The 288358-nt window shown below is 38.8% G+C and overlaps 2 protein-coding genes, 1 long non-coding RNA gene and 1 pseudogene across 16 annotated transcripts in view; 2 read left to right on the top strand and 2 right to left on the bottom strand.

Annotated features, from left to right (window-relative positions):
* Csrnp3 (cysteine and serine rich nuclear protein 3) overlaps window positions 1–92335 on the bottom strand; it is a 193847-nt gene extending 101512 nt beyond the window's left edge. Inside the window, exons 1-5 of one of the 9 annotated variants that reach the window (XM_040745482.1) lie at window positions 88290–88384; window positions 72517–72678; window positions 72300–72398; window positions 54750–54837; window positions 22850–22938 (exon numbers count right to left, since the gene is read on the bottom strand). Coding sequence is in view for 5 of the 9 variants with exons in the window: in XM_040745480.1 (XP_040601414.1) it covers window positions 54750–54762 (13 nt within the window). In the remaining 4 variants the exon portion in view is untranslated. Of the gene's footprint in view, window positions 1–2061; window positions 2378–3837; window positions 4115–22849; window positions 22939–54749; window positions 54838–72299; window positions 72399–72516; window positions 72679–82880; window positions 82931–88289; window positions 88385–92105 lie in introns of those variants that run through there. The other 8 variants (XM_040745480.1, XM_040745479.1, XM_021232903.2 and 5 more) reach the window with 8 other exon arrangements.
* Window positions 92336–142345: 50010 nt separating this feature from the next.
* On the top strand, window positions 142346–142921 carry LOC101824124 (annotated as a pseudogene).
* A 5774-nt stretch (window positions 142922–148695) lies between these two features.
* LOC101843810 (sodium channel protein type 2 subunit alpha) lies at window positions 148696–281209 on the bottom strand. Of its 6 annotated transcripts, none has more exons than XM_021232913.2 (27): window positions 280978–281209; window positions 231692–232009; window positions 230685–230803; window positions 223620–223709; window positions 222611–222739; window positions 222134–222225; window positions 220788–221060; window positions 217972–218035; window positions 216324–216465; window positions 215987–216193; window positions 213000–213287; window positions 202628–202975; window positions 198300–198432; window positions 193680–193918; window positions 191139–191312; window positions 189202–189558; window positions 182179–182658; window positions 173360–173480; window positions 171198–171352; window positions 169296–169469; window positions 165951–166073; window positions 163415–163696; window positions 162415–162468; window positions 158961–159098; window positions 158391–158495; window positions 155085–155355; window positions 148696–152384 (listed from the first exon to the last, which is right to left on the bottom strand). In XM_021232913.2, exons 2-27 carry the CDS (start codon window positions 231956–231958, stop codon window positions 151189–151191), a joined length of 6021 nt encoding a protein of 2006 aa, XP_021088572.2. In that variant the 5' UTR covers window positions 231959–232009; window positions 280978–281209; the 3' UTR covers window positions 148696–151188. The 6 variants fall into 6 exon arrangements, with proteins under 6 accessions (XP_021088572.2, XP_040601407.1, XP_040601410.1 ...); XM_040745473.1 differs by lacking the exon at window positions 222134–222225 and adding an exon at window positions 221951–222042; XM_040745476.1 differs by lacking the exon at window positions 222134–222225 and adding an exon at window positions 221951–222042 and having other exon boundaries at window positions 231692–231902.
* On the top strand, window positions 216460–228195 carry LOC121140368. The gene is made up of 4 exons (XR_005877165.1): window positions 216460–216593; window positions 220309–220369; window positions 225810–225965; window positions 227964–228195. It is a non-coding gene; the product is annotated as an uncharacterized LOC121140368 (long non-coding RNA).
* Window positions 281210–288358: the final 7149 nt, after the last annotated feature.

The following is a 288358-nucleotide window of genomic DNA, read 5'->3' as shown; positions in this document are numbered from 1 at the left end:
ATAAATAGCTCTCTTGTGGCTCACAGAAGCAAAACAATGCTCTTTATTCCACATATATCTATTATCATGTTTTCTCCAAGACTCTTCATGGGTTCTATTTCTTTGCCCACACTGTGTTTTTATTTCTATATTCAAAATATGCTCACTGATAGCTGCTATAGGACCAAAGAGAAAACTATTGCACTGCCTATATTAATATTAACCTCTTTTCTTTCTTTTCTCTGTGTAGAATGCATACAGTGTGGGTAGGCAGGAACTACAGGCACAATCTAATTTGTCAGAAAAAATTTTTTAAATTGTCAATAAAGAATGACTAAACAGTCTGAAAGATTTTCTTTAGCATCCTGATTATATAATACATATGCAATGTGATGAGTCATAGATATATAATGTGCAGTATACTACATAGAATACATACATATATACATGCAATGTTTAGTAATTTTCATAAACATCTGCAGATAAGTTGAGATCGGAGGTCAGCATATTCTGATCAATAGAAAAAAAGGAAGTAATGTATTTAAAATGTATTTCCTGTAGCTTAAGCCATTGAAAGTTTCACAGCAAGAAGTGTTAAGGAAAAAAAATAACTGCAGTTTCTGCACTTGAAAAAAAATAACTGCAGTTTCTGCACTTGTAAAAACAAAAACATGAATTCGATTTCATAAACTCAACTCAGTGTCCTGGATAAATGTCATAATGTCCCCATTGAGTGATAAAGAGTGAGAATCTGGCAATGAATAATCACTACAAAGTGAATTGCATAAATATTTGAAGTATCTGTCCTTCACTGGCTGAATGTTCATACATTCCTAGTATGGTCTGTTCCACTCAAATCACATGAAAGACACTGTTGCCAAACTACCCACATCTTTATAATAAAATCAACTCCCTGTTCTCAGTGCAAGGAAAATACTTGTCTCTCTAAATATGTAGTAGCTTCTTACATGTAAGTTTTATAAATTTCATTTTAAAAACTCTTTATATAACTATGGATGCATAAAGCAGTAATTTCATGGCTAAATGCCTATCTTGCCCCTTCATCGTTTCCAACACATACGCACACAACCTGTAATACGGACAGATGCACCGTCAATGCAAATGAAAATAACAGACTTTTCTCATCAACATTGCAACTGTTGAACTGATCCATTTATATTTTTTGATGAAGTGGATGAACATAGCTGGACTGTGCTGTTGTAAGTTTACTTAAAATATGGTGTAAAAATTAAAAAGCAGTGTGAATAAGAAATGTGAATACACACTTGTTTGGTGTGGGGCAAATTTACTATGATGTAATCACACATTCTACAAAAGTGTAATATTAGCGTGTGCTGTGGGGGAGGGCTTCATTCTGCCATCACATTTATGAGGAACCCTTTAGCATCCTGATTTAACTGAAAGGCAAAGTCATAGGAAGTTGAATGTATTAAATGTAAGTAACATTGTCTGAAAAGTCCAAAAAAATTAGTAACAATTAGAAAAAAATGAAAAGGATTGAAGGAATTTAAACCAAAAATAGGCAATCACTTCACTAGTAATATTTTTTTAACAATTCAGTGGAGTGAAAATTCTCAAAACCAAACCATGTCTTAAAATTAAATGTAATTTTTAAAAATTATCCTTATGGTGTTTTGCAGCTGTGAACAAAAGAACTCCATTATTTAATTCCACGTAACTCGCAAAAATCTTAGGCTGGAGCTCAGTTCTTATTTAAAATACATTTCCTTAAAATTTTTTTTTAAATCCACTGAAAGTTTTAAATGCTAATATTTATCTGTTTCAACCAGATAGCTCTCCAAAATCAACACACACCCAAAAGGTACAATTATTCAGAAACCCAATACCGACTGTTTCTCTCAGGAAATATTCCATCAGAACAAAAAACCCCAAATAGAGGAACACTACGGGAAAAAAGAATAATAGTATTAATAAGAAGAAACTAGCATTGGGTGCCTGAAAACCAGCAACATCCTGCCAGCGGCCACAGAGAATTTAACCAATCACCATCAGTGTCTGTAACAAAAATAAAATCAGACGCATCACGGAATGTCATCGTACCTGCATGCACTTTAAATGACTACGGCACACGCTGTAAAACCTTCAGAAATAAAGCGCACTTCCTTTAACAGCTACAAAACACCGCTGTAGAAGCCCAGGATACATTTTTCCCCCAGGCAACTGATCCAGCTTTCAGCCAGCCCCATGACCTTTGAACTCCCTTCTGCCCCCTCCTCTTCTGCAGTCAAAGCCTGTGCTGGTCTCATTTGCATAAGGCTCAGGCAAGGCTCCAGCAGCCAAAGCAGAATGCTGGGTAAGGAATTGTGGAGCTGCGGTTCAACCAGGGTACCTGCATCCCGGAGCACCGGGAAACCGCAATGGGGAGTGGGCATGCTTCACCAGGCTGTCAACATCACACCCACTAGGTCCATTAACGGATGAAAGATTTTAGTGGTTGTTTCAGTCTTTAGCTACGTGTTTACCGTCTCCCCACCATAAGAAGCTGTCTGCAGCGACTCCGGTAACCAAGGAAACCCAAATAGTCAAATACTTCATTTAAATACGAGTGGAAGGCCAATTTTAAATTGTCATTAACGTCTCTTGTTTTGGAGACATAGCTCATTTTTTTAAAGTGTAATATGTATCGCAGGCATAATCAGACATATGGGGTGTTTTTGTTGTGGTGGTTTAAGCAACATTTACAAGCATCAATTTACATTAGGTACTATACACATAGATGTAGTCACTTTATAGTAATTCTGAAAAATGCTAGATGTGCCCAAGTGTCTTAAAGATCATCATCCGAAATGGCACCCAAAAAATTAATTTTAAAGAATTTAGGTCCCAGGATGCCTTTAAACTATACAGCAGTAAAAACGTAGAGCGAAGTTAAACGGCTTCTTTCAATTCGAAGAGTCACCTCACAGTAGTGCTTGTCTTTTCCAATGATTTTGAGTGGTGAGCTGTTATCTGTTAGAGTTACTCCTGGCCTCAAATCCACACACACAGCAATCTGTCTATCTGAAATACAAACTTCTCTAAGACTCGGAAACCCAAGAGCTAGTTATTTTCCAGATAAACATTATGTGTGCAGATACTTTATTAAAAACCACAAAGATGGATATTTCCTTTTATGAAATAGTGAACCGGTGAGAATACTGGCCATCAAATGATTAATCTACTCCTAGTTTTAAAATCAAGTTAATTGGCTTTTCTTCACATATTTAAAGCTAACATCTACTATATAAAAGGTTTTTTTATTATATAGAAGGTTTTATAAAAAACAACTAAGCAATATAGTATGGATATATTACTAAAGTCTAAATATATCTTTAAATAACACTTAAGATTTTTTCTTTTAAATTTTTTATTTAAAAAATTAAACATTTTCCCATAAATATCTTGCAGTATACTGGAAAACACTAGCAAATTCTGAATGACTCATCTTCTATAGGAAACACAAACTAAGGCAATACAGAATTTTTTAATATGAAAAAGTGAAGCGTTTTTATACCAGCTATTTATTAGCCATTCTGCTTTATATGTTTCTGCATACATAAAGTATTAGAAATTATTAAATGAAATTTTTCTAACCTATAAATTTTTAAATAGAACAAACAACTTTTGAGTTTCACATAATAGTACCAGCATTTCTGTTATGTTTGACTACATCAAAAATTCAATCTTGCTGGGTCAATTCAAGTGCATCCTTCATATTACACATTGCAAATACCTTGTAAATTTGTTGTTTAAGGCAAAAACGCACATTAGACCGACCTAATTTAAATGCGATCAAATGCAAAGAAGTGTTGAGGGGGATTTATAAAAATCACCGACCTGTTCAAATAGCTGTAGTCGAGTCCTGGCACTCTTTATTCATTAGAATCCAAAATAAATCGATGATCATTTTATAGTACGTGTCAGCATCGCGGACGGCATCGTTCTTCCTGGTTCAGTGGAATCTTCTTACATTTCCCAGCCCCGTGTTTTATTGCTGGTACCATATGCTTTATTGTTCCGAGACAAGAGATTCGCTGGCACAAAGGCTCATTACCTACTGCTAGCTGAACGGCCTGAGCCTCCGTGAGGCTGCCTATATGTGATCACATGGAGTTCTGTCTGAGAAAGCCAGGCGTGCCACTGACTTCACTGTGTCTATGGATATTTTTATCAGCTGACTCTACAAGGAGGGAGAAATTACAGATTAGGGAACTGCCCTAAGACATTAATGTAGCACAACTTGGGGAAATCCCTACACAAGATTTTATTGTTATTGAAAATGTTTCCATAGCCATTAAAAGGGGGAGGGGGAGCTAGATTTTATGTGAACTGGAGGCTGAATAAGAGTTTATGGGAAGAAAACTTGCTCAAGCCTTTTTCTACCTTATGTTTCTGACAGTACTGTTGTATAAATATTACGGAAGAGCCCCGTTCTAATGAACCAATTCACAATACATTTTAATCTTTTAATTGCAACTATTTCTTTCCTTGGTCCCGCCAACCCCCACTAAAAGGCTGAATGCTGGTGCCCTTAAAATTTCCTTCAGTAAAATCCCCATCACTAAAAGGCACCATACGTGAATAAATATAGAGATACCAATTCTTTTTGATAAGGAAATGAGAGGGTTAGATTCTTTTTATTGAAGTGTATAAATGAGGTAGGTGATTAATTTATCTTCTCAAAAGATGACACATTCCTAGAACAGCTGACTACAATGAACAATGAAGATCTGAAGTTAAAGAACAGATGGTTCATACTAATTCTTAAAATCGCAGTAACTTATTTTAGACAGCTTACCTCAATAGAGCATATGGTTTACCTTATCTGATTTTAGTGCTAACAAGTACTTCCAGAGATGATGGCTCAACATTTACAGGAACCTTTTACTGCCTAGATACTGTTTTAATACACATATACTATGTATGTCTGAACGCAATCACGCTATCTTTCCAAAAATCAATTCTCAAAACTTGAAAATCAATTACAGATCTTCAAACAAACAGCAAACAAAAACCTACTTAGTTAATGGAATTTGATTAAACATTCCATATATTTTATGAGATATTTTGTTGATAATCTGCCTAACTTTAATTGGTATTTGAAAGCCTTTCACACAAATTTCAGTGATTATCTTATAGCAAATATATGCAAATTCAACGAAGATCACAGAAGGAAATGTCAGAAGCATCAGAAAATAATCAGAAAAATTAATTTCCTGCACCAGTATATGGATATACAATGCATTGTGATGACCCTCATAAGGAGGTCAGTCCTGAAACTTACAAAGAATGAAGGTACATACACATACATTCATTTGTCCATCGATATACACACTCACATAAACCTTCAATCAATAACCTCTTACTTTCTAAAAGAAAAACATCACAATGTAAACGTTTTTGTCAGCTAAGTTTAAAAAATAACGCAGAATAAAAACAGTGTGATTAAAAATAAGTACTTAAATAAAATAAATTTAACATTTTCTTTTGTATTACTTGGAGAGTACAAGGAAATAAACAAAAGGCAGCCATTTTTGCTTCTACTGAATCACTTCAAAACAGTGAGGTAAAATGGTTGCCAAGTGGAATGAAGGAATCTGTAAAAAAAAAAAATCAGTAACTTCAGGGTTTCTTTGGTAGTTCTGGGGGTCAGAGAGTGGGAGGAGGCAGGGGAAACATTCATATATGTGTGATTTCTGAGAATAGTATATGTAGGAAAAAATAATTTAATGAGAACTAAAGTTTAATGAGAAATCAATATAAAATAACTAGAAACAAATGCCTAGAAAAAAGGAAGACCCACTGATAGGAAAACAATCAACACAATATGTAACCTGTAAAAGCCTGACAAAATCATTTATGTGGAAAAGGGAAATTAAAGGGTGGTGCCAGAGCCAGAGAGACCTAGAAAGAGGAAGAATGAATCAGACGGTAGTAATAATCCAGGCTGCTATTGTCTTAAATGGCCTTGGTAAGTTATTTATAACTCTGTAGACCAGTCTTGAAATATATAGTAATACTTCTATGTTTCAACTCTCTAAGTTGGGTTTAACCAAGTATTGGCAGTTTATATTAATAATGAGAAAACATAGGTTATAAAGTTTTAATAACCACTTATGGCAATTTTAATAAATTATTTTATATCAAATACAAATAGGATTTTTGGAGGAAGAGATCATCTTTGTCTAATGTATAAAAAAAATGGAAGACATTTAAGAAGTAATTTGAAATCTCAGGAACTTGCCTAGTGATTAAAACAAATCACAAAATGGGCATATCATTCCAATCAGAATTCTGGAATTCTCTGTCTGCAACATGGCAAGAGAACTACAGCAGAGATTCTCACATCACACAATAAACAACAGCACTTCTGCTTATGTAACACTTTCACCTGCCAAGAGTTCTTCAGACTTGAAATTGACAGAGAAACACGAGATCACAGCTTAAAACAGTACATCGCATCCAAGATTATTTTATGATATTAAAAGTTGTGAACTAGAAAAAAAAATAGTTCATCTCTTACTAATAATTCTTACTAGATTAACTTTCCTCTGAAGGCAGACTGATATCATGGAATGATTTGGTTTCATATTTTTTCCTTCGAAATAGGCAAAGATTATCAAAAGGAATCTAAGACGTTTTTGCTTTCTGGTGTCCGAAGTAACACCAGCGCAGACTTTTGCTAAGAAGATGATCTGAAGAAGAGGAAGAGGTATTGCCACAAGTGTCTGTGTTTTGAGCCATTTACTCCAGCACCTCCTGTTTATTTCCCCCTTGATGAGGTTGCCCTTCATCACCTCCCAGCCTGTTCTGGGAAGTCGGGAAATTCACCATATTCAGTTTAAAAATTGAGGAATAACTGAGTCCAATTCAACAAACATTTATTGGAAGTCACCATGTCTCTGAGACAGTTGCTGGGAATATAAAAGCAAAATATTAACTGTTCTCAAGAAGATCAGAGTTTCTCCACATTAAAAAAAAAGTAAAGAAGAATACTGACATAGAGAATATGATAGGAAGGTGTTGATATGGGGACATTGTTTCAGTTTTAAACATCTTATCTATTCAATATATACTTTATGTCAAGTCAGTACAATTTCTTCATGTTGATATTCTCTATTAAAATAAAAATATTGATATAGTATAAAATAATTCATTGCACATTGAAAATTTTCCTTTAGGATATCATAATCTAAAACATAAAGCAACTTTTTCAGAAATAAAGTTATGTATGTAATGGTTGCAAATTCTTCACTATTCTTTAGTCAAAGAGTTCGGGCCAACTCTTTTACCTTGCCTTGTGGCTGCCTCTCCTGAATTCTTTCCCAGGAGTCTTCAAAGGTGGTATTCTGAACATTGTAAGTACAGATCCTACACATCCTGTGGCTTCAACTTGAAACACTTAGTCCAAGTTCCCTGAGCTGTGTAAGGACATTGACTACTTCAAGTCTGCCATGATGGGGAAGCCACCCATTAGGCACTCTAGGAGAAATGGAATTACTACATAAATGTCGCCTTGGGGGATACATAGAGAAAAGAACAAAGCTTTACAAACTCTAATAAGAGGAAATTTGAGTTGGCTTGGTGAGCTAGGAAATGCAGGCAAGTGTTCAAAAGTTAAAACAAAAGAAGAAAGGCGGTGGCCCCTTTGAGCAGCAAGGAGCCTGAGAGGAGAGTATTTCCGGTGTGTATGTGATGCTGTGAGGTCAGCAAAGGATGAAAGGTAAGGTCAGAGTGATAGGCAAAGAAGACACTTTGCCATTGGGCAGTTCAGTGAACAAAGTGTTGAAAGATGTGGGCAGAAACAGTGAGCTTGAAGTAAGGGTGATAACTGAGGCAAGAGAAGAAAAGAGTCTAGGAGACAGAAAGATGGAATCTTAAACCTGGTGAGTGGACTGAACTTTGACCTCATTTATGGCTACAAAAGTTAATGGTCCAATGGCTAAGCTATAGGTCCTAACCAGACTAGAGAACATTAATTAAGCTTGATTTATTATGCTCAGTAATTTTGCACATATTTTGATTTGTGCTGCCCTCCAATTGTCAATTTCAAATAATGTGAAAATATTTAATGTCAAGTATTATTAGCATATTTGGGAAGCCAAAATAACCTTCTTTGAATAAAGGACACACAGGACAGTATTTACATTATTTTCTTATGTCTCATTTCTTCACCCAGGGAGGGGCTAATGGAGGGAAAAGAATATGTTCTGGTTGGGCAGAAAAGAAAATTGCAATTTTGATAATGAAGAGTTACGCTTAACATATTTACAGAAATACTGGCTAACACATATCCTTGTGGTTTTTCATTCTATTTGGACATTATACTATGAAAGCAGCAGATGTTAAATTTAGCAGCCAGTGAATGGACCCTGAAGGACACAGGTTAAATGGCTGGAATTGCTCTATAACTACTACCACAGCAGCTACAATACGAACATAAATCATCTCAACCTGGCTGCAAAGAAATCCGCATGCAAAGCGACCCAAAGAATGAAGTGTCCAGATTTCCCTTGACCCTTTCTTCTACTCCCACAAAGGCACTAGAAAACAACATTTGTTAAGAGAAAAGACCAAATGAAGCAAACCTCCCAGGAACACAAAGGATATACTTATGTCATAGTGGCCATTAGCAATGGTTATAGTAATTTCTTCTTAGACTGAATTAGATATCTAACTTGGGACAAAAAAATATATGAATTTAAATGGTACAACCTAAAATCAACCATGAACTGAACAGCTAAAAGAAAATAAAAGGAACAATAGAATAGAATTGATGAATTTTTCATGTCAATAATATTGTAAACCATAACTAAAGATGCCACAAAACTGCTCTGGAGTCAAAACAAAGAGAAAGAGGGTTTTGTTGTTGTTTTGTTTTGTTTTCATCAGCATAAACCCACAATTACTTGACTAATCTAATAAACCTTTTGTATATATAATAGGTACATACAGAAATAGCCTTTGGATAGTATTTATATGGGGTAATTGACGCAAATATATAAGCAGATAGAAATGTGATGGTAGCATCTATTTTTTATTCACTATCAGTGTTTGGAACTGAGTTTTATATTCTAACATGTTAAGAGAGATAAACAGTGTAGCTGGTGACTAAGTAGGTTTCCATCTATGTATGGAAGCAGATGGAAAGAGTTAGTAGAAGGATGATGAAGACATTTTATAATTGAAGAATGAGTAATGACATAAAGACAAGAGTGGAAAATATTATCTAAGTTCATCTAATAGTTACCATACATGGACCAAAATGTTTTATAATCAATAATTAATTCACATAAATCATGGAAACAAGTCTGTAAAGGAGTTTTATTAAGCATGTCTTTTTTATAGATGATACAACTGAGGCACAGGCTGGGTAAGCAGCTCAGGCAGTTAAGGAAGTCTGACTTAAGATTGAATCTAATCTGACTCTAGATAAGGTACCCTGTCATGATGGCCCTTACAGAAGAGGTAACATAATTGTGAAGAATGGCAGATGCACTTGTGGAGAGCGCTGAGGAAGCCAGTCTAAAGATGGTCAGTCCGGTGGGACCAAGCATTTGCAATTGGGATTCATGGAGTACCTCTCAGTATCAATCTGCACTATATAAGATAGTGAAGGGGCTTGGTTATATCTTTTGTAAGAAGCTCTGGAAACTCTTCAAAACACAAATTAAACAGAAAACCTGAGAAATTGTTAAATTATTTCAGAAGAAAATACAAAGCTCTGAATGAATAGGGTGGTAGTCTCAGGATAGAGAAGAAGACTGGGCAATGACCACTTTGGCAGACACTCAAGCTGGGGATGAAGGAAAGAAAACTTTACATCCAGGGTTTTTAATCTAGGAAACACACACAAAAAACGATGAGACTGTTAACCAAGGTTAAAATACAAGATTCTTAGATGTAGAGCTACTCCCATGAAGTAGTCAAGAGGACAGAACTGTAAGGGGTAGAAGACACCTTCCTCGTCTCTCAGTGCATCTGCCTGGCAGGGGTGCTTGCAGACAAAATCCATTACTTAGATACCAACTGGTCCCATTGTTGCTAACTTTTTAAGAATATAGACTTTCTCTTAGTGACATTATTAAAGATTAAAAGCGAACAAAGAAAGGCTGCCTTTTCCACAACACTTCAAATCTAGAATGTCATCAACTAAACATAACTGAGATGAACATGTAAGACACTACTATATAAAGATAGCTTACACAGATTAAAAGCATACTCCTGATCAAGAAATCCACCTCCATGCTTATATTAACATAGAACCAGAATCAACACAAGAAGTAAATTAGATTTCTCCTTTAGGCAAACATATTAATGAGCTTACTTCCACGGCTACCAATGCTAGTGGCAGGCTGCCTGGTAGGAAGCACGCATTTTCTTTCTTGTTCATATAGTTGGGTTCCTATTTAGTATTCATTATTCATGTCTATTTTCATCAGAGAGCACCATTACATGAAACCCCAATCCAAGCATATTTGACTCCTGGTTTTATTTATGGAGAAAAGAAATTATGCAGCCTTCTGATACTGGGGTGTGTCTGTTAGAGCCACAAATATGCCACACATGGAGAAGGAATCTGTCTGTTCCTTAGTGTTAGATCATGTAGTGATTAATTTAGGAAGTCTGTTTAAACCACAGATCTCTTTTTCCACTTGTATTAATTTGAACAACCAACAAGACCCTATAAACAAACTGATGAAATGTGTTCATTTTAACAATAAATGCTGGTGAGGATACCGGCAAGAGGGAACCCCCATATATTACTAATGGAAATATAAACTAGTCTAGCTCCTTGGGTAATCAGTATAGATGTCTCTCAAAACCTAAAAATAGATCTACTGTTACTTGAAGGATTCTACATCAGTGTATCACAGATTTGCACAGAACCAGCATGCATCCTCTTAAATGTACTAGGTCATCTCTAGATTTCTTATAATACCTAATACAATATAATTCTATGAAAATAACATTTAGGGGGCAATTACAAGAAAAAGAATCTGTCCAAGTTCAGTACAAATGAATATTGTCCTAAGTGCTTTTGTGTTTGGGAAGTTTCTGTACATGTAAACCAGTGGATACAGAGAGTCAATTGTGCTGAGACCACAGTGTATAAATTATTTTGTGTTCACTTGTAATCACTAATTCTTTTATGTTTCTCTCCAGTTTTCTTTTATGAATACTCGTTGCAATTACATCTACCATATTTATGGTAATTTTTGTCATCAATTTTTATCCTATAAACATTTTTATTGTCTTTACATACTCATGGCTGTAGTTTTAATGGTTGTCTGATACTCTACAGTATGGAGAAAATATTTTAAATATATTTGCATGCTTCCAAGTTTTAACTATTATAAATGTGATGTATTAAAATATCTTTTGTATTCAAAACTACATTCTTCTTGTCCATTAACTCTTGCTGTCCTTTCATTCCAAAATTTCTAAACTATCATAATTAGACTGATGTAAGTAAGCAGAGGCTTCCACAGGTCAATAACATAGTGTATAAATATAATATTACAAGTTTGTTAGACTGTGAGTATCCATAAACAGTAGCAATCATAAAGCCTAATATTAGCTTACCCATTTTTATTACACATTTCATAGATAACCATCAGAAATTAAAGAGGTAAAGATGGACAACAAACATTAATAATATCCATGGTGGCCAGCTAAATTTACCAAGGTAATAATACTCCAGTACATGTACTCTCCTAGGAAGTTTCATTTCTGCTTTCATGTTCTACACATTTACATTTCCATATAAAATCTAGGAACCACAAATGAATGAAGACATGTGATAATTGTCTTTCTGAGACTAGTTCAGTTTAGTCACCAGGATTATCTCAAGTTGCATATGTTTTCCAACAAACAATATAATTTTGTCTTTATGGCAAAAGCAATCCATTCTATACATAGCACATTTGTTTGCTAACTATTCCTCTTGGGCACCTAGGCTGGTCCCATGACTTAGCTTTTATGAATGGTACTCTAATAATAATATTGATGGCAAGTATATATATAAGCACAAATTAAATGAAAAGTATCAAATTGAAATCATTTTTTGGGGGGTGGGGGTTCGAGACAGGGTTTCCCCGTGGCTTTGGAGGCTGCCCTAGAACTAGTTCTTGTAGACTAGACTGGTCTCAAACTCACAGAGAACCGCCTGCCTCTGCCTCCCAAGAGCTGGGATTAAAGGCGTGCTCCATCACTGACAGGCCTTGGTTTTATTGTTATCAATGCAATGTAAAATGAAACAGTATTCAAATTGTTATTGTGTTGAAGTTAGTTATACTGAAATTAGCAAGAAAAGCATTTAAAAATGAGAATGTGCCTCTGAACAGTTTCAATTGCTCTAAATTAAAGTGGTTAGAGATGAAAGGAATTGATCCCTCAAACCAACACTTCCCCTAGGCTAGATTCGAAGCTTAATATCGCTGTCTACCCGGCTCCTGGAAGACCCAGTTGCTTTTGATTGATGAGGGTTCCTCTTCAACATTTTCTACAAGTAACCAAACACTGGTCTGTTTTGTTAAATCCACCTCCCCAGTACTGCAGAGCGGTTTCCTGCCTACTCCTCTTTCCCAAAGTTTCAAAGGATGAAAGGCTGAGTGGATATGGCATACAAAGACATCAGTGAGTGACACTCTGGATGGCTAGGGGACCACAGCATGATAACAAGATAGTTTGTCTGCCTGCAGAGGAAAGAGATTGTACCTTCAACAACAACAACAAAAAAAAAAAAAAAAGGGGGGGGTGGGAATGGCCAGGGCACCTAGAGAGTATTATACTTATTTAGATGAGAAGGAGAGCTTGAGAATTTAGAATAATCTACAGCTGGATATTATGCAGTTCTAGTTAAAATTTAACAGTTAAAAGAAGACCTGGGTAAAAGTACCTAATTGGGAAAAAATATTGTTTTCCTGCCAAGGCTCCTTCATTCTTGGAGAGCACCCTGGAGGCAGAGGTTCCTCAGGTCAGCTCTTCCTTTTTTGTTGTCCCAGAGAGATCCGAGGACCAAGCTTTCTGAAGTTGCATGTTATGAACAGTGAGTTCTGTTACGGTTACTAATTGATACTGAGAAAGAACCAATCACTGCAGCATCCTTGGAGAATGTCTCCTAGGCAACAACATGAGAGACATTTTTAAATGTGCATTGCTCAATCTTTAACTATAAATAGAAGGGAGACCCTAGAAGTCCCATGTCAGAGGGCAGCACAGTAGTAACTGTAAGATGTCTGGTCATAGGATTTCTCACAATTTCTGGCCATATTTCTCATAATTTCTTCTTTCATTGGTTGAATTCTTCCTCTGCACATTATGCAAAAGCACCTCCATTTCCAGAAACACACAGAAACAGGGGTGTCAAATGTCAAGGGTCCCGCCTGACTTTGTAGTGGTAGCTTCAGAACCCATCTTGAGACTTTCCCATTAGAGGTGCTGAAAACTGAGTAATAAGTTCCTGGGAATGTCTATTTTGAAACCAACAAAATGTGCACACATTGAGACAGATGTTTTTAGGATAGTAGATACTGCTGGTAAAACCTCAGGTTGTTCAGAGGACAGAATTGCTTAACACTGACTTCCTGTTTGTGTTTCCCGAACTTGTCTAAAAAAAACAGATGAAATGCTGGAAATGTTGCAAACACCTGCTTCTTCCCAAAGGCAGGGTTACAAGGCTTGCATCAGAAAAAGATGGCCACTCTTTAGCTGGTAACGCATTCTCAGCCTTGTTAAATTTTTTTCCTACTGATAAAATATTTCCTGGGCCATTTTTTTTTAGGCACCAGTCATCACCATTCTTTCCCCTTTCCCTTTTTTTCTTTCAAATAAGGAAAAGATGTATGTCAACCTGTTCCCAATACTGTGAACAGTCACTGTGACTTTGCATGTGTCCTTTCCTAACAATTTCTTTGGGGTACCTGGGTATTGAGTGGAGATTTGCACACATCTTGGGATAGTCTGGCTTCTCTAATAGGTCTTCACACATTTTAGAGTAAGTCACTCAAAGAACGTTAGTATTTCTGTCAATGGAGATGTCCTTAAAGTTTGTCACATGTGTCAAATAAAACTGTTGGTAACTATTACATGGAGAAGAGTAATATTTCGGTTTCACTTGGAATCAGTTTCCATGGAGTTTAGTGGTATGTAACATCACCGAGATGTTGGTTAATAATGAGAATCCCCTCCTCAAGCAAATCTGCAAGAGCTGGATCAGAAGACAAGAGAGAGTATAAAACAACTCTTTTATTCATACTGTTGATTCTTTTCTCTGGAAGCAAAGGAGAGGGTGTGTTACAAAATATATTCAAACGTCCAGCCCTAGAGAAAGTTTTCTTGAACAACAAGCATGCCACTATGGCATGAATTACAATAATTTTGTAAACATTGGCATTAAGCTCATAGAAAATAATTTGTAGGCGTAAATATGATTTGAGAGTATTTGCAAAGAGAGTGAAATCTAAATGAACAGTCTATTTTGGTCACAGTGAATAAACAGCTAAAGTTGAAATGACTTTTTGAAGAATATCTAGAACACAGAAAAATAGTTATGGAATTAGAAAAGTAGAAATTATTCTTGGAGAGGATTATTAGAAAAGAGCTGTCCACCCTTGTATGTTTCTGGGTCCCATTTCATACAGTGTTTTACAGGGTTTGTGATTCCAAACACGAATTCACCCATCCTGCTTCTCTTGAAGTTCAAACATTTATTTCTGTCCTTAAGTAGTCCTGCATGGTAGAAGTACCACTTGTAAGTTTATTGGGCTTTAGAGCTGAGAAGTCAGGCTTAGGAATTACAAGTGACCACTTCCTAGTGCAACTAATGCTCTTTTCATCTGTGAAGACTTTTTAACAACTACCAGAAACAAAGCTTTTTCCAGTACAGAATTTAACAGGTAGAACTCCTCACTAACATAAGGAATTACAGTGTTTGTTCTATAAGAGACATATATACAGTAATAAAGGCATGTTTCCTGTCCCTAAATGTACTATGTGCAACTGGATGACAACTTTAAAAAAGAATGATAACACTTTGTGCCTTTCTAATGTAGGTTTCAATGAGACAAACACTATTGAAATAAACAGCCTAAAGGTTAAAAGCAAATGAGACTGGCCAGTTAGCTCAGCAGTTAAGAGCGATGTTGCTATTGCAGAGGACCAATGTTCGATTCCCAGCACCCATATGGCAGTTCACAATTATCCGCAACTCCAGTTCCAGGGGATCTGACACCTTCTTCTGACCTTTATGGATACCAGGCATGCACATGGCTCAAATACATACATGTGGGCAAAACATTCATACACATAAGAATAAAATAAATAAATGTAATTTTTTGAAAGATTAAAGACAAACGACTAAAAGAATAACTGCTTAGCCAAGTATATAAGCAGAAAAAAAATCTGATCAACTATGTGATAGAGTACCTAACGATGTTACATAGAGATATTTGACCCTGGTTTCTGAAGTATCTATTTCTGTGTTTCTTTCTTTCTCACCAAAAGCCACAAGGATTTGAAATAGGAAGCTCTGTTGGGTGTTAAATGCTACATAAATGCAGTTGTGCTTTCTGAAGGCTTGGTGAATGCCATCTGGTGTGGGAAGAGACTGAAGCCCTCAGGATGAGCCAAGTGGCTTCCAGGCAGCCAGAGAAGTGTGTAAAGCTAGGTGAGCTACAGAACATTATAGGACAAAGCACAGGAGGAATGATGGACAGAGAAGTAGCCCAAAGTGTTTAGAACACTGTGGTTGACTTGAATGCTGGTGGAATGTAATAACTGCTCCACCCCACACGACAGAGGCCAGCAGCAAACTTGTTCAATGTCACTTTAGAGACAAGAGTGTGTAATTTTTCTCCTGCCAGAGAAGCGTTATAATAGCCCATTTATGATGGGAGATGTTGTTCTATAAATATGTTTCTCTTATTGGTTAATGAATAAAGCACTGTGAACCAACAGAGAAACAAGATAGATGTGACTGGAAGAGGTGAAGGATTCTAGGAAATGTAGACACAGTCAGCACCATGTAGGATGTGAGAGGAATAACAGATCTGGAGCCTTTCTCCGGTAAGAGAAGATGACGTGGAAATACTTAGATTATTAGAACTGGCTTAGTAATTTAGACAAAACTAGTCAATAAAAAGCCATAGCCAGTGGTCAACAGTATCATAATTAATATAGTGAATTAATATAGTGTCTGTGTGATCATTTGGGACTTAAGGGGGGCGGCAGGGCCCAGTCAGGCCAGAAACATTCATGCTACACATTTACATGTACAGTTCCACTTTGGAATAGTTTTAGGAAAAAGGTTTATCACTTCACCATTAAGTAGGGGGAAATTTGTGGGTAAAATAAGAGAGTTTATGAGATTCTGAAGAGAAGTAATAGAACCCAGTTAGAGTCTTAGAGCTTGTGTTGATACCAAAAAAAGTAAACTGTCCATTTTAAATACAATTACAAATGTTTTTGCTACACTGTGCAACAAACAGAACATGAAGATGATATAAATGAAGAATTAATATTATTTCCTATTTGTTTAGATATAATTGTTCTGTCTCCTGCCCTCCCGCCCCCCCCCCCCTCCACCTTTCTTCCCTACCATCTCTAACACATCTCTTTATTGCGAGACCTTGCTGTACTGTAGAAGAAACCTTGGAGTTTGTAGATTACAAGCTAACACATGGAAGTGTGGAAAGATGCCTGGCTACTATTCTGTAGTATGCTAGGTTACTAGTATATAGTATATAGACACATTCTCTGCCTCAAGGAGCGGCAGCTCTATTATCAGTCCCTTCAGATCGGGGCTTCTCATCCTTCCCAATGCTTCGACACTTCAATACAGTTCCTCATGTTGTGGTGACCCCCAACCATAAAATTATTTTCGTTTCTACTACATTACGTAATTTTGCTACTGCTATGAATCGTAATGCAAACATTTTTGAAGACAGAGGTTTGCCAAAGGGTCATGACCCATAGGTTGAGAATCACTGGTAGAGAGGATCCCTTTCAGCAATCTATGTCTTCCAAGCAGATTAATGATGAAGCTCTACGATGTATATCTTTATAGGTCTTCCAGGGCCAACTCCCTTGGAGATAAAAAGATTTATGGGGGAGAAGGATGGACATCAAAAAACAGTGTGAAATTAATTATGAGTTCACTATAGATTGAGCAATACTTAAATCGCTGGCACTTTCAAGTGAACACATAATGTTTACTTTTTAGAGAGCATTGTGTTTATTTGGAAAATTGGGGTGAATATATACATGTTCATGTAATTTTGTGTTTGTATCTTACAAACCCAGATATATTACGTGGAAACTTCCCCTTTGTTAAATGATGAATGATGGATTTCTCTCCTTGACAGTTTCTACTGTGAATATCATTTTACATTTTACATCTGAAGGCATAATCCTTCCTGGAGGCAGAAGAAACTGTTCTGCAGCTATGTAAAGGCTTTGGAAATCTGTGTGTTGAGACACAAGGAAATCCTCAGTCAGGTCATTTGGAGTCCTGGTGACACTTTCAGATGACTCAACCGCTACTTACAAGAGCCAGGCTGGCAATAGATGTGCGTGCGAGTATAATGCACTAATTAGTGCTTCAGGGCATGAGCAATGCAATCCCAGGGGCCTTACAATTCACAACTTAAGAGTAAACTCTACGTGGCCCAAAGAGTTTTCTCTTGCCTTCTGTTCTGTGCCAGCCTTTTTTGTTCCCCTCTTACGTTTGCAACTCTTCTTACATCGATTGTCAGTGAATTTTAAAGAGAATCTGCACTAATGCCTTATATTTCTGTATTACCTGTTTCCTAGACTCCTAATGACTAATAAAAACCATTCACACTGAAAAAAATGGCCAACTTATATAAGAATATTAACTTTCTCTGATTATAGTGGTTCCATTTAGTGAACCGAAAATTAATTAAATAAGAAGTCAGCTTCCGTTTTCTTCATACCTCTAAACATAACATCAAACTTTAATAAATGTAGACCTAGATAGTAAGAGAATTAAATGCAAGGCCCTAAGGGCAGGGGTTTCTAGGAATGTGCTTATAATAGAGTTTCACCTGGGATTCAATTAAATATTTAGTGAGAGTGGCTGAAAGAAAGTCCATGTGCTGAAGGCTATGGGAAGGCAGAGATGAATTGAACAGTTTTTGTCCTGTAGAATGACATGATCGATGACAGTTCAACACCTTAACTTGGGTGTGCGGTGGGGGAGGGATTTTCCTTCCCTTTTCTCCTCCAGGATTTACAAACCTGCCTGTGTTTGTACAATCTTATCAGCCTTTCCTCTGGCTTCCTAGGTTGAAAAATCCTTTGTGATTCAAGGCTGAGCTTCCCGTGCACACCCGATACCACCTTTGCCCATTTTCTGGGACTCCCCTTCCTCTTCCTTTGCAGAGGTTGTATTATAAGTCACAGGTCACCCAGGTCTTTCCGTAGTAAACCAGAGAGTGGATAGTTCAGGCCTTTACAAGGCACATGGCAGTTGTCCTGACCATCTAATTCTGTGGTAATGCCAAAGCAGCTGTATCCAACCAAATATGTAAGTTATGTAAATGAATTGATGCAACCCACTTGTAGTAAGCTTTCATGTACACACATTAGAATTTGAATTTCATTAAAATTTCATGTGTTTTGTTTTTAAAACCATTTCATTTTGTCTAAAGGCCATACAAAAGCACATAGCGAACACATCTGTGCCCCTCACCAGAGTGGCTGGCCCTTGCTTTAAAAGGTTGCCACATTCCCACGGGCCAACCTGTCTTCTTCTACTCTTTCTTAGCCTACAGTCCTCCAAGGCCTACAGTAACACGTAACAATGACCCAACATTGACCAAGAAGTGGACACTATTTAGTGAGAATAGAAAAACCAGGCAATCTGACTGACTCCAGGCCACTGGGAACAGCCAGCAGATAATCCCAGCGCGCCACACCATATCCTCTCATCTTACTTGGAAGAGAAAATAGAGCTCTCCTCGCATCACTATGTCAACATGGCTCCCTTGCTGTACTCTCATATCCCATGTTTCTGAGGATTGTAATCTTCTGTCTCCTATCCATTTTACAACGAATCCAACACAATTCCTTTGAAACTGGCATTTCCAGAATGCATACTGTCCCTTTTTATTGTTTATGAAGACCTAGTCTTTATTTGTCACCTCCTTTCCTCATCCGCATTAAATCCCCTTAGTTGTCTTCTATCCCTCCAGCTTTGGTTCTTGGTTGCTTTGGCGAATCTGAACACACAGCTTCCTATTCCTAGTGTGGTTCAGGGGTATCCTATTTGCTGCCCTTTACAGTTGCAGACATATTTTTACGGCTTGGGTTTCCCCAAGGCATTGCAGAGTCAGTGTTTAAAACAGTGACCTGAGGTCATTCCCATCAGACGCCTGCGCATAGCACCCTATCCTAGCACAGCAATAGCATCCCTATTTTCTGATCCTAAGACACTGGTAGCCACTGCCAGTATCTAGTTGTACTTACTGTCCATCATCACTTTGCCTCCCAATGTTTCTCACTTGTACACATCCCACAGCATCCCTAGTCTAGTCTTCGTTGCTTAACTGGATCAGGGTCCTGGTTGAGTCCTTGATCTCCCTCTTCACAGTACACAGAGAGGAGAAATTAAAAACTAATCTCAACCAAACAGATGCCTTCTTTAGGCACTTATCATGGTCCTACAGCCCTCTACCATATTGCCTCTATGTTTTGCCCCAGTCTTACCATTGTAAAACTTATTCCCCAGTGACAGAGAACCAAAGAGGCAATTGCATACTCCCACAGTACTACACATGCTATTCCCACTACCTGGAAAGGCAATTTTGTTAGCTGACTAATGTTTAGCTATCTATTAAGTATCTGCATCTGAATTATGAAGTTGTATTGGAAAAAAATTCTTCTCCCTTTGAAAACCACTAGAAATTTTACCATTGGCAAGAGTGCTAGGTATATTGAGTCATTTATGCTGCAAATCCTGGACCACTATTTGGCAAGCATAAATGGGTAAAAATATTTGGCAAACCACGTGGTGGCTTGGGAGAGAAGGGGCTAAACATGATGCATAGAAATGAGGTTGCCCATTTAGCACCCCAGTAGCACAGATTATTGATGCCTGATGTGAGTCAGGCGTATGCTTTGCAATGTCTCTCCCTATCTGTGAAAAGTGATTTCCATAGATTTATCAAAAATATGTATATGTATATAAATGTATATATACATACATATATACATATCAGGCACTCTTTGAACACAGAATTTTTTGCATGTTTCCCAGGAGTTTTCACTCCAATGGAAACAGAAGACAGAATGAGTAAACAGACAAATAAATAAGTCCCAAAAACATTGACTATTAGTTTATGTATATTGTTTAGGAGAAACTGCATGGGGACTGGAGGTGGTGCCTGGGGATTGGGGATAGAGCACAGAGACACAAGACACTTTCAGTAAATTTGAAACAGCGTGATCATGGGCACGGATAGTTGAACAATGCCTGAAGGAGATGAGGAAGTAGGTCACAGGAATATCTGGAGAGAGAAGTATTTCAGAAAGCAGGAATAACAAGCGCAGATGAGTGATGCCTTCTCAAGGGATGAGGAGGATATGATGTTGAGGAAGAGCTGGCTTGTGAAGGATGGGGGAGGGAGGCAACTGTGGGCTCTCTGGTGGACAGGGAAAAGAGCAACAGAGGCTGCCCGAACCTGAATGAGACTAGCCTGAGTGAAACAGCTTCAGGGGAGAGGAGTAAATGATCTGAATGGGGCTAAAGGCATGCTATCTTCCAGACACACAGGGGGAGAGTGAGTACAGAAGGAGGATGTGTTAGGAGGCTTTTACAATCATTCAGATAAGGATAGTGGTGGTTTGGATCACACGATGGTCAAACAAATAGTTTGTTCCAAAACTGAAGAAACAAAGTCAAAATCATTTGGTAAGTGCTAGTTGAACAGGTGGAGAGAAGTAGACACTTCAGACCCAAGATCTTGCCATCTGTGCAACTATGGAGAGGGATGATTAGCATTTGGTACTAGAAACCTCTGCCAAGGCTGCCTGAGTAGTAGGTAAGAAGAAGGACACAGGTTAGGTCACATTAAGTTAAAAACATCTATGATGTATACAAGTGGAGTTATCAAATGGGGAAATGTATCCAACTCACCACATACACGGCATAGAGTTCATGCCAGAATTAAACTAAATATTAAAAGTTTTCCATCAAGGGACCATACTTAAAGTCTGAATACTACAGGATTCAGCTTGCTATGTTTTGTTTTGTTTTGAATTTAAGAGAATCATGTAGCACAGACTAGTTTCGAACTCACAGTGTAGCACAAATAATCTGATGACTGAGGTCCATGCATTCCAGTGAAGTAGCAGCAGAGAAAAGAGAGAGGAGACAGAAAATCTGAAAGGAGGAAGACCAGGAGAAAGTTGTTTGTTTACAGCAAAATACATTTTTTTAAGAAAAAAAAAGCCTAACCATTGAGCATGAAGGGGTCAGTAGCAATCTCAGAAGCTACTGATGGGTCAAGTAAGTAGAAGATTGAGGATTTACAATTAACTTTAAAATCACAGAGGGCACTGTGACCTTGGCAAGCAGTTTTGATGAAGTTGTAAGGGAAATATAAGCAGCTCCTTTCTTGCGTTCTTGCCAAGCAAATCAAAATGGAGCAGTGGGACAGAAGATGTATGGGAAGGGTAGGTGGGAGGAGGTGAAGCCTTCCATCTTTCAGTGAAAAACGGTGTACTTATACGCTGGTAAAAACAGCATGACAAAGGAAAGCCCGATGACCCGGGAGAGGGGAGAATTTGCAGAGGAGAGTTTTGGGCGAGGTGAAAAGGATTGAGAACTACTGTGCATTCTGAGCATGCAGCATCAGAGAGAATCACATAAATTCATAATGGGAAGTGGAAAGGAGAGTCTGGGGCCTGAGGGCAGCTATGATCTATCTTGCTTCTATTTTCTCAGATCGTAAACTTGTCTACGAGCTAGAGGGGAGTGTGCTGGGAACAGGTACCGAAAAAGCTTTACAATGGGGAGCCGAGAGGGGGGGGCTGAGCAGATCTAGCTAGTAAGGTTCATGGTCACTACCCAGGATTGGCTGAAATTTTGGTTATTAACTTGAATGGAAATGGACCACCAAAGCCGCGTCCCTTTCTGCAGTGTTGTTCAGTTCTGAGAAAGTTAGTGGACAGTGTGCGGAGGCTTGGACGGGCACTGGGATGGAGTCATGCTGTGCAGACAGTATAGGCGAGAGAAGGGAGCAAAGAGAACTCAGTGATTTTTAAGGATGTTTATTATAATGATGGGCCGTAGACCCTAATTGATTTCAGAAAGGAAGGGAAGGTGAGAGCAGAAAGGTAGCGGGATCAATGCACACACCCCAGTAGGTTTGAAGAATTACATGAGTTGGATAATTAGTAACAGGGAGTAAGGCGTTGCAGGGAAGGAATGGGCTGCCTAAGAGTGAGATCCCAGCAGGCTACAGTAATGGTATGGAAAGACATGTAAGCTGCATGCGCAAGAAGAAAGGGAGAGAGAGCAAAACTTGCACCGGAAGGACCATCGACAAGGGCACTGACATTACGAAGAATCACGAAGGCGGGGTGTGAGAGAGCAGGACAGGAGATGCAGGCTAAAATCTCCGGGGCTAGAGCGGATCTGTCGGGTACTGGAGAAAAGATAACGATATTTTATGCCTTTCAGGGTGGTGGTGACCAAAGTGAATGTACAGTGATTGCTGAGCTCTGAGTTCATAATGCAACTTTTAAAATTAGCTTTCCTTTGCTCTCCATGCCCACAGCTGGCACTCACCAACTTCTACTGCCAACCCAAAGCTTGCCTTACCTTACTGACGGAGGGGGAGCTTTTGTGCTGGAATGGAAGGCCAGTTTCTCACCGGGTTACTGAATGAGATTGCTGTGGGGTTTTGGACACTGTGGGGTTGAGAACACCGGAAGGTAAGTTTTGAATGAAGCTATTTTAGTATAGGACAAACTTGTAAGAGTCAAACTTCAATGAGTCATCTACCTATTTTTGAAAAACAACGAATAGCTTTGTTTTTCTTTTTAAATTACATTTACACGTGAGCTCATCATACTTCTGAATGAAAGCTGTAAGGAAAGGGAAGTGGGCATGGATTTTCTGTCTGAGTGTGACTGGTCAACTATTATAGGAGCTCTCCACGTTTTTTGGGAACAGCGCTCTTCCTAAAGCCTTCTTCCAGCAATGAGTTGGGGCCTCAGGTTGCATCATGCCCTATGAATGATAGGCTAGGATTCATAGAAATATCTTCTGCCCTTTACCCCTTTGCATATTCACTGAATTTCTGTATGTCTTCAGCTACTTTTAAAATGCTCTCGGCGGGTTTGCTGTTGTTGACCCGACTCATTTGAGAACAAGTTGACACGGCAGTCTAAATTTGCATAACGTTTTTAGCTATTCTCTTTGGAAGAGCCCACAAGATCCTTCCTGCTACCAGAGGCAGAATGGTACCGCAGGGCTTCCTGGTAAGGCCTCCCATTTTGCAAATCAACATGCAAGAGAACACACTTTTTACTTTGTTATGAGGTGCCACAGTTTAGATTCCCCAGGGGATACACCCTTGCTCTGTTCCTGGCTTTCTATTTTAGCAACGAACAGCTAGAATTAGAAAGGAATAGCTATTATCAAGATCTGCAGGGGGCTTCAAACTGCCTCCTGCCGCTGCTGGATACGCAGAGGACACACGTGAGAGTTTTTAATGGGAAATTCCTCCATCTCTGCTTGTTGTTTAGCACCAAGGGACATGGGGCGGGGCAGCAAACAGACAGAAAGGAGGAGGTCTCAGTACCCACTTGAGTATCCAGGGAAACTGAAAAAAAAAACTTTTAGAGAACTGGATAATTGTTCTCTTAGTGGGAACTTTTGAAGAGTCCTGTTTCAACATCCTTTTATGGACTCAACATTGGGATGGAGAGAATATGTGACAGAATATGTATCTCGGGGCTGGGAGAGAGGCAGTGAGGAGGGCTTTTAGCAAGCAGGAACATATCTCGACACACGCGGGGAGGAGTTTGGAATGTAGCTGTAAGCCAAGGACGATTTGGAGTCAAAGGACAAAAGCGTAGGAATGGGCGGTGACAGGTGTCCAGACTCAAGACCACTGTGGGAAAAGGTGGCTGTGAGGGAGTGTCTTCAGAGGCGGAAGGGGAGGGGAGGTGCAGGGAGGGAGATTAAACACAGTGAGGCAAATGACTCGAGTCTGCTTTTTAAAAAGCTGACCTCCATGTTTTTATTAAGTGACTGCTCTTGGTAGTCTCAGGAAAACATTTGCTACCTAAGGATTGCCGGTGGCCTCCTCCTGATGGGGTCAGGGAACACATGCAAAAGGCAGGGACAGAAAGTAGGGCAGAGAACAATGGGCAACATCCAGCACAGACTGGGCCAAATCCATCCCGTGAAAAACCTATCTCCATCTGCCTAGAAATAGAAACTCCAGAGAATCCGTGCCTCGACAGTGCTCTGGGAAACAGGGTGAATGAATGGGTTTTCCTTTCTACTCTCGAACGGAAGCGCTCCGGATCTGTCCTGTTGTCAACTGGAACAGTGTAAGCACGTTTTAGCTCACATTTATGTGAGACATAAAGCGAATTCCAACAGCTAGAAATTATTTGTCCCCGGAAGACAATGACTCAGCTAATTCTAAACCATTGGCACTTAATTGAGCCGTTAATACAATTCCCAGTCTATTCAAAATAAATTGTCCACTCCGTTCCTCTTGATTTTTCCATCTCCCGCAGGACCACATAATTCATCCACAGGCTCACTGAGAAATTCAATTCTCTCTAAAACGGGGTCCTATTTATTATAAAATTCTACACAGTAACATTTTCCCTGCTTTCCTTTAGAGCCTGCTTCATGCTTCCCTTCCTTTCTTTCTCTTGTCTTTTGCACATGATGCCATATTGAAAATGTGAGATGTTTATTAATGTCCTTGGCCTCCACCCTCAGTCATTATCAGTGAGCAACACAGATCTGGGCAGAATGTTTATCGTTTCACTCTATCCTAAGTGCCTGCTCAAGATAGGGACGGATTTCAGAATGCCCAAGGTCCTGCACACATAATGGCCACGTAATTGATGAGTTTTTGCTTTTTTTGAAAGCTTCCTGTACTGAAACGCTAAGGTTCTCTGGTGAGCAGAGGCAGACTAAAGGAAAATTAGGGGCCGTGAGAGCTTTTCTCTCCCTCCACATCTCCAAGGTCACTCTGACGATTATCTCGAGACATCAATACAAATGTGAAAGGACACACCATCAGTACCATATGGACTGTTACAAGGCTGAAAGCCCCTTCAGCCGCCCTACAATGAATCTTCATTTTTATTCTAGAACCTGGGTGGCCTTGCTAGGGCTTTTATGGCTAAATAAATAAAATAAGAAAGAAAAGGAGGGGAGTGTCTCTAGCTCTCTGCCATGCTGGACTGTGTTGTATTTCTTGCCTCTTCAGTTCTTCCCAGTTTGAGTGCTAGCGAGATGTGTGTCTCATCAGTTTTGTAAAGATATAAATAGATTGACATAAAAGAAATTGTCACAGCTCAGGGAAACTCCTACTGTCATCTGCGAATGAGAACTGCTACATTTACGGTAAAATTAAGGATCTGGTTACACCTAGGGTATGCATCTTAAGTCAACTGAAACAATAACAAAAACCTTATGTTTTCACCGTTGAGGGAGCCCGAGTCCATTAACTATAGATTTAAACTTTCCAAGTGGTCTCTTTGAATTTACATGTATCATATTCATACATTCGCATGATAAATGAATAGGTTTCAGTTGTGAATGTCAGAGAAGCAATTTATATTTTCATGCTAGAAGAAAAAGAAGCATTCCAATATTTGCCAGATTTCATAGAATTCTGAGGTTTAGGTGCCCTATCTATGCAATCTCTGTGTTGATAAGAAATAAGTCAGTTTTTTAGTATGAATCACCCCCTCAAATCACTCCTTTGGGGTTTCCAGAGAAATGTCACTTATGAGTAGATTTAAAGTAACCAAGAAAAGCACGTTCTTGTGAGCTATCATTTTCTTTACTTAAAAAAATAGTTATAATAGGAAAACAATGAAAAGGTTGTAGTTAAAAGTGATAGTAAAATAACGAGTCTTTTAAAATGTTAATTCCCTTTCTGCATGGTCCAGAATAGAAATCCCTAACAGAATAGTTCTGGAGAATCAATGAATATGGATTGTGTTAGTTTTTTAACACAATTCTGATTAACCCCTTTATTTCAACACCACCCTGTCTACAACCAAGTTAATAGAAAGACCATAGTATCTAAGATTAAGTACGGTCCTTTTATGCCACTTAAAAAAATTAATCAAGGCAGCCCTGGTGTATTTTCTGCTCTTGCTTATGTATAGCTATGTATCTCTTGATAGAACTGTGAAAATAACATTATTTCCTGCATTAAAGGCAAGCAGCTTTACCTACTGAGTCACCTCTCTTTGGGCTTCATAGGTTCCGTTTTGGTAAGACTTCAAAGAAAAGATGGTTCATTTTTGGTGGTTTTTGATTTTGTTTTTATTGTTGTAATTTGTTTCCATATTTTCTTTGGATAAGAGAGGGAAGTCAGGTGAGCGGCTCTGCAGATGCCTGAATGGAATTAGGAGCTGGAAAGTTAAAACCCTCAGGAGCCACTGAGGTTGCATAAGGGATACAAGGTGTGCTTCTTTGTAAACGTGGCTTCTGATGAGATTTCTAGAAGAACTACAGGTTGACATCTGGGAATGAAGAAGGGTCTTAAGTGGTTGTTGACTGTGCTGGATCTCTTCTCTACTCTTAAGATGCTTCAACTGGACTCTAAGGACCTCCTTTTCCTTCACCTGTGCCCAGAACTCCCCTGCCTTTCTCTCCTGCTTCATAAGACAGAGTTCCATGAATAACTGGGGATAACCCACATTCAAGTTAATCCATGATTAGTTTTGACTTGATTATTAGCAAGTGACAGAAAATGAGAACCCTGTCATACTAAGCCCCCAGCTATGTTTTAACCACGATAACTTTAGGAAAAGCAAGATGGAGTCATTCTTCCTGACACAGATTTCAAGAAACTTTCCACCTCACTATTCCGTAAGTTGTCCTTCTGAATCAGAGGTTCTCAACCAGTCAATCCTTTCACAGGGGTTGCACAGCAGATATCCTGCATATCAGATATTTACATTAATTCCAAACAGTAGTAAAATTACAGTTACAAATGAGCAACCAAATAATCTTATGGTTGGGGGTCACCACAACTTGAGGAAACTGTATTAAAGGATGGAAGCATTAGGAGGGCTGACAACCAGTGCTCTAAATGCTTCTGTGGCACTCAAATAACAGACAGTGTTTGAGGAAGTAATAGCACACCATAAGTTAGTTGCCACAAAGATAAAGCGGGCCTGAGTCTTCTGCATTTCACACAGCAAAAGGAGTGGTTTTACCCCAAGCACACACTTCTTTCAGAGTAACAGCAAAGTGAACTTACATTTAAACAGATGAGGCTTCAAAATGACCTGTATGATTTTTTCTCATTTGTGTAAAATGAAACACTCAAGTGTCTGGTAAAGTATAGCAGTACCAGTACTGGAGTGTTCAGAGCGACTACTTCAGGTCACAGGAAGTGGATCAACATTTTTCTTAACCATATTCTTAATGGTCTTCTTTATTGGTTTCTCTACATCTGAATCATTTTTCCCCTGTGATTAGCATGTCTTCCTTTTGTAGCCAAGAAAACAATATTCACAAAAGCAATACTTCCTATTTGGATAACAATGACCTACACATATGTTATTCTCTGAATAATTAAAATACAGACTGGAGTGTTCTGGTGAAGCTAACAAGGGAGATCCTTGAGAAATTGGACATCTCTTGAATTTCATGTAGCAGCTTTAAAAACAACTCCAAATTGACAACACGGAGATCCTCTCTAATAATAAGGGAATATGAATTGAAAATAATGGATACTATCGAGAGAGGCTTTGCCCTGCTTGAAATCACTCCTTATGGTGTAGGGAGACTGAATTCATGGATAGTGCCTTGCCCTGAGTGACTCCATCTTGCACGTAGCTTTTGACTTCATTTTCAAGATGGAGGGTGACCAGGGTTGACATGTATACGATCAGCACCATCTGCCTGCCACCACCCAAGGAGCACAGGCAGATAAGTGACTTATCCTGGGAGTAGAAAGAGTGATACCCTATAAATTTATTGTGTGGAATTGGGACTGTAGGGAGACATGGGTGTGCTAAAAAATGTTGGGGGAGCTAAACCTGAGAACTTATTGACAGCACCTGACAGAAGAAAGAGTGGACCTCCCTCACCTGAAACCCATAAAGTGTTGGATACCTACCAGTGTCATGGCAATGGATTCATCTGACAACCTGGTATGTACATCAAGGATGAGAACTCCTAACTACCCCAGGAGCTCCAGCTCAGCTCAGTCCCTGCTGTCTGTCTGGACGTGTCAAACACCCTTCTACCCATGCTGGTTAGCCCTGTTAGTCCTGCTCTGTACTGGCTACCTGTTGGGTTTTGTTTTGTTTTGTTTTTGCTGCTGTTGTTTTGTTTAGTTTGGTTTGGTTGTCACCTTGATACAATGTGCAGTCACCTAAGAAGAGGGAGCCTCAACTGAGAAACATGCCCCCATCAGATTGGCCTACAGTCAGAACTATAGAGTGTTTTCTTGGCTCATGACCAATGTGGATGGGCCCAGCACACTGGATGCTACCATCTCTGGGCAAGTAGTCCTAGGATGAGGATCAAGGTGGTATGCAACTGTCCTCCATGGCTTCCTTTTTAATTCCTGCCTTGATCTCTGATAGTTATGAGCTGAAATAACCCCTTTCCCCCTCAAGTTACTTTGATTGTGGCATTTTGTCACGCAGCAGAATATAAACTTGGCCATACTCTTTCTCCCTTGACTATGAGCTCAACTCCACAGCTTCGCTCTCTAATCTGTGACCATCGCGGCCTGACTCACAGCTGGCACTCCTTCTTCAGCGTCTTTTCCCTCCTCAACTATCTTCCCTCTGTTCTTATACCAACAGACTCTATTTACATTTCTGTTTCTCTGCTTCTCAGAACTTTGGATACCTCAAGTCCTGCTGTGGCCTTGTAACTCTTTAAATTCATTCTGTAAACCTCCATGTATACATACATATATAGATATGCTTGCATTGTTCGATATGAGAGTTAATATTATAGTATTGGCAATAAAGGTTGGAATAAAAGAATTTCTGCTGGGATTATCATGAAAAGTGACAGCATCTGGCCAATTGCTGCCATTGAAACCACTGTACCTTATGAATTCATTATTATTCAACAAATTCTGACATTGTGGAAAGATACAATCATATCTGTCTGTTTCTGACATAATATGCTCATGACATTCCAATGGGGAAAACACAGTAGCCTGGCAGATATTAAGACTGCAAATATTCAGGACAGGGTAGGTAGGGGAGGCATTGATATGTAGACAGCCTCTTGACGGACTACATCTTTGAAGAGATAGCTTTTGTTCACTAACTTGGCGTTGTCTGCCATAGATGTTCAACGCACAGGTATTTTGGCCAGCAATTAAAAGGAACATGGTCTCTTGTAGCTACATAGGTGTTTGTTGTAATACTATTTATAATGATGAAAATGTGAAAATAAATTCAAATGCCCTTCTACATGGAATAGTTCAACGAGGAAAGCACCCTAATACAGGAGTTTCTGTGGATATAAAAATGGAATCATTTCCTAGATAGGCCGCAAAACTGAAATAAAACCAAGATAACACATAAGGTTTAAAAAGAAACATATCAAACACTAACAAAGGGTAGGAGCAGAGAAAATAAAAAAACATAGGGGAAACTCCCTTTTTATTTAACAAACTGAATTCTATATAATTAAAGAATCAAAATATATCAGAAATGGACATAATTGTAAGTCAGTTGGAATTCCATCTTTGCAAAGAATCAGAAATAACTCTTTCCATTCTCCAATAGTTTCAAAAGTCCCAGATCACACCCCCTTCCATGTCAATATAGATAACTATCAAAAATAAAGACAAAAGGAAATGAATCTGGCTACATGTGGTAACATCTGAGGGACATTCTCTGAGTTCTCTCCAGTGTGCTCTGTATTTCTTAAAAGAAAGAGGCACTATTTGTAGATGTATTCTTTGAGTCAGGGTAAAATCCTCAGAAAACAGTTCTGAAATTACGTGATGGAGGAATTATTTAGGATATAAATTGCTCAAAGAAAACTTTGCCCTGGGCATCTGTGAACATCAGCACTGCCACAGACAGACTTGGAAAGCAGGACAGTGAGGAGAAAAGCCACAGACATAGACACACATTCAGGCCTGGTGTTCCTCTCTACGTTGCAATCTCAGTCAAGACAACTGATGTCTCTGGCCTTGGTTTCCTTGTCTATAGTAAAAAATACACGTTGAAGTATATAACTGAAAAGTCCTGACAAATTACAAGCATCCATCTGGTTCCCACTTATATTTTGGTTCAGAATCACAGAAAATTGAGCAAATCAGCCAAACAGAACTTTTAGAATATACATTTTCAATTAAAACCTCCAGTTATGGGTGTTTGGAATCTTTTTTCTCTTTAACAATGTTTATTTTTCATTTAAATGAAAAAGAATTTATTGTAATAAATTTAAGAATCACTGAAGAAAAGAAGGGGGAATGAACAGAAGGAAGGAAGAAAGGAAGGAAGGATGGAAGATAACCCCTTTACATAACTAATCAATTGGCTAGTTATTAAGATCTATTCTGGACATCATGCTCACAGAGATTATAATATAGATGTGGTCTGTGCTCATAATCTTCTCAGGTATGGTGGCACATATCTTTAATCCCAGAGTTCTGGAGGCAAAGGCAGGTGGATGTCTGTGAATTTAAGGCCATTTCTAGTTAGACAGTGAAATCCAGGACAGCCAGGCTACATACATTCTGCCTTAAAACAGAAAGGGGGATAAGGGGTATTTAAAATCTAGGAAAAATAACAATAGATCCAAATGTCTTTTCCTTATACCTTGAATGCTGAACTTGGCTTATGATGCTGTTATTCTTCAATGTCAAATACATTATCCTTTCCCTAATATGCTAGATCTCGCCCTACCCAACCGTCTCAGGACACTGAGCAAGGCAGCTCTCCTTCTCCCTGCCATTGACTTTCATTTCCTATGGATCATCTCAACAGTGTGGTCTCTCTTATTTAAAGTAAGAACTGTTCATATGATCTCCTCAGTAGTTGCTACCCCTTCTTTGGGTTTCCTTTACATCAAAAGTTCCCTGACATAGTTGTTAATGAACACTTTAGCTCTTCTCCACCCACTTTCTTAAGAAACAAACAAACAAACAAACAAAAAACCGAAAAACCTTTTTAGTCAGACTTTATTTCTACCTGACCAATGGAAATGTGAAAGCCAGGACCACCCATGGTTTCCACGATGTCAAATGCAGTGACCAATGCTTAGTCCACATCTACTTCCCAACAGAAGCAACTGACATCAACTGCTTTCTCCTTAGAGGTACCTACTCTTTCCTTGTTGCCCACAGTATCCCTTTTTTGTGGTTCCTCCTGCTTTGCTGGACAGTCCAAGTCTTTACCTCCCTGATCTGTTAATTCAGGAGAGAACTGGGGTCCAATTTGCATTCTCAATCTCTTGTCCTGATAAGACAAGATTTCATGTTCTCACGTGACTGTGTCCATCATGGGCCTTGTGAAATGACACATCCTGTGCCACTGCTCTCCTGGATCCCACCCTTTTCCCCAACATAACACTCTCCCCGGCATCTCCATCCACTCTACAGTGGACACTCTCAGCTCACGTACCCACATCTCAACTTCTGATTCACCAGCACCTTAGAAACCTGTCAACAGATCCTGTGGTTCGTACTTTCTGTCTTCAGAAACAGACCCATTCCTATGTCTCATTAGCATCCTTCTGATCTGAGCCCCTAAGATGTTCTCCTTTGTTCTTTCTGGAATTTCCTTCTCTTCCACATTCAATTTTAACCAAGTAGAGTCTTTTAAGCATCAGAGTCAGATCACATCACACTTCCTAAAAGCCACCAATGGCTTGCGCTTATTTATATTAATGTCCTATATTAGCCCAAAGGCCCCTATAGTCAGGACCCTTTATATTTCAAAAGTCATCATTTAGAAGTCTTTCCTCATCAGGCATTCCAATGATCCACACTTTCGTCACTGTGCTACGAATGTGGGGCTTCCTTTTGTCCTCCTTCTCCTCCAAGAACATGGATGTTTCCCCTACACAATTCCTCTACTCATAAATCCTCCATCCTCTTGGTGAAATAGAGTTAAACCACTATCATCAATATTTTGTACTTCAGTTTCCATTTGCCTATTTCCAATTTTCTTTATTTTTCCATTTTACTTTATGATATACTATATGATATTCACTATAAACAGAATACCTACATTTTATACGATGTACTTGCAAGGTATATATGTGTATGCATGTGCATATATATGTATATATGATAAAATAAAACTTTATTAATTACTACTTATCTATCTTCCTTCACTAAAAAGGTAAGCCACATGGAAGGCATGTTTCTCAATCCTTTTTATTTATTCATGTGTTCAAAGTCCTAGAACACTGCCTTGCATATAGTAGAAGTTCAGCTAATACAAATTGGACGAGTGACTTAAAAACACTAAATTTATTACAAATTTAAAGCAAATTCAGTCCTGGTGTTTTAGTATGTTTTCCTCTATCAGCACAATTCTGATTAGGAAAAAAAATGATTGAACCTGATGAATTAAATGTCTTCCCTATCCTGGTATGTGTATACCAGACTTTCAAAAATATACCCAGAAAGTCAGGTATGGCCTCTTAAACCATAGCTGGATGATTCTGGGGATATAGAAATAATCATGTATCCAGTTTGGAGTTCTGATTAAATTTTAATTAAATGTTCTCAAGACCTTAGTAAACCAGTACAACTAAATCTTATGCCTATCTTTACTAAATAAGGTACTCAACGTGTATATCCTCTACTGTAAGCGTTTTATTCTCCTGATTCAAAGGTAAAACAAGAAGATAAAAATTCCATTGATAAAATAACAAATTTGACTCCAGAAACCCACACAGGCAAGTGTAGCTTGCAGTCCAAGATGCAGGACACATTTAAGGAGGATGGATGATACAGCCTAGTCTAGCAAACAAGAAGAAAATCCCAAGGCTTCAAATTAAATGTGAGTCAATTGGTGTTTCAGCCATCCTGGCAGCCAGGTAACTGTCACCCTCAGCCCACTCAGGAAATGATAGAGCCATGTGACATAATTCAACTGCTAATAAGAACCAATTGGTTGCTTGATTTGTTTCAAAGAGTTAGGAGATATGCTCCATTTAGGTAAACCTAGATTTTTGGTAAATCAAAAACAAAAATATTATTTATCTTAGTGTTTGTGATTCCATATAAACTTACCATCATAAATTTTAAAGACTGTGGCTATCTTTATACAATCATGTTTGCTATGGTATAAAATTCCATAACTATGGAAGCATATATTAAAAAAAATAAAAAGAAACTTGCAGTCAAGATAGGTAAGTTTATGCCCACGGGTGAGGCATTTCATTTCAAAAGTACCAAAATTCACTTCTAAAACTTCATGTAGAGAAGACAACTATGCATTCATGAAAGGGCTACTGTATTGAAAATTTTAATTAAATTTTACTTATTTTGTTTGTGCATATGTGTGCATGTTTTTGGAGGTTGCATGTGCCAGGACACATGTGTGGAAGTAAAGGACAATTTGTGAGGGTTGGTTCTATCCTCCGATCATGTGGGATCCAGGGTGCAGGGTCAGCTCGGCAGACTTGGTAGCCAGCACCTTCACGTGCTGAGCCATCTCACCAGCTCAGGAGTACATTTTAAGTGTCAGTGCACACAGTGAGAAATATAAATACCCCTACTGTTTAACATTGATTGTATGATTAAGTGTATCAATACAGTGTGGTATTACAGGGTCATTTCAATTACAAGGTCACTGACTATTTTGCTGATATAGGGAGAACCGTACAATCTGTGGCAAATGAAAAACCATTTGATGTCACATTGTGAATTCATTGAGCTTTTTGTGTTGTAGTAGTATGTTTAACACACACCCACACCTGCACCCCCCCCCCCACACTCCTTCACTAACTCCAACAGACTCCACAAAATCAATAAGTCCTACAAGAATTCCAAAGTACTAGAGTATTATGTTTTAGAAACTTGTGGATGAGTGTTTGGTGTCACCCAGGCACACAGAAAGCTCTCATCAGGGATATTTGGCATTAGGTAAACTCATAGTTTTAGAGCAGAAGGCGGATGTTGGAATAAAGCATTGAGAATCCTGAAGGAGAATGGGCAGTCTTTCTTGTTGCTGGGATAAAATATCCTGACAAAGGCAACACTGAAGGGAGAAAGGCTACCGTGGTTCACAGTTACAGAAGACCACATCCATCACAATGGGTAAGGCATGACAGCCGGGGGTGGGGGGGTGGGAGGTGGGGGGATGGGAGGGTGGGGGCATGATGGCAGGGGCAGGAGGCAGGCTGGTCACTTTGCATCTGACCCAGGAATCAGACAGTGAGTATGAAGTGTGGTCCAGGCATAAAGGCTAAAGGCCTGATCCCATGCCCCACCTCTTCCATGAGGCTCTACCTCCTAGAGGTTCACAACCGCTTCAGACAGCACCACCAGCTGGGGACCCAGTGCTGAAATCGATGAGTCTATGGAGGACATTCCACATTGAAGTCATTGCACAGCTCAGATACCGGGTCTGGGCACTGGCAGTGTGGGTACTGATGCTCTCAGTAGATTTGTGACCTACATCTGGTTGACAGGATGATAGCCTAATCACCTGACGTTGCTTCCTCACACGTATCAAAATAATTTCGTTATCGACGATGTGGCTTTACTTTAATGTCACTATAAAATCTTCTTGGAGGTCAGAGAGATAGTCAAGTCATTAAGAACACATACAATTGTTGCAGAGGACCTGAATTCAATTCCCAGCCCCTACAGAGAAGTGCACAGTTATCTGCAACTCCAATTCCAGGGTGTCTGGTGCCCTCTGTTGGCCTCCACAGACACCATACATATGTGTGGTACATAGACACATGTTCCTGTTAGACCCCATACACACGAAATAGAAATGAATAAATCTTTAAAAAATAGCAAACAAACTCATGGAGAGCATGCATTGAGGTGCATGCTGAGGTAATTCTAGCGTGCTGGGTGTAATTATGCAGGGGTAATTCTAGCATTCAGGAAGCTGTGTCTAAATTTGAGACATCCTGGGCTAAACTCAATTCTCAACACACACATACACTAAATGTAGTAAATCTTTAAAAGCAAAGCAACAAAAATGGCAACAAGAACACTTAGAAAACACAAAATACAAGGCCAGCAGAAAGGAATAATTGACTCTGTCCAGTCCTTCCCTAGTAACTGTGAATATGCATCTCTCTTAGGCTGTTTGGAGACTTGTCCCTTCACTGTGTATACACTGGAAGGAATTGTGAAAGGAGAGCGAGTTGCCAAAGGGTTAGGAGTCTGCAGGAGCATCAGGGGTACTCGGAGCACATTTCATCTTGTGCCCAAAGTGGGCAGAGAACTCATTCACTTCTCCATCCTATGATATCCTAGATACCATAGCTTCTAGCACAGTGATGGGTACAGAGGGGAATCTATGCTTTACTTGGGCAGAAAATGTTGAAGTCAGGTGCCATTCATAAAGGAACAGGGACAGCTCCAGTTTTTGACCAGCTTGAAGTGGATAGAAGAAGTCTTAGTGCAACAACTGATCTGTAGGACTCTGGTCTAGCGCTCTGGTGCCACCGAGAGTCCTACATGCTATATGGTAAGTTATCTTGTGACAAAGAAGGCAAAAGTGTCTTTCCTCCATAAACATACATCATTTTCAAACTGTGCTTTGTGCAATAAGAAAACGAACTTGGTAACCCTTTCTTACTATCTATAGAGCCCTCGTTTGGTGAAGAGCTACAGTTACCAAGCCCTTGATCAGGCAAACAAAAAAACTCTAGATGGGGACTAAACTAGAATTGGAACTGTGAACAGTAACTGATGGCACACCCAACACGGACTGCACTTTATGCCCAAGTCCTGAAATGCCACACTGGACCCCATAAAAATATATGATTATTACATGACATTTCAAAGTAGAAATACATATTGGAGAAACACAGAAAAAAATTAGTATCTCCAAATTCAAGCATTCACGGGGGTTCAGATATTATAATGTAACATTTTCTTCTACGAGTCCTATTTTTCAGAAAAAAAAAAAAACCACTGTCATTGCCATGAAGAGATTTGGTTTTATAAATACTTTCAAAATGTTCCTGTGATGTTATTTCTAGATGCATACATTACACAAACTACCCAGAAATGATACTAAAGACAAACACAAGGATTACCAAGCTGCAGGGACCAGAAATGAAGGGCGGCTCCCAGGCAGGGCTGCATAGCTGAGCCAGCCTTCCAGGTCACTAGAATCACTATTCAGGCTTGAGAAATTCCAGCTAAGTAGGTAATTCAGAATGTAGCCAGACCTGCCAGCAGGGACTCCCGGGGAAAACAACCAACTGGTACAATAAAACTGGGAAGATCAATGAGGTATACTGTGGGATACAGGAGCAGAGTCTGCAGGGATCTCTGGGGCTTAGCATGCGGAGAATGCGAACGAGGAGCTGACTCCACTGTTAAGCATTAAAAGCAACTGCCTTGCCTGGCAGTCTAGCAAAGGACAAGATCACAGAGAGCGGTTATCCACCCCCCCAACAGAACTAAGAAAATTTAACATGCAAAAATGAAGACTTTTACGCTACTGGGTGAAAACTTTATTAGCGTCTGTCTCGGAGAGAATGTCAACTTAGCCGGTACTGTTTACACTGGTAGGAATGTTAAACAGCATGCTGAAAACTAAAATTAAAACACGATCAGCACACTAAATTTAACAATAAAGACAGAGAGCAGTTGCCAAGGCAAGGCACTGAAGCAAATAACACAAACACGTTCCGCAGCAGCCGATTCTAAGCATTTGGTGCAGAGAGGGAGAGAGGCAAACTGGGCTCTTGCCAACACCTTGCTTCGGAGAGACAATGCACTCTGTTACCCAGGAACTGAGCTAGGTCAGAGGCTGGGCTGGACAGTGTTGCAATGTGTGTTGTTTTCCTGAGATTGCAGGTCAGTCCCTTCTGGCATTGCATCCTTTCGGCTTCCTGGCATATCTTCAACCCTGACAAGCTCTCAGAGGTGAAGAGAAGGCTTTGCTTTTCAATACTCTCATTTCTAGCATCTATGTCTAATAATTTCCTCTAGCAAAGCTGCTAACATGTTTTTAATTAAAAAATAAATCAGCTTCGCAAGAAAATAAGAAGAGCCCAGGCTCTGAATCTCAGAATTAGTTAATATTCAAAATGTGCCCTGTGTGTGTGTGTGTGTGTGTGTGTGTGTGTGTGTGTGTGTGCACGAGGGGGGGCACTTCAGGAACAAGACCTAGGACCTGTGGGTCTCGACCTTTATGGCAAACCTATCTTCAAAAATATTTACATTACGATTTATAACAGCAGCAAAATTACAGTTATGAAATAACAACAAAAGAAATCCTATGGCTGGGGGTCACCACAACACGAGGAACAGCATTAAAGGGTCTCAGCACTAGGAAGGTTGAGAAGCACCGTGCTAAAGACTCAGCCATCTGCTGAGTTTCATCTGCATTTCTGCCCATTTAACACCAGGCATCCTCACCATATGATCTCCTGTGTCTTATTGTAAACCATCTCTCAAGCAGGCAACCATTTACAGTTAAAATACAAACCCGCATTAATTCAAATGAAAAACTTCTAGAAACTGTGAGCATAAGACAGTGGTAGCATTTGCCTATCACATACACCACTCTGGATTTGATTGATAGCATTTTAAAAATAAAGTAAGTAAAGTGAGGTGCTAAGTCAGTGGGTACATTGTTTCCCAGGCAAGTATGAGGACTTGATCTTAGATTCACAGAACCTGCCTAGGAGTCAGGCCAGGGACAATTATCTACAAACCTTGAACTATGGGCTACAGACTGGGAAACCCCTAAGACTGGTTGACTAGCTAGCCTAAGTTCAGTGAGAGTCTCTGTCTCAAAAACATAATGTGGAGAATGATTGAGGAAAGCACCCGTCATTGACCTCTGACCTCCACACAAGTGCGTGGTTGTGCACACACGCCTACACAAATAGGTGCATACACACAGACATATACCCTCCATGCTAAATATATAAATAAACTATCATAAGGAAATACTAAAATGTAAATTTTTAAAAACCATCAAAATGCATTTACTAAGCATTTTCTCCTTTGTTTGATGTTGGCTCTGTGAATTGCATTGTGAGCTACTGAGGTACTTAAAGCCATTATTTTCTTATAGTTTTCAACCAAAAGCATATAGAAGGTGTGACACAAAAATGCTTAAACTCCATAGGCATTAGTGAAAAAATAGTTTAATATTTGACAAAACAGGTGGGGCACATTTATACCATCAAATACAAATGTTAGCTCCTTCTGGAGAGGGAAATTATGTAGGGAGGAAGATTGGCTGTGAGGATTAAGTTGGGGAGCATGAAGGAAAGGCAAATTCTGGCTTCTTCCTGCCTCTTTGTCAAGGAAAGCATGTGGGTTTCCCAGGATGCTGCAGAGTCAAAACAGATTATATTGATCTGTGGGTTTTACTGAAAATACACAGACAGTATTTGAAATAATACAAACATCGCCTTGTACTGTCACAAACATCAATAAACCATGTGGGTTGATGCAAAAAGATGCCTGAAATTAAAAAAATAAACAAAAAAGATAAAATTCAAATAATACATAAAGCCTGGCTTGTTTAATTAAATAGTACTATACATTCCCAGCCTACTAACATGATAGCATATGGTTCGTATTGTTCATCAGTGAGAGTATTTTTTTTTCACCAAATGTGGAAACAGGTTGGGTGGATACTTGGGGTAATTGTGAAGGAAAGAGTGGAGAAAATGTTATTCATAACTCTCGATATTTAAAAATTCACTAGAGTAGCTACCTAGCAAATACAAGATGCAAAATAGAAAAATAGAATACCCTTCCCAATACAAGATCATTCATGAGGAGTGCATTCCCAAGACAAGGCTCACAAATGCATTGGTATGTGCCAGAAAATATGGAAGGGTAGAATATATCTATGTGAAGTGTCCTGTGGTGCATTTTAAAAATTAGCATTAGATGGGGGGGAATCAAACCACTGTGGGTGGTACCACTCTTGGCTGGCGACCTTGGTGTGTGCATGAGAAAGCAGGCTGAGAAAGCCATGGAATGCCAGCTAATGAGCAGCACTCCTCTGTGGCTTCTGTTTCAGCTTCTGCCTCCAAGTTCCTGCCCTGACTGCCCTCAGTGACATAGTACGACCTGAGTATTGTAAGGGGAAACAAACCCCTTCCTCCTTAGGTTGTTCATGGTCACCGTGTTTTATCACAGTGATGGAAGTGTAATTAAGGCACCAAGACAAACTGCTTCTTTATAAGGAGGGGAAGAGGCACTTCAACTGAGGGCATGAAACACAATGTCTACATGTGTCTCCAGAGAAGAGTATAAGAAATACCTTGAGGATCACAAACAGAAAGAGCTTAATTGACCAATTTTCTCTGCAGCGTATTCACATGCATAATCATTTCTACAGCACAGAATGGAAGATTTGGCTAAGGGCATGGCATGGGAGTAGGTCCTTAATGGATTCAGACCAAAGCCACTGGGTCCTTTTCCTTTGTCCACAATCATTCTGATTTTACTTTTCTCCCCATCCCGAAAGCAGAAGGGGAAAGCTCAGTGGTGCCATCAAGCCCTGCTCTCTCTTTTTCACGTGGGTTCCTCCATGCCTATGCATGTGAGAGCTAATAAACGATTCTGAATTGAACACATCAAAAAGAAAAATGGAAGGCAAGTTGCAGTTCCAGGCCATAAATTCAATGAAGGCAAGGTTTAGGAAAAAAAATCTTTAAAATCAATACAAGGAGAAAATAGAAAGCGAGTTGTGAGGAAAAGAAAAGGCAAGACAAAAGAAGTTAAGAAAACTTCAATAAGACCAATGGAAGAAAGTTCTAAGTGAACACTCTAATGATAATTCTTCATGGTAGCATAAATAATTTTTTGAAATGAGTTCTTTGAAAGCAGGAGCCACGTTATGAATAATTGCTAGAAACTTACTTCCATCTACACTCATAAACGTGACATATTAATTGACGATAATAAGCCCTTGCTTTCAACTACTTCTAATATGCCATTGACATTTATCTAATAGAATAGATAAGTATCATTGTCTATGTATCAAATAGGGAAGACTATTTCATTTGGAAAGTTAAAGTTATGTTCCTGGTATCAATGGCCTTTGAAGTCCCTGAGACTCTAAATCATTATGCCAACAAAAGCCCGAAGCAACTTGTCCCCACCTGGTGGGGACATATAAACATACCAAATTGGAAATCAGGCTCTTTCAGCCTACTTTTGCCTCTGTCACAAAGAAGAGGAAGCAATGTTCTCTTCATCCCTCTGTCTTGACAGCTAAAGAAGAGGATTTTCCTCCCTTTCTGGGCAGCAGAGATAATACAGTGATGCAAAAGAATAGAGAGCTAGATTAATACCGCTACTTACTTGGGGAAGTCAACCGAGAGTGGGAGAAGAAAAGGTTTCTTGCTTGATTTCCTTCTAGATCTTTTTTTCTAGATCTTGATTTCCTTCTAGATCTTTTGTTGTTGTTGTTGCTCATTTGGGGGAATACCATCCACATGACAGAATAAGGAAACAGTGGCAGTAGCCGGTACAGAACAACAGATCTTAAATGCATCATAGTTAACATGAATGCATAGTTTTTGTTCACCTACCTAACTGAAATTGCAAATTTTAATGATTTTGAAATCATGTACTCCTGCAAGATAACATTTAACGTTTCCAATAACTGATCTACCTAAGAATCTACATGCAGAGTTTATGATTAGGTATTACTTTGGGAAGGCTGAATTGATTCTGCCACAGGAGTTGCTTAAGAATCCTTAACACATACTTGAGTTGAAGAACACGACACATATTTCTCATTAAGTACTCTAGAAATTCCAAGGGCAATCCATAAGGTGGTGGCAATAAACACCCAGAAAAAAGTCTTCAAGATTACCATTATTTTTTACATGATGGAAACAATACTTCGTATGGTAAGTTGGGACTCTGATGTGATCACTCAGTCCAAGCATGGTGGTAGACAAGCAGTCTTGTGAAAGTCACATCAGGTAAGTGTCACGCAAACATTACAGAAAGCTTTGGCATTGACTTTTATAGGAGAAGTTAAAAAAATACTAAGATGGACACAATCAAAAGTTGTTTAAGTATAATTAATACTAAAGCAGACAAACAACTATAATGTGCAGGGAAATGAATCTTCATTTTCAAACTCAGGCTACTTGTCCTAAACTATCATTCTCACAGCAAGAGTCTACCTTTTAACACATAGCAAAAAATACATAAGAGCATCCATCATATTTAAATTTACAAAATCTTAGAATTTTTATATTGACATATTTGAATAATTCAATTTTGGAAGCACACTGTTGACAGGCAAAGATACATATGACCTGGAGATGAAAACTAAGTGGTGTTTTCTTACCTCTGGTGTAAAGCTAAGAAAACATTTCAGTAAAGAACTAGGGCTCTATGAATAGTTGAACCTCTAATATTGCATGCAAATTTTGAGTGTATTTTTTCTGACAAAAAAGAGTCATGGGTCCATGAGAAACAGATACCTCCAAACTTTACCAATTGCAGCGATGTCTGGAATGGCTAGATACAGCATTAAATCTACTATAAGCATATGTCATCCTGTCAGCGTCACATATGGGGTTTATAAGCACAGGCGCGGTGCACTTAGTTCAGTGACTTTCATCTGGCGCTGTCCAGTATGTGCTTGCTGTTGATAATGGTGACAGTGGTCCAAGCCATGAACTCATTTTCCAGACAGTGATCCCTTCTTCATTTTCGAGTCCCTCTCTAGGCCAGCAAGGTTTTATTTTCTCTCATCATGGCAATAAACCTGTCACTGTGATCATACCAGGCATAAAAACTGCCAAGGTTAGCAATTCCCTTCCTTGCACTGGCTTCCTTGCAAGTAGGCTTGCCTCATTCTTGGTCCTATCCAGGATTGACAGGAAGGACACTTTGTATATCATCTGTCCATTTGGAGACCAAATGGTTTACAAGGACAGGGCATCAAAATTTTCCCAAATCATTTTGCAACCCATGACTACTTCATAATTAAGGTTAAGATGACAAGATTTTCTTCTCGGCAGCAGGAGGAAGATGCTTTTTGTTCTCCTTCCAAAAGAAGTAATTATGAATTTTTAAAATTTGAGCCAAAAGAACAGCTTTCTAAAACATTTTGATTATGTACCTGGTCTTCAACACACAACCTTTGTGCAAGATCCAAAGGTCTATGCATAATATTTGAATTTAAGCAGGAAAACAAAAAGCAGCCAAATACTGGTAAGTACAACCCAAGTAACTATAATTTCATCTATCGCAGGCTCCATGGTTTTACTGTGTCAATCAAGTCTTGTGCCTCAACAGAAGCAACTGTTTCTTAGCTGGTAACATGTCATATAATGTTTTGTGTTTTGAATGTCTGTAGCAAGTCTTTTATTGTATGTTATGTGTAACTTCATTAATAATTTAAAACATTATGAAAATACAGGTTTAGGATGCTAGAAGCTCAGCATTATTCCCACCTCTCAAGAATGACAGCCATTATTAATCTGGTATACAGCATGAATGCACCAATGTATTATTTTAATAATATGGGATTATTATTTTTATAGACAACAAAAATATTTTCCATCTGACCTTTAAATTTGTACTGCTCTCTTATCTTCTAGATATTAGAGACACTTTATTCATTTTATTAAATATGTATGCTATTTCATTACATAGACCGATATAATTGACCGCTATTAAGAAAGTTTTACATTTTTCACTCATGTGATCAGTGTGCCCATGAGCATCCTTCATATAACTCAAAGGACTCAAAGGAATTGATGGTTTTGGAAAATATTTCCTATTACTATTGTAAAGAGCTGCTCAGGCTAGAGAGAAGGCTCAGCTGGTGACAGCACTTGCTGTACAAGCATGAAAACTGTGTTCAAAGCCCAAGAACCTATGTGAAAAGCTGAGAATGACCTCACTCCCCTGTAACCCCAGCAGACTATGTGAAGAAATGGGAGGGCCATGGGCTTGCTGGCCACCAATCTAGCTCCAGGTTTAGTGGGAAACCCTGTTTCAAGGGAATAATTCAAAGAATAATAGGACAGGACATCTAAAGTCCTACTCTGTCATCCCCATGCACAAAGGTTAACAAGCACCCCCCATTCCCATATATCACACACTGCACACACACACACCTACACACACACATGCACACACACGCACGGATATTTCTTCCATGTGTAAAAGCACCCATGCAGCACAATTTTTCATGTTTTTAAGTCTTTTCTCGGCAACTTATAAATCACAGATTACAAATTCAGGTAACGTTTAGGCCACATAGACAAGATATACGGGGGTTAGCACAGAGTAAGACAATGAGAAGTAATACAGAGTCAGCGAGTTTAATGTAAGAACACGACAACAAGTAAACAAAACAAGGATTCAGTTTTCAGTCCTGAGGCCTTCAGTTTTAAGGTCTGATCTTCATGGATATACATAGTTTTCAGGCTTTTTTGTTTTGTTTTGCATTCAGAATTGCTGGGAATTGAACCCAGGTCCTGGGCAAGAGCTTTACAACTGCACTACTTCTACAGCCCCTCGCTTTAATATCATAAAGCTCAGAAGTCTGCTTATTAGAAAAAGCAGGACAAGTTTTGATGAGACAGCTAATTTTAATAATGAATGCTATTTTAACCATATTTTCTTTACTTCTTTTGTGCAAAGTTTACAGCTGTAAGTGAAGTTCATCCTCAATTATACAAGCTTTATTGTACACTTGTTTTTATACACACTAAAATTAACACAAATTGAAAAAAGTCGAATATTGTCTTATACTGGGTCTGTCCTTATTAATATGCACAAATATCTAACTCTTTTAAAGCATTAATATTAACACATGTTAACTATGCAAATTAACAGGATTTGATAGTATAGTTCCATGAGTGCAAAAATTGTATATTGATCTTGTCTAACTCTCAGCAACTTGATATGAAGATTTCACACTTAAATGCAAGGTTATTTAATAGACATTGAGTGATAGAGCAAATAAAGAAATATTCTACTTGCATCTCCGCCCCCTGCAAAATGAGATTTATATTTACTGTACAAAACCTTCCCTAATAAGAGAGAAATTCATGCCGGGCGTTGGTGGCACACGCCTTTAATCCCAGCACTCGGGAGGCAAAGGCAGGCGGATCTCTGTGAGTTCGAGACCAGCCTGGATTACCAAGCGAGTTCCAGGACAGTCTCCAAAGCCACAGAGAAACCCTGCCTCGAAAAACCAAAAAAAAAAAAAAAAAAAAAAAAAAAAAAGAGAGACAGAAATTAATTATTTTAGATTGACAAAAAATAGAAAAGGAAAACTGCAGGTTTTTGATAGCAGTGGCTGTCTTGTAGTCTGTGAAAAGGGTGAAGGTCACGTAAAAACTTGCTTCTGCACTCATTTTTCGAATCCCCCTACATCAATAAACCTCTGGAAGTATCGACACAGACATACATATGAGTCTGAAGTGGCTTGGCCTCTCCCAGCCTTTGTTTGTCCTTTGACCCCATGAAGTCGTCAAAGAGATATGGCTAAGTAAAAACAGCAGGACTAAGGGATTTTAAAGCAGTCTGGTTCCTGGTGTATTCTAGGGTGTGTAGTAAAAAATGAGGAAGGAGAGAATGCATCTGAGTCTACTACTAGGGTATTCTATTTAGATTGTTTTAAATTTCACATATATGTTTGTCTGCGTGTATGTGTGAATACCAATACCATGTGGGTGCCTGGCACCCTTAGAGGTAGGGAATGAATCTTGGTGCCCTGTGTGAGTAATGAGTGCTCCTAACCACTAGGTCATCTCTCCAGTTCCCTGTTAGAATATTCTAACTATACTTCTCTATTGATAGCTGTTACTCATGTTACTTTGAAATAAAAATATTTCAAGAATAAAACACCTACACAGCTCTACTGTATTTAACAGAGGTAGTTTTATGACTCTGAAAACAGTAAGTGAAAAATCACACTATGAAAAAAAAATTAAATGCTTATATAATGTCATATTATTCCTTTTGAAAAAGCATCTTGGGAGTAAAATGGGAACTTCAATGTTAAGAGATGTTTTTTAGGTGCTCTGAAATGAAGTTTCACCTACTAAAAACATCTTAATTAAAACCCTCTCATAAGGAACTACTCGTACTATAAATTCACTTCTTTGTCTCATAAAGGGTAGGCATGGCTGCAATAAAAACAACATTTATTCAGAGAATACATGCCACAGAGTAGGACAAAACTGGTCAAGAGTAACACAAATTTTCAAATATTTTTCTTTCATTTGGATATCTAAATAAACTACTATGATAATCCTTTTTAAAAAAAAAGCGTTCTTTTTTTTTTTCTTCAAATTTTCTAGACAAGGTTTCTCTGTGTAGCCTTGGCTGTCCTGGAAGTCACTCTGTAGCCCAGGGTGGCCTCAAACTCACAGAGATCCAGCCACCTCTGCCTCAGAAGTACTGGGATTAAAGGTACACGCCACCACAGCCTGGCCCAACATCTTCATTTTTATTACACTTACACAATATTCAGATCAAAAGTATGCACTGACAAGATAGGTTGACAAGAATCTACAGAAATCAAGAATGTTTTATATGCTCCTGTGAACCTTTATACAGTAAATGTCTTTGATCAGCACTTATGTTGAGCTTTTTTGATTCTGCAGTTTCAATATTGTTAGAATTTTTTGTGAAAAGATTGCACAGGCCTTGTCAATTATCTTGATCTGACTTAGGAGGATATTTAATAGCTATATTTTAATAATATTAGCTATTTTATCTTATATATGCAAGGAGGAGTTTTTCAAGTGTATGTTTTTTCTATATATGTCACTGAATGTCAATCAATATCCCAGTAAGATATTTTAATAAACAACAGCAAGATGACTACATATACATGGTAAGACAAAGATATTAGAATACAAAAGATGTATATCTGTAAGTGAAGAAATCCTATGCTGTTTAAAGAAATTTAATTTAAAAAAATACTATAACCAAGATAGCTTGATAATAAGAAGAAGGGAAAAAAATCAAGAAGCTAGAACTATCCAGGCATATATTATTAACTAATTTTTGATAAACATGTAAAGGGAATTTAATGAAGAGATAATAATTCTTTTCACAAATGATAGAATATTTGGATATTTTCACATAAAGTGCTAATTCAGTTTTCCAAATTATACAGAAAATAATCTTTGGCTTAGACCCACACCTAAATGCAAACCAACATTTAAAAAAGAAATCCTCTTGAAAATATTTGTGATTTTGAGCTAGAAAAAACTTATAATTAGTATCAAAACCATAATTTGTAGAAGAAGCAAAGACACAGCTACATCAAAGTTTAAAAATTCTTACACTAAGTAATAAGATCAAGAAACAAAAAGGCTATGAACTGAGATAACCATTGCAAATTGCCTACCTCAGAACTCAACAACAGGAAACAATCTAATAAAATTTGAACAGACTATTTAAACACTTTATAAGGGGCACATGAAGATGGTAAGCAAACATAAGAAAAGATGTTCAATATTGCTCTTCAATAAGGGTAGGCAAATAAAACCATAGTGTCAAATCAAGTGTCAGGGCACATCGTTATCGATTCTGTTCCATTTTGACTTAAGGTCAGAGAATTCAAACCTATTCTTGCTCCTCAAGATTAAACAACAGGGTGTTTCACCCAGGGTGTGGCTACTGGATGTCTTCACCCTCAAGAACAAATAACAGGATGTTTGACTTAGGGCATGGTTACTAGATGTTTTGAGTATTAAGGAGGTAATTATGTTTGTTTGTTCCTCGTATCATGGTAAGGAAGTCTTTTGCCCTCCCCTTTTACTTGGGGCATATAAGAGTTATGAGTAATAAACTTGGAGTGTGAGCAGTATTCACTGAGAGCCCTCCCAACTCTATTTTCTGTCCCTTTTCTCAACCCTCACAACCCCTTTCAGGCACGTTCAAACAGGTTGGCTGGTCCCGACATCAAGTGACTAAAAAAAATAAAAGCTCTACTTGCAGCATTCTAGGCCAAAGTTCCACATCTTTCCCACAATCCAGTTCCTAAGGTCTAAGAATGCCTATTCAAGCTTGCCACTACAATTTTCTGTCTCCCTTTTATGAATTTTGTGTAATGGTTACTTGCTGCTCTACCAAATATCTAAGAAGAAGCAATTTAAGGAATGAAGGGCATATTTGGGTTTACAGACCTTTAAAGGATATAGTCCATTATGGTGGGGAAAACACAGTGGTTGGAACTATGTCAGCAGTCAGGAAATAGAAAGCAGACAGAAAGTAGAGCCCCTAGAAGTCTACTTCCTCTAGCACAGCCCCCCCGAAGGTTCTACAACCTTTCAAAAGAGCGCTCCCACATCAAATGTTCAAACAAACAGCCTATAGGCAGCATTTCATTTCCAAATCATACTAAGTTCTCATAAAAAGTAAAACAAACAGAAAAACTTCATAAACTGATGCGGATAGCAGTGACTGTGACTTACCAATAGTAAGTGACGAACGTGACATATACAGCAGCATTAATGAGTCTGTGAACATCAAGCGAAAGACTACAAGTGTTTGTTTTGTGACTGATAACCACATTCTGGAAAAGGGAACACTACAACTTCCTAGATTGAATAAGTTGCCTGGGACTGAGGTGGAAAGAAGTTGTCAAGGGGCAGCTCAAAGTAATTTTTAGATGGATGGAACTATTGTTTGTCTTGACGGTAGTGAAGGCAGAGGGTCATGCAATTATCACATCAAATAGAAATGGATAGCAAGAGAAAATTTTACTGGTTTTAAATTTTAAAACAAATGGCAGACTGTTTCTCCTTTGCATTCTTGCATGGCTTAAATTTTTTTGCTAGGCAAAAGTGATATGGATGTCTGCAAGCCTTATGGACTTATTGACTATTCAATAACATTTTGAAATAAATACCTGGTACTGTAAGCCTGGCTAACAACCCAGGTATGGAGAGGTAGGTAGTAGACCTTCATGGAGAGCGTATTTCTGATAGTTAACTAAATTAACATAGCAGCAAACTGCCTTCTAAACAAATCTGCCTATACCCATAGACAAAAATGGCTCTCAGTGTTCATCAGAGAATCAAGCCCCTTCTTACAATGAGAAGTAGTGAATGCAGAGACTTGTGGATGATTGTAAGTGTGGAGTGTGGGCCATGCCCTAAACAACTCTCTTATACTACCTGTTATAAAGTTCAAAGAATATTGCTGAAGAGGGAGCTGGTAGTATGTAGGGGCTCAAAGATAGGATGAAGGGCTGTGAACCCCATACCCTAGATTTGATAACACTGCTATAGTCATTAGCCCCCATCAACTGTACCTACCTGCACCAGACCAACGTAAGACTAGCTCTATTAACAGTCAACCTAGAAATGGGAGGGATTCATATAGACCACTCTTTACCTCTGAACTACTCTACCAATTGATTCTGGGAGGGGAATCGCTACCTCTGATGAGCTCACCAGCCTTCAATAGATAGATAGATCTATCCATTGAAGTCACACATGTGCCCCTGTTTAGTTCTGGTGGATCACAAAACAGAACAGCAGACATGAATTCTTGGTATAGATAGGGAGTAGTCGGAGTAGGTAATAGGACGTGGGAACAGTTGGTGTGGAAATAATTACTTATATCACACTGTGAAATAATAAAAATTTAAAAATATTTAAAATATCCATCTAAAATTTACTTTGATACTGTATTATATGCCTTATCTAGTTTTTCCTCAAGACCTTAAGGAATGAATCTAGAACCATCCTCTCAATAAGTCATAATCTTTAGCTCCTCCCTCTGTATTAAATGTCTTTATCAAATACTAATTCATTTTGTATCTTTGGATTCATTAACAATTTTAAAAACCCTCTTCAATGACTTATGATTATCTTTCTGTTACATTTTGTTACTATGTCTTTACAAACAAGAGAGAGACAAAGAATGACAATGAGAGATTATTTTGGGATTATAGTGGACTTCGTTGCTCATTGGGCATTGGTATATCCTGTAGGTACATACATCCAATGTAATTTTGTTGCTTTATTGAACAAGATTGGAGGACAGAAAGGCCATGGCTATAGAATAATTTCCCAGGGTCCTGGTCATTTAAAACAGGAGTAAATATTGAGTATTTCAGTGGGCATGCTTTTTAAAATTTATTTATCTTTACATTCCAATCCTAGTTCCTCCTCCTCCTCTCCTTCTGCAGCACACAGCCCTGCCTTTCCACCTCCCATCTGCTCCTCAAAGATGGTAAGGCCTCCCCTAGGAAGTCTGCTAAGTCTGTCCCATCATCTCTTTGAGGCAGGACCAAGGCACCTCTCCACCTCCACACACCCTGTGTCTAGGCTGAGCAAAGTATCTATCCCTATAGAATGGACTCCACTAAGTCAGTTTGTGCATTAGTGTTGGATCTTGGATCCACTGCCAGGGGCCTCATACATTGTCCCAGCCACACCACTATCACCTATATTAAGGGAATCTAGTTTAGTCTTATGCAGGTTTTCCATTTGTCAGACTGGAGTCAGGGATCTCTCACTAGCTCGGGTGAGCTGATTTTGTGGGTTTCCCCATCATGGTCTTGACTCCTTTGTTCATAGTATTGCTCCTCTCTCACTTTGATTGTACTCCAGGAGCTTGGCCCATTGGTTAGTTGTGGATTTCTGCATGTGTTTCCATCTGTTTCTGGAAGAGGGTTCTCGCTTCTCTGGGGTTGTGAATTGCAGGCTGGGTATCTTTTGCCTTATGTCTGGTATGGTGGGCATGTTTTTTAAACCCAGTAGTGTTTGTTGTTTTCAGTTAGCCAACTAGACGCACTTGTTTTACTTGTAACTATCTACTGGTGTTTGGGTTTGTGGTTCATAACTTCTCAATGGAAGGCTCACAAATAGGAAACTAGGAAACAGACCTTTACAAAGAGATCCCTAAGAAGTAAGAGAAACAAAGGAAGGGAGCAATAACAGCCTGGAGAATGGAAGAAAATGAAGTTAACACTGTCAAATACCCCCGAGAGAGCTGGACAAGATAAAGGCTGTAGGTCGTGTATGCCTTTAGAGAGAGCATGCTCTGTTAAATGGGGTTAGAAATCAGATGGCCCAGGGCTGAGGACTGAGTGACTCTCAGGGACAAGGGGAAATGAAGGGAGACTGCTGCTTCAGACTGGAATGCATTCGGAAGGAGAGAGATTGAACGCAGGGCAGTGAGGGAGGGAGTGATCCGCTTGTTTTTGTTTTGTTTTTGGATAGAAGTCTACAGAGTCTAGTGGGCAGAAGAGAAAGGCAACACTGAAGACAAGGTTGAAGACAAAGGACAAACGGAGTTAATGGATGGCAAAAGGTCTCCATCTGGGGAAAAGGATAGACTCAGACACAGGCTTTGCCTGACTAGCAGGAAGCACTGATCCTGCTTTGAGATTGGAGGAAAATAGGAATGTTTATAGAGAAGAAATTGCAAGGATACACCAGTCATTTCTGCACAGTGACCTCAATTTTCTCATTAAGATAGTAGGTGCACTGAGTGAAGGAGAGACTCTGTGGCTGAATCTGAAGGTGTCAGACTGCAGTCAGCGGGCAGGGATTACTGAATGCTGTTTGGAGACTAACTCAGACTAAAAAGCAGACTCGGCTAAGTCATATGGTTTGCTCATGTGGTAATTACAAAGGCCTTTAAAGGCAGAGAGGAGTCAAGGTAGTTTGGGCTCAAGGTCACATGTTCTTTCTGGGGAAACAAGCTGAAGAGCAAGGGAGAGCAAGCAGCCGGTGCACATGCAAAATCCCAATCTGACTGGGAAAGAGTATGGAAAGCCCAAAGGCACTGGGATTTTCACTAAGTATGTAAAAAAATGGGAGAGGAAGGTAAAAGCACCACCTAACTTCTTTATTTTAGTTTTTCCCACCCTCTTTATGTTCAGGCTTACCATTTTGAAAAACACATTATAAATATAAGATTAGGAAGAGACCATCAAAGAAGTTTAAAAATGCAAGTGGTCAAACAGCAGCACCGTTCACTTAAACAAGTGAGACATTGTAGCCAAGTATGAATGTTACCGGTGAAGGGCTTTCTGTTTGATATAAACAGGAGTCCTTGAGGTTCTAGATGTTCAGATTTGATTAGTGATTTTCAGATGCGGGTTGTTTTCATTCAGTGAGACAATGGGCAGTTCAAAGACATCCTAGAGTGGGGTACTAGAGGCATGTGCTAGGCACATTCCACAACACACAGAATCCCAACGATGTTAATAGTGCTGAGGTTGAGAACTGTATATTGGGCCAAATCTTTGTCAGAATTACAGAAGAATAAGGCCAGAAACCATCTAGATAATCCAGAGAACAGAAACCGACAGAGAAGGGCAGGACCACAACAGATGAGCAGGACCACATCGGGTGGTGCCAGGTTGAGCTGTGTGCATTCAGGGCTCGTTTGTGAGAGGAAGGGGAGTCTATAGGGAGCTAGATTCATGCTATGTGTTTGAGAATGATCCCTGGGATAGCAAATTTATAAAACAAAATTTGGGAAGATGAAATCAAAGAAATTGAAGCGAACACATTTGCTTTGGCAAAGTCACACCTCAGGTACCCTTAAATAAAAGTCTTCTTATATGAATGTGGGAAGGTCAACATAGGTTTGAAATAATCTATGACCCAACAGACTGACATTGTACAAAAAATCTTCAGTTTCTTTGTAAGTTACTAACAGTCTTCTGCCTTGCACATCGTCTTTTTCCCCCCATAATTTTGGTTTTCTAAAACAGATACACGTTGCCTTTGTAGTCAGCTCTTAGAGCCATCTATTAATCCTCGCTGCATCATAAACTAAACACTACCTGCTAAAGTTTAATTCAGACAGCTAGTAAACAAACATGGTGCTCACTCTGTGATCCTGTTACTGCTACAATGCAGGAATCTTAGTTTTTTCAGTTTATGTGATGGATATATATGTGTCTTTTAGAAGACTGAGGAATTGTTATACTGTTTTTTTAAAATTCTATTTGGGTTTTTGTTTAGTTAGACTTTGCAAAGTCTACTGTTTCCAGTGACTAGACTGCCTTGAGAAACAAGTAGACCAAGTGTATGCCACACCAGGCACAGTTTTGAGATGTTTTGCAATCCAATCTCTGTCTTATTATTTGAGTAGCAAAATTTTCCCCTTAGTATTCACCTGAAACGAAATCAAATTAGCTTATAATATTTCTATATAGAAAACTAAGATTTTCATTTGTGTCCAGTTTAGTCAAGGCTGAATGGCTTTCATGTGATGGGCTCATCTCTAGTTAAAACAGGATATCAAAAATGAGAAAGACCATCTGGGCTTTAAACATCTTCACACTCATGTGTTCAAAAATATATAATATAGGAAAATTCCAATCCAATTATCATCAAAGCAAACCTGAAAACTTGTTAGTAATAAATAACTACTTATGCAAAGACAAATAGTTATAATTTTTACCCTTTTAATAAGTTAATTGGTAGATCTGTATTCAATTGCACTTTAATCCAAATAATGACATTTTAAATGTATGTATGAAATACATTTTCTTAAAAATAATATGTTATCTTTCTGGTGAAATTGAGGAAGGCGACTTTCATTCACATAGGACAATTGTGTGTGTCCAGCACCTAGGCGTAAAGTCTACACCACCATGCCCGGCATCCCTTCACCTCTGCAAAGTCTAATGTTTTCAGTTTTTTGATTGTTTTAATTTAAAAACAAGCAAACAAGCAAAACTTCCTTGAAAAAGTTCCAGGTCCTGCTACCCATTCAGCTGTGATCCGAGTAAGATCCCTTGGGAGCTCATAGCATCCCACCTCACCCTGTTAGTCCTTCCCAGTCACCAGGAAATGGCTCTAGTGAGGGTAATGAAATTAATGCAAATCAGGCAAAAAGGCGAGTTGGTGGGGCTCCCTTTGTTATTTTCATAGGTGTTTGCATAACTATTTTCCACAACATTCAATTTGCAAGTGTGATCAGGAAACCTCCTCTGCCTGAGATTCCCTGAGTTCTTATATATCTGCTTGTAAAGAGCTACTGTAAAACAACCCATTGGGTGTGAGCTGAGATAGACCAAACATGGTTTTTAGGGTACAGACTCTTGGTTTTCTACACTAATGCATGGAAAACATGAGTAATCCCCACATGATTCCCACTTGGCTTTAGAATTCATTACACGCCCTTCTACAACCTAGCTTTCTCTTTTTAAATTATGTATTGAATTAATAATAAAATTAGCTCTGGGTAACATATTCATTGGAAAACTGTTGGCAACAAAGACCATTTCTTACTCATTTTCAAATAACCAAAGCATTTAATCCACTGGTTTATATATGGCAAATCCTAAATAAGTAAACCAACCCTTAGATGAATAACAAAAGCCAAACTGAAGACAAGCCTGGCCAAATCAAAATAAAAGTCCATCAGACCTTTTAATTTAAAATCACAATCTACGACAATTGGCCTCACGATATCAAGGAGGAAGAAATCATTTACTGCTTAAAAGGATTCCATGATTGTAACCTTTAGCCCATGCTCGTCATAACTTCCAGATGCATAGTTTGTGTCAGTTATTATTATAACAAGCTATTTAACAATAACCTAGCTTGTTTTTCTTTATAGGATATGTTTGGTCATCCATCATTTCATAGCTGGTGATTTTTCTTCACAAAAGCAACTCTTAAACTTTTAAGAGAGTCAGATAATGAATTTAGTTATATGTGTGTGTGTGTGTGTGTGTGTATGTGTGTATATAACATATATACATAAAATTCTTTGAGAATGTCATATAACACCACTTGATCACATTTATCACCAACTCCTCTCCATGATCCCTCTCAGATGCTCCACCGTCTCCCTCTTCCTTAGTGCTCCCCCTCATCCCCCCTCCTCCCCCCTTTTTTGAAGAGACCATCTTCCAGCAGATGTCATGGTTTCCTCACTCTTACAATCTTTCTACCTTCTCTCTTGTGAAGTTCTCTGAATCTGAAGTGTCGGGTTTGTGAAACTAGTTTTCACTACATAACCTTGGGCTGGCCTGCATGGCTAGACTCCTAGAGAGCCATTAGCCTCTGCCTCCTAAATGCTGGGATTGAAGGCATGCACCATCATGCCTAGCTACTAATGTAATAAGAAATAAAGTATATAGACATGCCTAGTATTTATTTTCCTGAGGATGGTGCTATCTTCTGAAAATGAGAGAAATTAATACTTTTTGAATCACCCCTAATGCAACTAAATACTAAAGTTCTGATACAGATAAGATTTCAAAGACCCCAAAGATTCGCTGTTAAAATCATGTACATTAAGTAAGAACATTTTCCTTTCCCAGTTACACATTAGCAGTTATAACCTGGGACAACGGCACAGTTCCATCTGGTGCTTGAAAGCATGACAATAATAATGGAGGGAACTCACCTTGTGGCCTCATGAACTGCAGGATCTTTTGTAAAGTCTATGCTTCTGAAAATACTTTTTCAGTCTGTTGATATCTTCTTATTTTTTTCTTAAAGACAAAAGAAAAAATAACCATGTTTCAATGTTACATAAGATTCTATTTTCAAAGAGCAAAACTGATCGCAAAAACAGCAGTCCTAACTAAACTCAGCTTTCTTCCTACCCCAGTAGCTAAAGAGAGGATTGTAACTACAGAGAGCAAAAGTCCTTGAGTTACTGGCATAACTTTTAAGCTACAACCTCAGATTTCTAATGGCTCCCCAATAGTGTGCTTGGTAATCTATACTTGATTTCTGTCATACAAATAAATTAATAGTCCCTTTGAATTTTTCTCCCTATCTGTTAACTCTTGGTTTATGTTACCAGCTCTAGAAAAATTAAGACACCACAATTCAGGTTGCTCCAATTCCTACCTATCTCCCCTCACTTCATGGGTGTCTCTATATTGTTAATCTTTAGTCCCATCGTACAGACAAATTTCTCTCAGCTACCTAAGGACAATTTCTCTGTGAAGTCTCTGATTTCACTTCCTCTTACTGCTAGGTCTTTACTACGTCAATTATACCCTTTCTTTTTCCACATCATTGCTAACATCTTTTTATCCTCCATTTTTCTTGCTCATTAACACCCGCATGTAAAAATGCCACGAGACCTCCCATCTTCAAAACACACATTTTCTCTTACAAGAGCTCTCCATCTCACTATTACAATATTTCTGCATTTTATAAGAAAACTTCCGCAAGAAGGATGTTCTCCATTTCTCAGCAAAAGTTGAACTCATTCAAACCAAGGTTCTTTTCCACTGCTTCACAAAGACTTCCCAGGTCAGCAGTGAAGCTGAACATTACCAAACCACCAAGGACGTCTCAGGTCTTTACACCCTCAATGCCCAGGACAGTGAGACTGGGATGCTTACTGCCCATTTATTGAGTCATCCCATCATTCGACTGCAGAGTGAGACTGCATTCTCCTGGCTTCAGTTGTACCTCGTTTGCCATCTTTTCTCAACCTCTTTGCTTGATTTTTCCCTGTTAGCAGATTCAGGTATGAGTTCTTTTTTAACACAATCCTAAGAAATTATGTCCAGCACTATGTCTTTAAATAATGCTATTTATAAATAAATCTAATAAATTCAGAGTTTTAGAACAGACTTCTACTCTGACCTTGAGAGTAGCAGGTGCTTTACACTCTATTCTATAGTTTTACCTGAATAGCCAACAGCCTTATCGTATTTGAAATGTCCACAAATGCAATGAAAAGAAAGGAAAGAATGAAGGAAGACAGACACAACAGTTTGCCTCCTCTAGGCTTTCTGTTTTCCCCGTTTAAGTATATACTGTCACTATTTACATTTATACTTTTTATTTGTGTTGTATGTGGTTATCTGCCAGCCTGGTCTATAGGGTGAATTTTAGGACAGCCAGAGCTACACCAAGAAACCTTGTCTCAAAATCAAAACAAAAACAGAAAGAAAGAAAGGAAGGAAGGAAAGAAGAAAGAAAGAGGAAAGAAGGAAAGAAGGAAGGAAGGAGGGAGGGAGAGAGGAAGGGAGGGAGGGAAGAAGAGAGAGGCAGGGGGGGGAGGGAGGAAGGAAAAATAGCACCTATGCTACTCCTGGTGTATACATTGACTCTGTCAGTGACCTCACAGAGGAACCAGGGTATCCATGTTTACTGAAACACTACTAACCATAGACAAATTATGGAATCAGCTGTCTGTCAACAAATAAAAATATAAAGCACAATAGAGTTTAGTTTAGCCTTAATAAAGTGAGAGAAATTATTGCATTTGCTGGTTAATAGATGCAGCTGGAGATCAGCCTAGTAAATAAAATTAGACTCAGAAAGACAAATATCTTGGGCTTCCCCCTATTTGTGAATCCTGGCTTGTATATAGAGACATAGAAATCATATATTTTTGAAAGTATATGTGAAAATAGAAGTGAGACTGGGCAGCAGAGAGAGACCAGAAGGGAAGAAATGGAAGGGCATGAGTGTGAATAGGCTATATGCCATACTTGAATGAAAAAGTCTTATGAAATGAATCACTACATGCATACAATATAAGTCATTCAAAGAGACAACATTATTTAGTTTGTGTCATCTAAACTGTCCCAGCCTTAAGCATCAAGAGCTTTGTTGGGTTGGATATTGTATGCTTTCAGTATACTTAATACACTTAAACATATACAAAACTCTGCAAATCAAAAGCAAAGATAAAGCCTAAATACAACCCACTAGTTTCAAAAAGTCTAGCATCATGTCAGCTCTGCCTTGGAGATGTCTCTATCTAACACGGCCATTTCTCCCTTAGCCTCTGTTCCCACACGGCTCCATGTCCCCATCTGGACTTCCTGTTTCTTCTCTTTCCGGTTCCTGCAAGTATCAGCCTCCTGCCAGCCATCTTCTTCTGCGTTCTGTTCTTTCCCCCTTGAAGTATTCTCCTGCCCCAGGTATTAATGGCCCACTCCCTGAACCCGTCAAGCCTTCACCAAAGTCCCCCTTGGGCAAGGATGCCATTACTAACTTACTGTAATACCCTTTCTTCATATTTTCTGACTCTACCTTCTTTGTCTACATCACAAACTTGTCATGTAATTTTATTTGTTTGCTTATGATATACCTTGATGACTAATACAAATATTATCTTTTATTATTATTATTATCTATTACTATTAACACAGTGAGACTACCTTATTGAATAAATAAAACTGTTGCCAGAACCATAGGAAATGCTGTACTTGTACCCCAAAGTGTAAAAGGGTGCATTTTGCCTCATCTTGGGAAGAGTGATCTGTCAATGTATACTGTGTTATTTCCACTTGATACATCCATCCAACAAAGTTGAGGCAGCAATATATTTAAGGACATTTTAAAAATATTATGTGTTGGGGGCATATTCACAGTAGAATAAAAGCTACAATGAAGAGAAAACTCTCACAGGGGAATAGTTATCTAAATTTTACATGTCCTTATGCTGCAATGCTATGTAATCATTTTTTAAAAAGTAAAATAAATCTATGATAAATAGCATTGGGAAATTCCATGTGCTGTCAAGTGAGTAAACAAGTTTTCCGAATAATGTATATGATTCGTGCTTTTACAAAATGCTGTCATGGGAATATGCATGTTTAGATTAAAACAGGAAAGGCTATAAAGCAGACAGTGGAAGAGTTACTTACAGGGGGAAGAGAGAGAAATTGGATTAGAAAAGAAAAAAACAAGCAATTTCTGTGATATGAAGATAAATAAAAACATGTCTGTATGAAAGCAATCAAGTTTAAAGCTCCCAGCTGCTTATAAACACACTTACAAACAAACCAGAATACAGTGTGCACAATATTTTATTCTATTTTGAAAAACACTTTGGATTTTTAAAGTTGATATTAGGGTTTCTTCAAGTCACAAAGAAAATGAAGAATTGCTAAAATTGACCAGACTCCCAGGAAATGCATAAGTACTTACAGATGGTCTTGAGAAAACATCTAAATGGGATACTGTGTCTGCATACTTTCATGGTCAACCACAGAAAACAGAAATAAACCCTAAGAAAGAATAAGCAATGTCCCCTGGCATGATTGAAACTCTAGTTAATTCAGCAGCCTCAAGTATTGTGGGATAGTTGTAAACCGTGTGAAGGTGTATTTCTGTGATTGGTGCAATAAAAGGCTGAATGGCCAATAGCTAGGCCAGGAAAATATGCATAGAGAGAAACTGGGGTTGAATCTAGATGCACAGAGGAGAGACACAGAGGAATCAGGATGGGTGGTCCATGGCAGAACACAGATTAAAATAAATGAATTAATGTAAGTGCTAAGAGTTAGGGAAAGGGGGCTGGAGAGATGACTCAGAGGTTAAGAGCACTGGCTGCTCTTACAGATGTCCAGAGTTCAATTCCCAGCAACCAATGGTGACTCACAGACATATTTAATGACATCTGGTGCCCTCTTCTGGCCTGCAGGCATACATGCACGCAGAACACTGTGTACATAATAAGTGATTAAAAGAAAAAGAGAAGCCGGGTGTTGGTGGTTCACTCGGGAGGCATAGGCAGATGAATCTCTGTGAGTTCGAGGCCAGCCTGGTCTACAGAGCGAGTTCCAGGCCAGCCTCCAAAACAATACAGAGATACCCTGTCTCGAAAAACAAACAAAACAAACAAAAAAAAAAAGAAAAGAAAAAGAGTTAGGGAAAGGTCTAATCTATAGATTCATAATTTATAAGAAGTCTCCATGTCATTATTTGGGAGTTGGCAATACAGATAAAGATTTGCTACACTCAGGTGCCTGACTTAATAGCTATGATGGACATTTTCTGTCCAGCATATCTTAGTCTAGAGGGCATGAATGACCAAATAAGGTCTTACCTGATGGCTAGGGCAACCTTGACAATATTTATTCTCTTTGAAGAGGAGGACTAAAGGCTGCAGGGATGTCTCGTCAGTTAGGAATGTGTACTGCTCTTGCAGAGAATCTGAGTTCAGTTCCCAGCATCAATACCCAGCAGCTCAAAACTACCTGTAACTACAGCTCCAGGGGATTCTGACGCCCTCTTTCAGTTTCTGCAGGCATCGTACTAATTGGACATGACCACACATAGATAGACATAATTAAAAATAAGGACACCAAGGAAACAAGGTCTTCTAAATACTGTAGGACTTGGGCGCGTACAAACTCGAGAGAGTGGGACAGTATGCCCAGCGCCTGCACAGGTATAAGCCCTATGGAGTCCCTGCGCTAAGAGGGAGCGTGGATGCAATCCCCATCCTTAAACCAGAAGCTACCTCCAGATGACAAAGGAAAAACTGGTTTTCTCCCATCGGGTCTCCCTGGGTATAAAACTACTTTTAAGGGCAGGCCCATGCCCAGGAGTAGATGAGGCACACAAAATGAACTCAGTGGAATTTTCTGGAGTTTTGTTGTGTTGTAACGCTTTGCAGGGCATTTTTTTCTTACCTTATCTGTCATTTGCTTATATATTATGGGGTCTAGTTTTGCATTTTAATGGGATTTCTGCATGTACCAACATGTGTGGCTCTATGACTGTATCTATCTCTTGTGCTTTTTCTTTGATTTTTTTCTTCTGTTTGTTTGTCTTGTCTTATTTTGGTTTGTTTGTTCTTATTTTATGTTATTTTACTTTATTATAATTTTTTAGATGACAGGTTTTTTTTCTGAGAGAAAGAAAGCAAGGGAGTAGATTTGGGTGGGACGGAAGAATCTGTGAGGAGTTAGGAGAGACAAAAATGTAACCAAAATGCATGAAAACATTTTCAGTACAAATTGTAGCATGAATTCTAATCAGCATTAATAATTAAAAACCCAGCCAGGCGTTGGAGGCACACGCCTTTAATCCCAGCACTCAGGAGGCAGAGACATGTGGATCTCTGTGAGTTCAAGGCTGTCTTGATCTACTGAGTGAGTTTCAGGACAGGCTCCAATGCTATACAGAAAAACGCTGTCTCAAAAATCAAAAATAAACAAACAAACAAACAAATAGAAAACCCAGAGTCAGACATAGGGGTTAATGCTGAATGATCAGAGAACAAAACCACCAGCCACTGGTTCTTACATCTGCTGAATCCTCAGACCAAAGGAGTAATCTGGTCTCTAGGAATCCACAGACTGAATGCATCCTCAGACTGACTGACTAGACTGCTGTCTCAGACTGACTACCTAGATTGAATCTGTCTCTATAAATCCTCAGACTGCATCTCTCTCTCGTCTCCTTCCACCTTATATTCCTCTCTCCACTAAGCAGTATCACTCCTGTCTCCACCTCCCTAGTAATGGATTAAAGGGGAGTCATCCAAATGCTGAGATCACCTTTGTATGAGCTCTGTTTCTCTTTTAGACAGATTCAATCTCGTGTAGCCCAGGGTGGCCTTGAACTCAGAGATTCATCTACCTTTGTCTTCCGAATGCTGGAATTAAAGGTGTGTTCCACCACTGCCTGGCCTCCATTGCTAACTAGTATGGCTAGCTCTGCACTCTGATCCTCAGACAAGTTTATTTGTTAGATTATAAACAAAATGTCACCACAAAAAATAATAGAAAAGAAGATAGTTTTTTAAAATAGAAAATCAGGTGTGGTGACACATGCCATTATTCCTAGCATTCACAGAGGCAGGTGGATCTCTGTGAATTGGAGGCTAGCCTTGTGTACAGAGTGAGTTCCAGGACAGGCAGAGTGAGATAGTGAGACAGACTTTCTGATGAGAATATGATCTCCTCTTTTCTGTCAAAATAAAATGTAAGAAGTTTGTCAAATATCCCTCTGCAGAATATTTTCAGCACTTAATAAAGGTTTACACACTTAGTTTTCACTCGAGGAACATTGCATGTTGTAGGAAGCAGAAGCAGTTCACGTGATTATGTAGTGTGTCTGGTCTCAGACTCACATGGTTGTGACAACTTGGAGCACATTTGTCAAATACAAAATGTAAAGAAGAATCCATTCTGGATATTACATGGAATTTCAATGCAGAAGCCTGCTTATAAGGAGACTGCATAATAAAATGGTTTTACCGTGAGGAAAATACTGAATAAATCTTCAATGAAAAAAATTTAAAAATAGAAGTACAGAAACTCATATTCAAGAATCAAATTGTATTGCCATGACGATTTAAGAGACAATTATTAGCTCTAGAGTAACAAAAGATCTGTGGTTGACATATTTATTTCTCACCTTGGTGACTTTGAACAAATTATTTGATATCAATTTCTCCATCTGGTAAATGAATATATGACCTATTTTTGTAATTTGTAGTGAAGCTAGAAAGACATCTAAAATATGACTCATAACAAAATCTTCATATACCACATCCCTTATGAGAAAAAATTTTTAAAAGACAGAATATTGTCAGGGACCTCCAGCCATCAGTCAGCTAGGCTGTGTCACGTACTCATAGAGAAGACGTGACACTAAGACCACCCTGCTACCCCTTCTGACATAAAGCAAATTCCAAGAAACAAGCCTGCAGTTTACCTGTCAGTTAAAGATTAGCTTAATTGAAAAACTACAAGGTCCTCATGAGATAGGCCTGAGCAGTAGTAAATTGTAATAGATAGGATCGGACCCTGCTGTCAGGTTACCAAGCAACATAGGAGTTCCTATCCCTGACCTCTTGCCCTGTAGATAAGGTAGCCAGGCAACTCAGCAGACCACCTCTCCCACTGACCTCTTGCCCCTGCAGCTGCAAGTACACCTTCCTCCTTTCCCTCCTCACTTCTCCTATATAAATCCCTTTGTGATGAAATAAAATTATCGCCTTGATCAGAATCCTGTCTTGGAGTCCATTCCTGTATCCCCTGCCCTCCATCTTTCTCCTAGGTGTCTACCAGACCCACATTGAATGTCTTGCAGGTCGGGGCAGAATATGTTATAAATGTTTAGACCATCATGCTTATTTACCGTGAGATCAAAAGGAATTGCTATCATGGTGGCCATGTTTTTCTTCATCTTTTGTTCATAGTGAGTAAGCCTATACCAGGATCCTCTCTCAGGTTCAGTTCAGAAAACTGAGTCTAAGAAGTAACATAACAGAAAGAAGTACATATAAAGTTTCTATAGAGTTGAGATGCCCAGCAAAGAGGAAAAACTTAGAAACTCACAGGTTAGCAACAGAGGGAAGAGGTCATCATCCCTCAGGTGGGGGCATAAAGGAGGAAGGGGTTATGTCAGTTGCCTGGTACTGCTGGGTAGGAAACAGACCTGTGCAGAAGTTGCTCTATGGGGCTAGGGTGTCTGTGATCATTCCTTTCTCTCTATCCCCAATGTTCCACGAGCAACTCTTATTCGTTGAGCCCAGTAGGCAATGGCTAACCAGTAAGCTGGTCGGCACAGAAGTAGAAAAATGTAATTTACAGAGAAAGAGCAAAGTTTAGCTATGAACACAAAGGAGGTACATTGTTGACACATTACAATAACTGGGGCCATGGGTGGAAGAACGTGGTGCTACACACGAACTCATAGCAGCTATGACTGCATGCACAAGGCCTGCGTAAGATCAAGCCAGTCTCAGGCGGATCTCTGCGAGTTCAAGGCCGGGCTGGACTGACAGCCTCCGAAACAATACAGAGAAACCATGTCTCGTAAAAAAACCAAAAAAAAAAAAAGATCAAGCCAGTCCAAAGTACAGCATGGATTGGGGGTGGGGTGGGAGTTAGACACGACTCATGAAGTCCAATACTGCTTAAGAACTGTTGGCAACTGAAGACTCCTGGGAGACCGAGAGCCCTTTTTCTTCAGGAATGAGGCCCATGAGAGGCTACTCATGCTCCCCATATCATGTCCTACACCCGTGCACATGCAGGCAGCAATGAAAGGATTCTGACTGCTTTTAAAATAGTTGGTAAAGCTGGAAGGGAAAAGTCGGGGGTTGGAAGAAGGTAGAAGGAAGGGAATTGGAGGTGATTTTGATCAAAACACATTATATATGTATGCTAGGTGGCTGTATATACACAAGTGTGGGCTAAATATTCCACAGCTCAGCTAGTAAGCCTACAGTTTTATATGCCACTGAAGAAAACCCAGTTGCCCACACAGAAGGCATCCATGCTACAGTGGAGAAGGAAGTACCAACTCCAAGTCCGTTTTTGCCTGATGAATCTGCTATTCTCTATTATACACACTAAGATGCCTCTTTTAAAGGTAGGTTGTACAGGACCATTTCCACTTTCAGTGTAAAGTCAATGTAACCCTGACTATTAGCTCTGAATAAAGAGGTGCAGGGACAAACATCGGAAGAAGTGAAGGTAATGGACTTAGTTATATATTGCCAGGAAGGGAAGGCAAGTTAAAACGGTTATGTGGGCAGGTTGTCACTGACCATAATATATTCTCTTTCATCTTAAATAGGTTATTTAAGGAAGGAGAGAGGAGGGGGAGGGAGAGAGGGGAGAGAATAAATTAATTAGTATGTATTTTATTTCTTAAATTGAACATTTCAAAATAAGTTTAAATGCACAGACATTACTATATCAAATTGTATTTATGTGAGTTTAAAATATTATTTTAGATGAAAAGAATACAAGGTAGTAACAGTTTTATGCAGGAAAACATTTCAGTTTATCACATTTACAGGTTAGATGATGAGATGTACTGATAAGAAATTGGTAAGGTTAAAACTCTGAATGAAAGGACACATCTTTAATACAGAACAAAGCAATCTATGGCCAAATTGAAGGGTGTCCCAAAATCACCTTAACTAAAAAATAAATAAAATAAACAAACAAAACTATACCTTTCTTCATACTAAAAATAACTATTAGAAAGTCTGCCTCAAAATAAAAACAAAACAATTTTAAATCTTAATAACACTATAAATAAATGTGTGAAATTCCACTCTGAATAAAATAAGTTAAATATACACAGTATTAATTTTTTGGCATGGAAAGACATAAAAATTAATCTTCCACAAGCATACATATGTACACATATGTCTATATTCCAAATCAATTTGGGCAAGGTACCAGGTAAATAAACACTCATATGTCAAAAGTGGGTATAAGTTTATATCATTCGCTAAAGGTTTTCCATGAGATTTAAATATGAACATGTCATAACATCAATGATAAGTGATGCATTCTAGAAAGAGGTTACATGGGTAGGGAATATGGCTCAGTGATTAAGAACATGTGTTGCTCTTACACAGGACCTGGGTTTGATTCTCAGCATCCATATGGTTTACAACCATCTGTAACTTCAGTTCTACCCCCTCTTTTGGTCTCCACAGGCACCAGCCATGCATATATGTACAAGCAGGCAAAACACTCACACACAAAGTAAAATTAATAAATCTTTTTAAAAAGTAGTTGCAATACATGAACACAGATTTCTTTTTGGGAAAAAAACTGTATGATAGAGAAGATAGGTAGATAAATAGATAAAGGACGACATAAATCACTCAAAATTCCAACACCCAGTGAAAAATCTCAGAAAATATATTTACTTTTCTTCATATTGCAAATACAAAATTTACACACGCACACATACACACACACACACACAAAACTCGATGGAAGCATATAATTTAACATATGTGTTTAGCAACGTGAGTATATTTTATGCCAATTGCTATATTTACCCCACATAGCAATCAATTTTATCAGTTTCGCAGAAATTATCTAATCAATTACAAGGCATCTAGGTTGTACACAATTTTTATAACAAAAATATTCCAAAAATAATCCATAAAGCTATAACTATTTTCACATCTCTATTTTTAAGTAAACCAATATGAAATTTGGTAAGTATTCTTGACATACATATCTGAAAATATAAATAATCTGAACTCTCTACTACTATGCAAGCCAAAATAAAAGTTGCCATAGAAACAGCAAATGGCAGAAAATCAAGACTAACACAGCCTCAAAACAAGAAGGAAAGAAAGAAAAAAAAGTAATGGACCAGCTTATTTGTAGAAATCGAGACTAACTTCACTGGAAACATGACCCATATTTAAATTTCACTTTTATTATTTCTTCCAAACCAAGAATCTCAAAATTGAATTAATGCCAAATTCTGATATCAAACCTTATAATACCTGTGCTTTTTAAAATGCAGAAATTGAAGATACTAAATTTCAAATGAAATATAAATATTGCTTTATTTAAGAGTAACTTTACAAAGATGATTTAAAATGAATATACATATCTGTACCTTATAGTATTTCTAGCAACATTATTACCTAATCATGGAAGAAAATATATAGTCTTTGCATCTGAGGTCTCCCAGTGACAAGGAACAACAAATGAACCCGGACAAGAAACCACCTCAGGCTTGCTCCAACCAACAGGGCTCGCAGCACAAGTACCCAGTACGTTCGCATCCTTCCTAGTCCCCCTCTCCATGGAGCTTTGAGAATTGTTTGTAGTTAGAGTTTAGTGTGTTGTTGTTATTGTTATTTGCTTTGGGCTTTGTCCTTTTGTTGTGTGATTTCTGTTTTGAAGAGGAGTATTTTTGGTACTGGTATTATTTCGTGATACTAATGAAATCCTCCATAAAAATAATCTTCAAGTGACAGTTAACAATTCACTATTTGAATCATGTAATAAACGTTTATTCAAATTCTTAGAATTGCCAACTATATAGATGAATCTTTGTTAGTACTTCATATATTTGCAACAAAAGCCAAAATAGAATGCAACCGAGTTTACTGCCATGCTAGCTCACTTGAAACACTTCCCTATCGAGAATTAAATAACATTAAAAGGAAATGAATGGCTGCATTGTGGTGGCGTGGCGGTGGCGGCAGCAGCAGCAGGAGCAGTGCACACCTTTAATCCCAGAACTCAAGATGCAGAGGCAGGTGGAGCTCTGTGAGTTCGAGGCCAGTCTGGTCTACAGAAAGAGAGTTCCAGGACAGCTAGGGCTATTGCACAGAGAAACCCTGTCTCAAAAACAAAAACAAACAAACAAAAAAACCAACCAAACAAACAAACAAACAAAACCAACAGCAACAACAAAAGAAAACAAAAGGGAAATGAATGACTTTAGATGTTTTCACATATTGGCCTTTGGTTTAGCTTTGGCTAAGTTTATAATGATTGTTTTTTCCTTGTTACCTTTACAGACTACATTTTTAACTGGGCAATTAAAAAAAATAAAAAAACATGTACTTCCTAAAACTAAAGCATTACATAGTATGTCCTATACAAAAATCGCCCCAAATGACTTTTTTACTGGTCTAAGCAATTCTCTGTATTCGCATCACACAAATGTACCTCCCCTGTGCTGTCAAAAGCATCAGAAAGCCTCATCTATGCAATAAACTGTAAAGTCTTTAGAGAATCCCTGGGACTTTTGCCTCAGGCAATGATGCCACCAGCAGTGTCATCATAAGCAGCAGTGTAAAGCCAGCGAGTCTCCCATTTTCAAACCAAACCCAGATTGTGACTCCGGGAAGATGGGTATTAGAATTTTAATCACTTTATTTGGATCCATTTACAAGCCACAGTATTTTTGAGCAATCAGTCATTCAGTGCTTGTGGCCACTCTTAGATGATACCAGAGTAAGAATATTGAGGTTAAATAGGAAGGAAAAATAGAGGAACTGTGGGGGACACAGAATGGAAAAGAGCCCTTCACCCAGGAATCCAGGGGAACCTCTGGCCAGCAGAGTAGCAAGAGTTGTAGCATGTGTGTCAATGACTGAAACCTCTCTCCACTCCCAGGTGTACACCTGTAACTTTCTAGGATTCTCACCAGAAGCCCCACTTACAGGAAAAGGACATGTACTGAAGTCATTGTGTAATCCTCCAATTCTAGTTTTGTGAGATTATAATTCTACCCCAGGCATCTCCCAGCATCCCTATCATCTCACTTACTAAAGAGAAAGGAAAGAAGAAAGTGGTTTCTTAGCTACTTTTTGAGATGTAACTCTACACACATACACACACACACATGACCAATTTAAAACAGTTAATTGTAGCTCTCCCTGAAGGAGCCAGTTCCCATACTTGGGTGTGTCTTTCTCTTAACCTTCTACTGAAAGTGTTCATTAAAATTATCTTCAATAAAACTCCTGCTTTTAACCGGCTATCTATTCCTGAAATTCTTTTATGTCCCAAAGATACAAATTTCAGTTTGGTTTTGGTAGAAGTCTCTAAAAAATTAAGGGAATTCCTGGGGCTTCTAAGAGTGACAGCATGCTGCCTCTGTCCCCTCAACAATGACAGACATGAGTCTCTATTGAGATGTTTATAAAATGTAAGCATTCTAAGATTTATTTGTAAATAGATTATCCTGTCAGACAAAAAATGTTTCGATCACTAATGTGAAGATGGTACCATTAATATTTAATAACTTAATTCTTCTCTGAATGAAATACAGTTACAAAATCAATACACCTATAAACATCCTGAGTAAATAATAGATGTAGGAAGTGGGAGATTTTTGAACATTTTTGAGCATCTTAGATCTCATGCTAATACAGCCTTACCCTTCAGTTCAGGTGAGAGACAGTACCATTCTCGCCACAGGACTGCTTTATGTTTCCTTTTTCACCAGCAGCTAGCAGAATTAAAACCTTAGCATTGTTATTCTAGATGCCCTGGTACAGACAGGGCATCAAATTTTATTGGAAGTTTGGTCCCACTATGCTTTTACATTCGATTCTGAATTTCGTTGACTTGTCAAGGTTTAAAGCAAACAAATGTAAAAGCTAATTTTGTACCTCGCCCGCACAAGAATATAATTACTCCCTTAGTGGCAAGTTGACACTAAGTGAACTCAACTGCTATTGGAGGACAGTGAGCTTCCAAAGGCCTGAATTGTGACATGAGTAATGCTGGGCTCTGGAGGTGGAGAGACAGGCAGATTATCATCTATTTCCAGGGAGCCCAACATGCCCAGTTCCCATCTGGGACAAAACTGAAATGTATGAAGGTTGTTATCTACAGAGGCAGTTAACCCTAGATTTGCTAGTTACTGCTTAAGATTCCCTCTGCACACTTCGGCTCACCCACTATGCATGGCAATGTTTCCATCATTATCACAAGTAGCATTATGTCACAAGGACAAACCAATTCCTTCCATGCAAATGTAAAACATGTTTGCTCTGAGATATTTCCATCAATGTCAGTGACGCACCAGGAAAACCTGCCCTGTCACTTCCTAGAAGAAAGGGGATGCAAACTGTCATCTCACCCTCAGCTTGAATTCTCAGCCTATCACTTTTTGGCTCACTTGCTTTGGCCAAACGACAGATTCCTTCTACATCGAAGAAAGCTGGCAGATATGAAGCATCCATGTCACTGACTTGATGAGTTGGTTCTCCATATTTAGCAGTCAGTTATGTGAGTAAACCATGGGGCTGCAGGGTTGGCTGGGAAGGCAGAGTCTATATGTAGACATCTAAGTACTCCTCCACAGCTTACACTTTTATTCTTGTCAAGACCTCTTTGGGGGCCCTTGCCTCCACAGCTGTAGAGTAAGAATCAGCCTAGCTTCTCTCAAAGACACTGCTAATGTTCTTGAATCCAAAAAAATGAGATGCGGGGCACTACTACTGTCTTTTGTCTTATCCTACACCAAGCATCAGGTCCTCTTCTAGAAAGGGATGTGGGTTTATGGGGTTTCTTCTCTTTTCCCAGTTTCACAAACCAATTAATAAGGTTTTGCACTTGAGACTAGACTGAGAATAGCCCAGTCCTCGACATATCAAATCTGGTTAAATCTTCTTCCTCCTCCTGGTGGGGTCCTATTCATAGTTCTCAGCTGCAAGTTACCAAATGATAATAGTAACATTCACTTACAAAGGAGACTCAGCACACATTCCTCTCCAGCACTGAAAAAGTCACCAAGACAGGTTCATCACCTGCCCTCATGATGGGAAAAACAAAACAAAAACCACCACCACCACCACCCCAAAAGCAAAGATTTCCAACCTAAGGTTTACCACCTAAGACTTCTCTGATGACAATGGATTTGAGTCTCCTCTATAGGCTGCAGTGATAGAGAGCTAATGGAATAATTATCACATATCAAAATATTTTTTAAGGAAACTCGCGCCTGCTACTTTTATTCTTCCAGGAAACTGCTCCGATCAACTGTTGTACCTGCACTTTCTCTAACCTTCCCTAAAGTGCCAGAACGTCACTTTCATCCAGAGTGCTTCTTGAGCCACATCTGTAAGACCCGATGGTGCTTAAATGAATGTTACAGGTACTCTGTGAGATCACAAGCCGCAGAAATCAATCGGCGTCTTGCATAGAGAAGTCTTGAGATTGATTTTTTTTCCAGGCGAGAGCCAATTTGTGACTTTAGGAGATGCACAGATACCAAGGATGTTGAAAAAAGTATTAGAGCTTAAGAAAAAAGAAAATCACAGAGGTGTGGAACTTGATCTTCTGTACCACTAGATTAGTACTCTGCACTATTAGATTAGGGGCTTCCTCGGGGAAACAGCCTCTTAGATGATGATGCTTTTCAGGAGTGGCTAAAGGGGAAAATGATTGAGAAATGCTAGACAGCTTCTCTAGTGCACCCAGCTTGAAAAGGAGACCCTCCAAGCACAGAAACGGGGTACCATTAGAGAGTTCCCCACGGTCTTGTGTTTGATATGGACTACTGCTGTTTTAAGGATGTGAGCCTCCAGTAGACTCATTGTTTTTAAGGAAAATTTGTATTAACTCTTGGGAATTCCATGCAATGCATTTTGACTCACTCTTATAGCACTTGAGAATTTTGAATTGTGGCAGGGAGTGTAGCTAGCTGAGTGAGAGAGTACTTGTTGAGTGTGTACCAAGCTGTAGATCAAACTCCAGAACTACACTTTAAAAAAGGAAAGAACTATCAGAATGGATGTTTGTTCAATGAAGAAATTTAAACATCATCCAATGTTCTACACCATTTTAGGCATCAAGGGTCATAGCAAGAAATAAAGCCAGTGTCCTGGCTTTTTTCAAGAGTACAGCAGCTTAGAAGAAGGTATGAAAACACAGGAAACAGATCTAAAACATATTCTCCCAAAATACTTTGTTTGGACACAAAATAATTTTGCGTTACTGAACAACCTTACTTCCATTCTATGTCCATCTTCTCTCTTCCAGGGGCTCGTGAATCTTCTACAGACTTTTTACACTTGTTTCTAGTTCATTTTAAAAAGTTCTGAATTATTCAAGACATACATAATACAAAGCCTAAAACTTCACACAAAATCTGATCTGTTTTGAATTCTAAATTCTTCTAGTAATGATGGAATATGCCAAGGTACCATATAAAATTCTTAGATCTTGAGTAAGAATTAAGGGCACAAAATAGAATTTTAGGGTTCACAGAAAGGTCTGTACAGATGTTAGTAAGACTTTTGAGGCTATTTCAGTGAGTTTAAAATTCTCTAAATGCAAATAAGAAAGGTAGGAAACTCTACATGGAAATAACATTGTATTACTTGGTTTGAATAATTTTACCCTTACTTATTAAAGGATAGAAATTATTCAACACAAAAAGTAAACTGAGAAAGTATTCCCATCAGATTGGCCTGTAGGCAAGCCTATAGGGACTTGTTTGATGATTGGTGTGGAAGGGTCCAACCCATTGTAGGTGATTCTACCTGTAGGCAGGTAGTCTTGGATTGTATTAAAAAGATGGATTGAATGAGCCATGGAGAGCAAGCCAGTTAGTAGCATCCCTTGATGGCCTCTGCTTCAGTTCCTGCTTCCAGGATTCTGCCTTGAGTTCCTGCCCTAATGTAACTTCTTCATGGACTATAGCTGCAAGTTGCATTAAATCTTTTCCTCCCCAAGTCATTTTTGGTTATGTCCTTCTTCACAGAAACACAAAGCCAAGTGAGACATCCTGTAAACGTTATGTGAAATTACAGGGCTTTGTTGATATACTTAGTATATTAACACTTTAAAGAAATAATTATGGGGGTTTGCAGGTGAAGGCACTTGCCACCAAGTCTGATGACCCCAGTTCAATTCCTACAACTCCTATAATGGAGAGATCGTGCAAGTTGTCCTCTGACCTCCACAATGTGCTGTACATACACGTACACACTTGCATACACATGCGCATAAATAAATATAAAAATTTATAAAGAAATTATTACAATGATTGGGAGGTGGCTCAATTGTAGTACAGCTGTTCAAAATGTACATGGCTATGAGTTCAAGCACTGGTGACACAAAACTAAAATGGAACAAAGTAACAATAATATGTCTTCAAGTCTCAGCTTCCCTTAATGAGTAGTTCCCAATGGGCAGAATTATAGAAAAAGGTTCTCCTTTATCAAAACTTCAGATGTGTGCCTTTTGACAATGAATGTAACTAGAAAATGGGTGGCATAATAGATCAGAACATATCCTACTACATAGACTATACGCTTGTGCTCACATTACTCTCCTTAGAAGAAATGTATACGTGAAGAAAGCCACCCTGACTACAGTTCATGAGACTAGCCTCACATCTGAGTTTTGCCTCTGTCTGCAGAATTTCAGAACTTTCAGAGTCTGGAACTTGCAGCAGCATACCTTGTTTTTAAAAATCCATTATTACTGTATTACATTTATTTATTTATGTGTGTGTATACTTACATGTGTGGGCATGTATATGGGGTCAGAGGACAGTTTTCAAGCATGGATTCTCTCCTTGCATCCCATGGGCCCCAGTGATCTGACTGAGTTCATCAAGCTTGGTGGTAAGAGCCTTCACCTTAACTATTGAGTCATATAACCAACCTTTTATCCTCTCTTCTCTCCCTTGTTTTCTCCTCCCCTTCCTTTTTCTCCCCTCGCCTCTCCACCCCCTTTCTCTGTCCCAAGGATATGCTTCAGTGGCAAAGTATGTGCCTAGCATATGCAAGAATCTGGGTTTGGTCCTAAAAACTAGAAAAACAAATCTAATCTAAGTGAGTGTACAGCACTCAGAGGTCAAATGCTTCCTAATACACTGACCATGATTACACTATTAGATGTTGCAAATGGCTCCACTCATTTGATTTCTCGAACAAAGATCTATTTCGGAAAGATGAAGACGAAATGATTTTCAGTTGCTATCTGCTTACCTCCGATTCAATTCTGCCCCCTCTAGACCCATTCCATTAGAGATGTGGGGGACATATACCATGAGGAAGAATGAAACAAAATTATCCTTCCAGATGCATCTGTATGATGAAGAACCGGGAAGCAGATATAAGGTAGTGAAGTAAACTGAAGCCCCCAAGAACCAACCACTCAAATATGATGTAGAGGAAAGCATGAAATACAGCTTCAGATACTCACGGGTAAATGATCAGGTGTGGACAAACTGACACTATCAAGACTCTCAGCACTGTCACAGCTAAAAACATCATCATCTGATTCCCGCACAGAGGAGCAGAGTGAGGCGCTGTCAGCTTCTTCAAGCGTCCCCTTTAAAAGTCCACTCATAGCTGTCACATGGACCTGCAGAAGGAACGGGAGGCGAGCATTGAAATCTGTGCCCGCTGACTGCAGTCAAGGACTTAGTCTTCTTGGGGTTGGGTGCTTCGAACCACACAGACAGCCACACTTCCTGTAACACTGAAAAGCGTTGTGAGCAACTACACCCTAATTCACTCTTACTTTGCATTCTCATTCTGGCAATTCTCTTTCTGTAAAAGCGAGTTCAAATTAAGAATGTGGAGTAAGAATGCTGCATAAGGAAATACAGCTTCATGTTTTCAAATGCCAAAACTCAAGTCAAATGCATTCATTTGATTTGTTCTAGTAAATCGTGTACTGTCATTGACAGAGCCAGAGTTCAGAACAAAATGGATCACTCACTTGAATGCTGTCATACTGGGAGCATGCTGATGAGAGTATGTCTATCTTGTTGGGGATTTCTTTTTTCTCAAGTACAAAGGCATCTACTCTCCTGGGGCTCTTTGTCCATCAATAATCAAGTTGGTTGCTAGGAATGGCAATACCTGCAGAATTTAGATGCCTTATCATGTTTCCAGTCAATTCAGCTGAGCCACAGGGAATATTCAAGGCCTATGCTAAGGATAGCTGAATAGATTTTACACATGACAGACTGCAGTCCTTAAATCTTTTTGCTGGATAAAGCATTAATTTAAACTTCTTCACTCTTTGTGGCAACACAGGCAGGGAGAGTCAGTCAGATACAGGCATATTCACAATTAAAAAAATTGTTAATGTCAAGTTCTATGAATCATTAAACTACTGAGAGTAACACTTTCTCTGCATCTATAGAGAAACAGTTAAGGTAATGAGGGGTTGTGAACCCAGATACCTACAGTGGTAGACCTTCAGGAGGGAATAGGGTCAGGGGTGATAAAACCATGAAATCTTCTTCCTTGTCTTTTTATGTGCTGTTTGTAACAATGCTACCAAGAAATATGCACTTTCTAAGAGAAAATGATACATAACTACAACAATAAATAGTCTCCCAAAGGAGTAGACAGTAGGTGGTGGGCTCTGTGATGTGGTAAATGAGAGACTAACTTCCAGGTTTGCATAAGGAATGCCTACTTGGGTTTAGGTCATTTTGACTGAATGCATTCACAACTTAGCCAGCATAACCTGGCCAGTGCCTTTACAGATCCAGAAGCATCCTTTACAGTACTAGATGTCATACTCCACATCTGTTTATCACTTACTGATTTTGTTTACATTGTACTGATTCAACAACATAGACAAGAATGGCCAGCATCAGTGACGTGGATGGATAACTGCATGGGGTATCAAAATCTTGTCTTCCCCGTTAACACAGGCCCTTAACCATCCATGCATTGCTGAGTGAACCAACAGCACAAGAAACCCTGGCAGCATGAGCTACATATGGGAAGTGACCTCTTAAGACACACCTCAATATGGCAGCTCAAGACATGGCTTCTGGTAGCATGGAGGAAGTCCAACTTCAGGGACTTGTTTTTAAAAGGTCTGCTTTGGGGTCTTTCTGCCATTATTGACCAGATGCTGTCTCTTAATTTTGGTGACCACAATTCCATGGGACATTTTTGCTCCAGGTCCCTTGGATAACAGGCTTCCTCTGTCTCTGCACTCTCTGGTTGTGCAGGCTCCTGGCTGAAACACGGATCATCTTCAAAGGCTTTCTCTCACTTTATAATCTCCTGCTAGCATCAGCATTGCTCACCTTAGTCTAGTTATTCACTTATGTTTCTCTTTGAGTGTCTTCATTGGTCATTTATGCCTTTCTGTTTAGTAGGCATTTATTATTTACTTGGTTACTATATGTATTTTCTCACGTTTCAGTGTTATTTTTAAGATTTCTTTTTTTTTTTTTGGTTGTTCGAGACAGGGTTTCTCTGTGGCTTTGGAGGCTGTCCTGGAACTCACTTGGTAGTCCAGGCTGGTCTCGAACTCACAGAGATCCGCCTGCCTCTGCCTCCCGAGTGCTGGGATTAAAGGCGTGCGCCACCAACGCCCGGCTAAGATTTCTTTACTTTTAATTATGTATATGGATGCATGTCTGTGTTGCGTATGTACATGTGAGTTCAGGTACTCGCAGAGGCCAGAGGAAGATGTTGGATCCCCTGAATCCAGAATTATAGGCAGTTGTGAGCTCCCAAACATGGGGGCTAAGGACTGCATTTGGCTCCTCTCAAGAACAGCAAGCATTCTTTCCTGCTAAAATATATCTTTAGGCCCACTGCTATTATTTTAGATGATACAGAATGGCAGAGAAGCAATATGTTTTTAAAACTCCTTACTATTGTGTGACAGTGTTCACTTGGAGCTAATGATATAGGAGGAGGCAAGTTAACAACATACAAATCAACTTAAATATATATTATGTCATACAGAGGTGAGTGCTAGGGAGTAAAACCAGCACTGGAGGGATACAGTGACCATAATTTGGCCATACAGAGGACATTCAATGTTATTTGTTTGGTGAGTGTCACAGTGAAGAAGGAGGTGAGTTGGCACCTTGGATGTTGAGGAAGAGTGGTCCAGGATGAAGGACCAGTTGTGTGTCAAGGGCTTGAGAAGCACATGCTGGTGGTGAAATTAGACAGGTGTCTCTGGATAGAAAGCAGAACTTAAAGTTTTTTTAAACATTTCTCTAATTGAGAAGAATTCACTGCAGGACTCTGACATGTGCACATACATGAGTGAGTGAGTGAGTGAGTGTGTGTGTGTGTGTGTGTGTGTGTGTGTGTGTGTGTGTGTGTGTAGACTTACTAGTTACTTGATAATAGTGGTGAAATCTTGCCTGGTACAGTTCAATTCAGATACTTTGTACCACTTTGTATGCTTCTTTGGCAAATAGAATTAGTGATTTAAAAAAGTAATTATTCCTTTATCAAATTAAAGAAATAATTAGAGAGCAGATTTCAAATGAATAGTAATCATTGCAAGGATTTATTTGTTGATTTAGAATTAAAAGTACAAACAGCGACTTTAGTCACATCCTCCTAAAGTTGCTCAGTCCATATTTTTCTTTTTAAGGCCAATACAAATTCACTACCTGCTCTGCAAGAATTTTAAGACTTGGACCCTAAGTTGGCTTTGTTTGAAATGTAGTGGTGTCTCCTTAAAAACTCTCTTGGAGACAGTACTTATCCTACAGTGGGAAGAACTCCTTCCCTTCAAGTCACTCATGCAGAGGTGTTCTAAGTCTTGCAGAGAAGTTTGGGAAGGTCTTTAATTGACCTCTTTTCTTGATGTGGAATCAATCTAAAGCATTTGTTGTATTTTTCTCATTTATACTCTGACGCCTATATGTGCTAAAGACCCTTGCACGTCCCTATGATGAGAGCAGAAGACAGAAACTGGTCAGGTAAGACATAGATCCCAAAGTAACAGTTCCAGAAGTGACCTTGACAGAAAACAGAGCTTCCAGGAGAGCTCTGGCTCCTGATTCCTTGTCTCTTCTCCTGAGAGAGTAGCCCTGCCAAGAAGCTAGATATCCTAATGGCTGTTGACACCCATCTCTGGGCCTGCCATCCAGGAGTTCTACCTTATCTCTCTCAAGCTCCCATCAATGAATCTGCAACAAAACTTTGCCCCTGTGTGGTCCTTGAATTTCACTCTTCAAAGTCATGAGACAAAATCCCACTGGGCACTGACCCAGTAGACTTTGTGTGTGATGGTGAGTGTCTAGTACTCTAATTATTCAGTTAAAGCCCACCTGAAGTTAGAGAAAAGGTCTCAGTAAAAGCTTTTGTAATTTTACGTATCCAACAGCCTAATTCCTACTTTGAATTCCACCTAACACAAAAAAAGGCCTCCATCAAATTCTGTGACACCACAGTTCACCCCCATGTCTCACCTGCCATCAGTCTCAGATTAGAAGCATGACATTACCCCATCTCAGGGAACCTCTTCTGCTATCCACTGTCTGCCTTTTTCTATTAAGTTCCACCTATGAATCTTACAATACAATTTCTTCCTAAAATCCACCCTCCATGGCCTGTGAACTGCACTGTTTGTATCTCCAAGACAGGTCCCACAGGCCACTTACTCAGTGGGTGTTTTGTGTGTCTATCGGCACTGGGCACCCTAACTCATGAGTTAATGGCCCCATGAGTTGAGAGAAAAAGGACTCCATTGAATTCAAATGTATTTGTTTCTGGTACTCATTCAGAGAAAACCTGAATTGTATAGTTGGATACTTAAGTGAGAAAGGGGAGGAGGGAGAGAGGGAGAAAAAAAGGAGAGAAGAGACAGAAAAGAAAAAGAAGAAAGAAAATATTTCATCCTGCTTTGTTTTCACCAATCTGGTCCCTTTTTCTCCACTAGGGCTCTATATTATAATTACTTTAATGGCAACACAAAAACCAGTCAGGAGGAATGAGGCTGTGAGGGAGATCAGAATACTATCCGAATTCAGATGTCTGCAATAATAGGTGGGTAGGAAGGCATCTTAGGAAGTTACCATGAATGCTTTTCAATGAGTATTTTGTTTTGTTTTAATCTATAGCTAAGCGAAAATCATAAGCAGTATTTGAAATTAGCCTATGAAACAGAATTTTTGAGACCTCAGAACTGGGAGGGACTGTTTATCAAACTCAGAAATATAGACTACTTGATTGATATTACCTAGCAGTGAGTGTTGCATTTGCTGTGTATCTGCTGTAAATCAGTTATGTTTGAGTTCTACTTCAGAGTTCCATGACAAGGTGCTACCTTTCTTACTTGCAAAATGTATGGGGCCTATTAAGTGTTTGAAATCCACCTAATGAAATACTGTATTAGTTCCAATATAAAGAGTTACAATTTGTACTGTAATCAGAGGATCATGAATGCTTTTGTTCCTACATTGCTACAAGTTGTAAATTTTATAATCCTAACTTAACCAAAGGTGATAGCATCAAGAGGTGAAGTTTTAGGGGAATCTTTATGTCATTGAGGCTAATAAGTAAGAGCCTCTCACCCCTGCTCAAATTCCTTCCCATTCTTCTGTGAGGTTAGTCTCCCCAGACACAGAACATAATGGGATCTTGATCCTGGGCTTCTGTGCTCCAGAACAGTGAGAAGCATTTTTACTGTTGTTAATAATTCACCCAGTCCATGGTATTTTGCTACAGCAGCCTGAAGGGAGTAAGATATAGAACAATCATATTTTCATTAAAGTATTTCAAACAACAGTATACTAATTATATATGTGCCCAGAAACGCAAAAGAGAAAGCAGATTACTCCGAGTTAAAAATAAAAAATTGCAAGTCATTAATTTACAAGTCAGATTTTATGATGATATATAAATGAGAAACAACTGAATTAGCTACTGCCTCAGGAAAGATCACTTTAAGAGTAGAGAGGTGAAATCTAATTTGCTCTTTTGAGGGAAGAGCTGTGACGAACGTTGGGCATGATGACCTTCCTCCAAACAAAAGTTAATTTTCTGAAGTTTAAAGCAGAGAACCTGGAAGCATGCTTCCACAGACCTTGGGTTTTGGCTTATCAGACAAGTGTTATAGAGAAGATATTCTATGTTGACATTATAGGCAAAACCCAAGTACACTGGACAGCAAGCCTGCACCTATCACCTTCCCATGTTGTTTTCATGTCCCTGCTCTCACTGAAGCAATGCTGATCAGGTACCCAGGGTACAAGAATTGGCTTGGGTTGCATATCAAAGGATAGGTCAGGGAGAAGACCTCCAAAGTGTTTAGTGACAGAGCGCTTACCTTGCTTGCACAAAGCCATTGGGGGCAAGTGCCACCACCCCAAAAATAACAATAAAGATGAACTAGTGAAGCTACAGAGAGATGGAGATTAAAATTGCAGGTAGACTGAGGAATTCTGAGGACATGGATCACTGCGGGTAAAACATGGGTGAAGAGATTCTGAAGACAAGGAAATCTCTAAATGAGAAAAAGAACAATTGGGGAGCTTAAAAGGCCTGGGCATTGATTTTTTCAAGGATTTAGTCATAAAAGAAAAAGAGGCAGAAGCAACTAGGCTGATTGTAGGGGCTGAGGCGGCTGTCTTGAACCAAGGGTGGCAAAGCTCTGGATGGCAGCTGGGAAGAATCATTTTTACCCGCATTTCTGGTGACATCGAGACTCTCCCCCAGTTAAAAGCACATCTGTGAGATTTGAATGTTAAGATCTCAGGGGCTGCAGATGAAAAATCAAATCTAGCATGGAAAAGAGTCCCTAGAGGGGGCGTGTCACTGCCGTGCGATGCGCTGTATCTCAGGTCAATTGGTAAACAATCCGGGGGAGAACTTTTTTAACACATAGCCCCAAGATTCACCAGAAATTACCCATTTGATGAAAAAGCCCATTGCTACAAAGACAGTTTTACCATTCCTTATAATTTGGTGGGTGGCTGGCTTAATTTCTTGGAGTTTTCTCACATATGAAATAGAACTAATGTATAGCTAGTACAGTGTTAGAGTATGCATTCCAGGTGTTCTAAGGATGAATAATTTCTATACCTTCCTGCCATTCTTGAGTATTATCTATTCCAGGGTGCATCACAGAGCTAAAACAGAGCAAAGCCACAACCTAACGTCTGGACATCTCTGATTCCTCTCCCCACCTCTCCTGTGCTCTTTCTCTTATGCTGGGATGCTTTCCCACCTCCACTGAAGGGTTATCTTAACCTTCATTCACTCATTCATTATTTAGGGAGAGAGAGAGAGAGAGAGAGAGAGAGAGAGAGAGAGAGAGAGAGAGAGACTGTATGTGTGTGCCTGTGAGTCTGTCTCTGTGTATGTGTATGTCTGTGTCTATGTGTGTGTCTCTCTGTGTGTGTGTGTGTGTGTGTGTGAGAGAGAGAGAGAGAGATATGCATACTTGTTGTAGCAGATTTATAAAGATCTGAGGAGAGTAACACACAGGAGTTGTTTATCTCCTTTTATCCTGTGGTCTGGAATCAAACCTAGGTCATCATGTTTGGTAGCAAGAGCCTTTACCCAATGGGCTATACAACTGGGCTCCCTCCACCATGCCATGAGGTATCAAGAAATCCTTTTGATTTTGCCTAACCCCTTCCAGAACTCTGTAAGAAACTGGCATCTTTATCAGTTTAGTTCAAACAAACAAACATTTACTGAGAGTGAAATTTAAACAGATTATTAGCACAAACCAGGATGATAAATTAGGGGTGAGGGATTAAGCTGCATTGCTTGCTTTTGGGGTCATCACATGAACGGTCACTGCAAAGAAGGTAAAAGATGAAAGTCTTCCATTGGGCGCACCTCCTTCTTGATGGTGAACACAGGCAATGTTTGAGTCTTTCCTTGCTGAGTGACTGCATCCTGCAAAAAGCTCATCTCACATCTACAAGAATTCTCTCGATGTGTATTTTGACATACAACAATTCGAGGGAAATTGTGAGAGCATGTTTGTTCACGGAGTGATCAGATTTTACTGAAAGTCCACCTCACAATCTGGGAAAGCCTGTGACTGGATTGACATGGCATGTGCAGTATTACAAGTCATAGTTTCTCCAATTATGTCACAAAAACATCTCGTTCCACAACTAAGTGCCTAATTCAATTTTGATTTTTGTATTTCAGGCTATGTAGTATTTCACTGGCTAGTTGTTCCATAAATATTCAGAGGAAACACATGTAAATCACAGCACTATTTTGCCATTTTTTACATTGTTACACACAAATTGAGGATGCGCTCCTAAAGGTAGAATAATGACATTTCCAAGCACTTTTCCAGTTTGACTGCCAGAAAAGGCCATGCCAATTTGTTTTTTTTCCCTCTGAGACAGGGTTTCTCTGTGTGGCTTTGTAGCCTGTCTTAGCACTCACTCTGTAGTGCAGGCTGGCTTCAAACTCACAGAGATCCGCCTGCCTCTGCTTCCCAAGAGCTGGGATTAAAGGTCTTCTCTACTATCTCCCAGAAGATTTATATATTTGATGGTGCTCTGGAACCCATCTAGGGAGCTTAATTCTACCATCTTCAAGATGAGCTTGGAATGAGATGTGCCACCACAACAAGCTGACTAGAGTTCAGCTGAACTGACACTTTGAGTCCAACCTGTGGGGCACTGAGCGATGAGTATGGCCATGCTGTCCAGGACTTCTGACACTCAGTGTTCTAAGCTAACATATGTGAGTGGCTTACCCTGTTATGCTTGTGATGATTTCTCATACAACAGAAAACTAACAGTGTATAGCATCTCATTGGCTATTGCTGTTATTAACATCATTTGGGAATGAAGGTTGAAGCACAAACAGATTAGATAATAAAGTCAAAGCCAAAAAGGTAGATCACAGAGCTAGAACCCAAACTCGGATTACTGCACATTTGGAACCATACATCACTCTTCCTCACTCTCTCAGAATTACCTTATTCCTTAAAAATGGTTTCCTTCTCTCCCTCTCACCCTCCCTCCATCCCTTCCCTTCTCTTCCCTTTCCCCTTTCCTCTTTTCCAAAACAGGGTCCTGATTCTCTCTCCATCCTTCCCTCCCTCTTTCCCTCCCTCCCTCTCTCCATCCCTCTCTCCCTCCCTCCTTCCCTACCATTCTCCCTCCCTCCCTCCCTTTCTCCCTCCCTACTATTTTCCCTTCTTTTCCTGTCCCTCCCACCTTGCTTCCCTTTCTTCATTGCTCTTCCTCCTATCCTTTCTATCTGGTTGTGGTGGTAATTCTGTCCAAAGGCTCTACCCTCCTGCACTATCTGCTCACCTCCACTGTGACATGTATTAAGAGTCAGTAAAATGGCACACTGATTCTCGGTGTGACAACACCTATACTTACTTTCTTTGTCACCAAGACACAACATAATTGGGAGAAAATCAGAGGTAGAATAAAAGGATTTCTGAACAAAGCATGGGGTTTTGTTTACGTGTGTGTGTGTGTGTGTGTGTGTGTGTGTGTGTGTTTTGTTTGTTTCTTCAATACTGGAAGTCCAACCCAGGGCCTCATTCAAGTGAGGTAAGTACTCAGTACTCTTCTACTGGGCTATACCCACAGCCCCTACAATTTTAGCTTTAACCACATGATACTGGACATCCTTATCAAAACAAAGTGGGATTCATTGACCTGAAATATATGTGAAAGATATGGCTTAATATATACTACTATATTTTACACATCATATTAATATAATGACTTACATATTAATATAATGACTTAATTACATTGACTTGCAACTAATCTATTGCTTGAATGTAGGATGCGCCAACTAATGTGTATAGGGAATAGAAGTCACTCCTCAGTATTGTGAGGGATTGGTTCAAAAAACCACTCTCTCTCCTAAAATCCACAAATATCCATGCCTGTGGAAACACATAGAATTCCACATAGCACACTAGTGCCCTCCCACAGTTGATGATGGATGGACTCTGTATTCTGTGTAATGCCGAATGCATGAAAACATGATGCTCACTCATATTTGTTACACCATCTTGCTCAAGAAGCACAAGCTCTTTTCCCCTGAATGTTTTCAACCTATATTTGGTTGAATCCGTTAAGGGCTGTGATGCCAGCCACTCCGGAGGGCTGACTGCTGCACTGTAATGAAACAAAGCATAGAGGCATGAAATGGGGAATGTATGCAGATCAAATCTCCCATTAACACAGGGTAACTCAAGTGGAGTCTTGGACAATACAAATCTGCAATGTTCAAATTTGTCTGGCTTCGTGACATTTCTGACATGGATGTTGTCATATTGAAGAGAATTCCTGGAGAAGTACATGAAAGAAAAGGACTATTGAAGAATACAGGTTCGTCTGTCACTGAGGGGTTATAAGAGGCTAGGTGGCTGGCTGGCTGAGACAATCGCTCGCTTCATAATTTAGTCAGCAACACAATTTGGAACACAAACTGCTTATCAGGTATTGCATAAGGCACTGACATGGAGAGAGGAAAATGCCTGCCACTGGCAATTATAGCTTGGATGGTTTGGAGAAAGCTAGAGGGGGCAGATGTACTGACCGCACTAACAAAACAGTCCAGAAAGAGCAAGACAAGAAAGGGACTTCTCTCTCCATAGCCTCGTTTGTATATTGTATGATTACCTAGAACACTGGAAATAGAGTCTCCAAGTTCACCTTGCCATTTGATACCCAAAATGGCACAGCTTCTGTGGGCCCCCCTAAAGGGTTTCGGCATCACAGGAGGTAAACAATGTAAAAATTGAGGTTTATCAGTTAAATTGAAGAAATTTTGATTAAGTAAAACAAGAATGATGACAACTTAGGGGAGGAAAACAAAACCAAAACAAACCTTTCTGAGAACTGCTTTGCCCCCACTAAGCTGACACCATCATGGATAGCCTAGGGGAAAAAAAGAAAAAAGGAAAGAAATAAGAAAGACAGGGAAGAAGGAAGGGAGGGAAGGAGGGAGGGAGGGAGGGAAGGTATTTGTAAAGGTGTTCATGCCTCCTGCTGCTTAGGAAATTGTTTCATTTATTAAATATTTGTGGTGGATTCATGACACAAGCAACTGCTTAGACACTTGTTAGAAAATACACTGAACATATTTCTGACCCTGCTGCCGAGCTTATAAACAGTGAAGGAGATAGTGGCAGCGAATCAAACCCACCAGCTCACTGGGAAGCAGAGAAGGTCTAAGTGCAGAATTCCCTGCAATTTAAAATGTTATGGCCCGGAGACCTTCTGGCTGTTCATGCATTTTTACAATCTTCCAAAGCCCTCATTAATTCCAATTCTCGTTTACACAGTCTTTAAGGCAGCATATCCCTCATTTAATACGAACACACAGCCATTGAGTGTCACGGTTTTGTACAGGCAAATCAAGAATAATGTTCTAAGGCTCGGTGTCTTGACAAGTGAAATGAAGACTCCATGAAGATATCTCTGTGGGTGAGTCACTTCCTCCAAGGGAATGGAGCCTGACTAGACAGTCTAGGAAAAATATGAATATTTACAAAAGGTTTTCTGCTAAAGCTTGATTAAAGACATACATTTGAAAAAAGCATTTGCTGTTTTTCTTTTAGGTTAATTTCATCTTTAACTAATGTACAAATGAATCAAGAAAAAAACCCCAGAGAAATATATTGTAAGCACCATGCTTCATTACCTTTTTTAACTATTTTGTTACACTGGACCTAGTCTTAATATAAGGGCTCTTGAGAAATGTATCACAGGACTACTGTCTCCTTTATTATTCCTCATGGGCACATGCATATGCTATGCATGCATGTAAATGCATGTTCACATGTGTAGGCACCAATATGTGAAGATATGCATACATGTATATGCATATGTGTGTGGCGGCCTCATGCTGATATTGGGAATATTCCTCTATCTCTCTTCCCCTTTATTCTTTGAGGCAGTGTCTCTCAGTCAAATCTAGAAGTAACAGATAGGGCTAGTGTCCATAGCCAGCTGGATCCCCTGTTTTGACTTTTCTAGGCTGGACTTGCAGGGACTTGATTAATGGTGTGCCCACCCGATATTTGCATGAAGTCTGGGGCTCTAAACTCTAGTCCTCTTGATTACACAGCAAGCACTTTAATTACTGAGCCTTCTCCACAGTCCATCTTATCCACCTTGTTAAATGTGAGATTAATATATATCAAGACGTTCTGTCCATGATATCCTTGCTGACATTGAATAGAAAGCACTAACACTTATGGGGATATTCATACCTTGAATAAAATGTTTGAAATCTTAGACTGATTATGCATTTTAGAAATGTATACATTCAACACATTTTAGGTCAAATGATTTAGTCTATTATAACTGAGATCTAAACAGCTGACTGAGAAATACAATGTCCTGCCCACTGACTGAGATTTGTGGACTATCCAAATGATATCATTGACTTGATAACAAATTTCCTGCCTTGCTCCTTGATGCTTGAATATATGACATAAGAGCAGCAACTACTTTGAATCGATTCCCATTTCATTCCTGTATAACCCCTACACTAAATATTGGGTATTAATGTAGATGAAAGCAGGAATGACATATGACCAGTAATAGTTCTGAGTTACCGCACCTGGTAGTACAGATGTTAATGTGGTTGTTCATTTGTGTGGATCACTGTAAGTATGTAGCATATGTGAAACAGGTGAAGTCTGACCCGTGCCCTCTCACCCTGATGTTATTACCCTTTCTTGTAAATCCCAGCCCCTCCCATTTCCAGAAATGTGGGGTCATTTGCCAAACTAGCCTATTTCTAGTACAGATATAAAGTTGCCTACTGATGCTGTGGAGGAAGTTAGTGAGTATTAATTTTCCTTAGTATATTTTTTATGAAGCTTGAGAGCCCTGTACAAAAGCATCTAAAATGGTTGCAAGTCAGTTTAAGAAAATAAAGGAACATAAAACTTTATAGATGTAAGCAGTAAACTGCATTTTTTAAGTTATCTAAGGTTGAGATATCTAAATATATTTGTTATATAATCTTCAGGAATTTGAAGTATACCTAATAATTTTGACTTTGCCTGATAATGAGGTTATTTGCACAGGTCATGTGACCATTTCTTGATCCTTCTGCTTGCTGTTAGTATGCTTTTTCAAAGTCATCTTTATTCATGCTGAAAGTGGTATCTCTGAAGTAACCTGTTCATGTCAATTGAGAAAAAACTAAATATTCCCCACTGTCCTAAGGCTCCCTGAGAAGCAAAGCAGTGATGCCCCCAGAGAATTTAACTGCATGGAATATACTGATTAGATAGTAAATATTTTAGCATGTGGTTAAATGTGTAGTACAATCTTTGCTACAGTGCTAATGCTAAAAGTAACCAGCTAAGGTAACTGCTATGAAAATAAACTATTCCCTGTCAAAGTTATTTAAACAAGTGGCAAAGAGAATAACAAAATTTAAAGTCTCATTTGCATTATAACAATAATAGCAAAACTAAAACATCATGATGATTCTCCTTCTTCACAAATGATAAAGGAAATGGTGTTCGGGATGATAGTGCTGTCTTCAAAGCATACATAAAGAAAATATTTTAATTTAAGAAATTGCCTAGAGCAAAATAGGGTGATAATTGTGATGGGCTTTTTTTTTTTAAAAGAAAGCCATATAAAACAAATGCCTTCTACCAAACAAAGAAAAATACTCCAAACATATATGTACACATATAAAAAATATTAAATTTAAAATGAATAACCTTAATATTGAAATATCTTTTAGCTTGCTAGAATGATAGTCTTTTCCTCATTAGACAGAATTTCAAGGCAAGAATGACTGAATTAATAAAATGTGGTCTAGACCTTGAGTCAAATGGTCCTTATTCCACTGTGTCCAGATATAATTTAGTTGATCACTATCCACAGCTTGGGTATGCATCTCCAGCACTTTTTTTTCTTTAAGTTACCAATACATTAAAAACATATTTTTTCTTTTTTCATCTTACTTAGTATATTATCATATTGCATCATGGGAAGAAAAATGAAATCAAACCCTGAGCAAAAGAAGACAAAACAATACTAGTTATCTGCACTACAAACCTACATTTACATCTTAAAGGGGTCTGCGCCAAGGGACAACAAATGGCCTCGCCTTGCCATATCTTACTGAAGAGCTTTGGAAGGTTTTCATTTGCCTGTATCATCTTTCATGCTTTTTCCTCTCTTTTGCCTCCAGTACAACACACACACACACACACACACACACACACACACACACACACACACACTCACTTCTCCTACAGACTGCAGTAGAAGCTTCCACAGTTGCACAGTTGTGTCCTGTTTATAAGCCTCACAGACGTCTGCCAGTGCCTCATAGGAAATGCTGATGGAGAAAGGGTTTATCTACTTTCCATCCAAAATATGTGAGCCATTAAGGACATTATAAAAAGCAACAACAATATACTCTGCTTTTATTCCGAGCCTTTCCCTTAGTGATTATTAAAAGGATGATATTTTTAGCTGAAGAAAGCAAAATGCATCTGCAGCAGCTGGTTTCCAAGGAAACGGAATAATTTAAAACCATGTGGAACTCTGCTCTCTAATTTTCATCAATCCCCTTTCATTCCTAGAGGTAGCTTTGTTCAGAATTTATAATTCCTTTTTTAAAAATGTAGCTGCATCGACGTATTGTCTGCAACACATTCCAGTAGCTGAATATTTATTTAGTCTTGCATATCACCTTAAGTTCCATGGGAGTGGGAAACTTGAATTAATTGCAAATACCATCTTGTTTGAAAAATAAAAAAACTACTTTAAAAACCATTAACAATTTAAAAATATAGAAAAATCTTAGCATTGTGTCGTCATTTTTGAAATTCAGAAATGGTTCAAAGCAAACCATAGAAGAGACCAACATAACACCTGAATGTATATAGACATTAAGTATATTTAGTATGTTTAGAAAGTTCAAAATAGGTGTTCATCAACTTAATTAATCTGTATTCAATATCCAACAGTGTTTCTGTCCCTTTTAATTTCTTAAGAATTGCTACGTTTGTATCACCTTAGTCAAAGGTTTGCATCACCCACCTTCCAAATCGAAGCAAACACAAGACAAATTTTTTTAGAAATTATAATCACTCTTGTTAGTTTTTTAACTCATTCAAAGGCATAAAAAATACATATGAATTATTTACATCACTATTATGCTTTTGTTTTATTTCAGTCAACAGGTATTAATTGGAAGCCAATGTGTCCACGACTGTATTATTTTCTTAAGAGCTCAAAAGTAATGAGATCCTTTCCACCCTAAGTGGTCTTATAAATTAAAATCAACAGAGGAGTTAGTGTTGTAGAATAAAATTACTTTCCTGTCTTTATCACTATAAATACGTCATTTATTCCACACTGTTAAAAATCTTCCCTGATTTTCCTCAAAGAAAATAAAACATAAAGTCAGGCATTGTAATCGACTAGAAGAGTCAAAACTTGAGGAATATTTTAAAAAATGACTGTCATGAGGCTATCACTATCAATATGTGTTGGAATGTCTTAACCTTGACGTATCTGATTCATAAATGAAACTTCTCTGTCAGACACTACTTTTCGCAACAAAGTCTCATCCTTCCCAATTAGACCTCTGTGCTTTTGAAGTGAAAACAGTCCCGCGCGTGTTGACAGCTATCTATTGCTGGTTGCTTCATCGCCACACCACAATTAAGCTTCAAATCTGCTGACTAAAACGCTGCGGCTACTCAGGACATGAGATGCATCGAGAGACGCTTACAGGCACACAGACCATTAGACCCAAGTCAAGACTGAAAGAAACTGCAAGCTGAAAAACAATTTTCATAAGCTCCTTACTGGATGGTAAACATAAAGACCCCACACTAAATCCTTTACGTTCAGAGAAGGCTCCATTTTCTCAGGACCTGTGGAATCTATGAAGCTTTTCGCATGCCTCCTTGGGTTTCCATGAACACACGCCTTGGTAAAAACACACAAAGACACAGGATTTTACCCGTCGGCTTTGCTCAGTACCGTTTGCTTAGATGGCTATCTGGAAGAAGACATGCCTTTGGTGTTTATGTGCGCTTTCGTGTTTAAATCAGAAAAGGGTTTTGCAGCCACAACGAACTGCTCTTCAAGGCTGCCTGGAGTCAAGCGGAGGACCGCTTTCTCCAAGCGCCTTCAGGATTCCAGCACCCTAAAGAATGTTTCTACTAAAACTGAGCATTTCCTTAAAAATAAAAAAAAGGAAATTCTCTTTTCTCCGTTTTAGTATTAATATTTTTGCTCTTACCTGTAAATATGGTCTCTGTACTTGGGCTCCGGCAGAACACACTGAGAATTCTGAGTTCACTCCGCCCTCGAGCATCCATCAGGCCGCAGCCAACCAATAACAAAAGCCAGATCCTGGCGTCCTCCCGCTCTTGCTGCCTGCCTGCTCCCAGTCCTTGCTCCCTCCCACCCTGAGCTTTTAGAGGACAAATCCCTGCAGCAGAGGGAGGAAGGAAAAAAGAAATATGGAGAGATGAACAGAGAAGAAAGATTTCACAGAACAGCCTACTGGAGTCAAAAGTCTTGTTTAGGATGTAGGAAAACGGGGTTAATCTCTGCCTCGCCCATCACAAATCAAATCAAACACTCGAGGAAAGCCTAGATAAAATGCCTGTTTCCCCTTCATCCCATTGATTTTTTTCCTTCAGTGGAAAAAATACACACCTTCACAGCGTACATTTTGAAATATAGTTAGAGGAGGGAGACAAGCCATCAATATTACCTTTTCAAAACGATCCAATGGAAATGAATCAAACCATGACTCTCCTACTGTTGGCATGACAACCTCTGCTTGGCAGCGTTTCTGTTCACAGTTTGGGGGCCAGATCAGCACAGTATACATTTTCACTCAGAGTGGAAGAATATTCAAATATTTTAGAGTTGTGTGGTTTTCACGACTTCAGATTCTTTAGATACCAGCATCAATTTGTGAATAATGGAGCTTGTTAAAGATTAAAGAGGCATCAGCCACTTGGTTGCTAAGTCTCTAAGTGACTAATTGGGCTCTAATTTTGCTCTAATAACCTTGGGCAAAATCATTTCACTTCTGAACTAAAAGGCATAGCATGAATAAAAGAACAATTGAGGAAAACATCAAATTAGATTTATTTAAGACAGCCAAGCAAATTCATATGCAGCTTCAAGGGGGAAAACCGCTTTAAATAAAGTCTCACTGTGTAGCCAGCCATGGCTAGCCTGGAACTCACCAAGTAGAATAGGTTGGCCTTAAACCTAAAGAGACTTGCCTGCCTCTGGCCCCTGAGTGCTGGGAATAAAGGCAAGTGACATCACATCTAGCAAAGTAATCCAATTAAAGAAACAAAAGCTAATAAAACAAACCAGTATTCTCTACATTTAAAATGCAACTAACTGCACCAGGGAGATGACTCAGTGGGCAAAGGACCTTGCCACCAAGCCTGAACAACCGGAGTCCAATCTCTGGGTCCTACATTATGGAAAGAGAGAACCAGCTCTTGAAAGTTGTCCTCTGTACCAGTGCCATGGCATGTACACACACACACACACACACACACACACACACACACACACACCTGTAAATAACAATGCATCTTTAAAGAACCATTAGTGCATGTCTTCCCAAGGAGACTTTCTTTGAATGTCTCATCAGATAACCTCCATCAGCAGTGAGTTTTAAGATTTGTGTGAAGTGTGTGTGTGTGTGTGTGTGTGTGTGTGTGTGTGTGTGTCCAGAGGCTCTAAGAGGAATTCCCTAGAGCTCAACTTCCATGTTGTTAGCTTCCTGCTGTGGTGGGTGCTGAGGACTGAACTGTAGCGCTGTAGAAGAGCAGCAAACTTTTGTTTCTTTTGTTTTATTGTTGTTGTTTTCGTTTTTTGGAGAAAGGGTTTCTCTGTGTACTTTAGTGTGCCCTGGAACTTGCTTTGTAGACCAGCTGTCCTTGAACTCACAGAGATCCACCTGCTTCTGCCTTCCAAGTGCCGGGATTAAAGGCGTGCATTACTCAACTGACCAGCCATCTTTCCATCCCTCAGTCTAGTGGGTTTTCTGTCAGTGAGAAGCTGCTGTCTCCATCACGGAGGAATGGAGACATCGATGGGTTTGTTCTGCACTCTCTTAGTTCAGTATCTTTATGGGAATAAGACCAAGGGGAGGAAGAAGAAAGAAATGGGAGTATTCATGATTTTTGGAAATAACTGCTCTGAGGACAGCCCTTGCATAGTACAAATAACTGTACAGAGGACAAAGGGAGTGGCAGGTGATTTAACTCACAACAGAATTTACATAGAATTGCTCTGGGGCTGGTGGGTTAGTCCAGTGTATGAAGAGAATTCATGAAAAGAAGCTGTGTCTGCAAAGGCTAATTGGCTGATCGTAACTTCAATCATATAGAAAGGCTGAAATGTTACAAATTCAGAGCCACATTATCTTGGGACACCTTTAGCTCCCTTAAGTGCTATTTATTACCTTCCTTTATATAAAACCTAGCATTATTTGTAATCATCAAGTAAATCCTTTGGACTGGATGAACATATCCCTTGATTCTACCAACCAAAGGGCTAAGAATGCTGTCAGACAGAATCTAAGGCTGTAGCCGAGTTTCCTCCAGTTTGTTGTAACCCACCATCCACTGTTGTATTTGAAAAGTATATAATTTTATAGTCTTCTTTTCCTATTTCTATAAAAAGCTTATGAACTCGGCTACTTCATTGTTTTCCTAGGCCATGGGCATATTTGGTTCCAAAATATGCCATGTCTTGTACTCTTGTATTTCTTTCATTAATAAGTACTTGTACAGTATCTATGAGGCCCTACAACCTTTAGGTTTAAATACATACATATATATATATACATACATATGTATATATATATATACTTATTTTTACTTTGATTGCATGATTATCTGAAGTAGGTTTGTGAGATTTTTCTTATGATTATGTTACAGGAACTTGGGTAATATTTTTGTGACTCCCCCTAGGTGATACTGGGGAAGCTGGGGTCCCTTCTTGGGACTCCTAGTAATGGGAGACTCAGAGCCTGAAATAGCCATCTTCTGTAACCAGGTAAGGCTTCTAGAGGAAGAATTGGAACACCAACCCAGTCACAAAATCTTTGACCTACAATTTGTTCCTGGGTAAAGGTGTTGTATAATTTATGGGTGTGGCCAGCCAGTGCTTGGTCCAAATTGAGACTCATACCCCTTGAGGGAGTGCAATCCTGACACTGCCTGTATTGCTAGGAACCAGAGATTGGATACCCTAAGAACGTATGATAAAACCAAACATGACAGGCAAAAAAATATCAATGATATGATTTCTAATGATACTACACTACACTCCTAGCTGGGAGCCTAGCATAATCATTTTCAGAGATTAAAACAAAAAGTTTTGTTTTCTTATTAAAAACAAAATTTAAATTGACACAAACAGAAGTTTGAGGAAAATTTGATAAGGTTTTAAAAGAAAGAAACAAAATGCCCAAGCCAGAAAAACTGTAGATCTCACCAGCTGCACATCCAGAGGAGAATGGTGGGGGGAGAGGGAAGAGCCATGCTGTCTGAGCTAAGCAGCCACTGAGGTCAGGTGTGTGGCAGGCAGCAAGCTGAGGGAGGAAGGGTGGTTTTCTTAACAGACAGTGAAGCCTAAAGTGTTAGGGAAGCCTGAAAGTGTTTGGAGAAGCATGTTACAGAAGAAATAAAGGAAGTGGTGGTGGTGGCAGAGATGGTATTCACCTTTATTCCCAGCATTCGGAGACAGAGGCAGGTGGATCTTTGAGGTCAAGGCCGGCCTGATCTACAGAGTAAGTCCCAGGAAAGTCAGAGCTATACAGAGAAACCCTGTCTTGAAAAAGAGAACAAGAAGGAGGAAGAGGAGGAGGAGGAGAGGGAGGAGGAGAAGAAGAGATATAAAGGAAAAGGAAGTTATGCTTTTCTGAGTAACTCAGAGAGAGAAGTGGGCAGACTCTAAAGCTCTGTGAGAGATGGCAGTAAGGGGTTCAAATTCAGAAAAGGAAAAGTGTAGCATCTCATTAAAGGTATAATTATTCTACTTATCTCTTTAGGTTGGTTTAAACAGAACGCACCTTCGGGGCTGGGTGTGTTTAGAGGTGGAGCCGCCCTTCAGCCAAATGTTTCACCGATTCAGTTGGAATGTTAGTTTTCCAAGCAGCCACAGCCCAGAGAGTCTATGCTCTTGACAACAAAGACTGTTCCCTTAATGAGGAGTGTTAAACTAACCTTTATTTTCACACCCCAAGTTCCTCTATAGAGGAGGATGTTTTCACAGAAACTGTGGTCTAGTTGCCAGGAAACGCTAGAGAAATCCTTAGGATACACAGCATTTCCTAAAGTGGTGGCTGCAGACACCTGCATCACAATCACTGCCGAGTGTTTTAAAGCTGGGCACTCCAAGGGCCTCACCCAGACTTAATGAATCTGCATTTGAAGGGGCTGTGCCTCACCACTTTTAGCAAGCTCTCTTGGTAATTGTGAGGTGAGCTATTATAACCAGGAAGTCAAAGATTAGTGTTCCCTAGATGCAAACTGTCAGAGGATGGTTCCTTTCCTGTTGAACTCATGGGCAGGTCTGTGTAGATCTCATTTGGAAATTGTCAGCATGTATTGAAAATCACAGCAATGAAAGTGGATGAGTAGGCTGATGGGTTAACTCCTAAAACTACTAACTGATAGTGGAAATCCACCTACTTAAAAATAAATGGTAAAGGCCTAAATAGACATTTCTTCTAAGAAGACATAAAAATGACCAATAATATTTAGGAAACTGTTCAGCATCACTAATTGTCAGAGAAATGTCATCCAAAATGTTTATGAGATTTACCTCACAGCCAGCAGGGTGTCTTAATCAATTTTCCATCTTGTGACCAAACACCTGAGATACATCAACTTCAAAAGATGAAAATACATGTGAACCAAAGATCTTAAATGGAAACTACAATTTATAATGAACTTTCTTAAAATCTCTTTAACTGCCGGGTGTTGGTGGCGAACACCTTTAATCCCGACACTCAGGAGGCAGAGGCAGGTGGATCTCTTAGAGTTCAAGACCAGCCTGATCTATAAAGTGAGTTCCAGGACAGGCTCCAAAGCCAGGGAAACCCTGTCTTGAGAAACCAAAAAAAAGTTTCTTTAACTGATAGAACTAATGGTTGTAGAGGCTGGAATGTTGCAAGTTCAAGTCTATTACATTTATTTCAGTCAACCTTTGACCTCCTTGATACTCAACTCTTGCCCAAGTCTGATTGAGCGTCCTTCTACGATGTGAAACCTTTTGGAGCGCACCAATTTATCAGACTATTAGCTTCCTCCAACCCAGTGCTAAGACTGTTCTCCACTTTGCTGATGTTGTGCTCAAATTCAGAACCCCAAAATCACCAGTGGCCCATTTCAAGGCAAAAGCAAAGTGTCTTTTGTTGTAGCTATTTAATGAGCTAACCCCATTAGCTCAGGCTTTTCATTCACCCACAGCAGCAGATGGCTGGAGAAAAGACCCTGAGAAACCACAAGGCAGGGATCTTATAGTGCAACATAAGGGGAGTATCTAGGGGTATGCAACAGTCTCAGGGTTGGTGCACTTCCAGACTTAGACAAACTGCCCTGTGTTGATTGGTCAACTGGTTGTCATGGCCCATAGGCCCTCACCGGGTGGTTGCTATGCTCTGCACATCACTGTTGTGCACTTGTCTGTAAAGCACACCCAGAGCCGTAAAGCACAGCCCTGCAAGCTAACTTCTGATTGGTTCCTTGCCATGAGGAGAGCATCTGACCTCCTAGTGACCAGGACAGGAGCAGCAAGGTCAGACGAACACATGTTAGCCTGTCATGGCTGCTAAAACAGACGTTGCGGAGGGGGGGCTGGTCCCTTCACTGACACCTGTCTACCTGGTCTTTCCACAGATATTTTTAAAAAGTGTCTTGATTTATGACTTCCTTTCTTCTATTAACATAAAAAATTCTTGAAACAACTGTCATGTCAGAACCTGGAATTTGGGGTACTCATTTGGCTCCACAATAAATCTGCATCATCTTTGTGTAGGGATCTGTGTTTCTCAGGTCCACATTCACTTTGTCTCATAAGCTTGAGAGATTTCAGTCCATGGTTGCTTGGCCTCCACTCATTCTGGGCCTTTTTGTGAGGTACCACATCATAGCCGAAGTACATGGAGAGAAAGCTGCTCACTTCATGGATGCAAAGGCAGAGGCAGAATGTGGATGGGGTCCTTATAGTTTCCTCAGGGGAGCTGCCCCAATGACCCAAGTTTTCTCTACTAAGCCCAGAAGCCTTGTGAGATGGTAAAAGTGAGAACTGGGTTACTCTAGAAACTTTCTTACTTCCTGAATGTACACCATAATGCATGGTCTTAACCCAACCTTGGGAAGGCTGAGCTGGGTCCAAGGAAGGGTTAGTGCAGTACGCTGCTCCCCTTTCCCCAGCCTCCCTGGAATTCTGGAGACAGTCAGGCACAGCAGGTTATCTAGTCAAGCAGGAACTCATTTATTGTCCCACAGTAAGTTTCTTTTAAAGGAGAGCGGGGTTGGGGAGGCAGGGAAACAGCCAGTCAATGGTTTTAAAGGTCAGCCTATCACTCACCTAGGCACTTTACTTAGTGAATATGAACTGTTCATGCAGTGACCTCATCTGGTTCGATCTAGGCAACCAATCATCTTTTTTTATAAACAACTCAGGACTTACCCATCTGACTTCCCCTCAGAGTCATCTTTGACTGGCTCATGTGCCCTACACCCTAAAATTTTCTTATATACCTTAACTGTATAAATGTAATTCATGTTTAAAAAGAATACACATCCAAATTAGGAGTTCATGGACTCCATGCCATACACATTGTATCAAATCTCTGGAGTAGGTATTAAGGAGCACCATTTTATGGACATTTCCCAGCCAAACTTTCCTTGTACATTCAACTTTGAGACTTATCACTGGGAATAAAAGACACAGTTTGAGAATGAAACTCTAAGGTTTCTTTACCTTTAAAGAGAAAACAGGAAGTCAGGAGAAGTTTCATAGCAATTTCTAGAAGGGGAACCTGGAGAGTGGGGAACAGCAAAACACAAGGGAGTAGAGAAAAGTGAAAGGACACACTCCCAAAGGCTAGCCTTTGGTCAGAGTACAGACCTTGACATTGCTTTAGCACCTTCTAAAAGCCAATTCTAAGACAGTCTTGGGCATTAACCAGAGTCACAGTAAACTGCATTTTTGCAAGATGTTTTGGTTGAGTCACACACTCCTCCAAATACAGACACATTGTTGTCAGCCATTGAATTCAATCTTTACTTCTTTGCCAACTGAAGGTGAGCAGTCACTGGCAGTGGCTTGACTACTGCAGACAGTCTGCAGTGGCTGTAAAAAACGAATAAGAGAAGATATATGGAGACGAGTTGCATGCTCCCCATATACTTAGCACGAGCAGTGTCTAGCACCAGACCACCTCTTTTGATTTCAGAAACAATAGGCTTTGATGTCCTGGGTCTTTAGAACACGAATGTGACAATACTAACAGGATGAGAATGGTGGGGGCTGGTATTATTAGTAGAAGATGGTTTCCTGGGGATTACTGATTTTGAGCTGACCTTGCCACCCTGACTGCACATTACCCAGATTGCTGTAAGCAAAGGTAACTGATCTGAAAAAAAAATCCAAGTGACTTTTTTTTTAAATCTCTTTTGACAGGACATACAAAATCATTGGCAGTTAAATAGCATGGTTCAAAAGATGAAAAATAGCAATGATGAAAAGTAAAAGAATTACCAACTTGTCATGGGAAAGGGATACAGATTGTGTGAGTTAATGGGATAGCTTCCTACATTGAACTGCGGTTGGCATTCAGGGTCTCAGACACTGTAAATGAGCACCCAGGAAGTAGATATTGTGTGGCTCAAACCAAATGAATCAATATAGGTTCCCCATATCTAGCTGACCCAACGTGATCTTATATTTTAAAAATTCAGACTTATATTTTTGAAATTCAAAAGTCTTCTAAATGATTGATTGGAAGTTAATCTTGAAGTTAAGATGCCCAGAAGTGCCAGAAGAAAGTTGATAAGGGTTGTCAGCTTAACTAATACACAGGGTTAAGCAGATCAACAAGAATTGATCCAGAATTTACAGTTTAAGAACCCAAGAATCAAATTTGGTGTAACTGATTGAGGCATTTTGCATGTTGTTGTAAAGTTCCAGGAGTCCTGTGGGATCCATAGCCCTATGTGAGGATCATAACAGTCATAGATATTTCACAAAATCTCTTAGGTACAATTCATAAGAGTCTACTTATTATGAAAAACTACAATGTTCTTCTAAAAGTATAAATTCAAATGTATCTGTGACACTTTAATATGAAGACAATATCCTGGGTACTAAAATACTATAATAAACATGGTCAAGTTTCTTATTTCATGAACTTTGCATCCAAATGAAGGCAAATTGTATCTAAACAATAATAGACATATTTAATATATCTACATAATAAACTAGTATGCTGAATAGTCTGTGGGTAATGCTGCATCTTAGATACAGATGGATTCTAGCACTTATGCTTGCTGCTCTGGAGATGGATCCTAGCTTATTATGTAACAAAAGGGAAGATCAAGGACAGTCATAATATTAGAATTCAAATATTAACACAAAAAAGGTTGAGGGATAATTACTGACTTGATGAATGATGTGGCCTTCAAGATGGGCCTCTAAGTATTGTTACAATAAAGTACGTGGAGGACCTTGTCAGACTCCATGATGGGTGAGGGACAAACACGCCAGGCAGATAGAGCTAAAGTGAGTTTTATTAGAAAGGGAAGGGCAGGGGGAAGGAAAGAGAAAAGAGGTAAAGAGACACACAGAGAGAGGACAGAAGAGAAGAGGGAGACAGAAAAAGATCTGTCTGCCCCAGAGGAACAGTGGGAAAGAGAGCTGGGAAGAGAGCAGAAGTGGGTAGGGTTTTCTCTTTTAAAGGTCCTTTGCACCTGTATGTAGACTTCGTAGCCATGGAACCTGGGCTGACCAGGGTACTGCCTGAGGGCATGCTGCCAGGTGACAGGGGGCAGGCAAGCATAATGCTTGAATCCTTACAAGACACCTATGGGAGACTCCCTTGATTAGATTTATTGAAGTGGAAGGACCTGCCCATCATGGGTAGCACTATTCCCTGGGCTGGGATTCTGAACTTTATAAAAAGGAGAAAGTGATCTGCGCACAAACACTCACCGTTCTCTTCCTCCTGATTATGGATGCAATGTGAGCTTCTGCCTCAAGTTCCCATGCTTTGATTTTCCTGTTTCCATAGACTGTATCCTTCACTGGTAAGCCAAAATTAACCCTTTCTTCCTTAGTTTGGTTTTGTCTGGGGGATTTTATTGCAGCAACAGGAAAAGTAACTAAGACAGGTTGTTAGTTTTACAAAAGTCATTTTTCGGATGTAGTCATGAATGCCTATAGTCAACAGCATTTGGGAGGCTGAAGCAGGGACATTGCGAGTCTGAGGCCATCCTATCACAAATTAAATTTAATGTTAAAATGTTATGATGTTCAGGCATTAATCTTAGGTATCAGAAAAATGTGGCTATCACTTTTGACTATTCTCTGGATATATTATGCAAGTTGCTAAAGACATCCTCTAACTCATCTCTCTTTTGGAATGATATTAAGTGAGAATTTTAAAAAGAGGTTCATCTTTTATTTTATATAAAACTTCAGGATAGGACTCACCTGATGGAAGAAGAGGACTGATTCCTGCAAGCTGCCCTTTGACTGTCATACATACTACTGCAAATGTGCACACCACACAAACACACACACACACACACACTTACACTAACACACACACACACTCACATGCCAAATAAAATAAGGTTCAGTCTAATCCTCTACTTGAAGTACCACAGTAATTATTGGTTATCTATCAACTATCAAGAACACTGTGAACAACCACAATGTATCTGAATAAAATCACGTTAGGTGATCACAGGAATTAGAGTTTAGAATATATTTGACCAAGAAATTTGGATTACTTGATAAGATAAAAATGGAAAATGGCCATATTTTTAGTTCTCTAGATATTAATGCAGATAAATAGTATAAATAAAGTGAATTACCAGATTTCAGGCAGTTAGCATGCTTGATGGAAAGATAAATTCATGAGTAACAAAAACAGTAGTTCTCCTTTCTCAGCTCCCAAACATTCCACATTATAATTCTTCAACATGGGCACAGGAAGTGGGGAACACTGTAGTTTAGACTGGACTAGTTTCAAAGTGATTTAAGGTTTACCATCAACTTTTGGAAATCTTGGAAGAATTGCATTTAATGTTTTAATATGAAAAAATATATATCAAGGTGAGTAACAAATAATAGATGTTTATTAATGTGGAAAGATACTATTGGCATTGAGCCGGCTGTACAGAAACTAGGAAAAAGAAATGAGAGAGAGAGAGAGAGAGAGAGAGACAGAGACAGAGACAGAGACAGAGACAGACACAGAGAGACACAGAGAGAGATAGGATTGATACCTCACAGATAAATAGCCCTTACTGCTTACTGCTCTGTCTAATCACTCAGAATAAAACCCTGTACTGCACATGTGAGTGGTGCTAACCTCTGGGAACAATGGCAGGAGATGCAGATCTTTGAATAAGCCAGCAGCAAGTAGCCTTGAGAACCAGATCTGAGACCAATACATTCCACCACGTGTCATCCATCTCATGATTTTCAGCTCAGAATATTCTGAGATGACTAAAAGTTGAAAAAAAAAAGACAAATGGAAGACAAAATGATGTCAGTGTTCTTAAGAGGAAACAGTTTGTCAGGTGACAGTGAGAAAGAGTGCCCAACTGACATGGATGCATGCAACGGGCCTCTAAGGGCCCTGATGGATTTTTGGTTAAATATCTGAGCCAAGAAGTTGAAAGGATGCTTGCATTTACGGCTGGTGAAGACTACAGAGACAGCCTTTACTAAAGTGTGAGTTGGCTTTCCCCCAAACATTGCATTACCCTTGAATGGAAAATTGATCGCATGACATATGGTGATAACATCTGCCACCCATGGATAAAGCCGCAGTGCCATGTGGGTGGTAATGGAAGCTGTAATAGCGAGGGTGGAGAATTTAATGACAGTATGTAACACCGAGGAAAGTAGCAGCAATCCAAAAGAAAGGAACAATTTGTGTAGATCTTTACAATGGTTCTGGAGGGCTATACATCCTATTCTTCTGTTGTCATCACAGAATGAGTGACAGGAAATAAAGACCCTTTGCCGTTTGTCACCACTGCATAGCTCAGCCACACCCCAACAGAGGAATTTCTTCCCAACAATTGTGGTCAAGCACTATTGCTTTTTCAGTAAATAAATAATTATTACAAATTTAGGTTGATCATAACAAGAAATTGTAGCCCTGTAGTCCTATATATATTAAAGAAAAAATGAGGCCAAACAAATTTCTTTAAGAGTTTATAAGATTATATTCTTTAAACATGGATTTTCTGGAAGGAAAATCAAAAACAAGTAGTAATGTAACTAAGGATATTGCATCATAAATGAAATATTTAGATGTGCTTGGTATTTCCCACTCAATCAGGAAGGAGACCGATGATACCCACCACTGTACTTTGTAAGTACAAGAGTTTTATTTGTGAAATAATAAATAGAACATGAAGATCTATTCCCATGACTACATGATAGTATGAGATTTGTCCAAAGTTTCCTATGGTATTTAACTATCTAAGTGGTGGACTGCCTATTACAGGAGGGCAGCTAAACACACCTAACCTTGGTGTGGATACTGGGACCCTAAATATTCAGTCATCATAAGGTGAGTCAAGTGTTTTACCACCTATGCCATCTTCCTACCCCCTCAGAAAAATACTTTAAAGCTGTCATCTTATCAAAACAGATAGTATGAGATGGTTGTTATTCTTATTGTGATCTCATTTGGACCAGCTAGGCTTAAACTCTCTACATAGCCAAAGAAGATCTTGAACTCTTGGTCTTATTGCCTCCACTTGCCCTACGCTGGGATCACAGGCTTGTGTCATTATGCCCCATTCATCATTATTAACTATTTTCTGATCATGAGCATTTGTAGTTGTACACAGATTTAAAGCAAAAAGTGAAAATCAACTTTGATTATAAAGTAAATACAGATGTTCCTGGATATTTTTCTCAACTAAGTCAAACAAATTTGCAAGTGGTCTATGAAGAAGTATATGTGGTTAGCTTTAAAATGCCTTGGTGTCATAACTTGTATTGTTTTTTATTCAGGAAAAGTTCTTGTGTGCTAAGGAGTTTGTACTTCTTTAAGAGGAATAAAATATGTCAACGCGTTCAAAGGCTTATGATAAAGGCATTATCTATGAAAATAATAGGGAAGACAAAAATGTAAGGTCATTTATCATTTAGTAAAGAAGGCAGAAACGTATCTTAAGACCACAGGAAACCCACATGCCAACTATTATTATACAGTAGCATAATCATATTTTACTACATAAGCTCTAGGGAGAAATAAAATAAGCCATTTTGATAACCTACATAAGAAACATTTGTGACTTCAACTAAAAGCTGAATTCCTGGCTCTGATCTCAGACATAGAACTTAAAAATCAGGGATTTCTTTTTCGAGACAGGGTTTCTCTGTGTAGCTTTGGAGCCTATCCTGGCACTCGCTCTGTAGACCAGGCTGGCCTCAAACTCACAGAGATCCGAGGCCTTTGCCTCCCATGTGCTGGGATTCAAGGCGTGTGCCACCAACGCCTGGCGTGGCATCTTTTAAAAATTATTTCTTTTCTTTTTAGCTATGTAAACATGTATGTGAGTGCCTGTGGAGACGAGAAGAGGGTGCTGGATCCTCTGTGGCGACTTACAGGTGGTTGTGAACCACTCTCTGTGCTTCTGGGAACTGAACTCTTGTCAGCTGCAAGAGCAGCCAGCACTCTTAACCACTAAGCTGTTTATCTAGACTCTTGACACACTTTCAATAGTTTGTTAACAATGATTTTAAACAGCAATAGCTTAAGAAATATTAGATGCGATGAATTCCTGTGGGCCCTTCATCTTGCTTCAAGGAAATTCAGTGCCATTGTGATCTCAAGACTCTACCTACTTCTCTAGGATGCTGAAACCCACTAGAGCATTTTATGCTATTTATACAAATTCGTAAGAGATGAGGAAGTGAAAAAAACCACCACTTCCCACCTATAAATTAATGTATAGCATGTGTTCCTGTTTCTCCAGTGCCTAGTAAATTTAACCTAGTTTCTGTTGAAGTGGGTAAGTACCCTAGGAAAATTTGAGACCTATCTTATCTGTACACTGGACAGTGCAGGTGGCCCCTCAGGAGACAAATTGTACTCATCTCATTATCTCTGCCTTTCTTGTCATGATGTGTTTGTCAACAAAATCAGGCATTTTCAGAACATGATCCTGATTTTGTTGATTTCTCCCCTAATTGTTGAACATGTTTGTCTGATTCGTAAATCTAAAGGTTTGCCCACTCAAAGGCACTTTCTTCCTAGGTTGCCATGCTTCTGCAAGGACAAGTGCCGTTGGCTTTCTTTTTCTGAAGGTAAATACCCATAGTCATAATATACCCACATCATTTTATGTCAAAATGAATGTTAGTGATAAACTAATCATATTTTTCTTTGTATATTTCATAACTGGAATACAGAACTTTAGTAATTCAGTCTTTGCTTATTCTGAGTTAAGGATTCCTATAGGAAAGACAAAAGTATCTCATTTCCCCTTCTTTATTTGTTTTAAATAATGAGATAAAGACCTCCAAGATGGATTGGCAGGCAAAGATGCTTGCTGACAACTTGGGGATCTGAGTATGATCCCCCAGACCCACATGGTGGAGGCAAAGAATCAACTCTGCAAGTAGCATATGTGTTTACACACAAGAAGTTAATACATGTCATAAAAATGAGAATAATTAGATAAAATTACCCAAATAGTATATGCCAGACAAATTTTTAAAATCTTACCAAATGTCTTCATTAGGAATATCCTGCCATTTTGTATGGCCATCAACAGCCATGTTGAAGAGGATTTGTTCTGTCACAACCTCTCCAACAGACTTTTTGTTAATAGCGTAGGTGAAATACTGAAATTTGTGTGAAGACTTTGTAGGATAGAAGTGGATCCGATGAGTTGTGGGCATGATACTAAGAGATGTAAGCAGGTGCTGGGATTTGCATTGGATCTGGATGAAGGGTAATTTTGATGTCTGTGATGGAGTTCCAGTGACATATTAACAGAGGCATGTAATTGTGAAAAATAAGAAGTAAGTTTGTAATATGCCAGGTACAAAATTAATTTCCTTTTCAGATAACCTTGGTAGGGAATTTTTTTGTTTTGTTTATTTCCATAGAGGGTTTGAAGATGGGTCTGGATTTGGGAATGGAAGAATTTTCCCTTGGACATGAGAATGAAGGAATACAAATAATAGAGGCCAGAATAGATTCTAGTCACTCAGGATATACTTAAAGTGAGTTTAGACTCACCCACACAGCTGGCATTTCAATAAGGCCCCTATGAATGAATCTGGGCCTGAAGCACATAAATCCTAGGACTCTGGGTATGAATCTGGTAGTGTAGATGACTATGAAGTTTGTATAAATTACATCTATATTGAATGTAATTATAAACATAATAAGTTTGTATCTAGCCTCTCAGTTTCAATTTGCTCAATTTTGTTTCTTTATAAAAATAATTTTTTCTTTGTGCACACTGGTATTTTTCCTGCATGCATGTCTGAGTGAGGGTGTCAGATCCCTTGGAACTGGAATTACAGACAGTTGTGAGCTGCCATGTGGGTGCTGGGAATTGAACCCGGGTCTCCTGGAAGGGCAGTCAGTGCTCTTAACCACCAACATCTCTCCAGCCCCCTCATTTTTGTTTGCTTTTCTTCCTGTTACTGTGTTCTTCTGAATTCGCCAAGTCTTTTTACTATCTCCTTTTGTATTTCTTTTTGTTTACACATTTTTCTAATTAAACATTGATTATTCTAAAGATTACACCTATTAGAGTTTAATACTTATAAGTTCTTTTATGCAGTATCCCCCAAATACTAGCACAACTCAGTTGCCTCTCTCCAGGCTGTGAACTATTGTCATGAATTTTCACTGCAGGCATTAGAATCTCATAGGACATTATCATCTTAAATAGTACATACCCACTTAAAAGCATCCACATAGTTTTTAATTATATTGCTCTCTTTTCTTCTGTATTATTGCATGACATCATTTTGTTATTGAAAACTCCCTTTAATGTTTCTTATAAGGAAACCTAATAACAGATTCTGAGTTAATTTTTAACTTTTCAGTAACCATGCGTTATATGTCTTACTGTTGCTCTTGTGTTTATGTTGGGTATGTTTTTCTGTATTTTTGAGATTAGTAGCATTTTCATTTTAATCAGTTTTATGACTTTTTGGTGTGCCTAGTTTTGTTTGTTCATTTTGTTTCATTTTTTGTTTGTTTTTTTTGAGATAGGTTTTCTCTGCATAACAGCTCTGGCTGTCCTGAAACTCACTTTGTGTAGACCAGGCTGACCTTGAACTCACAGAGACCCATCTGCCTCTTCCTCCATAGTGCTGGGATTAAAAGCATGCACTACCACCACCGCCCAGCAGGTGTGTCTAGCTTTTTGTTTGGAGGTTTGCTACTTATTGTTTGTGATTGCAGTGTCACTCGAATCTGTATTTCTTGTGTCAGCATGGGAAATACCTCAGCAATTGTGTTTCAATGTTCTCCTGTTCTCATTATTTCCATGGATCTACTATATATTTGCAACATCTATTATTTTTCCCTTTCTCCTTATGCTTATTTTAGTTAGTTAGTTAGTTAGTTGTGTTTTGTTTTTCCATAATGTTCCATTATTGTAGCTCTGGCCAGTCTGGAACTTGTTATGTAAACCAGGCTGCCTTCAAATGCACAGAGATCTGCCTGACTCTGCCTCTCTAGTGCTAGGACGTGTCTGGAGCTAGAAGTTTCTCTCAAACTTTTTGATATTAGAATAATAGGCATGAGGGCTGGAGAGGGGGGTCAGTGATCAAAGGTGCTTGCTACTCTTCCAGGGGAACTGGTTTTGTTTCCCAGCACCCATTAAAGGCAGCTTACAAACATTTGCAACTTCAGTAGGAGATCTGGTGCATTCTGGCCTCCACAGACACTCGTACAAACAGCACACACACACACACACACACACACACACACACACACACACACAATTTAAAAAGAATGAATATGAGACATAACTGTATAATGCAACCAATAAAAATACACAATAAGGTAATATGCTATTTAAATATTTTATTTTCCCTTCAAGATGCTTACACTATAAGCCATTTACAATGGTTCATACTAAGTAATAATGAAACTGTATTTATTTCTCAATGCCCAAATCCTTGCTACTGTACTTTGAATTTATTACTAGTGATTTTCTTGTGTTTACTCTTAGGTTTTCAACTGGAAGTTAGCTACCTACACTTGTAACAGTTTATTTAAAATGAAAAGTATCTTTACCAAGAAGTTACTGTCACTTTCATTTTAAGGGGAATGCTAATGCTTGAACACAATTTCACCTGACTCTACACGTAAGAGGGAGCAGTTGAGAATACATGGAAGCAGATTCTTCCTAAGGAATATGTTGACAAAAACTGATGTCTGCATTTGGGCATTTTTTTTCTTTAAATGCTAGAAGTTCTGAAGTCTTTGTACCTTGTTTCTTGTCTCTCAACATAAGATTTAAATTTACTTTCTGGAGCATCAAATAAAATATATTCTTTCCATAAAGCGTTCTAAAGTCCATCCTTCAACTTCCTAGTACACTACATGATACTTGCTTAGTAAATCTCTGTGTGTTCTTTACTCTGTTGAAAAGAACTGTGTATTACTTTATCTTTCAAATGCTATACGGCATTTAACATTTTGTCTTCTCCATTTTTAAATGTAAACTTTGTAACCTTATATAATTTCTTTCATGTTTGGTATTTTAGATCCGATTCTAAAAGATCATGTTAAAAGGAACCTCCCTGTGTCTCTAACCTCTAGACTTTATCTATGAGCCTGTCTGAGCCACTATTCTATTGTTATGAAGAGACTCCATGACCAAGGCAACTCTAATAAAAGAAAGTGTTTTCTTGGAGATTTAGAGGGTTGCAGTTCTAGAAAGTTGGTCCATGGCCATCACAATGGGAATCAGGCAGGTAAACTGGGGCAGTATCTGAGAGCTTTACGTATTGATCCACAGACAGCAGGCAGAGAGACACTGGGCCTCGTGGTGGCTTTTCAAACCTCAAAGCACACCTCCGGTGACACACCTCCTAATCCTTTCCAAACAGTTTGGCTAACTGGGCACCAAGTATTAAAATGTGGTAAGCCTGTGGAGCCTTTCTCATTCAAGTCGCCACAAAGTCCATAACTACAATTGTGTGAGTAGGCATTTCTACCTGCGTGGTGATATGTTATTTATGATTTATTAAAGCTTGCCTAAGGATTCAGAAAGCAAAGTCAGCCATAAGCCATGGAAGCCAGGCACACACCTTTACTCCCAGGACTCAGGATTAAGAGGTATGGATCTGTTAGTTCAAGGCCACACTGAGCTACACGAAATATATCCAACCCTAAAGAGAAACAGCTCACACAAAGATGATCTCAGCACTTTGATGCCAGGACTCATGAGAGGTATTTAAGACAGGAACAGGATCTCAGAGCTGGCATCCATTCTCCAGCCACATTGAGGATGGGAAGATATTGAAGTCTCAGGATTCTCCAGCCACACTGAGGAGAGACAGCAGTTTGAGTTTTGGTGGAGCCAGGATTGCCTTTCCATCTGAGCTAGTGACCAGCTGCTTTGCTTTTCTGATCTTCAGCTTGAAGCTTGAACCCTGATATCTGTCTCTGGGTCTTTTATTTATTCATGCTACAAACCTGGGCAAATAAAATCTTATGTTTGTTTTGTTTTCACAGTGCTAAGGGATTGAATAGAGACTTGCACATGCTAGCCCGACGTTCTGCCGTTGATCTATATCTGCAGCACATTTATTTATTATGTATTTAAAATTTTAGGCACTATCAGCCAGTTGCCTAGGTTTGAGTTAAACTTCCTTAGTAGCCCAGCCAGGGATCCTCCTGATTTAGTCTTTTAGTAACTGGGATTGCAGACCTGTACCATAAGGCTTGGCTCAAATACACACTGTGAGAGGCAAACTTTTCCATTCCTGCTTTGTGATTGTTCCATGTGAACACTTTTGCTAATAGCACTCTCCTTCATCCCAAAGCATAGCTGTTTTTACTTGATTTGCCATCCTTAGAGGCTCCTTTTTCTTTTTTCCTTTCTTTTCTTCTTCTTCTTTCCTTTTACATATAGATGTCAAGTTTGTCTTTATAGTTTCAAACAGATAAAGATAAAACCTAACTTAATTCCAGCTCCCTTAAAAGTAACTATGAATAAAAATGAATAAAAAGCACTCTATAAAACGAGAGAGTCATATGTGGGTTAGAAAATCTATTACCATTTTCCAGTGAAGACTAGGAATAAGCTAAGACTCAGTGACTATCAAACTGCTGGACTTTATTTAATAGAAATTACAGATTGACTTACTGGTCCTTTCTGCTTTTGACTTATTCATCTGGCTGCTACAGATGCATATCTGTATTTACTTTTAGGTTTTTTCCTTAACATTCCAAATAATTAAGGCCATGATGAGTGAGGCACTCTGGCAAAGCCTCAGTGGTCCTTTTAATGTTCCCTTCAGTTCCACCAAGGGACCTGATGAGCAGTCTACCTGGTGTTGAACATAGACAGTATTCTTTATATTTCTTTATTAATACGTTAGTCTGTGTTCTCTAAGTAAAAGAAAACAGTCATGTTGAAATGTTTGATTTAAAAACAAACTGGATTTAAAAGTCTGTTTTCTTCAGCCTGCTAAGACACACATTTTATAAACTTTCCAGCACACATTTTATAAACTTTCTGAATAGCTGAGCTTGAGAAACAAATTTTTGAATAGAGTAAATAAATTGATCTGAGGCCAATTCAGGGTTTCTAAAACAGGTGTCTTAAAGAGGAAAAGTTAAGATAACTATGACATGAAGTGATAAAAAGCTAAACAACATTTTATTCTTAGAAGAGAAAAACACGTCTTTAAAAAATATTATTGCTATTAGTGTGTGTGTACACATGTGTGTGTGCATATATGTGCGTGTGTGTATATACATGTGTGTGCATGTGTGTGTGTATATACACATGTGTGTGTGCATGTGTGTATGTGTGCGTGTGTGTGTGCGTGCATGCGTGTGTGTGTGTGTGCGCGTGCCTGCGTGTGTGTGTGTGTGTTTGTGTGCGTGTGTGTGTGCTGCCGGACACGCATATGGAAGAGAAAGGACAACCTTGTGCAGTGGGTCTGTCCTTCCACTTTTTATGCTGGATCTTTGGGAATTGAACTCTGGTCACCACACTTAAGAAGTGTGTGTTTTCCTTTACCCATTGAGTCATCTTACCTGTCCCCAACACCTTTTATTTTTCTTTTTTAAACAAATGAAAACACCATTGTATCAAGACTTTTCTCCCTCCAAACTTCAGACTGAAGCTATTTCCAGAAGCCATGACATTTTTTCCATCCTCCTCTTTGAATCCCGATGTAAGAAGCAAGCATTCATAGTCAGATAGTTCCCTGTTTACCATGCATATGCAGCCACTGAGCAGAGCATATCATCAGCTAGTTTTGACACCAGCCATTTGTGCTGAAGAAATGTCTAACTTTTTTGCTTTCCTCAGATGGTTTCACACTCTGAGAACAAGCACAGTTTTTCCATTATAGCATTCATTTTTGGGTTAGACTACACCCATTTCTGGGAACCCACCAACACAAATGTTAATAATATGCAGATCTGGCCTTTCCTAAGATGGTGTTGTCTCAGCCAAACTTCACTTCCTGGGGAGGATGCTAAGACAAGTCACAAATCTTGCCAAGTTATACTAATGTACTGAGTAGACCTGATGTTATCTTGTTGCTTGCTTATCAGGAGCCAAATCGTTGTGCATACATATTAATCATCTCTCTTCTTGTATGTTTTTCCTGACTATGGATTTCCATTAAAATAGAAATTTTAAGTGGTTGGTTGGTCTCTGTGTCTTTCTTTATGACAATATCAATAGTGACGCTTTTATGTCATTTCTCACATGAACTGAATGTAGGGTAGTATTCTCAAGAAATAGTTTAGTGATTTGATGCAGACCTTTTCTTCTGTTGACTATTGTTGGTCATGTTAATTACCTCTAGAAGAATGAGACTACTTTTCAGTGATGCCTAAACTGTAATGGGTATTCTCGCTGGCTGCATCGAAAGCTGTACACCCGCCCTGCCTGATCCCCATGACTCAACTTGGTTTCTCAAATTCTAAACGTATGCATTTGAGATTGTGACATCCTCTCATTTCCACATATCCATCCATTGTTTTCCCCTTACCGCTATCAAAACCTTGGGAAACTCTACTTAGATAGACACAGTGTTTCTGGCCAGACATGAACTGGTCTGAAGAGTTGCCCATTTCATTCCAGAAGGCTTCCTTGCTTCTCTCCCACCATGTGCTCACTTGCTCGGAGCTTCCAGATGCTCTTTACCCACCGGCGTCTTCGCCATTGCCTTCAACAGCTTACAGTTTGCTTATTCTCAGAATACAACTCCAACCACATGCTTTGTTTTCAGAGAACGTTCTCCCTTTCCCAGTACTCTAGTTTGAATGTGTCCAAAGCTGGGCCTCTGGAGAAGGTTAGGGTCACAAGGGCTGGAGCTTTACACATGGCCACCGTACCGTTTAAGGAATGACCCAGGAAGGCACTTGACACAAGGAAGAACACACGCACCAGCACAGTCTGTTTGAGCCCTTGATCTTGACTTCTCAGCCTTTAGGACTGTGAGAAATAAATGTTCTTTGTTTACAAATTGCTAACTTACATTAATTACGTATATTGATTCTGTTTGTTTTGTTTTTCAAGACGGGGTTTCTCTCCGTAGCCCTGGCTGTCCTGGAGCTAGCTCTGCAGACCAGGCTGGCCTCAAACTCACAGAGCCCCACCGGCCTGTGCTTCTTAAGTGCTGAGATTAAAGGCACTGTATTATATCTTAATCTATTTTTTGTTTTATTTTAGTATTTTGTATTTACATTTTAGGGAACATACTACTACTGATTTTTCTTTTAATATTTGGAAAGACTGAATTGCAGTCTATCTCTTGTGCTACACCCCACTTCATGAAGTACCAAATATGTTCACTGTCTAGCAAGATGGAGTTAAGAAAATGAAAACAAAAGCAATCCCAAGTCCCAGTTGCAGAGCTTTGATTCTAGACCTAGCTCTTTCATGTAATCTTGCTGCACCCAACTCCTTCCGTTACTGCAGTGAGATTAACACTGATATCCACTTTGAAGAGTCATTTTTAAAGAAATATTTATATTATGTATGCTTGCTTCCAGGCACACATTTCAGTACAATGCCTGCAGTTCATAATTTTAAATAAATGTCAGATATTTTGAAATAAATATTTGATGAAAGTATAAACAATAAAACTGACGTGGGTTCTTTAGTGCAATTTAGGAGCATGCTTGCTGTTATTTTACAAATACCTAGTTTTCGGAACCTGTGGGAACCAGGTTTGAGAGTAGACTCTGCTCATGCATGGCTGTGGAAGAAAGCTCATGGAGCTATCATGCTTTCACAAATAGCGTAGTGTGAGTCTTAGTCACGGGAGCTGCTTGAAGAAGACAGCTCATCCTCATCATTAGTTCACCACTCTTTAGCTTTGTGTCATCTGAAGAGAACAGTGTTCCAGGGCTGGTGGCGGAACCTCGTGGTGGAGCACGTACCCAGAATTCTCAAGGTACTGGTTTCAAGACACACACACACACACACACACACACACACACACACACACACACACACACACACACACGCACACACGATTTAAAAATTTCCCAGAATATAATTAAATATATAAAACTATTTCATGTCTATTAACAAAGACAAATCATGATTTAATACTATCAGCTTATTTCAACTTCTAGGAGGTTAAGGACTTGTTCAATGATATAGGTAATTGGATATTAAAATCTGAACAGTAAGCAGTTTTTATATCAAATATTTGACTTACTATTATAGTTCATTTTGATTCTATACAGTAATGTCACAGGAAAATTCTACATGAAAGTTCAAAATAAGCTTAAGTAAGGTTATTGATGCTGTATACATTAAGATGAACCCATAATAAAGTACACGGAGGCTTGCATTTTTATTATTAATTTTTATTAACAATTTTTATAATAATTGGATTATATTCCATTTCCTCTGCTAATCCCTTCTGGATCCCCAGATCCTCCCTACCTCCTGGCCCATCCAACTTCATATTCTTTCTCTCTCTCTTTCTCTCTCAAAAACAACAGCAGAAACAACAAAAACCCCAAAAATTACAAAAAAATCTTCATTTTGTTCAGTTATTCCTAGGCATGGAGTGTGTGGATGGAATACTCAGTGGCATTCTGCTGCAGAAAACAGATTTTTCCCTTTCCTAGAAGGTATCAATTGCAAATAGCTCTGTGATTGGGGCATGGTGCTTTGTATCCATTCAGGTTTCTCTGTGCTACTGCCAGGATTTGTTTGGTATGAACCTGTGCAGCTCCTGTGAGTGCTCTCAATCTTTCTGTAAGCTCATGTGTGTCTCATTCCTGTTGTGTCTACATGCTGCCTCTTCTTTGGAGTCATCCACCATACCTGGATCTTGTGCTCTTCCTATTACCTGTTCTCCACAGGTCCCTGAGCCTTGAGGGGAGTGGTTCGAAAAATTCCAATAAGGCTGTGTGCTCCAAAGTCTTTCCCTTTCTGCACATTGTCCAGTGGTGGGTCCCTGTGTTAATTGCCATCTATAAATGTCAGGAAGCAACTTCTTAATGAGGGTTGAGCAATGCACTGATATATGGGTTTAGCAACATGCCACTGGGAATCATTTTATTGCTGTGTTCCTTTAGCAGAATAATAGTAGTAGCTTTTCCTCTAGGGTCTGTGACCTATCTAGTCTCAAGTTCTTGGCTACTTTAGCAGTGTTGGGCATGGGATCCATCTCAGGGAGTGGGCCTTAAATTCAACTTTAGGAAGTGGTTGATGACTGCCGTAACATCTGTGCCGCCATTGCACAAGCGTATCTTGCAGCAGGTGGGTAGCTATTCTAGGTCACGTGGTTTGCAGCTGGGTGATACTGATAATTACTTTTCTCCTCCAGTATTGCCACTTGCATTAAAAAAATGATTAGGATCTCAGACATAGAACATCATTATATTGATATTGTGTGCCTACAGGAAAATGTGTTAATATTCTAAAAGTTTATAGGATGCAATCTATGACCTAATGTCTTAGTGTGTGTGCATGTTTGTGTATGTGTGTTTGCATAAAGAATTCTAGAAGAATGTGTCAAAATCTTATGCTTTCTTTCCTGGAACTAAAATTATAAGGTAATATACATTCATCCTCCCAGCCTTGCTTTTGATTGCTTGTTTGGATTTTTTTGTTATTTAGAATTTTGTTTTCAAGATTCTCTGTTATCAGAATGTGTTATATGAAATTACATAGACATTTACCATAATGACATCACTTCTCCAGTGTCAAAACTTACGGGCTCTAACCTATATTGCCTAAAGTCCAAAGTTGGCTTATAACTTGGAATCATTTTCTATCCAGGTACTCCACTAACTTCAGTTTGGGGTAACATGAGTTCTTTAGCTGGAAACTGGATATACCTCTCCAACTAGAGGGTTCTCATGAAAACATTAATCTGACTGAAGTGTAAGGTGACACCTAATGAACGGTTTCTGCAGATGATGACCAGTTACCATTTCCAGAGTTCACTTCCCTGCTTCTTTTCTTTAAGTACACAGTCCTAAATAAACTATTCTTTTACAAAGTCCACATATTTTCCAGCACAGAGGGGGTCTGTATTTGAGTCATGCGTGTAGATAAAAGTGAGTCCTTATTTTGTCTTGGCAAAAGAAGGCTTTTCTGCTTGCTGTGTTACTAACACACACTCTTTTCTATGGAATGGGAGTGTTTTAGAGTTTATTGTGGTCACCTAGCCTTTCTTCAATTAGTAACTTATAAAATGAGTTTATAGTTGTTAGGGCTTAGTACAAAAAGGAAGTTAATGTCATATCCATTCAACAAGTCAAAGGACACATTTTCTCTCCCCAACAAGTTTCCATTTTGGCAACGTACAGCTATCCCTGTGCAACATCAATAAATCAGAGTAGATACTCGCCAAGTGGACTTGGCAACAGGGAATAAATTCTGTGCAATAAAAACCCACTGATGTCAGGGTGGAGAGAGGGTAATGTATTTTAAATGACATTATAAATTGACTCAAATTTTCTGTCTTGGTACACTCAATAGAAACTATACAATGTCTCCCTCCTTTTGATTTTTAGTGATTTCACTTTGGGTAATAGTTTCCTCAAAAAAATAATAATTTCAAAGCAAACAAGTGATTTGTTTCAAGCATTTGCACAAATCCACTTATGGAAGGGAAAATGTAAACATAATCCAATGCCCAACAAGAAGAGTTCAAGGAAGTAGTGGTTGATACCAAAGAACGCTAGCTGCCCGATGAAGTGGTATGGACCATGTCAACACAGAGCCACACACACAGACCATGAAAGTGGAGGAATAACAAGACCCAAATGTGAGACCTGGTGAGACCCACGTGAGTGCACACCCATATGCCCTGGAGGACAGTCAGGAGACCACTGTGCTTTTGAGAGGAGGGAAGGAATGCACCTTTGTCAATACATTGAGAACGTCTATTTCCAAAGTCTTCAAGTAACTCCTCTCTTCGTCTAAGAGCAACCTTGTGAGACAGACATTGTTTATCCAATTTCGACACCAGAAATCAAGTGGCTTGTCCATACTCACCCAGACGGCTTGGTGTGTAAGATAGAATTTAAAATCTTTATGGGATGTAAAGGTCCCTGATTACCCAGTTCACATGAAGCACACATTTTCTGAAGGTTCTCCACTACCAAAATCAGTTATATTACATAATCCTGAAAAATGGATTGACTATTCAAAAATGCTTCTCCTTCATGTTAATTGGCATAGACTTTCATGCATTTAGAATAAATAGTACAGTTTACATTTGTTTTGGGACAGCATATTCCAAGCCAGTAAGTTCTTGTGTGTATGTGTGTGTATGTGTGTGTGTGTGTGTATTTGCATGCACAGTAAGTGTCTATGTAACAATTAAATCATAGGAAGTTAGCTCTCCAAAGCTCACTAGACAAATATAGTTGAGATCAGGTGCTAAAATATGTACATTTATAATGCTTATTTATACTTATCAACCTCTATCTGAGTGTATACAGAATAGTAAGTGTAAATTGTGGAACGCTGAAAGATTAAACACAGGCAAATGTGCATAGCCCACAATTTTCCTTTTCCACAGAGATAAATGACAAATCTTTAAGTATTAGGACAGGGAAATACCATGGAACCCTGAAGTTAATCTTCCTTGAAAGAGAAGCGCCTGGCAAGTTATTCTGTAAATAAGGATATGCATTCTGCTGTTTTGAGGGACCAAAAAATAGCAGTAGAAGGCAGGGATTCTGTGTCTAGGAAGTTGCACTTGGAGAACCAGTTTTGACTCAGCATTGTGGTGGTGGTGGGGTGTGTGTCTCAAAGCAACAAACTGAGAATAGTGTCCTCTGGGATGAGGTCAAATCAGGGAGGAATTATCAATATGACAGAGAAGATTCGTGTTTCTCTTACAAAGCATCGTTTCAAAGTCTGTGTCAGTGGCAATGTTAGACCATTCACCCCCTTTTTCTTGGTCTGACCTTGGCTTTGAGACATTACCTTTGCAAGCAGAAAGTTTCTAGGCTGTCCCAGACAGATTTGGAAATAGTATGGTTAGTCCTGTAGTCTCTATCAGCCTTTTGGGGTACCATAATTTTTTGTACTGCTAAAGGGCATGTTGTTTAGACACAACTAGCATTTTGTTATGAAAACATTGCATTAAGATAGGCTTGTGTTCACCACTGCCATGGAGAAACTGCAGTTTTATCTCTAGCATTCTTGTTTATATTCTAACAAGTGGACTGTGTGTTCTAACGGTTCTCTGAGTACTGGGATTAAAAAAACAAAACATGGAATTGTCAAAAAATAGGGAGAGCACAAAGTCAATATTGTTATTCTGCTTTACCCCAAAGAGTAGAAATCACCAGCAAAATCTTCTTGCTAGTTCTTGATTCACAAACAACCTTTTTCATTCCCCTGTCAAGAGTGTGTTACAGACCCTGCAGCAGCATCCTCATAGAGGACAAGCTTTCCAATGTCCCTTCTGCCTTGTGAAGGAAATGGCCGCTTCAGGTGGCCAACATCTGTGATTAAAGAGCAATGGTAGTTTAAATTTGTCCAGGATGACTTGGACAAATTTTTGTATCATTCTGGATTATTTCCTAGTTTCTGAAATAAGAGCTAGCCAGCATCTAGTTTACTAATTTTGGCCTGAAGATATGTCTCTTTTGGTCTTTTTCATGTGTGTAAGTCACCAATATTTAAAATTGGGGTACCTTATTTAAAATCCACTTCTGGATTCTCTAGACACAGTTGGCTGAGCCAGACTGTAATCTTCCGTGGTAATGATGAGCAGACATCGTGTTCATGGCCCTCTTTGACAGGCATCATGTTGTCTAGAGCAATGGTCTCCAGTTAGCAGTCAGCAACCACTGTGCTCCAACCGCCTGATGCTAGGAGCACGAGACATTTACTCTGTGGTCTAGTGAACTCTTATGTCCCATACACTTTTAAAATTCTGATTGTCCTTTCCCAAAAGACCAGCACAGAGTAAGAATGCGTCCTGGCAGATCAAATGGACTGCACGGAACGAAGAGAGTCAGGAATGGTCAGCTTCCTGCACACAGTTGTAAAACTCCCTCTCTGAGAAGAAGCCTGACTCCCTTTCAGCTAAGATCCTCAACCTCAGAGGGTGAAGAGAAGCCTTGGAACCGCTCAAGTCTCCCAGGTGGTGTGGTGGGAAGAAGGACAAGGCATGAAGGTAGCTGAGGAATTTCATTTTTGTTGCTATTTTTGTATGTTCTACGTGCTTCTTTTCACATTACAAAAGAACACATGTCATTTGATCATGTTTTAAAATTTCAGGAATACTTAAAATAGTACCAGACAAACATCCATTGTGGTATTCCTGTTCCTTAAACCTATGCAAGGATGCTTTGAGCATTAAGCCTATACATGCAGCATTTATATGTACACGATAGGGGTAAGACTATTTCAAGTGATTATAACAAGGATTTATTGAGCACCTCAGTGTAGGTATTACAAAGGACACAAAATAAGCCAAAAATTAATAGTGAGTTTCAGGAAACAGGGCAATCTACGATGAACAAACAGAGTAAACTTGTATGTCACTGCTACCAAGCCAGAAGATATACCTCTTCAAAGCACCACATACAATAATGTCAAGATCTATGACTCAGAGCCACTTGCAAAGAAAGTATGCAAATAATGTCATGGTTTCCAATGCAACAATAACAAGGAAGCAAATAAATAAAGTGATTTCAGAGTAATAATTGTTAATATTGCAATTTAGAACATAACAACACAACTGATTACTTGATTAAAGTATTTACTACAAGACAAAAACAAAAGTACCAAAGCATTGTGAATATGAACTAAAGTCTCTTTGCAATCATTGTTGCAGTAAAATAAACAGTTTGATTTCCCAGTGTGGTGCATGAGTACAGGGCTTTGACTCAGACTCCATGGATGTGGTACTGAAAGTAATTATCATAATCTAAAATACCTCTCTGCATACATAGTCCCTCCCCCCTCCAGAAGGGGAAAGGCACAAAATCTCCTGAGCAAATTGAGAGCATGGGGGGGGGAGGGAAGAAGAGGAGTAGGGAGGAGAACATGAAGGATCAGGATGATTGAGTTGGGGGGGTGGGGAGAATAGAGGAGAACAAGAAAAGAGATACCTTAGTAGAGGGAGCCATTATAGGTTTAAAGAGAAATCTGCACTAGAGAAATATCCAGAGATCCAAAAGGATGAACCCAACTAAGAATCTAAGCAATAGTGGAGAGGTTGCCTTAAATGCCCTTCCCCTACAATGAGATCGATGACTACCTTTACTGCTGTCCTAGAGCCTTCATCTAGTAGCTAATAGAAGCAGAAGCTGAGACCCACAGCTAAACACTGAGCTGAACTCCTGGAATCCAGCTGTAGAAAGGGAGGAGGGATGAGAAAAGGAGTCAAGACCAAGCTGGCGAAACCGACTGAAACAGCTGATCTGAGCAAGTGGGAGCTCATGGACCCCAGTCTGACAGTTGGGGGACCAACCTAGGACCGAAACAAACCTCCTGAATGTGGATGTCAGGAGGCCTAGGCAGTCTATAGGACCTCTGACATTGGAACCAGTATTTATCCCAAGTGCACAAATGGACTTTGGGAGTCCATTTCCCACGTAGGGATACTCTCTCAGCCTAGATATACATATGGAAGGCCTAGGCCCTGCCCCAAATGATGTGACAGACTTTGATGATTCCCCCATAGAAGGCCTCACCCTCCCTGGGGAGTAAGTAGATGGGAGGTGGGATGGGTGTTGGTGAGGGGCATGGGAGGATGGGAAGGAGAGGGAACTGGAATTGATATATAAAATAAGATCATTTCTAGATTAAATTAAAAAAAATACCTCTTTCTGAAGGCTCTTCTTTCTCTGTATAGGATATAAACAAACCAGAACATAATTTCAGCAATGAGTGGATAACACTTGAAAGGGAAATATCTAACTATAAACATACATTGGTAGAAAAGGAGGGGAAAAACTTTTTTCTGATTTAATTTAAAAATGACAATTAGCTCATTTTCAAAGGAACTTAATTTTGAAATGTTTTTGCTGTAACCATTTTGAGTTTGTAGGATCTAATGATACCCCAGGTAACAAGTTCCCTAGTGAAATTACAATTAGATGCTGCACCTACTATTCTCAAGTCTACAGTGTCATTAGATTATCGTTGCCTTGCAAATTAATACTTGCTTTCATTCCTGTATAAATGGCCAAAAGGAAAATAGCATTCAAATAAATGGAAAACAGCAGAAACCGCAAAAAAAAATTTGTGACTGAGTTTCTCTAGAATCTACTGGGAACAATAAGCTTTGTGAAGAATGGCGATCTTAGTAACAGATCTTCATTTGTCTAAAAATTAAGAGAATAAACAAGTGACTGCCTACGAGATAAAGCTGTACAATAACTGTGATCTTTCAGATAAACGGCCGATAGACCAAATAGACAGTGGTTGGCCTAATCAGTTCCTTTAGCGGATCAACATTTCCATTACTAAAAGAAAATGTATACCTCTGAGCGGTATACTACTCTCTGCAGACCAAAAGATGTGGTTGCCACGGCAACTGGAAACTGTGGTAGTGCCTGTCATGACCCAGTAGCAGTATAATGGGAAACATCTGCCTGGAAATCAGGAACTGGCACAAGGTCTTCGAGAGGAAGTATTGGAGAGAATTTAACCTGAAAAGATTCCCTCGGTTCTGGACTCAGGCTTCCCCTCTGCATATGTTTATCATGCTGCTTCTACTGCCAACATCTGCAGCACACAAAAGGGAAACACAGAGAGGAAATGGATTGCTTTGTTCGCTGCCAAGAATACATCTTCTCAGCCATTAAGTTTGCTCTTAAACATACAGTTTCTAAAAAATAAAATCTCTTCCAGACCGAAGAGGACAAAGAACAGTGAAGTCGTTTTTTTTTTCTTTGACTGAAATCAGTGGTTTCCCATGTACGCTTGGATCAGAATTCCATGCAGAGCATGTTGAAACACAGTCTCTGGCCCACTACCCTTAGTTTCTGACTTTGTGTCTCAGACAGGGATCTAAGAATCTGTGTTTCTAAAGCTGCCAGGTAACTGTGCTGGTACAGACCCAATAAACAGTGAACCCTAAAGAATTCTGAAGGTTTGCTAATAGCATCTTGAAAGGAATAAGAAAATTCTTCTTGCAGACTCACCAACCATATAGACAGAAATGGCTATACATACACACCCACTACACATACTGTATACATGTAGACAACCTTACACACACACACACACACACACACACACATACATACACACAAAATCTTGAGATGCAAAATTTCAGGTTCTAACCCAACATAGATAGGCCTGGCTGGAACTCAGTATCGAGTTAATTTTTTCATCAAGAGAAGTAGATTCCTAAGCAAGATTGTTCCTCTATCTTGGGAACAACTGATTTGAGTCATGCTGTCACTTTGTATTGTATGGTTTCCTGACTCAGTACTCATATTTGGTGGGTCTGGATGGGGTTGACAATTGTATCACGAATTGGAGATGGTGACCACAAATATCAATCTTCAAAAGATTCTTAGGACATCTTTAGAAGATGGAGGGAGCAAAACAATCCAGAATTGGATAGTGGAGATGACTCAATTACCCAACTGTCTGCCGCTAAAACCCGAGTTCAGACCCACAGAATCTGGTGTGTAAAGTAACATGTATCCTCCATGCTGTTGGAAGAGGGGTAGAGACAGGTAGGATCCTGAAGCTCACTGCTTAGCCAGTCATAGATGAGCTTTGCCTTTAGTAAGAATCTCTGTCTCAAAAATAAAGGTAGAGAGTGACCAATGGAAGACCCCTGGTGTGAAGCTCTGGTCACAGCATGTACAACCACAGAACAAACAATATACACACATCAACAAATACATACTGAACATACTATATATGCATTATGCAATTCTATACACACACTATGTACACACTATACATACACACATTAAGCACACACTGTACACACTATTCACATACACTATATGTGCACACTATACATACACACACACTACATATACTGTATACATATACTACACACAAACACACACACACATTGTTTTCTGAAAACTCTGGAAAGCATTTCATAGTCTGGCTGTTATAACAATTGAGAGTGCCAGGTGCCTGTGGGAGAGAAGTGTGTGTCTTCATCTTAGGGAGGTGTTGGCACCAACTCTTTCATGGCAGTATTATGAGAAGTTCACTGGGTTGCCTTTGGGTGAGGGTTTGGACTTTCTTCTAGTGCTGAATGGTACCTGCCAAGATTAAACCTTGACTGATTTTTAGCAAAAACTAGATACTGGATCTGCTAATCCTTAAACTTGAACATCTGAGGCCTCCAACCTGAGAAAATAAGTGTTAGTTTTAACATCACCATGTACTTAAGTCTCTCATAGCACTCTGGATTTACTTTAGGAAGTGCATGCATGTGTCTGGCAATAGTTTTACTTATTTTGTGGTAATGTCTCACCTCACACTTGAGAAAACTGTATAGAGTACCTAAGTGTATTAAGATTGTGCTATGCAAATCCTTGTCTGGCCATTGTGATATATTGTGATCAAATATAAAGCATCAAGCTACAACCATGTGCAAAAATAAATAATACACATACACACAATAAAGAAATAATCAAGTGTCTCAGTGCGTACCTTTAATCCCATCACCCAGGGACACAGACAGGTAGATCTCTATGAATTTCAAGCAAGCCAGGGCCACCCAGTAAGACTCCATCTAAAATAAATAAATTAATAGATACAAGAGGCCAAGGAGACAGCTTAGGGGTGAGAGCATTTGCCACCAAACAGGATGAACTGAATTTGATTGTGGAAGAAGGAACAAAATGATAGTACATTGTCTGCTCTCTGATCTCCAGAGGTACGCTGGCTAAGGGGCAAGTAACACCCCCCCCCCAACACTCACTCAAACCCGCAAGTAACACCCCCCAACACTCACTCATACACACACAAGCAAGCAAATAAAATGCAAGAATATTTTTAAATAAACAAGAAAAGCTTTGCTACACTGTGAAACACCTACAGCTGAGTTTTCTCAGATCATCTGCACTCATCTTTCTGTGGTTCATCTTTTTCTCGGTGGATTGTGATAGAGCTGGAAACAAACAGTTCATTATTACATCTAGAAAGTGTTCTCTTGTATTGTTAAATCTCATTATACACAGATGAAGCAAAATTAAACCATTACAGTGAATCAATAGTTCATTCTGCCATTCTTCAGAGATCAGGGGCATTGAGGTGTTTCTCTGAACTCACACGATTTATTCCCAACAGTGATTTCCTAGTTTAATTACCTTTTTTTTTTCTAACACCCAGAATCTGAGTAATCCACATTCTGACTGAGTATGATCTTTGGTTTACTTTTGCTAACCATATAAAAGACCACAGAAGTACCAGAACAAACCACTCAGATTCTTTTTTTGTTTTGTTTTGAGACAAGGTTTCTCTGTATAACAGCCCTGGCTGTCCTGGAACTTGTTTTTTTTTCAGACCTGGTTAGCCTTGAACTCTCAGAGATCTGCCTGCATTTGCTTCCCAAGTGCTGCGATTAAAGCAGCACCATGCATGACACCACTTATATTCTTGATGCTTCTCTCTTGAAGCTTTTATCTCTGCACATACTTCCCCCATGCTCTGTGTCCCATCTTTGCTGCCCTCCCTGTCTCGTTTTCTGGAGAGTAGGGGTGAGGTGAGGATTTGCTTTCCTTTCTGGAAATGCTGCAACGTCAAGAACGTTAGGTTTACTCATCATGAAACATCATTAAGGCATTAGTGATGGTGTAGGAGCAGCACTGGTGAGTTGTTTGTTGTTGTTGTTGTTGTTTGTTTTTTGTTTATAAGATTTATTTATTGTCTAGTGTTCTGCCTGCATGTATGCCTACACACCAGAAGAGGGCACCAGATCTCATTATGGATGGCTGTGAGCCATCTGGTTACTGGGAACTGAACTCAGTGCAATTAACTTCTGAGTTATTAAAGAAAGAAATGAGGGCTGGAGAGATGACCCAGCCGTTAAAGGCTAGGCTCACAATCAAAAATATAAGAAAGAAATGAATATGGTGGTTTTGTCTTTTGTGTGTTTTTACCAAGTTAGGGTACTGTCTTTCATAAGAACCCAAATCTCCCAGAGATTTGAGAGGGAGATGTGGCATTCTGCATTTTCAAAGTTTGCAGAGGTAGGATGGACTAGTTGACCAGCCAGCCACACTGTGAGCTGCTTTGTGAAGACTTTCCTCCTGAATGAACATGATGAACATTTCAAGTTCTTCATTTTACAACTATCTGCTTTGATGTTTATTTGCCTTTATCCTAGGCAGGATCTGTGTGGCAAGGCATGCCTCGTGAGGCGTCTTTACCATGGGAAGATGAAACATCACTACCACCAAGTGGGAAAATTATGTTGCCTTTCCAAACACCAACAGCCCAGAAGGCTCTTTTCTTTCTCCACCCTTCCTCCCCTTCCCCTGCTGCCCATCTCTTCCTCCCTCCTTCCTTACCTCCTTCATCCCCTCCTCCTTCTCCCCCTCCCTCCCCTCTCTCCTCTCCTCCTTTCTTCCTCCCTCCTTCTGTCTCTCCATCTCTCCTTCCGCCTTTCTTTCTTTCCTTCCTCATATCCTTTCCTTTCTAGACAGAATCTTACTTTTTGGTTCAATTGAATGTGTTAATCCACTGGTCTAGAATAAGACAAATACCACGAAAATTAAAGACAATTTTTGAAGCAAGCTTTAATTAAATACTGGTTAGTAGATGGGCTGTGTCCACCTCAGCATTTCCAGAAAGTGGTCCTGCATCAAGTTTTGCAGCAGTTAAAGTATTTTTCATTAGGTTCAATCAGGGACAAGCATTCATCCTGAAGTACCTCCAGCCTATGCCCAGTCAGGGGCAAGCACACATCCTGGTGCATTTCCTGCTTTGAACCGCTTGCCCACACATGATTAAGCACATCCGGTGCAGATGGATCAAACAAACTTGTTTAGAGGAGTGAAAACATGTGGCTTGTTACCTCCCTTAACAATAGCCTCCAGCATTTCAGCAACTATCCGTCCTTGGACAAAGGGCTTGCAGATCAGAGCTATTTTGTTTTCTTGAATCTCTAAGACATAGTAATTAAAACTTAAAATTTAACTTGGGCTCTCACAGATGGACTCACAATCCAGCCCTGGAGGAGGGAGGGGTGGAGGAAGGCTGCTCTCTGAGCACATATCAGATCTAGGGGACCCCAAGTTTAGCAATTACATAACCCCCATTAAACAACATCTGAAAAGAGTAATTTTCAGTCAGCAATTGCTGGAGTTTGGCTCTTGAATGAGTTCCAAAGGTCCATGCATTGAAGACTTGATTTCATTATCCCACCATTGGGAGGTAGTGGAACCTGGAGCAGGTAGGAAATAGTGGGGGCACTGCTGTGTCTCTGAAGAGGCTGATGGGACCCCAGAACATTCCTCTTCAAGCTCCCTGGTCATGAGGTGAGTGACTTTGCTCCATTCTCTCTGTGCTGCCACCATTGTGTGCTGTTGGGACACAATCCCTAGAAAGGAGGCCATCCGATAACAGACACAGTCTCCTTGTAAGCCAACTGTACGAAGTGTTTGTTAAAGGGACAGAGGGGGCTGACAACACAGGGTTTAGATGATGTTTCATTCGTCTGGAAACTGAGACAGTCATTTCTACACAGAGAAGAAAGCATACACAGAGTTCTGGAGACTCTGGCTCTTTCATGATGGCTTTTGATGGGTGGTTTTAAAGCTTGGCAAATTTATTACAGAAAAAAAAACACAAAACAATGTTATTGTGAGAAATAGAATGATCTCTGTGGTTACTAAAAACTTGAAATAAGCCACAGAGTTGGGCAGTGGTGGTGCACACCTTTCATCCCAGCACTTGGGAGGCAGAGGCAGGCGGATCTCTGTCAACTTGAAGCCAGCCTGGTTTACAGAGTGAGTGCCAGGACAGCTAGGGCTGTTTTTTTTTTGAAACATCAAAAAAGTAAGTAAAAGAAATAAGGCACAGATATTCTGAAAATAAAGTACTTGGAAGTGTAAGTGGACATTAAATGTTGTATAATTAATAATCCTCAACACCACCTTTTTTATTTTTTATTTTTTGTGTTTTTTTTTTTTTGTTTTTGTTTTTCGAGACAGGGTTTCTCTGTGGCTTTGGAGGCTGTCCTGGAACTCGCTTGGTAGTCCAGGTTGGTCTCGAACTCACAGAGATCCGCCTGCCTCTGCCTCCCGAGTGCTGGGATTAAAGGCGTGCGCCACCAACGCACCTTTTTTAAAGGACTCTTTTTTTTTTTTCTTCTGTAAATGTGAGCCAAAAGGAAAGACTATGTTTTGCAGCATTTCTTGAAGAAGTTGCCATGGAAAAGCTGGCTATCTGGCAGGTCTGTATGATGGAGAATACACTATAAATACACTGTAGCACCCCAGAAACTTACCTCTTACTTTCAAACACCAGATTCATTCCCTAATGAAACTGAACACAATCTCTTATGACTATGAGCTCTTTAGAATATTTCACGTGCCAGCGAGAATGTTCCAAGACATGGTTTCCATGGCTTGCCTCCTTTCTGATTGTGGGTTTTCCTACCAGCCTACAGTGGCGGGTACATATTTATTGCACAAACACTGAAGTAAAGCGGAGCAACATGTTCCAATGTAGCCGACAGTCAAGCTATTTACTTGTTCTAAATCTATTTGTTTTGTGCTGTTTGTACTTTCCTTGACTTTAAAATGAAATTCCAAAAAAGACAGGACCTCTGCCCTCAGATGTCCCCACTTATTCTGGGTACCAGGGAGCTCAGCTGTAGCAAGGATCTTAAAGTGAACTTCCTCTGGGGGTGTCCCCAAGACCTTTACTGAGGTTTCATGAAGTAAAAATGCTTCTCATAAACACATGAAAGACACTGTTAGCCTTTCTCCTTGTGCTAACATCTGCATAAGCAACTCAGAAGCCAGAGTGGTGGAGGTACAAATGTTCCAGCAGAGAACACCAGAGGAAACCAGTGTTCTCACTGCAGGCAGAGAGAGAGAATGGGGGAGAGGAGGAGGAGGAGGAGGAGGAGGAGGAGGAGGAGGAGGAGGAGGAGGAGGAGGAGGAGGAGGAGGAGGAGGAGGAGAAGGAGGAGGAGGGTAAGGTAAAAGTGAGTGTCACTTGTCTTTGATGAAGCAGTAAAAATTGATTAACTGAGTCGTAACCTTTGAGTGCCTGTCTTTCAAACACTGTGTGATTAAGTGCAAAGTATGGCTAAGCCCCTTCTGCTTGAAACAACAACGTGATGGCTGCTTAAGGAAAAATGCAGTGGTATTGTTTCAGTCAGGAGCTAAGCAAGAAGTGTGTGTGTGTGTGTGTGTGTGTGTGTGTGTGTATGAAGTCATTTTCTCTTGAAGTAATGACTAGCAGACATACTATGCTTTTTAGGTTCGGGGATTTTGCAGGCAGTTTCGTGAGTATGAAGGAAAAGAGTCTGTCATTTCAATGAATACTGATGGCCTCCAGTGGTAAAATCTGAGCTTTCCGGCAAAGACTAGAATTCTGAAATGTGTCTACCACTGTTAACCTGGGGTCTTCCCAATGTATCAGGACATTTGTAACATAGATGGGGACATTCACCAACAAAATTATTTTATTGGAATATATGACAACTCGGTATTCTTCATAGCTCATCGAGTCAGTGACTGCTGTGTGGAGGTTTGGATGAGAATGGCTCACATAGGCTCACGTATCTAAATGTTTGATTCCCAGCTGGTACACTGTTTGAGAAGCATTGGGAGGCGTGGCCTTGGGGAGGACGTGTGTCACTGGGAGTGGGCTTTGAGGTTTGAGAGCCCATGCTAGTCCCAGTCTCTAGCTCTCTGTCTCCAACTTGTGGGCCACATATAAATTTGCCAGAGTTCCAGTGCTATGCCTGCTTGCCCACCTGCCTGAGGCCACGCCTCCCTGCCTAATGGTCATGCACTCATCCTGTAAAAATGTTAGCAAACCCCCCAGTTAAACGCTCTCTTTTGTATGTTGCCTTGGCCATGGTGTCTCTTCACAGCAGTTTAACACTAAGTAACTAAGACACAGTGTTACAAAAAATGCTATGGTAGGACAGCCATTTAGGAGAGACCAAAGGATTTTATTGTGGCCGAGTACTGAGATGAAGGTAATGCCATTCCAATTTCACATTGCAACTCACTCCTCAAACACAACCCTTGGTAAGTTTTCACTAGCAGCCAGGAGCAGCCATTGTAATCTGCAGAGGTTAACGTGTTTCTGTCTGCTACTCAAGGTCTGTGAGGACAAATTTTCCTCTTTACTTTAACCAAAACAACATATTTCAACAGATTAAGCACAAAAAAACAAACACAAGAACTCAGCTGTCTCCTATCAGGCAGACATTAAACCAATGCCATCTTTCTCACTTGTTTTGGAAGACAGTAACTTTCATAAAAAATAATTTATGCCAGCATAGTCTCTCTTTCTTATTTTAAAATAAAAATTTACCTTTTCTCATTTTTAATTTATAGCATAATAAATATGTTCCATGTACACAAAAAAGCTTTTTGAAGATTGCAAGAGATTTGAGGAATCCTGGATTTCAAGAGAACTTTAGAGCCCCCACCCTGTTGGGGAAGTCCTGTTATTTGCCTGTGCATTTGTCAATAAAGTACTGTCTGGCCAATAGAAAACCTAGATAGGAGGGACTAGGAGTCGAGGAGGATTCTGGGTAGGAGAAACACAGGAGAGTCAACATGTAACGCCATTGGGGGTAGGAAGCCTGGAACTATTCTCCGGTAAGAGACTTACTTAGATTAACAATTATGGGGTAATTACTTAAGGCAGAGCTAGCCAGTAAGAAACAAGCAAGGCCAACAGCTTCATAATTAATATAGCCTCCTGTGTGTTTATTTGGGACTCATGCGGATCTAGAACCAGGCTGGCGCGGCAGAGCCCAGGCGACTGGCGGGGGATAAACCAAAGTGGCTAGCAAAGAAAAAGCTTCTCTTAACACCACCCCCAAAATAAAAGGAACCTGCTGTGTTAGCATACAGAAGATGATCCAGGAGCTCTCAGGGGCATCACATTTCTAGGCCTAACAAGTCTTCAGTGAGGAAGAGGAATGTAATTGGATGTAAAGGTACGTGACATTTCCTCAGCTCAATAACTTTTATAACTAATGTACTAATGTACATTACCCAGAATCCTTAACCAGACACATATTCCGACTCTACTGACCCTACTCTCAAGTCTCTGATTCAGTACCTCTGAAGTATAACTAGAGAACCCATATCTATAACATGTTCCCCCAAAATGCTGATGAGTCCAAACGCTGATGCATCTGGTCACAGGGACACGGTGAGGGTCTGCCTTGTATGAATAAGTGAAGGAAAGGCATACAGATGTCCACTGAGATGACTTAAGTGACTCTGACCATAGCTGAGTCAGATTTCACAGAATATGAACACAGGTTTCCCTCAAAGGTGTTTCTTATTTTAAGCAGCAACTGTGAATTCTCCCTGACCCCACACCCGTCACTTCTGATAAGCTAAGTATTGTTTTTGACAACTTTTCTGATTTCCCTTGGTTCAGTTAGTTATGCAGCAGGACATTTCTCAGACCCTGGGGAAGTGCTGTTATATATAGTTTTACTCCAGGAAAATGGTATCTATAGAACTACCCAAAGGCAGTGATGTGGAGGGCCAAGCATTAACATGTCCACTTCCCTGTCCCAGCCTCCCCGCAGAGCCACAGTGAGTCATCTTGCCAGCATTGTGATGTGTGACAATATAGTAAGCATTGCTGCCTGCAGATCACCAAGCTTTGATGTCCAGAGTTTTTTTGGGGGATCCAATAGTCTCAATATATATAGACATGATAGATTGAATTGCAGGCTATACGACTGAAATGAGTCTCCACCCACTCTCCATTCCCTGCATGTTGGGCTTGTATCAGATATCTTGAAGCAGTGCTTTTGTATGTTTTTGCTTATCCTTTTCCTTTCCTTGTATGTCTGGAAGGATTGCTTCTCAATCAAACAAAATATAGTTAATTAATAAGAATGTATATGTTCTATATGCCCAAGATACTTTTTTTCTTACAATAAACACAACAAAATAAAGCAGCACGACTTCTCTAAAAGACTGTAACTCCTCAATTGCAAGATACAAAGATACCAAAATGGGTAAACTTCTTGGGGAAGAATTACAATTCCTGCAAAATGATTAGTGACTTTAAAGGGGACAACACAACCAACCAGATGAATGAAGTAAGGAAATCTATTTTATCCATGTTTATACGATTACACATATGCATCATACATGCACACACACAATGATAATTAATAAAAGCTATACAGCTAAAGTGCCTACTTACTTACGAAAGCAAATATTTAAGAATAACACCAGGAATGGGGAGAGGCTCATATGCTCCCACCCCTAGCAAAGGAGCTATTCATAGTTGATGGCTGTGGGGGGATTAGTTCTCCTAAGGATGTGGTCCTAGTAGGTTAACCACACTCCATGGATCAAGATACTATTTTTAATGATTGAAAAATCATCCAGCAGCCCAGCAGCATATATAAAATAACTAATTGTTTTTAACATATATATGTATTAAATCTGTCCATATATATAAAATTTAAAATCCTACTTGTGGAATTGAACATATATAACTATTATATATATTGAACATATATAACCACTAACATATATAACTATAAAGTATAATTTGAGTATACAAGTAAAAAAAAATACCTCTAAAATTTGGCCCAGTAATATTCTAGAACTTTTAAGTGGGGAAAAAATTTGTGTGTTCCCTGGGTTTGCTCAGGTTTGTGGCTGCTTGACCCAGAAAATAGGATTTACTTACCAGATTTCCTCTTCTGATTGGCCAGCTAAGCACCGTTCAAGTATAAGTGATTCAAAGGCATTTTATCTAAATTTCTACCCAGTTCTAATCAGTGTACAGTATAATTGCATTATAATGGAGCTTCGTCTTGGGTGACCCACTCTTTTCTTGGGAACAATGGTGCCCCAGGATGGGTGACTTTAACACTATTAAGATCGGGAAGTCTGCAAGTTAACAGCATAGCTGGCCAATTTCAACTACCCAAATATTTCTGGTTCACTCAGTTGACTTATACATGGTCTCAATCCTCTAACAGACTGACTTCATCAGACCACATGCCCACATCTGTGCGATTCACAGGAGCACACTGTGTGCTCATACCCTCTCCTGTGGCAAAGCTACTGCTCCTCCCAGTGAGTAGTTCTCACGTTCTTGGGTTTCACTGTTGTCAGACTTCCTTGCCTCTGGTAGGAATTGTGGACACCACAGCCTCTTTGGTTTATAGTCGTGCTCACCCAGTGTTGAGAAATCTCTAAAGCTCTTTTACGTATGTGCCACCCTCCAGCAACACATGGATGGTCAGCCTTCCACCCCTGAGAAGGACCCACTCTGGAGGATGCAGAATCCCAATTGATCAAGTAGGAGACTTGTCTAAGCAATGCAGGCCCAGGCCTTCACTCCAGAAATGCGTAGCCAGGCATCTCTCTCTTCAGAAAATGGTGTTAGCAAGCATGACGTTTACCTTTTACAGCTTCCTCTCACTAATACCTTTTGCTTCTTAAATGCTTGTCTTGAGTTTTCTACCTCTCATCTTCCTTGATGTTGATTATTAAGAGAAAGCTGTGTGCTGTTTGGGGCATTCACCTTTATGCAGCCACTTGGAGTTGCTGTGGCTATGCTGTGTCCGCTATTAGATGACAAATCAATAAATATATTGACTCTCAGCCTTTTGCCAGAGACCAAGTGTCTAAAATCAATAAGGAACTGAAGTGTGATTTTCCTGCCCTGGTTTTTTCCCACCTAATCACTTGGATTGCTAAGATGGATATTAATTCCAAATAGAATGGAAGCTGGTCCCACAGCTCAGTGGTAGAGAACTTGCCTTGTACATGAGAAGTCCCAAATTCAATTCTCAGCACAGAAAAGAGAAGCAGTATATTAGAAGAGTTCAGCCTGATTGATAGTGAATGAAACAAGTCTTTTTTGATTTGTGAGGGAGAGAAAGGAATATAATTTGTATATTAGCTACTAAGTACATGATATAGATATCAGGTTAGTATCCCTTTGGTCTTAGGCTCTTTGTTGCATCAATTCCATTTATCTTTAAATCCAACAGTGATAATGGCACTGATTTATTTACTAATCAATTGATGTGTCCTAGATTAGATAGATGATAGACAATGGATTAGATAGATACACACATATTCATACATACATACAACTACAGAATCTCATTTTGTCATGACTTTGATTCTTGACTATCCCTAGGCCGACTTTTCTCTAGCTCTTAAAAAATATTACTTTTGTTGTCTGACAGTAAATATAGGTTTTAAGCTGCATAAAAAAGTTAATCTCCCAATACAATTCTCTTTAGAAAGGTCAGGTTGGTGGCTTGTCCACTGACTAGTCTTTGGGAACTTTGCTGGTAAACAATTCCTTATGAAAATATGCAACTTTACAAACATAAAATAATATAACTTAAAAAGAACAGTTAATTGGCTTATTGTCCTTAGAGTATATATACAAATAATGTGATTTATGCTAAACACTCACTTTCCTTTATAGGATTCCAAAATTTATAAACACACACTGAGTGTTCTGGAATCTCCAAACCTGGGGTTGGCCTTGGAATCCATGACTGACTCATCTTGAATTTTGTCTGACCTCAGATATGCAGCTGTTGGTGATCCTAAGTTCCATGCTGTAATTCAATGTGAGTCCCTCTAAATATGCCTACTGTTGGGACACGGGTGTGTTGTGCCCAGATTCTGAACCCCCAAATCACCAAGAGACCCGTTCTGATGCAAAAGCAAAGAGTCTTTTATTATTAACAAGTTAACTGCATTAACTCCGGCCCTCCCTCCTTCCAACAAGGCAGCTGCTGAGAAGGACCCCAAGAGGCCGTGAGGTAGGGAATTTATTGGGTAGCATAAGGGGAATTTCTAGGGCTTTGCAACAGTCTCAGGACTGGTGTGCTTCCAGGCTTGGATGATCTGTCCTGTGTTGATTGGTCAACTGGTTGTTATGACTTATAGGCCCTCCCAGGGTGGTTGCTATGCTCTGCCACTTTTACCATAAAGCGCCTTAAAGCACACCCAAAGCCCGCCAGCTAACTTCTGATTGGTTCCTTGCCAAGTGGAGGGTATCTGATGTCCTAGTGACTGGGAGGAGGGCCAAGGTCAGGCAAGCACATGTCCTTGAGTTTTTTTTTCTGCAGCCTGTCATGGCTGCTAAAGCCGGGATCTGGATGAGGGTCTGGTCCCTTCAAGGTCCACACCAACAACTAATTCTCCCATTGCCTACTAATAGTGAGTTTTCAGACCCCACCCACTTAAAGTAATGCTTTCAATTCATCCTCACTAAATATCTCTAACTAAAAGAAAAAAATAATTCATGCATTATGCAATGCTTTTTCAGTGTGTATACTTCTTGCTCCAGGCTTGTTAGTTAATGCTATTGACAGCAGCCAATCATTTTCTGGATACCTTAGATGTTGCCTTTTCCTGAGCCCCAAAGGACCATTTATAGTGTGATGATTCTTATCCCATGGAGCCCATGAGTCACTCACGGAACACAGCCTTTGAGAATTCCTGAGGACAGTGTGCTGGCTACCCTTTTCTTCCACCACCTTCTAGTTGTTTTCTTTCAATCCAGTACAGTTTAGAATCCTCCAGGTTTATGAATTGGAATGTGTTTTGCTACCCAGCATCATTAGACTAATTCATCTACAGGAGCAATCTCCAGTCTCCAAGGGACCAGATTTAGGCATCAAAGTGTTGACAAAGCCACTATTTTTAAGCTTGTGATTCCATTATTTCAGTAGAATTCTTGTTAATATCTTCTTTTTTTTTTAAAGCTAAAACAGCTACCATTTGGATAATTTCCTTCCTTAGCTTGAAATGAAAACAAGCAAAATTACAAGTGCTCCCTCCTGTTCTGTCTGTCTAAAGATGCCTCCATTCCCCTTCCCAGAAGCGCATGTGAACAACTAGAAAAGCTGTGCCCAGCCAGGAGTCACTTACCTTCAGTTTAAGTAGTTTCTTGAGTGGCTGGACTGAGGACGATTGTTCTTTGTCTACACAGGTGGAGTGCTTTGAGCCTCACAAGGAGCAATAAAGCCATTAACAGGAGACCCTGGGCTCACCAGGACTCTCAATTGCTTTAAGTTCACCAAAGTCTGTAGGCAGGCAAAGGACTGACACAGGACAGGAGAGCAGTCAAGGAGTTTTGACAAAAGTTAAGCAATGACTACCAATTGGTCTTGTTACACTTGCATAACAAAAGGCAATTTTGCTAGGTTGTGGTAGATCTTACACCTGCAGGGAAGGTGGGGGGTGAGGGGTGGGGGGGTTGGCAGGCAGATCTGTGAGTTCGAAGCCAGCCTGGTCTACAAGCAAGTTCTAGGACAGCCAGAGCTATGCAAAGAGACCCTGTCTTGAACAAACAAACAAACACAAAAGCAAACAACAACAAAACAATGTCACTATTGCAATTTCCATGTGAACGTCTGTATTGCTGATAAAACTAAACTTATAAAGTGGCAACAACAAAATCCAAATAGGTGGATTGCATTACAGATTAGTTCCAAGTCTGCACATTTATTATCATGAGCATGTTTTGTTCTTATGTCAAAGTATATCCAGTGACTTCAGATAGCTTGAGGTGATGCCAGCAGATGAGCATGGTCTGCAATCTGCCACACTGTTTCTTCCCATTTTGCACTTTGACCCCACAGTGTCTAAAGTGATGAGTTTGTCCAATGTCATGGTCAGAATCTGCCACTGAAGAATGGCCCTTTGAAAATGTAATGATAGCAAAACAGGTTATATAGTCATGCCAAACTTTTTACACTTTTCTTTAGAACAGTTGTAAGAAGTGAGCATTTCCCAGTCTATCCCTCTTTTACTTTGTTACCTTTTGCCTTTAGTTAAAAATATTTCAAATTTGTCTACCTAGAATGTTCCCTCACAGTTGGGAAGCTGTTTAAGAAGAAACAGCTTCAGGGCAGCTTTCTAAAAACTATAAAAAGCTTTTTCTAATGCTAATTGCATACCAAGTTCCATTTAATTAAGTTTGTTTCCTCATTTGTTTGGTCTCTAGTCTAGTAGAGTCACTAAAGGCAGTCTGCAATAATGTACATTCTCAAGGAGTTAAATGAAGGGAAAAATCCTTTCTCATGCTTTCTGAAATTAACAACAGCAAAAAAAACAAAAAACAAAAAAAAAACTAGAGAGACAGAGAGAGAGGAAAGGGGAGAGAGAGAGAGGGAGAGAGACAGAGAGAGAGAGACAGGGAGAAAGAGAGAGAAAGAAAGACAGAGAGAGAGAGAGAGAGAGAGAGAGAGAGAGAGAGAGAGAGAGAGAGAGAGAGAGAGAGAGGAGAATTTTACCTAAGAGACAAGTATTACTGAAATGGGAAAAATCAATACATTATTATTTATAAGTTAATTGATTTTACTGCTAGATTTAGTTAAGCATAGTGTAAAGCAAATGTGGTCCCTCAGGATGCATTGTCATGGCTGCTGATCTGAAGTTGGGACATTTTTATTGGTAATAAGTAGTTGTAGTCCACTAATAAAGATCACGTGGCCTGACCAGGCTTACCCACAGTAGTCAGTTAAGAGTTATGGGAATATTTTGCAATTGCAAAGATAGAGTTTCCAGCAAAATGGTTTAATAGCAACCTAAGAAGATACTTCCAAACAAGAACAGCCAGCTTTTAAATCCTAAAATTTACCCCTATCTTATTTAACAAACGTATTTGTTTTTACTATGTGTTTAACTGCTTGCCTGTATGTGTGTATCCAGCTTGTATGTGGTGCCTTTGGAGACCAGAAGAGAGCCCTGGCTCGCTGGAACTGGATTTCCAGACAGGTGTGAGCTGCCATGTAGCACCTGTATAAAATCAGTGAGCGTTCTTAACCACCAAGCCACCTCTCCAGTCCTTTTGTAAAAAATGACAGTCTCAACATAGGAAGCGAGGTTTTCTGTCTTCATTTGCTTTTCTTTGCTGTTACTTATAAGGAAGACCAGGCTGGCCTCGAACTCACATCGATCTGCCTGCTTCTGCCTCCCGAGTGCTGGGATTTAAGGCATGTGCCACCACCGCTGGGCCGAACCACTGTTTTAAAAAGGAATTATATGTAAAGAAAGTGCTATAGATGTTCACTTTTCATAACTAAGTACTTTACACCCTGTAGTCTTACTCTTAGTCCTCCAATGAATGTTACTGGCACCATTCCCACTGCCTTTTCCATCCTTCCTCCCTTGCCAACACAAGGCAAGTGCCTTGAACTCTAAAAAAACTCCAGGTTCAAAATGAAGACTTTTTCCCCCTTTTCCGGGGCAGGGAATGTACGTGGAGAAAGTAGGAAATGAGGCTTCATCACTAGTTTTGAGATTCCATTCACTGTCTCAACATCAGAGGGATGACTGCTAATCATCTTATGGTCTGTGAAGAGCAACATACCCTCCTTGGAAGACTGTGTGTAGGAATACTTAATCTATACAAAATGGTCAACATCCCTGGGTCAGTCATGATGCTAAGTCCTTGGGATGCAAAGGAGCTGAAGTGCCTGCTGGTGGGGCAGTAAATGAGTCCCAAGATTCTAAGCTTATTTCATAATGTGTCTATTGCTCATGGGGACTGAGATCTCTCTCTCTCTCTCTCTCTCTCTCTCTCTCTCTCTCTCTCTCTCTCTCTCTCTCTTCCCAGAATTCAAATAAATTTTTTTTCTCATAAAACGAATTCATCTGGATTTAAATGTGCAGCATCCCCAGGAGACAATACTGTGTGGAGGCAGAAGATACTGTATTATTTGTGTGTGTGTGTGTGTGTGTGTGTGTGTACCTGTGTGATCACATGCATGTGATATGAGAGAGAGAGAGAGAGAGAGAGAGAGAGAGAGAGAGAGAGAGAGAGTCATCCATAGTGATGTATGATTTTAATCCCAGCACTCAGGAGGCAGGGGTAGATCCCTGAGCTCAATGCTAGCCTGGTCTACAAATTGAGTTCCAGGAAAGTCAGGGCTACATCGAGAAACCCTGTCTTGAAAACCAAAACAATCTGCATTTGTCATATGAGTAAAACATGTGTATTGATCCCTCTATTCCTGGCTTATTTCACTTAATGTGAGGATTTCAAGTTCTATCAATTTTCTTTCAAATGATGACCACCCCCATATCATTCTGTAGCCTAGGTTTTCTTTGAACATGAGATGATCCCCCTACTTCAACTTCCCAAGTGATGAGACCATAGGTGTGTGCCTTCTTGCCCAGCCTTTTTCTTTATGGCTATATAATTTTATCTTGTGCATATACACCAAGTTCTTAAACCCACTTGTTTGCTGGCTGATGCCACAACACATCTTTTGTGAATCGTGTCATGACAAGCTTTGGAAGGCAGGAATCTCTGTGAAATATGGACCTTGAGTTCTCCCGGTGTAGACCAGGAATGGATATTCCTAGCTCGCTTATTTGTGCTGTACTTCTAATGTTTTTGAGGAATTTCCACACCAATTTTCACAGTGGCTGGACCAATTCACATTTCTGTCAGTAGTCTTCAAAGGTTCCCTTCATTTCATGTATAAGAAAAGGAAAGGTTTATGTTGACTGATATTTTCAGAGATTTCAGTTCACAGTTGGCTGAACCAATTGCCTTGGGCTTGAAGAGGAGAGTCGTCACAGTGGCAGGAACATGTGGGAGAGGCTGTTCCTATCTAGGAAGCAGGAGGACAGACAGCAAAGGGAAAGAGACTGAGGACATGGCAATCACTGCAGAGCAAGCCTGTGTCACCTACATTCCTAGCTACACCTTATCTCCTAATATTTCCACTACCTTCCAAACAGAACTAAAACCTGGGGACTGAGACTCTAAGATATGACACCATACGGGACACTATATAGTCAAACCATAGCATTCTGACCCTGGCCTTCCAAAGCTCATACACATCTCACCATTATGTGTAAAATGCCTTCAGTCTATCTCCCAGAATCCCTAAAGTCTCACAGCAAGTCTGATTTCTGCACTAATACTTAAGGCGAATTCTTAGCTATGCGTCCTCACTTAAAAAAATTACACACTTCCATATAAATTGTCACAGGATAGGTATTCCAATTCTGAAAGGAGGAGACAGGATATAGAAAGGAGAGAGCAGACAAAATCGAGATTGCAACTGAACAGGATAAATATTAAATCCTGTGGTAACATGTGTAGCAACCAGGGCATGTTGTGGTGTGATGTGACGTCTAAAAGGCTTCGGTATCCCATTCCAGATATATCCTACATGGCCTCCTCTTGGCTGGCTCTACATATTGCCTTGACAGGTAATCCATATATCTGACATTTCCAATCTGATTGGGTCTCCACTGCATCTTATGCCTACTCTCAAGACTTCATGGAGCCATCTCACAGGCTGTCTTCACGGATGCCACATCTACCATTTGCTGTTGGGCCTCCTGGGCTTTTTGATGAACTAACAATAGAAAGAGTAATAAGCCTGTAACTCCTCCCTTCTTCACGCCTGCAGAACTACCATCAGAGGATCACATCAAGTCCTACACTAAGTAGTAACCTGTTTCCTGCCTCTCTCGGACCATAGATGCTGAGCATGGTGGAATGGGTACCTAGGTGGCCTAGCTCAGAGAGATGAATCTTGGGTTAGACCACTTCCCAGGCCAGCCAATGTGAGCATAATGCCTGCCCTGAGGCAGTGTTCTCTTCCTGAGGGAAAGTCTTAAATGAGTTTATACCTTGGTACCCTAATGGTGTAAGACTTGAATGAGTGGTGTCTTGTTGACACCTGGTATGTCCTCAGAGCATCCTTCCTAGCTTCCTAGATGAAAATACTTGGGTGTCTTTTGATGCCGTAATCTCTTGGGAAAGCATGCCTTCTTTGGCCTCAGCTTTAATAGCGTTCCCTTTCTTACAACACCACAAGTTTTAAAAAATGTTTCTCTTTGTAGTTTGTATTCCATTTATTACAACAAACCTGGGTGAAGATGACCAGCAATGCTCACAATACAGCTTCTTTTATTTTGTATGTACTTTTAAATTTAAATTAGAAACAAGCCTGCTTCACATGTCAATCTAGCTCTCTCTCCCTTCCCTCCATCCCCGGCCCCCGCCTACCCCCATCCCAAAGCCCCTCTGCTCCCCACGGAGGGTGAGGCTCTCCATGGGGGAATCCACAAAGTCTGTCATATCATCTGGGCAGGGACTAGCCCCTCCCCCACGTGTCCAGGGTGAGAGAGCATCCCTCTATGTGGAATGGGCTCCCAAAATCTATTCGTATGCCAGGGATAAATACTGATCCACTACCAGAGGCCCCATAGATTGCCGAGGCCTCCTCACTGACATCCCTGTTCAGGGGGTCTGGATCAGTCCCATGCTGGATTCCCAAGCATCAGCCTGGGAATCAGGAGTTAACCCTTGTCAGGTCAGCTGTTTCTAGGGGTTAAACCAGCCCAGTCTTAATCCCTTTGGTCATCAGTTCTGCTTCTCTGTTACTGGCTTTCTTGAGTTCAGCTCAGTGCTTAGCTGTGGGAGTCTGCCTCTTCTTCCATCAGCCACTGAATAAAGTTTCTGTTTCCCTGACTCTCTGGCCATGGGATTGTAGGCTGGCACTCCCCAGAACTATGTCTAAAATCCATATACGAGAGACTACATGCCATGTTTCTCTTTTTGTGACTGTGTTACCTCACTCAGGATGGTTTCTTCTGGTGTCATCCATTTGCCTGCAAATCTCAGGATTCCATTGTTTTTTTTCTGCTGAATAGTACTCCATTGTGTAAACGTACCACATTTTCTCTATCCACTCTTTGGTTGAGGGACATCTAGGTTGCTTCCAAGTTCTGGCTATTACAAATTATGCTGCTATGAACATAGTGGAACAGACAGCCTTGTTGTATTAATGGGCATTTTTTGGATATATGCCTAAGAGTGGAGTTGCTGGGTCTTGTGGTAGGTTTATTCCCATTTTTCTGAGGAATCTCCATACTGATTTCCAAAGTGGCTGAACAAGTTGGCACTCCCACCAGCAATGGAGGAGTGTTCTCCTTTCACCACATCCTCTCCAGCATAAATTGTCATTGGTGTTTTTGATTTTAGCCATTCTGACAGGAGTGAGATGGTATCTGAGAGTTGTTTTGATTTGCATTTCCCGGATGGCTAAGGATGTTGAGCACTTTCTCAAGTGCCTCTCAGCCATTTTAAACTCCTCTATTGAAAATTCCCTATTTAGTTCTGCAGCCCACTTTTTAATGGGATCCTTTGGTGTTTTGGAGACTTGCTTCTTGAGTTCTTTGTAAATTTTGAAGATCAACCCTCTGTCAGATGTGGGGTTAGTGAATATTTTTTTCCCATTCTGTGGGCTGCCTTTTTGTCTTGCTGACTGTGTCCTTTGCCTTACAGAAGCTTCTTAGTTTCAGGAGGTCCCATTTATTCATTGTTGATCTCACTGTCTGTGCTAGTGGTGTTATGTTCAGGAAGCTGTCTCCTGTACCAATTCGTTCAAGGGTACCACCCACTTTCTCTTCTAAGAGGTTCAGTGTGGCTGGATTTATGTTGAGGTCTTTGATCCATTTGGACTTAAGTTTTGTGCATGGTGATAAACATGGATCGATCTGCATTCTTCTACATGCCAGCCTCCAGTTATTGGCACTGCTTTTCTTCATGAGCCTGTATGATCAAGACCTCAGCGAAACCAATTAGAGGGGGGGAATATCTGTTTGGGATCACAGCTTCAGTCCTTGGTTGACTGAACCCAATTCACTGAGCCGGAGTGGAGGCAGAACAATATGGCAGTAGGAGCAAGTGCCAGGGGTTCACTCTTAGTGTCTGAAGAAGTGGGTAGGGGGGAGAGCCTGCAGATAGGAGCCATCTTTCCAGGCCATGCTGGGAGGGAGCTGCTTCTTCCAGCTAAGGCCTCATCTCCCCAGATCATACCAACATGTGAGTCTGCCGGTGACAATGTACTCCAGCCTTAACAGTAGTGGTTTATTTCTACTACGGCAGAATGGCAGCTGCTGGGGAATGCGACACACCATTTACATTATTTACTGAGAATAGTTTCTTAAATATTTCCAAGTCATTCTGCTCCATTGAAATCCTGCTTCCAGATTCCTAGAGGCTCCGGTAGCCAGGGCTTTCTGGTTTTCATCACCGTGTGGTCTTTGCAACTCAACAGCTTGTGCCTTTCCCACGCAGTCCCATGTTTTGGAAGATGGGGACCACTGGCTTTATATAGAAGCCAGGCCTATAATTACAAGCTCTAATTGGAGTGCCTTGACTCAGATCTACCCCGGAGCCTGTGTCTGCCCTGCCTGACTCTCCATACTGCCTTTTGATTTTGCTTTGGCTGGTAGAGAGAGGGCATTCTTATTGCATAAAGAGTCGTGTATTTTGTGGTTTTGGAGCTGGAAAAAATTCCACATTGGTGGATACACAGCAGACACTACATTTTTCTCCTTAAGCCACTGGCCGCAGACATTCAAGGACACGATGGTCTAATTATTTTATTCCTGGGACAGCTACAAGAAGTAGCTTCTGTAAAGAACTCTAATAAAGTTGTTTTAATTTAAATAGATGATTTTTATTCTACTTATGAAAAATAATGCTTTCAGTGTTCTACCAATTGCAGTGGTCATGAAGAAATATTTGAAATTCCCTGAAGATGTGAATTATTGGAGGGTTCCCTTTTTCTGTCTTCACTTGAGACTTTGAACTGCTTCCATTAACCGTTTCTTTAATGTTGTGGTTTGTTGATGCTGGCTTAATTTTGCAACCATGAGATTGTCATTCAACGAAAAAAATATTTACTGGACACTTCACAAACTCCCCTTTTAAGAGATACATTCAAATACAGCATAATTTCCTTTAGCAGTTACTAAAATATATGTTTTCTTCCAATGTTTACACCTAAAGTACAAATAAAATAAACTGGGAGAGGGGTTTGCAAGGATAAAAGCCATTCCCCCCCAAATAGTAAATGGCTTGGTTCATAATGGAAACAGCGCCCCCTAGTGGAGACAAGCTGAGTAATGATTGCCAAATAGTTGCTTTCATAAAACTTCACTGAGGTTTTGAAATTCATAATGTGACCATTTAAAGTGGAAGTAGTCAGTATATCTTCAGTGTTATTTAAACAACAGCTCTATAATTCACAGCTTTTGTCACTTCATAAACACCAACCACCTGCCACTTTTTTTTTCTGCCCTCCTAGTCCTTTTCATATACATATTCTAAGGGTATCATAGTAAATGGACTATACAACCCATGACATTTGGTCTCTTTCTTCCTTCCCTTATCATGATGTCTTTGAGGCCCTCACAGTATTAGTATATATCAGTACTCCACCCTTGTCAATGGCTAAACAGTAGCCCACTGTGTTTATGTGCTCAAATTCATCTATCCACAGATGGGCATTTTAGATTGTTTCCAATTTCTTCTGTTATAAACAATTCTTATTTGGATATAATTTCTATAAGGACATATGTACCCCTTTCTCATAGGTGTATGCCTAGAGGCATATTTGCATATGTTAATTCTGGGGTTAAATCTTTGAGGAATTGAACAAAAAAAAAGCCAACTAAGAAACAGCAGAAAATAATTTTCTAGAATATTGAGAAATTTTCCCGAAGAATCACTGTTAGTTTGGGAGAAGAATGGCAGTCCCTACTAGATTTTTCTTCCTTTAAATAAAGTCTTTCACTGCAGGTGCTTCTAGAACAGGACATGAAATATAACCACTTTCAACATTCTAACACTGTTTTCAGAATGAGAGTTATCAAATTGAAAACACGGGTGCAAGCATTTATGCTTATTATGGTAGGTTTTGGCATGTTTTCCGTTGCATCCCACTTTCTCAATGAGTTTCTCTCATTTTCCTGAACCCTCTGTGTTACGAAGACTATGAGGCTTTCTGTTCAAATAACAAAAGACAGTTACCCCAGCAAATGAAAAAAGATTTCAACTTCACATTTGGGATATATAAGTCGGTAGTAACATTTGGGTTTCGCATGTGAAAATGCAAATTTCAGAGAGCTTAACAAATACAGACCCCAGTAGAAGAAGATTATGTAAAGGAGCTTCCCATCTCGTAGAAAACGGAAGGCAATTTCCGTGGCTGTCCAGTGGGTATCCATCAATATCACTCAGCTAACAAACCCTGTAACCAATGACAATGATCTGCCTGCAACATACACGTGTTGCAATTGTGGCACGGATGCGATGGGAGTAACCAACCTCTTTTAAGAAAACCGCATGAGTCAGCGAGATTCAGAGAAATGGCAGCAGCACTCCGTGTCCATTCAGGATGTAAACCTCTGAGCACATTTGGAACTGTGAGGTCCGCTGAAGAACGTGTGTGGGCATCTACTAACACAGAGCAGCAGCAAACACTAAGCGGCATGCTCAACGGTGAATATTTCAGAAACAAAGCATCCTCACTCTTTCTCTGGGATTATATCGGATGGCTATCCACAGCAGTGAAGAGGAAAAGTGGAACTGTTGCGCGGTGGCTTGAGAAAAGCAAAGGTCCATGAATTAGGAGCCTAAAAACTCAGGGCATAAACCTGAAGGAAGCCTGAAGGAAGGTTTTCAATATACTAGTAAAAAGGAAGACTCCTTGAAGAAGCTAATCAAGAAGAAGACATTTTCCTTTTTATCAGAAGTGAATAAACAAATTCATTTTCTCAAATGAACAAGTTCTTGCAAAATTACAAATCACTAAAACTTAAAGGAAAAGAAAAAAGCTTAAGCCAACATCTGCTAAAGAACTTGAACTTGATATGTCTAGTTGAAAATGTTCACAGTGTTCAAATTCCACATTACTTGACACTACAAATATTCTTTCTTCCTACCAATATTCAAGGGAGGAATAAACCCATTCTTGTGGAAATTATTGCAGGAATGAGTATTGGCTAAAATGCTCAGCTATAGCACTGAGAATGAAGGAAAGGACATTAGCACATGTGAGAAAGATTTAGATGATTTTAACACATAGCACCCAGGAGTTCCAGGTGGAAATAAAAGAGGATGTGAAATTCTAAGTGCTAAAACCTGATAATTATCCTGACATGTTCCAAATTAAATATACTAGTAGACTTGCGAACTCTATATTATGTTAGAATGAATTCCAAATCCAATTTAGTAAAATGTGATTAGATGCAGAAAAATTCCAATACAAAAGATAATTTTAATTTAAACTAATACTTTAAAAGTGTATTTGAAATAAGACCAGTTTCAGTAAAGTTTTGTCTCCTTTGATCTTACTAATAGAATCCTCTTACAAATAGAATCCGAGGAAGTTTGAAAGATAAAATGAAGACATCCTTATTTTACGGAAGCAAAGGAAAGGGACTAATCAACATGCACATGTGTAGTGTAGAGTCTTGCCTACAGAAATCTGCATTTAATTGTTAAGAGTCAGGCAAGCTAAAGTTGAAATACTAGGCGAAATAGTAAATGAAAACAAGGTCTGTGGGGGCTAGAGAGATAGATTTATTGATAAAGTACTTGACATGCAAGATCCCAGCATCCTTGTAAAGAAGCCAGGTGTGCTGGTATAGCAGGAATACTAAAAATCAAGAGACAGATACTGAGGTTCAAGCAGACGATCAGAAAAGCAAAGCAGCCAACCACTAGAGAGTTCTTACCTCTACCAAGTCTCAGATCAAAAGAGCCAATCCTGTCCTCAGTGTGATTGCAAAATGATCACACTGCACTCCTGTCTCACACATCTTATGTTCCTCTATAGTGCTGGGATTAATGGCGTGCACCACCACCTCTACAGTAACTAGTGTGGCTGCTGGGATTAAGGGTGTGTCCCACCACTATCTGGCCTCTATGGCTGACTAGTGTGGTTGGCTTTGCACACTGATCTTCAGGCAAGCTTTATTTGTTAGATCATAAACAAGCTATCACCACATGCTGGCAATTGCTTGTAGCCTTAGTGTTGGGGAGAGAAAAAAGGGGACTTCTGTGGCTCACTGTCTAGGTGGTTTAGCCTAACTGATGCCTCCACGTCAATAAAAAGCTTCATCTTGAAGAAGGAGGAGGAGAACTCAAGCTTGATATGTGGCTTTCATGTAAACAAGCACATATATGCAGATGTGTAACTACACAAACACAAACACGTATCCTCATGTGTATGCACACACACAGAAAGAAAGAGAATGACAGTAATGCTCAGTAGTGTTAAAAAAATCCTCCATTGGTTCAGGAGAGAATACAAGTAGTGGTCATATTTTACATTAGGCATATGACTAAAATGTAAGAATAATCTTATAGAAAAGAGAAAAAGAAACTCTTTGCCCCATCTACAGCGAGCATGAAGACCATTCTCAGCAATCAGACTGTCGACATCCCAGAAAATGCGGACATCAGTCTGAAGGGGCGCACAGTCATTGTGAAGGGCCCCAGAGGAACCCTCCAGAGGGACTTCAATCACATCAGTGTAGAGCTCAGTCTCCTTGGGAAGAAGAAGAGGCGCCGGGTTGACAAATGGTGGGGTAACAGAAAGGAACTGACCATTGTCTGAACCATCTGCAGTCATGTTCAGAACATGATCAAGGGAGTCACACTGGGCTTCTGCTACAAGACAAGGTCTGTTCATGCTCACTTCCCCATCAATGTCGTTATTCAGGAGAATGGGTCTTTGGTTGAAATCCAATATTTCTTGCGTGAAAAATACATCCACAGGGTTCGGATGAGGACAGGTGTTGCTTGTTCTGTCTCTCAAGCCCAGAAGGATGAATTAATTCTTGAAGGAAATGATATTGAACTTGTTTCAAATTCAGCGGCTCTGATTCAACAGGTCACAACAGTTAAGAACAGAGATATCAGGAAGTTTTTGGATGGTATCTATGTGTCTGAAAAGGGAACAGTACAGCAGACTGATGAGTAAGACCTAAATTACCCGGTTCCAGAAACGAGATCTTGAATTTAAGTACGATTTGGGGTGTCTTTTGGGACAATTAAAGACTTATACTGAAAAAAAGAGATAGAGAGAGAGAGAGAGAGAGAGAGAGAGAGAGAGAGAGAGAGAGAGAGAGAGAGAGAGAGAGAGAGAGAAATGGAAGGTGGGCTCTTGAGATGTTATAGGATATCTGCACACTGTGTGAAGATGTGATTGGTGTAATAAAAACCTGAATGGTACAGAACCAGGCAGGAGAGCTTAGGTGGGACTTCTGGGCAGAGCGAGGAGCTCAGTGGATGAATCTAGGGATGAAGATTTCACCAGTGAGTTGCGGAGGAAGCTAGACACACAGTACCAAAGAGAGGTAAAGAGCCACCTGGAAAAAGTAAAAATTAATAGGAACAGGTTGTTTAAGTCATAAGGGCTAGTTGGAAACAAGTCTAAGCTAAGGCCAAGTTTTCATAATGAATAATAAGTCTGCAAGTCATTATTTGGGGCTCATGGATTCAAAGAAAGTCCAACAAGGAAGACCTGCTACAATGAGAAACTTTCCAATTAGCAGATATGTTGTAGAGCAAAATAAGGAAAATGCAATGTAAAAGAGGTCAGGAAAAAATAGGGTTTTCTGAAAATCAGAAATTATAAACAAAGTCATAGAAACAAAATAAACCCAAAATTCAATAAGGGTAACTATTAAGATTGAAAATTAATTAAAACTATCTGATCAAATATTTTTTAAAATGTAGTAATATTCCCTTAAAAATGTATTATTCTAAAAGCTGTGTGTACAGAAATCTTTAGGATAAATACAAGGGAATGAGAATGCCTGTCATTCCTGTAACAGCAGTACTTGAGAGGTTGAAAAAGAAGCATCAAGAGAACCAGCCCAGCCTGGGCTACAGGTGAGACTGCCTCAAAAATAAATAAACAAATAAATAATAAATAAATAAAGAACCAAGCAAATAAATAGATTAATAAACAAATACATAAGTGAAAGCAGATTCTTATTTGTCTCTGTGTACGAAAATCAACTCCAAATGAATCAAAAATCCTGATGTAAGACCTAAACCGGGTAGAAGGGAAAACACTTAAGCTTTCAATGCTGGACTTTGATTGCTCACAAAATAATGCCAGCAACTGGCTAAAAGGATTTGATAAAATTAGAAAACCTCTGCAGAGTGGGAGACATGGCTCAGTAAAGAGGCAGCCTACAGAATGGGGTAAAAAAATCTTTGCTACTTACATATCCGACAGAAGATTAGTATCTAGAAAATACAAAGAACTCAGAAAATGAAATAACAAGAAACCAAAGAACCCAGTCAGCAGATGGGGTAATGACACAAGGAGGCAGTTCTCAAAAGATGAAACACAAACGGCCAGTAAAAATACGAAGAATGTGTTCAACTTCAGTAGCCATCATGGAATTGCACAGAGACTGCGTTGAGGCGCCATCTCACCCCATTCAGAATGACAGTCACTGGTAAGTGGGGAACAGAAGGGAACTGTCACACACTGCAGATGGGATGCAGATACTATGAAAGACAGTATGGAGGTTCCTCAAAATAGATACAGTTTGACCCAGATATATCAATCCTGGGTGTTTACCTCAAAGACTCCAAGTGAACATGCCACAGAAATCCTTGCATGTCAAGGTGGATTACAGCTCTGTTCATAATAGTCAAGCTATACCTCAAAGGTAGCAGTCTGTCAATAGAAGATTGGATATAGAGAGGCGTAATGTATATAACACAAGGGGAAGGAGAATAAAGTCACACTGATTTCAGGAAGCTGGCTACAACTAGAGGCAATATTAAGTTAATTATGTGGGTCCCGTGAAGATAAGTATCACAGGGGCTCTCCCATTTGTGGGCCTTAGGTTTTATAGAGCTATCTAAACCACATGTGTATAGAGGATATGAAAGTAGATATGAAATTGTGTAGGTATAAAAGATACTAAAATGGGAGGGGCAAGAGAAGGGAGTGGGAAACAAGACAGGGCGGAGAAGTTTAAAGTGTAACATACGCTTTTGTTAGAATTGCCTTTTGTGATCTGGTATAATGAAGTGTAATAAGCATTATAATGGTTTAAAAAAAGTCAGGCATCCGACGTAAAATTCCTAAGCACCCCTGTGTCCCCAAAATTCACCAGACATGAAGGAGAGGAAAGGCCTTTATGTAAGATGTTGGATTAGGTGGAGATGGAAATAACTTGTTTCAGTTAGACGAAATTAGGTTTTTATTTATTTATTTATTTATTTTTGCTTATAAACCACCCACTTTATTTTTGTTATACCAGTCTGTTGTATGACACTATTTTTAAGGAGACCTGAACAAACATCTATTCATCCCAGATAGGGGGACCCAGGACAGACCAAAGTAAGGGTAGCATCCAAGGTCAACATAGGGAGGCAATGAGTTTTCTTGGGGTTACTTAGAGAATATGGGTGAGGGATTACTTAGAGAAACAGAAATGACTCAAAGATGACCACATCACCAAAACCCCACTCCAGTGTGGGTGAAGCTCATGACCGTTGGACCCAGGTGGAACACACTGCACAGACTATAAACAACTGGACGGATCTGAAAGGTTTTTTCCAGGTGATTTCCCTGGTCTGTTTGCAAATGAATGCTGCCTCAGCAATGAGTTAAACATATAAAGTTAATCCATGTTTCATCCTAAACTTTGCAGCATAACCAAACACGATCATTCAGAGTTTTTATTTCTTTCTTTATACCAAGGTGTCTTAGAAACTCTAATAAAGGAAAGTATTTATTTGGGGCTTGCTTACAGTTTCAGTTAGTCCGTGATTATCATAGCAGGAAGACAGTCATAACACTGGAGCCATAACTGAGAGCTCTATATCCTGGGGCAATGGGTAAGGGGAGTCTGGTGTGGGCTTTTGAAACCTCAAAGTCTACTCCCTACCAGTGAGAAACTTCCTCCGAAAAGGCCACACCTCCTAATCCTTCCCAAACAGTTCCACTACCTGTGCACCAAGCACTCAAACATATGAGCCTATGGGAGACATTTTCATGAAACCACTACAAGAGATTATGGATCCCATGGTGGTTTTGTTGTTATTGTTTTTAAGAAATATTTGAATCACAATTATTATGTGCACATGCATGCATGTGTGTACACTCATGCACGTATATGTATGTGTATGTGTGTGTGTGTGTGTGTGTGTGTGAACACTCATACATGCAAACACGCACAAATGCCATAGCACACGTGTGGAGGTCAGAGAAAAACTTTCGGTAGTTGTTTCTCTCTTTCCTCGGGGGGTGTCTTGGAGATTGAACTCAGACTAACTAGTTGAATCTAGTACATTAACTATTTGAAGGAGTAGCATCTCACGCCTGATTTCCCAGTGTTCCCACTGCCATTGTGCCTATTTGCGGGGTAATTACAGTAAACTGGCTTGCAAACAAGGTGAAACTGCCCAATGCCTTCCATGGGTTTGCTGTTGTAAAGAAATGAACTTTTGTAACCAAGAATACAGCAGTCATTTTTCTGCTAATCACAACACCATGGCAGTAGGAACAATGGAGGAGAGAAATAATTGCATTCACACTGAGGTGTTTGCATTAACTCATGTGAGACGGTCTCATTCGAATGCATGGATGCAACATGATACACGATCATGATGCATGGATTTCACAGACTCGGGTGACATGGTACATGCTAATGGGGTGAGAGTCTTGGGATCTTCTTTTTACACATGGAAACATTAAATGAATGTCAACCTGAAAAAAGAAATATTCATATAAACGAAATGAATAAACAAGTAAATAGTGAAATACATACATGAGAAAATGAGCTGCCTGGAAAATACTAGCCCAAACCAGGGGTAACCCCGCAGCACAGTGGTATCAGTTGGCACCGGTACAGTCTGCTGAGCAATAGTGTTCAGTCACCCCCTCTTTGCCAGCAGACTCTAGCATGACTTTGCAGAGGCTTTGTCTCTCATTGAAGCTATTCCTTCAGACAGTTAACTTGAAAGAAAATCCCATTTTTTACTTCTCTTTCTCTTCACAGTGCAGGGCCTGCTCACAAGAACCACACGGCTCAGGCTTGTCTGTATCTCTCAGTTCTGATTATGAAGTTAATGTGTAGCAGACACTTTTACTTTCATTTAGTGCACATGAACAGGATGAAAAACCCACCGGCAACAACTCAAAACAAAACAAACAAACAAATAAACAGAAACACAATTTGTGGATCTGGGAGGTCATTGTAACAATTAGATGCACTGTGTCCTTTTCACATTTTTCACCAGAAAGTGATAGGGCAAACATGCTTTCACTTGACAATCAGAACTACTGGCACCCAGGGAAGGATTCTTTCCCTTAGTGCTCTTTGTTTTGCCCCTTCCCCAGCCCTGTGGCTGGCCCCTATACCAGGCATTGCACAAGATTGTTTAGGAAGCAGCCTCTCACATTCTCCCCCCACTTTCCCATGGTCTTTCCTGCTGTCTGTACACCACAGAGCTCAGGAAAATAGCTGATTATGTGGGGAGCTTCAAGAAGAGAGTAATTGAATTTTGGAGTGATTCCAATCCTAGTCTTTTTTAAAAAATGTGTATGGTTATCTGGTCTACCTGTGTGTCTGTGCGCATGTATTATACCTTATACTTGCATAGATCAAAAGAAGGTGTTGGATCTCTAGAACTGGAGACACCAACCACGATGAGTCACCTTGTAGGTGCTGAGAACTAAACACCTGACCTCTGTAAAAACAGCAAGTGATGTTAGCCTACTGAGCCATCTCCCCAGGCCCTACTACTATCTAGCCTTGGATATTAAGGATGACTTGTCTAATTATTGTGAACTTCCATCTGTCCTGATTCCTGGTTCTCATGCAACAGGAGGCATGTTAGAGTTCCCTAGGGGCTTTTTATGAATTCCTAAACTACTGATTAAACTTCTCTTAGATACAAATTGCCCAGTATACATTATGGATGGCAGGGTGTCATATTGAACATTTGTGTGTGACTTGATGATTTTTCTCTAGATCATTTTAATTCTTTCCACCTAACAGAATGCTACAGGAGTGTAAGTGGATCAGTATCAATTCCTCATACTCTTCACATGGGAAGATAAATACTTCAGAACCGAGGCAACACCCTCTCCACATACTGAATTAAAAAATAGGCTCTGAAAATGACAGATGCTTTTTATGTAGAACATTTCCTATTGGTCATTGATTCTCAATCTTGCTATGATTCTTTAGCAGTGGAGAGTCTTGAAGTTGCTAGATGACTAGGTTTCACCTCCGGAGATAGGAACTCAATTGGCCTGCTCATCCAACATTGACATTTTTATTAGAAGCTTCACAAGTAATTCATCGATGCAATCAAAGTTGAGAGGCACTTCTCAAACTGCTCATAATTAAATGGGAAAAGCAAACTTGTGAATTTTGATTATGTATTTTATAGTATGAAAACCCAATATCTAAGCTTTCCTAGAAGTTATGCTGAGAAAAAATATAAAAAATGAATATACAGACAGTGTGTGTCATCTTCAAAGTGGCAGAATATTATTAACACAAGAGTCCAAGTGGACAGAGCTAAACAAAAATTTGGTGAATGGAAAAGAACCAAGGAAAAGAGTCTCCAGGAAAACTGCCAATCTCTGAGAGAGGGATTAAGCAAAGGACAAAGGAAAGTTGGTTGTGAATATGTAAGGAAGTAAAAGGAGAGACTGGAAAAGAAAATCAAATAACACGCAGACGGAAAGGAGAGAAGGTACACAACTTCAAATGTTAGTCAATTTTTTTATTAATTTTTTAGCTTCCCACTACTCTACCTGGTGCCATAGCTGGTTTTTTTGGCCAATATTAAAACTAGATATCCAATACACTCTCCTTAGTTTCCATTCCATGAAAAATTTAAAGATGAATTATTATACTTAATGTGTACTTTTTACATTTAAATTTCAGATAGATCATTCTTTACATGATAGAAATTTACCTCTATATGGCATCTTGAAGACAGAAACAGACAAAACAATAAATACAGAAACGAAAGCAAAACCTTTATTTTTTTTTGGCTTGAGTGTAATGTGGCTTACTGCTCTTTATGGTAATAGCATTTCCCTGCATGCATTCACCAACACACTACAAGTCAATAGCTTTAGCATAAAGAATCTACATTGAGTGCTGTTTGTGAAACAAAATGTTTTGCTGTAATTGGTAATATCATTTTACTATCTGGTTTTGTGGAAAAGGAAAAGGAAAAGAAAGGAAGAAAGAAGGAAAGAAAGGAAGAAAGGAAGTTTGGTTCCTATATCATATCTGATACAGCGCTAGTGCCATGTGGATCAGTAAGATTCTATCTAGTCATCTATCTATCTGTGTAAACAAACATTAAAAAAGATGGATGAGTACTAGGGGGAAATGTTAGGTGAGGACATCCCGTTCAAGCAATGCCAAGAGTATCATCTGCTCCCTTTGAAACCTCTTGTCAATGATAAGGCATTACTACTGAAAGCAAATGAACGCTAGACTTGGCTTGAGAACTGTTTCATGTAGAAATATGTGCAAGTCCACAGAACCAACAACGAGAGCAGAAACCTACACTGCCTCTCAGTCTTTATCTCCTATTTTTATGAAGTGCCTTAATTAAGACGTGCTCAGAACAGAAACTAACAATATGACTGTGACATCAACCTGAAGATACTTTTAATTTTTCATTTTATGTACAAAAGGCTGAAAAATAAAGTAAAATGAACCTGCCCCCCCTTTTTTATAGTCTTTATATTTTCTTAGAAAACTCTAACCATATACTTTCAACAGATCTAAGCAGTTTGCCACTATATATGGTCAGACTTCCCACCAGAGTGTTCAATTAAGGTTGGGCGGGGGCGGTGGGACAAAGAACCCATCCAGTGTCAGGAAGAACAAGTCCTGATGGAATAATTGCTTCACTTCACTCTGACGTATGGCTTCCCTTTTAGACAGCAGAAGGGTTAAGATACAGCAGCATCAGCAAGAGAGACATGCAGCAGTGACAGCTTCAAATTCTAAGGGAACCAGTGACACCATGTCACCTGTTGAAAGCTTGCAAACTATACTTAACTGTGGTACATATTTGATGCAGTAAATACTGTGCTTAAATCATTTTTGCTTGATCAAACATGCGCCACTGGGTAAAATTACTATTTACAAAGCAGACTTTTTTTCTTAAATTGACATACTCTATGTCAGCCTTACCAGGAGCAGATGGCTAAGCAACAATACTGCAGGAAAAAGCAGAATCAACTTCAGAAAGTGGCAGTGGGGATGGTTTTTGGTCAGTTCAGGTTTCTTAGAAAGGACTGATAGGATATTTTTTGCCAAAGGACACTTATCAAAAAATGTTATAGTCATGCTGCCAGGACTCTGAGCATGTGATGGTCTGTGTGTGCATGTGTATGCATGTGTGTATACATATATATGTATATACACGGCCATATACATATATACATATATACATGTACATATAATGAATTATGTAAAAATAAAACAACTCTTTGATGGTTGTGATTCTATGGAACATTTACAGGCACATTAAAAGTCTTCTGGATGGAACACCTTAAAAATATGGATAGCTATTTAAGCACCTCAAAAATCTAAAAACATCCTGAAATGAGGAGTAAACTCTTTCCTTGTGTGATGGGATTATTTTCATGTGTGAATGAGAACTGCAGCATGCCTTCATTGAAAATAGATCTCGTTATACATAGAGAAATGTAGAATCCCTCCTTAATCCCTCTCCCCAAACATAAACCCATTTACAAAAATAGTCACATATAAGAGTAAACAACCTGTGAATTAAAAAAAAAGTGATCAATTCACAGCACACATTTTGTAAAAATATGGCAGGTGTGGCAGTTAAAACACAAACAGTGGTGACAGTTACTGCTATCAAGTGTCACATGTTAAATTTACATCAAAATTTAACTTCCCTCCCCGTTTCCATTGTTCCTATAGTCTGAGTAGCCATTGTTGCCCGCTCTTCAGCAGTGTCAGCTGGTTGTGGAAACAGAAACATCCTGTCGGTGCTGTTTGTCTGGTGTAGTGAGTCCCAGTTTGCTGACCCGAGGTCCTGTCTTGTTATAGGCACTGACCTTAAGTATACACTTGTAGAGAGACAGTCAGTTTGGCATAGACCTCCTGCGGGAGTCACAGATACATCACCAATGCAGGCTGTAAACAGTTGATCACAAAATGGAATATTCTTGTTTTTTTTTAATTTTTTTGATTTATTATTTACTCATTTTTTACTTTCCCTGATATCTTTCCCTTTGTCCTCCTTTTCCGATTTGTCCTTTTCAAATTTTTCCTTCTCTGGTTTGGTGACGCTATCATAGGAAGGTGGAGAAGTGGTGGAAGGCGTCACATCAGTTTTCTCCGGAGTTGAATTCTCGTTTAGTTTATCGATGATGATGTCTTCTTTGATGGGTGTCCCCTCGCCTTCTTTGCCCTTGTCTTTTTTATATATGGATGACACTTTCTTAACTTTCTGCTTCAGGACATAGCGCCTATAAGCTCTCTGGATGACGATAGCGGACACCTCCTCTTGTTTGCGTTTCAAAGTGGTGGTGATGGGTTCATAAGAGACTTTGGAAGGATTGGAAGCCATGAACCGTTCTTCCATCTGGATTCGAAGGGCATCCATCTCTCCACTCTCACCCAGGACCCGCTTTGTAAAAGCAAATAAGATGTCCAGGCAGTGGATGCGGTCTCCACTCACCATGGGCAGATCCATGGCAATGAGCTGGACTTTGTTTGGCTTTGCGATGAGAAGGGGAGGATCCAGGGCAGCCGCAAAGTCCGACAGCTTGCAGAACTCTATGAACTGAGTGGCATCAGGGTCGAACTTCTCCCAGACCTCATAAAACATCTCAAAGTCGTCCTCACTCAGGGGCTCTGCACTTTCTTCAGTGGCAACACTGAAGTTCTCCAGGATGACGGCGATGTACATGTTCACCACAACCAGGAAGGATATGATGATGTAGCTGACAAAAAAGAAAATCCCCACGGATGGGTTCCCACAGTCGCCCTTCACCGAGCTTCCGGGGTGATCTTTTTCAGGATCACAGTCAGGAGGTCCGCTATTTAATATAGGTGCCAGCAGCCCATCCCAGCCTGCTGAGGTGGTGATTTGGAACAGGCAGATCATGCTGTTGCCGAAGGTCTCAAAGTTGAACATGTCATCAATCCCAACTTCCCTCTTAACGTAGGCAAAGTTGGACATCCCAAAGATGGCGTAGATGAACATGACCAGGAAAAGCAGGAGGCCGATGTTGAAGAGCGCGGGGAGAGACATCATCAGAGCAAAAAGCAAGGTGCGGATCCCCTTGGCGCCTTTGATCAGGCGTAGGATTCGGCCGATCCTGGCCAGGCGGATGACTCGGAAGAGGGTAGGGGACACAAAGTACTTCTCTATCAGCTCGGCGAGAAACATTCCTGTAGAAAAATGATAGCCGATAATGTTAATGGCGACAGCAAGGAAAAGTTTTATAGGGTTAAGATAAGTACTATCTAGTTTACAAATTGCATATATAAGAATTACATAAATACCAATATATACATTTATTAATAGCTTTATCTAATGCAGCTATAATATGGATATGTGTGTATGCGTATGTTTATATATGTATATATATATGCATTGTGTAGGAAAGTAAAATACAACATTTATTCACTAAAATAACTGGTGTATTTGGTGTTGTACCATTGGTCTTTACTCTATATGAAGATATTGAAAGCATTTTTCTTCATTAACATATCTTTTATCAAAGAAAGATCAAACTATTAGAGGTTAAAAGATGTCACAAATTTTAAAGTGACCGAGCACAGAAATGGACTTACACTACTAAAACACTAGGGCTACTGTTCGTGGAAGAACTACAAGATGAAGCATGTAATTTCCCACTGTGTGCTCTAAATGAGAACTCATGATGAGTGTACTTCCGTCTCAGATAGCTGAACACATGTACCATAGAACAGAGTCTTGGGCAGTAGATTCCCTTGGAATAGACGTTTAAATCTTGTCTTAATACATCATTGTATTAGCAAAATGTCAACTTTTGTCTGTGTTAAACAATATTTTCAGAGTCTTCTTTCATAGTAAACAGAGATCCCAGTGAACGAATCTGCATTATTTGACTCAACAGTACAGTATTGCCCTGAGCAAAAATAACTGGAGCAGTGACTTGACTTGTCCTAGGTAAGGGAGTTGATAAGTGGTGGAGAAAGGGAAGCCTCAAGGCATGTCTTCTTTACCCCAAATCATTCTTTAAAACTTTAAGAATGTTTTAATTATACATAAAACTTAAAACTGTGTATATTCGCGGGATAGCAGGACATGTTTCCATATAAGTATACACTGTCTAATGTTCTAATGTCTTTATCTTGAAACCTTTATCTTTATAGTGAAAATATTCAAAATCCTTTCTCACCTGTTTAGAGTATGAAGTGTATTAGTGTTATCTGTAACGGTCCTGTGATGCAGTTATACTCTAGAACTTTTTGCTTCTATGAACTCATTGGTTCCCATTGGTTAGCTCATCTCGCCCTCTTTATACTCTACAGCCTTGGCTCACCACCCATCCATTCTCCCCTCCTATGAGGTCAAGTTTTTGTATCCTCCATTTGCCTGCCTCACAGAACTCTGGCACAGTGGTGCAGAGTCGGTAAGAGGTGAACATATAGATGCAGATGTCCCTCTCAGTGTTTGTGCTCTGGTTTCAGATATAAAGTCACATACGAGAAAGCCAATTGCGGGACTGGAGAGCTAAGATGGCTCAGTGGTTCAGAGCACCTGAAGCTCTTCTAGAGGACTCAGGTTCTGCTCCCAGGACCCGCATGCCAGCTCACAATTGCCTCTGACTCCAGTTCAGGCAATCCAGTGCCCTCTTCAGACCTCAGTGAGCCCTGCATGCACTTGGTACACAGACATATGCAGGCAAAGTACCCATACATACATATATACATACATACATACATACATACCCACATATATTTTTTAAAGAAAACAAATTACACAAATCTTCTGGTTGTTTTCTTACTTCATATAAATGTTAATAATTATAGTATGCTTCAGTTTAAATACAAAATGCTGTTATGTCCAAAAAACTTTTGCACATAATTAAAAATAACTTTTTGCTAAAAAATGTTATCATCATCTAAGCTGTTGAAAAGATGGCGCAGACTGACTTGCCAAATGTGGAGCTGTTATGACTTTCAGTTTGTATTGAAAACAGTATCTGAAAAGTGTGGAAACATGAGGCACACCTGGACATACTTTTTCCCTCTCAGTATCCATATTCCCATTCTTCAAATGGGCCCAACCTTGTAACTGGGACCCATTCACTGATAGATCATTTTTCTAATATCTTTAGGGCACTGAGGTTTCATCTTAGTATCAGTAATTAATAATAATAATAAAATAAGAGTCAAGCCTTTCCTTAAATCCTGTTATATTTACTTTCAGCTTCTTACTTGATATCCTATACTTGAACACTTACTATGTTATGATGATAATGAATCCAATTTGGGTTTCTGAATATAATGTTTACTTGTAAAAAGGAATAGTGGACACTATTGAGAGCTATCTGAACTCAAGAAAATCATGAAGCCTATGTGTATCATTTGTGTGCAAATGCACATATATACTACTCCAATTATCAAAAAGATGATATTTATGTATTATCTGGCTACTTTTAAGGACTTATGCATAAGCAAGCATAGGGTGCTTATTCCAAACAGTAGTTGTTTATATTATAAGAATGTGACTGAGTATAGAAGATAACCTAAATTGCAGTTATTGGCTTTTAAATTGAGGCAAGATAGGAAAAAGAAAAAAACAGCACATAACTTCATGAACAGATGAAATAGCAACTATGAAAAACAAAAAGAAATGGATTATTAGGTTTTATCTAAAATTTTGAAGATAAGAAATATCTCTAAGACTTTTAATGATAGACTATAACTAGTAAATATTTTTTCCTTTTTTTGTTTGTTTTTTGAGACAGGGTCTTCCTATGCAGTCCAGGCTATCCTGGAATTTGATATTTGCCTCAATCTCCCAAATATGGGAGGTTACCAGAATTTTTCCCCACACCTGGATCTATTAGGTAAAGGGGTAAAAGCTTTCTTTCTTACCTACAATGGAGAGAATGACCACCACAAAATCAAAAATATTCCATCCAATGGTGAAATAGTAATAGCGTAGGGAGATGAGCTTAAGCACACACTCGCCAGTGAACAGCACAATGAACACCAGGTTGATCCAGTACAGGATGTTGGTCATCTCCTGACTCTGGTCGTCAGTTTCTACCATCATGGTGACCATGTTGAGGCAGATGAGGATCATGATGCTGATGTCAAAGACTTGTTTGGTTACAAAATCAAAGACCATCCCTTGAAATTTGTTCTGAAACAAACAACACGCACAAGTACAGTCAGAAACATGTTATGAAGATCTCACTCAACTTACCTCTTTCAACTTAGTAATATGAACACTTGTCTTCTGTGAAAATATATTATTTTTGTGGCATATGTTGTCAACAGTTTTTTTTGTATTGGTGTAATCAACTTTTCTCAAGTGAATTTGCTTCATTCATATTCACACTATGAACTTTATTTTAAAAAATGATATTGAGAATAGCTGATGATCTCAGGACCCCAAACATCAGTACATGACTGTGATGGACAGTATTTGAAACCGTAACAAACATTTTTATTCCGTGTTCTGGGAGGTGGATATTAACACTGCCCTTAAAGAATGAATAAATACTTGTCCTGGATTTCCTCTTGCTTTCTGCCCAACCTTCTTCAACTATGTTCTCTCCTCAAAGCATCTTTATCTTCCATTGTCACGTTTATAATAGATATGCTTAAAATTTATAATTTAAGAAAAAATATTAGTGGGAAAACTGATAAAATTGGATCTAATTCTTTATTTTGTGATATTCTGTTAAGGTTAATTTCTTAGCTATGAGAACTTTTTTTGTAGTTACATGAGGTGTATTTCTACTCCCTTCCCACAGGTAAATACATGTGAGTATTATACAGAGTGGCTCTCTTGTAAAAAAAAAAAACTTAAAAACAAGTTATGGTTCAGAACTTAGTCAACTTTGTGTTAGTGGATTTGAACCTCATTTCCCTTCTTTTTCTTTTCACTAAACAGAATCTCACTATGTAGCTTCAACTGTGTAGGCCAGCCTCACCTTGCATTTAGGGACATTCGGCCACTTCTTCCTCCAGAGTGCTTAGATTAAAGGCATTTGATACCATGCCTGGCTTGAATATTATTTCTAATAACTCTCTGGCCTTTTGTCTTACTTGTGAAAGTAAGACCTCACTTGTAAACAGCTGTCATCAAGAGACAGTTATTGTCTATTTTGCCTACATCTGCTCAGAGATTCTGAACTCTATAGCTCAGGCCTGGCTGTAACTTTTGCGGGTTAAATCTTCTCAACTAGGATGGCTGGTGCCCTGCTATCTACACATTAATAATGTGTTTTCCCAGAACTTGACACTTGCTGGTCTGTACTCACCATCGCAGACTACTGCCCTCTGCCCGATGCAAGTCTTCATCACTGTCTGTAGGAACTATTCTGTTTGACTCTTTCCTCTGGCTACACCTGTAGCTGGCTGGGCTGAACCTCCATTTCTTTATATGGCTCTTTCCTCTCATGCCTCTTTTCACCAACTGCTTCCAATCCCATCTTTCTGTCTTGGATTCTACTAGTTCGTTTTTGCAATCTTTCTGTATTCTCCTTATTGCCTCTACTCTCAGTCTTCCACACAAATTCGATCCTATCATTTTAGCTTGATTATCTACCCCTCCTCTGAAATAAGCACCACACCCCTTATCTGTCTGATGAACGGCACTGCTTAAGTTACAACTGCCTGGTGCTCTCAGAAGACTTTGTTCTTTCGCCCATCACAAGATTGGTGGCATTGCCCTGTGGGTGGTTTGATCTTGTTTGTCTAGTTTATTCTTTTTTCCTCTGGTTTGGAGCATCCTTCTGAAAAAAGCAATGCCACATTTCTTATGGACACCATCTCCAGGGGTTAGTTAATCCAGACTCTCTTAGAAGTAACAATTGATCTTAATTTTGTCAGCATGACTAGTCAAAGCTCCTTCAGATTGCTTGCCAATATAGCATTTTAATGGGATGTCTCAATGTCAAATATCAATTCCTAGTCCATGCCAATTTTACACTTAGGGCACTGGGGTATACCGAAAGAAATGGCATAGGCCTGAAGGCTTGGCCTACCAAAGCACATGGTTTGTAAATAATATGGGTCCTTAAGCACCAATTAATTACTAACCTCTGTCCTTCCTTACCATTCTTTTAGCTAGTATTCTTACTTCTTCCTTTTTTGCTGTTGGGGGAATATCAAAGTCAATTAGTGTAGAGATATTCTTCAACAACTTTATTCATTTCATACTTTCTGGGTTCCCATGCTCTTTTCTTGTGTCCTGCAACATCCATTAAAGGACTCAGTTCCTTTACTCCTCTAACCTGAGCTGTCCATTCTTAGCTCATATCCAAATTTATTTTGTACTTAGCCACTCTCTCCTTTTCAGAATGTCTTTCACTATGCTTCAAACTTAGTCTCTCAATCCTAGGAGACCTTTGTTCTATTTCTATGTCTGAAACAGTAAGCCCTAAATAAACTCTTCTTTAAGAAAACAAAAGAGCTGGGCATTGGTGGTACACACCTTTAATCCCTTCACTCAGGAAGCAGAGGCAGGGGATCTCTGTGAGTTCAAGACCACCCTGGTCTACAGAGCTAGTGCCACGATAGGCTTCAAAGCTACACAGAGAAAGTCTGTCTTGAAAAACAAGAACAAAAAACAAACAAATGAACAAAAAACAAAAAAGAAAGAAAGAAAAAAAGAAAGAAAGAGTAAAGAAAGAAAAGAAATATGGGTAACTGAAGAGCTATGAAAATCATAAAAGACACAGCATGGCACCACTTCAGGGAAGAGGATTTGGGGTGAATGCAAAAATTAGTTGTATTTAAAATCAGAAGAAAAAGACTGGTGATGGTGATTCATTAATGATTTAATTCAACCCCCTGAGCTGAACAGGCAGCGAGACTATCCAAGCCGTTCCAGTCAAGATACAAGACAGTCAGGGGGCATCCATTGTGTCCACATGACATATGTAAACATTTGTAATAGCTTCTCTACATTATATCCTCAATGTCACCTTCTTTGTGATCAATGATCATTTGAGATGAAAAAACATTTACTTGCATTTTATATGGTTGCACACAACATACTATATTAGATAATTTTGACATATGCACATAAATGGCATATATTTAAGCTGTCGAATGAGAATATAAATATGGGGTTGAAAATTCAGAAAGACGTTCATTTCTGCCACTTTGGCTGTGAAAATGACAGATACAATAGTGTTCTCTGAGAAGAAGGAATTCTGTACTTACAGCAGGCCGAGGTATGGGTTTTTGTGGTTTCTTTGAACCCAGCTTTTTCATTGCATTGTAGTATTTCTTCTGTTCTTCTGTCATAAAAATGTCTTGACCTCCAAAGTAAAGAAAGAGACACAAAACATTGTTAAAACCATGTTCTTTACTAGATGGAAAAATCTGTGTCCTTCGTGAAAAGTAAACACTCCTAATGTTGCTAAGATCCTTCGTGGAGATGCACTCAGTCAACATATTAGATATGTCACAGCAGGCACATTCACACACTGGAACCTTCAAAGTACCGTTAATCTCAAGGCATGGCTTCTCTACATAGCCCTGGCTGTCCTGGAACTCACTGTAGACCAGGCTGGTCTCAAACTCACAGAGATCCACCTGCCTCTGCTTCCCAAGTGCTGGCATCAGAGGCACGTGGCACCATGCCTGATTGACCTAATCTCTTAAAACTGATTCAATCATAAAAGCACTTCTGAATGTTTTCCTTGACAAACACATTGTGTAGCACGGTGGAAGTATTGAGATGGATTCAGCTCACACTTTACAGCCCAGAGGGAGTCTAGATATACTTATCTTCTTTTTCTGTTGGTTGAAGTTGTCTATGATGACACCAATGAAAAGATTCAGTGTGAAGAATGAGCCGAAAATGATAAAGATGACAAAGTAAAGGTACATGTATAGATTGTCTTCATATTTGGGCTGCAATTCTACCTAAAATATGAGGAATGGTAGCCATTAGATCGAATAGTTTCATAACAAAGGACATCAGTGAGTTTTCAAAACTCCAAACACCAAACAGATTTCAGGAACCACCAGGTCTAATACACCTGTTGAATCCTGCAATATTATTCACTGACTTGACTAAATGAAAACATTCACACAAAAGCTTAAGTAATTGTAATAATCTTACCAGATAAATCCTGAAACCGACCGTGACCATGCTTTTCCTTAATAAGCAAAGACTTCAATGTGGCATGTAGATAGTGTTACCTCGTCCCACAGTAGAGACGTCAGAGTCTCACTACTCCATTTTGAAATAGCTAGTATTTACTTTCTCTGCCTAGTCCTCTAGCCTGTGAAATGGAAACACTAGAACCTATACCCTTTAGAGTAACTTGTGAAAGTTAAATATGCTAATATATAGAAAAGTGCTTAAGGGCGAGATCAACCAGTAGTGATGGATAGGTGTGGAAAGTTTAATAGCCCAGGCAGGCTAGAAACCACATTGTCGGTGTACCTATGAGTAGGTTAGCAGGGTTTGTCCTTCTTGATAGTGGGTACAGTGACCCACTCTCTCCAGTCAGTGGTGTTTGTACTGCAATGATCCTCTGTCATGTCCAGACCTTGGAGGATGATGAGTGATTCTAAAAGCTTCCATTGTAAGCCAAAAGTTCAAGTTTCACAGGACATTTTTAAGAACTCAGTTAATCAATCATGGATGATAAGGAATGCAAACTGCAGCTTATTGTGTCATGGCATCAGTTTTGAGGACCATAACAAACATTTTGAAATGAAATAGGTTAAAGTAAAAAACACCTGGTGGTAAAACTGCTCATCATTTGTCTATGTGTATGTATGCATAGCAGTGTAATATGATATTTTCAAATTTTATAAAATTAAATACAATAGTCTAAAGTGTCTAACATATAAGCTTAAATGAAGTACATTTTTTAAAATAAGAAAAACACACAACTCAAGTACTTCAGAAATCCTGGTGTGTTTATTCTTCTGCAATGTAGACACTACCATCACTACTAGCAACATTGGTCTCAATTTTTGAGAGTTGATACCTTGATATATTTGTTTATTTTGTACCAATTTTGAGGCAATAAACAAAATTGGGGTGTATATGCAGTTTCTTTGCCTTAATACATCCCCATTCATTTCTTCCACTATATAATAGTTACTGGTTGCTATTATTTTTCAATTCATTTCAGTTCTTCTGATTTAAAAATATTTCACTGCTGTACATAGATTAACTCTCCTATACACTTGTACACGAATAAAAATTTCTCAAGAATATGTTGCAAAAGACAAATAATATCTTAATAGCCAACTATCTTACTTTGCTTATCTATTGGTGTGTGTGTGTGTGTGTGTGTGTGTGTGTGTGTGCACATGTGGGTATGTGTGTGCGTGCTCACTTGAGCACTCATGACTAATGAAAGTAAAAGCCAGAACCTGCATGGTGGCACAGCCTATAATGCCATCACTTATTAGGCAGAGGCAGGTGGATCTCTGAGTTCCAGGCTAGCCTGGTCTACAGAGAGAGTTCCAGGTCAGCTAGGGCTACACAGAGAGAAACTGTCTTGAATAAATACATTACATGAAAAAAATTCCAGTAAATGTGAAAGCCAGAAAGTCTGAAAAGTCTTAATGGTCTGTTGGCTTTTGGCTTCGGCCATAGTGTGAGTATGAGGGCTTTGGTAGCAGACAGTTTCTGCTGGCTTACTAACAGAGAAGCAGGGTAAACAACGTGCTGTGGAGGCTGCCGCTAAGGCAGAAACAGAGTTCCTGCAGAAACCATTATATCACAGTTTCTGGTCAGAGTTCAAAAATGTTCTGTATTGTGTACATTGAGCCTCTCTGCTTCAATCATGCATAGATTTAGTACCAAGCACAAAAATCTACTGTGTAAAATTAAGTGAGATAATATGAGGCAGCCTTTGGTATCCTGAGTAACAAGTAAACATTATTATCATGATTCAGAAAACACTCATAGCTGTGATTGCTGACGCATTGCAGGGCTTTTTAGCATTTTCTACCTCTTATGGTCTTCTATCCAATTCTCTCTTCTGTGTGCTTTTATGAGGTTGAAAAAAAACAGCTCGGGGATTTTTAATACAGAGAGATAATTGCTGGTACAGAGAAATTATATTTTGAGAGTAATCTGGGGGCTGTAGCAAACCAGAAATCAGTCTCTTTCCAAAATGCCACTTTCTTCCATGATAAACTGTATGAAATTAATAAAAAAATGGAGGAAAAACCCACAAAAGACCCTCCACAGCACTTATAAGGTAGATTTACAAATCTCTGCCTTCTCTCATACACTTCCGCCTCCCGGCAGGAGACACTATTAGGCTTTGGCTTGTTGGTTTTGCTTCCTGTGTTCCCCACCATTTGTCATTATTAGTCATATCCGTCCTCACAGAAGATCAAATGCTGGGGGAAACTTATGGCAGATGAAGAAAATCGCCCTGAGGTTTTCTTTTCACAAAAATAAAATGTCTCATTTTGAAAATACAGCTCATAAAAATTTAAGCAAGCATCAAGGCCCACGCTTACTAGAAAAGACAAAAGATAAGTAAGTAAATGAAAAGAAAAAAGTAGAAATCATAGTGGGGGGCTGGAGGGATGGCTCAGCAGTTAAAAGTATTTGTTGCTCTTCCGGTGGACCAGAGCGCAATTCCCAGCACTCACAGGGTGGGTCACAACTGTCTGTAACTCCAGCTCCAGGGAATCTAGAACACTCTTCTGGTCTCTGTGGGCACCAGAGACACACACATGCTGCACAGACATGCAAGTAGGCAAGAAAGACTGACACACACAAAACAAAATAAATCTTAAAAACAATTTACAAATGAGGGGATATATGGGGGGGGGTTGGTGGGAGGAGGGGAGGGAAAGGGAGAGGGACCTGGGATTGATGTGTGAAGCAACCTTGTTTCTAATTTAAATTTAAAAATAAAAATAAAAAACAATTTACAGTGACTTGAGAAGAAATCTTTTAATAAAAATTTGAAAAACTGGCTGGCTTCAAATTTTTGGTTACTAGTTATTTTTAAGGTTACTATTAGACTTTAAGCATGTTAAGAAGTTTTAAATCTGTAACTAAAGACAGGAATCCTCAACAACAACAAAAAATGTAAAGAAATAATGTAAGCACTTTGTTTTGGTAAAATAGTTGTGTTCTGTAAATTGATCTATAGTTATGCCATGTTTGTTGCTGTTTGCCATTGACTATTTGCAGTACTGTGGATATATTCATTTGATCAAAGTAAGTCATTTCTTGCCAAAATAGACTTACATTTCTTGAGTCAACAGCTGCATACATGATGTCCATCCATCCTTTAAATGTGGCCTGTAAAACAGTCAAACTGTTTACTTTTCCTCTTTATTACAGTTCTGAAAATATATTATCAGGGTAGAAGTACAACAAAAGGTGATACCAAAACCCCGAGGGACAATTTTCTGGGTGTTTTCACCACAAGAAAATGATGGCAAAGGCCTGGGAGACAGATAAGTTCCATTGAACTGCACATTACACAATGTATGTATGTTTTAACACATCCCAGAGTGCTCTACAAAGACAAACGATTTCAAAAATGTACAAGTAGTTAGCCAAGATCCATTCAAAGGCATTTGTATAACATGGTTTATGGCTATTATTTAAACTTTGTGCACAATATTTGATAATAGGCACAAAACTTTGTAAAATCTTTTTATACATATTTAACACAAATAATGAAATCCTGATCTCCCTTCACAATATATGGCCATAAAGGTCACTTCAGCAGCCTTTGACTCTGATATGATTATTAGAATGAACCTAGGAAAGCATTTCAGGAAGCAATGAACAAGACTGAATATTTATGTGCATATGCCATTTCCTTTAGACATTCATCCACTGATGGACTTAGACCAATATCATAGAAAATGGTCCTTAAAGTGATGCTGTGATTAGAATCAGTATGTTTCCACAGTCAATGTAAAACCAGCATCCAAAAGATATGGGAATGCAGACATGTTTTCACACACCAAATCTGCATTTCCTTTGGATACACACTCAGGACTGGAATCACCAGATCATATGATAGCTCTTTTATATATTTTTTAAAGGGATCCCTTCAGTGTTTCTCCTAAGGTTGACTAATTTACATTTCCACAAACAGTGTGCAGGTTGCTGCAAATGCGTTATCTTTCTTCTTGTCTTTGATGACAGTATTCTAACAGCCGTGAGACAACACCTACTTGTGGAGAAAGACAACTTTAGACACATTGCACGCAGTAATAAGGTGGCCACTTACTACTTGAAGCAGAGAAAGATATCCAAGTCCCACATTATCGAAGTTGACTTTAACATTCTTCCACCTGGCAGTCTGGTTGCTCTCTATGAGAGCTTGGCACTCACTGAAGTTGTTGACCACACTCACGTCAAACATTTCCCCAGTGGTATAGTTGATGCAGTGATAGAACTTGCCAGCAAAGAGATTCACCCCCATGATGCTGAATATTAGCCAAAAGATCAGGCAGACCAGAAGAACATTCATTATGGATGGGATGGCACCCAGAAGAGCATTTACAACAACCTGGACAGCAAGAAACCCATGAAAAGATAAGTATTTATGTTCCCTTACTTCCAAATGTTATTGAAAATAATGATTTTAGTTTGGAAAATGGGTCAACTGTTATGAGCACGATTGCTCTTTAGGAGGACCTAGGCTGGCTTCCCAGCATCCGTGTCAGGTGGCTAACATTCTCCTGTAACTCCTCTATCACCTTTCTACCCTCAAGGGCATCTGAATGTGTCTGATGCACATACATATAATCTGGCATACAAACACATACAGGAAATACATAAATACATCCTAAAAAAAGAGAGAATAATGGTCTGGAGAGATGGCTCAATGACTAATAGTATTGCCTGCTCTAGAGGATCTAGGTTTGGTTCCCATCATCAGCATGGAGGGTCAGAACTTTCTGTATCTTGTTACAGAGACTCTGGCACACATACATTCTGTGCACTTACATATAAGCAGGCAAATATCCAGACACATCACATAAAATATAAGACCTTTGTCAGTTGGGGGGGGTTGGGCAGTCTATGGGGCCTCAGGCAGTAGAACCAGTATTTATCCCTAGTGCATGAATGAGATTTGGGAGCCCATTCCCTGTGGAGGGATACTCTCTCAGCCTAGGTACATGGGGGGAGGGTCTGGGTCCTGACACAAATGATGTGACAGACTTTGATGATCTCCCATGGGAGGACTCACCCTCTTTGAGGAGTGGATGGGGGTGAGATGGGGGACTGGTGGGGGAAATGGGAGGACAGGAGGGAGAGGTAACTGGGATCAGTATGTAAAATAAGATTTTTAATTTAAATAAAAATTAATTAAAAATATAAAACTATATAACAAAGAAAATAATGATCAAACTTTAGAAAAAATATGTATCTCCTCAAAGTTGAATATTGGGTAGAAATATCCAATAGTTTGATCTAAGAATTTTTAAATTCTAAATTTCAGAATAATATGAAAGGAATTTTACATTATGGAATGTTTTCTTAGAGGGTAAGCACATGTACGTAGCAGGTTTTACACAAGCAATAGAGATAATTAAAATCAACAAGTAATTAAGACCACAAATAATCCTATAAATTTATAAGATCATCATATGAACAATACCAGCTTTAAAAACGAACAATATTGTATTGTATATAAAGTATGGAATACCAAATTGAGAGCAACAGAGAACATTTGAGGGTATAGTGTGACACAGAGCACCTGCATCAAGCGTAAGACTTGGGATTTGGTCCCAAGGTCAAGAAAGAGGAGGCAAGAATATAAGAAAGATGAATTTGACACAGAAAAAATGAAATATATTTTAGTATAGAACATTTAATATCCTTTGTTTATTAAGCCTACTGCTGCAAAAACTTGGATTTATTTAATTGCTAAAGAGAAAAAAAGTCCAACAGCTAAACAACCATTTCTTTCTTTACATAGAAAAGCATGCATAAACATGCCTGTACACCAACACTAACATTCATTTATGGCTGTGCTCATAATACTCTGATTAAGTGTGAGGAACTATTTTCATTTCCGTTTTTGTCTTTGTCTTGTCTTGTTAAGAGTTTCTGAGACAGGTGTCACTTTGTAGCTCAGCCTGGCTTGGAACTGACTATGTAGGCTGGCAATCCCATTGCCTCAAACTTCTGAGTGCTAGGATTACAGGAAACGGTTTTAAGTATTACAAAAGCATCCATTTCTGCAAGCATTTTTTTAAATACTCAATACCATGGAGACAGAGTACAATTATTTTTTTAGGTGGTGACAATATGTGTTCTCGGGCTTTTGTCCCAGGGGATGACAAATGTCAGCATGAGTTCCTCCTGGTCCTTTGTACTGCCTTTGAAGGGAGTATTAGATTTCTACAGCTGACCTACTTTTTAGACATCTCTGTCTGTGCTTAAAAACCAAAAGGCCAGATTCAGAATTCAACAGGCTCCAAGTACACAATACAGTGAAGAAATGATGAGTCATGACTAGGTAGTTTTAAATGACATCAAGTAAGATGCCCTTCACATTTTGAATAGAGAGATGATAAGTAATCTTGATTCATATTAGCAATCTGTGAGACAATCAAGAATTCCCTAATGAAAACGAAGGAGATTAAGAGCACAGGGCATTGTGTACTGGTGAATCAAATGATGATACTCATTAGAGACATTGTATACATATTACTGATTGGTTGGTTACATGAAGGATGTGACCTTTCTACTGTAAAAAGATTCAGGTTGTTCTTAATTATAATTCCAGAAATTTTTAAGATGTTCAGTCTTACCCTCATTCCTTCAAACCGGGATAAGGCTCTGAGTGGCCTTAGCGCTCGCAATGTTCTGAGGGATTTGATGGCACCAAGTTCTGAATAGCCCAAGGCATTTGCAGTTAAGCTAACCAATGAGACCTATTAAAAAAAAAGAGCATACAATTGATTAAAAGTTATAGGCAAAAATGTCTACACATCCCTCAACCTTGCTCTATGCAGCAAAGAAACAAGTAGTTCTCAAACTTTGGTGACTCCCCACATCACCAGGAAGTTAAGATCACTGTGAGCTACAGGAGAGATGTCATTCTCCGGGTGTATTGTTTTGCCCTCCCATCCTTTTTTAGATGCCTGTTTTCTAATGAAAGAGAAAGAAAGGGTATGGATTCATTGGTTGAGGAGGTGGGGGTAATCTGGGGGCATCTGGGGGAGGGGAAGCTGTGACCAGAATTTGTATGGAAAAAAATCTATTTTCAACTAAAGAAACACAGAGCTGGCAGAGTTTGAGTTAGTACATTTGGGGAAAGGCCTGGGAATTTATATTTTTTCTAAATTCTCTGGTAAAATCAACATACTGATTCCTACGTCACATTTTGGAATTATCATTAAAGCCAAGAAAATGAATGAAAAGAAAGTTGAGCTTTTGGTATAAATAGAGAATTTCAAGGTTTTTTCTTTAGTTATTTATACAGATTAGTGCTATTGGTAAAAATTCTAAAAAACTCAGCTTAAAAAAAAAAGAAAAGCTGCCAGATGCATCACTAAAACACCCAGTGACCTTTGGGAGCTATGAATATTATGTAAACTCAGAAAGGAAATGCTATCTCATTCTAAAGCACACCAAAATGTGAAAATAAGATAACCAGAAATAAATACATAATGTAGTTTTTAAAAAGTATTGTGATAGTATTTGAAAAATGTTTTTTAAGAAAAATAACAGAAGTCAATAGAATGTCTTTTAAAAACTTGGTTTATTTAAACTAATTTTGTATGTATAATCTGAAAGCAAAGTCTCTGAACTTAAGAGGGAGATGAGATAGAAAATTCATCTATATAGTTTAGAACTTTGTAAGTCTTCTCTTCACAGATAACTGTGGAACAATGTGTCTAAATTATCAAGAATTGTGAAGGCTTTCTGAACATAAGCCAGGAGGACCTAGAGTGCCTTATAGTCTCTGAAGACAGAACCCAAGGGAGAGGCTTACATTGAAGGATGAAAGAAAAGTTAGACAAATGAAAAATATTCAGAACTGGGACAGATTGCAGAAGTGGCAAGCCAGGTTAGCAGCCACTTTCGATATGTTGTTTGCCTACACTTGAAAAGGGGACACATCTGGGTCTTCCTGGGACACCACAGACATCTTTAATCTTTTTGCTTTTTGTTTGATTCTTCAAAATCTTCCTCTCCACTAAATCTATAGTTCACATTTCTTCAGATGGTCCATGGGTTCCTCAAACATTTGTCTTTCTTAGTTTGTCTTCCATTTATAAACTTCCCATCCTATGCCCTGCACTCTGTTCTCCCCCTCCAGCACTGCTACTCAGGGTGGGCACATGTCAGTGTTCCCCCTTTTCTGGATCTACTGGCACTCTTTTTACTCAAACTCTGGCTCACTCTACTCTCAGGTAACCTTTCCTCAAGGGAAGTCATTGACCATACATTTGTCCTTGCTGGTCAACCTTAAGCTCCCTCAGGGCCAGAGAAGTGACCTTTCTATTTATAGCACCATATGAAAGCAGATTATTAGAAAGTATATTTGACTTAAAACAAATTATCAACCAGTTTAATATACAATCATGAGAGTATCCAAAAAATCCAAAATAGTAGATATCAGAGCATGCCAGACCATGTTAATTCACATTAGAAAATGTGAGTTTAGGCAGCAAGACAATTAACTTTCTTTTTGTTTTTTGAAATAATTAATGAATATGGATGCAATGACTTATCCTTGTTTATATATATTAAATATTAGCTATGCTGTCTTCGTTACTGATCTGTCACAATTACATACAAAAAATGAAAAGAATGGTATCTTATACAACCTGTCACATAAAAGAAAGAGTGATAGCATATTTGACACACTTGTTTTGTTGTTTGTAATTGGCAAACATATAAACATATGCAGCCTTAACTTTCGTTCATTGTCTTTCTGCATTTCAAGAAGATTTTTAATGTAGTTCTTTATGTACCCTTTGCATGTTACATTTAGGAATAATTTACTGTATTCAATTATTTTAAGTATGTCTATATTCTGATATTCTATCATAAAATCTTTAAGCACCAATACAAGTCAACACATTCTTAAATGATTGGTTAGTCAATCTGTTTTTAACTATCAGATAAATCCAGTGGTATCACTTGGTTTTAGACTTTCAAATTTGTGACACAAATAATAAAGAGCCAGTGATAGATATCGGGGTTCAACCTGAAGATCAGAAAAACAAAGCAGCCAGCCTCTAGCTCTGACCTCTACCTCAGGATGAGATGGGTGATCCTGTCTCCATGAATCCTCAGAGTGCAATGCAGACTGCACTGCTCTCCATCAAATCTCAGATGCAATTCTCTCGGTTCCTGTCTCCTCCTGCCTTATATTCCTCTCTCTGCCCAGTCACATCACTCCTGTCTCCACCTCCCTAGTGCTGGGATTAAAGGATGTGATCCCAAGTGCTGAGATCGCCTTTGTGTGAGCTCTATTTCTCTTTAAGACTGCAACAATTTTTGTGTAGCTCAATGTGGTCTTGAACTAATAGAGATCCGTCTGTCTCTTTCTCCCTAGTCCTGGTGTTAAAGACTTGTACCACCACCACTTGGCTTCTATGGCTAGCTAGTATGGCTGGTGGAATTAAAGGTGTGTGCCACCACTGCCTGTCTCTATGTCTGTGGCTAGCTTTGAATTTTTATCTCCAGTTGCTTTATTAGATCATAAGCAATATATCACCACACAAATTCATATGCAATTAATGTTCTACATATGGAACACATAGTTCCCAGCAGACTCAGCTGCTGACAAGTTCTATTGCCAAAGATGCTTGTGAAGAATTTTAACAACTGCAATTGTATAAATTGCATGAAATGTGAGAATTAAAAACATAGTCAGGAAAGAAGCTTGCTTTTGCATAGCTTAGAATTTCATATACTGATTTGAATATTATTTTTCAAACTAAGTCACTAAATAAAAGGTGGCACTTAAATCGACAGCATGTATCTCAGGTACACTTCCACTGGAGAAGTAGAAAATAGCATTTGTATTGGGACATAGACAGTGTTTCCCCAAGTGCTTCTTCCATGCAGCTGGCCAAAGGCAGGACCAGGGCTAATCATCCCCTGCCTAGAAACAGAACAGAGAACTTCCAAGTACTCACATCAACAATCAGGAAGTCCAGCCAGCACCAGGCATTGGTGAAATACATTTGGAACCCATAGGCCACCCATTTTAGAAGCATCTCCAGGATGAATATGTAAGTGAAGACCTTGTCAGCATACTCCAGCATGGTCTTGATGGTCTTTCGCTGCTCGATATATATGTCTTCAAAGGCCTATAAGTGAAAACATGGTATTGAATGTCATCGTCAAGAACAGCTTCCACTTTATATACTGGGGGAAAAAATGAAGCAAAAAGCAAGGCCTTCTTCAGTCAGGGGCAGGAAGGCCTTCATATTGTCCTGGTTTCACAGTTACCTGCACAGGTAAGGAGTACCTGGGCATTGCAGCCTACTGAAGAGGCTCCCACAATTTTAAAATCTGGATACTGAGGTAATTCCCAAAGAGCTGGAGGTGTGACAGAGGGCCACATGTTTCTTTCTTAAGCAAGAGGTGGTGTCACTTAGAAATAGCTCAGAATCCAGAGTGCCTGGCATCTCTCTCCCACGAATGTGTAAATATGTGACAAGAAGTTTCCTGAACCTGGGAAAGGGGGAAAGATTATCCCTTCACTTTGCCCAGAATTTGTGGGTGTGTTTGGAAGCTGCCATCATTCTGTAGCTCTTAGGAGAGAAAGGATTGGTCATTTTACAGGAACCCCCGAGCCTTCTACAATGAAAAGATTTTTTAAAATTTATTTATTATGTATACAATCCTTAATCCTCTGCATCCCAGCAGAGGGCACCAGATCCCATTCAAGGTGGTTGTGAGCCACTATGTGGTTACCAGGAATTGAACTCAGGACCTCTGGAAGAACAGTCAGTGCTCTTAACCTCTGAGCCATCTATGCAACTCTTTTAAAGGAAATGTCAAAACAGTGTGTGGTGGCCTGGATCAAGGAACTAAGAACATTTTCTTATTAGAGAAGGAGGGCATCTAGGTTTATGTTGGGGCTTAGCAAAGGGCTTTGGAGCTTAGCCCGGAGCTCAAGCTGGAAGCCCCCAGAAGCCAGCTCCTGTGTGTACGAGCTCATGTGTTCGGTGAGCTGTGACTGAGTGTACCAGGGAGGAGACAGCTCTTACAGGAAGTTCTCACCCTGCTGAGGACTCAGATTCTCTACTAACTGAGTAGATGGCAGGATGCTTCACAGCAGACTCAGTTAACGGCCCCCAGAAGCAAGATAGTCATCCTCCTAATGAAAACTACTCACCATCACTTTCTGCAAATTAAAAGTAAAGGAAATGCAACCTACTGTCATAACACAAAATGGGACACTCTATTTTGTTATAATAATGAGTATTTGATTAAATTATTCATCCTGTTGAATGAAGTCAGATGCAAACTAGGTTTGGAATGCTTTTAGAAATTAAGGAAGCCTAGTCTCCATTCACTGTGGCTGGCGAGTGAAATGGTGTGACTAAGTCAAGTGACTTCTTCCAGCCAGGGGCTTCTACTAAGCAGCTTCCACTTCAGCTGGCCACCCCACGTCGTATCTGCCTAGCCGTTCTAAAGAAGTGCCAGCAGGGGCATTGCAGGGACACTCTCAAATCTAACTCTTAAATAAGAAAACAATTATATTTGCATTGTATCTTAAGGCTAAGATGCAGTAGATACTGGAAAGTATAGTGAAGGACTTGAGAATAAAAGAATACAATCCATTATGCGAAAATAAGGAAAACTGCCGCTAGTGACTAAAAGTCAGATTCTTTTTGAAGTATTACAGAAATGCACACTGCCTGAGTGCAGTCCTATCTGGCTCCTTCAGGTAGACCAGTATAAGCTGCTCTAGAGGGTCCTTCCGTTTACATCTTTCACCTTTCCCAACCGGCTGTCTTACAAATGGGTAAAGTGAGGTTCCCTGGGGGTAGGGGGGATGAGGAAGCCCAAGGTCCTACGTCACCTACCAGAGCACCGCTGCTGAGCAGGATCATAAAGACGATGAAGGTTTCAAACCAGTTGTGCTCCACAATCTTGTAGCACGTTTTCCGCAAGTTCCACCAGAGCTTGCCTTTGCCCTCTTCTATGCTTATCTGACAGCACTTGAACTTTCGCACACAGTCTAAAACACAGGACAGTGGATGAAGGAAAGGTCATCAGTTACTCTTGGTGCATCGTTGTGAAGGTGGGACACGCACATATGCTGTCACCTCACAATGCATTGTACACAACTTGATTTTAATGATGACTTCTGCTTACAGAAGTCAAAACCAATGGTATCGCCTTTTAATCATTTGATAGTTGATCCTTTATTTTTAATGGGCATATAACTATATTGTAAATATCACAGAACACTCAAATGCAGAAAATATAAATAAAAGCTCCAGCTTGTCTTTCTGTTTTGTCTTCGTCCCATGAGTCCATCCTACTATTCTTTGAATTATGATTAGTTCACTTTATAGCATAATATAACTTCTCCTTCTAACCATAAGGTTTGGGAGAAATTCTATTATATTTCTCTCTATAAGATTATGGGAATTTGTACAAATTTATAATTTTATATAATTTTTGTAAATTTACATAATTGGGTTGTTTTGTTTCTGATCATTATCAGAATAAGTACCAATGTATAATTTGTGAGGTACTAAGTAAAAGGCTTTTCAATAAATATTTATTGAACAGCTATTGTATTCAAAGAATTGTAGTTGGAAAGTCATAATAAAATTGCAATATTTAGTTAAGGAACCATTCTCTTGGGGAATGGACATTTTAGTGGGAGTGAAATTTCAACAAGTTTTACAGTCACAGAAAACAATTATAACATAAATGCTTATAAAATTTAATCAATTAAGTTTAATTTCTGGATTTTATGGAATAAAATGGTTTTGGGACTAGATATTGGGAGCTGTATAAGAGTCCCAAAGTTATAAGAAACAACAAATATAAACACAAATTAGTGACAGGAAACTCTGAGCATCATGCTCAAGGCATTATCTGTCAAGCCCAGGTGAGTGGCTTAGAGTTGAGGGTTTCATGCAATTTGACATTCAGCATTGTTGTTATATCATTGTTATATGATATAACTGACCCTCATCTGAGATGATCTAATTTTAGCTTGCTTTAGAGAACCCTTTTGAGAGAACTCTGATGATAGTAATGACCCCATATAAAAGTATATAGTACATTTCAGTGTTCTCATATCTTTCTTGAAAGAAAATCACAAAAATATTTGACATTGATTGACACATGGAACTATTACTCAAGGTGGACTGAAATGCACATTTATTAGTTAGTACACTATATTATGGTCACTCAGTAAATGACAGATTATTTCCTTCCTCATATTAGTTGCTTGTCTTTTCCTTTTCTTCTTAGCAACTTTAACAGTTATGCATTTGGTGTAGCTATCTGTCCTGCCAGCTAATTTAGAGGGCCAGAAGAGTGCATTGTGCCGGGATTTTTGTTGTTGTTGTTTTGTTTTGTTTTGTTTTGTTTTTGTCAACACAAGCTCAGCTTATCTGGGAAGAGAGAACTTCAACTGAGAAAACGTCTCCACCTGACTGATGTGTCTGCAAATCTGTGGGGCATTTTCTTAGTTAATGATTGACATGAGAGGGCCCTGTTCACTGGGGTGCTGCCACCTTTTGGCCATAGTCATTTGTTGTTTAAGGAAGCAAGGAGAGCAAGCTGGTAAGCTGCATTTCTACATGGCCTCTGCTTCAGTGCTTGTTTACGTTTCTCTGTCTTGACTTCCTGGCCTGGAATCCTGCATAGTGGACTGTGACATAGAAGTGGAAGCCCAATTAAACTTTTCCTCTCCAGTTCGCTTTTGGTCAGAAGGTTTTACGACAGCAACCGAAAGCAAACGAATACACCAGAGGCATCATATTTTAGAGCAGATCAGTACCTTCAAAAGCAAAAGCAAAAGGAACTAGCTACATAATTTAAGCTTATAGTCAGATAAATTGCCTTTGTTTTGAGATTTAAAACGAAGCAAATAAATGAACTGTTGGCAGATAAATAGGCATGGGCGATTAGAAGTGGGTAGGTGGTAGAGAGATGTAGGCAGGTGTCAGGAAAGACGGACAGACAGGAGAGGCCTACTGACAGGGCCCCACTGCTTGCTTACCTTCTGTGAAACAGGCTTCTGGCTCAAGGGATTCTTCTGGTTCTGCCTCTGGCTGCTCTCCCTCTGCCGGAGCTCCTATATCAACTGTACTGCCTTCAGATGAGCTGGTTGCATTCAATTTCTGAAAACCAATCCCACAGACAAGCTTTTAAACGTGTTCTCTAATCCAAACAAAGATTCCTAAGTCGTGCCCCCACCCTAGTCTTCCATATGCATTCTCTTGATCTGCAATTTAAGAGTAACTTAAATATATTGCCAATCTGCTTTGGGAGAGGTGGGGGTCACAAGATTAGATACAGCACTGCAGAGTATAGCTTGTCTTAAACACAATGAAATTTAAATAACTTTTGTTTAAACCCATCTATAAGGTTTCTGAAATAGAATTCTACAGAAAGCTTATGCAAACCGCCAGCCAGGTGGTCACTGGGATCTTGCTTTCACAAATTCATTTGTAAACGGTATAGCTTGTTTTATTCTAAAATTGTGACCCGCCCAACAAAAGCTGCACAAGTGTATTTTCATGTCAAATCTAGAAAAGGTTGGGTCCAATGCACATCAACAGCAACAATCTAAATATTTCCACTTTTCATTGACATGAAAACATAGACTACTGGTTGTTATTAAAGACATTCTATAACTTTCTATTTTGGAGAAGAGCAGAGCATTGTTAGCTGTACAGCAAGAGCAGGTATCTCGCATTCTCTTTGGCCAATGCACTCCTGGGTTTCATTGTGCATTTGGAAACTACCTGTCACTTTGGCACTCTTGCCTGTCCTCTTAGCAATGGCAGAAATAGATCATTGCATTCCATTTTTTCCTTTGGGTTAAATCAAAACCATCCAAAGGAAACTCTAGAGGAAAGGAGTTGTCTTAAATATTGACACACACATACTTTATCCAGGTCAGTCTATCATTGGGACCAGCATAAAGTGTGGGGTCCCAGTCTTAAACCTGATCTCAAAATGCCACAGGCATGGTGCAGGGCCAGGTGTGAGTGCCACATAGAACCAGAGTAGTTTAGGCCACAGCATTCTCGAACCTGTCACAATGTTATTACCATCAGTGCATAACATTAGGAGGCAGCTGAGGTCAAAGGGCTCCTTTACCAAGAAGATGAGGGAAGCACATGGTAAGATGAACACTGACATATGGAACACTGGAATCAAATGGATGCAAGAGTTTCTACTGGAAAGACTCTTCTCTTGGATAGGAATTACATGGATTCTTTTCTAATAAGATGACTCTATTATAGCATGAAAATAATTTTATTTTATGAAGTTTTGACTTAGTGTGTTTTGAGTTCATATGAAGAAAGTATTACGGGTATATATATGAAATTGAAATGTCTTAACTACTTTAACAATACCAACAACAGATAAATAACTATTACCCACTCCTGCTTTCTAAGAATTAGTTTTATGATTACTTTAAAATCTGTCTAAAGCATTAAAAGCTGTAGGCTGATTTTCTCCTCATCAAATGTTTTATGATATTGGGTGGATAGTATCTTTGCCATTAAAATTTGAATCTGTTTTGTTCTTTGATGAAACACTAAAATAAAGTATTTTGTTATAAGTATTTCAAATTTGGGGGCCTTTTCTAATTGTACATCCTTTCTTTTAGGTTTGACTCTTTCTTACATAAGTATACTTGGACTTGTAATCATGTAATTGACTCCAAAAACATTCTGTCATCACTTGTAGAGATTCATGTAACATCAAGTTGTTACACTTTAGAGGCCAGATGATACAGGATTTGACACTTACAGGGTTTTGAAAGATAGCACAGGTAACCAGATGAACTGCAGTTCAATCACATCTGATTTAACTATAGACAGTAAGAATGGAAAATATTCCTTTTGATAAAGACGATAATACCGGAAATGCAGGATGGAGCTCCAATGCAAAAATGTGCGTTCCTCCTTATGTCACGTGCTCAGGCTGGCACTGGTTAGCATATACATCAGCACAATGGTTGATCTGATTGCCAACTTGATGGGTTCCAGAATAACATAAGAGACAAATCCCTGAGCTTCTCTTTGAGAGAATTCCTACACCGAATTAACTGAGGTGAGAAGATCCACACCAAATGTGGACAGCACCATCCCACGGGCTGGAGTCTTACGTAAATAAAAAAAAAGGTGAGCTGAGAGCTATCAACCATTGTTATCTGCTCTGTGACCGTGGATGCTATGTGACCAGTTGTCTCACACTCTAATCCCTGTGGCTCCCTTCCTGGGGTGGACTGTATCCTCAAACAATGAGCTGAAATATTTCCATGCTTCCCTAAGTTCCTTTTGTGAGCATTTTATCACAACAAAAGGAAAATTAACTAATACAATCAACAGTAGTATGTAGCAGATACTCAGCAAATATTACTTAGAGATGAATGAATGGGTGGATATACAAATGAAGGGCTTTATGACAGAATGAAGTCTGGCACTGTATGATTCGGAGTAGTCACCACATAAAATGTCACAGGAAATCTTGATTCAACATCTTTGAAAGTTTCCCTGCAACACCAGCTATCACTCCTATTACCACATATCTGGATTGTCAATATTTTAAAGGATGTCATAAAGACCAGTATCACCAGTATTCATTCAGTTTTTCACTATTTTGCAGCTATCACTTTTCCTATTTCATATAAGTCCCTCCAGCTCCTATTTCTTCCATTCCACCATTCCCTAACTTGGGTGTTTAGGTTGTTTCATAACTTTTGTGAGATTTATCATTCATTTCGACCTTTCATGAAAGATGGGAGAAAGTATTTCAGAGAGAGAAACTGAAGTCTTCTCAACATACTTGTAAGATACTCAGGGATATGAACAGTACCCTAAACCCTATGGATGAGGCAACAACAAAAGTCATTCAGCTCTCAGAGCCGAAGTCCTGATGCGCTCTTCATTGAATGAACAAATCACCAAGCCAATTGCTTGCTTTCAATACCTTGTTGAAATTAAAAAATTATTAGAGAAAGTCAATCTGCTCTATGCAGAGTTCCTTATACTTCAATGTAAACAAGAATTCTCCTGACGTGTTTTTGTATCCTTTTGAAAAATATTTACAGGCCTTATCTGTGGATAGTTTATTCAAGGCACTTCTGGGTTTTCTCTTCTTCAACCCACAGTGCAATAGAATATACACAACTCCTTTTCATTATAACGAGGCATTTTAGTACTAACAAAGAAGCAACAGCAGAAACTTGCAATGAACTTCAACACTCAGGCTATTACTTTTATACAAAGTGAAGCTTAAAGTGTATTTTGTGTTTCTGGAATATGTACCTTATTAGATTTAACGTTTGTGGGCAGAAGACTGTGTTTTTGTCATATCCCTTGCACCTGTCACCAGTTCTTGTCATCAGTGTATGTTTCTTGTGTGAATGAACAAGTGGTCTCATGGCCTATTTATGGACTTCAGCCTCCAAATACTTCTACCTCTTCCTGTCAGATTCTTCTGGGTTCAAAGGGATAGAATTAATGCAAAGCATCAAGATTCCTTGGGTATTTTGGGGTGTTAAAATGGTGATAAACAGTTCTTTAAGTTGGGAGTGCGTTCTGAAAATCAGTCTGCCAAGAATTATTCACAAGTAGGAGCCTGTGAGGTCAGCTGTAAGGAAACTTACTACTGAATCAGTTGTTTTAGATTTAGTTCCCTTCTTTCTGCACTAAGCATGCAGACTTACTGTTCCAGAGTGAATGGAAGCCCTTAAGGAGGAGCTGTATCTCCTCTTCCCCAAAGTGCAATAGCATAGTGTCTTCCACGCATGTCTGTGGGCGTGATTATGCTGGTGGTGTTAAACTACTACAGCAGAGTCCACACTGCACAATGGAGCACCACACCACTACCCAGTGGGCTTACTCACCTTGTCAATGTCAGAGTTAATGAGTGGCTGTGCCCTAGATTTTCTGTACTCTGTTCTTCTACTGTGTTCTAGGAAATTTCTCTGATGATTCACAAGTAAATTCAAGCTTAGTTAATTTGGAACATTTAGTCGACTGGATATATGATTCAACATTATAGATTCAAGATAGTGTTTATGATACTGCTGACTTATATGAGTCATAAGTAAGAACTTTAGTGTCAACTTAAGTCATATTCATAATTCCTGTATTGGTTACTGTAGGATAAGGAAAACATATATTGGAATATGTCATAGATAAAAACCTTATCATAAATCATACTGGAGATGTACAACAAAAATTATGGCTAATAAAATTCATTTCAGTTGAATCATTTTGTTTTATAGGAGTTAAATGTCATCATGTTAATAAAATATGTATTAAAATCTCACAAAATGGAATGAGTTAAGAACATAAAAATCATAAGTTTCAGTTCAGTTCCTAGTTATGATGAACCTGACCACAGTGCAATTTGCCACTTAGAGCTGTCAAGTGTATATCACTGTAAGTAACTGTTGGAGCTTATGTTTTCTCTCTCTCTCTCTCTCTCTCTCTCTCTCTCTCTCTCTCTCTCTCTCTCTCAGCTTTTTGAGGCAGAGTTTCTCTGTGTAGCCTTGACAGTCCTGGAACTTGCTCTGTAGCTCTGTAGACCAGGCTGACCTTGAACTCACAGAAGTCTACCTGTCTCTGCCTCCTGAGTGCTGGGACTAAAGGGGTGTGCCACTACTGCTCGACTGGGTTTAAGGCTCTTAAATAAAATGTTTCCATTAAAAGCTGTCTTGTAGTGTCCCAATCTGGGCACCACATACTGCAAGGTGCTACAAAGTAAGAAAGCAAACTATAAGCAGGGTACACACATAGACAACAGTTTAGTGAGTTCTTTACTTCCCTCTGGTAATATTGAAATATTTAAATTTTCTTAATACTTACTACCCATACCTAACTTAGCAGGAAATAAATGGGTAGAATGATATTGTTAGAGGCACATTTGCCTAGTTAAACTTGAACAAAATATGGGCACAACACAAGTTTGGGATACTAGAGATACTATATAAGAATGGTCATAGAGGGCTGCTATATAAATCAGCAGCAATTGTACTCACTTAGAAATATGAAACAAATTTATGTAAAAACCACATTCTATGAGCTCCTCCTATCGATGGATATTAAGATACTTCTCATTATACCATAGTCATTCAAAATTTTGTAAACTGAGAAGGGAAGAATCATGCTTCACTTAATGATCTAATAAACATCAAATTGTACTATTTCATGTTTCTGGGGTGCTGTATGTACAGGTCGTGTGGGTATGTGCATATGTATATGTTAGTGCATGTATATGTGTGCATATAAAGGCCAGAAGTGGATATTGTGTGTTTCTCCATTGTTCTCTGCCTTAGTGTTTGAATCGGGCTCTCTTAATGAACCTGGAACTCAGTGATTAGGAGAGGCTGATTAGGTAAAAAGTCCCAAGTATCCCTTTGTCTCTGTCTCACCCCAGTGCCAGTAGGACAGACATTCACTGCTGTACCTAGTTATCACATGGATTCATGAGATCCAAACTCACATTCCTGGGCTTGCACAGCAGATATTTCCCCAGCTGAGTTCTTGCTCCAGATCCTACTCTTATTCCAGGTTTTAATTTTAAAGATTATATTTTCCATATCACTAAATTATTATTAACTGCACTGTGTCAAACTAACAACCTTCCAGAAAGCCAATGAAAATAAATAACTTAAAAAATAAAAGTCCTGCCAACTGGTGGTGGTGCATGTCCTTAATCCCAGCACTTGAGAGGCAGAGGCAAGTGGATCTCTGTCAGTTCGAGGCCAGCCTGGTCTACAGAGCGAGTTCCAGGACAGTCTCCCTCCAAAGCTACACAGAGAGACTCTGTCTTGAAAGACCAAAAAGAAAAAAAAGGAAATTCCTATTTGGAAAACAGGCTAGAAAGCTATATTTCACATCAAGTTTCTCATGTGAACATTTGTTTGGTTCCATGAAGCTATTTATGACAAAATCACTAGTTATTATCCAGTGATATCATCACACTTGCTTGCTCAGAGCTATCTGATCTGCGTACTACTGACTCTTTCATGCCTTCCATGTTGGAATTTAATATATTCTTCTAGGGATTTAACCATGTTTCCAAAAGAGACTATAAAATACTTTTTGAAAAAGAAATGGAAAATTGTAAGAATCAGTTCTTTTTTGATCTGTTGATATACTGCTGCAATACTTCAAAAGATTGTGTCCCTGAATGCCATTTATCCCAAGTGTCTTTCTCTAAAAAAAGTGGAAAGTGGAGAATTCAGAGATTAGGGGAACTAACCTTGCTTCTTTATAAGAAACTAGAATAAGCAAATCGCTACTTTAAATATAATGAAGAATTAACAGGGAAGAAACTTGCCTCCTAAATATTTTGTACACACTCCTGACAGAAGGAGGAATACTAGCAACTGAATTTTCCCAAAATATTAAAGAGTGTATTAACAATGTTATGGTATTTCCTCCTTTCAAAAAAACTCAACATGATCTTATTCTGAGTTATTTTGCAGTTTCAATGTTACTAACTCTAAGTGATAAAGTTTCTTATTAACATTTCTATAAAAGTTGATGAAACCAGAAGAAACAATTTGATTTAATTCTCTATGCAAGAAATTGTGAATTCAATATCAGACAGTGAAAAGTTCAATAAAAAGAGCTCCCAGAATAGTTACATGCAATGTGGGGTTCTCTCATTAATACACAAACAGGCAAGGGCTCACTGCGATTTTCCTATGGAGGTGTTTATGGAGCATGATGCATGTGAACAATAACATGAACTAGGTTTGACAGGTGCCGTGGGGGATGGAGGGGAGAAGAAGAAAGTTACAGTGGGTAAAGGGGTGGGGACGATGGACTTCAGGTCTGTGTTCTGAGTAAGCACACCATATAAAGATAGGTAGAAGTCAAGTTTTCTTTTTTTTTTTCCTTTTTTTGGTTTTAATTTTGGTGTATGAGTACATTTCTTTCACTCCAGGAATTTTAAGAGCAAATATAAACAGAATCCCCAAGGGAATCATTCTAAATGCAAAAGGCTTTTGGTCAATTGCTAAATAAAGCATTGCCCTTTTCCCAAAAATGAAGTGGATGAAAATTATACCCTTGCTGCTGGCAGCAAAATGCAAACACTCCCTTTCATTTACATTAGTATCACATTGAAAGTCGGTTGGGAAGTTTGCATGTGGGTGAGGGATTGCTTTAATTTGCATATTACCCTTCAGACACTGAGCAAAACATTACCAACAAAACACACTTGCTGGGGATGTATTTTAAAAGTAGTAAAAGAAAACGAAGACAAAACTTTTTTTTGAGAGCGCCTATGATCTTCTTCCAGGCCACTAACATGTTCCAAACTATGACATTAAGTGGAAGTCACAAAATCTGCACAGGCATGCACTTTCACTTTTAAAGAAGTATATACTTCCTATTAAAGTCTACAAAAAGAAATTAGCAGCTACATTAATGTTCCTTAAAACAAAATAAAAGGTTGGGGTTGTCAGCCTTGCCTGACCATGCTTTATAGCACCCAACCTAGGCGCAGCTGTGCATGTTCTTATTGTACTGCCAATGGATGGGCAAGGGACGTAGCTGAGTAACATGCAGGCCAGTCAAGTCATTTAGACACTGATTATATTCATATATGTACAATTTCTTTGGTAACCTGGGTAAAAGTGGTGTGGCTCGAGTCTCTGGCTGCTTAAAAAACACCAGAGCGGCATTCTTGACGGCTCCAGATTGGTCTCACGCCTGTGAGAAGTAAGAACGGTCAGAAGTGAAGGTCACCATATTACACCACTAAATTTCTCTTTGAAAGGTTATCGTTCAAGCATGGATTTAACATTATTCAAAAAAGTTAAAAAGAGAAACAGGCATTCAAAACCATAACGGGAACTGCATTAAATCTAGTCAAAGCAGCAGAAGAGTCAATGCCTATTGAAGTAGGACACAGATTTTAAATGATGTAGTCAAGGTACTCCAGAAAGTTGATAAAGAACCAAGTGAATTTTGGGGAAACACAAAAGAGCACTTATTGAAACACTTTACACCCTCTGAGTCCATCCAGTTGTCTGCCATTCAAAAAGAAGTTGATTCAGACACTGCAAAATAGACAGTACCTCATTTTTTTCCTTCAGTTCAAGGGTTAATAACAAAACACAACATAGTATTTACTGATATTCACAATCATCTCAAAAATCAAAGACTGCATTATGAAGACACTGAGTGGGTTAGTCCAGAATTTGTGTTCTATAACATATGGGGGCTTTCTGTGTATAAGCAGGTTGACCGCATTTAGTTGGGTTACATACAATTCCCTTTCACAAACTTCTCTTCCAAACAAACAAAAAACAATAAAAACAAACAAACAAACAAAAACACCTTAGGAAACACAAAACTAAATACCATCAAGCCAAGATCCAAGTCAGCTTTAGCACAAATTAATAGATCTCTGAAAACTAGATACCATTCTTTTATGAAGTATTTCATCACTGGCAAGAATAAAACTAGATGAGAATAACAACTATTTTCCCATTAGTTATCTTTTAGTTCATGCTAACCCCTTTATTGTGGTGAATTATAAGGAAGAGAGTACACACACTGAGGTATTATCCTAAATCTGAAGTTACTTTTAAAATGCTTAGAAAAATTCGTATAAATATTGTGAGTTTGAAAAGTGACTATTTGAAAAATTTAATCATTATGACATTTGACTAGCTAGTATAATCTAACAATTTATCAACCATCTTTATTATATGGATATTAGAATAGATAATTCCTATTATCTTACGGGGAAGTAGCATATAATATAAAACATCTAATAGTGTTAAAGCCACAGAAGTATATACAAGATATCCCTTCATTTTAAAGCTCTTACCTCTTTGCTTTCCTCCATATCTGACTCGCTGCTGAACTCCTCTGTATTTAAATTTTCAAAGTCAGACTCTCCTACGGCAATGGGCACGGTCACAGTGAGACTAGGGTTGTTTATGAATGACATGTAGTCACTCTCGTCTACCACATACTTCTCCACACTGCTACCTATGCCACTGGTCGTCCCGTTTCCATCTTTGAGGTAATTGAGGTCTTTGCCGATTTCTATGGTCGTGTGGTTGGAGATACAACTATCTTTCTTGTTATTCAGATCTTCAAGGGGTTTGATTTCATCCAAAGCTTTCTGCTTTCTGACAAAGGCTTTCTCAATGAATTCACGTATCTTCCTTTTAACAAAATCGATTCCCCTTTGCATCCTTCCCACAGCTATCTGAAGGTTGTTCATTTCGTTATCATCGTCTGTGGCTGCAAGGTTGTCAGAGCTGAAAGAGCTGAGGAGCAAGGCCAAGAAGAGGTTCAGAACCTAAAACAGAGCAGAGGAAGAGTGATCAGACAGCCTGTTTGCCTTGCTTCAACTTTAAGACGTGGAGTTCTCTTCATTCATCCCATTAAAGATGATGTCTACGGAAAACAGCAAACACCTAGATGATAGAAAGTACTATTTGCACTCTTTATTTCAAAACCATACCATGACATGACACTTGTATACTAACTTTACATTCAGAAGAATCTAGGCAACTCTGTAGTAAAAGAAATGTCGTTTGGATGCTTGTTATTTTGAACATATAATCTGTGTTTCTTAGGACAGTGAATATATATTGTAATATTTATTCCTAGAACCAAATAGAACTCCTGTATCTTAAATATGATTTGGCTTCTGCAGCGATGCAACATTTTTCACTTTGGTAACTTGATAAATTCAAGAAAAATATTTTTATTGCTAGATCAACACTCCTAACTTTGTTTAAAAACTGAAAAACTTGTGGCAGCTATGTTTATGTAACAACTAGAAATACAATAAAGATGTGGTTGTTATATAGCACTAATGTTGTCAATATTGAATTAAAAATGAAGTTTGTGGCATCACCATCTCTAAGTCTGTAGAACAGGCAGGTAACTGAGGAATCAGGTATTGTTGGGAACATAACTATCTTATTTTGAGTGATGCAGTCCTTGATTATCCAAACACAGAATCAAAATAAAATATAGTAGGAGCCAAATTCAAAGATTATTAGTACAAAAGTGGACCCTAGCGAGATTTTAGCTAAAATTCTAGTGAAATTGACAGTGATGTCTGTAAGGAAAGAGTCAGTGAGGATGAAGGTAAAGCCAGGTCTGTACTGACCATCTGTCAATCACCCAGCCATGGCTCCTCACAGTCATACTAAAACTGTATGTACTTCAGAAATTTACCATACACTTACGTTTTACTCTGACTCACCTTTGAATTTCTTACTTGGGTGGAAACTACATAAGAGAAAATAGATTTAAATACTCAATTTGAGTTTCATCTGTAAGGAAATTGAATTAATTTGGATTTAATTTCTGAAGTTTTATTAATGGAATGTCCTTTTCTACCATGAAAAAATTTATCTATATCATTGAATCCTTCCATACAATATACAATATTGGACTTTGTTTTCTTGTTTTATCTTAATTCTGACCAATACATAATGTTTACACAATATTTTGATACGTCTGTTTGGGTAATTAGCATGTCTGAAACCTTAAACATTTATTATTTGTTTTTGGTGAAAGCATTCTAATTTCTCTTTTCTAGCTATTTTTGAGTATATAATGCATCGTTGTTGTTTTTTTTGCCAATTATCATCCTTACTGTACAATAGAACACCAAGGTGGGTCCCACAACTTTTCTGAATGACTGCTGTATTAGGCTCCCAAGTATGCACAGGGCAAGAGTCACAGAAGAACCAACACCCAATAACAATTAACAGTGAATGGACTTTTTGCTGAATTCCTAGAAAATTAGTTAGTCCAAGCATTTTATGAGGTTCACATGATGTATTTCTCACAGAAGTTCTGCAGATCAGGGGTTATTGCCACTGATTTGTAGATGAGAAACTAGAGACCACTTTACCTTGAATGTTTGTGCAAGATCATAGTTGATGAGTACATGAAGGTTATACTATTGTGTTGATCATCCAATTTGAATGTTTTCATTACTAAATTTGCTAAACACATAAAGAGAATAGAATTCCATATTTGCATATTGATGTTTTTTTTTGTGAATTCCTGCTATACTTATGGTCAGTATGAAAAATTTGCTACTCCTTTTCTAGATGTTCTACCACAAATTGACAACTTAATTTAATGTTATCCCGTTGCCAGAGAAATAGTCAGTTACTATGCAAATTTTCTATTTCATAAATTCAGTGAACTCCCCCTTTCCCTAGTTCTAAAAATGTAGTATTTTTTATACTCTGAGACTCTCATACAACATATTTTGGTCATATTTATCTCCCACTTTCCCCACTAAAACCTCCTACATACACCCATACCTTCCCACCTCTCCCTTAATTACCTTCAAGTCCAGTTTATATTGCCCAAATATTCACGGGTGCATGGCTGCCCATTAGAGCATGACCAACGTACCACGCACTACACCTTTAAAGAAAAACTACCTCTCCTTTGCCCATATGAGTTTTTAAAATTTTTTTCAAAGCATTCAATATGCATTTGGTGGTAAGAGGCAAATCATTTTATTACAAATATGATAGACTAATAATTTAGCTCCACAAATTTATCTCTTTAATGAAATAATTTTTATTATGATGATGTGCATGATGCTGTGTATGGGGGTACATGTCACTTCATACATATTGAGGTCACAAGATGACATTGTAGAGTTGGATCTCTCCTTCCACTTTGTGTTCCAGGGAAGAAATTTGGGTCTTACAACATGCACTTCTACCTACTGAGTCATCTTGGCAGCTCAAGTTCTACACACCTCTTGCTGTAACAGAGGAAGACATCTTTTAGAGCTTAGGTGCTGAATAAAACTCAAGTTTCTCTATTCAATGCTAGTTTTATCACCAGGCACCATATCAACCTCAATTTCTGTACCTGTAAATAAACTTAACAGTTTCACAAGTGCCCTATTTATAAGGTTGTTGTAAGAATTCAAAGAAAGAATCCATGACAAATCATTACGGTGGACTCTTGAGAAGGGTTACATTCTGTTGCTGGTACCATTTTCCAATATGGCCTCCAAGTATCATCTTCCTCCTGGTCTTTTCTTTCTAGAAAGACAAGCTGACCTTTTCATCTAAACCTCTTTTGCAACTAGCTGGTCTCGTTTACTGTGCCAATAATGACTTAAGGAACGGTTTAGCAAGCTTTCTCAGAAAGAGTATGAAATTTGGAATTCTGTTTCCCAAAAACAAATGGGACAATTGTCAGCTCACTAAGAGAAATCAGTTCTTTAACATGTTCCTTCAATTAGTCTCAGAGAAGGAAGATATTGTAACTACTTCCATTAGGGTACCGGATGAAAAATAACGCATATATTAATACTTTTCTCCTTTCTGATTCCCAACCTGTGAGAGAAACCCAAAGCCTTCACATCCCTTCAATATGCCATTATTTCACTTACTGAGGAAACAATATTCAAGAATGGCTTATGAAAATTGCAGCTGGGGGGTAGGCTGTCTGCAGCCCCATTTTCCAATTGCTTGTGGGCTATCCCTGGAAATGTTTACTCACAGTTACTGTGGTGGAGACCTACAGGCAGTTTATATGCACTGAGACAGAGTCATGCCAGCGGGCCATTGAGAGCCCGTCCCTCTTTTCAGCAAACAGAAAGAAAACATCACAAGAATCAGTGCATGGAGTTCAGTCATACCCAACCAAGCACATAATGAAAACATTTTCTTAAAGGTGGTAAATTTTAGTCTAAGCACTCAGAAGACAGAGGAAGGAAGATCTCTGAGTTTGAGGCTAGCCTGGTCTACAGAATGAGTTCCAGGACAGCCAGGGCTACACAGAGAGACCCTTCTTAGAAAAAAAATATATAGACAAACCTAATAGCTATATTATTTTAACTATGGCATAAATATATTTGGGATATCTCCAAAGAACTTTCTAACTGGCAATAAAAAAGCAGAGGAGGCCCATATGCACATACTTACACACAGACACATATACACACAACACAACATAAAACAAATCTATTTGGTATAGTTTCTGAGATAGGGATGAGGACTTGTGTCCACTTCCCTCTCTGCACTCCAAGTCATGCTGGCTGGGTATAAAAACCACACTTAAAGACAGGCCCCATGTCCAACAGTAGGTAGCCAATACCAAATAACATTAGTGGTATTGGGGGGGATTTTTGTCTCATAATACTTTTTTGGAATTTTTTTCCTTTTGCTTGTTTATTGTGATTTCTGAGTTTGTTTTATTGGTTTTCTCTGTGTGTGAATATGAGTGTCTCTGTCTATAAGCGTTTTTGTATTTCTTGTCCTTTTTCTTTGGAATTTTTTTCTGTTTGTTTTGGTCTATCCTGGTTTATTTTTACTTTATTTTATTTTACTATTATCATTATTTTTTAGATGCCTTTTCTCCCATAAGGATAGACAGAAATATTGTTTATTCAGAAGGAAGAGGAATAGGGAGGATCTGGGAGAAGTCATTGGAGGGGAAACTGTAATCAGAATATATTGTATGAAAAATGTATTTTCTTTTTTATATATACATTTAAAATTTTCATTTATTGGAAATAGTTTTTATTATATAAAGGCTAATAATGTAATTACAAGCTAAAACAAAATAAACAAACCAGAATAAGACACAACAAGCAAACAGAAGAAAAAGAGACAAAGCAAACACAAGAAATACATAGGTGCAGAGTCACGGAGGAATTCCATAAAAACTCAAAACTGGAAGCCATATTATATTGGGGTTTCAATTAAAAATAAAATAAAAAATCTTATAATAAAAGGAAGGAGGGTCCTTTAGGTTTTTATCCTGAAAGTATTCCAAGCTTTAGATTCAGGGTAGAAATAATTATTTCCTATTAACTCACACACTATTTTAGTAAATGTTTGTATGACAACCCATATTAGCATTAAACGTCATCTGTGACATGGGTTTTTGATACTCCCTGAAATTCTCTTTAAACTTGCATTCTTGAGCCTACAGGATGGCTCAGGGAATAAGGGTGCTTGTCACCCAGCTTAACAACCTGTGTTCCATTCCCAAGACCTACATGCATAAGGAAAGAATCAGCGCCCATGTGTTGTCCTCTGACCGCCAAATGCATATCATGTCTCATGGTCACTCATACACACACACAATAAGTATGTAAGTAAGTAAGTAAATATGTAAATAAGTAAATGAAATAGAATGTAAAGAAAAAATTCTCAACACAGTCACAAAGAGACCTGTTTTATTTCAATACAGCAATTGATGGAACTGAGTTGCTTTCTTTTCAAATTCATTCCACGTTCTATGACATAAATTTGTTCCACATAGCACTTGCTTTTCAACAATTCCCAAGTTTTTAAAAAAGGCATCTTTAGCTTTTAACTGCCTAAATAAGAAAATTTCTTTTTTTTGTGCATAAACTTAGCACCCCCCCTTTTTTTTATCAATTAGGTACCACCCGGCTTTGCAACAAGTCATTTTTTCTCTTCCTACTCCGACTTACTGTTTCTGTCTGCTCTCTCCATTGTCACAAAGACTCTGTTCATTGCCTTTCCTACTCTTCAGCCAGTGCTAAATACACATAAGAAATGAGAGAATGTCTATGCTGTAGGAATGGCTTTTATTTTTGTTTTTGTTACTGTTTCTGTGAACCCATGACCATTTCTTTCCATTCTGTATAATCCTATTCTACTTTCCTAAATGGTTCATCTTTAAAGGTGTATTTGTTGTTCTGGTAGCAAAAATGAATTTTCTATTTTCTATTCATTCCCTTTAGTAAGTAGCTTCTTGTAAAGGGCTCACATTACAGTGATAGATGTGATTTTTCAGGATTGTAACAAAAAGGCTATCTTCCCACCCTCTCTCTGGTTCTACATGAAGTGGAAGAGGCTAGCTGCTGTATAATAGGGACAATGAACAATCCTACGGAGATAGCCAATGATGACCTGGAACCACTTGCTAACCATCAAGAGATGGAGCCTTCTTGGAGGCTGTGCCTCTAGTCCCAATCAAGAATATGGTCTCAGTAAACATCTTGACAGCAATCTCATGATTGACTCTGAGCTTGAACAGATACCCTCATCCTTAACTTCCACTCATGGAAACTGCTCATGTTTGATGTATGAGAGTTTATTCTTCCTTACCAAGTCTATTATCTAGTTTCCCAGCTGCAGACAGAGTACGCCATTCCGTAGTTTGGGGACAATCGTCTTTCTCCCCATCACTTAAATGTTACAACACAACCATAGCTATTTCAGATCCATATTCTTTATGGAAACTAAGCTTTCCTAGTAAACTGTTTATTTTATTATGTGAAGATAAGATACACAGCTCTTTGTTTTCAAATTCCAAACATGTACTCTTGTCTCAGCAAATGCCCTGACACTGAGGCACATTTTTCTTATTATCACACTGGGCATAGTTGAGTTACAACCGAAATGAAAACAGCTGCTTTTCAAGTAAATGCTACTAACTCATACTGTAGTTTCTAGGCGCTAAGTGTCTTTGAATACCATTCTTGAGTTGAGATGTTTAGTAAGACTTCAACTTAATTTTTGAGGAAACCCCAAATTGAAACATTTTTGAAAGATACCATTGTTAATAGCTGTAGATAAAATGAGTAAGCAATTTTATGAATACTTCCATATTAGTATGGAAATATAAAATCAGCATGTTCCCTGGCATAGAAGAATGAGGAAGAACTTTGGCTGAAGAGACATTTTGAAAGTGTGCAAACTACTGAAGTCTAAATCATGTACGACTCCTGCAATCTTATGTAATAGACAACTGGAAATAATCTCCTTACAAAATAATCCTCCCTAAAACACAAAATGTTCTTCAATTGAACATTTTAAGAAGCATATTTGTAACTGATTAGGAGAAAAACGGTTTTACTACTTACAACTAGGTTGCCAATCACCATGACCATCATGAAGACAGTGAGACACATGGTCTGGCCGGCGACCTCCATGCAGTCCCACATGGTCTCTATCCACTCTCCACACAGTACACGGAACACGATCAGGAAGGAGTGGAAGAAGTCATGCATGTGCCAGCGTGGAAGCTCACAATCATTGGAAATCTTGCAGACACACTCCTTGTAGCTCTTTCCAAACAGCTGCATGCCGACCACAGCAAAGATGAAGACGATGATGGCCAACACCAGGGTCAGGTTTCCCAGTGCGCCCACCGAATTGCCAATGATCTTAATGAGCATATTCAGCGTGGGCCAGGATTTTGCCAACTTGAAGACTCTAAGCTAGAAAAAAAATTTAATATAAGAACACTGTTATTGCTTTGTGTCAAGGAAACATTTGTAATCGTATTTACAGCAGAAATATTTAGTAAAAATATGTCAACTGTAGAATGATGGATTATTCATGTGCCAAAGAAGTATCTAGCAAATATTGTACACACACACAAACACACACACACACACACACCCGGGTGGGGAGAGGGAGGGAGAGAACCATATAGAAGCTTTTGGATTTTTTTAAATTGTTGTTGCTTTTTGTTTTTAACTAAGACATTGAAAGGTCATGTGCATTAAGACTTATTTTCAAAGTAGAGCTATTATTTAACAGCCCAGAGTGAACATGTTTTTTTCAGTGAGTTGAAAGACCATGGCATATGACATACACTGCATAAGTTAGAGGAATATGAACTCATTTCTTGGGGGGGTTACATGATTTTCATCTAGCTGTATCTTTAGCTTGCTAAAATATTAGACTATGTTTTTTATGATTTATGTTAGAAGGAGGCTTAAGCTGAAAGGTGCACCTTTTCAACCTTGATATCTTAAGTAATTTAAGAACGAAGTCATTATGGAATCTACATATCCCCTTGCTACTGTACCTGACAAATTGGTGGTATTGGTTGGCCGAGGCCTCCAAGGAACCATCATCAGTTAAGTAGCAGGAGCATTTTATTTCTGATGCTTAAGTAAATGTCAGGCAGGCAGTAGCACATTATCTAATGACACCTGAATGACTCAAAGGAGTGAGTAGAAGCACCAGATTGACTAATTCATTCCAAGATAGAATTTATGAAGAAACGCCTGGTACATTATGCAAGATGCTAATGATACTGTGATCCCCAGTTCTCTACGTTGTATCAGTTATCACAAAGATTTACTAAACATTTTTCTTAAAAAGTTGTTGTCCATATTAACCTATATATAATTATTCTAATTTTTTGTAATTCTTACATTCTTCTAGATGATAACTCTCATTGAAGAGTTCTAAGGATCTCAGCTCAAATTTGAACTTTGAAATTCATAAGGGAAGTCCCAAATAGACATCAAATCAAAGTCTCCAGTCTCCAGACTAATTAGCAGTGCAATAAGTCACATACAAGAACTTTTTTTGGGAGGATAACTATACTCAACCTTATTTGAAAATAGAAAGAAGCCCTAGTCACAGCAAACATAATAAAATATGCCAAACATTTAACAGAAATGATCAAATGACACATAGTCTTTAATTTAAAAAGAAACCAATAGTTACGAAATAAAAGATCAAATGAAAGACAATTAGTTTAAAATCACCAAAATATACTACAGGCAGCACTTTTCAGAGAGCAGGTTTGATAACTTCCTGAGCTGGCTGAAGGAAAAAATATTCAAACAGCAATGCCTTTTTATTCTCCTCCTCCCATATATTCTATTTCAAGTATTAACTTCTCAGGGGATAAAGTAGGCAATCCAAAATACCAATGGGCACTACATTTTCATATCTTTTCAAATAATATTACATTTATGAAATATGTTGGACCTGCTATTAGGAATGAATGAAGAGTAATTAATTACAAAAGTAAGTATGGACACTGCTAAATAGTTACCAGCCGGAATGATCGGAGAACTGACAATCCTTCCACATTGGCCAAGCCAAGTTCCATTAAACTAAGGCTCACAATAAAGCCATCAAAGATATTCCAGCCTTCTTGGAAGTAATAATATGGATCCATAGCTATTATCTTGAGAAACATTTCTGCTGTGAAGATGCCAGTGAAGACCTAAATGAGAAATGCAGTTGGTTATAGGAATGCCTATTCTCGAAAAGAAGCAATGCAACTAATCACAAATCAAGCACACATTGTGGATTTTAAAGATTGGCTTACATGCCACAAGTGGATGCTTTGAAATGTTTTATATTCAACCCAATAGTTAATTGTTCATTGTATTTAAGGTTTACTAGTGATTAAGTATAGATTCACATAATAAAAGGACACCTTGATTTTTATACAAAAAGTACACTGGGCACACAGAGCTCAGCTGTGGTTAATCTCCTTTGTTATCTAAAACTTCACCAAGTGTTTACTTAGAAGCATGGACTTTAGCTGCCAAAGTACAATAGGTTAGTCTCCTTCCATGGATCTGTAGATGAACTGGTTCTAAGGAGACTTCATGTAAACTGTAATAAACATAGTCACTAGTGGCTTTAAAGGTGGTAAAGACTTTAATGAATTGCTAATTTTGGAAAATAAAATAAATGTTTTCCGTTTTCTACAATTATTTCAAACCTTCTTCTCTGCCACTTATCTTGACTTTTTTCTGCCCTTTCAATATTTCTCACTGATGATTGGAGTTAGCCAACCTGATTTTTGTCTCTAATCATTCAACATATTCCTACTTGATTCATTTCTTCTTCTTCTTCTTTTTTCTAATTTATTTATTTTTAGTTTATGTGCATTGGTGTTTTGCAGTGGGTGTCAGGTTCCCTGGAACTGGAGTTACAGACAGTTGTGAGCTGCCATGTGTGTGCCTGGAATTGAACCCAGGTCCTCTGAAAGAGCAGTCAGTGCTTTTAATCACCGAGCCATCTATCCAGCCCTGTATTTCTTCTTATTAAAATGGAAGCTGTATCCCTGTTTTGAGCTAATTTTACCCTCTATGAGGTATTTGCTTTCTTATGTGGCCTATAGTTTCAATCTGTTCTTACTGCTGGTTGCTTCCCTGATGGGATTTTACAGAAAACAACAGACTCCATCCTTCCCTCACTTCAAAAACACCACCTCTATCAACCAATAAACTCTCCTGACACTTACATGCCCCTTTGTCTGCTGCCATTATTATCTTCTTAAAGCCAAATACATTTTAAGAGTTTGTGTGCTATCAAAATTCAGTAAGTCTGCCTTTTCAAATATTACATTGTTGTAAAGTGAATTTATCCTAAAGTAGTCTCTTTATTTGAGAAAAAGTTTGGCCCAAAGTTGCCATCATACATATTGAACTGCCATCTAGATTGTTTTATAAATAAATGGTCAACTAAATTAGACTTCATCCTATAACCAGTCAATTGGAGCAGCTGTGAAACCAACCAAAAGCTTAGAGCTGCTGAAAGTCTTGATCATAATTTGAAGACATGATGATAAAACACCGGTGACCAATTCAAAACTAAGGCAAACGTCCCACTATAAGTGAAACAGGTTGTTTCTGTGAGGGATTTCCTTTCCTTGGCTACAAGGCACGTGCCCCATGGGGCAGAACACTTTGAAGAAGAGCTCCTCAGGAACACTTTCTGTTCCACAATCTCTTCTTTTCTCAAAGAAACTATTAAATCAAAATGGTCTCCATTGGGAAGGTTGGGGGAGGGGAGAGGGAAGAAATGGAGTGTGCATAATATTTAATGCAGGCCTTGATATAAAATATATGTTTATTACACACACTTTAGCATTTGACTATCTTGAGATCTATCAGAAATAAAATAAACAATATATATAGTGCTCAATTCAAATATAAGAAATGTATATGCTTTAAGGTGTTTGTTTAAGGCTCATAAGAACTTAATAAGCATTTCATATTATATATATGTTCCCAAGTTTCTATCATAGTCTTGTTTTTAAATAATGTCTTTACTTGCCTATTTGTCTTCTGTGTTTGGAGGAGCACATGTTTAGAATGGCATGTCAGTAGCTAACCTACCAAAGTTGGTTTTCTTCTACCTTTTGGGGTCAAGTGTCAAATTTAGGTCATCAGACTTGGGGAAAATCTCTTTTACTTGCTGAGCCATTTCAATGGCCCTCACCTTGTTTATGTTTCTTTACTTGTTTGCTTTGAAGTAGGATCTCACAATTTAGCACAGATGACCCTAGAATTTGGGATCTTCCTGCCTTTGTCTCCCAGCTGCTGAGGTTACAGGTATGTGCCATTATGCCTGGCCATAATTATCATTATAATAGAGAAGTGACTATTTCTATATCAAATTACATTTGAATCCTTTGCACTATGTTTAAGTGTAGCAACCAATTTTTTGTTTGTTTGCTTGTTTAAAAAAGATGGAAGAGATTTTGATGTCTTTAGCAAATGTGGTCAATAAGATGATATGTTATTTGACAGTATCACATAAATTAATATGAATATGAACCCTCAAGTAGTCTTACCAAATTCCCCACAGACAGCACACTGCTGAACTGCTCCGTCATTGGGTAATGCTCCATGGCCATGAAGAGTGTATTTAACACAATGCAGATGGTGATGGCCAGGTCAACAAATGGATCCATCACTACCAGATTGACAAGGTGTTTTACCTTTAACCATGGCTTACAACAGTCCCAAATCAGACACATATTAGCAAATTTGTACCAGCAGGGTGGGCATTTCTGTCTGGATTCTTCAAGTTCTGGGGAGGAAAAAAGTAAACGTATTCATGAAAACTTTTTACTTTCTATTAATCAGTATTTGGTGTAAGTTGGAAGTAATTCTTTAAAATTAATCTAAATGCATTTTGGAAAGATAAAATAATCTGATGAAAGAGAAAAATTATGGGTTTGCAGTCACAGAAAGGGTAGATACAGAAAGGGCAATAAATTTCCCAATGTTTCTCAGATAGACTTAGTCTCTAACACTATCTACAATACTGATTAAAAAATTGCCTACAAGGTTACAAGAAACCAAATGGCAGAACTTTCATTGCACACATCCATCTATATTCAGGATAGAACAAGGGGTGTGGTATATTACCAGAGGCTCCCTGAGAGACAACCTGGAAGAGTCACAGGGAACATTGGTCTCCTAGATATCATTGGAGGGATTCTAATGAGACACATTTAATGAAATTGCTCCTCTGAGTTGAAAAACCCACATTAATAATAAGTTTTAGTTACATGAGCTTGCATATCAAGTTCAACAAGTTTCTTGTATTCTCTATACATCAGTAACCAGAAAGTACAAAAAAAGGAAATGATTAATCGAATAAATTGTAATCCTCACTGTTAAAATGCTAACACTTTACAAATTGAGATTCACGTACAATTAATAAAATACAAGATTTAATACAAACATCCATAGAATTCACACATTTCTATTGACTCTATTTACTTTAATGTATTGAAATTTGTTATTATTGTAACAAATACAGCACATGAAGTTTCATTTTAAAAATGTTAAAAAAAAACTTGCAACGCTTTTAAGAAGGATTTAAGCTAAATAGCAACGTAGGATCCAAGTGCTCAGACTATTGTCTACAAGGCTTTTTGATCATTTCTCATAAAATTAAGCAATTCACAGACCTTCTAGATGTCACCTGTTTAGCATTGACAATGACTTTTGGAAAAATATGAAGTATAAAATTATCATCTCCATCTTCCTTTGGCAAGATGGTCACTTAGCAAACTCTTCATTGGGAAAGGAAACCAAATCTGTTGGTCCACCAATGGCATTGCGGAAGGTTACCTGCTCTGTCGAACATGTGACCATCCCTTCTTATCATTGCTCATTCCCTGGCATGTGGTTTCTGACTAGTTACTTTAGCCCTATTTTTGTAATAGGAGGGTATTTCTTCACCACTGTTTTAGTTTACAATAAAGTAAAATCTATATAGGAGGAGACAGCGTAGAAAATGGAGAAGCATGCTGCTAGATCTTTTTTCTGCTAATAAATATTTGCTACTTATATATTTTATAAAGTTACTCACTTCCTTAAATCAATTTATTCTTAGCTGCCTTAGTGGAATTCTGTTAAAGCTAGACATTTCAAATTTCTCTTTGGATACTAAAATTCTTCAAGTGAATATTTTATTTCCATCTCTTATGATTGGTAATTTGGTAAACAATAAGGACATTTTAGTTAAGTCAGAGAAAAAATTCCATAATTAAAATTATTAACCTTTCTATTTATTTATTTTACATATGCATTATTACTTTATAAGTGCTTTCAATACTCCCAAACAAGGTCATTTTCACACAGGAAATAAAAAAGATCATATAATTTACAACAAATAATAGAAGAGAAGCTGCAAAATTTCTGCTTATGTGTTATCAGAAAAAGTTCCATTTCTATTTACACAAGATGTGATTTACTAGAAAAATAAAAGCAAAGAGCATAGGACAGGGAATAAAAGAAATCATAAAAACATTCAAAGGGAAAATTCAGCAGGTGCTGATGGTCTTGACACTAGGAAAAGCCGGAGCAAAATTACCTTAAGTCTAAAATAAAATCATTCAATTATTAATTCCCCATAGGACTGTCTCCCATTTTAGAGCAAGTGAAGCACCCAGAACAACCACAGCCACTTCTCCATTATTCCTGTGGGGATTTCCCACCTTAGATGCAGGGGCAGCTGAGTTTTTGTATTCTGTTGATCCATCTGAATTCCTCTAGTACTTTTATCCCCCAACATACATATCATTCAAAGTGTGTCCATGAGACATGTCTATGCAATTATGCATCTTAAAACAAGTTTCACTCATCAGTAAGCATGACTGTTTGTTACTTTGGATAATGGAGAGTTGGCTGCAATTGAAATGAAGAAATCAAAAGTTGCCAGCCACATTATTAAGCCTGTTCATAAAAGGGTAGATGAACCAAAATTCAGAAGAAACCACATTTAAATAAAGATAATAATAACTAAGAAACTTCCCCACCATTAATGGGAACAGAACAGGGCTGTATCAAAGTAAACTTTACGATTCATGTTGTGTGCAGAAGACTGCCTCCCACTAATGCTGGTCAGTGTCATGTTCAAACTGTTCATATATAGCTGAATAAAGACATATCTGGCTTTCACTTTATATCACGAATGGGGAAAAAAAGAATGAAGCTTAACCCAACTATCTCACTAGAACAAACTTCGTTCACACAAAATCTCTGAAGACATTAAAAACAGATTCTTGTAGTCTGTCACTTCCTGAGTTCTTCCAACTTCTAGAACAACCTTTCATTCTAAACAACTCCAGGAGACATGTTTCCCTGGAGAAAAATGTGTGTGTGTGCTCAGTCTGAGCTCTGGATGTCAATTCCTGGGCAGGTCCAATTTGTAATGGTTTGATTGTTTTTACCCTTCATTTATTCTTTACTTAGTTCGAACTTAACACTACTAGAAGTGCAAAGTGTGACTGTCAGTTTAGACTTACCCTGGCTCCTTCTCTACTTCCTGCTTTGGGGGAGCAGCCATGCTGCTGACATCGGAAGCAGAACCACTGGCCCCTTCCTCTCAGTGGTTTTGCTATGGCAAGGAGCAGAAGACCAGAAACTCTTCAAAAGATTTACCTGGAGGGATAGGGAGGAGCAAGCTACTGGCAGCTGGGGGAAGAAGGAGTGTGAGCTAGGCAGGCAAGGTTGGGGAAGAATGGACTAGAGTTTAATATTCCATTGAAGTCAATGAAAAGATCAGGACTCTGAGAAAACTGGGTCTTGTATCAACATCTTGTCTATGATGACAGAGTCATCTATTATGGTATTTTTTTCTGGTTATGACTTTCAGGGTTTTTGATTCTGAGGTCATGATATTTTTGCATTATGACAAAAAATTCTTTCTAAGAATCTACCCAGTCTCTGAAGAAACTAAAATTGGAAAAGGAGATATACCGGGAGGAGGGCTGGGAAAGGGGAAGAGGGAGTGGAGATATGATTAAGATACAATGTACATATCTATTAAAATTTGAAAGGACTTTTAAAAATAAAGTCATGCACACACTCATGTTCTCTCACACTTATGCTCCTTCTTAACTTTCTCTTTGGACTTATAGATGCAAACACACTTTTACACATATGGGAATGGGACAGGGAGACTTGTAAAAGATAGTGAGATAAAATACATTTTATATGAAAGCAGGAAGGGACAATAAGGAAGACAACTGGGGTGGACATTATACATGAATACATTAATATGAACTTATTTTCCCATGTATTGAAGTTGACAGTTGTTGATTTTACTTATAATATAAAACAAATGAATTTACAAAAATTCATGATAGGACAATTAATAACCACAGCATTTGTGGATGGTCTACAGCATGCAAAGTATGGGGTACTTTACATGTTTTGCCTTATTTAATCCTTATAGCAACTCTATGCCTGGACATCATAGTCCACATTTTAGCTGAAAAATGAAATTCAAATCACAAATTAGTACATTTAACCTGTGGCAGAACCTGGAAGCAATGCAATTAAACTGTTCCCCAAACTTTCATTTTTGTAATATGAAAGCCATACTTATAAATACTATGTTAACTATTCAGATATAATCTTTGAAGAAAGAAAAAGCTGATATAATATTTCATCAGTTATACAGATGTAGAGGAGGTGAAAGAAGAGAAGAATAAAAGTAGAATGATAGAATGATTAAATTTTAAACACAGCTTCAATGAAGCATGACACCTTAGCTCACACTTTTATTTATAATTCTGGTTAAGTCAATATATTTTATAACTTGTGTTAGCTTGTTATATTTTATAAATTGTCAAGTATGTTAGCACCATACTAATAAGCATAACTCATTACACTGATACTAATGTCACCTTCAAGCTTCACGAGTTTAGAATTTAAACTCTGACAGTCGTATTCCAAGCGTACCTTGAATTTGTAGCAGTTCCCAAAGGCTTGTTTAAAAATCTACACAAAACAATAGATTGCACGTGCTATGCACTGATTTGACATTACCTTTTAAAAGAAGTGGTGATGTGGTACTGGACTGAGAAGTGTTGCCTTGAAATTTAGGCAAGGGGTTTCACATCATTAGCAACCCACTATCAAAGAGCGATGGTGTGGGACTTTTGACATACCTTCCATTGTGTTGGTCAAAATGCTGGCTATACTCATTGCTCTTTGCCTTGATGTAGGGTCTTCCAACAAATCCATGGAAACATGGTAAGAACTGGACCTTCTCTTTCTTATTTCTGTTTCAGTAGTTGTGCCCTGAAATACCAAAATTCCAGACAGCAAAATAATCACCATTCCTGAGTAATAAGCCTGAAAGTACTCCTGTTGTAGACACTGCTTTAACCAGGAGTCTACCACATTATCTCAGGTATAAGCAGTGTCTTGCTTTCTTGCTGTTGTGGTAAGATATCAAACAAAAGCAACTCAAGAAAATAACTTTGTTTTGGCTCCCATAAGTTTCAAGGGGGTGTAGTACCCCTGTGGCAGGGAATACACAGTGGCAGATAGGGAACCATGGTGGCAGTAGCAGAGGGCTGGCTTGTCACCACATTTGCACTCAGGAAGCAATCAGTGAGCAGAAAGTGAGACCAGGCTACACAGCCTCAAATGCTACACCCAGTGACCCACCATCTCCTTCTGTTCTCTACCCAGTATAGTTCCACAACCTTCCAAAATTGTGCCACCAGCCTATTGGTCAATGATTAAAACATAAGCCTCTGGTGTACATTTCATATCTAGACCACAATACTCATGGTGACTTTCAGTCCACCAGCCTATTGGTCAATGATTAAAACATAAGCCTCTGGTGTACATTTCATATCTAGACCACAATACTCATGGTGACTTTCAGTCCACCAGATCCTCAGTCTTCTGGGATGTCGGAGTTTGCCAGAGTGAGCTTTCTCCAAGCTAGAGATTTAGGTTGGAAAGACCAACATTAATTGACTGGATAAACTCTGAGCCCCTCAGTCATTTCAACCTCCAACTTCACACCGAAATGCATTGTTCCTGATGCATGCCCAGGTTTAGTTTCTAGATCTTTATGGACAGGTATGTAAAAAAATGCATTATCTAATGTGCTGCCATAAGAGTTCCCTTAAAATGTGGTGTCTGCATGCAAAATACTTCTGGGATTTTCTTTGGACATAAATATTATTTGCCAATATCCATCTTAAATTTATTTTTTGGCTAATCTATCTTTTCATATAATACTCATGAAACAACTCTGTTCACACTTGAGCTACATAAGCATTAAAAGTCTCAGGACATACCAGTCAGTGGTGTTTGGATTTTAGCAGTCATACTATGATGCAGTTCTTCCCTGCTCTAAAGTAAATTGTCCCGGTTTGGAGATGGGGAGAACATGTTCTTACTTCGGGACATCAAACATGAAGTTAGCTGTCACAGGACATAGGAAAAATCTCACACATTTCAAATGCAGGTGAGTGAGCTACCAATAAATAAGGCACCTTCAGTTCTGTGAGGGTTTTGCCTTTGCTTAAAGAGCAATATGGGTGCAGCTTATTAACCTGGACCTCATTGTGATATGAGCCATGAGTTTCCTGCTGTGTTTACTGATTTGCATAATCATGCATTCTCAAAACTGGTTTCGACTCAATTGATTTAATCAGGAATGGTGACAAAGACCCATGCAGTCACTTCAAATTAATTTTAAGATAAAAGAGAAGTTGACCCAAGGAGAAAAGAGAGAACCACTCGCTGAAAATAAAACCATTAAAGTAAAGATGGGCTCACAAGGTGGAAATACTTTGTCCTCAAAGAGGAACACTTTTAAGAAAAATGTGGAGGTAACATAAATGTCATTCCATTCTTTCTGCTTGAGGCAAAATCACATTGGAAGCTCTAGATCTGCATAAGTTTTAATGATAGACTCCAAAATCCCTAGTGGTATCACTCAGACAATCCTTCTGAAGTTAATAGTCTCAATGGAATATGTGTGTAAAGACTAGGAAATAGTGTGCTTTGGGACAAGCCATTTGTTTGTGGCTGTGTGTTTTCTTTTCAAATGTCCCCTCGGCAGGATCCCAGAGAATGCCAAATGTGTGTGCCCCTTCAGCTCCCTCCACAGGACAGAATCTTGCTCCAAAGTGTTGACTTCATGGCTGAAGTCATGGTGGGAATTTGCAGGTTCTCTGGTTACTATAGGCTTAGCTTCAAACTAGGCCCAATCGACCTTTATTTATGATTTCTACTTTTTCCGATAGGATCAATCTATGTTGACTCTTGAATAATGCCATTGTGGTTCTGACATATTAATTTGTACTTATATTTATGCAATGAAATTAGGATTTTTGCCCCAGTGGTATCAAGATCTGTGAAAGGCCTACTTCTGTATCCAGGAACCATGTGTAATGTTTTGTAGGAAAGGATTTCCGGGTTCCCTCTTCAAAGCTTCCTCTGGGGTAGTTCTGGGTGTAGCTAGAAAACTAATCTGGAATTTCTATTGCTGAGACTCATTCTGAGAGAGTTTGAAGCGTCACTTAAGAAACCCTGTTTTTGTCTTTCTCTACCACTCAAGACAGCTTTATTTCAGTAGCACCTACATACTCTAGGGCTGGGTTTGTAGCAGCTTGCTGGACCAGCACTTGCCTTGCACGAGTGACACTTTGTTTTGTCTTGGCTTCCATTTCACTATAGAGCTTATCCCCATCCTATGTTTGGGTTACTCAAAGGCATTTGTGTTATTTGTTTGTTTGATGTGTCTCTGGTATTTTAATTAAACCGTTTTAATTTTTGAAAATTTAAAAATAAAAAGAAAACACTGGTTTAGCTGGGCAGTAGTGGCACTTGGGAGGCAGAGGCAGGCAGATCTCTGTGGTCTACAGAGGGAGTTGCCGGACTGCCAGGACTGCACACAGAAACCCTGTCTCAAAAAAACCAAAAGAAAAGAAACACTGATTTCAATGAAAGTATTTTCTTCTATAATCATCTGTTCTTCCCACTTAAGAAACTCATTGGAATACTGTGTTTCCCTGAGAATGGAGTGTTGTATTTCACTGTGAGCGGAATGCCATAGGACTTGTATCTAGCATATCTGGCTGGGGTCAAATGTGTGCTTCACCATGCACGGGCTTCAGTTTCCTCATCTGTAAAATGAAGGTAAATTAGCAAATATTATAAAGGGTGGTTTTGAGGGGTCAATGTATTAGCTCTGCAGTGTTCTCAACAATGTGCTGTATAAAACTGGCTAAGGTTATTTTTCTAAGGAGATGTGACATTTTCTTGTTACTCTTCTTGTCTGCTTCACAAAAAAGTTCTACTAGTTTTGAGGCTTGCTATTTTTTCCAGGATACTTGGAAGCTTCTCTGGGAGGAAAGGTTGAAGAGAGACCATGGGGAAATCAGTGATGAGCAACAGTTATTGTCATATTCCAAGGCAAGATTTTTTTAAAGTGATTGAAAACTAGCAGGACCATTGTAATGTGGTCCTAAGGGGCTTGCGCCTTAAAAAATTAAGTTACATAAAAGTGATTATACAAAGGAGATTTTAACCCAGTTCAGGACACTGTGATGTGATTAGGCTGGAGTATTTTATAAAGATCAAATGCCTTTTTATTTAATGTCAACATGAAAAGTGTCTTGTTTTATAAAGGAACCATCAACAATGTGCCTTGATATACACTAGTAATTTGAAAGTCTTTTCCATATGCTTGATTTGGGGTAACTTTGCAAATAGCAAGAAATTATGGCAGTAATATGAAAGCTGAAATCCATTAGAAAAAGTGTAACAGATGTAGAGTGGCTGGGTCATTTGAGTTGGTGCTGGGGGGAAGAGCACATTTTGTAAAGTGGAGATAATTGTGACTAAGGAACTTAGATATAATTAGTGACAGCATGACAGCAAGTGGAAGTGTGAAATTGTTTTAAAGAAACAGGATGCCAAAACCTTTGAAATGCATATTTATATAATCATGCACATGAATTTCTTAATACTTAGTCATATTGCCTGGCTGGTGGTACATGTGTTAATGCCAGCACTTGGGAGGCAGAGGCAGGCAGATCTCTGAGTTCAAAGCCAGCCCGGCATACTAAGAGAGTTTCAGGATAGCCAGGGCTACACAGAGAAACATTGTCTCAACAAACCAAATAATGATGATGATGATGATGATGATGATGATGATGATGATAATTGTATTAATTACGTGTTTGCAAAGCAAAAACGTGGTTGGCCTTTTTGTTGTTGTTGTTACATTCCAAGTTTTAGTATCAATAATGAACAAATGTGTCTATGGAACTCCTTGTATGACCTTAATTTGTAGAGATTCGTAAAAGGTTTTGACAAGATAAATTCATAGCTTGACAATACCAAAAAGTCTCTTGACCTTGGGATAACAGATGTAGGGTACTATTGTCTGTGGAAATCAAAATCCACATTCCTGACTGCACTAGTGCCCCTTCTCCTTCTGTGCTAATGATGTGGTAGGCCTCACCTCTGGGAGTAGCTGGCCCACAGGAGATGTGAGGGCAGAAGGGCCTCCGACCAGGGAGACCACGCCATTGCAGTCCACTGCACTGTGCATCTTTCCATTCATGGGTAGAGTGGGTATTCCGCGGGAGGCACGGCTGGCCTGGCTGACATTGCTGGGACGCCTTTCTCCGTGCCTGTGTGGCACAAACAGAGAGTCCCTTCTGCTGTCGTTGTCCTCAAACGTGCTGTGTTCATCGTCAGCAAAGTCATTTTCAGAACCAATATCCTTCACTCGACCTTTGAAGCTGAAGAGGCTAGCTCTACTGTTGCGTCTTGGAGAGAAAAGGGAACCTCGGATGCTCAATAGAGACTAGAAACAACCAAAAGAAACAAAAAAGATGAAAGTAGTTAAGACCCTGCACCAGCCAGGCGTTGGTGGCACACGCCTTTAATACCAGCACTGGGAAGGCAGAGGCAGTGAATCTCTCTTTGTTTGAGACCAGCCCGACCTACAGAGTAAGTTCCAGGACAGGCCCAAAGCTACAGAGAGACCCTGTCTTGAAAAGCCAAACCAACCAGCCAAACAAGAACCTGTACCAGAAGAAAATGGCTTGACCCTCTGGTTCACAGCTGTGGGCTATTTCAGGATAAGTCACAGGGCAGGAGCTGAAGGTTGCCTTCCTGCGATTATCCCCTTCCATTTTACTCCCCCCCCTTCTTCCTTTATTTTCCTCCTCTTCGGTCATTTTCTTTGCCTTAGTATAGTTAGAAGCACTCCCACAACATTGTCTGGTCTTATTCTTGATGACTGGAACAGCAGTACTTGCTAGACCATTCTCTTAGAACTGAATTTCACTTAACAATTGAATGAAAATTAATTAAACACACACCTACTTTTATGCCTTTTGAAGCCTAAAATAGATGCAGTAAGAGCTCACAAGTGACCACACCCCAAGGCAGATTCTCCCTAGAGGAGCATCAAAGTCAGCTTGCTGATAGACCTACATAATTATAGTACAGGAGCAGTTTCTCTCTTTCCCTTTGCATATTTTTTAATGGTCTTCATGAATAAATTAAACAAATCAAGCTGAAATAACTGTATGATTCATTTCCCGATTTCTACTCTTCTGTCTCAAGAAATCTGAACAACACCATATTAGCAAAAAATGGTTTTTAACTAAGAATCTGATCATGGTCACTTAGCATTTTTCTAAATGATAGCCTGTCTCTACAACAAATTCTTTTCTTGGCCATCACAGCCCAACAAGAAATAACTGCCTCTATGCTAGTCTATGTTTATAACCTCTGCAACACATGCTGTCACTTGGCCAATATCCATTTTTCTGTTGTCTATAGTATCTTGTACCTTAGGAAAAGTCCCTCAGTTCTTGATTTACTTAATTCGTGAGGCAATAATCCAATCACTGGCACTAAAAGCAGGGCAACATTTCAGGTCCAGTCTACTAGAGCACTTAATACCTATAATACATGGGAAGATTTATAGAGAAACATGGGGTGTTTCTTGGCCCACTGAGAACCAACCCTTCCCTTTCCAAGTGTTGGGAAATAAAGGTGCTTTTTCAGCTGGGGTTGTTGAGATTACTGGGTCTAAGAGTTACAGTGGGAATTATGCCACACACACGGGAAAAACCTGGGCTGACATATGCAGAAAGACTCCAGACCCTATATATGACTTGCTATCTTTGCCACTGCTATCTGTTCCAGTAAAGAGAAACCATAACTAAGACAACTTTTATGAAAGAAAGCATTTAACTGGGGACTTGCTTACTATTTCAGAGACATAGTCCATTATCATGAGGGTAGAGAGCATGGCAGCGTACAGGCAGATACTGGACTAGTAGCTGAAACCTACATTCCAATTCACAGGTAAAGAAACCCGGGTTTGGTATGGGCTTTTGAAACTTCAAAGCCCACCTCCAGTGACAGACTTCCTCCAACAAGGTCATACGTAATCCAATAAGACCACACTTCCCAATATTCAAACTCCAAAATTTCTTCTGAGACTGAAGGCAACTGCAACCCCCTGTAAAATCAAACCATTATACTTGCCTAAAGCTATTCATAGACATTATTCAAATAATCTAATAGTTCTGTCCTTTCCTTAAGCTATTCTGCATTCTATATCTATAATTATTAATAGAAATAAAAACTCTATAACTTAATGTGATGAGTTTGATCTTTTTCTTCTTGGAAGAATTTAAAGCCAAATAAAATTTGAGCCTATGAATTTCTTATATTTCTTGACCACAAAGTATTATTCTAATTTTCTTTTCAGATAATCATCTTTTCTTTAAAATATTTGTAATATATATACCACATTCTATAGGTTTTAGAGAAACATACTTGTTATTTCTTTCTATCCCTATTCCTTACCCAACTGTCTTAGTTACTTGTCTATTGTTGTGATAAAACACCATGACCAAGGAAACTTACAGAAGAAAACATTTGTTTGGGGCTGTGGTTCCAGTGAGTTAGAGTTCCTGATGGTGGAATGAAGATAGCAAAAGGAAGGCAGCAGAACCAGAAGCTAAGATCTCACATCTCCGATCATAAAGAGGAAGTAGAGAGCATGTTGGAGATGGAGGAGAACTTTTGAAATCTCAAATCCCACTTCTAGTGACAGCTGTCCTCCAACAAGGCTATACTTTGTAATACTTCCTAAATTGTTGCACCAATTGGGGACCAAGTATTCAAACACAGGAACCTATGAGAACTGTTCTCATTCAATGCACCACACCAATCCTACCTAACCAAATGAGTAATCTATTATTTATCATTAACTTAAAAAGAAAGGAATAAAAATGATTAAAAGAAAATAGAGTAAAATCAATGTATATGTAACACTTCTAGTAGAGTTTATATGTTAACTTGAATTACATCATAGATGGATGGGGGAAATAATTTCAGCAAAAGTTCACACAATGGTATCTCATGATTGAAAGTTGTATTAGTTCATTCCTGTCCAGGGTTTACATATAATTCTAGCTATATTACAAATAACCAAACCATGTCTTTCTCCATATGTCAGCTCAGGTTGCTTCCTTTTGTGTAACAAGATGCCCACTGTAGCTCTTAGAGCCAGCAATCACAACAACCCCCAAAATAAAGGCATCTTTCTTTCTCAGAAGTTGGAAAAAGATAGGTTCTCAATGGGACAAGCAGAATACCATGCCTCTCTTTGAACCATTGCTTATACTACAGACATGCTTTCAATATCATAAACTTGGATTAATAAAATGCTGTGATGCAAATGAAAGATGGCCAAGAAGACAAATCCTCCCACCAACGAATCTCCAAAAATGTAACTCCTGGATTATCACAAATATAGACAGTAACCATGACATGAAGAGGTGACCTGATTCTTTGAGAAGTTTCAAAAGAAAATATCCAGATTCCCTTGAGGCTTGATAGAGACTGCACTCTTGACTTTCTCCTTCTTCGCTCTCCCACACGCAGGAGTCAGAGATGTCTAGAAATGTTTCACATTTCCACCTACTCTGCTGTGAAAAATATAACCTTGCAGGAAAAGCTTGTATTATATGTTTTTTTCAGTATGAAAGCAGAAGTGGTTATCAATATAATCTCCTATTATGTCATTATAAAGCACAGGGTCTCAATAGCTTGTGATCCTTGACCTTTGAATCTCACAACACCCAAGAGGCTCCTACCACTGTACCCTGGTAAAATCGATTTACTTGGTTTGACACTTTCAGTATTACTTTTTTCAAAGTGGGGTTAGTACAATATCTGGATGCTCTGTCTCTGTCTCTGTCTCTGTCTCTCTCTCTCTCTCCCTCTCTCCCCTTTTTCCATCACTTTGTTCCTCTCTGTCAGAACATGGTCTAAGAATAGAGTCCTGTGAAGAGAATTCTAAGTGCCTGTGGGAAAACTTCAAGAAAGCAGGAGTCTTGTGACCTCTGTTTCTTCAAAAGTATGCAATTGTTTTCAGAGTAAGCTTTTGTGCTCTTCCTAGGTATAGCAGATATGAGTGAGTTTACTTCAGATTATTCGTTAGAAATAGCTATTGTTATTTGTTTATTTGCCTTTATGTAAAAACAGGTTTTTGCCAAATATGGCTTCTCTGCCATGTGAAACTTACCTTTGTCATTGGACATTTTACATATGCAACTCCTCTTAACCCTCAGTATAAACTGTCTGATGCTCTAAATAGAATTGGTTATTGAGTGAGATTTTAGTCTGCCTCATTTATTGACTCTACTCATCCCAGACCCATTGCTTTTAGAGTGCTAAACACCTCTCCATCTTCTTTGCAACTTGTTAACTATGTTTTCTAATTGGGCAAATATTTTTAAAGCAGGTCATTGTATTTATACAGATTGCTTAAGAAACAAATATGAAAATGAACGAAAAATGGCCAGTGATTTATAGCAATGATCTCTTACAATGTCCAAACGGCTGGGAAACAGACATAAGAAGAGGTGTAAAGATACCCCAAAGCAAATGCCCTATTGTAAGAAACTACAAAAAGAGCAGGGACTGTAGGGAGAGATGTATCTCCAACTTTAGTCATGCCCCAAATGGTGTGGCTATAGCATGTGAAGAGGGAGAGGGCAATAAATAGAGAGAGAGAGGGCCACCTGGCTCTCTCTTCTCTTGGATGCTGGCCATGTTTCAGAAAGCTTCCCAGCTTCCCAGTAAGCTACTTCTCTCTATCTGAATTAATATCCTACTACCTTTTCCTGGGATTCTTAGTGTGAGTCGTTGTCCCCCCAAGGGGACAGCACACCAGCATTCCCAGGTATAATGCACAGAGTAGAATTAGTCCTCTCAGATTTGGAATGAAGCAAACTGAAGAAAATGTCTACAGTTCTAGTGGGTATGAAGTTTCAAATTTAGGCAAACTTAGTTTATAACTTATACAAATGTAAGTTCAGGAGTAGGCAAAATAATCTTCTTTCTTCCCCCCTTCTTGCCTTTGATCTCATCTTAACTCTCTCCCTCCATTCCCCTTTTCCCTCCTTTTCATTTTTTTTATTTTTCAAAATACTCATGCTTGGAAGAGAGTCCAACATTTAAGGGGCTCATATTTATCATTTGATATTTATACAGTGGAACCATAAGGGTGTTGACAAGAATTTTTCTTTGGTAACAAGCAAATTCTATTCCATTTGAAATTACCATGGTTCATCTGAATTCACAATATTATTTGGCTTTGGAATGGATCAGCTGACCTACCAAAATGTTCATATGTTAAATATTAGATTATGTAAAAGTCTTTATGATAAGATAGGAAGGAAAAGAATAAATGTATGTATTTTAAGTGGAATCAAGCTATACATTTCATCATTAGTTTAAAAAGATGCCTTTCAGGCTGCCTGAAAAAGCAGAAAGTCCATGGGTTTTAGTGTCAGACCAAGCCTGAATTCTATCTCAGCTTTATAAGCACATCATTAGGTGATCTTTAACTCAGCAGAGCCAAGACTGTTGTGAAAGCATTACTCTGCCATCCAGTTGTTTAGCACTGACTAAGAGGGGATAAAACAAATGAGTGTGATGGAAGCCATCCACCGGGTAAGTTTGGAGTGTTTTGGCAGCTCCTTTGAGAGCAAGCTGAACAGCTATAGCTCCAAGAGAAAGCTCCAGTACCTAAAAGCCCCAAATCTAGTACAGTGCTTGGCTGGCAGTATGTCCTCCTACAGGACAGGACAGTATTGTAGAAGAAAGCCACTTTGTTGCTCCTCATACTTCAGAGGACTACAGCTGGGTACATCTTCTTCTGTAGATGCCCTATACCATGTAGGAATGGCTATTATGTGGGACAAAACACTCTGAGCCCAGGTCCGGAAGGTAACTTGATTTCTGAAGATTCTTCCTGAGTGAAGACAGGTACTGAGCAGATATTTAAAGTACTGAGGTGGGTAGGCAGAGTGCCTGGCCCCCAGGGTTCTCCCCTCTCCTACAGAACCTCTATAGAAAACCAGTGCTTGCTTCCCCTACTTTACAAAGCTCTTGAGGAACATATCTAGGTTTGGAAATTTGCAGGACTTAAGTGCGCAAACTCTAAAGTTGGCAGAGCCATAGATTCATTCTCTCTCTCTCTCTCTCTCTCTCTCTCTCTCTCTCTCTCTCTCTCTCTCTCTCTCTCTCCTAAAATCTTGCTTCTTCCCTTTTCCCTTTCCTTACTCTAACTTCATTTTTATTGTTATTAATTTCACTTTCAATCTTTTGTGCTATGTTATTTTATCACTTTCTTTTTTGTGTTTGTTGCAGGTAAAGTATTTGTATTCATTTTCATAATTATTATTTTGATACCTGGTTTATTCCCATCATGTCATTTTGTTTGCTTCTGTTATTGAGAATGGAATCCTTAAAATAATTCTGCTCACAAAAAGTCCCCAAATAAAACCATAACACATGTCCATCCCCACAAATGCATGAGTCTAAAGGTAGCAAGATAAGAACTAAGAATAGTCAAGAAAACAACATGACTTCCTACTTCTCCACATTTTATTGCTGTTATTGTTTTGTTTTGGTAACAGGCTCTCATGTAGCCTAGGCTGACATGGAACATCCTTTTCAACTGGGGACAACCCAGAACTTCTGGTCCTCTTGTCTCCACCTCCCGAGTTCTGTGGCCACATGCCTGTGCTACCACAATTTATACACTGTTGGGGATTAAGCCCAGGGCTTCATGCATGCCACAGAAGCACTCTAACAACTCAGCTGAATTCTCAGTTCCCTCCAAAAATTACTAATTCCTTAAAAACCAAATCCAAAAGCAGAGGATGCTTTACACACCAAACATTAAAAATTTACAAGTGTTTAAAATATGATCAATGAGACCACAAAGAGGACTAGAGGAAACACAACTTCAATAAAGAAATCCATCCAAGGTCTGCACATGAAATTCACTCACTTGGATAAGACCTTTAGTAAGGAGATAGAGATTAAACAGTAGTTGTAGAAATGAAAAAGCTCCATGAGTAATAATAATAAAAAAAAACAGTGGAAGGCATAGCAAATGGACTATACCAGTGGAACAAAGAAGGTCAGGGAGTGAACAGAGCATACCAAGTAGACATGAGCAGAAAGTAACATCTCCAGGTGGTAGTATAGTCAAAATGCTGACACATTAGAGTGAAGAAAGAGTCGGGAGAACCGTGGGAGGGACGTACTAAGATCCTTTCAAAGTTAAGTAATTCAGAGCAGAAGACTTGGCTGAGGAAATTCTAAGGCCAGAAGAGCATATATCAAACTCTGAAACAAAATAGTTGCCAAACTAGCTGACAGCATCCAGCTAGTTGTCTTAAAATGGAACGAGAAAAAGGTCCTCCCATGCTATGCATAAACTATAGCAATTCATGTCTACTGAGACAGACACTTAAAGCATCACTACACAAGAAGAGGAATACAGACATATGAAAACATGACCGCACTTTAAAAAATGAGGATTGGGAAGGAATCAAAATAAAAATTCATTAAGCCATCAAACCTCGGTAAGCCAACAAAATAAGTCAGGGAAAATTAACTCATATCTTTAATTCCCATAAATGAACATGTATACTGGGTAAATGGAATAAAAAACAAGATTCACCTATTTGTGAACCACATGGAACTCAAGTCACTAGCAAAGACATAAACAGAAGCAAGGTGGAAAGAAGCAAAAAAAAAAAATAACTGAACAAATTGAAGGCAATTTAATGGACCCTGAAAGCAAGTATGTACAGCTCTACTCATATCTGACAAAGCAGATCTGAAGCTAAAATTGTTCAGAATGCGTAAAAGGAAGTTATTACACAGTGCTAAAGGGAAGACCACATCAACAAGAGATACTGTTTGTAGCAACTCATGGTGAAATCTGACTGTAATCTCAGCACTTGGGAGGTGGAAGCATTAAGAGTAAGGAATTTAAGTCATCCTCAGCTACACACCAAGTGAGAGGCCAACCTAAGGAATGTGAGACCTTATCACTAGCAACCCAAAGTGACAGTGATGGCCGACAATCTTACAGTCCTCAAGAAGCGGTCAAGGTGATTAAATTGAGTCAGTCATGAGACTTGTTACTTAACTGTCTGCACTCAAGTGCGAATTTTCATCTCTCATTCATCTTCCCAGTGAATAGATGCTTCTCTGATAACATGTTTTGAACACATTAGCTCCTTTCATATTTTCTAAAAATGAACCAAAGATCTTAAAGTAAAACTGGAAACTCTAAAACTACCCGAGGAAAGCAGAAAGAAATGCTTCAGGTTGTGGACATTGAAAACTATCTTCTGAAAAACACTCCAACAGCTCAAGAAATAATAGCCAGGATTGATACATGGGATTGCATCAAATTAAACAACTTTGGCACTACAGATAAAAGGATTTACTACAGTGAAAAGATGGCTACAGAATTGGAGATAGATGAGAATAGTGAGAAAAATGAGATATTGATATTGAGCACATTAAGAACTCAAAAATGTTAAACATCAGAAGAACAAACGAGCAAGTCAATAAAAGGGAAAATAAACTTAACAGTTAGTTCTCAGACTAAGAAACACAACTAGCCAATGGATATATGGAAAAAAATGCTCAATATCATTAGCCATCAGGGAAATATGAGTCAAAGTTATACTGAGATTCCATCTCATCTCAGTTAAAATGATTCATTAAAAAGCCATATGACACCTTCATATGAAAACAAAAATTACAACTGCTGGCAAAGATACAGAGAAAATTGAACCTTATACAATGATGATATGGATTTATGTCAGTCCAGTTATTATGAAAATTGGTAAAGAGGCTCCTCAAAAAACTCAGTATAGAGCTAACATATAATTCAATTATACCACACATGGGCATATATTCAAAGGAGTTAAATCAACATATTATACTGATACCTGTGTATTCATATAAGTATAATTCTAAAGCTATGAAATCAGCTAGGTGTTCATCACTAACAGATAAAGAAAATGGGGCACTACACAACGGAATATACTAGTTAGTCACAAATAACAAAATCATCTTAGCAGAAATGAGCCAGTCTCTCTCTCTCTCTCTCTCTCTCACATATATATATATATGAAATATGTATGAAATGAAAGTAGAATAGGACGTGTTTGATTTGGAAAGGGAGAGAGACCAGAGATTGAAGGGGGAGACTCAAAAAGCAGAGAGAATAAATGGAATAGGAGGATGAATATGGTCAAGGTCTGCTGTATGCATATGTGAAAACTGCCGTAATGAAACACTTTATATTTGTACAATTAATGGGAGCTAAGAAAAATAAATTTCAAATTAAGTAAATAACATGTGCATAAAGTAGGCATTCATCAACACACACAATCTCTCCTCTTCCTTTCTGAATGTTTGCCATAATGACTAAATTAGTAGCTACCTAGGTTTGTAATGAGGTGCTTAAGAATTCCTGCTGCAGGTACCAATACAATGTTGTCCTTGTTATTGGTACTACATGAATACTGTAGTTTCCCTCATAGTGAAATTGTCCTCCAAGCAACCATGTATTTCTGGGGATTCTCTTGGTACTTAAAAAAAAAACCCAAGGACGCAAATAGTGAAATTTCAACAGCTTCGTTGGGTACATAAGCCAAAGGCATGCAGAAAACATTTTCTTGCAATATGTAAATCAGTGCATTCTCTGAATTTGTGTCTTACTTTAACATGAGGCACAGAAAACCAAATACAATCAAACATCAGTGCTAGTTAGTGGCATGCATCTTTCTCAGCGCCTGTCAGGTACCTGAGATTTTTGGCTACAGTTTAGAAAAGATTTTGCTTCATCCCGCTTTGAAACAATAACTAATTCACTCTTCATGAGAGCATTCACATGGACGGAAACACTGCACAGATGGCAGAGAAGCATCCCTGGTCCACTTCTGGGCACCAGCCTCTCAGAAAACCTACAGCTCCCTGGGTCCAGGCACAGTAGCTAAGAAGGGATGGGGACCATCTGTGATCATTCCCCATGTGGAACACTGCCCAGAGACTCACAAGTCTTTAACAAAACCTCAAACCTTCCCAAGTTCAGTACTGTATGAACATGCCTTCCCGTGCTTCCAAAAAAGTTATAAAACTCGCTGGATCTCTGAGATGGCAACCCGATACTTGATGCTCATTACCATGGTGAAAGCATAGCCAAGTTTAAGGAGAAGGCCCCTTCAGCCCCAGCAAACGCTGGCATAGACTTTAAAAGAAACCCTGTTATGCTGTTATGAAAATGTAATCCATTTCCTTCCTTCCTTCCTTCTTTCCTTCCTTCCTCCCTCCTCCCTCCCTCCCTCCCTCCCTCCCTCCCTCCCTCCCTCCCTCCTCCCTCCCTCCCTCCTCCCTCCCTCCTTCCTTCCTTCCTTCCTTCCTTCCTTCCTTCCTTCCTTCTTTCCTCCCTTCCTTTCCCCTCCTCTGTTTTGTACCTGGTGTGGAGAGGAAAACCTCTTCTCATAGGTCAGCCTACTTCCTTCTAGTGAAAACCGGAAGCCTTTCTTCCTTATGCTGTCCTCAGATGCTGATTTCCGCACCGCGTCTTCCTTTTCTTCCTCTCCAGCCTGCTCTTTCTGTTTCTTTTTCTTTCTTCTGTTCTTCAGCTCCTTTTCACTCTTGGAACTCAACTTTGATGCTACTGAAGAACTCTCCGAGAACACGCCTATCCCACCTGCTCCGCTGAAGTCTCTGGATTCTGCAGAGGCGGCTGCGGCTGCTGCCTAGAAGGGGACAAGCGAACGAAGGTGGCACACAGTCCTCAACGTTAGATTCACTGCTTCTTGTATCTAGTATACCGTGAATGTGACCTTAAAATCCAGCTCTCTGATTCTGTTCTATACTTTGGAAAACAACATTTTCACAAACTAAAGAATAAAAAATCAACACGGAAGTAGACACATTTGAATGATAAAATCTTTTAACTCTGATCTCATGTGGCATTCTAATTATGTACCAACATGAACGTAACAAACATAATAACATCTAATAACATTTCCATGCAATCTAAACGTTTAAAGAGGAATTTAGGAATTAAATTTTCCTATTTACACCTCAAAGGTATTTGCGTTTCATCACATTCAATAATGACTAACAAACTGAGCTGTGGAATTAAACACAGTCTAAGTCAAATATTTATTTATTAAACCTTTAATCTTTTACTTTATTTTTTAATTAGGAAATGTGGAAGCATGTCACAGATTGTATAAAAGGGAATCCCAGGATGTCGATATGGTTTTGTAAATGATAAAAGCATATGGCTTAAAAACATAATGTTTATTCTGAGATACCATCTTACTCCTGTCAGAATGGCTAAAATAAAAAGCACCAATGACAGCTTATGCTGGAGAGGATGTGGAGAAAGGGGAACACTCCTCCACTGCTGGTGGGAGTGCAACTTGTACAGCCACTTTGGAAATCAGTATGGAGATTCCCCAGGAAAATGGGACTCAGTCTACCACAAGACCCAGCAATTCCACTCTTAGGCATATACCCAAAAGATGCATATTCATACAATAAGGATGTCTGTTCCAGTGTGTTCACAGCAGTATTATTTGTAATAGCCAGATTCTGGAAGTAACCTAGATACCCCATAATTGAAGGGTGGATAGAGAAAATGTGGTACATTTACACGATGGAGTACTACTCATTGGAAAAAACAATGGAATATTGAAATTTGTAGGCAAATGGATGGAACTAGAAGAACCCATCCTGAGTGAGGTAACCCAGTCACAAAAAGACAAACATGGTATGTACTCACTCATATATGGATTTTAGACATGGAACAGGAGAGTCTCAGCCTACAACCCCATTGTCAGTGAGTCTGGGAAACAGGGAGGTTCCCAAGAGACAAATGCATGATACACCAGAGAAGTGGAATAAGGCAAGATCTCCTGGGCAGATTGGGAACATGTGGGAGGGGAGAGACAACCAGGAAAAAGAGAGGGGGAGAAGAGGAGGGGAGAGGAGGAAATGGGGGAGCAGGAAGGTTGAGTCGGGCTAAGAATAGAGGAGAGCAGGATGAGATACCATGATAGAGGGTGTCATTATAGGTTTGAGGAGAGATCTGGCACTAGTGAGATTTCCATAGGTCTACAAGGATGACACCAACAGACAAAATAAGCAATAATGGAGAGACTACCTTAATAGCCCCTCTCTGATGATGATATTGAGGATCACCTTATATGCCATCCTAGAACCTTCATCCAATGACTGATGGAAGCAGAGGTAGATACCCACAGCTAAATACTGAACTGAACTCCTGGAACCCAGTGACAGAGAGGGAGGAGTGATGAGCAAAGGGGTCAAGACCATGCTGGTGAAACCAACAGTGACAGCTGACCTGACAGGGGGGAGCTCTTGGACCTCAGACTGATGGTTGAGAAACTGATCCAGACCCCCTGAATGTAGTGTCAGTGAGGAGGCCTCAGCAATCTCTGAAGCCTTGGGTAGTAGATCAGTGTTTACCATGGTGTATGAATGAACTTTGGGAGCCCATTGCACATGGAGGGATGCTCTCTCAGCCTGGACACATGGGGGAGGGCCTACGTCCTGCCCTGAATGAAATGACAGACTGGAGATCCCGGTGGAGGGCCTCACCCATCCTGGGGAATGGTGTGTGGATTGGGTGGGGTCTGGGAGGGCTGGTGAAGGGGCAGGGGAGGAGGGGTGGAAGAGGGAGCTGGGATTGACATGTGAAGCAAGTATGTTTCTAATTTAGATTAAAAATATTGGAAAAAAAGATAATGTTCAGTGTAGTTGCTACTATCTGTCTACTTTATTTTTGGTTTTTATTATACATCAAATGATAGTGACATAAGGAACCTACATTAAGCAGGCAATAAGAGACAAAAATCAGGTAACAGGATGAATGAATGCCATTAAGTCTAGCAAATATGTTTAGAAAAAGTACTGACCTTATTTTGAAGACACATAGCATCTACTTTAAGAGTTTTCAGTATAGGAAGCTGAGAATGTTGGTGTTATCATCATTTCATATTAGACAGGGCTCTGTGTTTCCAGAAATCATTGCAGTGTGACTTGCATTCTCTGACATTTCTCACCTCTAGTGATGCTGTATTGAAGAAGCCCCTCTAATTTAACTCCTGCTTGCTGGAGTAATAAGGAAAGGCTCCCCTGATAGCACATTGATCTGCTACTTTTAAGATTCAGTGAATGAGAGTGCTGATGGGCAGTTTCCTCAAGATGTCACAAGGAGAAAAATGTCAATGAAACAATGGTAACTGTCTGCATTTTGATGCCCTTGGTGTATGTCATAGTCACCAAATCAAGTAACACTCTTCTCACAACCAAACAGGCCCCTGACACCACACAGAGCCCTTTCTCTCTCCAAGGTCAACAGCAACCTGTAGGTGAGTGAATGGAGATTAAGCACGACAGTCTCTAAGCAGGTCAACTCTACCTGAGCCTCCTCCTGCTGCTTCTTCAACTGCTCCAACATCTGCTGAAACTCCGCCTCTTTCTGTTCAGCCTCCTCCAAGGTGGCCTGATTCTGTTCTTCATAGGCCATGGCCACCACAGCCAGGATCAAGTTTATTAGGTAGAATGAGCCCAAGAAAATCACGAGCACAAAGAATATCATGTATGTTTTCCCAGCAGCGCGTAGGGTCTGTAAAAAGGGAGGGAAGATGTTCATAAATGTCACATCGACTGTTACAAGCTCCCTCTCTGAGTAATGAAAGGTTCCTTGGGCCACAGCATCCCTTGCTTCCTATAAGAGTCATTACATCGGTTCTCACCAGCTGATAGAGGTTTTCCCAGAAGTCTTGGGTCATGAGACGGAACAATGACAAGAAGGCCCAGCTAAATGTGTCAAAGCTCGTGTAGCCGTAGTTAGGGTTTCTTCCAGCCTTCACACAGATGTACCCTTCAGGACACTGGCTGAAATTACATTAGAGAGGAAAGAGGAACTCAGTATCTGTGAATCTTTTGGTGTTTTTTTCCATTTTACTTGATGTGAATTACTTTGGACAAGCTCCAGGGAAACTCTGCATCTTTGGCCTTACCTGGTATGTACCCTGCACTAGATGTACTTCCCTGTGTAGTAACAGAATTTACCAGGTCTATTTTGTGGAGTCCTCTAATTCCTAACTGTACTATTGTATTTACCACACATCTGTATAAGATAACCATATCTTTAACAACTTATTTTGGGATGATGGACATGATCAGGTAAATAAATCCATAGAGATATAGCTGATTTTCACTGAAGATGTTTTGAGATACAAGTGGGGTGTTTGTGTGTGTGTGTGTGTGTGTGTGTGTGTGTGTGTCTGTACTAGAGCAGAGAGGAGATGCAATTGCATGGGCATACTGAAGGGACACAATGACACTGTGCAGTGGGGACCTCTTACAGTCAGCTTACTGACTAAGCAAAGCTGCCTTCAGTATTGTGACTGACATTTCTGGGCTGAGCAAACTTGGGTTAATTTCCCTACCTTGCTAGCCTTCAGGGAACTCACAGGTCAGCATAGACTAATAAAAGAATCTGTCTCAAAAAAAACCAAACCATACAAATATTCAATAAGGTACTGTGTGGAAAACATTTAGTACCATGTATTTGGGGAGTTAAAATGTTTGCCTTACCTATCACAGATCTAATTGCAGATAAAGTCTGCAAATTTTTGATTATAGGAAGCAAATGTAAACCATGTTGTCAATTAGAACTTTGGTAAATGTATCATTTGTAAATGTCTACAACATTATCAAAGAAAATGCATGGTATTTTTGCCTATGATTTGTAACATAAGTCTATAAGTAGGGAAAGGTAACTATTTCAACTTTCCAAGGTTTTTTTTCATGAATAATGCTTTGTAATTACAAGCATTTTCATGATGTTAAGCATAAGTAAAAATTCTATATTGTAGCCATGCATTCATTATTACATTTAATTCATGAAATTATTACAGTGCCTACTTATACATGGGGGAAAATTACAAGACAAGCAGAAATAACAAAATATGATAGAGTCAGAATTTGAATCCAGTCTATTTTATGTGTTTTGCTTTACTGAAATACAGTAGGAATACAGTCACCATGTGTCTCAGATAGTGACATGATCTTCAGGAATGTCATGTATTAAGCCACAGAGATAAGATTAACTTATATAAATGATAACACACTAGTATGAATTCTAATGCATTTGCTTTGACTATTTATTTTCCATTGTGCTAATTTGGAAAATTAGATGTGACCTAGTATGGAGAAATAATTGCTACTTCTGAGTGTGTGAAGGAGGTGAGAATCCACACTTGCCTTGGCTATTCTGTGAGTCAGCATGAAGGAGAATTTATGTAGGGCTTTGCATGAGGAGTGAGTAGGGGTCAGGTGTGTAGGAGGTGGCAGATTATTGAGGTCGACCGAGTGTCAATAAGATGCATAACTTACCCTGCATCAGAGCTGTTCCCACACAGCAGAGCATCGTTTTGCCCTTCCAAAAAATAAAAGTGACCTATTTAAAGAGGAAAGGATAGACTCATTAAAAGGCTTTAAATACTTAATCCTTGTGTTTAGGTAAGTAAGCTTACAGTGTCTTTAGTTGTAACAAAAAAAAAAAAGATAAAATAACTGAGTCATGGTTAAATGAGAATTTTTTCCATAGGAACTGAGTATCCAACAACTATATGATTAAATACTGTTTGGAAAAGTTACTGCAGAAAGAAATATTTTCAGAAGCAATAATAACAATAATAATATTTACAGTTCAGAACTAATTACAAAAATAAACTCAAACTGTTTAGGGGGCACTTCAAGAAAAAGCTGTAGGAGGCAGCTTGCTTGGCACAGGCTGAGAGCAAAGAAATGCCTGTTTCTTCTCAGCAATGCATGCAAAGGAAATTTTACTCCAAGCTCTTTTTTTCCTAGACTCAATGTAGACGCAGACATTTTCCTGCCAATTGTCATTTAGTTTCTTGTGAGAAGTGGGCTTAGGTGCTTGCTCTCTCCTTATAATGCCTGGTTTGGCTTTTTGTTTTTTTATTTTTTTCTTGATTTATCTTTGAAATGAACAAAATAAACTTTTAGCTTGGAAAATGTAAGCTCTCCATATGCAACTCATTTTTAAGGCACAACAAATATAATTTTAAAAAGTTGCAAGAATATTCTCAGGAACTATACATGCGCAAATGTGCATGTACATACACACATATACAAACACACTTACACACACATACACAAACACACTCACACACATAAACAAACACACTCACACATACACAAACACACTCACACACATAAACAAACACACACATACACAACAAACACACACACACACAAACATTCACACACACAGAAACACACACACACAAATAAGCTTAAGATTTATTTGAGAATACTTAAATCCCTGTATTCAAAGAATACATGAATAGATTATGTAGGAAAATCTAGGTCATGATTTTACAAAATATTTTTAGATTTTTTTACATCAAATTATAAAAGTCTAGGTTGTTATGAAATTAAAGGAAGGTCTACTAACATGCTACCCAAAACATATATGACTGTTGTGCAGGCAAAATATTTAAATTCTCATTTTTATCTCTTATTAAGAAGCATTTTATGAACACAAGAATAGAAAAATGTGCAAAAGGTATTGGTGACACCAACTGACGCCCCCGAACTGGCAGTAAGATGGAAAACAAGCTGGAAAGTAAGCTTGCCGTGATAAGAAGCAATGGCTAATGAAGAATCCACATGGTTTCCTCCAACATGCTACCACCGGGTAAAACAAGGAGTACAAATATGAGCAGATATTTCACATGGTGAGAAATATATAATTTGTCACTGATGATAGAAGACATGTTTTAAAATTCTCCACATTACTAATAAAGGAATAAAGGAAAAGAACAGTAAAGTACCGATGTTTGCTTTCCTCTAAGGTAAGAAACTATATTCACTGCAGTTGAGGGTGTTGAGGATCTACAAAGTGGTGGCCTCTTAGGAGAACAATTGGACAGTATGTCTCTGCATTCTTAGCTACAATCAACCCCTCCCACTGAAGCACTATAAATAGAAATCCATCTGTAGCAGTCCAGAAGCAGAAAAAAGATTTATGGGCAAAGCTCTTCATCATCTATTCTATTATTAGTCAGTAGAAAACCTCATATTGGGGCTGCTAAATTTTCTCATTTTTTCCCAATGAATCTTTTCAAGTAAAACCTTCATAAGAATGTAAACTTTATAAATGTAGTATCAAGTGATCTGTGATAAAATGTCATATTCTTCTTAAAAGAAAAACCATGTTGACCATGGAGGATATCATAGAATAAACAACCTCATGGAATAAACGTGATCAAGAGACAGTAGAGTTTGGCTCATCTAGTAGGACATGGAGAAGGACCTTAGGTTGCCAAGTGACAGTGACAGTAGCTTCAATAAGAGAAAGTGAAAACCTGAAATGTAACATTAGCCTATGCTAATATCCATGCCTCAAATAAAATCAAATGACAAATATAAACAACTCTAAAACCCAAGACTCATGCAAAGGAATCAATATTAAACCTTAATAACTGAGTGACTAAATCATGGTTGCTTGCCTTTCCAATAGTACACAAGTTTGTTTTTCAAATGGGAAATGTTTTCTTTATCCAGATAGAGCATATGGACAGAGTCAACTGACAAGATTCAAATCAGCATATGTCTTCCAGGCTAGCCTTGGATTCATTATGTTCCTGAGGGTAACCTTGAATTTCTGACCTGTCACCTACCTTTTCAATGCTTGCATTACAGGTGTATGCTACCATGTTCAGCTTATGATGGCCTATGGATGGAACTCGGGGCTACCTGCATGGTAGGAAAGTACTTTATTTACTAAGCTATTGCTTCAGCCCCTCTCCGGTCTTCCTAATGACACACTGCAGCATAATGTACTGGAAGAATCTAACTCATATCATATTAAGATGTTTGAAAAACTCCTGCCCAAATGCCTACATGACAAAAGCTTTTGATTATATACAGCATGATGTGGGACCACTTTCAAATATGGTATAGGAACAGATTCTACATTTTGAAATGGCTGCTTTCATCATGTCACTCATTAGATTCAGATAAAGGAATGATAAAATTTGGTCTTCTTAATACATGTATGACTTTACTGCAAATTAGCCTAAGATGTTTTGTTCATACCAAACTTTAGATACTTTCCACTACATACAATTTTTAATCTTTTAAGAACCAAGCAACTTAATGGCTACAAGAGGATATCTTACTTTTATCTTCAATATATTCATCCCAGTTAAACATGTTCAATGTTCTATTGAAGGAGGTACCATTCCAGTCCATTGAGTTATTAAAGAAGGAAGTGATGTTTATTTCAAAGGTAGAATTGTCTGGGGGCCACTGCAAACATTTATTCCTCAGGTTGCCCATGAAGAGCTGCAGCCCGATTAGTGCAAAGACACTGAGACAGAACACTGTGAGGATCATGACATCAGACAGCTTCTTCACCGACTGGATCAGGGCCCCCACAATGGTCTTCAGGCCTACAAATAAAACCAAGGGGAGAGATTATCACTTACAGTTCGATGGGAATTTACCAACAAAAACATCATGAGCTAGTCCTGAAAAATATAAATCTCATGCAGAATGCCAACAATATTAGTTTAATGTTTGTGGCTGAATAAAAATCTCATGACAAGCCTGCTAGCTGGTGGAAATGAATGAAAGCCAAACTTACATGTTCTTTAGAAAACCAAATGGAAATGAACCAAATGTGTTTTCACACACTCCTTACAGCAAAAGATATGATTGTGTTATTCATGCTTGACGATCAACCTTATGTAAATAGTTCGCTTTTATTTGCAGATGTCTTACTCTCTAACCCCATATTGGCTTTTGAGAAAAAATGTGCATGAGTAGAGGAGTAGTGAGAAATCTTGAAGCCACTGAATTACAAGAGTATAGATTTGTCTGAACGTTGAGAACTTGAGAATGGGCCAAAATCAGGAAGACATCTGCAAGCTGAGCCCATGCAGTGCCCATGCTCTGTCTTGCTTTCCCACTAAATCCAGTTAAAGAGATTGCCAGTTTTAGAGCTAATTGATCCAAATTTGCCTTGGCCTGCATGTTTCACACTTCAGCTTCTATGCGGAAAGCTTGATGCTGTATGATGCAAACCAGGTAGCCTGTGACTGTAAGAGCCTCATGCAAAACTTTTTCAACTCGTTAAACTCAAAGGCTGATTTAGAACAAACCAAGAGAAAGCAACCATTCAAAAGCAAACAGTCAAACCCATCCAAGCTAAGATGGGTCAGTTCCTGCTTTTGGTCATTATCTTGCAGTATGCAGCAAGCAAACCAGGCTTTTGCTGACAAGCCATGAGCAGAGCACCAATGTAGCTAAAGTCAGCCTCGGTGTTTAACCTAGCTCTCACCTGGAATGACTGAAATTGTTTTCAATGCTCGGAGAACTCTGAACGTTCTCAACGCTGAGACATTGCCCAAGTCCACAAACTCTGTCACATATCTGTAATAGGGAGTTCACACACAAACACAATAACACACAAGAAAAGTTGGAGATATAAGGAGCCTACCACCTTATACCAGTTTCTTCTTACCTGGAATTACAGAAATAGTTTTCAAAGCTCTCAAGACTCTGAAAGTTCGAAGAGCTGAAACATTGCCTAGGTTTACAAATTCTGTTACATACCTGTAGGATTAAATCAGAGTTATTCAGAATTTTGGGAAATCTAAGTCTATGTTGGTCTTGAATCAAGACCATTTCAAATTCAGTGAGTGTTGTTATCAGATTTCCCATTTAAGAGGAGAATGGCATTGTCATCGACTATGAGCTGTTATTTGGGAACTATTACTAGTTTACAGCTAATTGACACTAAAGCCATATAATTTATTAGGACCATTCCTGATTTCTCCAAACTGAATAATTTGACTGGAAAAATTATTCTAAATTCACACAATAGCTTTATTCTTATTGAATGCTTTATGTCTCGAAGGAAGCCAACAACCAAGAACTATGGTACAGGCTCCAATTGCATTTACTCTACCATGATAGAAAACATTATAAAAATACTCACGCAAAAGTAATGACGGTGAAATCCAACCAATTCCATGGATCCCGTAGAAATGTGAAGTCTTCTAGACAAAAGCCCCTTGCGAGTATTTTAATAAGTGATTCAAAAGTATAAATTCCTGTAAAAGTGTACCTGAGAAAAACAGCCGAGTTCATGTTAAAGATCTTGTGGGTGGTTTCCATGTGTATATTTCATTTTTAAAGAATGGTTTGGTGCCAGACTTGAAAGCAGGGGTCCACCATTCAGATGTACACCTATGCCCTGATTGTACAGATCCTAAAGATGACTTAGATGATACACATGAATAGAGGTTCCATGTTGGTTTCTGATAAAGTGCTTAGGTGAGGCTTAAGTCAAAAAAAGTAGCATTAAGTTCCAAATAATGTTCTCATTGACTGTAAACAAATGAATACTTTGCATTCCTTATTACTCAGTGTAAAGGATGTAAAAAGCACCACTCTGTATGATGATAGTATCTGAACTACACTGACTGACTTTCAATATGGTTTAAGCAGATAGATATTAATCACTAAATAAGAAAAGTAACAGATATCAGCAATCTCCAGTGTGTAAAATTCCAGAGGAAAATGAAGATCCACAAATAGCCACAGGCAGATCAATGCAGCTATTTGAGCCATTGAACACTTTATCCTAGAGCAACAGTTCTCAACCTGTGGGTTGTGACTCCTTTGGGGAGGTGTCAAATGACCCTTTTGCCAGGGTCATATATCAGATAGCCTGCATATCAGATACTTAAGTTATGATTCACAACAGTAGCAAAACTACAGTTATAAAGTAGCAATAAAAATAATTTGGGGGTCACCAAAACCTGTGGGACTGTATTAAAGGATTACAGTTTTAGGAAGGTTGAGAACCACTTTCCCAGAGGAAGTTGGTGGCGGGCATGAATTTGAATCATCTGAGTTAGCATGACTAGAAAAATGTAGTAAGGAAACTCAAAGTGTCTTGAACTCCTTAAGTGAATAATTTGAAACAAGAACTTTATACTTACTCCACATTCTTGGTCCAATCTGGAGGATTACTCATGGTCATAAATACACAGTTGGTAAGAATTGTGCACATAATGAGCACATTGAATAAAGTAGAAATATACAGTCAAGGAAAACGAAGTCAGTAGGAGAACACCATTTTCACGCATGCCCCAGTCTTCACCCCCATCAATTCTAAAGCCTGCATGCTTATATTATACTACATGTTATTTTATCATCAACTTTACTTCATTCCCATACTTCAACTCCATGTGTAAAACATATTTTAAAAAAACCTCATCAACTATATTTAGACTAGTATGAAACAATAATTAAGAAGAGAAAAATGCAAGGAAATTAGTTGACTAGTGAAAAGTGTATCATTGTAAATTTTCTTAATGATATAATTAACAATCAATAGAATTGCAAGTTCACTCTATAAATAAACCAGGATGGTAAACATTTGATGAAAGAATTCAACGATAATGACATACATTGACTTTATTCTAAGGGTCACCCTGGAAGAATGTTGTACGCAAAATCCCTTTCTAAATGGAAGGAACAACCTACAATAGTTGTTCTACAGATCTTGAAATGTAAGAAAAGATGGCTGTTGATAATGCTGATATCTTTTTGGTTTGTAACTAAATCAAATTGATTACTGAGTTTTTTCAATATTGATCAACTTGGTTTTAACAGTAAGAAAAAAATCATATCACAGAATTTCTGTGAAAACCAAACTAGCAAAAAATGTTAAATATCCTGTAACTCATACCTGATAGAGAGCACATACTCAGTGAGTTCTCTTCATTTCCCGAAAACAGAGAAAACTTTGATTATAGTAATCATCTCATTTGTTTCCCTCATTGTCCTTGAATAAATAGCCAGTACTGGTCTTGCATTTCTTTGGAGTGATGAAAACAAGCAGAAAAAAAGTTTCTCCCAAAAAGGGTCAACAGTCAAATAATTGAAATGATTGATGTTCACATTTAACAAAAATCACACTTAAGTTATATAAAAACATCACTTCTTTACTTACACATGATCATAATAATCTCAAAGATGGGATAATGGTATTCATATTTCTTCTTGCTTCTTTTTTTAGTCATAAACCATTTCATCCCTTTTATGAAACAAAAAGGCCAGGCTCAAGGCCAGGCAATGTGTAGTATTATATTAATCTAGAAAGACAGCTTTCACCTATAAAAGGCATTAGTAAAAGCAACAGCTGACATCTATGGTTTTAGTAATAATGTTCTTAGGCTCATATTTCTCAGCTAGTTCAAAGGCATCTAAATGAGTGATGGGTGATCAGCCATGTGGAGGGCAGTGCAATCTAGAAAACATGATTTTAAAGAGGAAACACCTACTTTACCTTTATTGCTGGAAACAATTATATATATATATATATATATATATATATATATATGATAATTTACCATTAGTGTGCGAACGTAGAAGCCCCTCTGTGACTGGGCCCGGTGAGGATGTCTTGGCAATGGGCAGCACTTGAAATGCTTGGGACTTAACCACAGTGATCCTCAACACAGTCCTGTGTGTTCCAGCTTGGATGCACTTTTTACCCCCCACAAGGATAATCCCAAACATTCCCTGTGTCCTTCAATTTCCAATCCTCTTCTTCCCTCCCTTTCTATTGCGAGTTGATGACCTCATTTCTTACTTCATAGAGAGATAATGATAACATCAGGTTCTGCTCCCCACCCCATATTGGCAAAGTTCTCTCTGTTGGGACTTGCTCTCTTTCCCCTGTTACAGAGGCGAAATTTCCATCTCTCCAACAGTATTCTGGACAGCTACCTATCCCAGAATGCTTCAGGAATATCTTAGCTCTCTATCCTCTTTCCTTTTGGGTCCCTTAGCCTCTTCCTACCAATACACACTTGCTTATGCCTCTCCTATCTTGGGGGGCATCTCTCTAACCCACAACTCTGATCACAACTTCCAGATTTATGTCTTTACTTCACAGCCAAAGTTCTTGAAAGACATGTTTACCTTTCTTGTCCTTACAAACCTATCATATCTTCAGCCCTCCAGCTATTCTGCCTAAAGATGAAAAACATCTGTTGTTTCACTGAAAGAAAAGAGATAATCGACAGCTATAATATAGTTATTGCTTGACTTGCATTTCAGCTGAGCCCAACAATAATGACCCCCCTCTTCTTTACATTAATCCTTTTCCTCTTTGTTTATAGGAGGCCCCAGCTGCCTGCTTGTTCATGCCTCAGGAGCAACAGTGCCTTTGTGCCATTTGAAGTCTTTCATTTTCCTTTTTGAAAAGAAATGAAATCTAAGCCAACATCCTGTCTCCTGCTATCAGCTTCCTACCGAAGTGCAACAGCAAGCGGCAGGTATCTGTGTCTTTCCAGGTACCAAAACCTTCTCTCCAGGTGACACATCTCTGTAGGTCCACAAACTCAGTTGTGCATGTGACATCTGTATTTAGGCGTCCCATTGGCTCTTCCAGACTTTTTGAAAAATGTTGAGTTCCAAAACCGAACTAGCAACCTTTCTATCCCTCTGCCACAGTGGAATACAACTCCCTTACACTCTCTGTATTCTCTTGATTTAGCCAGGAGCCTTGGAGATATCTTGGATTTTTTCTCTTCCTAAACTTCCATACCTAACTTCCAAACAACACTTCCAATTTTGTTGTTTATATCTGGATTCAGTCCATTACTCTCCATTCCTATGTTACCGAGTTGTTCAAGTGCTCATCAAGACCAACGATACATGTAACAAGATTTGCACATTATTGTGCTTTCCTCTGAAACAGTCTTTCAGGATAAGTCTGCTCTACACTGCACCAAAATGGATTCTGTAAATGTAGCTGGGATCATTTTGGCAGTCTCCCACTGCCCTATATGTCCCACCACTATATGATTATATAGTGTATTCGTATAGGGTCAAGATACTAAAATGTCTTCAGCTCCTTTGTTCTTTAATGTACTGTCTTCATCCCAACAATTCTTTATTGTTTTAAACTGATGGGATGCTATGAGGATTTTATATGAACACTGTTTAATACTCACATTAGTGCTTGATGTGGTCAGGTCTACTTGGGTTGCCTTACAATAGTCATCTCAATGTCAAAGTCTGTATATACAATGGATACAAGATATCCTTACTGATAGAGGTTTGAACATGTGTAATAAACACAAAGTGAAAATCAAAACCTCATTAAATTAATGTCACATAACTGAGATATGGTCTTACAATTCATATATAAAATGCTATTTCCAATTTGTCATACATTCTGTTTTTCTTGCAACAGGCTCTCATGTAGCTCAGGCTGGCCTTGAACTCCCATTGTTGATGAGGATAGCCTTGAACTTTTGAGCCATCAGCAACTGCCTCTGAGCAGCTGTGTTACAGGTGTGCATTACCAGAGCCAACAATGCATTGAGTGTTGTGATTTACATACTATGGCTGCACTTTTACAACTGGAGAAACTGAGATGAAAAGATATAATGTGATCAGCAACATATAATAAATAAAAAATCTCAGAGTTAGGATTGGAGTCTTTGCTTCTGATCCCTAACACAATAATTTTCATTCTACTACCTGTTGTGCATGATGGACAGCTCAGTGTTAGTTATGGGGAGTCTCAGGGTTTTTATGGTTTAATCTGGTGTCATGATTATATATAGCATCCACATGATAACATTTCCCAAAGTTACTTCTCTAGTCCTACCCCTTCTGGATTTCAGATTTTCACACGTACCTAATTCCTCAGTTCCTTCCCTAATATCTAGCAGATGTCTCAAATGTAGATGCTGAAAAACAAGCAGTTGAGCTGTCTATATGTTGTTGGACCCAGAGCTGTCCCAGGCTCAGTCCATAGGAATTCCAGTTTTTTTTTTCTGGTCCAAACTAAGTACTTAGTGCCATCTTTAGCTTCTCTTACTATATTATAGCCCACATGCAGTTGCTCTGGAAACTGTCAGCCCTTCTGGAATATACTTTTAAATTTGATGGCACTCTGATTCTCTTGACCATAGTCAACTACTATTCTGGAACCATTCCCAAGCATTTTAACGTACAGCAAAGGCACTTCTTTGGGAATCACAAAACCAATGCTTGAGCTTGTGTTGTGTGGAGTGAAGCACAAAGCCATTGTAAAAACTAGCTGGAAACTTTCAGTGTCACAAACATCTGGCTTAGTGGGATCTCTGCTCTGTTCTTACAGTATCACCAAAAGTGAGAAGGGTTTATCTGCAATTACTATGAGCCTATTGCCTTTCTTCATCTTATATATCTACTTCAAGATGGTACATTTGAAATATAACATTTTAATTCATGAGATTAGAGAGTAAACTTATTTAACTTAATTCCTTGTTTTAAAAAAGGAAGTCTATGAATCTGCATCATTTGAAAGACTCCAGGAGTTCCAGGAATTTGTCTTGAGGCTAGCCAGATGGCTCAGTGTGTAAAAGAGCTTGCCATCAGACCTGATGACCTCAGTTTGATCCCCAACATCTACATGGTGGAAGGAGAGATATGACTCCGGCTAGCTGTCATTTTACTTCCACACCCATGCTTTCTTGTATGTGCAAATCTCTCACCCACAAATAAATGATTGTCAATAAAATTTAAAATTGAAATGTGAGTTCATTTTAACAACCTTAATAGATTTACTTGCTTTAATTTATAAGCCTGCTGGCCTATTTATAACTATGTTCCTTATGATAAAAGGCAAATCCAAGTATTATCTGAATCTCCAGAGAGCTCCTAAGAGAAACCATATCTCCAACACCCAGATTTTCTGTCCAAACTTCTAAAATTGCCTGTGTCTTCTACTCGTGGCTGTCTTCACTGGGGTTGGCTCCTACCCCTAACTTTCAAGAACTTTCATAAAATGAGGATGGTAGCTTTTATGAAATATTCTGTAGAAGATAAAATCTGCTTACATTCAAAACAAAATGCTACCTCTTTATTTGTACAGGGTCTACCCATACTTTTATACTTCTGGCATCAGAGGGAGAACACAATTTTCTCTTCAATTCAGATCTTCTTTTTCTACCTGCTTCATGTCAAATTTTCTTACTGTTGTTTTTTCAGTCACTATTTTCCTTACTGCATATTCTATTGGTGTCTACTAGATGAATGAGTATAATTTCATAAATAAATCATGGTCACATAAATAAATGAGAAATAGTTATTTAAAATATAATAACTTACTTACAGAAATATTTATGCATTCCAGAATTCTAAATGCTTGAAATATAATAGAATACAGTTTTAAACTTGGGAATCAAGATACAGATCCCAACCTTATTTTTCATTTCTAATGCTAACTCAAAGAGCTTTTCTGTGTGTAACTAGGTTCTCTTACTTGGCCAGATGTGAGGAAATTTTGTTTACTTAAGTTAATGCACAGTAAAATTTAAAAGCTTAAATATAAAGATCAAATGAAAACGAGTTGATGATATCAATGTAGAACACTGGGAAGACATCCACTAGAGGTACAAATAAAAAAAAGATATTAAAAAATTTCAAGCTGTGACTCTCACTCACTTAGTATTTATCTTGTTAGGGCCTGTGAAATGTTTCCATGAGTCGAGTACCTGCCACGAAAGACAGGCAACCTGAATTAGGTCCCTGGAACTAACATACAATGGGAAGAAGAGAGCTGATGTCACAAAGTTGCCCTCTCACCTCCATATATGCACCATGGCACCTCATACACACACCACCACATACATCACATACATACATAAGAAAGCAACTTTAGACTCATCGGTGAACTTAGGTAAAGCACTAAGACCAAACCAGACAACATGGGTTCAATTTCCAGGACCCACATGGTAGAGACGACCAACTCCTTCAAGTTGCCCTCCGACTTCGAAATGTATGCAATGGCATGTACATGTTCACACAAGTATACACAAACACACACGCACACACACGCACACTGAATGAGTGAATGAATGAATGAATAAATGAATGAATGTAGTAAAACTTTTAGGAGTTTGTCTTGAGCTGGGAATGGTGGTGCACACCTTTAATCCCAGCAGTCGGGAGGCAGAATCAGGTGCATCTTTGTGAGTTCATGGCCAGTCTGGTTTAAATGTGAGCCTGGTCTAAATGAGCTACACAGAGAGACCTAGTCTCAAAAACCAAAAACCAATGAGACAAAAGAAAGGTTTTTCCTAATTTTGCTATACTTGAGTTTCTTCTACTTATGCTGGGTTCCTGACATATATAACTCATCATCTCCAAGTGTCTATGAGCTCCTGTTTGTTCCTCTCCGCAGCACAGCTCTGGGCTTCCAAGTCTTTGCTTCTTTGGATTTTCCAGGATTGACTCTCAGCCAGACTGCTGCTTTTGCCTAGAATAAAGCCTCTCACCCCAGCTACTGGGTTCAACTCCAACGACCAAGTCAAATCACTGTTATCCATCAAGTTCTCCCCTATCCTGCTTCTAGGAATTATGTCCTTCAATAAGGAGAATAAGTACGACAGCTGAATATACATAGACTGGCACATTTAAGCCAAACTAAACCATGGAACAAGCAATCAGAAGAGGGAGTTGGGGACAAAGTCAGTACAACTGCCATTGGGGAAAGAACCTGGAAAAACATTAGCAAGTCCAGTGTACATATAAACACACCTGTAAATATTCACAAACTCAACGTTTACAAGCGGTAGCATAACAGGAGAAATTTGCTCAATTCTGACCAAAAAGAAGCAAAATACACAGCACACATTTTGTGTCCCTCTGTGTTTTAAATGATAAATCATTGAGGAAAATTAATGCATGAAATTGTTCCAATATAACACTGTAAAACCTGAAGGCATGAAAGGTTATCCCGGCCATCTAATTAAAATGAATGGAGTCTTAGAGGTGGCAAGTGATTGGGAAGGAAACAGAAAAGAAAGATGTAGCGACTCAGAGGGAAGAAAGCTACTCAGAAGGCAGAGAAGTGTGTTACTTACCCAGTGCCCCCCTTGCCACAGGCTTACTGTCATGGAAGAGCTAGAGTAACACTGACAGCCAAAAGGCTCAACTTTATAATTAAGTCATAGAGAAAAAATAACATTCATATGACCATATTACCAAAAGGATATGAATGTACCAAAATCTTAATAGCTAATTTTCTAATGGGGTTGAAGGGAGTTAGGATGTACAGGGCGGAGGTGGCACTGAATCGAGAGATTGCTTTCCCTTTATTCAATACTATAAAGGTCTGAAAAAGAAAACAGAACACGGGAAACAGGTTTTACAGAACACATCAAGGGTGTTTTAAGAGAGTAAAAGCCCCCCTCTAAAATACCAAGTGTTGCAATAACCAACACATGGCAGAACAATAGTTTTTTTTTCTTTTTTGGCATTGCAAGAAATTCAAAATTTGGTGAGGGACTTCAGGAGGTAAGCAATACAGAGACAACTTTGTGGTTAGTACTGCAGGAGTTCTTGGCATCTCTGCCAAGTACTTTACTCTTATTTTCAGCTATATCTATAGTTCTCACAAAACATAAGAGCGAGGCTTCAGTAACTTCTTCATTTAGGTGATTTTCTCGTGAAAACTTTGGGGTTTTCCAAATATGGTCTTTGTTAGAGGTTTTTTGTTTTTTTGTTTTTTTTTTTTTTTTTTGCACTAACATGTGCTCTGGTATTATTTCTTCTGGGGGAGGGGCATAGGAAAGTGACAGTCTGTGGTGTGAAGGCATAATTAAGCCTGCTAGGGACACTAAGCCTTATAGCAAGTTCCAGGGGCATCTTAGACATCGCTTTAGAAATATAAAATCCCTATGCTCTCACTTTCCACTTCTCACTTCATCACAATGCAGCAGGTGAATCTGCGCTCGATTTATGATATAATTAGTATTCAGAAAGATAAATTGGCTCTGTCTTCCTCGCATGCCCTCTTGCGGGAGGCTTCTTCAGTATCTGCCTGTCCCCCAAAAGCGCAGGCTCAAATGGGTGCTTTCAAAAACACTTATAGAATAGTTGTTCCATTGCTTGATGAGGCCCACCCAGAATCCTAGAGAGACCTTAAGAGACGGAAAGAGGTACATTCTTCACCGCCTTTAAGGAAACGGGGAAAATGAAAGCAACTGAACTAAACACTCACTTTCTTATTGATATAGTAGGGGTCCAGGTCCTCCAGGGGCTCTGACACCATCTCTGGAGGAACGTCTCCATAAATAAAAGGAAGGGATTTTCCTGCTTCCAAGTCACTATTTGGCTTTGGGCCATTTTCATCGTCTTCATCCTTGCGTTCCTGCTTGGGTCTCTTGGCTTTCTCTTCTGCAATGCGTTGTTCAATAGCAGCAAGGGATTCCCTGGTAAAGAAGCGGAAGCTGTCAGGTCCTGGCGGCACCAGCACTGATTGTGCCATCTTTTCATCCTGCTTCTTTAATCACTGTTTAGCTCCTCGCATAAGAAAGTGCTACAGAAACAGGAGGGGAAAAAGCAACGGCCATTAAGATAAAAGGTGAAGGTGGCAATCATAGGACACTGAGCATAATGTATGCAAAGCAAACAGCTAGAGAACTTTCTCAAAGGCGACTGCATCTAGCATTATGAGCTCTGGAGCATGCCTTCATTTGCCAGCACGGAGATCACTCTCGCTCACATCCAGTAGGTGTGTATGAGGTAATCCGTTCTCCCACTCCTGAAATGTTTTAAGTGATCGAGCTACTTGGGGGAAAACACCCTGGTCAGAACTTGCAAATGGAATGAAGATACTGGTGTGTGCTTGCTGCTTCACTGGTGTGAATGTTTTTTTTTTTTGAGGGGGAGCCATTCCCTCCCTTCCCTGCCCTCCCCCGCTGCATTCTTTCTGAAAATATATCAGATTCAAAACAAGAGAAGAAAAAAAATCACACAGAAACCGTAGAAGCAGGGCTGTGCAGGAATCTTGCTCATTTCTCTCTCTTTGTGTCTCTGTCTCTGTCTCTCTCTTTTCTTTTTCTAGTTTTCCTTTGGCCCAATTTATCAACTTTAAGAATTTATTCAAAACTGTGTCACGTGGGAAAGAGCTCAGGAAACCCTGCAAAGCCTGGCTGTGGAAACAGCTAGAGAGCAAAGGAGGGGCGGGGTGGGTGGACACGGGCAGGAGATGCCTGGCTGCTTTGGAATTGCTGGTAAACCGCACAGGAAGGGCCCAGGCACCTGCCAGCCCAAGCAGGAAGTCACTCACATCAGAGCTCTGGAGCTTGGGCCTCCTATCTTAGCAACCTGATGCCAGCTAGTGTAACTGTTTCTTAAAATAACAAATTTGCAATACATAAAGAAACACCACAGAAAATGACCATGTTTCCAAAGAAGTCCCATTTCACAAAAAACTAGTAGCAGTTCAAATGTCCATTTCAAGAATTTGGACTTGAGAGAAAACAGTTTAACACAGTTTCTCTTTTAAGCATAGCCCCCTATGGCATGGGTTTTCCTGATGATATAGATGGGCTTTAACTAATGTTCAAATCACATTGTATTAAAGTACATAACTTGACAGATGTGGTTGCAAATATGACTTTAGCCAGTTATAGGAATTTCTGTGCTATTTAAAGAACACAGCAAAAATTTTGATCATAGAATGCCATCTCTTCAAAATCACTTAATCGATTTCTTCTCTTTTTTTCTTAAAAAATCCATTTTAACCTCCACACTACAGAAATGAGTTGCCACTGTAATATATGAAATGCCTCTTCTAAGAGTAAAACAAGTTGCCAGTCCATTTCTGCAGTCTATACCTGGGAAAACACAAGGAAATCTAAACAACATAGCTGCGGCATATATATATATATATATATATATATATATATATATATATATATATATACATATTTGGTGTTCCCCAGAACCTGTCAGGCACCGGCTGTCAGATTGCCCTGTCAGCATCATAGGATCTCCAAAGCATCCCTCATTTCCCTTCACTCATCCCCAGAGGCTCTCCTGAAGCGTTAGGCACAGGCATCAAGATGATCCTTACACATTCAAGAGAGGAAACTGTTGTGCCCATGCCTGGTGTTCTAGGGGGCAGACATGCTCAGACATGCAGCTAGCAGCTTCAAAATGAAAGTGGTCCCCCTGCAGATTCCCCCAAGGATTCTACTGCAAAGGTAGAGGAGCCTGACAGAGAACAAGCATAAGAAGAACAGGAACACATTACCCCTGCAGAAGCTTTTATACTCAGGGTTTTAGGTCTGTAAGCTGGAACCAAGAAGACTGCAGCTAAAATTCCATCATGCTTTAAAAAAAAAAAAGATTTTTTTTTTCAAATTCTCCTTTAAAGACCACACCTAACTTCCTGTAAGAGGATTCTGGTAACTGAAGTAAGAACAGGCATTTCCTGTGTGTGGACTACAAAGTGACATTTTTATAACTGCCACTAGAGGGCTGGGAACTGTGAAGAAAAACACCTTCCTAGAAAAACACTGAGTATGCAGCAGGCAGCCCTTGGCGTTCAGGGGTGGAGCCCTGAGGATCTACAAGCTGTCAGAGACCTCAGGCATCAAGGCAGGTGGCATTCTGCTGCCTGACCACGATTCCACTCATTCCTTTTACTATCTAAGCCAGAACGTCATTTAATCAAAATAAATAATTCAAAAGTATAAAGAAGCCAATAGCCAAGGGTGGATTGCTGATTCGATTAATGAAATTATATTAATGGACACATTAAACACAGCCATATTTAATGTTACTCTCTGTTCCAGAATACCTGACGTCCAATAGATCATTTGCAGATGTAACAAAGAGACAACCTTTATGTATTGTAAGTTAACCTTCTCCAGTAAAAATTGTTTAACCCTAAGAAACCAACGGGGGGGGGGGAGGGACTAGAGAGTTGACTCTGTGAATAAAGCACTTGCAAAAAAATAAGAACTTCAGTTTGGATTCACAACACCCACATAAAAAGGCAGGCAGGTGTTACAGCCCCTGTGCAATTCCGTGGGGTACCAAAGCAGAGACAGGGAGTCTCCACACCAGGCTAGGTAGTCTAGCCAAAGCAATTGCCTCTAGGTTCACCTGAGAGATTTTGATCAATAAATGCAAAGGAGATAGCCAAGGAAGATACCCAGCACCAATCGCTTGCCTCTACACACATGCACATGTATCCATGTATGTTTTTCACTCACATACAAACATGCACATACACTGAAATACACACTCCATAACAGTGGCTCTCAACCATTCTAATGCTGAGAAACTTTAATGCTATTCTTCATGTTGTCATGGCCCCTAACCATAAAAATTATTTTGTTGCCATTTTGTAACTGTAGTTTTGCTACTGTTATGGATCATAAAGTAAATAACTGATACACAGGATATCTGATATACAACCTTCAAAGGGGTCATGCCCCATGGATTGAGAACCACTTTCCTATACATACCCATAAATAGAAAAGAAAATTCATATAGAGAAAAGAGCTACCAGGAAGAACATAGCTCTGACTGGAGACTGAGACACTAGCTGGCACTCTATCAACTAATAACACAAGAATGGAGGACCTACTATGTGCTAGTCACAAGGCTAAGATGCCTGCATGCACAGTCTCCTCATAACTCTGTCAAATAGCTCTTTCCAGACTCCTGTGTTTGAAAAGAGAAGATGCACACTGAGATCAGGAAGGCCCCTAAAGTCGTATAAACACAATTCAAGCTCAAAGTCTGACAAAACAAACAAAAATCCTGCAACCTTTACATATTCATGAAAAGAAACACTCAGGAAGCTTAAGCCTAAAGTGAACATGAACTCCACATTGGTTAGTGGTTCAAGTTTGTCCTCACCTTGGACCTGACTGGACTTGGAACCACCTAGGAGACACATCTTGGAGTGTATTTTCAAGGACTCACACTGAATGTGGGAGGTCCCGTACTGAATAAAATGGAAAAGAGGAGAAAGCCAGCTGATTCTTCTCCTTTCTGACTACCCACACAATGCCCCCAGTTGCCACATGCTTCCACTGCCTCCTACATTCCTCACCATGATGGATTGTGCACATTTTTGTGACCTCCATGAAAAGTTGCTAATACAAATTAATCTACTAAAGCACACTTTCTTGTCTTGTTTTCAGTAGAGATTGTGCTTGTTGGAAATGAAGAAAGGAAAAAGTTAGCCAGAAATAGTATTTTACTCACTGGAGCAGATATCTTCTGGTTGTAAGAGAAAGTGACTCAAACTGGTTCAGCAAAAGGAAAATTAAAAAAGAATAAGGAGGAGGAGGAGGAGAAGAAGAAGAAGAAGAAGAAGAAGAAGAAGAAGAAGAAGAAGAAGAAGAAGAAGAAGAAGAAGAAGAAGAAGAAGAAGAAGAAGAAGAAATTCCTTGGCTGGCAGTTTATTGTCTAGGGCCAACATTAAGTATAGGGTGAGTCAGGACTTCAGCTGATGTCATCAGTACAGAGTTACACTGTGTCTTTTCACTCTCATTTCCATAGTGACAGGTACTTTTTAGAAGCTCTTATTGGGATAGGTCCTACACAAAGTCCAGCTTGCCAACCTCCCAAACTCAAGTGTAATAGAGCACATCAATAACAATGCAACAATGCTCTCTCTCTCTCTCTCTCTCTCTCTCTCTCTCACTCACACACACACACACACACGAAACAAATCTTTAAAAACCCAGAATTGTGTAGAAAAGGTTATATTAATACAAATATGTACTTTAGTAAGATACTGACAGTAAAATTTCAATGCCTGAAATTTTGGCAAATAAGAATACCAGAAGACTTAAAAACCATACTCATTTGTATCATTCTTCATGCAGAAGATTTTGTAATAACTGTTAAGGTGAGGCTTTATTTTTGGAAGTCCCATAAAAAACTGGAGACAGAGAGAGAGAGAGAGCAATATTATATAAAGCAGTTAGAAAGAAAGAGCACTAGAAATTGCTTTTCTAAATTCTACTGTCATTGCTCTATTACTTCTCTGTCAATGATTTATTTTCTTTAGTTTTCCAAATTACCAAAAAGAACATGAAGGGCTGGTGACATAGTAGAATCATAGTCCTGTGTATTTGTAAACCCCCTAGGTAGAGACAAGCAGATCCCTGGGTATCCTGGAAGCCCAGATGAGCTTACCAGGCAAGATCCAGGTCACGGAGAAACCATGTCTCACAAAGAAAACAAGGTGAATGACAGTTGGGACTTAACAGTCAAGGCTGCCTTCTGTTCTCCCCACACACGTGCACATGTATCTGCACATACAATGCACATCTTCAGACATATGAACACTCACCTACATGCATATAAACATACACACGTACAAGACACATTTATGAAATAAAAATGTAAATTTATACTCAAATAGAGGGACAACTATCAAATCAAGACTATGTAGTAACTATTGCATAACTAATTTCTCTGCATAAGAATTGACATTTATATAATATAATATAATAAGTACTGTAAAGATAAACACACAGGGAGAAAATGACTGTTATTATTTCTTGTAGATAAGGATGTAATCATGTAGTAATTTATAATTAATAGCTTGGGATAACTTAAGATCCTAGAGACTTTGGCACCCCAGTGTGAAGAAGGTTGAGAAAAATCTGAAAGATAAGGGTTTCTAGCAGTGCCCTTTAAGTTCTGCATTAAAATAGTGATTTAGTTTTCTTCAATATAAGCATAAACTTAGATAACACTTGTTATATATTATTTGAAGTATTTCCCTTCAGATTTCTTAACATCTTCAGTCCTGAGGTTTGAGTCTGCCCTCCTGTGCCTTTCAGTAGTCTCCTGCTGTGGTTTTGTGATTCCTTTCTCTTTATTCAGCCTGAATCAAGCCCATTTCTGCAAGGAACAATTTCCCCAAGGGGAAGAAAGTTCTGGGCAACCAGACTTTCATGTTTTCTGTGATAGATTATAAAGGGAGCACAATACAACATGAAAAACCAAAGTGCAGTATGTACCAGTTGAAAATTGTCACTTTTTTCTTTCTTAATACTAGATGCATTCTGATATGAAACAAATTCATTTTCAGTTCTTTGCATTCATATTATATGCATTGGGTATTTTTACTAAAGACATTCATTTTTATGATTGCCATTGTATCATGATGAACTCAGAGAAATATAAGTCAATTTGAAAAAATCGCTTTACATGTAATTTTTCTGAAATAAGACAAGTTATAAAGATATTCCAGACTGGAAAGATGCATCTGTGAATAAAGTGCTGAGTTCAGATTTCCAGAACCCACATAAAATTGGGACATGGTGGTGCCTTCTGAAATCAAGTACTGAGAGGCTGAGATGGTGTATTGAGGGAACTTGCTGGCAAGGCAATCCAGAAAAGAATTATGAGTCTTTAAAGAAAGAAGTTAAAGAAGACACTGAAAAATGGAAAGATCTCCCATGCTCTTCGATAGGAAGGATCAATGTAGTAAAAATGGCAATCCTGCTAAAAGCAATCTACAGACTCAATGCAATCCCCATCAAAATCCCAAAATCTCAACTTTATATGGAAAAACAAAAAACCCCAGGATAGTCACGACAACCCTGCTCAACCAAGCAACGTCTGGAGGCATCAACATTCCTGACTTCAAGCTCTATTATAGGGCTATAGTCATGAAAACAGCTTGGTATTGGCACAAAAATAGACAGGTAGACCAATGGAATCGAATTGAAAACCCTGAGATTAATTCACAAACATATGAACACCTGGTTTTCAATAAAGAAGCTAATTTCATACAATGGAAAAAAGATAGCATCTTCAACAAATGGTGCTGGCATAACTGGATATTGGCATGTAGAAAACTGCAGATAGATCCATGTCTATCGCTACACACAAAACGTAAGTCCAAATGGATCAAAGGCCTCAACATAAATCAAGGCACACTGAACCTGTTAGAAGAGAAAATGGGAGGTACCCTTGAATGAATTGGTACAGGATACCGCTTCCTGAACATAGCACCAGTAGCACAAACACTGAGATTGACATTTAATAAATGGTACTTCCTGAAACTGAGAAGTTTCTGTAAGGCAAAGGACACAGTCAGTAAGACAAAAATGCAACCCACAGATTGGTAAAAGATATTCACTAACCCCACATCTGACAGAGGGTTGATCTCCAAAATTTACAAAGAACTCAAGAAGCAAGTCTCTAAAACACCAAAGGATCCAATTAAAAATGGGGAATGAACTAAATAGAGAATTCTCAATAGAGGAATCTAAAATGGCTGAAAGACACTTAAGAAAGTGTTCAACATGCTTAGCTATTAGGGAAATGCAAATCAAAACAACTCTGAGATATCATCTTACTCTTGTCAGAATGGCTAAAATCAAAAACACCAATGACAGCCTATGCTGGAGAGGATGTGGAGAAAGGGGAACACTAATCCATTGCTGGTGGGAGTACAAACTTGTACAGCCACTTTGGAAATCAGTATGGAGATTCCTCAGGAAAATGGGAATCAGTCTACCACAAAACCCAGAAATTCCACTCTTAGCCATATACCCAAAAGATGCACATTCATACAACGAGGATGTCTGTTCTAGTATGTTCATAGCAGCATTATTTGTAATAGCTAGATCCTAGAAGCAATCTAGATGCCCTTCAACTGAAGAGTGGATAGAGAAAATGTACATTTACACAATGGAGTACTACTCAGCGGAAAATAACAATGGAACCTTCATCCAGAGACTGATGGAAGCAGAAACAGATACCCACAGCTAAACACTGAGCTGAACTCCTGGAACCCAATGACAGAGATGGAGGAGTGATGAGCAAAGGGGTCAATACCGTGCTGGTGAAACCCACAAAGACAGCTGACTGGACAAGGGGGAAGTCTTGAACCCCAGACTGATGGCTGAGAGGCCAACAAGGAACTGATCCAGACTCCATGAATGTAGTATCAGTGAGGAGGCCTCAGAGATTTGGGTAGTAGATCAGTCTTTACCATAGCATACAAATGAACTTTGCAAGCCAATTCCACATGGAGGGATACTCTCTCAGCTTGGACACATGGGGAAGGGCCTAGGTCCTGCCCTGGATGAAATGACAGACTCTGGAGATCCCCCCAAGGAGGGCCTCACCCTCCCTGGGGTATGATGTGCAGATGGATGGGGAGCTGGGAGTACTGGTGGTGGGAAGAGATGTGGGAGAGGGAGCTGGGATTGACATGCAAAGCATTCATGTTTCTAATTAACAAAAAAAAATATATTGAGGGGAAAAATTTCAAGATGCAGGTTCAGTTCAGTGAGAGACTCTGCCCTCGAAAATAAGGTGGAAAGCAATAGAGGAAGATGCTCATAGTTGATCCCTGAGGTAGTTTGAATGTAATCGCCTCCCCCCACCATAATCTCATAGGGAGTTGCACTGTTAGGAGGTGTGACTTTGTTGGAGCTGGTAAGGCCTTGTTGGAGGGAGTGTGGTCATTGTGCTGGGAAGGCTTTAAGGTTTCCTATACTCAGGATACCACTGGTGTCTCTGCTGACTTCCTTTTGCTTGAAAGATGTACAACTCTCAGTTACTCCTCCAACACCACCTCTGACAGCACACAGCTCTGCTCCCTGCCATAATCATAATAGACTGAGCCTCTGAAACAGTAAATGAACCACCTCAAGTTTATATTTCCCTTATAAGAGTTGCTGTGGTCATGGTGTCCCTTCACAACTATGCTCATAAAAGGGAGCGCAAATCCCACACATACATACACTACGCTACACACTTGAGTACACGCATGACCACTCTAAGTTATGTGACCACTCTACTGATCTTATGGTTTTTATTTATTATGTTTCCTACATTAAGTAAAGCAGGGAGATGCAAGTAAGCACTGAACTGAAGTCTCATTTGATCCAAAATGGGCTTGTGTTTCTTCTGTCTCTCAGAGAATCAATTTACTCTTCCTATGAGCTCCATCCTCTAACTACAGTTGTGGTAGATTTCTCCATCCAGTGGATTGCAGCCTTTTCATCTGAGCACATCTGGGTTGGTTGTGTTGCAAAGCCATGCCTCTTGTTTGCCTTGGCATTGGCAGGCTGGCATGTGTTCTTGATGGAGCCTTGGCCTGCATATATGCCTCCCCTGAAGTCCCAAAAAATTAGTGACAGTAGAAGGTAAATTTCCTCCCTTAAACAACTTAGTGGACAGTGACAGTAGTCATTGGGATTAGATGAAAGCAGGAGTGCTGATCAGTTTGGGATACCAGGGAAAAGGGCATAGATAGTAATGTGGAGGTATGTAGGATTCCCTTCAAATCCAGCTAGAACTGTCATCCAAATACTCTCCCTGATTTATTATTTACCTCACCAGCTTATTTTAAAATGCAAGACAAACCAAGTCACTAGGCTGCTAAAACTTCTAAAATGAAATTCCATTGTCCAAGGAAAGACCAAAGTACTTATAGAACCTTGTATTGGTAGGTAAGATCTGTCCACCATCACTATCACCTTCTACAATTTTTTTCCATTCCTTGTACTGGTGTCCTACATGGTCACCACTTTAAGTGTCAGCTTCTACACACACACACAGTGCTAGTCATTTGTTTGACTTGTATCCCTTCTATGTCATAATCTTTGCTTAAATTTTTCCTTAATGATAATTTGTTCTACAATCATACTTTATCAAATTGCAAACCATCTGTATACATTCAAATGCAAACCATGGCAGCATCCTCTTCCTTGTTTCCCGCTATTGTTTGATCTGTTACTACCATATAGTTGGATGACTTATAGTATCTGCCTCTGTTAATTCCAATGCAAAGTCCACATCTTACGTCAGAAGCAGATACTGACTACGGTTACGGAAGTCTCTCTAAGATGAGACAGTAAGATATTGGAGCTGAAAATCTGGATGAACAGGAAGCTAAACAAATATTTGATTTCAAAATCCTGCCTGTACTCTCCATGAAACCATAGTATCTCTTGGGAGAGTTATTCTGTAAATATGTGTCTGATTGGTTTGAATAAAGCACTGTTGGCTAATAGGGAAACAAGATAGATGGGACTAGGAGTCTAGGAGGATTCTGGGAATTGTAGTGAGGAGAATTCTCACCTTGTGACCTCCTGGAGTAAAGGGCGCTCAGGAGTGCATCCTCAAAAAGATAAGTTCTTATAAAATATATATTAGTAACTATGGGTTAATAATCAAATCAGAGCTAGCTGATAAGAAACCAAGCAAACAGTCAACAGCTTCATAATTAATATAGTGTCTTGTGTGTTATTTGGGGACTGAAAGCAGCAATAGGAACCAGGCGGTGAGCAGGAAGACCAAACGTTACAAGTATCCAATCATTTGCTAACTATGTAAGACCTAGAAATTCCCAGGCACTTTCAGTGTTCTGATGAAGTGAGAACAGAGATTCAAATAGTCTAAAGGTAGTCCTCCTAAAAGTGACACAACTATCCTAGAAGAAATCACTAGTCTATAGAGAGGCAGGAAATCACAAGAAGAAATAGAAAGGACCATCATGGTCCTGCACTGGGTAGAGCAATATGATGTCAAAATGAGGCCATGATTGTTTCTTCCTTTGCTTCTATGTCACTTATTCTTATGAGGATCTCTATCCCCTAACAGGAACCAAACATATAGATAAGTAATGTGAACCATCTAGGTACTCAGCAGACATAGAAGTAAACTTTACATCAAGACAAATTATTTTTTTTATTTATTTTAGAAGGACCATCTCCTGTGCCCAGGTTCATGGTGGCAACATTCTCTCTCTCTCTCTCTCTCTCTCTCTCTCTCTCTCTCTCTCTCTCTCTCTCTCTCTCTCTCTCTCTCTCTCTCTCTCTCCCATGCTTTTCCATCCTGTTGTATCAGACAGATCTCTGCAATTACGCTCACTACTCATCTCTTCTCCTCTCCTTCCTCTGAACATCAAGCTTGGAACCATATTATCAATAAACAGTACTACTGGGTAAATAATTGTTCACCTCCAGCTTGTTTCTATTCTATCCAATTTATGTACAGCTCTAGTGGAACCCATCTTAAAACGTGACTATGAACTGGGAGGTGGCTCATGCCTTTCATCCCAGTACTTGAACGGCTGAGGTAGGAAGACTGACACAAGCTCAAGACTGGTTTGGGCTACACTGTGAGTCTCCAGCCAGTTTGGGCCTCAGAATCAGATGCTATCTGAATAGAAACCAACCAACCAGACAAGAAAACAAAGAATGTGTAATCACACCAAGGTGTTTCCAAAGTTAGATGATTAAGTCTAGTTAAGTCCTCAACTTTATTCTCTTTTTTTTTCATTTCCTTTGCATCCTTGTAATCTCTCCAATCATATCCAATTTAAGAGGATCTATGTTTTGCTCTAATCCTTAATTCTTCTCACCTTTTAATTTTTGTTTCATTCAGGATGAAATGTATTCCCCCTTCACCAAATAACTCAAAATGAACTGGCCAAAGCCGAGTCTAACCATGCTCTGTGAGCAAGGTCTATCTTCTGCCTAGCAGTTGCTTCTCCCCTCTGAAGACATGGATCATGGAAGAGCAGAGGCTTCGCAGCCCAGGGTTTCAATGAAAACTTTGTCCTGCTGCTTAGTGTTTCATTAAGTTGGGTCTTAGCTGAGTGACTTATGCGACTCAGCTTGCATTTTCTATGAATATATAAATTCATGTATTGTGTTGTGACTGTCATATGTAGATGCTTGATTTTTATATTTCTCTTTTTGGTTCACCTTCCTTATCTTGTCTCCTTTTTCTCTGTGATTTCCAGATCACTCCCAGTGTCACACCTGAGTTAAATTGTACCACAACCAAGTGATCAATCGGTTTTCTTAAACCTACCTTTTACCTAATTTTTCTCTTTTCTTTTATTCTTCTCTCACACATTACATCCATACTTCAGTTTCCCCTCCCGCTACCCCTCTCTTCCTGCCCCCACCCCACCTCCCTTCTCCCCCAGATCCACTCCTCTTTTTTTCCCTCAGAAAAAAGCATATTCCCTCTTCTTATTTTCGTTGAATATACCCCTTTCTTCTTTGTTAGTTTAAAAATACATATTTTACCATGCTGGATTACCTAGCTCAATCTTGATTCAAGGAGAGAAGCTTGGTCCTGCCTCAACTTGATGTGACAAGCTTTGCTCATGACCATGGAGGCCTGCCTCTTTCTGAATGGAGAAAGGGATGGGGAAGTGGGTAGAGGGGAAGGGGGAATGGGAGGACATGAGGGAGGGGAAATTGTTGTTGGTATGTAAAATAAATGAAGAATAAGATAAATAAAAATTAAAAGCGTATTTTGTGTTTACTTATGTGTGTATATGTAATCTGCATGTGTATGGTCATGTATGCTCCAGTTCCCACAGAGGCCACAAGAGAATGGTAGATCCCCAGGAGCTGGACTTACAGGCAGCTGTGAGCTGCCAGTCATAGATGCTGGGAATTCAAGTCCTCTGGAAGAGAAGCAAGTGTTCTTAGCCACTAAGGCATTTCTCCAGCTCTACTCCTTGTTAGGGTGAAAGGCATCTTCTAGGTGTCTGATGTTTCAGAGTTTCCTGTATAAGTTCTATGTGAGTAACTGAGTATACTTAGGAGACCTCTCTAATTTTAACTTTCCTGCAATCCCTAATGCATGGTCCCTAATCTACAGTCAATGAGGCTTTTCATTGCTTCTCCTCATTCTTCCTCCTATCCTCGGTACTCTCCTTTCATGTCTTCCCTCCCCTAGCCTCCTCCACACAGTTCTCCACACACACACAACGACATACACACTCTCACACACACTCACATACACTCACACACACTCTCAATATACACTTACACATACATATACACACACATACACTCACACTCTCATATACACACACTCTCATATACTCTCACACACACTCACATACACACTCACATACACACACTCAGATACACTCACACACACTCTCATATACACACACACTCTCATACACACACTCACACACTCATATACACTCAAACACACATACACACACACACACACGCTGGCCATTTCTTTCTGACTGAGCCTTATGTCACTGGCACACAAAGTACATACTCATTCGACATTTTAAAAAGCTTATCAGTATCTGCTAGCTTTGGAAAGTTTTCTCCAATTAGATTTTCATTATCTAAATTTGTATCTCTTCTAAAGTAGAAAATTTGATTGATATTAATCTTTTGATTTGTCTTCTTTGAAAACAACTTTCTTTGCTTTAGCTGACCTCCAAACTACTTTTGGCCAAAATAATAAACATATACCATCCCATCTTTCACCTCCACCAAAGACTCCAACCTTTCTTCGCTACCATCCATAAGACATACAAATTGTGCCATGGATGAAAGAGCCAGTCGTCTGGTTTCTCTGTTCACTCTCCCTTTACCTTGTTCAGACATGTTAGCTAAGCTTTTCTAAGCTTGTTTCCTGATGTGTTTTCACTTCCAAGAGTCAGCTGATGTGAATTCCATCACCTAAAATTCAACACATACCAGTTCAACCTGACATTAGCAACTTTAAGCTGCAAACATTTTATTTTCCAACAACATCTCACTGCTTTCCAACTGAAGATGCCCCTTCACGTCTTCAAGCTCCAGGAAGCTTGTTAACCAAGCACTATTTGTATAAATAGAGGCAATCACCTGTATTACTGAGAAGGGAGGCTCTTCTGCATCCTGCCTTGTAATTCTTCTAGTGCACAAAGTGATGACTTGCACACAGTGAACACTCAAAGAAACAACTGAATATTAGGAGATCTCAGAGACTCTGCTCTGAACACCTTGGAGAGGAGTTTTGTACAACAGGATGTTGTGACTCCTTGGGCAGATCTAAAACTAATTAATATTGACTGAATAAAAATCTTTCTTAGTACCCTAAAGTAAACCAAAGACGGTCGGGTCTTACAAATGACCATAGCCACCTCTATCAGTGGAAAATCAAATCCAATGTGAACCATTCAGAAGCACCAAGCACTGAGTTATGTAAGGCAGAGTTTTCCATTGGGACCCAACAGCTGTATTTGAACACAGATGTCCTCTTGAGCTCTCTTACAAAGCTCCCAGATCACCTCTAGAGGTGTCTGAATGAAGAATTGATGTTTTCACAAACCCTCAAATTGTCTTATTCTTTAGCTTTACTTTGTTATAACAAGCCATTCTTCTGGGAGGGCCCCATTCCAAGCAGTAGACAACCAACATGATAGGAACTCAACAGCATCTTTGGAGTTTCTTTGTCTTATAATGTCAGGCCAGTTCATATTTCTTTCTAACATTACAGATCCTTTACATATATATTATGAACTTGTGTGTCTCTGCATCTAGATGCTTTTTCTTTGGCTCTTTTTCTTGTTCGATTGCCATTTTCTGATTAGTTTGTTTTTGTATTTATTTTGTTTTATTCCTTGGAAACCTTTTTGTTTTCTAACAAGAGACAAATTGAGTATGAACCTGGATGGGAGGGGGAGGTGAAGAAGGACTGGGAGGAGTATGGGAAGGAGAAACTGTAATAAGAACATAATGTATTAAAAATATCTATGCTCAGTGAAAGAAAAAATAAATATGGGTATTAATGTTTAAATACTGAGACTTACACAAAACAAAATGAGTGTTTAGAAATATTTAGCAATTCTCCACTGATTGTTACCAAGCAGACAATGTCATCAGGATACATGGTTATTTGTACTTACGTAGAATATTCACATGTATATAGTTTCACACTAATTTTCACTTCTAGATTCTATAATTTTTCAGCAATTTGAATATTACTAAATAAAATATGAAAAATATAAATTTATAGTTATTAAAATGATTTATGTAAAGTTTGGATAAGACCTTAGTCAAATTCTGGAGGTGACCACAGAACATGTTATCCTCCTCATCAGTGGAGAGTCCCACACGCCTACTCCCACCTCCAGAGCAGATGGCTACTCCATGCTTGGTGAGTAAATTCTCTTCTGTAGTGACTTGTGCATCATGTGAGGTCTTCATAAATGTATGGTGTTGAATTAATAATGAATTAAAATTTGCATCTGTGAAGCTAGATCTAAATATGTCAGAAGAGAAGGCAAAGTAAAGGGTTATTTTATCAGTAAACATGATTCACTAAATAACTAATCAAGCTCACAAGCACTCACAGAGATTGACAACTAGTGAGCCTGTAGAGGTCTGAGCTAGGTCCCCTACATATATGTTATGGTTATGTAGCTTGGTACTCTTATGCAACACCTAACAGTAGGAGCAGGGGTTGTCTCTGACTCTTTGCCTGATTTTGGGACTCTTTTCCTCTTATTGGGTTGCCTCATCCAGCCTTAATATGAGGGGATGTGCCTAATCTTATTGCAATATGATATGCCATGTTTCCCTGATATTCTGGGAAGACTGCCCTTTTCTGAAAAGAGTGGAAGAGGAGTGGATCTGGGGCAAAGGGGAGGTGGTGGGGAAGGCCTAAGAGGTGAGGAGAGGAAACTATGGTTTAGATGGTGCATAAGAGAGAAGAATAAATTTAAAAATGCAATTAATTATGAATGTTTTGGACTAGAGTGTGACAAGCATTCAAGAGCAATGCCATGAGACCTCTTAAAGCATCTGGAATAAAATATTCTTTTACTCTGTTGACTATTGTATAAACATGTATTTTCAGTGAATGTGTCAAAATTAGTGATTTTGGAAACGCAGCCTCTTGATTCAAAGTGCTATGGCTCTCCAAACTTTGATGTACCTCCTTTTGAAGTTGTTGCTTTTGTCTGTAGAAGGCTCACGTGTGCTTTTGCCATTCACCTTACAGCCACGCCTATGCAACATCTTCCATCTAGAAAATCCGGGTTTACTTTCTGCTGTTTGGCAGAGCCATGCCTCTGGACAGAGACAATAACTTTAGTGCAGATGCAACTGTTTTCATCTGTCTTCTGCTGTTTTTTGGTTGTGGTTCTTTGATGAAAGAACTTGGGTTATTTCCAGGGTTAAAAGAGCTGGAAGATGTTCATAAAATCCTGAATGCTATGCATATTCATTTGCCCCCTGTACCTTCAATGTCTTATACATGCAACATTACGCTGAACATGTGAATAAAATTAAATGTAAAACAATCATCTTACATATTTTCAGCATTAATCCAGTTAATCATTGAGAAGCTTCTGTTTTATTGTACTTTGATATTTCATTTGTTGATGGTGAGGATCTAACCCAGGCTTCATGTGACCCAAGCAAGAAAAATTTTCGCCATCTATAGAGGACCATCATTCTCCAAACTACTTTTACTCAGCATTGAATATTGAGCTAAGCACTCAAAATGCTGCCTTTGTGGGCTTGTATTCTATATAACATAATTAAAAGGTATATGTATAGGACAGAGTGGTTGCTTTAGAAAAAAATAAGGTAGGACAAGAGAGCAATCTACAGTGAAGAGGAAGAAGGCAGGTTGCAATCTTAAGTAGGGTGATCAGTGTGCTTCTTGCTGAAGAACTGTCGCTTAAGGAAGGAGGTAAGGAAACCAGCCTTGTTGTGAGTCTTCCTAGATGAGAGAGAGAGTTCCAAGCAGAGTGGACTTTTGGAAATGTGTTCATAGTTGGGAAGGCCTGAAGGAAGGTAAATAGCCCTGAACACATGGAATGACAACAAAAGGCAATAACACACGAGCAGGAAGCAGAAAGTAGAACAGGTAGCAGTGACAACAGCAAATGCTGCCAGCCCCGGGAAGGTCTGCCATCTGGTTTCACAGCACTTTTCACCAATGACACCTGTGACAATAAATGTCAAGATCAGAGCCCAAGCCAGACCCCGAGAAGCAGCACTCAAACCCCAAATAAAAGAAAGATCACTGTTTTTCAGCTGCCTCGGCTTCAGCTTAAGTAAGCATAGAAGATTACTGATGCAGGAAAGCCTTGCCCAGGACTACAGGAAAAAAATCCAAACCTGTATAGCTGCCTGGGCCAGCATCCAGAACCAGTTTTGCAGATACAGGGAACACAGTAGCCAAATTTAGCACAGAAATAGCTGCACATTAGAAACACAGACCAAGTGTTGCCTTTCCTTAACACTGTCAACATCTTAGAGGGGAGAAGGGATACTATTTTTAGCCATGATGCAGCTTTCAGAATAGACGATAGCAGCAACAAAAACTCTTAACTACAAAGCAGGTACTGACACACGACTTGTTTGCTTGCTCTCTGGAGTGAAAGGCGTGTCGATCATGTTGGGAATGTCTTGTCTACTCCATGTATTGGCACGTATTCTTGCATTCACCTTCCTTCAATTCTCTACAACACAAGCTAGCCTGGAATTCAACTATGTAGGATAGACTGACCTAAAACTCCTTCCTCAGTTCTTCAAAGGCTAGGATGACAGGCTTAGGCCATCATCTTTGGCACGGGTGCATTTTGTTTCTTCTGCTTTTCCCCAGATTAAGAATTAACTTTGGTCTTGGCTAGCTCCACAGGGCTTCTGCTGGAATAAATCCAGATTATTAGAATATTCTTCTGAAGAGCAAAGCATCTGAGAATTCATTTTTCTTTTTTCCTTTTAATGTTATTAAATTTCATGCTGTGTCCATAGCAATGAGTGGAGAAAGGGTGTCTAAAACAAAAGCCATCTCATGCATTCCATATTTAAATATTTTTGAAGCAGTTCCACATACACTAATTTTGAAAGTGTGGTTAGAATTAGTAATATAACTAGTTTTTGATTAGCACTTTACCTAGGTTCACAGATACAGCAACCCCTTGTTAGATTTATGTGATCCCCACCTAAAGCTATATCAGATACCTTAAAAAGGAAGAAAGAAAAAAGAATGCTGTAGAAAGGAAAAGGGCAAAAGCTTCAGAAAATCATATTTCTGTCCCCAAAAACTGACCCTTGATTTTCTCCAAATGTATTAACAGGCTCATACTCATAAATGACATTTCTCATTTATTTTTCTCACCCCCAGCCAAGCAAAAATATACTAAAATAACTAAAAGCTAGAACTAATCCATAAAAGCAAAGCCTTGTCATTTGGAAATTATCAAAGAGCAAGGGATGACTCACACCTTTTTTCAAAAGTTCAAATGATGATCACAAACTGGAAACCAATTTCCTTTCGGTTTCTCATAAAAGATAGCCAGAGAGAGAAATGGTTTGAGTTCTATAAAGAAAATGTTCTTTCCAAATTGAAGACTTTGTAAGTTAGAACACACAACAAATTTGGGATTAGAGGCATCCTTTCTATGAGATCGTGCACAGTTTTTCTTCAGTTGGCACCAGAGTCAAATAAGGAAAACAGTGAATTTTGTTTGGATGGGACCCTCACCAGATCACTTAGTCAAGTTTCATATAGTCAGTTTCATTATGGATTAAACTAGAAGCAGAAGCAGATGGCTTTGTTTCATCCTCATAATAGATATCAGAGCTCTCCTAGGTTTGGTCTTCAACTCTGTAAACAGCATATAACTTTATCTTTCATCACGATTTCTGTCATTGATAATACATTTTAGATTATTGCTGCAGACATTTCTGGCATCATCGTACACCAGGCTATGGGGATTTCCAGGAAAATCCTGCTCAAAGGTGTAATTTTCATTGTTTGTTTGCATTTTATCTAGTGATTTAGTCAAGACTCCCTGACTCCATTAGATGGAGACATGAGCTGATGTGGGCATCCTTCCTGTATTTCTCAGTCCCCTGTCTGCTTCTCTACCTATCTTTTTCTCATGCCTTTTGAAGAGAATGAAATGATAACGTATTTAAACAATTTCTGACACAGGGCTGACAAAAGGCGTCAACATGAATTTTAACAAACTGTGTTTTAATTATCATTCAGTATAGGAAGTTTTCTATGTCTTGTTATTACTTGTTTAATCTATGTATTGCTTATTTTTTTAACATGTACTGCTTAGTTTTAAAAAGCAGACTTTATATATATATATTATTGCTCTTAGCCTTTAATTTAATCCACTGTAATAAAATAATCTTTGAAATGGATCAAGACTTGCTTTATAGGTAGGTCTTGATGTGTGGTAAAAGTTCTATTGAAAAGAATTTGAATGGATAATGAAAATGTGGTACACATACACGAAGGAATTATATTCAGCTCTATAAAGAAAATAATGAAATTCACAGGTAAATGGATGGAAGTAGAAGACATTATACTCAATGAAGTAACCCAGACCTAGAAAGATAAATGTGGCATGTCTTCTTTTATTCATGGTTTACCTAGATCAAGTCTTTAGATGTGAGTATGTTACCTGGAGTAACCACAGAAACTAGAAAAGTAAAAAAGGTTCCATTGTGAGGAAGGGAGAAAGAATTCTACAGAGGGAAGAGTGGGACACAGGTGATACGAAAGAGGAAATAGGAAAAATGATGGGAGGAGTTTAATTGTGAAGACAAAGAAGAAGGTGATAGGGAGAGCAGCAGAAAGGGTGAGGAAGGAGTGCTGAATAACATAAGGGATGTTTGAAAAGGTCATGGGAAAACATAGTTTTATATTTACTAACACACACACACACACACAAAATGAAGTTATGCCACTTAGGGTAGCAATGATGAAGGACCATAGGCTAAGAAAACCCATGAATTTGCCACAGGAAACCTCCCTTTGAATTGTTGGCAAAGGCAGTCCAATAGACTCCCAAAATGATACAGACTATTGCCATTATCCTTGGTTGCATTCCAGGATTAATTAAATGGTAAGATCCTATTGCCTAAGATACCACATACTTTGGACACAGGACCTGGAGGAATAAAGCCTGAACTAACCCAAAAGTCTCCTACTTGGGGCTAACTCTCATGGCATCTGGTGATAATTCAAGCTACTAAGAGTTAAAATAAAGCAATAAAGTCAACCTGCCCAGCTGTAAAACCTATGAAATACAATGACCAACAAGGCATTATGTCTCCAAGGTTAAAATAATGACCCTTATCTATTAGGGGTAACCATACCCACATAATTGGACTTAATGTCCATTCAGTAGGAAGGAATTTGTGCCAGGTTCTAAGCCAAACTCCCATGGCTGGTGAGGTCACAGAACCTAGAAGAGAACCTACTACTGCCATTTCCATAAACCAGTGGAATTCCTAAATGCATTTTATATATTTATCCTTTTAGTTAAAGAAATTGTAGTTTCTCATCCCTAATCAAAGAAATTTATTTTTGCAGCAGCAGGAGATTATTACAGAAACCTACAACTGGTCAACAATTGAACAATTGAGAGTGAGATGTCTAACCCCAATACATCATCTCCCATGCAACCCCTAATAGTTAAGGCTCAGGGAACATTGAGGAAGAGAGGGCAGAAATATTGTAAGAATCAAAGAACCAGGGTATCTGCTCTAGTGTCTTCCATATAAGAAGGGGGAAACCATGTCCAATAAATCTCAACCAAATGTTTCCTAAACAGGACATAGTCAGTGAAATCATCAGTTGACATGTCAGTGTTGATAGGGGAAAATCTCACAAGACCCAGGTCCTAGATAAAGACCTAAAGACTATTGATGGTTGCTGAGAGAAAGAGAATTGATGTTCTCCAGAAACAAGCACCCTATTAGTTTATCCAGTGGGAAGTGGTAAACACAAACACATATACATATGAGCAGCACTAATGAACTCCATAGGCTATAGTTATACATACACACACACACACACACACACACACACACACGCCATGTATTAGCAATATTAATTAAACAAAAAGGGATCACCCAGGAGGTGCTGGAGTGGGGGAGAAGAGTGGACATGATATAAATATCATACTCACCCATGAAATGCTCTAAAAATAAAAAAAATTAAAATGACACAAATATCATGGGAGTAACCAACCATTTTCTAATAGGATTTAAGTTATAGTCCACCAGATTGGATCTATATCTAGCATCATTATCAGGTCTAGAACCTATGACTAGACTGATCATAGGGCCTCCTTGGGAAAAAAAAACTACTAAAAATTATTTTTAAGTAAACATAGTATTAACCTGACTCCTAAGGACTTATCATTATACATTTAGACTGATATATTTCTCAATCCTCAATATAGAAACTGGTGATGACGAGCACAGAGAGTCATAACTGGCCAAAGTGCAAAAAATAGAGACTTGGGAATGCTTAGTCCTAAATGAACCATGTGTACTGCAACTCCTCCTCCCAAAGCTCAGGGATCTCTGTTGAAGAGAGATGGAAAAAGTATAAAAAGCCATGGGTAATTCATGCCTATAAGGAAACACGGTCTTTTGGACACACCAGGGCAGCTGCATCTATGATTTCAAAGCAGTTATGACAGCACATATAAGACATGTACATGCTTAAGCCAGACCAAATCCCAGCGTGGAAAGAGGAGGTGGACATAAGTCCCACCACTATGATAGCTGATGTCTATTGGGGATGGGAGGGTTGGTTTTCTCTAAGAGAATAGGCCTGCCAAGTCAACCAGGCTTCAGTGGAAGGGCACACATAAAAAATATATTGGGTAATCCAAATTGGTCTTTCTAGGTCTTTTTTTTAAAACAAAAAGACACAAAGTGGGTAGTGAAGGAGGATTTTGGAGGATTTGGGGAATAAAAAATGTCTAAAGCATATCCAAAATTCTTTTAAAAAACTAGTAAAAATACATTTAATACATTTTAAAAATTAAACAACTCCAATACAGCAAAAAGAAAATAATAAATTGAAATTTTAAGATATAAATAAATATAAATTACATTTCTGTTTGATAATTGATGGTATTATTCATTTCTTCTCTTTTTAAATTCCTTTTGTCTTTTTGACTTATCAGTTCCTAGCAGAGGATTGTTGAAATAATCCCAGCACTTGTGAGGCAGACCATCTCAAGTTCAAGGTTAGTACAGTCTACATAATGAATTCTAAGACAGCTAGGGCAAAGTAGTGAGGTCCTGTTTCAAAAATAACTTTAACAAAAGGAAATTTATCTAACTTTTATTATGCTCTGATTTTCTAGACTATTGTTTACAAACTCTGTAAAATTATCATTCTTTGTTAAAAATTGCCTACTTGGGGGTTGGTTGGGAAGATGACTCAAGGAGTAAAGTGCCTGTCATGTAAGTGTGAGTCTGAATTCCTAGAATCTAGATAGAGCTGGGCATGGTAGCATACATTGACAGTCCCTTTGTTCCTATGTTGAGAATGAAGATAGAGGCAGGAGAGTCCCTAGAAACTCAAGGGTCCACAGCCTGGGCTTAGGCAGCAGATAACAACACAAGAGAAGCACTGTCTCAAACATGACAGAAGGTAAAGGCTGCCATATGACATGCACATGCACACTGTTGCATATGTGCATACACACACACACACACACACGAATACATCCGTCTGAGATTGTTCTCTTACCTCTACATGTGCACTGTGGAGTATGTGTTGCATATGTGCATCCAAATACAAATCGATATATCTACATTTAAGCAAACACAAGTGCAGACATACACTCACATCCTTAGATACACACCATCATACATAAACATGGACATACAAACAAATGAATTATTTCTTCCCTATCCAATGATTATTTTGTATAAGTATTTTTGACAAGAAATGTACATTATTTGTTACTAATAGAATCCTTTCATCTTTTTGCCTAATATTTGCATTCTGTACATTTTGCTGTTTAATTTTCAAATGGCCCATGTTATGATACTTAAAATGTATCTCTTGAAAAGTCATAACCCTAGAACTTGATCTTTCAAGTCTGACAATCACAAGCATATGAGGTCTTTACTCCCCAAAGACCAGGCAAGAATGATCACACCAACCTTTTAACTTTAACAATATTTTTAATAATAGCTAAAACCCTGAACATCTCAAATCTTATCAACTGTGAAATTAAAAAGTAATGATACTCCTTAATAGTGAAAAGTTATGTACTACTTATATATGCAAGAAATGTTTAACTTTAAACAGTATTACTTTGAGTGTAAAGAAACCAAGCAGGAAAAAAGGGGGTATGTCATGGTATCATTCATGTGAAGTTTTTAAGCAGGTAAAATATGCGTCAGTGACAGAGCTAAGTACAGTGACGTGTCAGGGAGCAGAAGGGCTTCACTAGATGACACAAAGAGCATTTTTTAATTGGGTTTGTGGTCAGATGAAGAACACAATGGTCAAATTCAAGTTACTATATATTCAAAAATTGTTTATTTAATTTTATTGAAATAGTATTTCCGTGACAGAAATATGAAATTAGCTCCATAACCTTTGTATACTTCCTGTTTTCCAAACTCTGTGGCTACACTAAGCAAGGCTCAGTAGGTTGGGGCAGCCAGCCATCTGTTTCATTCTCCAGCTGTCTACTGTCCCTTTGTATTGGCAGAATGCACCTCTCAGTTACCTTCAGATTGCTGTCTCTCTGTGACCAGTAGGAACACACTAAGCTTCTCGGATATGGATTCATACTTTAACTGGAAGTAGCACACAGTCATGTCTTGAAGATAATTAGCTTCCACACAAACAAGAGTTGACTCCAACATACCATATGCCTCCAAAGAATTAAGAAACTTAGATAATTAGGTTTGGAGTGTTTCAGTAGCAGAATTCTTGCCTGACATGTGCAAGATACTAGATTTGACATCCAAAAGTAGAAGTTATTATAAGAACTGGATAGTAAACTGTCTGGTGAACTAGGTAATCACAATAATTCCACAAAAGGGACAGTAACACCAAGTCTGATAATGACATAAATTAACACAAAACTGAAAAGCAAGGTCACCTAAAATTTGTTGGTGACAAAATCATTAAGACTTATAATTTCTAAAGATACTACAAAATTGACATCATCATTATGTAAATTATTTTCTGCATCTGCATGATTTTATATATACTATTCACTTATCATTTTCTTTCTTCCTGAGAGGGTGATCAAGGAGGGATACAGAGTCTCCTTATTTTAGATGAAGAACCTGAAGTTTTAGTCAAATATGTCACTGGCCACAACAAAACTAGTTCTCATATTTTGTTCCTCTCAACAACAACCAAAATCACTTAGAGCTATATTGTTTTCTGCTTGAAAAAGGTTACAGGTACTAGGAGCTGTGATAGTTAATGTTGATCATCAACTTGATGGGGTGGAGATTGGCCTTGGTGACAAAACACTGAGCATGGCTGTGAGGGAGTTTCTGTTGGGTTAATTGAGTGGGAAGAGTCATAAGGAATTAGGACTGAGGTGCCAGATTTAGCAAAAAGACAAATGGGAACTGAACATTCTTTCTTTAGGTTTCATTAGTCAGATTATTTCCCCCAGCAATAAGGACGGAAATTAATACAAAGGGATTCCCATGGCTTCTTGGCTGAGGTGGCACTTATACTGAGATGCCAAAGATGGCCTAGGTAAGAGAATATTGCGGTTGAAAGAAAAATTATAACCAAGCCCAGATCTCAGCAGGGTCTGGCTCTGGACCTATAGAAAAGGAGGCATATGGGGACAATAACAGGTTAGTTGGATGGGAACTGAGGGTCAAGTTGCAGATTTAGTCAGGAAAGAATATAGCATAGTGGGAAAATGACAAATAGGATACAAAATGTCACGGGCAATTTGCTGAAGCTTTTAAGAAAGACAGTGAAATAGTAAGAGGCATATACCACAGAACACATGAAATACTACTGATATTAATACTACAGTGTACTTATGATTCTGATAAAATGTGGGTAACCAGTGAGAGGTAAAGAAGTAAGATAAGCCGAACTTGTTTAAGAGGCTTCCCACTCAGGATGGAAAGCAAATCCCAAACAAAGTGCACATTTATCAGTGGGAGAGAGCCACCCTTTATTGAAGAAGGAATAAAGGACTGAAGGAGAATGATAATCCACATGGAAAAGAAACGTGTTTTGGAGGAATTTCTTTCAAAATAAAGAGGGCTGGATGAGCTCAAGAGCAAAGGCAAGCCTCAAGTGCTGAAACCAAGAAGGATGGCTTTTAGTGTGTGGGCGAAGTCAAAGGGGATGGAACATGAGGCTAGATGAAGAGGAATGTGAATATATATGCCGTCCACACACACCTCAGCCTTTTCAATAACATGATGTGCAGGATCCTGAACAAACAGTCCATAGGAAACAAGACAGAATTAGAAATGCTGGAAAGAATAAGGCCACTTAGGAGCTGAAATTGCATCCTTTAAAGGACAGGAGAGTCACTTTAATGGCTGAGCTAGCTCTCCAGCTCTGTAAGGCCATCTGAATTATCTCCAGTCAGAAATGAGTTTCATTCATTGCTTACGGTGGAATTTACTAACAACAACAATAATGTTAATTCAAAAAAATTAGAGACATTATTTTAATTAATATCAATTTGGATAGCCATTCATACACATATTGGTATTTCTCATCAATTGTTTCATCAAGTGATTGACTTCCTTGAGGTTAGGTTGCATTGTTTGAGTCCCTGACACATTTGGGGGATTAACCCCTTATGGGGTGCCTGGCTTGCAAAAGCTCTCTTCTATTCTTTGGGTTGTCTTTTCTCTCAGGGCATTGCTGGTGCTGGCAGGCAGAAACTTTCCAGCATATGGCAATCCTGCTTGTCTGTATTTGGCTTCTTTTTTGATGTATTTGGTCATCATAACCAACAAGATCCTGTCTCAGGTCAGTCCCATGAAGTCTTTCCTCTGAACTATATTTTAGTAGCTTTACTGTTCAAGTAAATCTGTTTTAAGTTTGATTTTATATATGGTGTAAAATTAGGGTCCCATTTCATCCCACTATATATGGATAACCAGTTTTCCAACTGTCATTTATTGAATGGATTGTCCTTTTCCTATTTTGTTGCACTTTTACTAGAATTAGTTACAATGAACATATGACATACTTCTGGGCTCTATGTTTCGTTCCACTGGTCAATGTGTCAAACTTCATGTCAGTGGCATGATGCTTTGATTACCGTAGTTTTACGTTTTATTTTATTTTTATTTTACTGAAAATAGATTTTTTTCATGCAATATATTTTAAAACAAGTTAGCAAAATGATTATAGCTTTGATATTTCTGCACACAATTGCTTTGTTTGTTTGGGTTTAGTGATTTCATATAACCTTAGAATGTAAAAGCATTTTCTATATAAAACATCATTGCAATGGTAGAATGGATTGCAGTGAATCTTTGTGTTGGTTTCTGAAGACTAGATATTTAAGCATGCTACTTCTCCAAATCTGTGAACCAGTTGTCTCCCTATAATTACTTGTGTCTTCAATGTATTTGATTTACGCTTATGGTTTGCATGGTAGATATCATTCATCTCTCTCCTTATTTTTGTTCCTAACTATTTTGTGATATTTTAAATAGGATTGTTTTGTTGATTTCTTTGTCAGAGAAGCCATTGCTAGTATATAATAATTTCTGATTTTCATTTTCTAATTTTGTATACTGTTACTTTATTAAATTATTTCATGATTACGTCCATGGTTTCTGTGTAAATGTCATCCCAGGAGTTCTTGACATAAAAAATGTGTCATTCATAGAGACATTTTATGTCTTCCATTTTTGTTTCAAGGGTTTTTATTTCTCTTTCCTGTCCCCTGGCTTTGGCTAGGACTCCCAGCACTGTACTAATTAGAACTTATGAACATGAGAAACCTTGTCTTCTCTTTACTGATTAATATTTTAATTTTACATTGAGTCTGTAGAAAGCAATCTACAGACTCAATGCAATCACCATCAAAATTACAAAATCACAGCACAATTCTTCACAGACCTTGAAAGAAGAATTCTCAACTTTATATGAAAAAAAAAACACCCAGGATAGCCATGACGACCCTGCTCAACAAAGCAGCATCTGGAGCCATCACCATCCCTGTCTTCAAGCTCTAATACAGAGCTATAGTCATGAAAACAGCTTGGTATTGGCACAAAAATAGACAGGTAGACCAATGGAAGCAAACTGGACACCCTGAGATTAATCCACAAACCTATGAACAGCTGATTTTCGACAAAGAAGCCAAAATTATACAATGGAAAAAAGATAGCATCTTCAACAAATTGTGCTGGCATAACTGGTATTGGCATGTACATGTCTATTGCCATGCACAAAACTTAAGTCCAAATGGATCAAAGACCTCAACATAAATCCACCCGCACTGAACCTGTTAGAAGAGAAAGTGGGAGGTACCCTTGAACAAATTGGTACAGGAGACCACTTCCTGAACATAACACCAGTAGCACAAACACTGAGATCAAAAATTAATAAATGGGACCTTCTGAACTGAGTAGCTTCTGTAAGGCAAAAGACACAGTCAGCAAGACAAAAAGGCATCCCATGTGTTGGGAAAAGATATTCACTAACCCCATGTCTGACGGAGGGCTGATCTCCAAGATTTACAAGGAATTCTAGAAGCAGTCTCCAAAACACCAAAGAATCCAACTAAAAACTGGGGTCTGAACTAAATAGAGAATTCTCAATAGAGGAGACTAAAAAGGCTGAGAGACACTAAAGAAAGTGCTCAACATTCTTAGCCATTAGGGAAATGCAAATCAAAACAACTCTGAGATATCATCTTACTCTTGTCAGAATGGCTAAAATCAAAAACACCAATGACAGCTTATACTGGAGAGGATGTGGCAAAAGGGGAACACTCATCCATTGCTGCTGGGAGTGCAAACTTGTACAGCCACTTTGGAAATCAGTATGGAGATTCCTCAGGAAAATGGGAATCAGCCTACCACAAGATCCAGCAATTCCACTGTTAGGCATATACCCAAAAGATGTCCATCCATACAACAAGGACATCTGTTCCACTGTGTCCATAGCAGCATTATTTATGATAGCCAGAACCTGGAAGCACTGTAGATGTCCCACAACTGAAGAGTGGATAGAGAAAATGTGGTACATTTACACAATGGAGTACTACTCAGTGAAAAACAAAACAATGGAAATCCTGAAATTTGCATGCAAATGGATGGTACTAGAAGAAACCATCCTGAGTGAGGTAATCCAGTCACAAAAAGACAAACATGGTATGTACTCATATATGGATTTTAGACATGGATCATGGGAGTGTCGGACTACAATCCCAGTGCCAGTGAGTCTGGGAAATACGGAGGTTCCCAAGAGATATACATGATACCCCAAAGAAGTGGAATGAGGCAAGCTCTCCTGAGCAGATTGGGAACATCGGGGGAGGGGAGAGGGAACCAGGAAAAAGAGAGATGGAAAAGAGGTGGGGAGAAGAAGACATGGGGGAGCAGGAAGGTTGAGTCGGGGTAAGAATAGAGGAGAGAAGGATGAGAGATACCATAATAGATGGAGTCATTATAGGTTTGAGGAGAGAGCTGACACTAGTGAGATTTCCAGAGATCTACAAGGATAACACCAACTGGCAAACTAAGCAATAGCGGAGAGTCCACATTAATAGTTCCTCCCTAATGATAAGGTTGATGACTACCTTATATGCCATCCTAGAACCTTCATCCAGTGACTGATGGAAGCAGAGACAGATACCCACAGCTAAACACAGAACTGCACCCCTGGAACCCAGTGACAGAGAGGGAAGAGTGATGAGCAAAGGGGTCAAGACTGCTGGTGAAACCCACAAAGACAGCTGACTGGGCAAGGGGGGAGCTCTTGAACTCCAGACTGATGACTGAGAGGCCATGAGGAAAGTGACCCAGACTCCATGAATGTAGTGTCAGTGAGGAGGCCTCAGAAGTCTCTGGGCCTTGGGTAGTAGATCAGTGTTCCCTATAGTGTACGAATAACTTTGGGAGCCCATTCCACATGGAGGGATATTCTCTCAGCCTGAACACATGGGGAAGGGCCTATGTCCTGCCCTGGATGAAATGATAGGCTCTGGAGATCCCCCCCCAAGGAGGGCCTCACCCTCCCTGGGGAATGATGTGAGGATTGGGCCTGAGACTGGGGGGGGCTGCTAGAGGAACAAGGGGGGAGGGGTGGGAGAGGGAGTTGGGATTGACATGTGAAGTATTCATGTTTCTAATTTAAATAAATAAATATTGAAAAAATTATTTTAATTTTACATGTAGAATATTACATTATTAAGTTAAATGAAAATGATTGTTATCTCCGTAGATTGTCCATCCAGGTGACCTTCAAGCTGATATATTGTGTCCATGGGGTGGACTTGCCTCCTGTTTTGCTAGACACTGAGACTTTTCAAAGAATATGATTCAAGCTAGTAACATGATCAAAATTATTTTTAGATACTACTCAAATATGGTGGTGGTGGTGGTGGTGTGTGTGTGTGTGTGTGTGTGTGTGTGATGCTTCACATGTTATAAAAAAGGCAAAATGAAAGCCCAGGGGGAAAAAACAATAAGGATCTACATCCAGGAAAAAACAATAGAGATTAAGGAGAGATCATTCCTAGGGTCCCTTGAATAAAAACTGACTCCAAAGTTCTTGTGTGTGGGTGCTGGATGTGGATAAAATAGAAACTTTCTGTGACTTTCCTAACCCTCATTATACCTTTCTTCATTTAAAAAATGTAGTCTCTTTAAACACACATACACACACACCAAAACAAACCAAAAATAGTATCAAGAAAGAATGCCTCACAACTTCCTATTATGCTTAAAGGAATATTATGGAATTAGGGGTGGAAAATTATAAGATCCAGAGTTGGAGAGGACTAGGCTAAAACAGCATCTTCTACACATGAAAGGATCATTACATTCACAATTTTGAAAGAATTGTGTTTGACTCCACAAGACTTGCACAAGATCAAGCCATCCATGTTCTAGTACTGCCCAGAAGAAGTGCACCAGCTACCACCCCTTGCTGGGAACTATGGATGGTTGCTGTCTGCTAGAGGAGAGTCAATTTTCCTTGGCAGTGTAGTCTGAAATGGCAGTGCTTCAATAGATGGTCACACACACACACACACACACACACACACACACACACACATTAATTAGAATAATAGGATTATATGATTAAAGACTAGCTGTGAAGTTGGAGTAGAGATGTAGTGGGGAGAATCTAGGAGGCATTGAAGGATATGAACTGGAAATATGATCAAAATACATTGTAAATGTGAGTTAAATTTTTTAATGAAATTTTATTTACATTTAAAACAATCTTATTTTATACACCAATCTCAGTTCTCTCCTCCCATGGTCCTCAGCAACCCCCCATCTTACTCCCCATCCACTCCTCAGGGATTTTGAGGCCTCCCATGGGGGATCATCAAAGTCTGTCACATCATTTGTGGCAGGACCTATGGCCTTCCCCATATGCACCTAGGCTGAAATGGTGCCAAGTGGTCTAAGGTGCCAGACTCAAGGCGTGAGTTAAATTTTTAAAGAATAAAAACCATTTTGTTTAAAATGTGTTATTTTCAATAGTGAAATCAACATAGTTTTATTTAAGGAAAAGACCAATATTTTTAAAATTTCAAATTGATTTAAAATCAATATTTTAAAATTCAACAAAATGGTTGAGTTAAGGGATAGAGTAGAAGACTATGTTAGATGTTATAGATGGACACAGAACACTCAAGAGAAAAGTCTCCTTCTATCACTTCCAGACAGGATTAGCATTTGTACAAAATATCAGTTTGCATTATGTTTTCACTTGGGACATGTTTAAGTAATTATCACCTAAAAAACAAAGCAGAGGCCATTTCATCTGAGAGGTAACCAAAGCACTCAAAGGCCATTCCCATGTCCAGATTAACCAGTCCAGACAATGGCAGATAATTACACAGATGATAAAGCAACACTCCAATGTGAAGGAAAACTAATATTCATTCCCTTTTTGAAACACAATCAGCATCATAAACACATAAAAAGTATCATGACCAAATCACATCATACTCAATCTCACCTCACAGGTATAACCCAACTGAGATGGGATGGGTTAGAAAACTTTATTTTTCTAAGTGATAAGAGAATGGGAACCAAACTCAGGTCATTGCAACTGCTTTTACCTACTGAGCAACACTCCCATCCCTTGAATGGAATTGTCAAAACAACAGACTCTATAAATTAAAAGGCATCATTGAAAAGCACCCACATTAATGGAATAATCCCAAAAGCAAACATATACCACTGCTGCTAGAGAAAGTACAAGTAAATGAAAAAACAAAACAAAACATTGATCTCTAAGAGCCCAAGCAGAGAGAGCAATCCTCTTTGTGTTATGGACACATCTGCCTGGACTCTTAGGGAAGTGCCTGGACCCTACCCTGAATGAAATGATAGACTCTAGATATCCCCTATGTGGAAGGAATTGGCAATAGGGTGGGAGGATGGGGGGGGATGGTGAAGGGGGTGCGGGAGGAGGGGAGAGAGAGGGAACTGGGATTGATATGTAAAACAAGCTATTTAAAATTTTTAAAAATGTTAAAAAAAAACCAAAAAACACATTGATCTCTGGTAGGGAAACACCTAGCTTCCAATGGAAGGAAAAAAAAGCAGGGGAAGGGGTTTCAGGGCAAAATGTTTGTGCACCAGCTGAAATTGACTTTCTTAGAAAAGGGCATTTGGAAAGCATCTTCACACAGCCACAGGTGTGGAAGCACGCTACCAACCCATGTGTTGTGGAAAAGTGATTCTGAGCGCAGTTAGTTCCACTGAAGAGAGAGGGAAGGGGGAAAGAATAACTCAAAGAACTTTAAGGGGGCATGCGGTCCAGTTAAACCACAGAGCCAAGTGCGAATCACTGTCAATGGAACTAAATCACAATAGGAAAAATGTTCCTCAGAACGTTGTTTGAAATGACAAAGTACATTGGCTGGCTGGTTGGTTGCTGTTGGCAGTGCTGGAGATCATATCCAAGGCTTCAAGCACACCAAATCAGCACTGAACTACATCCCTAGTCACATATATGTGAAAAAATTGTTGTGTACATTAGTGGTAGCTAATAGTTATTGTTTCACTTATGACCCTTATAATTTCTTTTTAGGGTGAAATAACAAGCACAAAATAATACACGTAAATGCAGGAAAAAACAGAGGGAAATAAAAGATTGTTTGGTAAAAATCCATAAGACTAATAATAAAAAAACCGAGGAAAAAATCACAACTGAATGTAGAAACAACAAAAAAAATTACCAGACAAGAAACCAAATATACCAACCCATTATAATAAATTGTGAATTGTTTGATTCACATTAACTAATAAAAAGCACCAAATTAGATCATAATGCAAGGGAGGAGCAGATGCTGTTTATTCAAAAGAAGCATGGAACAAGTTTGGAAAGTTAAAAATAAGATGAGAGCAAAAATACATCAGTCAAATATAAACAAAAATGTAGGTTTTTGCAAAGTTATTTGAGACAAAATATGTATCCAGGAACAAAAAGTTTCATATACAGATAAGATACTTTTCTATCAAAATGGCAACTTTTTAAATAAAAGTATCCATAAAGCCACCAAATTAGTAGCTGTAGTTCATTATACAAAACTACTAGAAATTCCATGCAAGTGAAAGATGTATAAATTATTCTTCCTTAGTTTTTTGGGAAATCAATTCTGCAAGCCGAATGTGGGAATTAGAGATGTTATCAAAGTTTTTTTTAAACAGGAATGAATCAAACATTACTGCACAATGAAAATCCCTTTTATGATTTTTCAAACTGACCAGTTATAAAAGAGAAAAATAATAAAAGCCCAAGTCCTGCAGAATAATGCCTCATCTCTCCTTAAAAGGAGTTTTGATTTTTGAGACTGGGTTATGTATGACAAGTTGGCCACAGACTTATTAGGTGACCAAATAAGACCTTGAGCTTCTGATCTCCGTGCCCCAGCCTATCCAGTGCTGGGGTGACAGCACTATGTACAACGCTGAGTGTGCAGTACAGAGGACAAACTCAAGGCTTTATACTTAACAGGCAAGCATTTTACCAACTAGGTTACATCCTCAGCACACAAAGAGCTAACTTTTAAAGTAAACACTTTGGGAACTTTACCCAAGAGTTTTGGCTACAATACATGAATCAAACTAACATCTGAAACAATCAAGCAATCAAAGTAATCTTTAAAAAAATCTTTGCTCACAGGATAGCTCAGAATTATAGGACAGATGTAGTCTTTGAGGGATGTGGTGATAGCGGTTTTCAAAAAAACAGTTCACAGACCTTATATGACTCTTTACTTATTAAAGCAAAAACCCATCAACCATTCTTTTCAAAACGAAGGAACCAATCATTTTGAATAAAGAGCAATAAACTTAAGAGCGCAAGAAATCCATAAATCAGCAAATAGAATAATCCCAGATGTATCTAAAGACCTAGTCTGTGAAACTTCCCATAAAATGAAAATTAAAAAACTATTAGTTTTAGTTTAAAAACCAAGGGAAATATGCAACCAGTAAATGAGAAAAGCAGACAATAGCTAAATGCAATAACAGAACCTGCTTTGAAAAACTGTGTTAAATTCTTTGAAATTTCGTAGGAAAAATGGGCTGTGAAAACAAAAACTGTTAAAATGATGCAGGAAAGTGTAAATATAACAAGACAAGTCACAAGGTACAGAACTACTTTAAAACAAGATTTTAGTCAGCATGGTGGCACACACCTTTAATCCCAGCACTTACAAGGCAGAGACAAGAGAGTCTCAAGTTCAAGGATAACAAGAGCTACCCAGGGAAATCCTGTCTCAATTGTCTTTTAAAACAAATGAAACAAGGTTTTTATATAAATAAGTTATTGAAATTTAGTTAGAAATATTTACTTTCACATTTTATAAACTTGTTCAAATCCATAAAACATAGAAAATAAATTACTTACAATAGTTTCTAATGCAAATGATAACCAAAAGATACCAAATGTACTCTCATAAACAAGATCCACAACCAAATTTGTCATTAAAGATAGGCATAATACATTTAGCTACAATAGATAAAATTTATCATGCAATTAGTACAATACTGTATTAAAATCTGGTAAAAAAATAGGAAAGCAGCTACAACATTAGAATTGTGAGAATGAAATGCTTTATTTTGGTGTGTCTAAAATGATTATGAGCTATATACAGATTTTCTCTTTTTCTTTTTTTTTGTGAGATAGGGTTTCTTTGTAAGATAGTTGTCCTGTAACTAGCTCTGGCCTTGAACTCACAGATATTCACCTGTCTCTGCCTCCCGAGTGCTGGGATTAAAGGCATGTGCATCACCACCAGGCTATGTCCAGATTATTGAAAGGTATTTAGTAAGTATCCCATCTACTTGTTCGAGCAATGAAAGAAATCTTACATGGAGAAGTCGTCCACCTCAAAGCAAACTTTTCTCCATACATTGTTCCATTAATGACAGTGAAAGAATATGATGAAGCCTTACAAATACATCATCAAAGAATGAAATATTTCACCATTAATATTTTCCAAATTCACTGAGTGGTGGTGGCCCATGCCTTTAATCCCAGCACTCAGAAGGCAGAGGCAGGTGGATCTCTGTGAGTTCAAGGCCAGCCTGGTCTAGAAAGCAAGTTCCAGGTCAGACTCCAAAGCTACACAGAGAACTCTGTTTCGGGAAAAAAATCCAAACACTAGAGTCTAAGAGAGGGTATTGATGTAAATGTAATAATATAGAAGCTTAAAATTGTGAGCATTGTAGAAGAGTATAAAAATTATCATGATTATTTACAGACAGACCTTATACTTAGAACTAAGCGAAGAGAATAAGCTGAGAAATGGCAAAACTGGTAGGAAATATTGTAATGGAAGTATATACCCATACTTCTTAGTAGATATGGTCCTTTGAATGCTTTCCATCACCTGCATCTTGCCTTTATAGTGAAATAAAAATACAGACTGTAGTCTGAAGCTCAGCTTTTGTAAAAGAGTATTTAGCAAATGCTAAGGGATATGTGTGGTCCATAGTGCAAATACACAAATCTGTTCTTAGGTGGAAACACCTATGAATACACACACACACACACACGCACACACACACACACACACACACACACACACACACTCCTAGCATAGCTGTGTTCTAATGAAACTATGAACACTCAACTTCAAATTTAATGTAATATGTATACAACTTTTTCAAATAAAACAGAGAATAACCATGGATTGCTAGATGCTGTTCCAGACTCCACATGGCTTAAGAGGGTTGTAAGAAGATCTGTTCCATGTTAGTGCAGTTTAAGGATGGTATAGCCAAAGCCTGCATTATGATGTGAAGAATGTCACAAACTTCTCAGAAGAGTGCTGCTTCCAAATGCCTAACAAGAGGCAAATCTGAGCATCCAGAAAGAAGGGCAAGCAGAAAACACTGTTAGATCATGAAGCAGGGATATCGCTTTACTAACTGGAATAGCAGTACATTCTTCTTTAACATTTATCCTGGTTCTCTGTGAAATGTAACAAGAATTTCTCTCCAGACATTTCTCTATCAGAGTCTCAATGGGTACACAAACCACTCAAAGGACCAGACACCAGGCCCAGCAATAGATGGTCAACACAAAACGAACTCAATAGTGTTTTTGGAAATATTTTGTCACATAAGGCTTTGTCTGGAATTTTATTATTAACCTTACAGGTCTTTTGCTTATATATTATGGTTTCTCATTTTGTTTTCATGAAGTTCACATGTGTGTGAATGTGTGTGCCTCTGCATTTGTACATGTTTCTTGTGCTTTTTCCTTAGATCTTTTTCCTGTTTGGTTTTTTTTTATTTTTGCTTGTTCATTTTTATCTTATCCTATTTTATTATCATTTTAAAGGCATTTTTGTCTCTAATTAGAGACAGAAAGTATTTGCACGAGTGGAGATTTGGGGAGAATCTGGGAGGAGTTGGGGGAGAAAAATGTAATCAGAATCTATTGTATGAAAAGAATATATTTTCAATAAAAATAATATTCCAAAATAAAACATTCTAAGGAAAACTAATTTATCAAACTTTTTGTTTTAATTGCACATTTAGTGGGTTTTAAAAATAAAAATGCAATTATTTAAGAACAGTATACATTTTCATGGAAATAACTAATGAATAATATGAATTGTTGCCTTTTATCTGTAAATATTTAAACAGTATATAGTTTTTAATCCTCAATATGTCATATATTTTGACCAATGGAAATGATCACAAAGAATAGATGGATTTTTTTCAAATATATTTGAATCATTAGATGTTTACATCTTAAAGAAGATGCTGTCTTTCTCCCTTTCTCCTTTCCATTTATCCCAGGAATAGCAATAATTAATGATATCCTTAAGTATACAGGTAATGTAGATTTTGTGCATAGGCTATTTCTAAACCCAGATTTTTGTGTTCTATTTTTTATCTCTATGGATCTGCCTTGCTTTTATTTATTGATTCTTGTTTGCAGAGTTTATACAGACATCAAAGCATGATTCTTCCTGTATAGGGTTTTTTTTGTTTTTGTTTTTTTACGAGACAGGGTTTCTCTGTGTTGTTTTGGAGGCTATCGGTCCAGCCTGGCCCCGAACTCACAGAGATCTGCCTGCCTCTGCCTCCCGAGTTCTGGGATTAAAGGCGTGTGCCACTACCGCTCGGCCAGTATAGGTTTTTTAAAATTAATTTTTGTTAGCACACACAACACTTGGCATCATTGTGACACTGTTTTTTTAAATTTTCTGCCTTTTCCAACTTTCTTTCCTTTTCTTCCTCCTCTTCTTCTCTCCTTGTGAATTCCCTCCTCCACAATCACAAATTTTATTTCCTCATATCATAAATCATAATATAAGAGATAAAGTTTACATTGTTGGTCTTTCTGATGCTGGCTTATTCCATTGTCCATAATGACCCCAGTTCCCATAGAATGACATAGTTTCACTATTTTTTTAAACCACTTTCTTTTATTTTGGAAAAACTTTCACTACACATTTTTAGAGAGCAATGTAAAAACCAAAGATGTTATCCCCAGAACAAATACATCTGAAATATAGTAAATGATCTTTCTTCCATTTGTTGTTCATTGCTAATTCTGGATTTCAAAGTGTCATGGTTTCTGAAGAAATTTTATTCCCTCAGTTACTTCTAGGATAGGGAAGCCACATTTTCTTTAGCCATTCATATATTTATGGGTTCTAGATTATTCTATATCTTCAATATTTTTATTTATCTTTGTATTATGTACATTAATTGCTGTTTTGTTAGCATGTATGTCTGTGTGAAGGTGTCAGAATCCTTGGAACTGGAGTTATAGACAGTTGTAAACTGCTGTATGCATGCTGGGAATTGAATCCAGATCCTGGAAAACATCCAAGGTTCTTAACCACAGAACCATCTCTCCAACCCCAGCATATCTTGGTTACTGTGAACAATGCTTCAGTAAGCACGATGTGCAAGAATTATTGAATGTGTGGTGTACTGACTTAGATGCTTCAGGTATATACTTGTGAGTGCTTTAGCTGGGTCTATGGTACTTCTATTATTTCTTTGTGTTTATCTTTAAAAGCACGATAATTCATTTATTACAAAATCTAAGCCCAGATCAGATGTCTATCTCTGTGCACTTTATTTTGCCTAGGAAATTTCTAACCTGAACAACTACTAAGTTATGCAACTTCTAATTCCTTTGTATCCTTTGATGTTAAATGTGGTTTGGTAATACCTAACTCCAAGGATCATCGTGATGATCAAATAATTGCAATGTTTTTAAGACAAGACTATATATCAGTAAATGTTTCATAAATGTTAGCTATTTGACCAATATAATTATTGCAGAAATATATGACATATCCAAAAGGTAGAATTTAATCAAAGGGATTAAACCAATAGTAATAGAGATTCTTAGCACAATAGTTTCTGGATTCTGCTAATTATTATTTCTTCTTGTTTCCTATGCCGCTAACCCAGGGTGTGTCATGCTTTCTTTCCTCTTTGACATTTGTGAGAGGGAATGTTTGACAAATGTAAGAAAATCAAAGAAAAGCATAATAGTTGGAGAAAGTGAATAAGAGCATGATGTCACTGACTAGATAAATAAAGTGTGCTCTAATTTCTGCAATTAAAGATTTGAAATTATTGCTAGCTCCACAATCCTTGCAGTCAAGATGCCAGAAGAGTGTTTCATTCTACATTCATTTCCCCCCTGGAAGCTTGGTAGTTGGTCTTTGTATTATTTAGGTTGAAATTATGATGGAGGGAGATATGGACTACATATGCATACAAGGTTTGTGTGTGTGTGTGTGTGTGATTAATTCCATTACTGAATGTAATGGCTGGATTTTTGGGGGGCTGTTTTTTAAAATTTAGCAATAGTTAAAGTCATTTGGAAGGAAGGGGTCCTAGTTGAGAAAATGCTCCATCAGATTGCAGATAGGCAACTCTGTGAAACATTTTCTAGATTAATGATTGCTGTGGGTGATGTGGGAAGATACAGCTCACTATGAGCAGTAATGCCCTTGGGCAGGTAGTCCTGGAGTATATAAAGAAGCAGGTGTATGGGGAGTAAATCAGTACACAGCATCCCTCCATGGTTTCTGCTTCATTTCATGCCTCCAGGTTCCTTCTTTGAGTTCCTGCATGGGCTTTCCTCAATGGACTGTAACCCAGCGTATGTAAGCCAAATAAACCCACCTTCCCATCAAATTGCTTTTGGTCATGGGCTTTATCTCCCATAGCAATAGAAATTGAACTAAGACACTGGGTATGAAAGTTGCTCTGTTATGGAGTTAGAAAATTGCTGGGAGAATGTGCACACAGAAGAGACAGACAAACAGAAAATATGAGTACAGTAATCATTAGTTTCTTCCAACAATTTATATATAGTATGTTTGTTTCACTGTACATATCAACAGGAGTGAACTGAAACTAAAATCAAATTAAGAGACTATTAAACTATTAAAGGCGCATCCATGAAAGGAACTACTATGACTTAATCCAGTAACCTACTTGAAGCAGGGCACATTTACAATACACGCACAAGACATTTCAAGCAGCATCTGGATTGAAGCTTCTAATAACTCAGCTTTTAGATGCACTGATGACCTCCCGTGGAAGTCAGCTGTGATTATTTATTGTGATTGTCATCTTGATTGAACTGAACAGTGCCTAGGAGGCCAGAGAAGCACACCGTGGTGTGTCTGGGAAAGTGCTTCCAGAGACAATCAGCTAGTGAGTGCTCTGACCTAGTGAGTTATTTAATCCACCTATGAATTGCAGGTTTGAAAGGACTGCTCTTTTCAAAGGTTAGAAGAAGCAGATCTCTGGGGAGTGTATCTTGTTCCACCTCCATCCTTCTGCCATACTGCTCTGCTCCCTGGCTGCGATGGATTGGATATTACTTTACCACCACCACCAGCAGCAGCAGCACAGTCACCATAAACAGGAGCCTCTGACACTCTAAGTTAGAAGAAGTCTTTCCTCTTTTTACACTATTTGTGTCAGGCATTCTTCAGAGCAATTGGAATGCCAACTAACACAGCAGTGTGTGACGGTTCTTGGTACCTTAGTGGAAACAAAATCTGTCTAACTAATGTCCAAAATTCCACTTGAGAGATAATAACTTGGGTACATAGATGCCTAATCTATATTATAACAAGTACAAGTACAGAGATAGGTGAGGGTAATAGACATTTTTTTGCATGTGATAACAGAGAATCCTATTAAGGAAGTAATATTTGGATTATAGTAGGTGATAATTAGGAGGTAATTTTGCCTATATTTAAGTCACCAGATATTTCTCACTGACACTCTGAAGTTTAAAAGGTATAGAAATACATTCAAAGGACACTTTTCAGTAAATGCTCCTATAGAAGTATTGAATGTTCTGGGGCTGGACCAACTTGAGTTTTATCCCTAACATCCACATGAAAAAGATGGGCATGGCAGCGCATGCCCATATAGCACTGTGAAGGCAAGGGCAGGTAGGTGTGTGCCTGAGACATGACTCAGTCGCCCTGGCTGGAGGTGCTGGACTTCAGATTCAACGAGAGATTCTAACTCAAAGAAAAAGATAAAGATCTAGACAGAGACTTGTTATCAATGTCTGATCTACACAAACACACATGCACATACGAACAAACGTTATGCTTTCTTAACTTTTTTAAAAAATGTATTTATTCTGGGGAGGATTAGATTGCACCACAGTGTGAGTGTGGAGGTCAGGAATCTGTTCTCTCCTTCAACTATGTGGTCCCCAGGATTGCATTCAGGTGGTCAGGCTAGGCGACAAGTGTCTTTACTGCGTGAGACATCTTGCCTACTCAAGGAAAGTTTTATGCTTTTTATTTATCAAAAACAAGTATCTAGTGGCTGGATGTTGGTGGCGCACGTTGGAGGCAAAGACAGGTGGAATTCCATGAGTTTGAGGCCAGCCTGGTCTACAGAATGAGTAGTCCAGGATAGCCAGGACTACAGACAGAGAGAAAAAAAAAAACAAGCAAAGCAAAACAAACAAAAAGAGAAAAAAGTATCTAAACTGAGATTTAGAATAATACACAAATTTTGACTCTTTAAGAGAATCAGTTGAGTAATTTTGATTAAATAATGATGGTTTCTAAAACATACGGCTGTAAATAATTTTATTATAACTAAGAAATTGAAGCACAAAAACCATAAGGTCAACTGTTTCTCTTAAATTAGTTAAATTAAACAGCAAATGTACCTCTTTTGGCTGCCCACATTCCTTGATCAGAGTTCACATTTGTACCTAAGTTTTTAACTCTCATATTATTTTTGTATATGGAGGTCTTCATATACAAAACCTATAGGCCTAAATTTGCATTTAAAAACTTCCCAATTAAAGTATTTTGATGTTGATAAAGGTATTTTCTGTTCATTTAGTTCACTAAGTTGCACCATCTGAAATCTCTGACATGGAGAGGTAGCTAGCCATTAAAGGCATTTGCTCCTTTTGTAGAGGACCAGTGTTTAGTTCCTAGCACCAGCATGGTGGCTCATAACTGTTAATAACTCTTGCTCAATTGCCATTTGATGTCCCCTCTGGTCTCTGTGGACACTTTGGGTAAATGACACACAGAAAAACATACAAATATTCATACATATATAATGAGTAAATCTAGGAGAAACTTAAATACTGAATTGCTTTGGAGACTGTCCTAGAACTCAAAACTTAAGTTCTGATAGCATTCCTGTGAGTTATTTTTACTTTAGTTGACTTATTTTATCTAAAACTTGCTGAGGAATAATTGCTGAATAACTAGGGAGCTTTTGACCATGGGCCATGGACCTTATTCCAGAAGCTACCATCACAGACTGTTCCCTGAAGTCCTGTGGACAATATATACCAAGTGGAGCACAATTTCCTATGATATGATTGCTATGGGTCCAAATCAGTAGTCAGTATGATTTACTGACCATTATTCTTTACAGAATAGACTTCCATAGGAAGTCAGTCTCAACATCTACAGAATTATGTCATTTCTTGTGACATAACAAAACTAAAGACTCAAGTGCCACTCAGGGTTTTGACTGCTGATCTGTCACAGCCAGTAGCTGGGAGAGCTTGTCTGAATGTCCTTTCTCTAAATGATGAGCCATTTTATATTTGAACTTCTGACACTTAGGGACTAAAATTATGAATAATTGATCTCGGTAAACTGATTCAGCTTAAGCCTTTCTTCTCTCAGTCCATGGAAGTAAGACTCTCAAACATCACCAGTTTGCCATGACCAGTCCACACTTTCTTCTTGAGAACTTGTTAATAAATCACATTCTTGGTAATATGCCACACTGCATATTCCACTGTCTATAAAACAAGTCTTCATAACTAACAACGGTTGCATAGGTCTAAGCACTTGTGTAGCAGATCTTAGCAGTCTGGAAGTTGTTGATGTCAATGCAAAAGCCACAGATTTTATCTTAAAGAAAGTCGTGGGCAGTTCGTTCTGGAGTCATTTTAAGAGGCCATGGCCTGGGAACTCAATTTAGGTTACCTCAGATTCCATGTTCTAAAACAGGACTAGCTTCATGAAGTTTTATATTCTTGCAGAACAGAGAAAGTCACAAACCAAGGGAAGTTTAAAATGCATTGATGGGTCCACCAGAGAGCCATCTACAGCAAGATGTGGGAAGCTGTTCTATAGGCCCAGGGGGCTATGTGATGAGATTCTGTTAGGTGGCCATTTAAGTTAGTAGATTCCAGAAGGTTTTCATCTATTACTCACAAGATGTTAGTTCCCAGACAGAGATTGATAAAGAATGACTGTTCCAGAGGGCCAGAACGAGCCCAAGGTAAGTAGTCTCTCGTGCCCCAGCATTCCAATCTCTCCTCAGTACTGAGAGTCCAATGGGCCAAATCAATTTCTGCAGACAAAGCTTCTTTTCAGGAGTTTTTGTTAATATCAGACCCTCTCAAGTCTTCAGTCCTCAGGAGACAAGCAAAGCTAAACCCATCTAAGGTAGTAATAAATGCTGGGTGATAAATGACATCAGCAGCACCCTCTCTAGACAGCTAGCGTTTATGTTTTAGGTATTTCACATTTGACATCAATTATTCACAGGAAGGAAATAGTGTGCATTTTATCTTTAAAAAATCCAATGACAAAGTCCCTCCTTTATCATGACAGTCCAACTCCTCACACAAGCTTCATAAGAATTCTGTTATTCCATTGTTGTCTTCTTATGCGTAGCTCCCAACCCAAGGTGCAGGTAGGGTAAAGTTACACACAGCCAGCCACACAATTGCTGATGCCATCCAGGCATGCTAACATGGAGAACACAGAATCTCAGCCAATTCTATATAGCAACAAAAGGCAGGATCTCAAAAGTGGAATAGTATTTGAAACAGTTAAAACACTTCTTGATTTTTCCACCCTCAGGTCAATTTATTCTATTACAATTTTCCCCTCTAGCAACTTCAAGTAACATACTAAAATGATAATATTTTTAACTGTCAAAACTTTTTAGTACATTCTGATACAGAAAACAAATTGAAATATGCTTGCCTCAAGCATACCTTAAATCCCAGCACTTGGGAGTCAGAGACTAGTAGATCTCTGTGAGTTCCAGGTCAGTCTGGCCTGCAAAGTGAGTTCTAGGTCAACCAGAACTACATAGTAAGGTCCTGTTTCAAAAATAATCTAATTTTTTTTAACAAATTAGAGATATATTTGCCTCATAAACTCTCTGAAAGTTTCAAAAATTTAATTTGAAAACTGTCCATATTAGCAATCAACAGTGATGCTATCTTCATAACAAAGGCCTCTAATTTTTAATTAATGATCTTAAATGAGTTAATGAAAAATATCATACAGAGATATTTTACATCTTTGAATTGCAAGGAAACATGATATTGTTGTGTGACTGTTAAAGAGAGCAAAGAAAACACATTGATTTTTTTTGGTTTTAATAAGATTTTATACCATGGTCCTGATTCAAGTAATATTTTCCTACATTAAAACAATATTTGAATAGGCACCACTCTATTGCCAATGACAATCACGTTTATCATTAAAATGTAAATAAAACTTTGATACCTTGAAATCAATATAATATGCAGTTAAATTATTCAGATTCTTATTTTCCTTTATTGGTATTATGAATACTTATGAATTCTGAAAATTAGGATTCTTTGTTAGACAAAAATATGTCAATAACTTTTTATGACTTTTATTTTAATTGTATTACTTTTGAGAAAATACACAAGAATGTATTCTAGAGATAACAGGCACTTAAAGAAGCCATGTGTAAATTCTACATAGACAGCATCTTAAAATGAGGAGTCTCAGCCAAGCTGTGGTAGCACAGGCCTTTAATCCCATCACTCCAGAGGCAAAGGCAGATGTCTGTGAGCTCAAGGCCAGCATGGTCTACAGAATGAGTTCCAAGACAGCCACAGATACACAGAGAAACTCTGTCTCAAAAAATTTTAAAAATGCAAGGTCTCTGTCCAAAAGTTTGGGTTTTGATTTTAACAAAATTGCTTTTGCTTTGAAATAAACTTATCTGCAACTGGCATTGGTATTTAAAGCCCATTGAATAAAAAGTATTAATAATTTATATTCAAAGAAATGACATCAGGAAAAGTAACAGGCCTTTTGTTTTTCAGATGGTAGAATCTGAAAGTGGCCAGGGATTTATTACAAAGACTTTCAATTGAAATTTTCGGCTACCTTTAGATGACTTTTAGTAGACTTGGCTGGAACAGCAAGCTGAGGACTATCATTGTGAGATTTATTTTGTGTTCTGACACCTATCTTAAAGTCACAGGCTTCTAAAATAGGTGTTTGTAAAGGTAAATAACAACAAAACCAAACAATTAGACCCTTTGGAAGTGCTCCAAGCTGTGAAATGATCACTTAGGTTTGCTTGTGGTTAATGCTTATCTTAGAACCTCCAGATGTCATAATCTTTCAACAGTCCATTGCCTGTGTTTAGCAGATGTTAGTGGGATAAGATCGATTTAATCTTTCCATTCCTAACAGTGAGATACCCATCCACACATTCAAATGCTAGTCTTAATTACAAGGACATAAATTCTGTAGATGGCTTTAAAACCAACATTTTTTAAGAAATAACTTAGACCAGCACTCGGGAGGCAGAGGCAGGCGGATCTCTGTGAGTTCGAGGCCAGGCTGGACCGACAGCCTCCAAAACAGAGAAATCCTGTCTCATAAAACCAAAAAAAAAAAAAAAAAAGAAATAACTTAGAAACCACATATGCAATTCAATTTGTATTTTATTGTATTAACAAGGTACTGAGCTAAAGATTCTCTCACTTAGAAGAGTTAGAAATTAACTGAGGTATTTGTGAAGAGATCTAGGCTGTCTTCAGGAAAAGGCAAGAGGGAGGCAGATGACAATGAGCAGCCTTTACTGTGTTGCCCAGCATCAGCCCCAGGGGAAGGAAAGCCATCAGTAGGCACACTGGATCTCACATGCTATCTTCTGACTTCCTCACTCTGACCACACAGAATACAGTGGTCTCTGGAATCCAGATGCCATACTTGGTTCTAAACTGAACAAAGTTTGGCTGAACTGAGAGAACAGCTCCAATATGAAGGATGAAATTCTTCCTCAACGTCTTCAAGGCATCACCTTGCCATTCTAGGACTGACTAGAGATCAACTCTAAGGAAGAGCGAGGAGAATTCTGGCCCTGCCAACAGAAGGAAGAGGAGCTCTGGTAGGAACTTCCACAGATGTCTGTAAGGGGAGTTTATGAACATGCAGAGTCTGTTTTTCTCTCTACACACACCCTGGTTACAGCACCAATGAAATGAGAGAGTGAAGGAAAGAACTTGAACAAACCATTCAGAAGTGGGTAAACTAGCCCAGAGTACTGATATGGTGTATTAGTTAACTTTTTCTTTTGCTATGATAAAACATCATGACCAAGACAACTTATAGAAGGAAAGATTTTCTTTGGGCTTATGTTTCCAGAGGGTTAAGAGTCCATCATGGCAGCAAGGGAAAAGTACGACAACAGTAACAGAAGCTGAGAGCTCACCTCTTAAACTGCAAGCATGAAACAAAGTGAGTGAACTGGAAATGGTGACAGTCTTCACACTCTCAAAGCCTGCCTCCAGGGACACCATTTCTCCAACAATGCTGTACCTCCACAAAGAACAGAACCACCTGGTGAACTGCCCAAACATCTGGGCCTGTGGAGGATATCCCAGTCAAACCACTATGTGTATGATAGGTATGCACTGGAGCAACCAAGAGCAAGTTTTAAGTGGTACTTGCTGTAAGAGGAAGTGGATGGAAATGAGTGTGACAAGCTTGCCGTGAAGCAGGGTTATTAATCACTCACTAAAGGATTAATGTGACCAAATTGTGCTCTGCAGGGAAGTGTTTTGCTACTGAGGATTAATTATTCTTTCAAGAAAGTCCATATGCTACTAATGTCCCTTTCTGAGGAATCAATAGATTTAAAGAGATCATACGTTGTATCATACAGACAAGGGCAAGCCACTCAAAATGACTTCCATAGAATTATTTTGAAACATTACCCACCTCTTCCATCCTTGTGAGTTGGGGTTTTTCTTAAGATTTGTTTTTTATTTTTATATGTATGGGTGTTTCGCCTGTATGTATGTCTGGGCATCAAGTGTGTTCAGTGTGCACAAAGGCCAGAAGAGGGTGGTTGATCTCCGAGAACTGGAGTTTTACATGGTTGTGAGTGGCCGTGTAGGTGCTGGAAATCCAACCTAGGTCCTCTGGAAGAGGAGTCAGTGCCCCAAAACCTCCTGGTCTCATGTTTCAAACACTCACTGAACTCCTTTTCCTGTCTCTCCTAACACTGCAACTGCTACTTCTCTCCTTAATTCTTCTCCAATGACTTGTATACTTAGTTTTCTTTGATTCTAACCAAAATGAATTTTCTTCAAGTGTAGCTTCCTCTACAGACTGTAGAGCACCATCTTAGCTTTGATTTGTCAGTTTCCTTATAGTTAAACAGACTTCTCGAAGGTCTCAATTCTCAGTTAGTCCTCAGAGCCCCTTAGTCAATGGTCAGTTTATTAATGTGTTAAAGTCTACCTAAGACTTACTAATCAGAACTAAGTCCATTGCTTCCATCCTGCTGCCTTGTCAACCAACTGCTTTAGCGATTTTCCACTGTTTCTGATTCTTGTTCAGAAATACAGTTTATCTACTGCGACTCATCATATTGGTAATCGTCTAGCCGTTCCCATTACTTCCTGTAATGAACTGGTGTTCTTTCTAGATTTCCTTCACCCTCCAAACCTGAAGATTATGTCCCAGTTATTTAGCTCAACTTCTGCACCCTGTAGATTGCATTTATGTGAGATTTGAATAATCTCTATGACATCATGTAGATTCCAAAGTTCAGACTAAACATATAATCTAATATCTAGACATTAAATTTTCTCTTGGAATGGCACTGAAAACCAAATTTCTTACTTTGCATTTTGTAGCTAAACCAAAAGAAAATAGCAACAAAATGAAATAATAAGGTATAAACAAAAATCTATAAATACATTGGATTATCGTTAATTCTTCATAATTTTCCTGTTCAGTTTCCTTCTATATAGCCACTATGGCTAAAATGAGCAAATCTATATTGTTAATTTATAGTCAACTTTTTCAGAAAAAATCTAATTATGTTTAATCTTCAAATTCATTTTTCCTGAGAGTTCTATCATCAAAAGCTCTGAACCCGAGTTGTTGCACAGTAACTAGCATAAAACAGGCCTTCACATCCTGGTCCCACTCACTTTCCCCTTTCCTTCATTCCATATTTTGGTGTTTATTGTATTTTAAGCAATGGCAGTATCTGCACATGTATATTTCCATTTAATATTTATTTAGTTTTTAAATTTTTGTTTGTTTGGTTTGTTTATTCAAGACAGTTTTTCTCTGTGTAGCCCTGGCTGTCCTGGTACTTGCTTTGTAGAACTCTCAGAGATCCACCTGCCTCTGCCTACTGAGTGATGGGATTAAAGGTATGCACCACTACATCCAGTTTATTTAGTTTTCTTGTGTGTGTGTGTGTGTGTGTGTGTGAGCACGCGCACATGGGATATGTGAGCGAATAATGGTGAATAGGCATATGTGCCCCAGAGTCTAAGATAAAGTGTCACATCCTCTGAAGCAAATTTCTTTTTTTTTAAAGATTTGTTTTATTTTTAAATTGTGTGCATGTCTGTTAATGGGAATGTCATGTGAATACAGTATTCAGTGAGGGCAGAAGAGGGTGTTGGATCCCTTAGAGCTGGAGTTATTGAAAACTACCAGCTGCCCAGAGTGGGGGCTTGCAACTGAATGCAGGTCCCTCTGCAAAAGCAATACTCACTGTTAGCCACTGAGTCACCTCTCCAGTTCCTATAAATAATTTTCAGTTCTTGCCATGAACCATTCTTGGATAAAGACACAATATTCTACAAATATGTATATAGACACGATACATGCTAATCCCCTTCTTTTCTCCAGATATTGAAAAAGGAGTACATAACCTGTACCCTGTACCATCTAACTATCCACAAATTACTCTTGCTATATACAGAGTACTCTATAGTATAGAAGAAATAGATTAATGACCTTCTATAAGGCTGTCTATGTCATTCATGAGCAGAGGCTAGGCTGTATGCCTAGCCTAAAGTGAAAACACAATATTAAGGAATACAATCTCTACTACTGTCTAATTGAGCTGTTTTCTTGTGGCTATCGGAAAGAAACCTGAGAAAATTTAGCTCTGCATATGATAGTCCATTAAACAATATACACTGAAAAAAGCTGTTTTACAGAATTTACCAAGTCAACCTTTCCCAGAGTCAATATCAGCATACCTGGAATATGTCATTTATGTATGTTCACAATAATTGCTATAGAAAATGCTGAAAACTGCCAATCAGGATGCTAACCTTACCTGCTGCTTTTAATTGAGCCTGGACTCTGAGTTTAATAATCTACCTAATGTAAAATCCATGTAACCTGCCAGCCACTGATGCTCTTCAAATGGAAGACAGATGCACACTAAATAAAAATCTGTGATTCTAAAATCATCCCTTGCATTGAACTACGCATAACTGAAAACTCTTGTAGATTCTACATCGCCAAATTATATTTTTTCAATATTCCTAAACCTCTCAGGAAACACACAGCTTTCACAACCTCAGACACAGCAAACTACCTTTTTATAGGAAAATGATGACTGCGCTAGAAACATCCTGAATGCATGCACCCCACTGCCTGCCACATACACACACACACACACACACCACACAATACACACACACACACACACACAGACACACCACACAATACACACACACACATGTCTTCACCAGAGGGAGTGAAGCAGTTAACAATCTTACAAAAATATTTTTATATATTTTAAAAATTCATTAACATCAAGACAAATGTTGAGACGTATTTTAACCATGGCTCTTGAATATGACATTTCTATATTTCCTTCTCTGACTGATTACACTGATAACCATAAAAGAACCTTTATGTGAAATCATAAGAAGCAGGGGGAAGGTTGTTGCATGCTGTTTCCACCTCCTGAGTCACTCCACTCTTTAGCACAGCTAACATCACATGACCTAAAACCATTTAAAATGTGAACACTTTCCCCAATATGAACTATTCCAAATGTCCACAGCCCTTTTTTTCATAAATAACGAGAATCCATCTCCCCCAGCAATTAATTAGTTTTCACTGCTCTTCTCATATGGGGGAGGGGAGTTCAATGCTGTTACTCAGAATCTATTAAACACATTACATCAATCTTCACTCGTGGGGGAGAAGTGACTTACATACCATTCTGAAAGGTTAAAACAAAAGCACACGGAATCCCAATCTCCCAGCAGCAGCAATCGTTCGAAAGGCCTTGGGCTCAGGATGCTGTATTGCCTCTGAGACTGTGATCAGGGGGCTCAGCCGTGGGTTTCGGCAGAACCACTGCCATGTTAATCTGCTTCGTTACATCTCTATGATTTGTACAACGCATTAGGCATCAGTATTTCCCTTGTGAGAAGAAGGCCCATCCCTCACTCTAAAAGCATTTCTTTCGAAGTTAAACAAATACAGCCACTGACACGAGCCGCTGAGAAGCCAAAGAAACATTAAAATACAACATGGCACAGCCAGTGATCATTTTAAGCACAGGAAGGTTTTTTAAAGGCAGAACAGCCAGAATTAGAGCATTTGAACCTTTTAGGTTTGAATACAAGATCACAAAACACATTTTAATTTAAACGCCATTATTTGGCAGAATAGTGATTCACCGTTGCGACAAAAATAGAATCATGCTTGCTTACCTGAAATAAAGGGAATGGTAATCATAGCACAGAATCCATGTGCGTTGATGAATCTAACAGTCTCCAATGCAGGTCTCTAGAATTCAGCCTGCAGCAGAAAGTAAAATCTCACTAGTGCAATATCCCTACTAAAGAAGAAAAGCCAACACAGGGCGCTCCCTGCATCCTCTCTGCTCCTGCCTTAGCTTTCTGCTCTGACACTCACTCACTCGATGGTACCCACTGTCTGTTAGAAAACAGCATGCTAAATTAAAATAAATAAATAAATAAATCTAAGGGAGCAGCTTGCGCGACAGCTCCATCTCCTGGTCACAGACGGAATCACTGAAATTCAAGTTCCTTTGGCAGAACCGCATTCAACAAAAAAGATTAAATGGTTAGTGTAGATAGTACAGAATTCTAATGTATTTGAATTCAACTACTCTAACTAGTCACAGATTAAACACTGAGAAGTTGTTATACTATGAATTAAAAAATTAGAGTTCAACTTTTAGGGGTTGCTTGATTTGTTTTTATTATGTTTAAATAAAACCTAAGTTATAACATTACTAAAATTGCTATATGAAAATAATTGTAACAATTAATCTTACTGTTATTAGTCATTTCTTTGTGGAGAAATACGTTTTCTTAACAGATATGTTTGTGGTTAGCACACTAATGAAGTGATGAGAAGAAAAATCTTTAGTCAACTCAAACTTTCTGAAACATTTCAAACTGTACAGGACACCTGAAATGTGATAACTGTGTCATACTATAAATAGGTGTCATTAGGAGGGTAGGAGCGGAATTTAAAATTTCCCACTTGTTAAATAAGTTTAAAAAACCAGTTTTACTGCTTATATGATCTGTTCAATATATATTAGTGTGCTTACTTAATTTTCTACAGTTGTTTATAAAATCTTGGGTCATAACCCACTTGAAATAAAAAAGTTAGATCTGTCTTTGTGTCAGTATCAACTTCATCAAGCAGCATCAGGAACCAAGTCACAGAACCTGGTGCTGTCCACGGTGCTGAAACCCAATACTGGCTCTCTTGGAGTGTCCTAGGATTTATGCCTGCTGAAATCTTGGTTAAATGTGATAGAAATGTTAGTCTCACAAGTTCTAACTCAGGGGCTGGAAAGATGTTTCAGCGATTAAGATCTTGCATTTCTCTTTCAGAGGGACCTGAGTTTGATCCAGAGGATCTGACACTCTCTTTCAGACTCCATAGGCACTGTAATCAGGGGCACAAACTCACAAGCACACACACAGATACACGTAACTCAGAAGCTAAATGTAAGAGGTTCTAAATCATCCCAATAAAAATATTCTCTAACACGCAATTAGTTGTATTATGTTTTATTAATAAAATATGCACACATGTAAATCAGAAGCCATAATGTTAATAAATCTAATAAGGATGACTTTAGCCTTCATTATCTATGTACTTAAGTTCTGTTACATAGATTGTGCCAACATCAATTGTTTTCTTTTTCTCAAATCTTTCTCCTTTCTGATATGATCAAATACTGAGCTGTCACAAATATGAAATACCATTAAAATATTTTAATTAATATTTAAACTTACGGACATTCTTATGATAGTCAATGTAATATTTAAATGTTTCTGTAACAAGTAAGTGTGTCTCCCATATTTTTTAGCACAGATTTACTCCTTAGGAGCACATGCCTAACCTGTCCTGGAATTCTGTATATCTTATAACATTATAAGCTCCTAAACATGCAATATCCTCATTCAATCACCATGTTGTTATGTAGAGCAATGGCTGGGATGATTTCTCTAAAGCGTGGGTTATACTGCATGCTTTTCAAAAAATTCCAGTGGCTACTCACACTCTTCACATTAAAACCAAAGCTTTCCCATGTGCATGCTTGGTGTATTGTTAGCACCCTTGTCTCTTATCTGAGTTTGATATTATCCCTACTCTATCTATTCTGTTTTATTTTTATAGCAACTTCTATTTGGTCACTTCTGTAAGTCTGCATCTTTAATGAATACCTGAAACATGAAGTACTCCCAAATAATGAATGAATAAATGTCAAGAAAAAGAATTCGTACATCACTTTTGTAATTTCCTTGTACAAACAAATGCTTTCATTTTTGTTTTAATTCCTATGTTCTCCTTAATATGCCTGTACAAACTGTGAAATCAATTAAGTAAATAGCAGGCCCTTTTATTAAAGTATCTAAAATATGTTTAGATCACACACACACACACACACACACAAATGTAGACATACATGGAGTGCCTGTTAAATGGATTAATTTGATAATGCCTGTCTTAAAATAAGAGCCCTACATTCTTGGACTGTTTTCAGTGGCATTCTGGCCAAATCTGAGCAAACTGGCATTAAGCAAACCTTACTTCATGCCAGCACTTTCCAGAGTAAGCAGACCTTGAGGTGGCCTTTGAACCTTTGTTCTCATCCAGAACATTTTATCTGTGTTAAGAAAATATGCAAGTTCCTTTCCTAGGTATGTGTATGTTTATACACCTGTGTGTGTGTACTCATATTCACATACACAGCACACTTTTCTTTCTGAAATCGGGTTGAGTTAGCAACTGACTTTGCTAGCTGCAACAAACGCACAATGTGACCTCCCAGTGACATTTTCCTCTTGTGTTCCTTTGTTTTAACCAAAAATCCAAATACTTATTTTATTTTAAGCATAATATTTATTATGTTTTTATTTTAAACCTAGCATTTATTTAAAGTTTAGCAGAAAACTAATCTTATTTTACTTTAAATAAGTTCTGATCCTTGACTAAAGCATGCTTTTCTCTATTTTCTGTTTACCATTTCTCACTCACCTATTCCTATTAGTTATCTGATATGGGGAAAAATGAAACTCATACTGTTTATACCTAGCATTGTTTACTTTTTTCTTGCCTCAATTATTCATATGTAAAATATATGCATCAATGAAATAAAAGTAAATGCGAAATTCCAAGCCACAATTTAATTTATACAGTTTTAGTCACATTAAAGTCTGCAAGCATCTTTTAACATGTCACTGCCAACTCCAGAGAGTTTAAAAATTCTAATTCCATGTCTAATGCTTCTCCTATATTTTGTCCCTCATTAGAGTATCACAGACATTCACAACACAAGGAGAAATTTTTTAAAGATCCATTTTATTTTCAATTATGTATCTGCTTGTGTGCCTGTGTGTAGATGAATGCATACATGTATGTACACATGTATGCAGGTACCCAGAAAGGTCAGAAAAAGACATTCAATCCCACAGAGCTGGAATTATAGGAGGTTGGAAGCTTCCTGATGTGGCTACTGGGAACCAAACTTAGGTCTTCTTTAAGAGCACCAAGGACTCTTAACTTCTGAAGTGTCTTTGCAGGTCCTAAGGAGTAGCTATTTCATACTATCTTCAAAGTCTACTAATACTGAAGACATAAGAATCCTTTAACACTAGTTCCAGTTAGTATAAGTTATTGACATTTCACATTATTTGTCCTAGCTTGTTCTCTATCTTTATGGAAGATGGTATGATCAAACACAACTCAGGAAGAAACGGCTTATTTTGCTTTCCAGTTTATAATCCACCATGAACATAAGTCAGGGCGGGAACCCAAGGCAGGATCCTACCTGGAAGCAGGAACTGAAGCAGACACCAGAGAGGGACACTCCTTACTGTCTTGCTCTTATGGCTTGCTCAGCCTGCTTTCTTATGCAACCCAGGACCACCTGTGTAGGGATGGCGCTGCCCATAATGTGCTGGTCCCTCCCACAGTCATCATCAGTCAAGAAAAAGTCCCCAAGACATGTCCCACAGGCCAGTCTGATAGAGGCAGTTCCCCAATGAGGGTCTTTCCTTCCAAGTGGCTCTAGTTTTTCTTAAATGGACAAAACCTAACCAGTGCAGCATATTATTTTTCTCTTTTAAAGACTGGGGGAGAAAAGACTGAAAAATGACATACACTAAGCTTAACTCAGACTCCAGTCCTTGGCACTTGTATTCCTTCTGGAAACTACTTGAGAAGAAGATTCAAACTGAGGAGATGATTCCACTGACCTTTAGAGTTTTGTCCTCCACCTAAGTTATTCATCAGCTTTGTGAGTCAGTAGGGTGAGATGGCAATGGAAGGTACTCTTTGGGAACATCTCGCTTCACTGTGGCATTTAAGAACAGGTTTGCCAAGGATGGAAGGACTAGCAGAAAAGGAAACAGAAGGAATGAGAGTGAATGGAAACTAAAGACCCACCAGTGGAAGATGGGGGAACAGTGGAGGAAAGGAGAAGAACAGATTCACAGAGATTCTTCAATTCCTTCCTTTTCCAGAAACTGACTTCCGAAAAAGAGATCAGCATTCCAGGACCCAGGGGCAAAGGGGAGTCTTACAGTTGCCCTAAGTCTCACAAGCCCCCATGTTTGGCTCCAGAAATACAGTTCTGCTGGCTGGCAGCTCCCTGCTGTGGGTGAGTATGTTTAGGTTGTCCTGACACTGCTAATTGGGAGGTGTGTTTTTTTTTCCTGGAGCAAACAACTAAATTTGGCATGGTGAAGAACCACTTACACAAACTCACATTCTCCGACCCCTACACCACAGTATACTCAGCAAGGTTCACAAAAATCTCTCTGACTAGCAGAAGATTGATTGTCAAGTTCATCCTTTTTTGATAGTTCTTATGGTCATATTTTATAGTGTTTTTCTAAGTACATCACCTCTGTTATTACTAACAATAGTTATTATCAGCTTTAAAAAAGAAAGGCCACTTGATTCATGTGCTTTAGGTAAATCTCTGCTTTTGCTTCCTGGCAATTTCAGCTCTTGGTGGCCTATAGAACATGAGGTAGGAAAAAGGAATCTTGTTCTTAATTGATCCCAGCCAAAGCTTTTGTAAGTGTCTCAGTGGGAGGAGTAGATGAAATCACAGGTGCTTAGTTCTCCAAGGCCTGAACTAATTGGTTTGACCTGGTTTTCTTAAGTGGGCTTTCAACTTAGCTCCTCATAAGTTAGTTATTGAAGTTATTTTGTTACAGGGACAGAAAGATCAACTGTTTGTCCCTTCGATTTTAATAATGTGGGTATCTTCTTGGTCTGAAATTGTTAGTATAGAGTCCCCATGTAAGAGCAGACAGTCACTATGATACTAATGTAGAAATAGTGATTGCAATGAAAGAAATAGCTTAAATGGGTCTGCTACCAGAATAGAATGCCACTATCAAGATATATAGCCAGAGACATACTATATATTGACAGAGATATACACTGGTGTGGGGAAAGGATGTATAGGGTCCTCGGACAACTCGTGATGCCTTCAGTCTGTGGCCTGTCATAATTAATTAGTGACACAGATCAAATAGTAATCCAGGCTTCAAAAGAGACTTTATTTCTAGTAGAACCTCCTACCCAGCAGAACTAGCATCCCGAATAAACAGAAGTGAGTTTCCTGAGAGAGCAATGTCCTACAGCATACACTAGTCATCAGACCATCCAGGCCACTTTGCAGAATGGAAGGCAGCAGATCTTTTGGGTGAGCTAAGGCTTCAAATCTATTTAAGAACATATAAAATATTTTGCCTTTTTGAAGTCAGTAAAGATGATAAAAATTAATAGTCACTCCTAATAACCAGAAAGTTCTAAAAGTGACAAGATATGTTTGCATAAACCAGAGTTGATAACTCATTTAAAACTGTCTACACACCTGTGGGCATATGTACACATGCATCCCCTGTACTGCTAGGGCTGAGCTTCAGTTTCTCATGCATGAGGAGCTGAGACACCCTTTGCTTCTCCCTTTAGATATCTGTTTTCCAGACTCCACAGCTTTTGGAATCTGGGACTTCATTCTGTAGTCTGCCATATTATCAACCCTTTGACATCATAGTAAGGTATTACATTATTGGCTTCTCTAGTCCAAAAAGCTTAGTTCTGCCTGAGCTATGCTACCATCTTCCTTGGTTCTCCAACTTGAAGATGACTTGATGGGGAGCCCCTCTGCTTCCATAATTTCATGAATCATTTCTCATAATAAATTTTAAGTCAGGCTACTTATTATCTAACTACTACTTATCTGATTATAATGTATCCATTCTCCATTTATCATCTATATGTATCTACTATCATCTGTCACCACCTTCCAGCCCCCCTCTTTCCTGTCTTCCTCTTTTGTTTCCCACTAATTATGCCTTTCTGCAGAACTTTGACTAAAACCATGACTTAACAGAAGCGTTACTTCTAGAGAGGAAACTAGCAACTTGCCCACTGGATTTCCAAGCAAAGTTATTTCCACCAAATCAGCTAATGCCTGACTGGAAAGAATGAGTAGTTCTCATGGGGACTTAGCTTTTTTGTCCTATCTCACACAGAAGTATCTAGTGTAGTTTTCAAGGCAGAGTACAATTAAGAAGCATTCCACTTGTTCATGTGAATCTCTAACACTTTCCAAGCTCTTGATCCATAGAGATGATGTTCTTTCTGTGTTCACAAAAGCTTTCATTGTACCGCCCAACACATAATGAGACTACAATTATTAGTTCTCTGGCAGGTTATAGGAACATGTGACTGACTGCTAACCAACATTACAAGAAGGAAATAAAGGAAGAAAAAATAAAGAAAGAAATAGAAATGAAGGAAGAGAAGGAAAGAACAATTGGTGGAAAGAAGTAAGAAGGAATAAATAAACAAATAGATAGATAGATAGATAGATAGATAGATAGATAGATAGATAGATAATAAATGAGGTCACTTCCAATGCAGGTGCCCTATCCCGAAGTGTTCATTTGATTTTTAAAATTCCCTTTTGATCCTTGTATCCAAGTGAAGTCCAGGAGACCAATTACAGGGTTGTGAAAAGACACTAGAAAGATAGACTCTAGGTCCTAGATGGATAAGAAGTAGAAAGAAGCACCAACCAGGAAACATGGATTAAGGCATTTCAGTGCCTGGGTTATAGTCAATAAACCAGTATCAAAGATTCCTTTGGCAGGCTCAGAGTTGTCCAACATGTATTCCTTAAGAACCTTATTTTCAAGATACTAATGGATTTTTGCAGTCCCCAGGTAAAGGTGTCTGAAGGTATGTGGTGCAAAACATGTGAGGGGATAATTTGTTTTTCACCTGTAAAATGCTGAACTGTGCAAGGGATATGGGAAGCATACTGTTTGTTGCTTGCATTCATTGTAATCATTCACTTGAAAAATAGAATGCAACCACATTGTAATTTTTATATTATCTGAAATATTTTGCTGGTATATATAAAGTGTAAGGGAAAGAATAAATAAGATATCAAGAGAGACAGACCCTTTCCTATCTCTCTAGATAGAGATAAGAAAAGAGAATCCAGAATCAGAATACAAAAGAAGAACAAAGAAAAGGTCTGAAGGAAACCATCAAGAGAGTGTGTATGTGTTTCCC

The sequence above is a fragment of the Mesocricetus auratus genome, unplaced genomic scaffold, assembly GCF_017639785.1.
Source record: "Mesocricetus auratus isolate SY011 unplaced genomic scaffold, BCM_Maur_2.0 Super-Scaffold_100004, whole genome shotgun sequence".
NCBI lineage: Eukaryota > Metazoa > Chordata > Mammalia > Rodentia > Cricetidae > Mesocricetus > Mesocricetus auratus.
Note: the sequence above shows the minus strand (reverse complement) of the source record. Positions and strands in the feature narration are given on the sequence as shown.

What these genes read in the sequence shown, in the direction of transcription:
- LOC101843810 (XM_021232913.2), bottom strand. Translation starts at nt 231,958, where the DNA reads ATGGCACAATCAGTGCTGGTGCCGCCAGGACCTGACAGCTTCCGCTTC. An exon ending in CCTACTATATCAATAAGAAA is followed by an intron (nt 230,804 to 231,691) that starts GTGAGTGTTTAG and finishes TTTCTTTTTCAG; the next exon opens with ACCTTTATAGTATTGAATAA. An exon ending in GGGAAAACCTCTATCAGCTG is followed by an intron (nt 216,194 to 216,323) that starts GTGAGAACCGAT and finishes CCCTTTTTACAG; the next exon opens with ACCCTACGCGCTGCTGGGAA.